Source organism: Neofelis nebulosa, chromosome 10 (genome assembly GCF_028018385.1).
Source record: "Neofelis nebulosa isolate mNeoNeb1 chromosome 10, mNeoNeb1.pri, whole genome shotgun sequence".
In the NCBI taxonomy this organism is placed as follows: Eukaryota; Metazoa; Chordata; class Mammalia; order Carnivora; family Felidae; genus Neofelis; species Neofelis nebulosa.
The window spans coordinates 69617439-69905796 of NC_080791.1; the positions used below are offsets into that span (position 1 = coordinate 69617439).

The 288358-nt window shown below is 42.3% G+C and overlaps 3 protein-coding genes, 1 long non-coding RNA gene and 1 pseudogene across 22 annotated transcripts; 2 read left to right on the forward strand and 3 right to left on the reverse strand.

Moving 5' to 3' along the window:
• Positions 1-13020: 13020 nt before the first annotated feature.
• On the forward strand, positions 13021-119092 carry BMAL1 (basic helix-loop-helix ARNT like 1). Of its 12 annotated transcripts, XM_058688291.1 has the most exons (23): positions 13021-13125; positions 19849-20059; positions 48884-48956; positions 68029-68136; positions 69193-69264; positions 84424-84552; positions 87705-87826; positions 88495-88647; positions 90906-90944; positions 91272-91313; positions 92845-93002; positions 94609-94688; positions 99035-99127; positions 100268-100385; positions 102608-102757; positions 105375-105621; positions 107129-107235; positions 108559-108709; positions 109573-109661; positions 111159-111282; positions 113925-114018; positions 117638-117740; positions 118422-119092. In XM_058688291.1, exons 8-23 carry the CDS (start codon positions 88508-88510, stop codon positions 118580-118582), a joined length of 1896 nt encoding a protein of 631 aa, XP_058544274.1. In that variant the 5' UTR covers positions 13021-13125; positions 19849-20059; positions 48884-48956; positions 68029-68136; positions 69193-69264; positions 84424-84552; positions 87705-87826; positions 88495-88507; the 3' UTR covers positions 118583-119092. The 12 variants fall into 12 exon arrangements, with proteins under 12 accessions (XP_058544274.1, XP_058544272.1, XP_058544275.1 ...); XM_058688288.1 differs by lacking the exons at positions 13021-13125; positions 19849-20059 and adding an exon at positions 20730-20856; XM_058688289.1 differs by lacking the exons at positions 68029-68136; positions 69193-69264.
• A 703-nt stretch (positions 119093-119795) lies between these two features.
• On the reverse strand, positions 119796-207291 carry BTBD10 (BTB domain containing 10). Of its 7 annotated transcripts, none has more exons than XM_058688304.1 (10): positions 206421-207291; positions 179662-179817; positions 179011-179097; positions 144184-144380; positions 141049-141334; positions 137598-137700; positions 135850-135970; positions 126007-126204; positions 123467-123577; positions 119796-120901 (listed from the first exon to the last, which is right to left on the reverse strand). In XM_058688304.1, the coding sequence occupies exons 2-10, from the start codon at positions 179760-179762 to the stop codon at positions 120591-120593; spliced, it is 1515 nt and encodes a 504-aa protein (XP_058544287.1). In that variant the 5' UTR covers positions 179763-179817; positions 206421-207291; the 3' UTR covers positions 119796-120590. The 7 variants fall into 7 exon arrangements, with proteins under 7 accessions (XP_058544287.1, XP_058544286.1, XP_058544288.1 ...); XM_058688303.1 differs by having other exon boundaries at positions 205846-207291; XM_058688305.1 differs by lacking the exon at positions 206421-207291 and adding an exon at positions 182865-182886.
• Positions 151398-159557, reverse strand: LOC131487508 (uncharacterized). Its single transcript, XR_009249791.1, has 2 exons — positions 157249-159557; positions 151398-157005 (listed from the first exon to the last, which is right to left on the reverse strand). It is a non-coding gene; the product is annotated as an uncharacterized LOC131487508 (long non-coding RNA).
• A 9652-nt stretch (positions 207292-216943) lies between the features above and the next one.
• On the reverse strand, positions 216944-220206 carry PTH (parathyroid hormone). 2 transcript variants are annotated; one of them, XM_058688310.1, is made up of 3 exons: positions 219656-220206; positions 217645-217735; positions 216945-217525 (listed from the first exon to the last, which is right to left on the reverse strand). In XM_058688310.1, the coding sequence occupies exons 2-3, from the start codon at positions 217728-217730 to the stop codon at positions 217264-217266; spliced, it is 348 nt and encodes a 115-aa protein (XP_058544293.1). In that variant the 5' UTR covers positions 217731-217735; positions 219656-220206; the 3' UTR covers positions 216945-217263. The 2 variants fall into 2 exon arrangements, with proteins under 2 accessions (XP_058544294.1, XP_058544293.1); XM_058688311.1 differs by lacking the exon at positions 219656-220206 and having other exon boundaries at positions 216944-217525.
• A 66212-nt stretch (positions 220207-286418) lies between these two features.
• On the forward strand, positions 286419-287807 carry LOC131487504 (dnaJ homolog subfamily A member 1-like; annotated as a pseudogene).
• The last annotated feature ends 551 nt before the right edge of the window (positions 287808-288358 follow it).

A 288358-nucleotide genomic window follows, 5' to 3' on the forward strand; every position in this document is an offset into this window, starting at 1 on the left:
CCTGTCAACTAATCGGCTTTTGGTAACAAGCGGCATTTAGGGTTTTTATTACACGCTAAATTTTGTACCATCAATCTCATTCACACAGTTAGGAATCTCTGTCTCTGTGGGCTGTGTATGTGTGTGTGAAAGGGGGAGACGGAGAGGGGGACTTGGAGAATAACCCAGGTTCGCCCTCTGTCCATATGCTAAACAATTAAACACAGAACTCTGTGCACCCTGAAATGCTTACCCTCTGAAACTGAACATTGTAAGTCTGGTGGCGCAAGCCCAGCGTTACTGAAAGTCAAATTGAAATTGCAGAAAGCTGGGAGAAGAAAAGCATGGAGGCCGTCCATTGTTGGGTTCAGCTTCTTTTAAACTCCGACCATCATCTGAGAAAGCAAAGTGCATAATAACTGATACATAAAACTCCTCTTGGTTTGATTAGACGTTGTTGATTATTCAAGAGCCAGAGATGGATCAGACACACAGGGAAGACTGGCACACGGTGTCATCCCAAACCCACCAACACCCATCTGAAGAGCGAGCGTGCCTGGACGCAGTGTGACAGAAACACAGATCAGGAGGGGTGGGGGTGGGGGTGGGGGTGGGGGCCCTCCTGCAAGCAGAGGGGAAGACTGGGCAGGAAGCAGTCAGCAGGAGGCTGGCATTTCAGGTGCAAGGAACAGGGCGACTAAAGAAAGCAGAGCTGACAGCACGCAGTGTGGTCAGCAAAGAACTACTAGGCAGGCGTGATGAGAGGGCCAGGGAGGGCCTGCCAACGAAGCCGAGTTAGGCTGGGAGACCGGGAGTGAAGGGCTTTGAATGGCCTATGAAGCGCCGTGGAATTTCTCCCGTAACTGTGTGTGGGGAGGGCTCTCTCAGAGGTTTCTAGGGGCGGGAAGGTGATGGGAGCAGTATTTGGGAAGATCACGGACTCCTTGCGGACGATGGGCACCGCCCCTCCCCCGCACGCCCCAGCCTGGCCTCGGTGGGTTTCGCGGGCGAAGAACAGAAACACCTGTCAGTCCTTTCTCTTCCGCTGCACACCCACCCTGCCCTTTTCTCTACAGATGATGGGAGTCGGTTGGAGGGGCAGGGTCCTCAGGCCCCATGCACACCACAATACCTCTGCTGAGGAGACGCCTGTAGGCCCTTCGCAGGCTCAGACAGGGCTGAGACCTGGCTTCAAACCCACCCTCCCTCCCAGAGGGAAAGGGAGGAGGCTTATTTTTTTCCGTGCCCAGGAGAGAATCCAGCTTGGTGCTGGGTTATTTCCTAAGCTGAGCCTTCTTGATTAATTTATATCTCAATTCGGGGAAGCCTCTGTTCATTTAGGAGCTATTTTGCTGGCTGCAGATCAACAATGGCAAACATGGACACTGGGAACGGGCCCAGAGTCCCCAAATGATTAATATCCTGTGTTGTGAAATGTCAGAACGCATGGCTGGCCAAAGCTTTTAGAGAGCCAGGAGGTGCAGTGTGATAGCAGTCGGCCCCCAGAGTCATTTGAGGGGAGGATGCAGGAATTCCATACACTAAGTCAATGGAATTGAATAAAGGATCTGAAGGCAAATCTCCGGGTGGACATTCACTTTCAGGAAGCGCTCTGAGCTGGTGTGCAGAGCTCAGATTCTCTAGGGCTTCTCCTGGCAGCTCGGCCATTCCAGGCCTCCCGTCCTCTTACTCTTGACCCCATCACTTTGGCCAATTGCAGCCCTGCCTGTCCAGACTGTCACATATCAATTGCTTTGTTTATCTTATTGTTGGCCTGTTTTGGAAACACTCTCCTAGACTCCTGTCTGACTCATAGGTTAAGGAGCATGAGTAATTCTTCTGGAACTCACTTGGAACAGGAGGGAACCCTTCCCATTTGATTTCCGGTCCTAAAAAAAAGACAAGATAATTCACACAGGATGCTAATGAGTTTTCCTACTCAACAGTTAGCATGGCCTAGCCCTGTTTGGAAAACAGCCTGTCGTACAGCGGGGTTTAGAAATGTGAGCACCTCCGGCTTTTAATCAGAATTATGAAATGACACCAGAATATCATTCTGTTGTGATTAGTTTTCCTGATGAAGGTGTAGTTTCTCTTACAGGGGAAACCCAGATGGTCTCTCTTAATGAGACATGACAATTAGAAACGAACAACCAGATTTGGCCTCTGACTTTTTCTTGCTCGGCCGTGGGTGTAGGTAACCTCTCATTGTCCTCTTCCTGCTGTTTTTGGCCTGTCCTTCTAAGCAGTGGTATAAACTGGCTAAAAGTTCTTTCACCCCCAACGGGTGTGGCTCCTTTTGGCGCGAGAACAGTTTGGCGTCCACTTCCTGCAGCAGAGATGGTAAGAAAGTGACTCCATATCCCTTTGTTTCTACACCAGCTTCAGAGAGGACTCGCCCCTTCGTAGGACTTGGTATTTGAGAGCTTTTCAGCACTGCCAATATGATGTATTTCAGCACCTCTGGGGCAAAACCACAGTGGAAGTTCCAAGTCACACCTTAGGGGCAGGATTATGGGGAGCTTTCGCTTTCTACTTTGCATCAATTTGTACAATTTGAATTTTCCACACTGAGTCTGGAAAGCAGAAAGGAGAAAACCATCAAAGCCTTACCATGTTTACTCACAAATGGTCTCAGTTCTTTTTTGTCTTAGCAGTTGTGTGACTTTGGGCAAGTTAATTAACCTCTCTGTCCTTACCTGTGAATTGAAGATAATTGCAGACCCCTCGTAGTGCTGTTGAGCATTAAAACATATAACATATGTACGCATTCATACTGAGTGCACATAGCAATAGCCAACAAGCTCTACTATTATTATTGTTGATGATGATGTTGCTTGTTACCGAGGCCCAAGACCCCCTCTCTCCGGAACGGCGATTGAATGGTGCAGAATGTAATTCTCACAGTTTGGATGGAAGGAAGAGAATCAGGCCTAGTTAGAAAGATGTTCTATCAGGAAGATGCTGCAAGATGAAAGTAAATCCACAGGCTTCCCCACTTCTCCAATCCTTTCTCCAGAGAGCAGCTGGAAAGGTCACCGTCTGCTTCATACTTCCTCTCAGGGTACAGTGGTCTAGACCCCTGCCCACAAGAATCTTCCTAAAGGCTTCCACAGCACTTTGAGTGAGTCCCTTGCTTGTCCTTCTGGCCCCACGTGGTCTGTCCCTGCCCACTCCTGGATGCTCCACTCTCCACCAGTTCACTGAGCTCTGGTCCCGACAAGCCTTGTATGAAGAGCCGCGTCACCCCACCCTCCCCCACCACTGCTCCCCACAGGTCTTGACTTAAATGTCGCCTTCCCAAGAGGCCTTTCCTGGCCTCCCTCTTCCTCATTCTCCGCATAATGCCCTATTTATTTATTTCACTGTACTTACCACAAGCTACCATTCGTTTATTTGCTTGCTTGCTTGTCGGCTTTCTCTCTCTTCTAGCATGTAGGCTACAGGAAGGCAGAGACAATGCCTGGGCTGGCACATAGTAAGTGCTCAGTAATTACTTGTGGAAAGAGGAAGAGGAGAGAAAGGGAAGGAAGGAAAGGAGGGAGGAAAGGAGGAAGAGAGAAACTACAAAGGAAGGGAGAGGCCCAGTACTTAAGTGGGTCAGTTTAAAGCCAAATAAGTAGTAGAATGTGGTAGAAAGAGTAATAGTTTGGGAGGAAGCATAAAGTTAAGAGAATAGATTGATGAGTTCAGTTCAAGCACATTGCACTGGAGGTGAAGACAGGCCACCCAGCTGAAACACCCAGCAGATAGACAGATGTAGTAGTGAAGCTCGGGACCAGCCCAGGGCTGGAGCTGGTAGTTGGAGAGTGATGAACGTGCCGTTGAAGCTCTCCAGAAGGAAGAAATCTGTAAACATTTGTGGGAACCAAAATCTTTGGGTTCTGGGGGGAAGATGATTGCAAAGCTGAAGCTGAACGGATTCACGTAGGGCAATGTCAGAAGCACAGCCCGCAGCTGAATGTGACCCAGCAAGGGAGGCATCCTCCAGCCCAGACGGGCAGGCTCAGCGAGCTGACGTCTCCATTCAGGGTGAGTGAAGGTGGACGAAAAGGCACACGCAGACAGGAGAAGATGAGAGAAGTATGATGTTGAGGCCAGTCGAGGCCGGGAGGGTTGTGAAGGCGATGAAGAATGGAACAAAATGCCTACGAACGCATCACTAATAGCTTAAAGCCTCTGCTTAACTCAGCATCCTGAACAAACGAGTGGAGTGGAGGTGACGGTGATGATGCCGGGCAAAGTGGTCCATGGAGTTTGTCTTTCCCACCAGGGCTTCCCGCTTCCGTTTTTCCGCTCCTTGGCTGCCGGTGGTGGTCTATAGTGGGAACATGGAGAGGAGGAAAGAGTAAGGGCACTGGGTTTGTGCCACCCACCGCCAGCTCTGTGCCTCCGGGCACATTTCCTCTCTGAACGTCAGTTTTTAGTCTTTCAGGTGAGGATGAGAACAGCTTCTTCCTGGGGTTGCTGGGTGTTATTAGAAAGCCTTTGAAAAGTCCCCAGCATATAGACAAGTGCTGAGCAAATGTTAATTCTCTTTCCTTCCCAGGACCTCCCAACATTCTGCGCCCTCCCATTCTGACCAGACCTTTATCTATTTGTTTGTTTGTTTTATTTATTTATTTACTTACTTATTGATTGATTTATTTATATGTATGTTTATATATTTTGAGAGGAGAGGGAGGGGCAGAGAGAGAAGGAGAGAGAGAATCCCAAGCAGGCTCCGTGCTGTTAGCGCAGAGGCTGACGTGGAGGTGGATTTCAGGAAGCGTGAGATCATGACCTGAGCCGAAATCAAGAGTCGGACGCTTAACTGACCGAGCCACCCAGGTGCCCCTTACCAGACGTCTACAATTCAGCGGCATTACATGAGCTCTTCTAAGGGTGTTAGCACTTGAAGCTTTCCATATACTTGTGGAATTCATTTTGTAATTATTCATTCATTCTTTCTTTCCACGAATGTTTTATGGAACACCTACTATGTGTCCCGTGCTGGCCTAGGTACAGGGCATACAAGAGTGACCAAAAGAGATGGATCACGCTTCCCAGCTCAGTAGGGAACCTAGCTCTACTGTTCTCAAGTATACTGAGGACAGTAAGTGCACAGTCGTGGTTCCCAAACCCCAGCATGTATCAGAATCACCTGGAGGACTTGTTAAACCAGATTGCTGGGCTCACTCACAGAATTTCTGATCCAGTAGATCTGGAGCGGGGCCTAGGAATTTGCATTCTTTTAAAATTTGTATTTAAATTCCGATCCATTAACATACAGTGTAATGTTAGTTTCAGGAATACAATATGGTGATTCAATGCTTCTGTACAATACCCGGTGCTCATCACAATAAGCGCCCTCCTTGATCCCCATCACCCATTTCACCCACCTGCCCACCATCCTCCCCTCTGGTGACCATCAGTTTGTTGTATCTAGTTAAGACTCTGGTTCTTGGTTTGCTTCTCTCTCCTTTTTTTGTCCCTTTGCTCATTTGTTTTGTTTCTTAGGAATTTGTATTTCAGACACGTTCCCAGGTGCTGCTGCCGGCCCAGGACCCACGCTCTGAGAACCACTGGAATAGAGTAGTAAGGAGGAATGGGGATAGGGCATGAAAAGAGTATTACATCAGAAGAATCTGACACCTCTTACCTCTACAATAAGTTGTTCTTCTTGATGAGGACAAGCTGACAGCTATTCCAGTTAAGTGCAGTAAGTCCAGAGATTTTGGAGGGACAGAGGAGCCTGAAGGCACAGGAATGTCCCCTCCCAGATGCTGGAGCCCAGCTGCCTTGAAGCCTCGTCTGTCTCTTCTCTGCCTGCAAACTTCTCTGTGCCCTTCACATCTCTCTTCAAATCAAAGCCATTTTCTGACAACTTTCCTGACTTCCCCAGGCGGATTTTGGCCATTCCCCACCCTCATGGCACTGGATACATTTCTCTATTGGGATGACTCTCTCATTGCTCTGTGCCACATTTATTCCCCTCTATTCCCCACTACACCATGAATGTCTTGGTAGATGGGACTGTGTCTTCTTTATTGTGGAATCTTACTTAATACTTAAATGTTTACTGAGTGCCAGGCCGACTGATGGAATAATGCATACGTGCCTTGGGTATTAAAATGTATGTGGTGCCAGAAAAAAAATGATCACAACTGATAGTGTGTGTAGATATGGAGAACTGAGAGCAAGTACTTTCTTGTCTAAAAAAGATTGATTCAGATCTTTGTTCCACTGTTAGCCATAATCTTGGATGCATTAATTATTCTGGGTCTCCATTTCATCTCTGGTAAAATAAGGACGATAATCTTAGCACGTATGTAAGGAATAAATGAAACAATATGTACCAAATGTTTAGCATGGTGCTTGGTGCATAGACAATATTAAATGAAATAAAATTCAATAGTTGGTCAAATAAAGCAAAGCAACCGCTGAAAAATAAAAATTGGTTGGAATGGGTAAAAGCAACACTGTCAACTAAAGCTATTTACAATGTTTAGTTAATATTTATGTCTAATTACTAAGCAGCAAAATACCGTTTCCTATCACTTAAGAGATGTCAAATCAACTTTGGTAATTATTTTTCCAGCTTTAAATTTTGTTCATTTGTGTTGTTCTCAAATTAAGGAGACTGAAGACTAAGGAAAAGCCATTTGACTTTAGGATGTCGTTCAGAAAAATGGGTATATAGGGAGATAAGGAAGGATTTTGAAGTGAGTAACAGGAGGCCACAAATATAGACAACCTCTTTTGAGATGTGTGTCAACAATAATGAGAGAGAGAGAGAGAGAGAGAGAGAGAGAGAATAGCAATTTTTGTTGAGCAATGTATCTACAGAAAATAAATGTTTCCGTTGACATCAGTGATGGGGATGCACACACACTTAACACAAAGTACCAGGCATTTAAAAAAAATTTCTTTTACGTTTATTTATTTTTGAGAGACAGAGACAGAGCACAAGTTAGGGGAGGGGCAGAGAGAGGAGGAGACACAGAATCCGAAGCAGGCTCCAGGCTCTGAGCCGTTAGCACAGAGCCCTATGCAAGGCTCGAACTCACAAACCGTGAGATCAGGACCTGAGCCGAAGTCGGACACTTAACCCACTGAGCCACCCAGGTGCCCCAAGTTCCAGACATTTTTAAATCTGAAGCTCAACATTTTTTTTCTCTATATTCTATGAAGTAACTCTTCACATACGCATACAACTCATTTAATGTTTTATTGCAAGAGTGGTTCCCCTACCAATGGATTCCCAAGCATACTCTTTTAAGCAGCACTTAAAATGTTTCTCTTTTAAGGTTTGTAGCTGGTTTTGTGTTCTGTTTTTTGTTTTCATATGTTTTTGTTTTGTTTTGTTTTGTTTTGTTTTTTAAGTAGGCTCTACCCCCAGTGTGGAGCCCAACACAGGGCCTGAACTCACAACCCTGAGATCAAGACCTGAGCTGCCATGATGAGTCTGATTCTTAACTGACTGAGCCACCCAGGCACCCTTACAGCTATTTTAAAGGATAGATATTTTTAAGGGGGAGCACCTTGTAGGAGGAAGACCACTGTTCAATAAATCAGATTCTGATGACCCAGGAAGGATAGAGTGAGCAGGACTCTCTAGTTGGCTGAACTGGTCTCAAAAACAGTAAATGCACAGGAAATGGACGACAGCAAATTTCAAAGCACAGCAAAAGGCTCATTAATGCTGAACATGGAAGTCACACTTCAGCTTAAAATTTGCTGAAACAGAAATAAAAAAACATATACGAGGCCTTTTGGGTCTTCGTGTGTACAAAAAATATCAGTGATGTGTTATTCTGTGGGGTTCTATGATAATCAGGTTTGACTGCTTGTTTTTCAAGGAGTTTTTATCTTTAGAATCATTCCAAGGCAGCCCGGCTGGTGCAGTCTCCCTAGCGTGTTCAAGTGCGCACCAAGGACTTGCCTGCAAACAAAAACTTGGAGAGGGAAGCTTTAAAAAAAAAAAAAAAGCTTTCTGCATTGCAGTTAATGGCCTCTTACTGCTTGCTTTGCAGAGGATAAGCACAGTTTAGAAGCATGGTTAGTAACTGATCAGAAAAAAAAATTAAAGCATTATGTATGTTTTCAGTTTTTATAGTCTTTGTTTTATTTTAGAGACAATGTATGTCGCTAGTTCAACCATCCTGGTAGCCCCTTTGCAGAATAAGTAACAAAATGGAATCTTTTTTTACCTTTCAAAAGACCGTGGCACCTAACATTGTAGAGTTGGACCCTATTTTCTAATCTTGATTGATTGTTAACTTTCAGATGTGAATGGCAAATAGTCATTTTTAAGACGATACTTTGGAAGTTTGAAAACATTTCTTATGGAAAAAAAAGTTCTTTGCAATGGCTGGATTTTCACACTAGCACACACAAATCTAGTTAGGGCACAATATACTTTCTGAAAGGACCATAGGAATAAAAGCACTGAGGCAGCATTATTTCAGGGATGGGAAGAACACAGATGTTAGAACCAAAGAGACCTAAAGCCTGGGTTGAAATCTAGGTTAGCTGCTCACCAGTTTTGCAATGCTGGGCAAGTAACTTTACCTCTCCAAGCCTCAGTGGCCTCATCCACCAAATGGGAGTAATGCTCAGATGCCAAGGGAGCTGCTGTGAGGACAGCATGTAGATTGAGGTCAGAGACTGGAGCCGAATGCCCAGTTTTGAATTGGGGTTCTGCTATTTGCTTGCTAATATCCTTGAACAGGTTACTTAAACTTGCTATGCATCAATTTCCTCATCTATAAAATGAGGATAAAATAGAAACTTACCTCTAGAGTTGTTATGTCCATTGGGTTGGCTTAAGTCAATATAGAGAGACTATTTAGAAAGCCCTGAGAAAGTGGCAGTTACTATTAGGTATGCCTTCTGTCTATTCTTTTTAAAAAATTTTTTAAATGTTTATTTTTGAGAGAGATAGAGTGCGAGCGGGGAAGGGGAAGAGAGAGAGGGAGACATAGCTGTCAGCACAGAGCCCCGATGTGGGGCTTGAACTCACAAACTGTGAGATTATGACCTGAGCTGAAGTTGGACGCTTAACTGACTGAGCCACCCAGGTGCCCCGCCTTGTCTATTTTTAAACAACAAAATAACAAACTATCCTACACTTAAAAAAAATGTTTAGGTATATAGTAGAATTACTTTCCTAAGAAATTGATTAGGTTCATGGTAATTTACCATTATATGTGGAGAAGAAATTTCATTCCCCAGAATGTGCAAATGAAGAAATGGAGAAAGAGAGGATTGTGTCTGGCCAAAACCACAATTTCAGACACACCATTCACTTTGTTTTAGAAGAATGTCAAGTGTTACCTATTCTTCACCAGAAGGGAAACAAGCAACAAGTCTCTGCAACCAGGCATATTAAGTATTGTTCTGAGAAAATGGAAGGGAGATCTCAGACATGCTCAGGCAAGAGTATCATACCATTGCCTTTTAATTACAATTACCATACTAAAAATAGTTGCATTGTACTTCATTCATTCATCATTGTCAAAAAGAATTCCATTTGTGGAATAAGAGAATATCGAATGTCTTACAAACGAACACAGCTGGATGCTGAAAACCTGGGATGAAGTATTAAATAGACTGAGAAACTTAATGTAGTCTTTCCCCCTGGTTACAATGAAATTGTTGTTTATCAGATCTATCTTTAAGCCCTAGGATTAGGCAGGGGTGGGGAGGAAATATGATTTTACCAGGAAGGCTGCCAACTCTTTTAGTTTCACCTACGTGGAAAGGTTAACTCCTAAATATTGTAATGAACCAGGAGTCACCACCAACCCTCCAAGATGCCAGTATGGCACCCATGATAGGGGAAGACAGTGGAGGAATAAATGAGATAGGAATTACATGGGTACAGCTAATCACCTGCATTTTCTGAAACCTGCTGTCCCTAGGAAACATGAAGTCTCTGACCATGGCCTCTGGGAAAAATATAACTTCCTCTTTTCGGCCCCAACTGGGACTCTTGATTAAGACATTGAGTTTGTGTGGGCTGTGGGGTTGTGGGCTTATAGTGTGGTGGTCTCTTAGCTCTCCGCCACATCCCTAGACAGCAGAGTATATTCCCCAGAGGTAGGGCTTCATGCTGGAGAATATCTGCAAATAAAAATAATGCTAAGCATTACTAGTACGCTGTCAGTTATTTTCAATTTCGTGTTGGAACTGGACATACAAAATGTGACTCTTGGTATTTCCCAGTTTATTGAGACAAAAAAGTACGATCCAAGACCTAAGAGCAGATCACGCTGGAATTTTCCAGGGATCCCAGCTCAACCGGGGCAAGTTATCTCAAAGGCTGTACAATTTGGATAACTGGTGACTCTAAGGAGAGAAAACCAGAATAACATGAAGTGGTGCCAGAGAACACATGAAGTGTTCTGGAACACTCGGCTCTCCTGATTTCCTTTAAAAATCATTTTTATTATTATAAACGACTTTGCAGAAAGTCTATCCCATAAACTCTTCAACAAAATTATTGACGTATCTCTAGAAGTCTTGCAAATTTGTCCCTATGTCTGTATCTTAGGTAACAAAGTTTTAGTTACTCTGTATGTGATGGGGGTCTTACTTTTCGTGCAGCATTATTTAGCACATTATTTTCTTTGACTTTTTCTGTGTGTTTATGTTCTAACTTTATAGTTGACATTTTAAAGGAGGGCACAATATCTTATCCAGTTGATAAAACAACTTAGTTTCTCGAAGGTGAATCAACGTCCTACCCCTTCTTGCTGGACTCTTTGACAAAAAAATAAAACGACACAATACAAACTGAGAGAGAGCATTCCCCTTATAACTTGCAGGAGAGTTTGTTGTTGTTTCTTTTTATACTCCATGAAATACTTTATTTGAATGTATTGTCAATTAACTATTAGGTGACAAAACAAAGATTTTAGTAGCAGCAACTGTAAAAATGGCTAATACGTGGCAAGAACACTGCAACTAATTAAAGGAAAAATTGGGGGGAAAAAGTGTTTATTCTGTTGTCCCTATATTATCATGTGAGGGGCTTTCCTGAAGTCTGACATGGCCACTCAAAATGGTGCGACAGTGCTACGTTGTGGAATCTTACCTATTCATTTATTCATTCAATCATTCCGCCAACATTTATACATTGACCATACATACGATGGAGACTCTTCTAGGTGTGGGAGATAGAGCAGTAAAAATACCCCTTCCCTATAGACCTCATTGCAGAGAACATACAATAAATAAATACGTAACAAAATGTCACCTAATGGTAAGTGTTATTAAAAAAGAAGATGGGGGGCGCGCCTGGGTGGCTCAGTCGGTTAAGCGTCCGACTTCGGCTCAGGTCATGATCTTGCGGTCTGTGAGTTCAAGCCCGTGTCGGGCTCTGTGCTGACAGCTCAGAGCCTGGAGCCTGTTTCAGATTTTGTGTCTCCCTCTCTCTGACCCTCCCCCCATTCATGCTCTGTCTCTCTCTGTCTCAAAAATAAATAAACGTTAAAAAAAAATAAAAAATAAATAAAGAAGATAGGGGCACCTGGGTGGCTCAGTCGTTAAGCCTCTGGATTCGGCTCAGGTCATGATCTCGCGGTTTGTCAGTTCCAGCCCCGCGTCCCACTCTGTGCTGACAGCTCGGAGCCTGGAGCCTGCTTTAGATTCTGTCTCTCTATCTCTCTCTCTCACTCTGCCTGTCCCCCACTCACACTCTGTGTCTCTCTCCTTCAAAAATAAATAAACATTAAAAAAAGAAGATAAAGAAGGGTGAAGGGGGAGAGAAGGACAGGAATGGGGTAAAATGGAGAGGCTGCTATTTTTCTTAAAATTTTTTAACGTTTACTTATTTTTGAGAGAGACAGAGCACAAGAAGGGAGGGGCAGAGAAAGAGGGAGACACAGAATCCGAAGCAGGCTTCAGGCTCCGAGCTGTCAGCACAGAACCCAATGTGGGGCTCAAACCCACGGAGCACGAGATCATGACCTGAGCCGAAGTCGGATGCTTAACCAACTGAGCCACCCAGGGCCCCAGGGTGTCTGCTATTTTTCATGTATTTTTGTACGGAAGTATCATTGACATACCTTGTTACGTTAGTTTCAGGTGTACAAGGTAGTGATTCCACGAGTTTATACCTTATGCTGTGCTCACCACAAGCATGGCTACCCATGTGTCACCATACAGCGCTATGACAATATCGTTGGCTATGTTCCCTATGCTGTACCTTTCCTCCCTGTGACTTCTTCCTTCCATAACTGGAAGGAGGCTGCTATTTTAGAAAGCGTGGTCTGGGAAGTTTTCTTTGATGTGGGCTGGTGATCGGAGGAGGTGATTCCTATATTTGTCTACGAAAGAAGATGTGTGTATGCCTGGAAAATGTACACCTCACTTTTACATCTCTTCACTGTTGTTTATTCACTTATCCAAACAGTATCTGTTTTTGTGAATGTGCTGCCACTTTGATAGCTACAGGAGAGGTGAGTGAACCATAAAGGATGGTATCTGCCTCCCAGAGTCTATAGAAAGACAAGAAATTACAAGTGCGATAGTGCTTTGAGAGAGGAAATACAGGGTGCTTTTATGGCTGGGAGGTCTGGGAAGGCTTCCCTGAGGAAGTGACCTTTAAGCAGAGAAGCAGGTATGAGCCAGTGTAATGTGGACAAAGGCATTGAGAGTGAGGGAGATTTACAAGCACAGGGGTCACTGTACAACTTTGTTTTGCTGATGACTTTCAACTTTGCCACCTATCCAGTGTTCCAACGGCTAAGAAGAAACAGCAGTTGATTATACTTCCTTGCTTCTCTCTGGCAGATGCACAAATGCACAAAGAAATTATTTAGCAGTAGAAGAATAAAAGACATGACATGGCACAAGAGACAAAAATAATAATATAATCAAAACTCAATGACTCCATTTGTGCTCAAGATTTGGATATCTTTATTTACAGTAAGTTTTATTGCAAATCAATCCTTTAGATAGCTGGAGTGCCCTTTGAAACACAGAATTGGGGTAATAAATTTTCCAAAGACCACTTATCAAGCCATAGTCATTTCCAGTTTTGTTTTTAATTGGACGGCATATAAATTTTCTTGTGTCTCTAACGTAAGATTTATGATACAGAGAGAGAAAGAAGCAGTTGCGGGAGGAGACAACACGAAAACTGTCAAGGAAAAATATGTAAGTTTTATTCCTCGTCTACGCTGATTGATTTCTTGAAACCCGGTATGATAATGATGTAGGGTAGGAAAGCTGTGGGCCCATTTAATAAGCGTATACCATACTCAAAACTGTTTATAATGAAGGACAATTAGGAATAAGAGTTTTGCCTAATGGTGTATGATTCCTCCACGCAATGGTATATGCCATCGCCATTAGGACATCATGTTATAGGAGAAAGCTGAATGGCCTGGAGGAATGTTCATGCTGGATCAGTGTTTTTTTTTTTTTTAAGTTTTTAAATCTTTATTTTTGAAAGAGAGAGAGACAGAGTGTGAGTAGAGGAGGAACAGAGAGAGAGGGAGACACAGAATCCAAAGCAGGTCCAGGCTCCGAGCCGTCAGCACAGAGCCCGATCCAGGGTTCCAACTCACAGACTGCGAGATCATGACCTTAGCCAAAGTCGGATGCTCAACCGACTGAGCTACCCAGGCGCCCCATGACGGATCAGTTTTAAAAAGCAGGATGAGGGGCGCCTGGGTGGCGCAGTCGGTTAAGCGTCCGACTTCAGCCAGGTCACGATCTCGCGGTCCGTGAGTTCGAGCCCCGCGTCAGGCTCTGGGCTGATGGCTCGGAGCCTGGAGCCTGTTTCCGATTCTGTGTCTCCCTCTCTCTCTGCCCCTCCCCCGTTCATGTTCTGTCTCTCTCTGTCCCAAAAATAAAAATAAAAAAAATTTAAAAAAAAAAAAAAAAAAAGCAGGATGATAAAAAACAAAGTCAGTGTGATAAAAGGTCACAATATAATATAATTACAAAGAAAACTTCGCCAGGAAAACACATCAATATTTTAATAGGAGTTATATCCGCTTAATGAGATGATAGATTATGTTTAGTTTCTTCTTCATGTGTCTTTCTTCATGTGTTTTCCAAATTTTTTAAGTCACAAACATGTACTAGTTCTTATAACCTGTAAAAAAAAACCATGGATATTTGGGTCTTTTTATTTTTTATTGCAAAGAGAATGCAAGGATTTGAGCAGCAACCTTCTTATAATGGACACACATTCTTGTACAAGATGGGAGTCTTCCTCAGGTAGGAAGTCTCCCTCAGGTAGGTTTTGAATCAGTAGTTTTTACACAAGTGAAGTAAAGGGCCCAGAATTGCTGAAGAGAATCAAACAGGCTTTGTTGCTTGGGATAGTGCTTGGGGATTATTGGCTTTTATTAAAACAAACAAACAAACAAACAAACAAAAAACAAAACAAAAAACCCAGAAACACCCAAGAGAGAGAGCCAAGGAAATCAGACAACTTTACAAGGAGTAACGCTTCATAGAGGAATTCTTCTGTTACGAATGACAAGTTTAAATAAGGTCCCTAGAAGCATTGCCTACATCTCATACCCAACTTTTGACCTTTTAACTGGAATGTGTATGGTGCATTCTTAATAATATGTTGTGGGCCTGTTTGCTGGTTGTTCTTTTGTTCATGGGGTGTGTGTGTGTGTGTGTGTGTGTGTGTTTATGTAATCCACCTTTGTTTTTATGGTCCCTGGATTTTGTGTTATGTTTAGAAAGATCTTTAAAGTTTGTAAAAATTTTATTCATAGTTTCTTCCCCTGGTTTTTTAAAAATTTTTATTTATTTTGTGAGAGAGAGCATGTGCACACATGCAAGCAGGGGAGGGGCAGAGAGAGAGGGAGAAAGAGAATCCCAAGTCGGCTCCACACTGTCAGCACAGAGGCTGGGGCTCAAACCCACGAACCATGAGATCATCATTTGAGCTGAAATCAAGAGCTGGATGCATACCCGTCTGAGCCACCCAGGTGCCCTACTTCCCATGTTTTTATAGATTTCACTCTTTACATTTAAATCCTAAATAGTGATGGGTTACATTTTAGGGAGAGAGCAAACTTTATGTGTTTCCATATGGCTAGCTAGTTGTTTTAATACCATTTGTGGAAAACTCCACATGTTTTTCCTCAATAATTTAAAAGTCACCTTTATATTATACTCAATTTTTGTGTCTTTTTGGTCTGTTTCTAGATGCTATGCCTTTTCATTAATCTCTTGATCTGTTTCTAAACCAATACTAGACTATTTTAATTACCACACTCTTATAGCATGCTTTGCTAATGTTAGGTCACATCCCCCAATCAGTCCCCTGTTTTCTTTTTCAAAAGCATATTGTAATTTTTTTCAGTTAATGAATTTCTTAAATGACTTAACACTTCGCTTTACTAGCCTGAATGGAGATACACACACATATACACATATATATGCACACATATATAATATATAATAATATGTATGTAACATACATGTGTATATATTATCCAGAGATTGAATTTTAGTGCTCTTCAGTCTAGTAAAACAGGGCAAAAAGTATGCCAGTTTTTTGAAGACAGTGTCTATTTGTTCTTCAGGGTTCTGTTGAGAAGTGATGTGGTCACTGGTGTTTTAGCTCCCTCTAGCAAACACCCCTCAGCCAAATGGAAAAGCCCCTTCAACATTTGAACGCCAAGGTCTCTGGAATATTGGCCATGTCTGCAAGCAAGATGTAGCCTAAAGCCTAATTACACGGTCTAGGGCACACACTCTCCCGCTCTGGGCTGGTATGACCATCCCATTTAAAAAAGAGCCAAGGAAGGTCTTTTCAAAAACAGCTGAGAGAGGTATAAATCCTGGTAAGCCCACTAATGCCCGATGTTTAGAGGTTCCATTTTTGTGTGTCCAGTCAACGTTGGTTAAAAAAATAAAATTGTACCCACACCTATAAACATAGACCACTTTCAGTTGGGTTGGCTGCTGAGAGATGGTCACAACTCTTTTTCTAATTTCCCCTTAAATAACCAACGTCTTCACAAATTGTCTGTACTCTTGGGCACCATGTCACCTTCACGCATTTCTGTCTGTGATTTCCCTAATTTCCTATGGCAGATGTGGCTGTAGACGCAGTGTTAGTGAAACAGTCTCTTTGGTGTTCCAACCAAAACCTTTGCCTCACGTGTAAGTTTCTGTGACCTTCTCACCCTGTCTGCTGAGGCTTTCTTCTGAAGTCTCCCAAACGCAGCTATTCACTGCTCACTTCTTTTGCTGTTCCTACTCTGTATTTCCTCCTGTTCTCATTCTTCTTTCACTTCAGTAGCACCTTTGGGGGATCTTGCTCAGTCCATACCCCCAGCTTTGAGAACGACCTGTCTGAGCCTCTCCTGTTCTCTTTCTCTCCCCGTGGCTGAAAGCGTTCATGAAGGGCCATGTACAAATGGGGCGGAGGGTGATGAGCTACAGAGAAAGAGAATCATAAGGCACATAAGCAGAGGGAAGGCAAGTCCAGGGGACATGTGACCTCAGAGAGAGGAGGAGATGGGGAGTGCTCTGTGCCAATGGTGCCGCAGCTCTGGTCCTTTGTGGGGGGTGGGGGTGGGGGCGCGGCTAGCTGTACTTCTTCCTATGAGATATTCTTGTCTGCTCCCAATAAACCTCCCCCTTTGGGCTTAAGTTAGGTGAAGAGGCTTCTATTTCTTGCATCCCCTAAATGTGAGGTGACACCCTTAGCCCTAAGACATAGTCCTGGGTAATTTCCTTTTCTCTACCTGAAACCGCAAACAACTCATTACCCTTAAGTTGATGACTCCTGAATCTGTGTCTCTAAAGTATGAAGTTTCTTTGTTTTCCAAAGGAATTGTCCAAAGGAAGAGGGGGTTTCCTGAAGTAGTTAAGAGTGTGAGTTCTGGGTTCAGATTGCCTAATTCGCATGAGATCTTAAGACCTCTCTCTGTGCTTCTAATTTCCCACCTGTAAAATGGGAATACTAAAAGTATCTACCTTGTAGGGGGTTGTGAGAATTGAATGAGTTGATGCATATAAAGCTCTTAGAAATAGTGCTTGACATGTTGTAAACCTGCAATAAATATTATTGTAATTACTATTATTTATAGGAACACATTGCTACTTGACTTTCTGCTTTCCAGCTTCCCAGCTTCCTTGCAAAGAGAATACAACTGCCCGGTCCTGTCACTGGCTCCTCCATTCAGTCCAGCAGTCTTGAAATTTGACTTCAGGTCTGTTTGACTTTGGGGCCTGGACTTATTCCATTAGACTAGCAGTTCCCAAATTGGACTACCTGTCAGATACCAAAGATTTTGAATCGGAATCCTTCCAAATTAGGACTTGAGACTCTATATTTAAAAAACAAACAAACAAAAAACCCAAACGAACAGACTAAACACAACTCTTCAGTTAATTCCAATGGACCTGACCACGGATCAGAGTTTGGGGAACTACTGTGGATTATACTGTTTTATCCTCACTGACTTTCTCTGTAAAGTGGGTGCAGTAAATACCTATTGCATAGAATTGCTAACCTAGTATGTATTGTAGCTTTACTGTGTGCCAGGAACTGTGCTAAGGGCCTTCTTTCTACTGTCTCATTTAACTTCCACAGCGATCTTGTGAAGTCGATATTAGATTATCCCCATATTACAGATGAGGAAACTGGGGTAAAAGGAGGTTACACTGCTTGATAAAAGCATTCACCTTGCAAGTGTGGAGAGTGAGCATATCAATCGGCAAGGTTAAAAAGAATAGCATATTAGATCATGTATTTAAAGCATCTGATACACAGTAGGTGCTCAGTAAAGCTCTCTTTCCCCTTCCTTGTATCTCTGTGATTCTGTTCATGCCCAGTGAATTTTAGATGAGGACAACACTTTGACCTTAACAGTGCCCAGAGAATTAAAAACCAGTATTCTAGGAGGGACAAAACAAAAGGGAAGTAGGTACCAGTGAAAGATGGAGGTTGGTTGGGATGGCCAACAGACAGAAACACAATGTGTAATTACCTATGGAAGAACAGGCTCATGTGAGGAGAAACAGTAGCTTGGCCACTGAGCGTAGGAAAAGTCAAGGTGACAAACTTTTAAAGAGGAGAACCAAGGTATGAGGGTAGAAGCACTTTATCTTAGAGAGGCAGAGTCCTAAAAGGACGACCTGTCCTGGGACCGCTCCTACCCCTGGCCATCCAATTCTTATTTAGAAATTTCTGTGACAGGAAATTCAACTTATCAAGGAAGAAGAGGTTCTAGTTGTTAGAAAACTCTTCATATTCGTTCATTTGAGAGGTTCTACCCACAGGTCCTCCTTCCACCCCTTAGGGCTCTGAAGAATGAGTCTAATACTCTTCTCTTTGACAGCCCTTCAAATACATGAAGATAGTTACCTTGTACCCCTGGGGGCAAAACCTTCTGCTTCCTTTCATCTTTCCTCATGTGACATAATTCCCAGCCTCTTTATATCCTGGTCCCTCTCCTTGTGCATGTAGATAATTTTCTTGCCAAGCCCTAATTGGAGACATTGTGTAATGAGCAACACTGGGCAGCACTGTAACACCCAACTTGCTTTACACGTCAGACTTTTATCAATGCTGCCTAAGACAGCATTCATTTATTTTGGCAGCCATATTTCACTAAGGACTCAGATTTGAGTTGTCTGTCACCTAAGCCCATTTAGGCTTGCTTGTACATGCATCCGTCAAGATACCTTTGCCTTTCAGCAGTTAGTTTCCCAGGGTGAGACCCCCACATTTATCCCTGTAAGAGCTAGCCCACTGCTCCAACACTGCATTCAGCTTATGTATGTAATGGCATCTCTTCCCCTCCTGGTTTGGCATCATTCAGAAATGTGATGCAAATCCTCTGGGTTTTCGTTCAAAGCACTGATGGAAGTTTTGAAGTCTGGGCCCTGGAGAGAGCCTTCTGCCATTCTGATGGCAACTGGTATGGTGTGAAGGTTCTGAAGTCAAATAAACCTGGTTTGAATTGGGAACCTGCCATCTACTGCATGACATTGGACTAGCCGGTTAAACTTGGAGTTTCAGTCTCCTCATCTGTAAAATGGGGTTGTGAGGACTAAGGGAGAAGATGCAGGGAATGCATTTATCACATGATTGATGCTGCACAAATATTGATCCACTCTATTCTTTTTTCAGGTTGACCCAAATTCATTTATCAGCATCTTTAGGTTATGGTTGCTTAAGCCAGTTATTCACCCAATTAATTACACTAGAATCCAGGCCTATATTTCTTTATCTTGTCCACAATATCTTGGGAAGTGCATCACTAAAACGCCACTTACATAAAGTGGTTTCCTTATGAAATCAGGGCAGGGACAAAGTAAACAGCAGTAAGATTCCACCTGCATATAAATTTAGAAAAAAATAGTAAGCTACCAATGAAGTTAGTTGACCTTGAGAACAGTTGATATTCAGGCCATAAGTGCATATTGGACAACCACTCTGTGCCTGGCAATGAGCTGGAGACAGCAAGGATTTTACGATGATTAAAATGCAATGTTTGTGTTCAAGGAAAGAGGCTACAATTCTAGAGTCGTAGGGGCTAGTCTGGGTCATAGAACTGGCTGAAGTGATTTAATCCCATTTGTTCGTGTATCCAGTTAACAACATTTGTCAATCACTTGCTAGATGTCAGGCCCCTGCCCCCATCCCTCTACCTCACTCCCATTAGGTGCTCAAAGGAGGCGGGTGAGTATAAGAAAAACAAAACAAAACACCACCCTTGCATTCGGGGAGTTTAACAAGCAGAAGGGTTGAGAGATCTTTGTGCTTAAAGGCCCTCTGCTGAGTGCTTGAGATGCAAAAGTAAGACAGATTCGCTGTCATCTCAGTACCTAAGTTGTGTTTTATTATGAAATATTGATTTGTTTCCTTCTGTCCCACTCCCTCGACAGCTTTTCGCGGTGGAGACGTCGGCCGCCGGGACGGTGTCTGCCACACAGTAGGTGGTCAAAACCCGGCAGCGGGAAGGAAATGCAATGGAACGGCCGCGGGCTTGAGTTTTCTCTTTTGAACAACGAGAATGACAGCTCCAACGGGACACTTGGAGGTCAGGACGAACGAAAGGAACCTAAGAAGCTTGGATGGGAAAGCCTCCTAGAAATAGTAAGTATTCGTTCTCCCGTTTGGACTTTGGCAAGCCAGGGTGTTTTAGGAAGGGTCTGGCACTCTGCGTTCCTAAAATTGGTTTCCTAGATGGAGTCGCAGGGAGGCGAGTGAGGAAACGCTGCATTTCGTCCGGGTGTCCGAGGGAAGAAGAGAAGGAGGAGGGGTGAAACCGCTGAGCCAGAAGCAAGCCAGGGTCCTACAGAAGAGGGATAGCCCAGGCGACCGCAAGCAGTGCGGCGTCTGCACCCGCAGTGGCCACCGCGAGCAGGAGACCTAAAGGGAAGGGAAAGGGCAGGGGCGAGGAAATCCAGGGAAAGCGCGCGGATTGGTCTGCTCCTCGGGGCGTGTGCTTCTGTGCGCCAAGCGATTGGTGGCGGGAAAGTAGCAGGTAAACCAGCCCCCACCGCCCCGCCATTGGTCAGAGGCCTCTCTAGCCGCCACACAACTGGCCAGCGGGCCGCCGAGCGGCGCGCGGATTGGTCGGGCGCGAACGCCGAGACCGGCTCCCTTCCGGCGCTCGGATTGGCTGGCGGAAAGAGGCAGGTATCCGGGCCCCGCGGCTCCTCCATTGGTGGGCGGGGAAGGGGGGTTGGGCACAGCGATTGGTGGGCGGGGGGCCGGGCCTGGGCCGGCGGGGAGCGGATTGGTCGGAAAGTAGGTTAGTGGTGCGACATTTAGGGAAGGCAGAAAGTAGGTCAGGGACGGAGGTGCCTGTTTACCCGCGCCGGACTCACCGCCGCCGCCGCCGCGGGATCCGAGTGGGGGCGCGGACGCGGGCGCTCCCGCGAGCCACGGTGAGTGTCGTGCCGGCCGCGGCCGGCGGCGCGGCCCCGAGCACCCCGTCGGGGGCCGTTAGCACCCTGGCAGGCGCGGCGCCCCCGCCGCCGCCCCGGGCGCAGCCCGGCCGCCGGGGAACCCTGCCCGACGTGCCCGCTGCCGGCCTTAAAGGGCCCGTGCCCGCTCCCTGCCCCCACCCCAGCCGCGGGGAGGCTGCGCCCCTTAAAGGCGCCGCGCCCGGCCGCCCCCATCCTCTCTCGCGGGGGCTGGCACTGCAGGGTTGGGCGGGCAGAGGTGCCGCAGGCGCCCTTAAAGGGACCGGGAAAGTGTCCGCGGGAGTACCTACCTCCTCTCAGGGGCATCGCTACCTGAGGGGTGGGGAGAGGAGGGAGGAAGCAGCCAGCTGCCTCTTAAAGGGACAGCTCCGCCCTTTGGGAGCAATGATCCGGCTCTGGGCGAGTCCTAGAATGTATCCCTGGGAGCTGGGGGGGAGGGGTGGGAGCCCTCGAGAGGACCATTCTTGACGGCTGCGCCCCAAGGGCGTTGGGCAAGCAGTGCCTCTTCTGCCCTTCCTCCCCATCTCCTCCACTTCCCTTTCGGGAGCCAGCGGGGCTGGGAGGGGGTGGGGAGGGCGTCTCCGTCGGGCTTGGGGAGTCCGAGTCTGCTCGCCCCTTCGGCCCAGTCGCGGGGCCTGGCGCTGCACCCGGGAATCCGGGCCCCAAGATGGGGCAGACCCCAGCTTGCGAACTTTCGTCCGGCCTGCGCCGTCTGGGTCCTCGGCGGCCGTGGGAGGATCCCCCGTGGTCTCTGAGCAGGTGCCCGACGGCACGGGGACGTCCCCCGGCGTCCAGGTGTGGGCCCGCCACCCGCCCTGGAAGCCCGGGAGCCCCGCGGAGAGCGCTGCGAGGCTGGCTCTTGCACCGAGTTTGACAGATGTCAGGGAAGAAAGGTTCCCATTCGCGATTGCCGAGCGTTGACAGCCACGAGAGCTCTCGTTGGCTCTGAGGTAGAAGTGGAAGAGTAGAAATTAATGCCGACCTTGTCGGGCTTCAGTCGGTGACCCCGAGGGGTCACAAAAGCCTGCTCCGGACGGCAGGCGGGTGTCGGAGGGCAGGCGCAGGGGAAGGAAGGGTTGTCCTGAACATCGGCGTCGGTTGTCCCTGGCAGTGCTGGCCGATGAGGGGGCAGGCTGACACCCCTCACCCCACATTCCCTAGCCCCCTTTCCCTCCTCCGCTTCGGCCCCTTGGCCCCTTCCCGGTCCAAAGCGTTGTTTGGGCACTTTGGCGCTTGCTAGTCTCTTCTCCCTGCTTACGAAGCTACTCCTCAGCATGCAATTATTAGCCAAGTTTTCTCACCCAGCTTCCAGAAATAAGATTCGGTATTTGTGCAGAAGCATTTCCTGGCTGTACCTGTATTTCCAGGATCTCCGTTAAAAAAAAAAAAAAAAAATCCACAGAAGCTGCCCATTAGATGCATCTCATTTCACACAAGGCTTGCTTGTCCTTCTGACATCTGCTGCTGTTCTCCCCTTCATCTATTTTTATATGACAACTATTATTTTAATTCTTCTGGTCCCATTGATATCAGGATCTGTCAATTTGGGTTGGTGGAGTTTTTAATTAATGTACTGGTTGAATCATGAGCTTAAAATAATCATTGCTGCTCTTGAGCAGTTTTGAATAATCTCATGCTCTTCGAGCTTGCAAGTAAAAAAAAAAATCACTGCTGTCAAATTAAATTTCCATATCAATGAAACTCCAAAATATTTTTTAAAACACAAAATTGAATCTTTCGGTCCATGATCTGTTACTGAGTTCACTTGAAAACAGTTCGTTGAATGCTGTTTAGAAAAGGCTTTGAAATTGCCTGTGTCATCTGAACCCGGATCTGTGGAGGTATTTTGGTTTCGATGGTCGTTGTAGCCAGTGAATAATAATAATAATAATAATAACAATTATTATTATTATTTAAAACTGTAGTTAAATTTGTGCCTTATTTTAACCCCTACAGTTTAAAAAGAGGGCAAGAGAAAGGAACAGGTGGGGTAAAAAGCACTAGCTGAGAGTTAGAACATGCTGGTCCTTGCCCAGACTTGGGTTTTCATGGCTGTGCCGCTTCAGGCAAGTCATTGAACCTCTCTGGGTTCTGTTTGTCTCAGATGGAAAGTCAGGCTGTTGAAGTACGTGATCTCAAAGGTTCCTTCTGCGCTACAGTTCTCTGCATCTAAAGTTTTAATACATTTGAGTTCAGGTTGGTATTTACCTGCTCAAGCCTCCAGAACATCTGAGCTGAAGTCCTATTTTCATAGGAAACTTCAACAGAACAACAGATGGGGTTTGAACGAATCCATTTAGAATGATTTATAAAATGATGATTACTCAGGAGTTTGCCTCTCGCAGAAGAGGTTCTGCATGCCACAGAGAAGAAAAGGAAGTGGTCGTGTTTTCAGATTTAGCCCTCAATACCGACAATCTCTGTGCAATTTATATACTAAACAATGAACAAGCACTGTAGAAAGACTTGGCTGTGTTAACAAAACTGCCTGAGAATCTGTGAAAACTAAATATTTAATATGTCTCTTTGGTGAAAGAGTTGCCTTCCTTCCATGAGATTTCTTCTGTTTGTGATTGCAACATCAGCTCTGAGGGTGGTGGGAGAAAGTGAGTATTAAGGAAACAGTTTCTGCCCCTTACGATGTTATAGTTATGGAGTGATTTTAGTCAGCATCATGGTAGATACTTGCAGGGAGGTAAAAAAAAAATCCTTTCTAGACCTTGAGGGTGGTGAGGAGTCCAGAAACACCCACATGCTGCCCTTCTCGGGTCTATTCTCTCCTCGTTGCTACTTTGTCCCAACACCCAGACTTAACCCCAAACACCCTCCCTGGCTTTTCCCTTCTTTCTCTCTGGAAACAAGACCTGCTCTGACCTGAGCCCCCTCAGCATCTCTTCCTTCCTGTTCAAAGCATCCTGTCTCTTTCCTCCGTGGCTTCTCTGCTCTTTCCAGATCAGAAAAAGTAAGTGGATCTCCCCTCTTTCTTTTTCTCAGACCTTCATTTTGGGTGGGAGCCTTGACTCTGGCGGCAGGACCTGGGACTGGGGTTTGGATCAGACGAGTGCTTGACCCCTCTGACCACAGGCCCCTCCTCTGCGGTGTAGTGACAGTGCCAGCTTCATGGAGTCCGTGTGAGGATCAAGGGAGATGATGCGTGTAAAATGCCTGGCACACAGGAAGCCCTCCCTCAGTGCCTGCTGCCACTCCCTCCCACCGCTGCCAGGGTCCTGCCCGCTGAATAGCTTTTCATGCTGTTTGTCCTCAGCCTCCTCATCAACCCCAGAAAAGCCTTCCTCTCAGTTTAGGAGAGGAAGGATAGAAGGAGAAGAAACAGCCCTTCTGCGGGCCTGCTGTGCAGCAGGCGGCTTTCACTGGTCTGTACATGGTACCCCTGAACCTGTGTGTCTTTCTCTCCCCTCCCTGCCCAGCAACCTCTCACAGGGGCTGTGCACATTCACCTCATTCTCTCTCGTCTGCTCTGCCCTTAGCTCCCACTCTCTGGCTCCTTTCAGCCTTCTCTATAGTTCTTCTCAAAGATCTCCAAAGTCTTTAAGTCTTGAATTCCAGGGACCCGTTCTTAGTGCAGAATGGTCGTTCTGGGCCCCTTTGCAGCTGTAACCCTGTCTTTTCCTCCCTTCTTGAAATCCCCTCCTTCTTCTGCCTTGCCATGATGCTTTCTTGGTTCTCTTGCTGCATACCCTAAAGGTACGTTTTTGTCTTGGCCCTGCGCTTCACACTGTTCCACTCACCCAGGGTCCCACTTTCAGTCCTGATCTGTCTCTTCTGCTTCGGCGGCTAGCAAGTTCACTGTACACATTAACAGTAGCCTGGAGCCGGCATCTGTGACCTTGGAGTTAGAGGTTGCAAACTGCTTGCAAGCACTGTCTCCTTTCATCCTCCTGACACACTGTTGCCTATACCCCTTCACAGCCAAGCTGTCCTGAGGGGCAGTTTGTTTGAGCGGTTAAAGGTGCAGACTTTGGAGTGTCATATCCTAACTGTTCCTTACCAGCTTTATGATCTGGTCAAGTTGCTGTGCTCACTGTGTCTTGATGTCCTCAGTGATAAGACCAGGATCTCCAGAGTCCTTACCTCAAGGAGTTGTGGTGTACATTGAATGAGTTAAAACTATGAAAAATATGTGAAGCTATTCATGGCGCATAGTAAGCATTCAGTGAATGTTAGCTCTTGGTGCTTCTGGTCCCTCTCGCCTTTCCATATCCAGCCTGCCTGTCTGTGTGCACAGGACTGTCTGGTCAAACTGAAGGGCTGTCCTTTCCCTGGACCGGCCCTTGGCTCTTCCCGTGCTCCAACTGATGTCCAAATCTTACTCTTCTCTAAGACCCGGCTCAATTGCTTGGTCCTGTAGGAGCTATGGAGCTATTCATTTTGTTTTTCTTCCTCCCCACACCTGGTAGCAGTACCCTCCAGCTCTTGATCTAGCTCAGATTCTTAGGTACTGCCGCATCTGTGTTGTGTTGGGCCGTCTCTGGGAATATGTGTCTTGCTTGCTCAGGCTAAGCAGTTTAGGGGAGTTCATCTTGGTTTCCCAAAATCACAGGCACAGGGAGCCTTCAGGATGTGTTTGCCCGATCTCAATTAATGATCTTGAGGAGGAGGAAAGGGGATGGGATGCACCAGGGGCACCAGTGGTCATGGCCATGAGTAGGCGGGTTTACAGGGAAGGGGGGTTTGAGGTGGGGACTTTTGTGGTAGGGAAGATAAGATTGGATACGCTTTAGTCATCTTTGCTTTAGGGGAACGTTGAGTGCTGGCATATGATGAGAAATGATTTTTACATTAGCACATGCTGTCCTTTTAAATAGTATAAACTCATGTTCATCCAGTCTGGTTAAAGAAGGGGGAATGGAGGTCTTGATTTCATATTCTGGTTAATACTCTACCCATTGGATTTTGTACGTATACTGAGTAAAACATTTACATGTATTTATGCCTTCAACTACCATTTGAAATGTGTGGCCTGGGCAAATTAGTTAGCTTCTTTGGGTCTGACTTAACCTCATTTGCAAAACAGAAATAGTAATAATGATGGTAATAGCGGCTAGCATTTATTGAACACTATGTGCCAGCAAAGATGTTAGTCACCTTATGTTTATGAACTTGTTTAATCTTCCTTACAACCCCATGAGGTAGGTCCAGTGATTATCCTTATTTTACAAGTGCAGTGGTTTTGGAAACTGCCCAGGGTCACTTGGCTGGTATGGGGCGGGACAGGACTCATGCCCAGAGGACTCCGGAGTCGGCCCTCTAGCCCCTGGAGTCGGGGCCTGCGGGGGGGAGCCCCCACATTGAATCCTGTGTACGCAGTGCCCCGCACCGTGCCAGCAGGCCAGGAGGCCCGTAGTGGTTGGCAACCCGTGTTACAGCCGACAGATGTGGTTGTGCACCTGCTCTCCAGCAGGACTGAAGTCCTCTGCGGGGGACGCCACGCACGGTTGGGTCTCACCCTGGCAGCAGTTACAAGGGCTTGTGAGCATTCTCTTCACATCCTGTTGTGCATTTCTGTCTCTTGCTTCCTCGTGCCTTTCTGCGGCACTGCTCTGACATGGGCCCCGTGTGGCTCAGCCAGCCCCTCCGGGATGGTTCCAGGTGTGAGATGGACCTCTGAACAGAGCCCAGTACCCCTGCCTCCCCCGGTAGCCATCTGCAGAGGAAATGCAAAGGAGCCCCTTTCAAGAGTCTCTCACCTTCTTCCTCCTCTCCCCAGCTTCTTAACCCAAAGACAGGCACCCACAGCCTTGGTGTATATATATATTTTTAATGTCAGTTGTTTCCCGAATACATTTAGATAGTAAGGGAAACATTGTCTTATGTCAAGAACCTGTTACATAAAAATGTGTTATATAATGTTCAAATATATATACTGCACAGTGGAATTAGATACCACTTTTTTCCCCAAAGAATAAAAAGATAATAAACACAGGCTTTACTGAATGTCATTAATCTTGGAGCTGGAAGGCCTGGAAAGACATGCTCTGCCCTCAGAGCTATTGTTTTGAACCTCCGTTATCCTCCTCGAGTGCTCCAAGTGTAGGATGTATGGGAAGTTGACCTGAATCTGCCATGGAATGCTACCGTGAAATACTCTGGCAATTGTCTTTTCCGGGGGACAGAATTCCTTGACATCTTGCTCACTTGTGTTTTTCTTACATCTAAGCAGAGGGAAGAAGCTCTTTTTGCCCCTGACGCTCGGACCACCGAGGCCATCTTCTAACCGGTTTCCTGTTCTAGCCTCTACTTCCTTCAGTTCTTCCCACACAGAGTGGTCATCTTTGCCTTCCAAAACAGCCCTGTTTGCAGTGGCACGTGGTTGACACCCGCGTGTCCAGGGCTCCAGGCTCCCCAAGGTCCGGCCCTGGTCCCCCTCGCCAGCCCAGCTCCTCCACCCCAAGCCCCATTCCTGGAATGGGCCGGGTGCCCGAGGTTCAGTTCTGCTTGTCTCTGCCCTACCTGGGCTACTCCATGCCATATTCTTCCCTGCTGTCTGTCTTGCTCATGTCTCCCCCTTGACCTCGGTGGCCTGACCTCTTAGCCTGCCTTGAATCTCACTTCTTTGTGAAGCCTCCTCTGGTGACATTTGCCCCCTTTACACACACACACACACACACACACACACACACACGCACGCTCTCTCTTTTTTACTTTTGATTGCCAGCCATTCATTCAGAAGCAGTGGTACTTCATAATTAGCAAATTATCACATTGTATCTAATCAGGATGGCCAGTTCTCTCATTTTTTAATTGTTCCATGAATAAATATCTTGTCCTCACTTCCCATTCTCCAACTGTACTCATTTACTCCTTCAGTGTCGTGTGTTGGAGGCCTACCGTGTGCACAGCAGTGTTACAGGCACCGGGGATACAGCAGTGAACAAAACAGAGTCCCAGCAAGAGACAGATAAACAATTGAAGACGTTAGCTCCTGGTCGTGATAGATGCGAGGAAAGCAATCACATAGAGTAAAACAATAGCGATGATGGGAAGGAGGTTGCTTTAGCCAGGTCCTCTGGGGTGGCCTTTCTGAAGAGGTGACATTTGAGCTTGGTTGCAGGAAGCTCTGGGGAAAGGTGTCCCAGGATGCGGAAACAAGGCCCTGAGGTTGGAAGTATCTTGTTTTTGAGGAAAGTAAAGGCCATTGTAACCAGATTATGAGTTACACTTGTGTACAGATGTTTTATCCTCCTTCTAACCTTCACCCAGTGCCAGAAAGTCCCTGTAAATACTTGCATACAGAATTGGAGCATTTGTAAATTGTATAAATAGCAGTTGACTCTACTCTGCACAGTAGGCTTTTAATAAAACTTTATATGGCACACAAGCAAGTTCACAGCTTGAAGGGTTTTCTCATCAATGTACACCTAGCATGTATCACCAACTATGGAAGTTTTAATTGTGTTTAGTGCAGAACTTCAGACCTCAGAATTCTGTTTTACATGCACAGCTATCTTAAAACCAGCTCTGTTCCACAAGTTCATTTGTAAGGCAGTTGAAACATGGGATAAGTTTTTCTGTAGAGAAAAAGATGAACTAAATGGTGGTTTCGTTCCCCGGCGAGCCCACAAAAGTCATTTCATGCTGACTGTAGCTGAAACCATACTGTTTAGTGCTGAAGTATCATCAGCATTAATGGAGCCTTCTGTAGCCAGACCCCCGCATCTAGATGGCGTTATAGGTCAGTTACTATGAGCCTTAATGGGACTCATTTACCTCGGTCACACCTCCTATTTTTCCTGTCTGCCAAAAAGTTTTATAAAAGGAATTCTTGCCATTGTGCCTTTAAGATTTAGCTCCTTGTGTTATAAAGGAGACAGTAGCGGGCAGAGTAGGGAATGCCCTGCACTGGGGGGGCTGGGAGAGCCCGGGGCCCAGTCTTAGCCCAGTCCCTGACTTGCTGAGTAACTTTGAGCGAACCGCCCTCGCTGAACTTTGATGTCTCAGGTCCTTCTTGGATATAAAACCCTGTTTTCTCACCACAGTGGGAAAACATACATGTATTTCATCGTTCAAACCTACCTCAAATGACTACCTCTAGTTTCTTCTTGAAGTAGATGTACTCAAATGACATGAGGAGCTCAAGGAGTTCTGTGTATGGTGCTCCGCAGTTAGACGTTCCGTCTGAACCTTGATTTTGATCTGCTGTCTTTCTTAATGAGTGGAAAGAAATTTTGTCCTAGAACTTTTGGTCCAGATAAGATTTCTGTGTTCTTGGCCAACTTATCTTCCATATAATTATGTAAACTGGTTTTTCTTTTTAACTCTTAGGGATAAAAATGGTGACTATGGTTTGTTTCTTATGAATTATACTTATAAGTGCCCTTAGGGAATGGAACGAATTTGCAGGAGAGAGCAGAGCTGAAAGAGTGTGGGATCAAAAACAATTTTAAATGTTAAATGCAAAGCTATTTTCAGTATCCTGCTGGAGGAAAAAAAAAATTTTTTTTTTAAGGCTTTAGACGATGGAAGAGGTTTCTGCTCCAAAGGAGAAAAGAGCCTCAGGGTTTTGCAGTAGAGAAAGCTACCTGATCCTTTAACTGACGACCACCCCTCCCTTCCTCCTTTCCCCCTCTCTGAGTTTCTTTTTGGCCTCATGAACCACATTTGCCATTTGAGAAGTTTGCTGTGTAAACGACTAGCTTTGCTAGTTGCAGAGCTCAATTGGGACGTAGGGTGTTAGGGAGTTAGCATTCAGATGGCTTAGGGTGCAGAGTGCTTTGTCGCAGAGTTCCCCACTGGATTCAAGTGAGGGAAGCCTCATCAGGACAGAAACAGCACTTCTAGCAAGGCCTCTGTTTGATCAGCTGTGAATGATGCTTGATTGTTTTTTCTCTTTTCCTTACTTGATGGCACAGCAAGGAGTTGGGGCAAGAAGTTGTTGCTGGATTTCACTTTGGAGTTGGAAGGTGGCATTATACCTTGTGTTCCTCCTCAGATGCTAGAATATGAGTAGGAATTTTTGTCTGTTTTGTTCTCTGCTGTAACCCCAGCAGCTAAGACAGTGTCTGCACAGAGTAGTCACTCAATAAATACTTACTGAATGAATGAATTCAGCCTGAGAAAACCTCAACTTTCTTTTCCTCTCTAACTGTGTAGGCTCATGAGCTTGGTCTCGCAAGGTACTTTGGAATGTAGATTACCATTTCCTTTTGACATCTGTGTTTTTCTTGTTCTTCAGGTTGGCCAGATATCAGTATCTTTTATTGATGATCCGGACTTAACTGGCCATGGTTGTCCCTGCCTGGCTGATGTTCATCTTTGTGTTATCTTTAATTGGTCTCAAAGTACAACAAATCAATAGCCGAACCATATTAACTAAAAGAAAATGTACTGTGTATTTCTTTGGGCATAGTACTACACGTTTATTTATTCAGTCAACATATGTCTGAAGGGCCATTATACCCGGCACCCAGGCTACACCTAGAAGAAGAGCAGAAAGAGTTGTTGTAGGGATACCTGGCTGGCTCAGTTGGTAGAGCAGGCAACTCTTGATCTCGGGGTTGTAGGTTGGAGCCCCATGTTGGGTATAGAGATTACTTAAAAAATAAAATCTTAAAAAAAAAAAAAAAACAAAAGAAAAGAGAAGAAAGTTGTTGTACCCAAGGAGCCTTCAGTTTAATCTGTTGGTAAAAAATAATCCAAGGCCATGTATAATGCCAATAAAGTAGTCTAGACTACCAATAAGTACTACAGGAATTCAGAGACCAGAGATATTTTTGTGAGTTGTTATGGTAGGGAGGAGGCCTCTTAGAAATGAGCAGGTTTAATCCAGACCTTTAAGGATGGGTAGGATTTAGATTCACAGACCAGGGAGTGGATGGAGTGGGGGGACATAGCACCATTAAAAGCGCAGAGGTAGGAATGACCAACCTGCATAGAGACTTGCCTAGAATGGAGAGTTCTCAAATAGTGGTGGGAATTTAAGTTTGGAAAATTAGTCAGTGCCTAAACATGATGCATGCCATTTCAGATGATACCAATTGGTAATATATACAGAGTTCTTATGATGTCCTTAGCGCCTCACGTGTATTATCAGATTTAATGCCCACAAAACCCCACGTAGTGGAACTATCGTTAGCATCACTGTAGAGAGGACGAACTTGAAGCACAGAGTGATCCAGAGACCTCCCTAAGGTAGAGGGTCCAAGCTTAAAAACCAAGTCATAGAAGCTCTTGACCATTGGACTCTGCTGTCTCCCAGTGTCCTCCACCTGCAGGATTTGGATTTAGTTGGGGTGTTAGAGTCATGAGCTGAAAGTGAACAAGGCTCTATTTAGCCCACTCCTTCATATTGTAGATGAAGAAACTGCAGGTTAAGTGACAAGTTAAAGTTTACCTGGTGAGGTAGAGACTGCTAAGCAGTGGAAGGAGAATCACTGAAGTTGTTTCCACTGTGATTATGATTACCATTTCAGTGATGTGAAATAATTATCCTTAGAGCATTAGTCCAGTGTGAGCGTTTCTGTTGGACTGAAGAAAACAAAGAAGGACTAGCTGCAGCAGAGACCTGATAGGAGGCTGCTAGCTGAATCCAGACAGGAGTTGGAGGGAGCCAGAGCTGGGAATTGTCAATTATGTTAATCGGCATGGCTGTTTTCTGTCACCCTTTAGATCTTTAGAGTGCAGGCAACATCTGCCTGTGAGTGCCTTTCAAGTATGTGAATCTGCACTGTACTGTGACCGAAATGCCTTGCTTAATGAATTCTCCAGAAGCAAAGCACCATTATGGAAGTTGAATGTTTAAAAAACAAATACCCACATTTTCTGGAAAGAGCACCAGATTAGGAACAAGATAACTTGCATTCTAGGCTGCTTCTGCTACTTAAGCACCAGATAGCCTAAGTCAAATTACCTAAATGTCTCAAACTGTGGCTGATTCCTTATCAGTGGCACAGGTGTAACAATTCTCATCCAGCCCCTTACAGTGTGGTTCTGATGCTGGAGTAAGATAAGGAAAGAATAAGGGGTTTGAAAGCTGCAACGTTGCTCCCTGGTTGAAGGGGGGCAGCCATCGTAGTTTTAATAGTGAAGGTGTACTGGCCTTGCGGGGATAGTCTGGAGGAGCTGAAGGAAGTTTCCGCCCCCAGAGCTTGTTTGGGGATGAGGCGCTGTCCACCAGATGGGTGCTGACGGGCCTCACTTTGCTGGGTATGACCATATTTTAAAGGTGACAATGTATTTCACCCTAGAAATGGGGAGCCACAGCCTGGGCATGACTGGAAGGTTAGGCACAGATATTCACGTTAATCTCTTCTCTGGACACACCTCTCAGGATAATGATGAACAGGTGTGAGCCAGAAAACAAAGTGCCAGGATCTAGCTAACTGGCCAGTTGTGTATGCTTGGATGTTTCACCTATCCTGGGGCATGAGGCAGAAATCCAGAAGAACCTTGATTAGCCTAGGAGCTAATGGGTGAGCCAGCATGCTGTCCAGGTAAAACCTGATTACAAAGCCTGTAGCTAAGTCTTGACTGGAGATGTGCCACATCTTAATTTTTCTTAGTTTTGCATGGATGATGATGATGATGATGATGATGATGATGATTCATAGCAATATCTAACCTTTGAGTATTTGCCATATGCCAAGAACTGTGCAAAGTGCTTATATGCCTTTTCCCACTTAATACAGTAGCCCTGTGGGGTGGACACTGGCAATCTCACTTTCTAATTAGGGAGACCGAGACCCAGAGATGCTTCAGATAACACACAGTGGGTGGGAAAGCCATGATTCAGACCCAGGACAGTCTCCAGAGCCTGAAATCTCAACTGTTACCTTCTTTCTTCCTTTTCCTGGCACCCCACATGCTTCCTGCCCCTGGTTTTGAGGTTTCTGACAGCACGGTGGATCTCCGGAAGGCATTTTTGGTTGATAAATGACATGTCACCCAGTGGCCTCAGCTCACTGTGGCTCGCTTTTCTTGGTAGCCCGTGGCTGACATCGAGCAGCTCTCACTGGCTGCTTAAAGCTCATGAGCAAAATGATGCCAACACTGAATGTAGCAGATTGACTAACTCTTGCTGGCTAATGCATGTGGGAATTTTAAGGAAAGAAAAATAAGACAGTGAAAGGGATTGCTCTGGGTCAGTTTTTCAAAAAGTGTAGTTTATACTCTGCTCAGTGTTCATTACCATGCTTGTCAAAATCTCCCCACAAGAGCCTTTGCAAATGTCAAGATCCTGATGATACTATTTACCTCCATGTGTGATTTACAAAGTAACTTTTGCATGCATTGTCTTGTTTAGTCTTCACCACAGCGCCATGAGGGGAGGTGTTTAGGAAGACTTGTTTTGCTGGCTGTGAAATACTTGGGGAGTTTAAGCGACTGCCTGGGGTCCCAAAGCTAAGTCAGTAGCACCGCCAGGACTTACACACTGCTTTCCTGACTTTAACTCTTACTCTGTTCCCCAGTTTCTTTTCGCTTTGTCTGTTGAAAATGTTAAGTGATCTGATTTACTGTATTGAGAAGTCAGCAGGGATTATTAAGGTGAAGTATTTTGTGCTACACACTGTTAGAGAATCAGAATAAATAAAAAGTCATGTATGGTTGTTGTGTTGGGCAATTGGTTTGCACCTACTTTGTATGGCATAGGACACACATATAGCTTTGCAGTATATTGTTGGACCAACAGCCCTCTTAGCTTTAAAAGTCCAAAGGCTTTGGGGCACCTGGGTGGCTCAGTCTGTTAAGCGTCCAACTTCAGCTCAGATCGTGATCTCACGGTTCATGAGTTCGAGCCCCATGTCTGGCTCTGGGCTCAGAGTCTGGAGCCTGCTTCGGATTCTGTGTCTCCCTCTCTCTCTGCCCTTCCCCCACTTGTGCTCTGTCTCTTTCTCTCTCTCTCGCTCTCAAAAATAAACATTAAAACAAATTTTTAAAAAAAGTCCAAAGGCTTTAATAGATGATAAAACATGGAATTTATGTAATGTCCTTTAAAAGTTGACCATCAAGTTCTTGGTTAGGAACACAAGCTCCTGTTATCACATTGTTTCCATGGAGAAATTAGCCTTGGCTCACATCATTTCAGCTCTTGGTGCCTTTTCCAGGAATGGAGTGAACTGCTTTAGGAGAGAGAGCTGGTCATTCTTGTCACCTAGACCTCTCTCCCCTCCTATAAGTGCAGGGGGCTCATTTACTTCTCTGGGCCCTCTCAATTTTTCCTGTGATCTGAACATAAATCATCTGTGAGGTACTGCTAATTTCATTTTTTAGAAGCTTTCCATGAAACAAACCTGAATGGAACATTTTCCTATATAGGTTTGAACCTCCCCTTTAAAGTATTTAATTGGTGGGGCACCTGGGTGGCTCAGTTGGTTGAGCGTCTGACTTGGTTCAGTTCATGATCTCATGGTTCTCTGAGATCTGTGAACCATGATCTCATGGTTCATAGGTTCAAGCCCTGCGTCAGGCTCTGTGCTGACAATTTGGAGCCTGGAGCCTGCTTCGGATTCTGTGTCTCCACCTCTCTCTGTCCCTCCCCCACAGGGCTCTCAAAAATAAATAAACATTTAAGAAAATTGTTTTTTAAAAAAGTATTTATTTGGTGGCAAGGGGCTTTACTAGGAGAATGTAAAACTGGTCTCGCTCAAGCCTTTTCAGTTGGGACACCAAGCAAGTTCCTGTATTAAAGAGATCCATGGACCATGGCTGAAACTAGTCCTTAGCAGCCAGTGGTCCAAGCCTTCTATCTTCAACATGTGGCTTCCACTTGATGGTTGAAGGCAGAAGCTTCCATTTTTACCATCTCCTGAGGGAAAAGCTAAGGGGGGAACACCTGCAGTCATTTTAAGGGCAAGACCTGGTAGTAGCACATTCTTTTATTCTAGGGGCCAGAATTAGTTAGTTAGTTGTACTAACTAGAGGTATGGCTACATCTAACTACGAAGGAGGCTGAGAAGCATCTTGAGGTGGGAGGTCATGAGTCCAGCAAAAACTGTATTTAAAAGTGGAGAGGATATAGAACATGAGGGGAAATTTGCAGCATGCTGCATTGTGGTACCAGTGGGAAGGATTAAATAGAGTTTGAAGCTGGTGCCAGGAGAGCTGGGAAGATGCCTGAGTCCAGGGTCAGGATCTAGGCAGGCACACAGAAATCTTGGCGTATGTAGCCATCTAGAAGTCAGGGCAACTCATTGCTCAGAGACGAGGCTGCCAGGTAGAACCAAGGTTCCAGAGGTGCCGAGGTGCTGGAGGGAATATGAATAATCTAGAAGACTTCAGTTGTCAGAGGAAATTCATCAATGTAAGTGGTACAGTAGAAAGAGCACTGAGCTAGGAGTCAGAAGACCTGGGTTTGAGTCCATCCACTTCTGCTTCATAACCTGGGGCAGAAGGCTTTGATGAACATTTGCTTTATCATCTACAATGTGGGAATAATGGTGATGGCCTTTCCTGTCTCCCAGGCTTAGGGTGAGTAATGGAAGGGGAAGTGCCCTGCAAACTGAGCTCCATGGAAACTGGCATAGCGTCTGTGTTATTCACCTGTATGTCCCCAGCACCTGGTGCAGTGGTGGGGAAAACTTGCATTGTGTGGAGATCTTGGTCCTGGACAGTGTTCTCTGCTAGGCAGAGTTGTTCTTCTGTTCGTCATTGGCCAAGGTCTTCATCGGCCAAGGTAGAGCCACGTACCCCACCAGGGTGTGGGCAGACATCAGGGCAGCTCCCAACCAGGTAGCATAGGACATATAATATGTCTTTGGCAGAGCCATTTGCTTACTCCACTGACGAGGTGACAGAATACAACAAAAGGGGAGCTAGGACTTCCATTTGGATGTTTTGGTCCCCGAATATGAAATGATCATTTTTAACTGGTCTGGTCTTCCTGCAGATTAGAAGATGAAACCTTCCCAAAGCTGTTAGAACATGACCTCTTGCTTCAAAATAGTAAGATGTAGTTATAAAATTCCTCTGTTGATTTGGAAAAAAAAAATATGTGGCTTGTTCAAAACAATAAATGTTTACTGAAAATATGATCTAGATAAGAGAATACAAAAACAAGCTTATGGTTTCTATCCCGTGGACTGTTTCTATCCTGGCCAGAGTGATTTTTTTTTTTTTCTTTTGCTGGAGAAATGGGGTCTCAGTGGATAATCAAAAAAAAAAAAATTTAACTTTGATTCATTTTTTTATTTAATGTGTTTATTCACTAAAGATGATCTTCTTTCCTGGAACACAGTGGAGTATTTTTAACTGGACTTTACTGAAAAAAAAAAAAAAAAGCAGGAATTGAACTTACATTCACAGTATGCTCTTGACTCTGTTAAAGGCTCAGGCATAGAAGGAGGGAAAAGCACCTAAGTGTTAACAATGGTTCTCATCTCGTAGAATTTGAGGTGATTTCTATTCTCATCTCCTTCCCTGTGGTTTTCTATTTTTCAACAGTGAGCGTGTGTTGCTGTTATAATCATAATCGGCTAGTTAAAAATGAGTCTTATAAATTAATACCCTCCAGCCAAATGAAGAATTTTGATTTTTGGCAACCTGGCCTGGGCTATAGGCTCTCATGTTAACTCAGGCCTATCGAGGTGATTTTCTGACAAGGTAAGGAATTTGTTAGAAAGAGGATGTTTTCCTTTGTGGAAATCAACACAGAAAGCAATCGTTCTGTGACATGTCAGGAAAGATGTCCGGGGGAACTCTGCTCCTGGAATTTGACTAGCCTGTTTTACGGTCACTTAAGGAAATGAACCTTGCAGGTTTCCCATTCACTGTGTGACTGTTCTCCTTTATCTTATACTCCTGTGTTCCTCGGGGACCCCTGGCTCCATCATCCTGGGATCAGGTGACCCTGCCCTTTGTTCTCTCAGACTCTTCCATTACCAATGTCCTCTGTGCATGCTTCCCTCCCTCTGTTTGTGACTGCAGATTTGGTGGTGGCTTCTTCCCACCGCCATGTTTACAGACTGAGGAGAACTAATTGTTGCTCTTTTCTGTCACAGTTGTCCCTTGCCCTTGTCATTGCTCAGGTGAGTGACCTGAGCCGTGCTCTGGGGACAGAATGAAGAGGAGGGGTCAGGGACTGTAGGGAAAGGGTGGGGGTACTGAGCTGACTGCAGGACCTTGGGGAAGTCCCTGGGCCATCCACCTAGCACTTGGCCCGTACCCGGCAGGATGCGCTCTGACACAGCTCCTACAGATGACTGCTTGGTGTTTGAAGCCATGCACTGATCTGTTGAATTCCTGCAATGTGGCAGTCAGTGTTCCAGATGCCGTCAGGGGGCATAGTGATGAGCAAAGCAGACCTGCTGTCTGCTGTCATGGAGCTTTCATTCTCGTGGGAGAGAGAAACGGTTCACAGGGAAATAAACGAAGCTCATTACAGACTGTAAGAGCGGCCCCAGAGATGGTTACATGCGCCCTTTTGTAGTGGAGCAGGAGGGCGGGGGTTAGGATGATTCAAAGGCCTGGCTCCTTCTATTTCGCCCCCTGTGCTTTCTAGTGGGGAGGGAGGAGATTCGGGGCGGGGGGGGGGGGGGGGGGGAGGGGTGCGGATATCTCAGTAAAGCTGAGCTGCTTCTCCCATTCAGTTCACCTGGGCCAGGCCTGGGCGTACAGGTGGAGAGAGCAAAAGCCAAGGCATACCCCGGGGGCACATCCTTCTTTTCTGAAGAGCAAAGAGCCAGTTTGCACAAAGAAGTCCCAATCAGTGCCCGCTGCAGCTTTTTCCATGGCCAAGCTTGTGTTTTCTCTCTTATTTACAACTTGTAACGAGGCCCAGCCTCTCCGTGTCCTTCTAGCAGGATATTGGACTGATCCTTTCAGGGACAGGGTCTTCTATTTTGTTGTTGCCGTTTTAGTTATAGTAACCCCCTCCCTGACACCCTGTTCTCCAGGTCTGGTCTTGAATGTGTTCAGGGTAGTTTACTGTGCCATTGCCCGTCCTGAAACTCTTGATCACTGACACTTACAGGATCTTTGAGCATCACTGTCGGCTTGGCTTTTGGCTGCCCAGAAAAGCTGGAAGTTGGGGAGATGTGAGCTTCCCTGTCGAGTCTTCTTTTCTATTACACTTCTCTGTCAGATCGAGGGCTCAGCCATTGGTCCTGTTCTTTGTGCCCCATCTTTCTGAAAAACCAGGACAGACAGGACCCTGCCTCCCATGAAGGCTCCGCACCCTTCCTTCTACAGCCCTTGTTGATGTCTGTGTTTTCTGACCCGTCTTCTCCCGTCTTCCTGTTCAGAGAACAAAGCCTTTGAACTTGCCTCACACTGGCTTGATGCAGTATGGGAAACCAAGTTACCTGCCTCCTGAAGGAGTCTGGGACTCACTTGGCTTCCAGAGCCCCCCCTCACTTCTCTGCCACCCAGAGGATAAGTCATGCCCACGGTGATCATCTAACTCTCCTATCAGGGCCTACAGGAAGGCCCTTTGTTACTCAGTTAATTTTCTTGTGGGAGGGGGGTCTTGTTTACTAGTCTCATCCGTTCTGTGTTGTTACCAATTCTTTAAAAATATATCTGCATATATGCACGTGTGTTGTTACCAATTCTTTAAAAATATATCTGCATATATGCACGTGTGAGGATGTGTGTGTATCTTTTTCTATGGAGAACAAAGGGCTTTGGAATGAGTGTGGCCCTGAGAGGGCCTGGATTTACACCCCGGGAGTGGTCGTCATCCTTTGAGAAATCTACCCCTTGGTCCCAAATATCGACCGACTGAAATTTGTCAAGTTTTGTCCCAACCTTAGTTTCATAGTTTTCCCCCAGTTTCTGAGACAACTTTGGGGTTCCCTGTGTTCAGGGAGGACTTCAGTCATTGGGTCCACCCCTTAAATACACCGACTCAGTGAGGAAAGCCTTTCATGGCCGGCCTCAGGGCCAGGGCTGCTGGGTGGAGTGTGCCTCTTACAGTCATCATGGCCCGGGCCGTGTGTAGGCCTCCTTTACTTGGCCGTAGCGTGGTGGAGAGTGTCCAGTCTGCTTTGGAATAAGCAGTTTTGTTTAAAACAAGTCGGATCCAAAAGTTGCGTCTTAGGTGGTCTGAATGGCTCCCCTCCCTCCTCATGGGTTTCAGCTGGTTAATATGGTGGCCTGGCTTGGTCCAGGCACACCAAGGACGTCTGCCTGGACTTCTGGCTGACCGGCACCCCTGCACTCCTCAGCATGAGTTTGCCTCCCTCTGCTAAGGAGGGAAGGAAGAAGTCATCCTTTCCACTGGCTTGAAACAGGACGTGCCTGAGTGAGGCGGCAGGGATGAGGGAGTCATCTATTCATTCAATGTCATCTGAGGGTCCCCCGTGTGCCTGGTATGATGGGAAGCCACTGGAGCATTGAGAGCACGAAGACAATAAGTGATTCATATTTTCTAAAGGTTCTTCTGGCTGCCCATGGACTGAAGTGGGAGGGATAAACATGGAGCAGGGAGCTGGGTTAGGAGGTGCTTGTTCTAGTCCAAGGAGCCAGACTGGCTTGGATGCCACTGGTAGGCATCTGTGTGAGCAGACAGGGAACAGACAGGCCTTCGCTGGCTGCCATTGTCGTTTTCCCTCGGGCTCTGGATCCCCTGGACCATGAGCCTCCCCTTCCCAAAGTGTGGCAGGCCCTGCCAAACTCCTGCTCCACGGCTGGTGCTGTTCACTCCACCTAGAACGTTCTCTTCCCCCGCTTCCCAATCCCGGTGGTTCTGCTACTGCCTAACCCAGTGACCTTGGGCAGCTTCTGGGGATGGTATAAGGAAGAGGAGAGCAGCCCCTGCCTGGTCCGGGGAGCAGGGGTGGTGTGGGCCATATGAGGGGAGACCTTAAATGCCAGGGCAATGAGTTTGGCCCCTTGTATTTGGCGGGAAGGGTCCGGTTTAGGGATTCTGATGGATAGGTATAAGAATCAAAAGGGTCAGGGGAGGTGGAGAGGAGCTCTGGAGTCATTGTCACCTGTCCAGAGATAGACTGTCTTGTGAGACCTGCAGGTGGCATACCAGTGCCAGAGGCCATGCCATTAGGGACGGACATTGGCACCCACAGGACAGCAGAGCTTCAGCTGAACCAACAGAGTGCAGGGGACTGAGGAGTTAGAAGTGGGGGCTTAGGGGCACCTGGGTGGCCCAGCCAGTTAAGCGTCTGACTTTGGCTCAGGTCATGATCTCATGGTTCATGGGCTTGAGCCCCACGTCAGGCTCTGTGCTGACAGTTCAGAGCCTGGAACCTGCTTCAGATTCTGTCTCCGTCTTTCTCTCAAAAATAAATAAACGTAAAAAAGAAAAAAAAATGGGAGTTTAGCACAGACTGGGTGTAGGAGTGGACTTTTTCTCCTTGAAGGGTACTGTTGGTGTCCCAGGGTCACAGAGATTGTCCTGCCCTGGTCTGGTTGGGCTCACCAATTCATAAGCCACTGTTTCTCTGGAATGAGCTGGTTTTCTACACTCTATACTGGGCCAGTCAGCTCGAATCATCAGTCAGTTTTGTACCAGGGTGCTCTTCAGAAAAGCTTTAAACCCAGGGACTGGCAAACTCAGATTTAAGAGTCAGCATGGCCCATAACTCCCTGTGAGGCCTTGGTCAAGATGCTCATTCTCTTGGGGTGGTTCACTTTCTTTATTTGCCAGGTTAGCAGAACGCTAACCCCCTGGGTTCTAGGCCAGAGCCTCTTATATCCCTCCTGCCCTGGGTCAGGATTAACCCTGCAGGCTTGGGTGGGACTGAACCTTCAGGTGGGAGGCCTCATGGCCACACTGTGGAGAGGACTAGCCTTGACACTGAGTGGCGTTTGAAAATTGTTCACTCACCCAGGGATTGATTCATTCTGCAAAACTAGCGAGGGTTCTCTTCCCATCCCCCTTGCCTGCTTTGGGATGGAATTGCTGAAATGACCTTGGCTTCGGGAAGCAGTCCTGTTTTCCGATTCTGCTCTCCTAAACATGGCCCCTGCCCTGTGCCTAGGGGCCTCATTCTCACACAGCTACCATCATTCCCTCTGGCCTTGTTGCGTGAGATCTCCTCTTAGCTTTCTCCTCCTTTCCTTTGCATCTGATTTTTTTTTTTTTTTAACGTTTATTTATTTTTGAGACAGAGAGAGACAGAGCATGAACAGGGGAGGGGCAGAGAGAGAGGGAGACACAGAATCGGAAGCAGGCTCCAGGCTCTGAGCCATCAGCCCAGAGCCCGACGCGGGGCTCGAACTCATGGACCGCGAGATCGTGACCTGAGCTGAAGTCGGACGCTTAACCGACTGAACCACCCAGGCACCCCCTTTGCATCTGATTTCAAACACCGGGCCTGATCTGCCCAACCAGGGCAACCCTGATGGTTCCAGCACATATGCTCACATATCTGCCTTCCCTTTACTCCTAAGATTATATCCTCAGCCCATTCCATGTGGCTCCCTAGTTTTGATCATGCTCATTTAAGATGGCCGCATAATACTCTTATCGAGGGAGTGCCTTCAATAAGCCATGAGTTTGTTATGGGGCATTTCACTTGCTTTTAATTTTTGTTCTTTCAGCTAATGCTACATTGGCCATCTTTGTGTATTGCAGAATGATTTTTTATTACGTTGGCATTTATCTAGCTAATGGCAATGGCCCAAGATCACACAGAGAATCAGAATTTCTTTTTTCAAGAAAAATGTCGTGAAGATATATTTAAAATTTACTTTAAATGCTAGGAATGTTTTTGTTGTATTTTCCACGAATGAAGAAGCAGGGTAACAGTAATGTGAAATGAGATATAAGTGAAAGGCTGTGTATTTACGAGTAATACATGACTTGTTGTTTGTTCCTAAGTGTAGAGGTGAGCCAGTACACTCTCTTAAGGAGTAATTTCTTTGCTCAAATTGAGGAATTCTGTATCCCTATATTTTTGATGCTTTGATTAAAACAGTAAAATAAACAGTGATCCCTTGTTCACGATGTTTTTAAGAAATCCCCTACACCTGTTGGGATGAGCACTGGGTGTTGTAGGGAAGCCAATTTGACAATAAATGATGTAAAAAAAAGAAAAAAGAAATGGAAAAAGCAAGCCCATGAACCATCCCTAAAGCAAGAAAAAGTAAATGGGATTTTCGAGGGGGGAAAAAAACTCCAATGTCTCCTTAAACCAGAATGAGCCTGTCAGGAAGTGCTCCTAGCAGTGGAAGCTAAGATCGTCCAAGACCATCCTGCTGTGGAGCCAAGTGGAAGCAGGTTGCAAACTTGCTGAAACAGTTTGGTTTTTTTGTTGGTCATAAGGAAATAAGCAGAATGAAACCAACAAACCAGTGTCAATGACTTGGTTCTGAGTGTTCTTTTTAGCCTGGAATCCATGTGGCTTTGGGGTGACGGGGAAGGCTTCCTCTGCCCAGATGATCTGTCATTGCTGTTTCAGTCTCTGGTTGATGATTACGTGGACCATTTTAACCGGCAAATGTCAGCTGAGTTGCCGGGAATAAAAACTGGGGAAGAAAACACCCAGTGCCCCCTTGTTTCTGAGGAGCCCACGAACTGGGAGTGGGAAGGACAAAACAAGTCTAAAATTGGTGGTCCTTCACTGGGGACTAAGAAGAGAGTCCTGGGGCAGTCAGCTCTACTCTATTAGAGAAGAGAGAGGGATTCCATCTCCTCGGGAGGCTAGGGCGGGGAGGCTAGGGCGGGGACGGGGGATGTCAAGAAAGGTGTTATGGGGGGAGGGGGGGGAGTTGCTGTTGTCAGCACTAGAAAGGACTGGCTGAGATGGGACTGGACAGTCCCAGCAAAACAAAAAGGCTGACAGAGGAAATGGAGGTGGAAGGACATGGGGATATGTTTGGGGTTTGGCTGAAGCAGTGTTGCTTTAGGGCATGTATCAGATGCCAGGCTTGGGTCTAAGCACTTCCTATATATTAACTCATCTAATTGGGTCCCTACAGTGACCCAAGGGGGGCGCTACCATTGCCTCCATCTTACAGATGAAGAAATAGACATAAAGTAACTCATCAACTGCCCAAGATTGTCCTGCTGTAGAGCCAAGATCAGACCCAGTTGGTTTGGCTCCAGAATCTCTGTTCCTAACCACAGAGCTGCCACGCCTCTGATATAGGGGGAGAACAGACACTAGAACCAGAGGCTTGGAGTGCCAGTGATTAGGGGTACCGAGGTGGGAGAGGGGTCAGAGTGGAGATGAAAGGGATTCTCGGGTGGGGATGGGGGAGTTTGCTGAGAGCCGAGGGGCCACAGGAAGAAAGAGCTTCTTGGGGCGGTGGGGGTGGGGTGGGGTGATGCTTTGTCTACAAGGCCCAGCACTGCAGAGTTCCACGAGGTGAGATCTAAGAGCAGGTCTGATCCAAGGTCTCCACGGGCGGGCCTCTGGAGACTGCACCGTGCCGTTCATTCTGGAGGGTTCTCTATTTTGAAGATGGCAAAGCAGGCACAGGCTTTGGGTATCATTAGCCGTGTCCTCGTGTGGGTAGAAAGAGATGAACATGACGGAGAGGGGCAGGTGAGAGCTGGCATCGCTAATTTGGTAAACCCGGTGGCTCTTCTGCAGCCTAATGATGTCTGAAAGCTGTTTTCTATGCCGAGGCCCAAGCGTGACTCCCTTATCTGAATGCTGTAGCAATTGCTATTTTTCCTGGGAAATTGGGCCCATGTGGGCCCTGCGTGTGGTTTATTTGAGTTCCATTTTTATAACCTTATTACCTTGTCCCCATGATGCAAGGGGCCTCTCTTCACTGGAGCTTTGCTGTGAAAATTGTTTCTTAAAAGGTACAAAGTGATCGCTCATCATTTGGGTGGCGTTCTTTCCATAGTAGCACTTCTCTGCAGACTGTGCGCACACTTTTCATCACCCCTGACGCCAGTTGTCATGTTTTTCTGATCGTTGGCAATTTACTGGGATCTTTTAGGCAGTTCTTAAATCTCACTACCTAGGTGTTTGTCACGATTTCTTCCAGAAGAGTTTGTGCATTTAAATATCCATTCAACTTCTGCTGCAAAGTATGGCTCTCCCGATGACCTTGCTAGGGCCTAACACCCAGTCTTGTCCTCTGGCCTTGAGTTGATAACAATAGCAATTAGCATTTATGGAACCTGAGCTGTTATTAGGCACTGTACTGAGGGATTTACGTAGGGATTTATGTTCACGATCTTAATTATTCCCGGTCTCGATAAAGAAAGTGCTGTTACTTCCGCCATTTTACAGATGAAGAAAATGAGTATTAAAGAGGTAGAGTATCTTGCCCCAGGTTGCACAGCTAATAAATGGCAGAGCTGGGCCTCAACCCAGGCCCTCCTGACCTTGGAGCCCATGTACTTCATTCATTCATTCAGTCAGTCAGTCAGTCATTCAACACTAAGTGATTGTTCATAACATGGCCAGCACTGTTCTAGACCCAGGGGATACAGCAAAGGCAAAAATAAAAAGCAAAAATTTCCTGCCTTTAGTTCACATTCAGATTTGGGGGGATAGAAAACAAAATAATAAAATACACATTATCCAATATGGTAATAAGATTATGGTGAAAAATAAAGCAAGGAGGTTGGCTAAGAAGTGTTAGGAGAATTTTAGAGTAGTCAGAGAAGGTCTCGTGGAGAAGGAGACCAGGCTGTTAGGTTAAGTAGCAAACAAACCCCTGAATCTCAGTGTTATCGACCCCAAAAAACATTATTTCTTGTACAGAAAAATTCCAGTTTGGCTGCTCCTTCTTTGTGGTTACCGAGGGACCCACATTCCTTATATCTTATGGCTCTTCCCTCTTTAAGGCCCTCAGATTGCTTTCCATTCAGCTGGAGGATGAATAAGAAGAGAGATGGTCTTGTGGAGAAGTTTTTGTATTTTTATTAAATTTTTTTTAATGTTTATTTATTCTGAGAGAGAGAGAGAGAGAGAGAGAGAGAGAGAGAGAGAGAGAGAGAATCCCAAGCAGGCTCTGCACGATAAGTGTAGAGCCCAAGGTGGGGCTCAACCTCACGAACCGTAAGGTCATGACCTGAGCCGAAATCAAGAGTCTGGTGCCTAATTGACTAAGGCACCAATATGCCCCTTGAGGGGAACTTTTTATGGGCCAGTCTGAAAGGAGCACTCATCTCTCCCACCCATTGGTGAGAACTCAGTCACATGTTTACTTCTAACTACAAGGGAGGCTGTTGGGAAATAGAGTCTAGCCATGTGCCCCCAAGAAAAAAGAAATGGGCTTTTGTGAACTTGTACCATAGTGTATACTGTAGCGAATGAAGTGAAGAAGTGAGTTGTATGTTTAACTGGGGAAAGAGCATTAGGGTATAGGAACAGCAGGGTAAAGATGGCCAGGGTGGCTGGAGTGCAGTGAGGAGAAGACGAGGAGGAGGGTGGTAGGACAGAAAGCAAGAAGAGGAAAGTCCACATGGCAGTGAGGAAGTGTGAGGAGACCAGGTTGAGAATGAGGGTTCTAGCTTGGGCAACCAGCTAAGGCTGGGAAGACCAGGAGGAGTCTATGGTGCAACAGAACGGGTGCCTTCCAGGCATTTTAGAGCACATCTGGAAGACTGGACTAACTGTGCTGTCCTTCAGGGAAGCCTCCATAGCGCTAAAGGTCTGGCTGCTGTGTAAAAATCCAAGGAGCACACATTCCAGGCAAAGAGAAAAAACCGATATGGGAAAAACACAGATATGGGAAATTTATATGATGTGCCTATTGGGACTCCTGCTAGTGGAGGCATAAGCAGGGAGTTACTGGTTCCGTAGTCGGGCAGGATGCTACAGGAGTTCACAAAAGGAAGGGGTTCCAGAATGGGAGTTGACGCTGCCAGTGGTCCGTCTGGCTCCCTGTCCACTATTCTTTGTATGTTGGCATCAGTCTTTTCTACTGCAGATGGACCGTGCTCCTTGTGGGGGCACCACTGCTGACAGACCCAGTCCAGCAATTGCAGTGAAGGGACAACTCCTTTCTCTGCATCTATATGTCAGTTCTACAGCAAGTCTCTGCCTGGCTTAGGTTGGATGTTGTGCCTGTCATTGCAGCCAGGGAGTGGAGTAGTCTAATCGGGCTGGACCATTTGCCCACCCTTGTTGGGGCCTTCATGGTCTTTTTTAAGAAGGCAGAAGAAAAGCATGTATGGAAAATAAAAAAAGAGTATTTAGCATGGTTTCTGTGTTTTGAAGAATTTATGGTACAACAAGGTAGGAACTCTTTGGGGAGTTTTAAACAGAGGACTTGATCATATTTAGGTTTTATTAAAAGTCATTACAGACACTGTGTCTGGGTTTGTGGTTGGAAATAAATAAGTGAGTAGAGGTTAGGAGGTTGCCACTGTAGCTGTAAGGAGAGCCGAAGAGACCTGAGCCAATTAAAGCCCTTAGTTGTGTCATTTGGACTTCACCTCCAGCCGCCCCACCGGTAAAGAGGAGTGGGAGAAAGTCTAGAGACAATGAGGCAACCAGGGCTTGGTGACCAGCTGGAGGAGGCAACAAAAAGAGGGGCTTAAGGAGGATCCCCCCCCCAACCACCACCACCAAGGGGGGTAATAACTATTCTCCAGAAGGCTAGATTTATCTTTGGAAACCAGTTATTAAGTGGTAGCAGACTTGACATATCTTATGTGCTTCTTGAGAAATGTGAGTGCTGTTGGCTTTTTGTGGTGCCTCAACTGGAAAAGGAAGCTGACTGATTGTATTTGTCTCCCTTTAAAGTTTCCTTTCTTTTTGCAATCAGATAATAGGAGCCACAGCCAGGACTGCCATTTGACAGATGGATGGGAGCTGGGCCCTGGCCCGAAGACCTTTCCTCCCCCCCCATGCCTGCCCCTGGGCCTGCAGGTCTACTTTATAAACATTCATCTCCTTGGCATTGGCCTTGCTAGGAAGGCTTTTCAGGATTTTAAGCAAAGAAATGACCTGTTCTGACTTAAGTTGTGACCAGTTCCCTCCCGTACTGGGAATAGACTGTGGATGGAGGGAGGAGTGTTACCAAGAGCCAAAGTGCAGGGGAGGGGTGGGGGGCAGGCACACCTGTGCAGGGGCTTTTGTAATCAGCTATGTTGGTAATGGTGGAGGGGGTGAGAAATGGTCATGTTCTGAATATATTTTGAAGTACAAACCAATTTTGGTGAGGATTGGATATGGAGCAAGAGAGAGGAGACAAGAATGACTCTATAAATGTTTTGGCCTGGGCAACTTGACGAACGTTGTCTTTAGCCTGATATGGGGAACACTTGGAGGAGCAGGTCTGGGGGAAGGCCAGGGGTTGGCACTGGACATGTTAAGTTTGGGACATTGAACATGACTTACACAGAGCTCCTATTTGACATCTTACTTGAAGCGGGCAGTTGGATATATCCTACCAGCCAGGAGTTAAAGGAGAGGTCCGGGCTTGGAGAAAAATCTGGGCATCCTCAGCATACAAATGATATCTGAATCCCTGACAGTAGGCGAAATCACTGAGGGGTGACTGAAGGCATACAGAGAAGAGATGAGAATGAGGCCTGAGCCCCGGGACACTCTGACATTGAGAGGCAAGAAGAGAAGGAAAAACCAGCAAAAGGAAAGAACAGCCAGTGAGAAACAGCGGGCAGAAAACAAGAATGCTGTCCTAGAAGCCAAGTGAAAGGAGTCGTCAAGCAAGAGGGAATGGTTTACTGATATCAAGAGCTATAAGACAAAGACTAAGGCTTGCCCATTGGGTCTGGCAACATGGAGGACAGGCCAAGTGCATGTTCTGGACCAGAGCTTAACCTCTCAAAAGAAGCCACAGTTTACCCACTGAAGAAGAATACAGTTGTGCAAAACAGGATTGCTGTAGATTGATTGAAAGAAATCCAAGAACGATGAAGACAGTGCCATGGGCGTCTAGTGCTATGGGACAGCCCTTCTGGCTTTTGTGAGGAGGGTTGAGGTCAGATTCATTCGTGTCTTTATCCAGCATTTATTCATTCCACAGAAATATACTGGGTTTCAGAGACTGGGGGTAAGGGTGGGGGGGAAAGGGAGACCGTGGAGTCATCGTTTAATGGGTATAGAGTTTCAGTTTTGTGGAAAAGAGTTCTGGAGACGGATGGTGGTAATGGTTACACAGTAACACAAACGTGTTAATACCACTGAGCCATATACCTGAAAATGGTTAAGATTATAAATTTTCTGTTATGTATGTTTTAATACACACACACACACACACACACACACACACACACACACACGAGAGAGAGAGACAAAAAAAAAAAAAAAACAATTTATTGGCCCCATCATGAACTGGGTCTGGGACATAGTGTTTGAAATGGATGGCATTTCAATAGGAGATAATTTGGAGGGAAGGGAAGAAGGACCTCCAGCTGGAGGGGATACAGAGAAGGCCCGCTATCAGGCCTGTTTGTCTGGATTGTGGGGTCAGTGGGGGAGGCCACTCGAGCTGAGGCTGTGGACTCAGGCTGGGCCAGTTCGTGCAGGCCTGGCAGCCAGCTTACAGAGTTGGGCTTGCCTTCTTAGATTCTGGAAGCCTCTGAAGGCTCTCTGCCCAGGGGAGTGTCATTCCAAAGGTGTGCATTTAGACCATTAATCTCATGAACCCTTCCTGTTAAGCCATTGCTTATTAAAAGCAGTGGGATTGAGGCATGCCTTTCTATAGGGAAAATTGTGATCAAGCAGAATTTTCAATACCCAGGCATGTGGTAATGAATTAAGTGGGTTGTTTTTCCTCACATTTTTACAAATATTTATTGAAGACTACCTAAATGCCCACAGCATTCTAGGCAGTGGGGTAAGAGTAGGGGTAAATTTAACAGGCCTCTTCTCTTGAAAAGCCTAGACTCTAGGGACCCCCATTCCTAAATAAGAAATTATGCTCCCACGTGTCACATGTTGCCATAAATGTCTCGCCATGGGAGAGTTCCATGGGAACTGAGAGGGGGAGGTGCCCGGCTTGCTGGGGACACTGGGGAGGCTTCTTAGGGAAAGACTGTCCAGTGGATTTGAAAAATGAGCACAATTTTCTGGGCAAAGTAACAGAAATGGGCATCCTGAGAGGATGGTAAATCAAAACTTATTGGGGGCTGTAAATTGAAAGACAGTGTATAAATAGCCTCTCTTAAGCTGAACTCTTATTTCGTTGGCTTTAGGTGGTGCTGACTAGAGTGCACGCATTTGGACCCAAGCTTAACTTTTCAAATGTGGAATCCTAGGCCTTCACTGGTAAGTTTGTTTGATGCCTTCTTACCAAATTATGCTGTTGAGGATCGGTATTTGGAATAAAGGGCAAGAAAGTTATCATTGGCACAGCTCTGTGGAGGTTACCAAGCCTAGACTCTAGAGAAGCCGGTAGTACAGGCAGGAGGATCCACAGGAGAAGTGAAATTTCACTGTAGGTTTATGAAGTAGATGCTCTGGAGGGGCATCCAGGAGGTGTAAGGCTCATGGCACCCAGGCTCATGGCAGGGCGGGCTTTGGCTAGGTTTTGAAGGAAAAATCCGGAGAAGAGTGAAATAAGGTTTTCGGGTTTGAGAAAGTGGGCGTAAGACACAAAGACAGTGGGCTCAGCAACAGACCCACAGGAGCAAGAGCTTCAGAGGCGTCATGGGCCAGACCTTTGGCAAGAGATGATTGTTCTAGACCAGGGTCAGCAAACTTCTTCTGTAAAAGGTCAGACGGTAAATATTTTTGACTTCATAGGCCATGCGGTCTCTATCACAGCTACTCCGCTCTGCTGTTGTAGCATGAAAGCAGCTATGAATGAATGGGCACCGCTGGGTCCCAGTAAAGCTTTATTTACAAAAACAGGCGGTAGGTAGGATTTGGCCTGTGGGCTGTTGTTTGCAGACTCCTTCTCTGGACCCTGAATGTCAGGCTAAGGCACTTGGACTTTGTCCTGGAGGCAGTGGGAAGCCATTGAGGTTATTTTGGGAAAAGAAGTGAAATGGCAGAAGCGACATGCTAGGACCGTTCTTCTCATAGTTGGACAGGAGGCATGGGGCTTGTTCAAAGGAACAGCAGCAATCTGCACATGATGGCATGTGGTTAACAGTGGTGAAAATGGGGGCAAAGGACCAATAGAAGAGCTATCGCAAAGGGAGAACCATAGAATTTACAGTCTTCTTAGACTTTAAGAACAGGAGCCAAAGAAAATGGAAGTTTAAACTTGGTGGTTCACAGGGGCATCATTGGCATATGTAGACATTGGAGACTGAGGGGGGTAGTTGGTGCATCTGGTTTTAGATACACTGAGTTCAGGATCACAGTGGTTCATCCACAGGAAATGTCCCGTAGACAATTGGAAATGCAGGGATGAAGCTGGGACTGAGAGGGTTTGGTCTGGAGATGTGGAAGGGAGGCCGTAGGATTAAATAAGTTCTCCCCATGATGAGCAGAGAGCTGAGCCTTGGGGAATGTGCATAATTCCAGATGGAAGAAAAAGGTAGAAGAGAACCAAAGGCCAAGGAGGAGAGAGTCCCAGGAAGGGAAGAGAAGGGGGCAGCAGGGACCATGGAGAAGGAAGTTGAAGGAAGGCTGCTGACTTGGTGACAAGTTGGTTACAGGTGGCCTTGAGGAACATGATGCCACAGGAGGAGAATGGGGGATGAGGGCTCCAGGCTGCACAGGGTTGGACATAAATGAGGGATAAAGAATCGAAGACACTAGGAAAATAGACCACCCATAGAGAGTGTGGGCCTTAAAAGAAGGGAGTACACATTTGCATGTCGCAGTTACCTTTTCTTTAGCTCTGAGGCAGGCACAACATGCTGCAACCGGTGCTCTTTTCCTTCTCTGGAGCCAAGCGGTGCTTGGGGGTTTGTGTGCACCCTGGGCTGGTGACTGTGTTCTTATGCGCCCTTGGAGGCGTGGTGCTCACGGCTGTGCCGCAGCTTGCACACGGAACCCAGCCCATGTCTGGACTCCTGCCAGAAGACAAGATGCGATCTGTCGGCGAAAGAGTTGCATTTGCCACAATGGAGGGGAAGAGAGGGTAGACCAGGAGACTGAAATGAGACCTCTTACTGGAGGGTCGGCCCATGTATGGGAGTTTGAGATACTTCCTCAGGTCATCCGGCCAGGTTGTCAATTTGTGCTCTGAGCATTTTGAGAGTACGTTCTTTGGTTTGGATTCTAAGTCACATTTGGCTTGGTTTGTGTGAATGTAGCAGTTTGAGATCTGGGAACAAAGGCAGCAAGTGTAAGTGGTTCAGAGCCACCATTTATGGAGCCCTCAGTAGGTCCCCAGCACGGTGCTGGTGCTCTACAGGTGTCATTTTAGGTCCTCTCTGCAACAGCCTCCAACATGGGGAGTTCGTTTTCTCACATCAGTAGTGAGGAAATCAGATCATAAAGAGGCTGAGTAACCTGCCCAAGGTTGCAGGAGATTTGAACCCAGATCTGACCCCCGGGTGACTCTGCTTCCTGTTTTCTCTCACCTAAGTCTGGAATTACTCCTCCCACTTATGTAGAAGGACTGGGGACGGACTGAGCTATGCGGGTTAAATATTCAGAGCCTAGTGTGGGTGTTTCCACTTCCTAGGAGTCTGGTGAAAGGGTGGAGGAAGTGTGGGATCTCTGCAAGAAATCAAGACCAAACCTTAATCGCTTTAACTGTTTCCCCAGGTAAAATTTTCCTGGGTTGGAGGAACTTGGAGAAGGTTGACAGTCGTGGGCTTGGAAAGGAAATATCACTGGAAGGCATGACAGCCAGATTTCAGCCCTAGCTCTGCGGCAATTATAATCGACTTTTTGTTTAAATATTTGGTATTTGTCTCTGCTCACCTTCAACTTTAAGCTTTGAGGGCCGGGTGTTTACCCCCACACCCCCAGCATCTATCATGGCTTGGGCATGTCCTATGTGCTTAGTGAATATTTGTTGTTTGTAATGAGCCAAGAGGCTTGGGACAAGGTGCTTAACCTCTGTGTGCCAGGCACTGACTCTTGGCACCGTGGCTGTAGAGGTGACATGGCCTCTTGTCCTCATGAGGCTACTCCTGAGAAGATGTTTCTAGTAGGGGAGACAGACAGAATAAAGGTATGAGACGTGGTGTGTAAGGTCAGGCAGGCGTGATCACACCCTGAAGTAAAGTAAAGGGAGAGGGTGGCCAACAGTTTAGTTAGGGTCATCGGAAGGCCCCACCAAGAAATGAAGGAAGACAGTGAGGCTGTTGGGGGAAAAGTCATAATTCTGTTTGAGACTTCTACAGACGTCAGCTGAATTGCCAACACTCCTTAATTCTTTTGCTAGGCCGTGGCTGCTAACACCTAACTGGTTCCATCAGTGAGGACTCCCTTTTCCGGCCCCTCGTCTGTGGCCTCTGAACTGTCTCTTCCCCTCCTCGGTAGGTGCTCCCTCGCCTCGCCTCGCCTCACCTCGCCTCACCTCGCCTGCCTCTCCAGGTTCTCCTCCAGCCCCAAAGCCCTTGCCTCCACAGCCTGCTTTGCTAGTGTTCTTTCTTTTGTCCTTAGCTTGGTAGGGTTTTGCTTGGTCCCTTTCTCATCACCGCAAGGATTCTCCCCGGCGGAGCCTGTGCAGTGCTCCTTTCTACCCTGCAGTCATCCAGAACTACATATCCAGCACAGAACCTCCTCCTAGGCTGCGCTGCTGGCTGCTGTCCACTGCCCGCGGGCACCTCGGGCCCATCCCTGCCCCGCGGCCAGGTGCGTCTGTCTCCCTGTGTCACCTGCCTTGCCTGGGACTGCAGCCCCAAGTTGCGTCCCCTTCACGAGTCATCCCTGGCTTTGTCCTTTCCCTCCGCTGTCCTGTTCTGTGGGTGACCATCCTAGTAAAGAGGGTGCCTTCTCACTTGTCCACTCCCTTCTCTTCCCCCCCCCACTCCTTCCCTTAGGACTCATCATTTGGATTTCTTTCAAAAGCCTCTTAATTGCTCTTCCTGTGGCCATTTTTGTCCTCCCTCATCCCACCCCCACACTCCTTATCAGCATGATGTTTATAACTCACACATCTGATCATGGCTTTCTTCTGCTTAAAGCTCTCCAAGGGCTCCTTATTGCTTGCAGGATAAAACCTAAGCTCCTTGGTAGGCCTGCAGGCTTTCATGATCTGGCCTGTGGGCACATTCCTCATGGATTTCTAACCTCGGCCCAGCCTCCCACCAGCCATCACCTCTGGGCGCTCTAGGGAATGACCTGCGCCCTGCTCCCCATTTCAGTAGCTCAGTTCTGGTTTCCAGTCTTCCGGACACCTTCCTTCCCCCGTTGCTCCTCGCTGTGACCTGGGGACGACCTTCCTCCTGGCTCCCACAACACCCTGCATTTCTCTCTTCCAAAGTGCTTATCAGCACACTGTTGATTTACTACTTGTTATGCTCAGTAAACTGAGCTCCTTAAGGGTGGGGACCACACATGCGTGTGCGCATGTACACACACACACACACACACACACACACACACACACACACACTCTTGGTTCTCAGTACCAGCATAGTACATCCGGCTCAGGAAGTGTGTGTTGAAGTAAGGATAGTAAAGTCTGTTTGCGCAGACTTAGAACGTGATCAAATGTACTTGAAATTGGAGGTTCATAGGCCATGGCGTTGGGCAGAGCCACCCGCCTGTCCCCTCAGCTTTGAGTGCAGGAGGCATTGCTCTGGGTGTGGGTGTGTGGCCACCTGCTGTGTCTCCCGGCATGCTGGGGCCTCAGGAATGTAACTTCCTTACATTCGTTGCCCCTGACTTTCAGAAAACTCCCTTGTCGATGGAACAGTAACAGCAATTCAAAATGAAAAATAACCCATCAAGGAATGCCCATCAGGAGTGAGGTCTGCCCAGCTTCAGCCCGGGTGAATCCCAGATTTCCTAAATTAGCCAAAATGACGATTCTTGCTAACCGCTGACAGCTTTTCTCCCCCATCATCTAGCTGAGAATACTTGTCTGGCTAGGGGGTGAGGACAAGCTAGCGGTCCTTTGTGGACACGCCCGGGGGCTTCTTCAGCTGCCCTTGGAGCCCTGTAAAGTCCTTGGTGAACACCGATGAGTGGCGCAGGAAGAGGCTCAGACCCCGCAGATGCCAGGTCAGCGTCTGTACTCCCCATGGGAGCGGGCACAGCGCACCCGGGCGCTAGTCAGTACGTGCTCGTGTTTTCACGCGGGGCCATCGGCTCAACGCTCGTTGCGTCCTCTCCACTTCCTAGTTTTGCCACAGACCTGGGGAATTGTACTGAACGTGCAGCTTTTGCGTGGGGGCTCACGGCAAGCTGGGAGGGCTTCCTAGAGGAAGTAGCCGTTCTTACCACGGAGGCGTCCTGCTGACCAGAGTGCTCCAGCTGGCACTTGGAGCTGCTGTCCTCATCCGGAGGTGTCCTCAGGCACTTTTTAAAAGCTACCCGCCGCATGGATGCATTTTCCTTTTGGTTTATCTGGTCCATGCCCACTCTGTGCCTTCAGACCTCCGCTGATGTGCCGCCTCCTAGGAAGCGTCCGCTGACCTCCCCGATAAGAAACCTGGGTCTGATCGTCACCATCACCGTTCTCGTCACATACCGCTTACGGCTCGCTGGCTGTTTGGCAAGCCCAGGCAGAGTGCTTGGCGGGCAAGCACGTGGTGGCAGGGCCTCGGCAGGTGTTGGCTGCGGCAAGTGTCATCATTATGATCCCACATGCCCCCTCTGAGGGGACTGAGGCCCAGGTCAACACGGGACATGCGAGGGGGGGTTTGCCACGTGTGCCGACCAGGTTGGCGCCCTTCCCCTTCCCTCCTGCACCGCGGTCCCTCTGCCACGCGTGCCCGCAGCCCGCACTCCCGCTCATTTGCAGTGCTCTCCACAGAGGCCGGTTTTTGTTTACTTGTGTGGTTGTACATCGGTGAATGTTTGCCCCTCCACTGGGCAGCCCGGTGAGCCCAGGACTGTGGGGGTCTGCCCTGTAGGTAGGTGTGCCACAGGGACTTGCCCCACAGCCTGCCTGACATCCTGCTTTTTCTCCCTGCCCCCTGTACCACAGGCATCTGGCGAGATGGGCCACAGGGGCCCCCCAGGGCCCCCGCATGCTTTAGCCTGTACCCCTCACCTGTTTCCATGTCAGAGTCGCTGTGCTGAGGAAGGGTCTGTGCCTCGCCGGGATGCCTTTGTCTCAGACCCCCGGGACCACTCCTTCTGTCTTTTTCTCCACCTCTTCCTCCTTTTGTAAGGAAGTGGACCCTGTTCTCCCCTTAGGATAGAGCCAGCACCTTCCTGTGGCCCTGCACACACTCTGGGGGATGGCTCTGACCACCGAGGGCCATCGTGATCTGTGTGCCTGCCCTCCTTGTCCTTCTGGCACCCCTGGGGACCAGCCGTGGCGTGGTGTCTGTGGCAGGGCAGTACCTGGCATAGTCAGGGCCGAGGGGTCTGTGGAATTGGGGAAGGGAGCACAGAGGTTACCGCCTTAAGGGCAGCTGCTGGACGATGCAGTTTGCATGTGCGTGTGCCTGTGTTGGTGAGTATATGTGTATGAACGGGGCTGTGTGTGTTTCTTGCTCCGTGTTTTTGTTTGCATAATTTATCCTTGTGCACATTGGAGACAGTGTCTCCCTCTTTCACGGGTCTGGTATGGGGCGTCGAATAATAGATATTTCATAGCCGTTGGCTAAATAAATATTTTCTCCTTTCCCAAGCTGCAGGCGCCTCCCCTCTCCTCCACCCGCCTCTTTGGTACCTCAGTGACCGTTTCACAGGGTTGTTGTGACTTGTCAGCACCCGCTTCCCAGACCCTATTCAGACAGCGGTGACGTGAAAGCCCCAGCTAGACCCCAGCAGGCCTGGCTACCCTCCTTAAGCTGGCAGCGAGGAAGCCGGTCCCCCAGGGGCACCTCACCAGGCCTCCGGGGCCCTGTAGGGCCAGGCTGGCTGAGCCCGGAGTGATTCATACCAGTTTTGAGTGGGAAAAAGAAAAAGAAAAAGAAAAAGAATGGCTTCTGACCAAGTGGGGAAAGTGGGTGTGGGGGAGGAGCAGCAGAAGGACCCTGGCCACGCCTTGGGTACACTTGCCAGCAGCAAATTGAGATTGGCTTAGAGCACGGGCCCCAGCAGACCTGCTTCAGTATTTCAGCTCTGTGCCTGCTGATGGTGTAACTCAGACTGCCCACCCAAGTTCTGTAGGCCTCGGTTTCCTCCCCTGCCGCACGGGATGGTGATCCTCGTGATCACCTCTGTGAGGCTCGTGTGAAGGGGAAATGAAAATGTGCTTAGCCCTGGCATGTAGCAAATGCCAAATAATCTGTTATCATTGTCGCTTTTGAAAAGTAGTGTCATTAGCAGTAACTGTAAGACGACTTTGGACGAGATACAAAGTCTACAATGCAGTTAAAGGCTCCGAGGAGTGAGCTAGTGCTTCAGAAAAGCGCTTTGTGAGTTGCAGCTTATGTGCAGATATTGTTATTAGCACAAATATAGCTGTGACTTTTTTGGCTTTGGGAAAAATGAGCACAGTTTTCTGATGTTGACTCTAAAGTCTTGGTTGAGTTTGGTTTTGGTTCTGGAGGGAGATTCGTCAGGCCTCTCCTGGAATCTTGCCCAGAGGCTGCGTGACCCACACTGGTGCTCCCGGATGCCGAATGCCTGAGTGACACCTGGCATCTGTACTTGATGTTGTTATTTTCAATGTCCTACGGTAAACATAGTCGAGGAAGTTCTTGGAGATTCATTGACAGTAAATTGTGGAAATTTGCTCTGAACCTGGGAAGTTCTCCCTCTCAAGTGCTTCATGCCTGGTATAGCCAACAAATTTTAACAATTTCTTCAGAATTTGACCCAGACAACTACCATTGTTTCCTCAAGTACGTTAGAAATGTTTTCTTACTTATCAAACACTTGACTCTCGTTCCATATTATTTGCCTGCCTCCTCCCATCCTTCTAAAAATTAAATTGCACAAAGATGACCCATTAAGAAAATGTAGATAGTTTCAGGCCGAGGTTGAGAACTTGATTCATGGGCTGCATCTGGCCGGCAGATGTATTTTGTCAGTGCTCACGACATTGTAAAACTTTGGAATATGTGGCCAACACTTGACATGTGGTAGATATTGTCTAGAAATCTGGATTTCTAACCTGCGTGAAAAATCGGAGGTCTGATGGCATTGGGGAAGAGTGGTGGTCCCTCCTCCAGTGGCTTCTCTGGCTTGCCCAGCCCTGCCCAGCTGCTCACCCTTACCCACCTTTGCCCAGCCCTGCCCAGCTGCTCGCCTGGCCTGCAGGTCACGGACTGGGCGGTCTCTCCTAAACGTAACCCAACACCTCGTAGACACTGAATTGATTTAGGATTATTTTGTTTCATCAGCAACTTTGGCCATAGATAGGAAGGTTACTTCACCCCATAAGCTGGGATTTTATGAGAACCCAAGTGACTATAGTGTTTTACATAGGCCCGTTTTGGATTTGGGGGAGTCATCGTCTCTCCTCCCCGTGGGATTTCCTCATTAAGCAGTTTTTAAGAACTCTTCAGTGGAGACTCAATCAGTCAACATACAATGTTGGGTAATGCAGGATATCAATTTTGATGGCCCCTATTTAAGAGAGGCTGCCAACAAGTGAACTTGAATTCAGTAATTTATGATGTTATAAAATTTGACTAAGACACTTAGTCCTTTTTATTAGCCAGCTTGTTGAAATAGTTGTAATTTGGTAGAATTCTTATTGAAATAGCTGAGGGATTTGAGATTCTCTGTCCTGGAGACGATCCCCACCTGTAGTCTTTTCCTGGGCAAGCCCAGGGGTGTGCACAGGGCCGGTGGCCACAGGCAGAGATGGAGAGGCTGTGCTACGTCCGGGGTGCTTACTTTAGGGGAGTGCTTGCAAGCACTGGAATTTTAAAAATTATCATCGTTCTGTGACCTTTTAGGTCTATTTTTGTTTGTTTTTGTCATCACAAAGGAGTCTACACTTGTAGCAGATTCAGGCAACACTAAAGTGCACTCGCATGAAGGAAGGAAGTCTTCGTGACTTCTCCACCTCCAGCCTTCTCCACCGATGGGCAGTTGAGACTTTGTTGGGTATAGTCCTGGACTTTTTCATTCGCTTGTGTTCCTTCTACCTCCTTTGTCCTTATCTCCAACATACGCACTTTCACTTTTGTTTTGTAAAAATGGAATTTCTCTATTTGTACCATTCTGTAGCTCTCCTTTCAGTGGCCGACTGTCAGTGCTTATGGTCATCTTTACAAGTCGCTACGTACAGGTAGACGTGCCTTATGTTTGGCAGCCGTACTCCATGGTATGGATACATTTCAAGTTTGTTTAATCATTCCCGTGCTGGTGGACACCCAGGTTCTGCTCTTTTGCCATCGCCATGGCTGCTGATGTGGGAATTGTTGTACACGCTTGTGAACTTTTACATGAGATTTTCTGTGGCATAGGCACCAAGAAGTGGGACTTCCAACTTAAATAGTTTGAATTTAAAATTTGAAACAATACAGGGGCGCCTGGGTGGCTCAGTCGGTTAAGCATCCGACTTCAGCTCAGGTCATGATCTTGCGGTCCATGAGTTTGAGCCCTGCATCGGGCTCTGTGCTGCTGATAGCTCAGAGCCCGGAGCCTGCTTCAGATTCTGTGTGTCCCTGTCTCTCTACCCTTCCCTTGCTCATGCTCTGTCTCTCTCTCTCAAAAATAAACATTAAAAATTTTTTTAAAATAAAATTTGAATCAATATTGCTTAATTGCTCTCCCAAAAGGCTGTACCAATTCATGCTTCTCCCAAGAGTATCCAATTATAACTTTAATTATCTAGCTTTCTTTCTTTCTTTTCTTTTCTTTTTCTTTTTTTTTTTTTGCTTAAACACTTAAAACTTTAAAAACTCACAAATATGCCATCAAAATGATACATTTGTCTTAGTCTATAGGTTTAATTAAATGATCTTCATATTTTGATTTTGGTGATGGTTATCATCCTGCATGATGACAAAAATGTTCCTCAACTGTTGTAGCCAATTGTTAACTACTTATTTAAGGGCTGTTGTTGTGCCTGGTAGCCTTTGGAAGAGGAGGGCCAAATCACAGCTTCCTGTTCCACAGCTCTCCCAGCGCTCCTGTGTTCTCCCTTGAACCATCGGTACGGAGGCCAGCTCGGCACTGAAGGAGCTGCACCCGGGAGTGCCGGGCCTTAAGCCCAGGACACTTGGGGAGGGGGGCAGCAGGTGATGTGGTGAGGTACCCCACGATTCCCAGCACCCCTTCTTTACATCTGAACGCCGTTTGACATGGACAGTTTCTTCCCACATGTGTTTTCTCATAGCGTCCCTACGACCTCCCTTTGAAGCAGGCATTCTCCTCCTCCCCCTGTTTATATCTGGGGACACTTAGGCCCAGAGAAGATCTGACTTACTGAGTGTTGCACAGCTGGTAAGGAACAGTCTCTTGGACGCAGGTCCTCCAAATGCAGTGGAGTCAGACCCCTGTGAGGCTGAGACGTAGCTTTGGGCCTACAGCGCACCATGGAAGTTTCCTTTACTGGGCTGGGGCTGGAGAAAGGACAAGGAGGTGACATTCCCAGATGTCCTGTGGTCACTTCTGTCCACAGCTTTCTCCCAGGAGTGCTAACACTTAGGATCGTGTTCTTGAATGTTTCCCCAGTGTTTAGAAAGGATCTGTGAATTCTGGACCAGGGGACTTAACTGATCACACGTGGTTGAGAACTGCTGACCCAGAATGTGTCTTCTTCTCCTTAGACAGGATGGGTCTGGGGAGATGGTCAATTTGCCATTTGCTAACTGTATCTGAAATTTAGAATTCTGTCTTCTCCCAAGGCCTCCTCTCTGTCCCTCTGACCTGATGCCTGGCTTTTGCTAACAGGTTACCCTGTGTTGGTCAAAGCTCCTTAGCACTAACCTCATTATGAGCCTGCAGGGAGATTTGATGTCCAGACCACTCATCCTTTCTGGATGCCTTCAGCTTCACTAGACTCATGCAGGTGGGCTGGTCTACTGAAAACAAGGGGATCTGGAGTCTGACGGACCGAGAATCAAATCCTGGCCTCATCACTTTTACTAGCAGTATGAAACTTTGGCTGTTGACCTCACCTCCCTGAGCCTCAGTGTCTCCCTTCTACAAAATAGGGATAATAATTCCCTCATGCGGCATTTTGAAGAATATATGAATTAAGACTTGGAATGTGCTTCTCAAATGTTCAGCATAGAATGGATACTTATAAATATGAGTCCTGGCTCCTTTTCCTGCTGTAGAGAGAAGGTTCTCCTCTGGGGATGCTCCAACCTGCTGGCTGCTGGCTGGGGATCCTAGGGACAGAGGAAGGCCACCAAGATGAATCATATACAACATGTGCTCTCAGAAATTCACTGTTAGGTAGGGGAACCCAATGAGCAGACCATGTAACGTGTACATTGTAAGAATCAACTAACAGAGCGAAGATTAATTAACCTCCAGGTGAATGGGGGGGTGGTGGTGGTGGAAGAAATTATCAAGCAAGTAGGGTATTGAAGATTGAATAGGAGCTTGACGGAGAAGAATATACATAATGAATAGGCAACTCTATCCATCAGCAATCAAATGACATTACTTTGTGTGTGTATATATATATATTAACTTCATTGACCCTTACCAATGCACTGATCTATTCAAATCCTTCCTCTCTCTCTTTTCCTTTTTCCTTTCACTCTGCCTCTCCTTCTCCCCACCCTGCCTTAAGATATTTCAGTGCTTCACAATTTCTTAAAGGACTTCTTTATGCTTTGGTAAATCCTCAGAGGATTGATGCTACTTCAGTCCTGCTAAGTTTTTTTTTTTTTTTTTTTTTTTTTTTTTTTTTTTTTTTAAACGTTTTATTTATTTTTGAGACAGAGAGAGACAGAGCATGAACGGGGGAGGGTCAGAGAGGGGGAGACACAGAATCTGAAGTAGGCTCCGGGCTCCGAGCTGTCAGCACAGAGTCCGACGCGGGGCTTGAACTCACGGACCGCGAGATCATGACCCGAGCCGAAGTCGGCCGCTCAACCGACTGAGCCACCCAGGCGCCCCATTCCTGCTAAGTTTTTACAAGAGCTTTGGTGTGGCTACCTTTTCGTCCACTCCTTTTCTCTCCAGCATGAGTAAAGCTCTTTTGCTTTCTCAGCAATGAACAAACTCCCTGCCATTTGGTGCTGACTGGGTCACTGCCGTATACCCGGGGCATGGGTCACCCCACTCAGTAGCCAGAACAGCTTTGTGAAACAGGGCTCTTCTTTACAGATGAAGAAAGTAGGCTTAGAGAGGTCGATGTGCTGGTTGTAACACACATCGGGGAGCCACGGTTCAATGCCGGGCTTCTTCTCCCTGTCCTGTGCTGCTTTGTTCAGTGTCTCGCACACAGTAGGTGGGCAACGAACACTTGCCCAGAGGAATGAGAAGGCTGCCACACGCTAGTCCGCTCGGTTCACAGGGCTGGTTCTGTGACCCTCTCCGTGCGCTCATGGCGTTCTCATTTGGCTTCCCACCTGTTGATGGGGTCCCAAGATCACAGGAATAGTTGGTACAAAATACAGTTTCCCATTCCCCTTGCTTTTTTTGTTTTGTTTTAGTTTATTTTGAGACAGTGAGCACAAGTGGGGAGGGGGCAGAGAGAGAGAGAGAGAGAGAGAGAGAGAGAATCCCATGCAGGCTCCGCGCAGTCAGTGCAGAGCCCAACTCAGGGCTCGATCCCACAATCACGAGGTCATGGCCTGAGGCGAAGTCAGACGCTTAACCGACTGAGCCACCCAGGCGCCCCGTCCCTCGCTTTTATTTCTAGGGCACTTGAAAGCAGATAGGTTGGACTGTTAAAACTTTGTGCTCGGCTTTGCCTGTGCCCTGTAAGAAATGCCTGGCACTGTGCATGCGCAGTGCTCTAGGAGCCCGGCCCAGGAGTCAGGGGCTTAGTGACTCCTCAGTCACAGTGGGTAGATCACATCCCCTCCCCAGAATTACATATCCTTGGCACACTGTGGGGCTGAGAGGGTCCCTAAGGATCCTGCCTACGGTACGATCTGCTGGAAGGAACGCAGGCGCTGGATTGGCCAAGACCTGAGTGTGAATCCTGGTTCCCGTACTTCCTGGTTCTGTGACCCTGGGCAAATCACCTAACCTCTCGGATGCTCGTTGCCTGTGTCTGCGAAAGAAGGCAAGTAGGACCTGCTTCCGGGCTCACCGTCAGGAGGACAGGAGTCCATGTACACGAGGGCTGTTTCCTTCCCTCCGTCTCTGACTCCTGAGTGCTTTGGTTTTGGACTCGCTGGGTGTTCCTGCAGTGAGACCCGACACATGTTTCTCAGGTGCAGTGCTCACGACACCTCACCACATCCGTGGTGGATTTCTCGAAGCTCGTGGATTTCTCGAAGCTCCCGCGTGCTGTTGGGAAACTGCTCGAAGGCAGATACCGTTCTACCACATTGAGCTGTGGCAGTGCTGTGGTGACGCCTGACTTCCCCCCCCCCCCCCCCCCGCCACCCCGTCCCCTTGCGGACAGCAGTGGCAGCGTCCACCAGCCTGCATGCAGGTGGCTCCTTTGCGTCTCTTTACAGAGAGGAGAACTCCGTTCATTTGGCAAACGTTTGCCGTGCCCAGGCCTTATGTTAGGAGGCAGGGTACACAGAGGAATAGTCTTGCACTCACTGCCCTCGGGAAGCTCACAGCAAGGAAGGGCGAAAATAGGGGTGACACAAGGCCATCGGGGCACGTGACGGGGCGCTGTGGGAGAAGGAGGGGCTTAGGCGCTCTCCCCTGGGCAGTCAGGAGGGGCCTCATAGACAAGAGGTGACTTTTGAGCAAGTCTTAAGGGACTGGTAAGAGTGTACACTGCAGAAGTGTGCAGGCAGAACATTCCAGACAGGAGGAGGCCAGAGCCTGGAGGAAGTGACGCCTGGCCGCGTGTCTGGAGCTGGGGCCAACATTTGGAGGACCTGGTGGTCGTCGGGACGACGAAGCCCTCGGACCTTTCTCCGGAGCCCCAACCCGCATACCCACTGCCCACTCAGCACCCACGCGTTGATGTTTAATGGGTATCCCAGACCCAACGCCACTAAGTACAAGTCTTGGTATTTTTCTTCTTAACAGGAGGAAAAAAGGCGAAATCATAACCCTGCCCCTCCCCCAGCTTCCCCGTTTTATGTGGCAGGACCATTTCCCTGGTTACGCAGGCCCAACATATCGGCATCACCTTGGATCCTGCTCCAAACCTTGCACTTCATGCTGTCTGTGGACAGTTCTTGACAGGTTTCCCATCAGAGTGAACCCTGAAAGCACCGCCCCTCCCTCCCCTCCTACAGATGCCCCCCATCTCGCAGCAGGTCTCCCTGCTTCCGCTCGGGCCCCACTGCTACACACAATCAGGCAGAGTGACCTTTTAAAAGGTAAAATCAGATGGTATCATTTCCCTGCCCAAATTCTCCAACGGCTTCCCGGCATCCTTGGAATAGAACTGCTTGCCATGGCCTGCCAGCCCCTCTTGCTTCTCTGATCTCTCCTTTTAGACCTCTCTGTTTTGCTCACTCCATTCCAGCCACTGTGCCTTTCTTGCTGTTCCTCTTTCTTGCCTCGGGGCATTTGCCCTTGCTCTTCTCCCCCCGAATCTGTCTTCCCCGACATCACTGCCTGGCTCACCTTCGCTGCACTGTGTTCTCCGTTCAAATGAGGTCCGGAGAGGAACAGACTTCTAGTCACCGTGTTCAAGGACTAAAATGCGCTGTCCTACCCCACCCTTTAACCGATCCCTCGATCCTCTTAGCTTGCCTCATTTCTCTTTATTAGCATCCGTTGTTACCTGACTTCTGTATCTGTTTGTCTTCGTTAGTGTTTGTCTTACTGCCCTAGAATGTAAATCCACGAGGACGGGTGCCTGCCTTACCTGTCTCATTCACCACTCTATCTCCAGGACATAAAACAGAGCCTGGCGCGCAGGAGGTGATCATCACACATTAGATTGGTGAGGGGGAGAAAAAAAATGAATGAATTAATGCAAGTGAAGACTTTGGTGTTTATTCCGTAGGCAGTGCAAATCTAGTAGACATCTTTCAGGAGGTGAGTGACGTGGTCAGCACTTTTATTTTAGAAAGCCAGCTGGTGGCAGTGTGGGGGCTGGACTGTAGGAGGGGGCAGCAGAACTAGTTAGAGGCAGTTAATTTGGTCCAGGAAATTGATGCTGCGTCCTGCGTCGGGCTGTGGGAACGGAGGAGAGGGGACCCGTGACAGGGTGTGGGGACCTTTGATCGTCTTTGGTGCCTGTTGGGGTAACTTGGTAGAGCAATTCCTTTCTAAGAAACACAGGGGCGAAGCTGATCTGGGGAGAGCCTGGCGATACTCCGTGATGTTCTTCTCCCCCGGCAGACGTCAGCCCTGGGATGCACATTCTCTGCAGTGCCGTTGGCTCTCTGAGGAGCGACTCTGCGGCTCTCCAGACTCCCCCATTCAGTCTTTCAATAAGAGGGTAGTCAAGATGGCAATGTCAGTGAGGCTGATACTTTTTCCCACAGACAGGCCCTTTGCTCTTACACACCACAAGCCACACTAAATCTTTGGTTCTCGCTTGCAATGGGTACTTTTCTTCATATTGACTTCCAAAGGAGACTTGCTGTAACAGATCCTCTGCTCTGCCCACGTTCCGGACAGGGTTTACCAATAACCTGGGGATTCGGCATCTCCCTTGCTGCAAACACGCACAGGGACTCTTCTCCCTCGGGTGTCAGAGAGTCGGGTGGTCGGTGGGCATGTATTTGTAGCCCAGGAATAGCCGTGCTGTTTGGCGCTGCCTCTTGAAAACTTTCTTTTGAGGCTTGACTTACTCCTCCTTCCAAAAAGTCCCCAGTCCTCTCCAACTTTCAAAGAAAAGCCTTTCATCTCAAAGTAAACACATTCCTACCCATCGTGCTGCGGTGTCCCTTCTCTGTTCCCGAGAATATGCCATCCCAGGCTCTTAAGCCTTGGTCCAAAGTTCCTAATCCTGTTTGTCAAACCCCGTGAAGTGAAATGCTGCACCATCTGTATAGCCAGATGCCCACCTCCCACCATCCTTCTTCTCTCTTCCAAAGGTCCAGATGCCATCGCATTACATTGCATTAATAGCTACCCTGTGGAGTTCCTGTGTGCCAGGTACTGTGTTAAACACTTCCCGTGCATTCTGTCCAACCCTTACCACCCTGCCAGGGTGAGTATTATTAACCTTTTCACAGATGAGGAAGCCAAGGCCTGGCAGTGCGGTGGACCTTAGTCGTTGAGAGTGTGGGCTTAGAGTCGCACAGACCCAGGTTGGAATCCCAACCTCGCAGTGCACCTTGGGCATGCCACTTAATCTTCATCACCTTCTTTTTCCAGATATAGGAAATGGAGATAATATAGAGAAGGTTCATGTGTTGCTGCGAAAATTTAACAGCATATGTTATTTCACAAGTATATAAGTATTTGCTTACCTTACGCTAGACTTTGTGCCGTCGGTAAAAGCTCTTGGTAGATATTGTCTTTGGCATCATCGTCGCCATTGTCATGGTCATCATCCTTGTCTCAAAGCTACGTGGCCAGGGTTGAAGGTAGCCCTGCCTGGCTGTCAAGCCCTTGTTCTTTCTCCTGTCTCACAATGTTGCTGCCAAGTTCATCTTGCCTAAGACACACTGGTCACTAAGTTTGCTCTCTTGGTCTCTTCTGGGCACTGGGCTCAAGGTAAAGCTCAGCAGCCCCCCAGTCCCTTCCAGCCAATGACCTCTTTTCACTCATTGATGTGAGCAGTCCCAGTGGCCGGGCTGTTCAGGCAAGAGCTTGGGCGACTTTCCCTGACTGTCAATGTCATCTTGTCTACTCTGAAAGCCATCTTGTTGTTTATGTTACAGGATTATCCAAAGAAAACGGGAGAGGCAGCAGAGACGGCTGGTGGGGGTCCCTGTCTTTTGGGGTCACAGATCAGTTTGTGAATCTAGTGAATTTTATGGAGCCTCTCTCCAAAAAATGCACGTGGTAAATACTCTCAAGACGAATATTGTTAATGAGACACCTGCCCCGAAGCCCACCCAGAAATTAATTGTAGCTAAGAAATTCTGTTCTGAAAGGTTAGCTTATGTGGTTCTCTTTAGTCCTGCCACCCCTCATTCACAATCAGGAGGGGCTTTTCTTTCTGTAGGGTGTTTGTATTCACAGGTTGTCCTGGTAGCATTTGGAAAAACCTGTTTTATCGATACAAGCTGCCATTTTCATTACTTTCCCATATTTGAGAAATGTGTCCACGCACTAGAGTTGGCCAGTCATTTTGATGGACCGACCTGCTGATTTACACATCAGTTCAAACCACTGCCTGCATCTAGCAGACAGGCCGGGGAGGAGTTGTGGCCCAAAACATCATCAGACTAATAGGAATTTTATTGTGATATACAGATTATAAAGGTTCAGAAGCTTAACGTCAGCAGGGTTCAGTGTTCTAAATTGAGATATATGTAAATCTCTGCTTTTCAATTTTAAGATTTTTGAAATTTCAGTCTTAAAAAGTATGCTTCCTTTCCTTTTTTTTTTTTTTTTTATTCATTCCAATTTTCAAGGTATGGGTATAAAGGGAAGTCAGATTCCAAACACTCCGCAGTCTTCTAATTTGCTTGCAGGCCTCTCCTTGGAAACTTTCCAGCAAATTCTGGAATAAGCTTGCTGTTTCTAACAGCGATAGGAGTCATGGGTGTCACTGCTGATGGCTTCTCCCTTTCCTGCCTGGCCTTTGGAGCCCCACGGAAAGACAGGAATGGACCTTCCATAATGGGGGCCCCAGAGCCCTTCCTCCAGCTCTGGCTACGGGCCTGTGGTGCCGATGCCCTCTGCAGCTGGGGTTTTAGGGCACAGGAACTGAATCTGTCATATGTTAGATCATTTGATGTAAAGCTTTTTCTGATGCGTACTTTTTCCTCTAAAGTTTTTCTCCTTTGCTTTTTCTAAATTATAAAAGCAACAGATGCTCACTTCAAAGCCAGGATTAGAACTTTTCACGCCTGGCTTGGAATCCCAGCTCCATGAACGCATTAGATGTGCAGCCCTGGGAAAAACATGCACCCTCTCTGAGCCTTGCTTTTCTCATTGTTACAGAAGAGGTAATGATTTCCCCTCATACCATGGCCATGAACATCGAGAGACACTGGTACGCAGAATGGTCTTCCAGAGGTCTGGCATGGATTCGTTTACTCATTGAATATTTATCGAGGACCTACCATGAGCCAGCCACCATTCTAGTTGTCCTGGAAATACTCAAGAACAGGACAGAGGGGGTCTCTGCTCTCATGAGGCTCACCTTCTAATCAGAGGGGGGCCCAAAGAAAAGAGACCATTTCAGAAATTAAGAAATGAGGACCCCCAGATGGTAAGTGAGTTATAGGAAGGGCCACTTTAAAAATCTTTTTTTTTTTTTTAACATTTATTTATTTTTGAGAGAGAGAGAGAGAGAGAGAGAGAGAGAGAGAGAGTTCAGGGGAGGAGCAGAGAGAGGGAGACACAGAATCCGAAGCAGGCTCCAGGCTCTGAGCTGTCAGCACAGAGCCCGATGCGGGGCTCAAACTCACAAACCGTGAAATGACCTGCGCCAAGGTCGGGTGCTTAACCAACTGAGCCACCCAGGAGCCCCAAGGAAGGGCCACTTTAGATGGGACACCCACGGGAGACCTCTCTAATGAGGCTCCGTGTTTTGTGACCCCCAGTTTGGATGTACGCATCCCAAACTTTCCAGCTGTAAACAGTTCTACCCCTTTCAGTGTAGATCCCAGTTTTGAGTTTGGAAAATCTGGCCACAGAGCACCTATCAGTTCTCTTTTGGGAGAACTCACCGATTGGTTCCCCATTCAGTGTTTGAGCCTCTGCAGCTGGATCTGTGGCCTGGGGCCTTTTGCAGGCCTCCTGGGCCTGCTGGGGTTTGTGCTCCCCTCGGAGCACTCCCGCAGGAGAACTGCCACTGAAGGGAGGAGGGGGTGGTGATTGGTTTCTAGCCGGAGCCCATTGTGCTTCAGTGCTGCCCTGAGCATTCCGGTTCCTAAGGAACTGGAAGTAATTTCTCTCTCAGTGAGACCGTGGCACGCGGCAATCCCCTGATTCCCTGCATGCAGTGTTTCAAGGGCTGGTCGGGGCCACACGAAAGCTGGGCAGCCGGGGCAGCCCCAGCTTGTGCAATGGCATTTGAGCCCCAGAGCAGTCGACCTGACCACGTCGTCCCTCGCGGGGTCTAATACGGATTTTAAAATGACCGTCTCAGTCTGCCGCATTGGACAAGAGGGACCCAAACTGATCAGTGAGGAAAGCTGCTGAGTAGAAGGGCAGGCCGCCTGTGACTCACCTGTCATGTTCTTTGCTGACCCACTTTTATTTGACCTTGATTTGCTCAGTGCAGTTAAAGACGCTGTCGTGAAGGCACTTTTGCCGCCTGATGGAAGTCCGGTGTGTGACAGCCCAGGATCTCAGGCACACGCGTGACCCAGGCAGATGGATGGATGGACAGGTGGTTAGCTTCTCATCTACCTCTGAATTGTAATTCGATCACGAGGAAAGGGCTTAATTTCAAGAAAACGGAACAATTATCTCAGACTAGACACAGTGCCAAAGCGGCAGGCCCTCCTCCTTGTCACAGGGCGGCTTAATCAGAAGATGGCCTAGATGGCCGCCTTTCAAGTGGGTCCTTGCAGTAGCTTGGCAACTGGCACAGGGTCATAATTGGAAGAATTTGGCTCTGAGTGTCTGTGGGTGTTTACAGTGCACTATAGGGCCGGGCTGCTTTTATTTATAGAATATTGTGAGCAACAAGCAGCAGAAGGCTGAAAAGCCACTAAATCTCGATTTATTTTTAACAAATTCCATTTTTCCCCTCATCCCAGAAGGAGAACTGAGTTATTAAAAAACAGTAAAAAATACATCATCGCAGAGCATGCCATATCTAATTATGGGGTTGCCAGCGTCGGCCTGCAGCCACATTTTAAGGGCTTTGTAAATCAGCCATCCATTCAATCTGTGAACTTATATGACTCCTAGTCTTCATTTAGATGTAGAGCGAGATTATTGGCAAGTGAGTGCTGATCAGAAAAAGTTCTACACTGCCTAAATTAGGAGATGGGGTGTATAAATATAGAAGAGTGTACTTATGTTCTCAAAGGGAGAGAAAATCACTCCTCGCTGTCCATTATACTTAGCGGTACAAGCGCACCCCCCCCCCCAGCACTGGGTATCTGCTCCCGGGTTTTCGCTCCTCGCAATGGCAGATCCGTGCCACCCAGAGGAGCTGTAGGGTGATATCACTGAGTGATTATTACCCGCACAGTCAGGAAAGACGCAGCTGGTCCTTCGTGGCCTGTGTTCTCGTGGTGTGTCGGAGCTGGGCAAGGCGTCAGGGACCCTCTAGCTCCGAGTACATCTTAGTCTAGGTGGGGAAGCTGAGGCCCAGGGAGGAGGGCGGCTTTCCCAGGGCTCCTCAGCGAGTCATGGCGGAGCAGGGCTCTAACGGGGCCCTCCTGTGCCAGGCCCGGAGCCAGCGAGCTAAACAGATGTGATTTCTGTCCTTCAGCGTTCCCAGCCTCGGGCAGGCAGACATCAAGACGGGCCAGTGGCCGCCACGTGCTCAAGTAGACAGGGCTGTGTGAGTACAACAGCCGGCGAGTTGAGTGGGGGGAATGGTGAGGGGGACTTGGGAATCTGTGTATTGGGACACTGAGGCAAAGGTAAAAGCAGCTGCTCTCCGACCCACTTGGAAAAGCCTCATGGATGCTGGGAGGTTGCCAAAGGAGGAGGGTGCCGCACGATTGCCGAGTACTGGGGGAGGAGAGTATGGTGCCACAGTGGTGCCCGGGAAAGTGGAGACGGCGGTTTTGGAGGGGCCCTCAAAGCGGATCATTGAGGTGACTTACGGGAACACCAAAGGGAGTGCGGGACTGGAGCGCAGGCCAGGGATAGGCGGTCCAGAGCGTGCGCGGCGCCCTGCCCTAAGCTGGGATGGCGAGTGGGGCGGGGGCCGAGCCCGGCGGTTCCCGTCCTCGGGCTCCCAGGTGCTGCTCATGGTGGCTTCTTTCCGCCCTTCGGGACCCTTCTTCGTGCAGCACTCGGCTGCCAGTATCCCTGGACGGGAGCTGGCCTGTGAGCTGGCACCTGTCTCTGTCTTCCCTGGGCTGATGCCCTGCACGGTGCCTGCAGAAGTGCGCCTTGGTGTTAGTTCTCTTGTTGAGGCTGGGAGGAGGCGGGGCGGGGGGGGAGAAAGGATGAGGAAGGATGGACTGTGGAAGCTTCTGGAAAAGTCACGTCTTGGCGATGCTGGGGGCCAGTGATTTGGGAGGATGTGAGTAGGCCAGGAGGGGCGTGCCTGGGGCCTAAATTAAGGCCGTAGCAGTCAGCACGGAGAGGAGCAAGCGGGGAGGAGATACAGGAGGAAGCAGCAGTAGGGGTTAGCTGCAGAGAGCCAGGCCGCCCGAGGGGGGAAGGATCGCGATGGCCTGGGACGGGAACCTACCAGGCAGAAGAGATGGTCTGTCTTCCTGCCCAGTAAGTCCCCAACCACTCCAGACGGTGGTTCTCACCAATGTTGGCGGGCGTTTCCAGGAGGCAAAGAACTGAAATCGGCACAAAGAATGTCTCCAGCGTCCTCTCCATAAAATTTTTTTTTTTCTTAATCGGTTTGATACGCCGCTTACCCACTTTTGAGTTCTCAGAGTTGAGAGCATATAAATTAGCAGTCACGATTATACACGAAATCCTTGGAAAATAGCTGGGTGAGCTTTCGTGTCAGAATTTGATCATTTTTCTTGGATTGGTATCGTGGTTTTTATACTGTCTGATAATTTTTCATTGATAAAATGGTTTCTGCTTCTGAAGGATGTTTTCCATTTTTATAGTTGACAAAGGTGATACTGAAATGATGGTGGAGGATGCTTCCTGAATCCGTTTTCAAGGAGCAGAGTATTCCCTTCCCTCTCCCCTGCTCCTGGCCATTTCCCTGTGTCCCAGCGTCTTTGCCTGTGCCCAGAGGACCAAGCACACCAGGTCAGGGGAAGTTTCGGTGGTAAAGAACACCAAAACCTTGCCAGAGCGATGGTTGGGAGGCTGCCTGTGAGCCGGAACGACCCCCGGTCCTCCTGCCCCAGGCGCTGCCTGTGGAGCGGGCCCACCTGATGACTGCACAGTCCGTGTCCCCAGTAACAGTAGCTTCAGTAAATGGTGCTGTCGTTCGATTCTCCGGAGTAAGAAAATGTTGATAGTTTGTTGCCACAGCTCTGACATCTCACGCTTTCTAAATTTTTTTTTTTCAACGTTTTTTATTTATTTTTGGGACAGAGAGAGACAGAGCATGAACGGGGGAGGGGCAGAGAGAGAGGGAGACACAGAATCGGAAGCAGGCTCCAGGCTCTGAGCCATCGGCCCAGAGCCTGACGCGGGGCTCGAACTCACAGACCGCGAGATCGTGACCTGGCTGAAGTCGGACGCTTAACCGACTGCGCCACCCAGGCGCCCCATCACGCTTTCTGAATTGCTTTGCGAGGCACCCCGCAGGTGTTCAAGAAACACTTCTGAGTTTCACCGAGCCACTGCTGGTCATGGCGTCCACTGCCGCCACCACCCCCACCCCCCAGATGGTGTTCTGAGAAAATGAAGTGAAAGTCCCGAAGGTTGTGTACGTGAAGACGGTCCAAAGTCTCTCCCCACTTTCTTCAGGCGGCTCGGCCGCACCCTGCCTGTCGGCACTTACTTGCTCGTTATCAGAGTCCTAGCATGGGCCAGTGGGAAGGGGCATCAGGGGTCACTTCCTCTGGCCACCGTCCTGTGCAGGAAAACCTCATCTGTACTGTTCCTGACAGGCAGGCGGGCCCCTGGGCCTCCTCAGGCGCCCACACCCCAGGCATCCTGCTCCGTCTTTTGGACACGTGTGCTTGTTAGAAAATCCTTCTTCTTTCTGACCCAATTCTGCCTCTTGGCCCTGTCTCCTCATTGACCCCCTTTCCTTCACTAGGGTTTGTGTTCTCCAGGGCCGTCAACCGTTCTTTCTGTGACATGGCAATCAGTAGTCCCATCAACGACAGGCACCCTGAGTGCTCACCATGTGCCAGGCACCGTTGTAGGCTCTCTACGTGAGTTGCGTTTATTACCGCCTCCAACCACTCTGTGAGGCGGGTACTGTCTCTATTCTCATATTACCAATGGGGAAACCGAGGAGCAGAGGTCAAATCTTGTCCAGAGTTACACAAGCAAGCAGCAGAGCAGACATGTGGACCCCGGCAGTCTGGCTCCAACGCTTGTGCTCTTAGCTGTGAGGCTATAACATGTCACAGGCCGGGTGCCCAATGTAAGCTCGTTGCCTGCTAGACTGGGGCCTGGCCCTGCTTTGACTTACTTTCCAAGAAATCTCTTGACCGGAGCCTGAGTCGAACCCTTTTCTATGAAATATCCTCAGGGTTTGTTTCCACACAGTGGGCTATGGGGCAGAGGCCTGTGCACGGTCATCAACAAACAGATGGGTTCGTCCGAGTTCCACCAGGCCCCGTGGGGTGGGTTTCGATAGGATGACAAATATGGGCTATTTGTATTTTCTTTTCCTGAACATGAAGTCTGATGCAACGGGTTCCTTGTTTAAAGTGCTTATTCATGGTTTTGTGGCCAGAAAGCTGAGGGAGAAAGGTACCTGAGGATTATAAGCGTGGACCCCCTTTTCAGGTACTTGCTCCAATGCTCAGTCTCACAGAACAGCCCCAGAGGTTAGGGGGTAGGGGGATGTGATGGCCACCTGCCCTCCAAAGCTGGGTGCAGGGTGTCAAATACACATTTTTTTTTTTTTTTTCTGAAGTGCATAAACCAGGAAGGGCAGGAGAGGGAGGGCTTGGGGCCGGTCTGACCTGGGCTTGAGCCTTGGCCCTGCCCCTCGCCAGCTCTATATCTAGATGCCAGGCCTTTGTGGTCTTGGTTCCCTCTTCCGTAAGGTGGAAATAGCACTATCTTCTTATAGGGATGATTTGAAGGTTAAATAAGCAGAGGCAGACATGCCATGAAGCTGCAGTGACTGTTCTAGAGTGTTCCCCACACCTGACACTTCAAGGTTTGGTGACCAAGCCCTCGCTCGGTGTCTGGCCCTTCCTGCATCGGTGGTGTGGGCTGCAGCCCCTGGGCTGCCTGCCACCTTGTGGAGTGTGGAACGGACTGTGGAGGTATGGGCCTTCCAGGGCAGGAAAAGTCCCCGCGGTCACATTGGCTGTCCTGGCCTGACCTCTGGCAGGTCAGGCTGGGCTCCTTCAGGAGTCTTTGGCTTCATCCGGAGTCTGCTTCCCGTACTTACAAACCTCTGGGCACAGGCCACACGGTGGCTGAACCAGGAGGGCCGAGAGGCTGGGATTGAACCATCTTTCTTTTTGTTCATTGCTTTTCAGACAGCGTGCACCCCAGTTATTCGTTCCTAAAGATTTAAGTAGCAAAGTGAGGGACCTGATCCCTGAGGTGCGGGCCCAGGGACCTGGAGTGAAAGCAGCTGGAAGCAATAGAGAAAGGATTGGACAAAATCTAATTTGGGGTCCTGAGCAAGGACCTAACCTCCCTGAAAGGTGGTGTCTGTATCTGAAAATTAGAGGTGCTGATAGAACTAACCCCTTAGGTTGATAGGAGGAGGATTAGATGAGATCCCGTGTGAGCATAACAAAAGGCGCCTGGCACTTCTGTTATGTCTGACAATTAATAACCACAAATAGAATTTCCTTTTCCTCTACTGTTAACCCCTTCTCCTTATCAGCTCCTGACTGCTGTTCGTTTTCCTATATGACTTTGGATAAAGATCTTAGTGTCTCTTTGCCCCTTTGTAGAAAACCTAGAGTTGAACCAACTGCTGGTTCTGAATGGGCACGTAGCGCCCCCTGTAGGACGTCTTTGGGATGTGCAGGGCGATTTGGCTGTGACAGGGATGGTCATGGTCAGGGCTGTCTTCCAGGAAGCGGATTTGCTGGATGTCACCCATGGAGACCAAAGGATTGTCCAGCATCCTACACAACCTCCTGAAGTTCAGTGGGCACTCATGGAGGTGGAACCCTGTTGACCGAGCCTGGAATCTGACTCCACTTTACACCTAAACACACATAATTTTTGCATGCTTTTAATATATACAGAATTTTCCAGGAACACAACCACCAAGTATATGAGGTTTACTATGCGTTATAAATAGGTCCAAGCACCTCATTAGATCTTTCATCATGTCTTCTGGAGTAGCTGTGCCCAACATTTGCATATTGACTCTGTACGTAGTATCTTATTTTAACCAACTTATTTTTTGTGTGTTATAGTCAGGGTATTATGCAGATTGTGTTTGAAATTATAAGTGTTGGTGTGTTATATTATTCACAAATTGCAGGAAAGTGAAAAGAATCTTAAAATATTTGTTTAACCTTTGCAAGTATGAGAGAGGGAGTGTGTGTGTGTGTGTGTGTGTGTGTGTGCGCGCGCGCGTGTGCATATTAGCTTATAAATTAGCTGGAGGAACCTTAGGATAAACCTGAAGTGAAAAGAAATGGTTTTTTTGAATAAGTTGAAGGGAGACGTAGTCAAATGTAGAAGAATGGGTTAAATACACATACCTAGACATATCTTTTTTAACTTTAAAAAGAACAGGTTACAATTAAAGGGAAACAGAAAGGTATGCAGCAAAGGAATGGGGTCAGAATACCCCACATAGCCCCCACCGCGCCTAGGATTTACATGCTCATAGTAAATATGAAAGCTGAATATTCATCTGCCCGAAATAATTATGCAACTTTGTTGGCTGAATGGGAGCTTAGGTTCTTATGCATGCCTATAATGACAGAGGTAATAGAAGAGAGGTGAATTTCCCTTTTCTGTGGCGAGAAGTGAACAGATCCCGGTTAAAACTGGGGTGTCGATGGGCAGTGCCATCCGCGGTTGTTCAGAAACACAAAGGTACTTTCTGTAACTGGTTGCTTCTGAAAATGGGCAGGAGAACCTAGGGACAGATAATTCTTCCAGGAGCCTTTTAGAACTTAAGGAGTCTCTACACTAGGTCCTAAAAAAGCATAAAAGAATAACGAATAAACAATAAAAATTTAATTTAAAAATTGCTTGATTTCTCCTTAAAATGTCCTTTTAGGGGCGCCTGGGTGGCTCGGTCGGTTAAGCGTCCGACTTCGGCTCAGGTCATGATCTCACGGTCTGTGAGTTCGAGCCCCGCGTCGGGCCTGGAGCCTGTTTCAGATTCTGTGTCTCCCTCTCTCTCTGCCCCTCCCCCGTTCATGCTCTGTCTCTCTCTGTCTCAAAAATAAAATAAACGTTAAAAAAAATTTTTTTTAAATGTCCTTTTACATTAAGGATATGTAACCGATGTCAGAATTTTTAATGGCATCCTTTGTCAGACAAAGAAGGTGTTTTGATGTTTTCCCCTGTCCCTTTTAGCAAATACATAAAGAGTCTGAAAAGGAATTTTTATCACCTTTTTTCATCTTTGCCATCTCTGGTTTTTTTTCACCTCTCCCACCTGTACATACATTTTTTTTTTTTTTTGAACATCCATGTGTAGATTTTTACAGAAAGGAGAACCGGCCAGGCCCCTGTTCTTAACCATGTTGTGTTATGTCCTCTGCCTACACGAATTAATTGTGTGAATGTTGTGAATTTACCTCTTGGTATCCTTTGGTTTCCCAGGGAGGTATTTGCCTTTTTGTCGATTTATAGGAGGTTTTATTTTTGTTTTGTCTAATTAAGAAAGGACAAGAGTCCTTCACCTGTCACAGAGCTTTGGAGTCAAACTGACCTGAGTTTGAATGATGACTTTCTTGTTCATCAGCTAAGAATTTCAGGCAATTTACTTCACATCTCTGAGAATTAGTTACTTCTTTGGAAACTCAGTGAAACAACACTGACTGGCACAACATAAAAGCCCAGCGTGTGGTCTCTGCTGCCACGGTTTTTGCATTGTTATTTTTGTTGTGTCCCTGCACTGAATATTTTCCCAGGAAAAGCACCTTACGAACTCATGTTTTTCCAGACCCTTGAGCATGTGACGGTCACTTGCTGTAACCAAAGCTTGGAAAAAGGAAACCAAAATCACTGAAATAATGGCTTTATTCCTTGCGTAGGAATGAAAGCAAACAAGCAGATTCCGTTTTAGCTAAAAGAGGAACTTGCAGGGATGTTTCTGGAGTCCGGAACACTCACAGCAACATCTGGGAGCTGGGGCACTGGGGGAAGGCCTTGAGATCCATCCCAAGATCAAATCATCTTCCTCAAGTTGTGCTCACGGGACGGGCAGGTGGACAAGAACATTTCAGAAAGGTTTCCAGTTGTTGCGAGTGAAAACGGAGAGGACCATCTGTTAGACACACACCGGCCATCCCCCCAGTACCCTGGTCGGGGCACGTCCTTACTGCGTTCTGACATCCTTGCCTCATAGGAAGGAGGTGGGATGGGCTTCAGCTGGCCCTGCCCTACATCTCCTACTTTCGCTTTTCTCTGCTGAGTCACTGAAGACACAAACCATGTGGGGCCCAGCTCTCCAGTTGGGCACATCGGGGTTGGGTGTCCGTTCCCCCTGCTGGCTTGTGATCTCAGACAAGTGGCCGTACCTCTCTGAGCCTCATTGCCATCTTCTACACTATGTTGATGATGATGCCTTTCCCAAAAGGTTGTTATACCCACCAAATGAGCCACATCTGGGTCAGCACCGTCCCCAGCAGGGGTGATGCTCAGTAACCAGGAGGCAGTCTCCGCTCCAGATGGGAGGGGAGGGGCAGCAGGAGTGCAGTGCGCAGCTGTGCACTCCGTCCTGCAACTTCGATGTCTCGTCGTGCCTCTCACTTAACAGTTCCCCGACCAATGGCTGCTGGCCTCTGGCTGGACGACAAGAGATCCCTCTTCCTCCAGCCGTAACACAGGGCATGCAGCCTGGCAAGTAGAGCTCACGTTGGGACTTTCACCCCCAGGCACCCCCATACCTGGGGGCCTTTGTGCAGTTCACAGAGTGGCTGTCACCCCTCATGCCAGAAAAAAATCAGAAAGTCCGGTCAGCTGTTACTCCAGAGTATACCAGGAAGTGACCGCAACTCATCACCTCACCTGGCCACATAGCCCCGAGCCCTGTCATGCCCTCCTCACTGCCCGCACTCTTGGGCGGGGACCGAGCTGTGTCACCTTCCCCAGGCCATCGTAGCCCTCTCCTCGCGGGCCTCCCCAACGCACTCATGCAGGCATGTGCACACTCACTCCCACACACGCACATGCATCACGCTCACCCGTGCGCACACGCAGGCACAGACATGCTCACTCACGCACAAGCAGGTGCACCCACCCACCCAGTCCCGCTACCGCCACATGCACACACACAGGTCCCCCCTCCCCACCATCTCTTCTCAACCCTGCAGCCAGGCTTAGCCCCAAGTGGGGGCCCATCATCCCCCCACTTCACTCAGAGGCAAAACCAAGGCCCTCACGGGGGTCCGCCAGGCACCACGTGGTCTGTGCCCACCCTGCTCCAGGGCTGGTCCCCTGACAGCCTCGGCTCCCTCTCTGCCTTTGTGCAGGCTCCTCCTGGCCTGGAGTGCTCTTCCCTCCACATCTCACCTCCTCACCTCCCCGCTGCCACGTCTCCAGAGCTCCTCCCGCCCGACTCTGAGTTCTCGCCCCAGCGCTCCCCACCTGCCAGCATCACTTACTTACTCGTCTCTGCTTGCCCTCCTCCCCAGAATGCTTACCAGGTGAGGACAAGGATGTTTGTGTCTTCACCCGCAGTCCCGCTGTGGAGAACGGTGCCTGGCACGTGGATGCCCTCAGCAAATATTTGCTGAAAGATGAACGAATGAGTGACTGTGGACCCGCACGCTAACGGTGTCTTCATGATTATGACATTGTCCTCGATTGAAATTTGACTGCCACATGCAGTTTGTGGTGGAAACTTATTCAACTCCCTGACTCTTTTCACCGTACAAATTACCTGGTGGATATGGGTGCTCAGTAGAGTGCGTTGAGGGGATTGCTTGAGGGCCTTGGGCGCCTGGTAACCATCTGAGGCCTCCTTACCTGTCAGCCAAAACCTATGGTAGGTGAGCCATAACAGGGACATCTACTTCCTGTCCCCCAACACCCCTCCGCTGGGAGTCCCCCAGCCCTGGGCAGCCAGCTGTCCGCTGTGGTGCCCGTCTCTGTAGGGAAATCACTGTCCCTGCTTTCTCCACCTCACCTTCCCAGGCAGTTCTGTTACTATCAGCCATTGACTTAAGTTTCTCATGATCCTGTTCCCAGCTTTCTGTAGGAGGAGCTCTTTCCCTGTATGTTGGATTCATTGAAGTAAAATGAAGGGGTTGGACTCCCGAAATACCACTCAGCTTTCCAGTTGTCATGAGTCCTCCCTGCTGCAAAATACTGCCCTCTCCTCCGGCCCCCACCCCATGCCCAGGTTCCTCTACCCATTCCCCAGCCCCCCTCACTGACTCCCTCGTGGTCCCCAGAGCCCCCTGTTAAGTTCTTTATGTCCACTGGCAGGCACACACACTCTGCTCTTACCATTTCTGAGCTCCTTCATTCCAGAGTGTCCCGTCTGAGTTTGATGTCTTTGACATCACAGCTTACCTTTCCACAGCCTCCTACCCCTCCTTTCCTCAGCAGCGTGAGGCCCTCCATTTCAATAAGCACAGTTAATCTGATGAGCGTTCTAAGTGCTTTTCCGATACTGAGCTCATTCAGTCTGTGACTGCATCCTTCTCATTTTACGGGGGAGAAAGTACAGCTCCCAGAGGTCACGGAACTGGCCCAGGACGCACACCTCGTAGGTGGCAGAGCTGGGATTTGAACCCAGCCGTCTGGCTCCAGAGGCCCTGCACTGACCGCTGCCCTGCCCTCCCTCCTCATGTGCCCATGATCTCGTCTTTTGTCCACGCCCCACCTGCCCCTTGCCAGGGGGAGAGTCTCAGCTCTTCCCCAGCCCCTGCTTGTGAAAGTGCCAAGGACGTCACATGCCTGATCCACCGGCTCTGGAGAAACACCTGCTCAGTATTCTTCCCCTTTTCTCTCACCTTGCCCACATCCTCAGAGAAGGCATATCCCTTTTCTCCTCAGAGTCTCAACCCTCCTTGGGTCCACCCCTGCTGGCTGGGCCAGCCTGCCTCCATCCACAGCCCTGACCTGGAACTCAGAGAGCCTCCCAGACCTCCCCGTCTGCTCTCCCTCACACCAGTGTCTTGATTCTACCACGAAATAACAGCACTGCATCCTTTGGTTTCCTTTAGAACAAGATGCGGAAGTTTTCCAGAACTTTCTTCAACTTCAGGCAGTAAGTTTTCTGGTGGAAATAGTGTTCTTCCCTCTGAGTCTTTAGGGCCAGGCTCTCTTATTCTATACAATAAAAAAAAAGAAGAAGAAAGGTTCTTCTTCCTAGACTTCAGTAATAGACTTGGCGAAGGTCTAAGAAGGCATCTCTTTTGTCATTCATTCAGCAAACATTTACTAAGCCCTTGTGCTGGGCGAGGTGCGTGCTCTGTCTCGTGACTCTTCATGAGATCTCTGAATCCCACTAAGGGCCCCCAGTAGCCCCTGGAGACTGGGATGTTGTAGGTTCTGTTCCATTGATCTTGTTGAAGACTTCTTCCACAAGAACCAGCCTTGTGTTCATTCACAGAATTCCCCAGGACTTACAAATCCTGCCCCCGTGAGACCCTCTCAACTGGCCCTCCAAGCCCTGTGCTTCCAAACGCAGCCTCCTTGATTTGTGCTTGATTCCGGGATTCCCAAGCATCTAGAGCTACCAGCAGGATTGTCCACAGGTGCCACAGACAGGGATCCCCTGGCCCCTGACAGCCACGGTCAGTGCTTTTTTCCCCAGCTCAGAACAGACTTCCAACAGCCCAGTCCACCAGGCAAGCATCTGCAGCCCCTAATTCAAGTTTCACCGCCACCCTGGTTCCTTCTCCTTCCCTCACCGACACAACACACACACACACCAGCCCCTAAGCTAAGTCTTTCCTCCTCCATTCTGCTCCTGTCCCTTACGTTTGCCTCACAGCTAGGGAAGAAAGGCCCTCCTTCCTCAAGACACTTGACTGCCACCTGCTGGAAGTTTGTCATAACGGCTCCGCAGATCTCTGCCACTTACCACGGCAGAGGCACATCCCGGACTTGTGCTGTTTGTGCAAGTGTAAGCCTGGCTCCGCCCCTTGCAGCGAGCATGCAGTCATGTCTTTATTTAGATCCTGTCTCTCCAGCTCGATTGAGGGGATCTTGAACATTAGGACTGCTGATTCCTCCCTGTGTCCCCGGTGCCGTAGGGGCTAGACAAATCCTCGTTAAATGACCCTGATGCAAACACCTGTTACCTTAGGCTCAAAGCACCTGGCCTTACTGGGCGAACATTCTCTAAATGCATCTGTTGCAAAGCAAGGCAACTGAAATCCCCACAGGCTGTCATAGGGACCATGGAGGGCCCAGGGACTTGCAGAGGAGACAGAGCCCCTCCAGCCTCTTGCCTCTGCTCAGAGACCACCACCACCTGAACGGACTAGAGCAGCTCCTCATCCATTCCCTCAGTAAACTTGGAGCCAGGCCCCAGCACCACATCGTGGAGAACGTGGAGGATGGGACCAAGGGCCACCTGCCATGGCCCTCTGGGGTTGGTCGGGGGGGGGGGGGTAGGCAGGGAGGGAAAGTACTTCTGGAACACCTCTGTGCCCAGGGCAGGCCCCTGAAGGTTGTGGGACACAGAGATGGCCATGCAGGGGCCCTTACTGGAAGGCTTGGGGTTTTGAGGAATCAAATCAGTAAGCATACAGCTAGTAGGGTAATCGAGGATGCCGATTCCCTAGCGTCCATATTTTCCTAAGCCACACCCTCTTATTAAGCCACGCCATCAAACACTGCCACCCTAGTGACATACTGGGGCTTCACAACGTGGCTTAACAGAGCACCATCAGCTGTCACACCTGAGGGTAGGGGCAGGCCGGGGCAGGTGTTCACTGAGGTCCCATTTTAAGAGGAGGAAGCACTCTCTTCTTTCACAAAGCTTGTTGCCTCAGAGCCCTTAGGCCCGGCATTGCTCAGGTCCCATAAACCTCCCTGACAGATACCCCTCCCTGGTCGGTCTGTCCGGAGGATACGCTTCCCAGCCAGTGTGAGGGCTGGACGTTTCCTTCTCTGCCCTGGCTGCCAGGAAGCCCAGAGACAAACCTATTGGTTCAGGTTCTGTAGCTGTCTTGAACTAGGATTGCCTTTTCTTACTTCCCCTCATGCCTGCTCCAGGAATGCTTGGATTGGGGCTGGGGGTGGTTTTGGAGACGGCACTGGCAGTGGTGTGGTAGTCAGAAGACCCAGCATGGAGCCGGGCACACTTGGGCTTCCGTCCCCACCTGCCAGCTGCGTTATCTTAAGCAAGTTAGCTTTGCCTCCTCCATCCTCACCTGGAAAATGGGGATAATGACCACAATTCACGGATGGGTTATTGTGAAGATGAAACTAGTCCAGTGTGAACATCCCTGTCCCTTCCCTCCTCCCAGATCAGGGGATCCGTCAGTGGCTCCAGGATCCCGTCTGTGCTTCCTTCGTCCTGCCTGTGTCGGTCTGCTTCGGATGGGTGAGAGATGCAGCGGTAGGAACTAGGTGACCGACTGTCCTGGTTTGTGGGGGACACGGGTTTTCTGGGAGGCAGGACTTGCGGTGCTAAAGTGGGAAGGTCTGAGGCAAACAGAAGAGTTGGTCTCCCTAGTGACACCCAGCCTCAGCCTCTCAGTGGCTCCCAGTAGCAAAGCTTTATTTCTTCCTCGTGCCTCTATCCATCCGGGACCTCCGCGAAAGGAGGAGCCTCGCTCCGGGAAATTCCCGCTCTCGGCACAAAGGAACACGTGGTAAAGATTCTTTTAGAAAGCTGAGGCCGTCCCTTCCGCTGGCATTCATCCATCAAGGAGAATCACGTGGCAGGGCCAACACTGGGACGTCCTGCACACTGTCCTCGCAGGGAGGGGAGGCTAACAGCTGGAACCATAATGCAAGCTACACGCCCCCTCCCCTTCTTGTAGCACGTTGGGGTACTGGGTCAAGGAGGAGGGAAAGCAGAGAGAGACGCCTGGTCTGCGATCGGTGGTCTTCAATGTGGTCATCCTCCTATAGATGACATGGGTGGGTTTCTCATCCTCTCGTCGATGACCCGTGTGGGTTTCTGCGGCTTTCGGCTCACCCTCACCCTTCTCAGCTGCCAAGGTGCTCTGCAGGGGCTAGCCGAGGCTGGGACTCCCCTCCCAGCCCTGTGCTCCTTTGTATGGAGCCCCTGAGATTCTTCTTCCTGAGCTCCAAGGAGCACGAGGGGATTGAGGGGTTACTGAGGGTACCATCAAGCTCTCCCCAAGCACACTGCACAAGTCTCTTTGTGCCTTGCTTCCTCTGACATCCGGTGAACCTCCCCCTCCTTTGGAAGTCTCCAGCTCAGAAGTGGACACACATGGGGTCCCCGATTCCAGGCCAGGCTCCCCCAAGAGTGTCTTTGCCATGTGTGACTTCGATGGCAGCACCAGGGCTGGCCCGGAGCTCCCCTTAGCAAGGACCCCTCTCATAGTTACCTGTTGTCTCTTGGAGCTCCCTCCCTGGGCTCAGTTCTCTATCGGAAGAAATCACAGAAAGAGGGGTTTTCTTTTGTTGTTTCATTGTCTTACATCTAAGAACACCTTCTTGGAGAGAAGACAGCTTTCCAGAAATACTTGTCACAGCTGATTCAAGCTTCCTTACTTTGTCCAAGCATACGGGAAAGGCCTTTCTGATTTTTGTTTTGCAAAATATAGTGCCAGCATTTGTGGGAGCATTCATTATTTCTATAAAGGAAATTTGAGTATTGGAACAACTGATCCAGATAAGAAATTTCATATGGGCTTTGGTACTGAGAGCCTTCATCTAAGTTTTGGAGAAGTGAGGGAAAGAGAGTGAGGTGCGGTACCAGGGGACTCCCTAATAGTGAGATCACGGAGGCGGGGCAGAGAGTGGAGGGGCCACAGGTGTGAAGAGAAGGGTCAGAACAGCATGGGCAGAGCCAGAAGGCCTCTCGGGGGAGCCAGAAATGCCTTCAACCTGAAGGCACTTGAAAGGAGAGCCGTTCACCGGGTGACCAATTAGTAAAGGGCAAAGCAGCGTGGGCCAGTGGAGGTCACGTGCTCTTGAGAACTTAAGTGCCTAGAGCTTTAGGCATCAGATGGGGAGGGCTGGGCGGGGCAGGAAATGCAAGCAAGCAAGCAAGCAAGCAACCAACCAACCAACCAACCAACCTGTTGTGGAGGTTTGATGTTTCCTGGTAGGGAGTTTCTGGAAGGCTTGGGGCAGAGCAGGGGAGGAGCTACTGAAGTGTTTTAAATAAGGGGGGGATCCTATCTGTGACCACAGTACGGAGGGCCCAGGTTGGGGAAGAGAACGGCATGGAGGGAGGCAGTGGCCCATCTGTCAGAGGGCAAGCAGGGTGAGGGAAGGAGGGGGTGCCCAGGGTGGGTCCTCATCTGGGGGCTGGAGGAGAGCGTGGGACCCATGTGGGGAATCAGACGGAGCCCAGGGAGGGAGCTCCAAGAGACAACAGGTAACTGTGAGAGGGGTCCTTGCAAAGGTGGGGGGGCTCCAGACGAGCCCTGGTGCCGCCATCCGAGTCATGCGTGGTGAAGACACTCTTGGAGGCTAAGTGCTTGGGCAGCACTGCCCTGGGGACTTGGTGTCCATGGGCTGTTCAGCTGAGGCTTAGGGACTAGAACCCCAAAATCCTGTCCTGCTGTTTGCACGTGTCCAGACTGTGGCTACCCGGGTCAGTGAGGGTGTCTGAATCAGACCGCACAGAAGCTTAAGTCAAGAGGACAAAAGCAGCCCTATTTCTGGACGTTCAAGACCAAGGTATTCCAAAGGCTGCAAGAAGTAGCCAGCAGACTGTGAAACTCCAGAATTTTTGCTTCAGAAAGGTCAGGAAAGGCCCACTCAAGACCTGATGTTGCCATCTCCAGAAAGGGAATGGGAGCGCAGGTGTGGCCCTCTTCCTTTAGAGCCAGTTCCTTCTAGACGCGGGGACCACAGGCCCGAGAAGAGACCCGTCTCCCGCCAGTAGGAGAAGGGCAGGGCGGCAGGCCATTTGATAACACAAGCAACTTCTCCGAATTGCGTTTCCCCTTAGCTATAGGTGCCCAGACTCTGTACATGAGCTTCACGGGCATTTCCTATAAACCTCTTACCTTGCCTCTAGCAGTCTCAGATATTGGCCCTGTGCACACGTGCTTTGGCTTAGTGTTTCCTGAAGGCCTGTTTTCCATTGTTCCTTGTTGTCTGCGCTCGGACGGCTCTTCACCTGGGAGAGAGCGGAGGCTGTCCTCAGCGGCGATGGGGCCCCACGGCTGTGTGACCTGGGCTAGTGTCTTCACGTCTCTCTCTGCCTCAGCCTTCTCATCGGTACAGTGAAGAAAACTGTAGCGTCTACCTCATGGTTGTTTTGGGGTGTAAATAAGTTAATCTACGTGATGCGGTGAGAACAGTGCCTGACACAGAGCCAGTAGGAGAAACGAAAAGTACAGCTAATCTTCTTTCTCTTAAAGGCACGTCTAGGAATCCATGTTTAATCACTTAAAAAGCATTGTTTTTCGTAGAAAAATCTCGCCTGCCCACTTCCTTCATGTGTCCGCAGTTGGGTTTAATAGGCAGCTGGAGGCTGGGATTGTGAGCCTCTGACCAGGAGTTGGGAGCTCGCCCCCCCGTGTCCCTTAGCCAACAGGAGATCGTTCGGTTTATCTTCCCCCAAGTGACCTGGCTGGGTGTTCTTTTCTTGTGGGCCCCACTGTAGGTTTCCGGAAGAAGTTGACTGCCCAAAAGGAAACTACAAAACATGAAAATCGCTTTGAGGTGACCGATAAGCCCCGTGGCCCCTTGCTTCTCTTGCAGTGGATCTGAGCTTTAAGAACTCTAACTTCAGGTAATAAATCACCTCCCCAACCCCCCCACCTGCTGTCATTGGCAGTTCCCATGGGAGTTCTTTTTGGGAAGGGTGCTTTCTCCCAGGAGCCCTGGAACTTGGAATAGTCCACCTCAGGCTGTCGTCTGGCTGTTCACAAAGAGACAGTGGGGGCTAGACGTGGCACCCCGCAACTGACCCGCAGCCCAGAGGGTCGCCGAGACCCCGAGGGTAGGACTCTACTCCTCCTTGGTCTCCTTCTCCTACTGTCAGTAATAATGAGGATTATCATGGCAGCCACTGTTGATCTGATTAAACGATTATAACCTGCTTCTCAAGGAATACATTGGAATAACCGGGGAATTCTGAAGATGAAAAGTAGTAAGAGGGAGAAGATTTTGTTCTACCCAATATTAAAATGTATTATAAAGCCACAATAGCATAGGACTGGACTGGAAGTAACTAGGTCAAAGGAATGGAATAGGACAATAAACCAATAAAGGTGGCCTTTCAAATGACAGGTAACAGAAGGTCTGGTAAATGGTGTTGGCACAGTTATCTATCCATTGGACGGAAATAAGTTTCCAACCGTAAGTAGTGTATCAAAAATAATTTCCAAATGGATAAAGAGCTAAATAAAGTTACAAAAATATTAGTAAAGAGGGCATTTGTATTTTGGGGCTGAGAAAAGGCTTTTTTTTAATGTTACTTTTAACTGTGCCTACAAATACTGTAAGCAAAGTTAGAAGGCCAAAAGGGGGCTGATATTTATGACATCTATGACATACAAGAATGAATATTCCTAACATACAAACTTATTCATTCAACATCTATTGAGTTTTTTTAATTTTTTAAAAAATTTTATTGTTTATTTTTGAGAGAGAGAGAGTTCAATTGGGGGTGGGACAGAGAGAGATAGAGGGAGACACAGAATCGGAAGCAGGCTCCAGGCTCCGAGCTGTCAGCACGGAGCCTGACTCAGGGCTTGAACCCACCAACCATGAGATCATGACCTGAGCTGAAGTCGGACGCTTAACCAAGTGAGCCACCCAGGCGCCCCTATTTATTGAGTTTTATGCTAGAGAGTGTTCTAGGCTACTAGGGTGTAAGCTATGAACTAAACCAAATCCCTGCCCTTCTGACGCTTCTAGTCTAATGGAAAGGAAGCTAGTAAATAGATTATTGATAAGGATTGTGGGTAAAGATGAAGCAGGGTGGGGCGGTTAGAGGGGACTGGTGCTGCTGTGGACATTCAGGGAAGCTTCGCTGCCAAAGTGACATTTGAGCAGAAATAGAAAAGAGAATGGGGGAAAGTGGTTGAATTTGGATGTTTTTTAAAAAGGTTAGCTGATGGGATTGTCTAATGGATCTGGTGCAGGCTGTGAAAGGAAGCAAGGAGTTGGGATGATTTCTAGGTTTGGGGCCTGAGCGTTGAGAAGGATGGAAGTACCATTGATGTGAGCATCACGAGGGGGCCTGGCTTGGGGAGGACCAGGGGTTTGGTTTGGATACTTGAGTTTGAGGTCTCTGTTGTCTATTCAAAGGGAGACATCCGGGAAACAGTCATAACTTTGGAATTGAGGAGATGTCCAGGCTTGGAGGTATATATTTGGGAGTTCTTCTAGCGTGGATCATATTTAAAGCAATGAAAGTACACAGACCTCTTAGGAAGTGGGTATAAACACAGGAAGTGTGATGACATTCGCAGGACCCCAATGTAGGGGTGAGAGAGGAGGAGGGACCAACAAAAGACCCCATCAGGGGACAGGTGCCCCAGTGAAGCGGAAGGGGACAATGAGAACTTGGCCTCCCCAAGGCCGAGAGCCAATGAGGAGGGACAGATCAGCTCCAGCAGGTGTTGGGATGGGGCACTTAGGGAGGGAATGTAGGACCAGCCACTGGATTTAGCAACGAGGAGGTCACTGGGGAACCTAACGGGGGCTGTCTTGTTGGAATGATGGGTACAAAAGCCCAATTTGAGTTGGTTTATAGCAAGTAAAAGGAAAGGAATTGGAAACTGAGAAATGAGGTAGGGACTAGAAGGGCATAGAGTTCAACAAAGCGTTTGTTTTTTCCTCAAGAGGAGAGTTGTTGTGTGTTTTTATCCAAAGGAGAGTGATCCAGTAGAGGGGGGAAAGTGGATGGTGCAGGGTCGGAGGCAGGGCGAGACTTCGGGAGGGCTGGTCTTCAGTAGTGGGAGAGGATGGAGTCCCCACCCCTCGGGGGCAGAGGGTCCTAAGCAGCAGCTTGTAGGTGGGCCGTAGATGTGCTCACTTTTCTCAGTGAAGTAGAGCAGAAAGTATCAGCCGAGAGTACGGATGGGGACAAAAGAGCAGGTGTGATGTTCCCAGGAGCGGAGAAGGGGATTCCAGGGCCACCGGCAGCACTGGCATCCGTGGTGAGAGGTCGTGGATTGAAAGTGAGGGCAGTTGGGGCGCCTGGGTGGCGCAGTCGGTTAAGTATCCGACTTCAGCCAGGTCACGATCTCGCGGTCCGTGAGTTCAAGCCCCGCGTCAGGCTCTGGGCTGATGGCTCGGAGCCTGGAGCCTGTTTCCGATTCTGTGTCTCCCTCTCTCTCTGCCCCTCCCCCGTTCATGCTCTGTCTCTCTCTGTCCCAAAAATAAATAAAAAAAAAAAAAAAAAAAAAAAACGTTGAAAAAAAAAGAAAGTGAGGGCAGTTAGTTCATTGTGTGCTTTCCTTCCAGCAGGTTCAGGTGTCCAGGTGAACATGAGTTAGGAGGCCCGTCCATACTGAAGAAAATACGGTAGAAAAGCAGGACATGAGTGGGCACAAAGGAAACCAGAGAAATGCCTATAAACATAGGGACACCATCCGTAATCATTTAAAAATGCAAGTAAAAACCAATGGGGATTTGTTTTTTTTTCTTCAGATTGACAGGCACTCTTGTTGGGGATATAAATTATTGGAGCTCTGCTGAAGCACGGTGTTCCAGAACGTACCCAGACATACTATGTGTGGTCCCTTCTGTCATGCTTTTAGATTTGTCCTAAGAAATCATAGCTCAGCTGCCTGGGGATAGAGCACAAAGATGTTCCCTCCAGCAGTGGCCCCGCAAGTGAAAAGCTGGCCCACTCCTAACCCTGGTGCACTAATCTGTGGCCGTGACCATCGTCTTGGAAACGGCCTCACAGTCTCCCCTCTTGCTTTGCAGATGAAGCAACCTGAGCCCAGGGAGAGGGAGTGAGCGCCCGGGTCACGTGGTGTGGAGCTCGGCCCGTCCTCGGGCAGTGCGCGGCCCTCTCAACTCGGCTTGGATTTGCAGTCCCTTGCAAGGTACTTGTCAGCCTCTCTTTTGGGCCGGCTCACTCCACGCTTTTGAAATGTGAATTCTCAAGGTGTTTTGCAAAGTTTTCTACAAGGTCTCTATATCCTCATGCAGCTTTTCCTTGCAGGGGATGTGGGGTACCACGGACAGCCGGGAAAGACGGGACAGATTTTTGCCTGGCCCGGTGATAGGGAGGGACCATATTTTCCTGGCTCCCAAGAGAGACTTCAAGTCTGAGAAAGGATATTTTCTGCTTTCCCCTCACTTTTTCAAAAGTTGTAACAAAAATACAAAGATAACTAGGGATTCCTGTTTGCTTTATGGATTGGAAGAAAATCGAACCGTCAGGGAATAGCGGGTCCCCTCCGAGGTAGGAGCTCTGGGCGAGAACTCCTAGCGTGTTGGGTTCTGCCGTAGCACGGGAGAAGCCACCCGGTTTCTCTGAGCTTTGTGTCTTCACCAGAACAGTGAGCAGGTGAACCTAAATGCTCGGCCATAACTCATGAAGTCTGAACGACGCTCTTTCCTTTCTGCCACGTCCCTGTTCCAGCTGGCTGGGTGGGAGCGGTGTTAGTGCTATACACAAGTACCCGGCCCTCCACCAGACCACCCTGGCCCGCCACCGTGTGAGAAGAGCACGTGGCAACAAATGCGCCTTTGTGCCTCCTTGTGCTAGGTCCCGACCTCCAATGGCCGACCAGAGAATGGACATTTCTTCAACAATCAGTGACTTCATGTCCCCGGGCACCACCGACCTCCTCTCCAGCCCCCTGGGCCCCGGCGGCACGGATTGCAACCGCAAGCGGAAAGGCAGCTCCACCGACTACCAGTAAGCCCTTCAGGGTTCATGTTCCTCTGGCCAAACCTGGTGTCCGTTTCCGGAACATCGAGGGGCCATCTACCATTCCTCCCGGAAGAAGGGGTCCTCTTGGTGCAAAGGGATGGAAATGAAAGATCCAAGTCTAGGTGGCCACACGATTGGCTTTTTTTTTTTTTTTTCTTTCTTTCTCTTCCCCATGGATTGTCAGCAGGAGGCAGCCTCCAGCATTGCTGAGGCACTTACGAACCCCCTCCTGTCCCCACACTGTTCCACGTCAAGGGAAAAGGAAGAACCTTAAAGCCGAGTTGGGTCTTTCACCCCTTCCTTCGTCATCCTTGGCTCTTTTGAGCAAGCTGGCTAAGCCTATGGATGTAATCTCGGTGATTTCAAAGAGAACTTTGCCGGAGGGCCTCTCTCGGAGGAAGACCTCAGCCGCTTCATTGTGTTTGTAGAAGAAATAAGTACAGGTCCTCTCCCAAAACACTGTAGGAACACTGATACTGTCCTGAAACATTATTTAAATTAGTATGTACCTGTTATATTAAATAGTACTTTTGTTTCTTTTTAGACTTGATGACTTTTCTTTTGAGTAAGTAAATTTGCACACTTCTAGTCAACTCTTCTGTATCTGTACAAACCCCCAGGCAGTAGGGTGCTGCGTAGAACACTCAAAGGCACGTTTTGTTTTGTTGAGGCAACTGCGTGGAATCTCATCCAAATGTCCACTTAAGAGGTTTTCTTTTGTTTAATGAGGGAAAATCTCCAAGGAGGTGTCTCCCCTACAGCAGATGTCCTTTCTGCTGAAGTTCACAGGTCGAATTTGGGGAGCACAGTGGCTGAAGGTCAGATGCCCACTAGGAGGTGCTATGATTAATATGTAAGTGACCCCAGATGATTGAGCAAGCAACCGCCCAGGGGATGGAGAGTGGGTGTGAGTACGGAGAGGGTGTAGTCACTCCCAGCAGGGAGGCCAGGAGACGCTCTCCAGGGACCACTTGTCTTAGGCAAGTGCTGATAGAGTCACTGGTGCCTTCTAAGACTTCTGCTCTCTCAACCTGTGGTTTCCAACCTTGTCCCCACCCAAGACCTCCAGGTTTCCCTCATGCACCCTGTTTGCAAATCTTCGGTGATTCATGGAGACCCCATTAGGCACCCATGATCCCTTTCCCTGTAATTTTAATGTGTTAAAGTCTGATCGGTCAGGTGGAGCTCTCTTCACCTGGGATGATCATCTGGGCCTCCATGACCACACATGAGTCTAGACAAAAAGGGAGGGGGAGTTTTCATTTTCCTCCGTGGCCTGAATGATTGCTTCTGAGCTTTAGGACTAGCTACAGAAACTCCCTGCCCATGAGGAAATCAAGGGCTCCTGGTTGGACCACTGTTCTAGAATGCCTACAGTGTGATTCAGTGCCCCTGGGAAAGTTGTTTTTGCCCTTGAGACTACATTGTTTGAAGGGCCACATCCCTCTGTTCTTAATAGGATACAAGAAAAAGAGAAGCTCAGGTGTTCGTCAGTGCCCTCCTGGTAAACTTAGGGGCTGGAGAAGGGTGTGAGCTCACCCCAGGAGGATTTGGAACTCCTTCCTTGGAGGATTTCCATCTGTTTTCTACCGAACCACAAGGTGCCCTGAAACTTGGATCTCTGGAGTCTCTGAAAGGGAGGTAGATCCCTGCTGGTGACCCAGGACCCTCAGCCCCACTCCTGCCCTATATCCCAGCTCCTCGGACCTGGGGGTTCCCTACCTTGCTGAGAACCAGAACATTGGGTAGCAGTGCCTTTGAAAAGCTGCCTGAGGGCTCTGCTCAGTGCTTCTTTGTGGGTACTTTGGTTTCCCCCTCTTCACCTCACCACCACCCCCAAATATATATGTATGCACACGTATATTTGAGGCTTGGTATGTTTTGCAAATGAATGGACCTCATTTATCCAGAACAATGAGGGGAATGAGGTAGTATAGTTATTTGGATACTTTGATTAAGAATTTCCATAATGCTGTGTATTCCCGATGTTCAAAATATGTTGTAAAAGATGTTAACGTGCAAACTCTTCGGAGACGACACCTAGCTTTTGCTTGATACTCTGGAGAAGAGGTCCTTGTGTAGGAGGTTCAAGTTGTCTTTGTTGGACTCTAAGTCGATAGTCAACACTGGCTATTTAAGCTTTCTGATTACTTAGTTTCTGGATAAATGAGAGCCTTCTATATTGTAAGAAACAGTTTTGTATGTCTTTGTTAACAAACAGTTATGTTCTCTCATTTTTTCAGAGAAAGCATGGACACGGACAAAGATGACCCTCATGGAAGGTACCATGAACCTAGTCATGAACTTCATCCTTAATAGCCATTTTCTTTATATAATTACTTGTTGTGTTAGTTGGTGTAGGTTTCACCCATGTCCTCGATTGGGGATAAGCTAGGAGCCTCTGAGCCTGGGAGCTCAAGATGGTCTCCGCAGCCCCCAGCCCCCAGAGTGGCTAACAGCCAAGAGCCCTCGTGTGTTGAGAGAGATGAGCAGGATTAAGCAGGGAAATGAATTCAACTGGGAAGAAAACAGAGCTGTATAACTTTGCCATTAGTCTCCCAGGGATTGTGTTTTATCTTTTGTTTTTTCTTCCCCCCCACCCCCCCCAGGTTAGAATATACAGAGCACCAAGGAAGGATCAAAAATGCAAGGTAGGGGCACCTGGGTGGTTCAGTCGGTTAAGCATCTGGCTCCTGATTTCAGCTCAGGTCACGATCTCCTGGTTTGTGGGTTCAAGCCCCATATCAGTGGAGAGCCTCCTTGGGATTTTGTCTCCTCCTCTCTCTGCCCCTCCCCTGCTTGCTATCTCTCTCTCAAAATAAATAAAAATAAACTTAAAAACCAAAAAGTATTTAAGAACAAAACCCAAAACAAGGTAAGCATGGACCCTCTTTCTCCCTGTAAACTGTCCTGGTTCTGGGCCCTCTGAGGACCGCCGAGGCGGCTCTGTCTGGTCCCTGTCCGTCTAAGCATCCTTTAGGAGATGCGGAAGGGGGTTGGGGCCTTGGCTTGATGTGACTGCCTGCCCCTCACCCTCTCCATACTTCACTCCTGGCTCTCGAAGTGTGTTTCACGTGAAGGGGTCTTGGGAAGTAGCAGGAAGTCCATTAAGGCTGAAGCTTTTCCTCCACCGTCTTCAGCGGGTTGCCCCTTGCTGACCGGAGGGCCCTCCCAAAGAGACTGGGCCCAGTGACTCTGCTCTTGGGCCTTGCCCCACGAAGCAGCCCGTGTTGCGCCGCAAGCCCAGGCGTGGGGGCTGCCTGCTCCCTCGAGGAGGTTCTCTAATTCGGTCCTTCGTGCCGTTAGCCATGCTCGCTGACCCCATCCATGTGGGCCCTCCGCTCTCCTGCAATAGCCCCGGGGCCATCCGAGGCTATGTCATGACACAGAATCGGAGCTGCAGAATTGCACTCACCCGAGACTGGTAGCTTTCCCCTCTCAGCCCAGCCTTGGTGGGAGGTCCTGCTTGGTGGCCCTGTTGCTCTGGCAGCGAACTCCACTTCCACTGCTGACGTGCCGCCACGGGGGACAGTCCCAAACGGCAGGGGTAAGCCAGTCAGGGAAAGCGTGTGTGCCCGTGAATGCGCCCTCCTGCCTCGGCAGGCAGCAACTCCCGGGAGGTGGGAGTGTGACAGCCTTCAGAGGAAGCTCCTGGGACAGATGTGGCATCTGCTGTATCTTGGTGGGGTCATCGTCGGTCCAAAGATGGCAGCATCTGTTACCTGGTGACTCGGTCAGTGAGTCTTTGACAGGCTGCACAGTGGGGTCTTCACAGACCCCAGAGATCACCGAGGGACCACAGGATCCCCCCAGTGGCTGTGCTGGAGGCTTTGCTCTTTGCACCCCCCACCTCCCTTCGCTTTCCTTCTACACCCGTCTTAAAATCCAACTTGACAGAGTCTAAGAGGAAAAGAAATGAGAAATGAGCAGTACAGTTAACTCTGAGAAGACATTTCTTTATGTCTCTGAATATGGGCTAAGTATAAAAAATAGTAATACTGACCTGGCAGTGAAGCCACTTTTCTGGTGACTTCAGTAGAAAAGTCTAGTTCAAAACACTGTACAAATTCTAAAGGTGCCCCAGTCCGGCGAATGTCGAAAGCAGTTCTAACTTATTTTTGTCATCGCTTCCGTGAGGCTCGTTTTCGTTTTATAGAAATCATTTTTCCTGTTGTTGTTCAGGGAAGCTCACAGCCAGATTGAAAAGAGGCGTCGGGACAAAATGAACAGTTTTATTGACGAATTGGCGTCTTTGGTACCTACGTGCAATGCCATGTCCAGGAAATTAGATAAGCTCACTGTGCTAAGGATGGCTGTTCAGCACATGAAAACATTACGAGGTGAGACCTGGGGCTTTATTCTTCATGCCTTTGCCCAGAAACTTTAGCACCCTGGCCTAGGATGTTCCCGAGTCCCCAAGGCACTGTCAGTCGTTGGCCACTGTGTAGCCTTGAGTAACAGGCGTGTAATTTCCAGCAATAGACGTGACGGGTAGAGGCTGTGCTCTGTGCACGTGTCTGCATGTGTACATGATAATCAAGCTACACGCACGCCAAAGAGGACACTGCTGATGTCCATTTGGCATATGTGTGTGCCTGGACCCCACCCATACAGTGTGACACAGAAAAGTCTGTTTCCGTTTTGAAGAGGAGAATTCATGGCTCCTCTAAAGAGTGAGTCACTGGTTGATGGTTCTTGCTGCGTTTTACTTTCAGGGATGAACACTGATGATATTTTCATGTTCCTGGAATTTTCCCAAGCCAGATAGACTCTTTGTGAGGGAGGCAGAATTTTCCTTCTTCTCTGAATGTGGGGTGGGTGAGAAAACAGGCAGAAATGTGGAAGTGACTTATCCAAACCACAGGAGGAATCTGCGGTGTATCGGGCAACTTCAGCGAATGCTATTCCTGGCATTTTCCACAGCCAGTCTTGGACCGTCCGAGGAAATTTGAAAGCGGGTGCTTAGTCAGACCTGTGACCTGCGTGGTAAAAGACTTGAGTCTTTATGTTTCCACAAAGCCACCAGAAATAAGGAGTGGTCGGTTTTGTCTGACTTCTGAGTGTTATTCAGACATGACCATGTTATGTCCTGTGCTGTGAGAATGGCATCTAAAGCTTCCTATGATAGAGATTCGATTACTAGAAGCTAAGTCTTATTAAAGCGGAAGGAAACGAGTGACAAACGTCGAGTTACCGTAAAGAACAGGGATGCGGCTCCGTATGTGCCTTGTTGGTTGATCTGAAAATCCCAGACCCATCCTGTCTCCCTCCTTCACTACGGTACTTGGAATGGTTACGGATCTTTTCCATTTTATTGCTTCGCTGTTCTAACCATTCTGCAGATTCCAGGTCCTTAGCTGCTGGCCTTGTTCTGTAAGATGCCAGACTGATGGCCTTTTAAATGTCCCCTTTCCATGCTAGAGGAGCCAGCGTGGCTCACGGAAGGAGTGCCAAGCTCTGTTGCCTCACCCTGATGAAGAACTCCCACTAGATGCCTTCTACAATGTATTCACTTACTCAGGGCCTGGCAGACTGGATGATTTCCCAGGCAGGCTGGGAGCGTGGATTTGAGGGACTGCTAGACAACCCATTTAATGTAGATCCTGGGAGGAGGGGACCCTTCCGGGAGCCTCTGTGGGTTGGTTTCCAGAGCTGCCTTCTCTCGTGGAAACAGATTTTTACTTCGGTCTGTTACCTCTTGGCTCCCGTACAGTGACCAGAGCAAACTCGTCAGGTCCCCCGTGGGCAACGGTGGGTTCTGTCTGAAGCCCCCTCTAGCCCCCTGTGTCTGTTGAGGAGAAAGAAGATAAGATTGCAGTCCTGGGTGGTAGGGACTTGGCCACATCCAGAAGGTTGGAGGCAGTGATGTGGAACGAGACATTACCTGAGTAGAAAGGGTACCAACTCTTTCTCTTTCTTTTTTTTTTTTTTTTTTCCCTCCCTCAGGTGCCACCAATCCATACACAGAAGCGAACTACAAACCAACTTTTCTGTCAGATGATGAATTGAAACACCTCATTCTCAGGGTATGTTGCAATCAGGTGATGGTTTTGTCCACACTTTGACACATTTCTGAGTGAGGTGCCCACGTGTGGGAATTTGATGTCTGAACACCTTTTGAGGCCCACTTCGTCTCCGCCTCCGTCTGTCTGTCTGGACGGTCTTCACATTCATTCCCTGGGGTCTTTCTCCTCCCCTTCCACCGTTGCTTAGACAAAGCTTGAAGGCCCGGGCTACCTGTGCCTCAGAGGAGGCAGGGTTTTGTTAAAAATGGGTGGTTAAGCATCCCATTCCTGAGTGAAGGTTTTAGAAAGGGGCGGAGACTGATAACAACGGAGAATTTCCCTTCTCCTCACTTAACCGCTCGCACAAAGCCTCCGCGTACATCTTTACGCCAGCATCCCATCAAAGCAACAGGGCTTCCAGAGACTCCTCTGCCCGAGGAGAAGAAGAAATGGGGGAGGTGAGGCTTTCCCCTCTTGACTGAAGCGCATGCTTCATTTTGCTCGTCTCTGCAGAGAGGCCATTGAGGTGGCGCCGTGCAGCATTAGGTCTGCCTCTGGCGAGAGTGGGATCCACTTGGAAACTAAAGAGAAACAAACTGGATTCAGAAACCCGTCCTCTTGCAAACTGTAAAAAGGAAACTAGAAAAATCTCACTGGGAGCGATAGCAGCCTCCAACCCCCCACAGCCAGGGTGGGCCTTGCTTGCTAAGGCCTGACGGCATCTGGGCCCGTTTCTTTGAGCAGGCGTTTGCCAAGCCTTAGGATACAGGCTACTCCGTCGTCACCATCATTTCCGGCTCTACTTTGCCTTCCGGTCCTCTGTGCCTCTGGTCTGTGTGTTCACTCCAGCTTTCTCTATCCGTCCCCTCCTGATAGGTTGTCTGAATTGCAAAGCTTTCCGCTGCAAGGAACAGATGACCTAATGAACAAACAGGGTTGTGTTTCTCAAACGTAGCTGGTCCCGCGGCGGGGCCACAAGGAGTTTGCGCAGTGGCTCAACGAGGGCAGACGGATCAGGCTCTTTCTGTCTTCCCGGACAGCCCTGCTGACCCAGCGTACAGCTTGTTTCCTCAGCGCGGCCGCTAGCCAGAAACCAGGGGCAGGGGAGGGTCCAGGCCAGCTGTCCCTCCTATCGAGAAAGGATACGCCTTCCTGAAAGCTTCATAGTAGATGTCAGCTTCTCCAGGAGATGTTACCTGATCACCCCTAGCTTCAGGCCAAGGATTTAGATTTGTCCAATCTCCGTGGCAGAGGCCAGCAAGAGAGAAGGGGGTTAGGAATTGGCCCGCCATCAGCATTTGCCACACACACTTTGCAGAGCCACATTCGTTGGCTAGATTTTCCTTTAGAGGTGGCACAGAACTTCAGCTGTGGTCTGGTTGGCCTGGGGTGGAATGGTTCTGGTGCGTTCTTTGCCAAAGAGCCATCATATGAGTGCCACGCTCTGGGAAGCTGTACTACTGTCCCTCCCCGTCTCTTGTTCGGCCAGGTGTTCTCCATCCTGTATAGGTGCACTGAGTTCTTTTGAACTTCTCTTTTATTTCTTTCAAAATCTATTTATCGGATGGTCCTACATTGCAGTTTATTGTCCGTGATCCTTTGGAGCCTCTTGTGACTTAATAGATCTGCTAGGCCTGCCTTCTGTGTCTTTCATGCACTAACACAACAGATCCTGTTGAGGCTTTGTTTTATGTGCATGGCACCATTCCAGGTAAATCCAAGTCAACAGTAAACACATTAGACGGGGGCCAGGGCGTCCCCACAAGTTCGGAGTGGCCCTTTGGCCACCACCCTCAGGGCACGGTTACTCAGACACAGATCTGCCCGCCTCTGTCCATCCTTCTTCACGAAGATGTCCTTGTTCTCAGGGGGGCCTTGCTGAATGAAGACGTAAACCATGTCTGCAGCATCTCTGGAGAGACCACCGGGGCTGGCTTCACGGGTGCATAACCTACGCGGCCGCATGTGGCCTGGGGCTTGGCTTAGCGCTCTGCTGTTGGCATCTGGAAGGCCCTCGTTTTTGAACAAGCGCCCTTGCGTTTCCAGTCTGTACTGGGCCCCACGAATTAACGTGGCTGGCCCTGATTGCCATACTCCTAATTTGCTGTTTTTAAGGAAAAAAAATTACATGTATAGGTACATGTACAAATGTGTTTTGTTTTGAACGCCTATATATAAAACACGTGAAGTTCATATTCTATATAACACATCTATATGTTTTTCCGTATTTATGTATATAATATATATGAATTAGCTCCTTTTGTAATGATGAATGCTTAATAACTTCTCTAAATTTCGTATCCGATGCCCGCGTCATCAGGGTGTGAGACAAGGATTTCAGTGCTGCTTAAGCTAAATGCTTCGTGTTGGCCTTGCCTTTCCTGTGCCTCTGTGCCCAAAGGCATCAGCGTTGATCTGTCTTCCCCGCTGGAACCTTGCTCCCCTCCCTGGCACGTGTCTGTGGCTATGACGTACCAAAGAACGCCTGCCCCTTCCAGGAATTCCTGCCCAGGTCCCAGGAATTTGCTTCAGCAGAAGGCAGGGTCCGCTCAGATGGGGTTTGAAACGTTTGGTGGCAGAAGGTGGACTTCTGCTCTTGCTTACCAGTTCCGACTGCTTTCTTTATTAAGAACTTTCAGGATGTCTTCAGCAAAGAGCGTGTCAGGGAGCGGTCAGCCGGATTAGTTTGTAACGTCCGGATCTTCCACCCTCCCCCCCCATGTTTTGAAAACGAGGCAGACCCCCCCGGGACTTCTGTGTCACCTATAACTGACCCTGTCCTCCCCCCGAGAGTGAGCTGGCCCTCGTCCTCCTGTGGCCTGGCCCTGCTGGTGGCCTCCTCCTAGTCTCTGCTCGTCTGCTGTTCCCTGGGCCCCGGCTCCTTCCCCTGGTGGCAAAGTGAAAGCCCGAACGTTTTGAGCCTCCCCTACGCTGGCCTCTGCAGCCCACTCTCTCCCTGGAGGTGCTGGAACCCACTTTGCTCAGGTCAGGGCTTCAGGCCCAGCATTCCCTCCAGGATGTCACAGGCCCCTTTTGTGGCACCTCACTTCATCAACAAAAAGCCCCAAAGCACTCCTCTTGCTAGGTGTGAGATGGGCTGCCAGGGAAGGCAAAGTTATTAATACCTTATTTTCTGACAGAATGGGGCTTCCAGCAGATGGGGCTGGGACAGGCTCTTCCTCTCCACTGTCGTCCCCTGCCCCGATGTTGTCCCCTGCCAGCACCGAGGGCCAGCTCTGGAAAAGCCCACCCGCAGCTCCCGTCCGGCTGAGCCACCTCCCTCATTCTCCGCCGCAGCGATTCGGCCCCTCCTGCTTGCGTCTCTGCACAGGTGCATGCGCCATTATTGGGCCTCTGGCACATGAATTCATTTCTGAGTTCTTTGAACTCAGTTACATCCCCAAAGGCCCTTCTGTGGAACAGGGACTAGAGTTTCTCTAGGGTTGGCCAAAGAACAGACCAAGGACTAGTGAACGAAGCAAGATGTTGAATCAGAACTGTAGGGGCGAGCACAGGAGCGGGTATGTGACCTCCCCAGCCCGGGGTGGGGAGGGAGCCCTGTGGGAGCTGGGTAGTTGTCCAGCTGCAGACTCGTGGGTAGGATTCACACACGTGTACACCGTGGAGCCTGAGCTCTCGGACACTTTGGTATTTATCCACTTCGGTCCAATAAACAGCATCTTGTCTCCATACCTGCCTTCACTGGGACTTCAGATTTTTACCTGTATTTAAAGTAAAGAAGAGGTAAAAAGAATGTAGGGGGGACGTTTTGGCTTTGCTTTTTTGTCTCTCTTGGGATATAAGCAGCCCGGCCCTGGATGGAGGAATGATATTTGAGAGCAGCAGTTCTCAACCCTGTGTACGTTGGAATCCTTTGGGGGTGGGGGTAAAAACAATGCTAGTTACCCAGCACCTCCCCAGACCCGCAGCATAAAAACCACAAACAAACCGCACACCGCCCCAAATGTTGAGACAGCGCTCTGTAAGTGGAAGTGTCCAAGTTGAGGACAGATGGTGGCCAGGATGTTGGAGAGGGGATTTTGATCTTAACGTTTCCTTCCAATCCTAGAGTCTGTGATTCTGCACAGACCGTTACAATTAAAGCAATAAAATAGGACTTCGCCGGACCTTCATATTCTCCAAGGAGAATTCTTAAAGTGAATTCGGCATTGAAGAAATGACTTCAGCTGGACTGTCCCCTTGTAGTCATTAGATGAGATATGTCTGCCGTGGAGAGAATTTTACGGTTGATGAGCGCAGTTCCGTGCTTTGGATACGTACCAAAGAAATCCTTATTTGCGATCAGAGTGATTACAGATCGTGTTTCCTAAAGTGTGATAAATTGATTATCCATTTCTCCTGATTAGGCAGCAGATGGATTTTTGTTTGTCGTAGGATGTGACCGAGGGAAGATACTCTTTGTCTCAGAGTCTGTCTTCAAGATCCTCAACTACAGCCAGGTACTGCTCCGGGGTCTAGAGGTGGCGGGCAGCCTCACAGCCGCCAGAGAGGTCACCTCCCCTTTCCAGAATAATTAGAATATACAAGTCATGTAAAATGCTTGTATTGTAACCCCCATGCCCAAGGCTTCTTCCAGAAAGTTCTTAATTTCTTCAAAGAGGAATGAATTTAAATGTAGAAAAAGCTTTTAGGATTTCCGTGCTTCCCTCACTGGCGGGTTTGACGCTGATCTCCCAGCAGCTTTATGCTTTATTGCGATGAAATGAATATCCCACAACTAAAGGGGGCAGGGAGTGGGGGAGGGGCTGCCCAGCAAGGAAAGGCAGACAATCTAATACCAGAGGATAAAAAAAATGGGAATCCACCCACACTGTGTGTGTGATGAGGTGTCCCTTTTTTAGTTCTGCTTAACCCTGGCTTCCCCTAAGAGAAAATGATTGTAATAACCCCTACCTTTTATGATTTGTTCTTCGGATCAGATAAGATAAACATTTATGAAAGTTTCTAGAGCAGCGCTTTTCACCTCTTCTGTCCCTGGAGTTCTTATTCCCCCACCCATTCGTCTGTTCACCCACTCACTCATTCACATGCTGGTGTTTGCGTGGAAAGCTGGTAACTGAAAAATCAAAATAACACATAAATTAGAAATTAACGTTTCAGGTCCCCCAGAGCGTCTTGCTCTTTTTGGTCTCAGAGAATAGTGACGAAGGAAGTTTTTATCCTCTCTGCAAAGAATGAGGCTGTCGCGGCACATAGTCTGACACAGCTTGTTTCAGAACGGAAAGGCTTAGAATTAGCACCCACGCCCTGTGTTCCTGCACGGGCATTCGTGGGCATCAGAAATAAATCACGGGGAACGCGTTCCGCTGAAAGATTCCTGCCTTGGAGGAGCATGAGCTATTTATATAATTACAAATATAAGTAAGCCCTTCTCTGCTCCTGCGTTATCACAACCAAACTCCCGGTGCCTCATTCCCTGTGTCTATACCTAGGCAAAGCGATTGGACACGTGTGCGTGCTCACATTTGCAATGCTTGAAACTCTCACGCTTAGAAATACAAAATAAAGGCACGGCACTGGTTGGGGAAGTTCTACACCACGTGCTGTTGACTTGCCGGTTTAATGCTTCCTCCCCGCAGAACGATCTGATTGGCCAGAGTTTGTTTGACTACCTGCACCCTAAAGATATCGCCAAAGTGAAGGAGCAGCTCTCCTCCTCGGACACGGCGCCCCGGGAGCGGCTCATAGATGCAAAAAGTGAGTACAGGGGAGGCTGAGGCTGCTTTCTGGGGCCACTCAGACCGCAGCATGTGCCCCGTGGTCTCGGCCTCTGGCCCCCCTCCTCTGCCCTTTATCTGGGTCTCTGGCTAAATGCACTTATCTACATTCCTTCGTGTTTGTTTTGGTCTTGTTGCACGTACATAAAAGAGAAACAACTCAGCGTCCAAATTCACCGAGAGGAACAACAGCTACTTTGATTCTTTCTGATTTCCAGTCGTTTTCCCCCCCAAGAATCTAGAAGTTCGCAACTGTATGCTTCTGAGTTTAAAGGGCTCACACCAGTGCGATTTGTTCCCCTCGGAAACATCGCCTCTGTTTACCTGAGTTACGCATCTGCAGCCTCTTAAGATAAAATTTGACATTTAAATCGAAGATTCTTTGACCAAAGTGGTTGTTCCTCATCAGTTGCCCGCCCCGGCTTCCTTCTTGCAGCAGTGGAACCACCGCTCCCATCCAACCCTAGCTTCCCTCTCCCGCAGCCCTCCTGGGCCTCCGGTGTGAGGCCTGCCCGGTAGCTCTCCTCCCGTCAGTCTCAGTCTCGTGGGAGGCCGCAGACTCTAGCAGTTAAGAGGATGGAGTCTGGAATCACAGTGCTAGGCTCACTTCCTGGCTCCACCATTTCCCAAGCTGTGTGACCATGAGCAAGTTACTTCACTTCTCTGTGCCTCAGCTTCCTGATCTACAAAATAGTACCCGTTTCATCGGGATGTTGTGAGGATTAAATACACGAACGTGTGTAAAGCCTGTGGGGCAGTTCCTGGCAGGTAGCAGGCCCAGTGTCAGTGTTGCGATGTCGTGGGTCGGCACAGTCAGGCCCGACTACTTTCCTGCTTCCACACTCTCCACTTCCGTTCCCGGAGGGTGACACCTCCAGAGGAATCTTTAAACCATCCTTGACACTAAGGCGGTCGTCTTCCTAAGAGTTCGGTGCAGCCCCTGCTACCTGTCTGGCCTGGCAAATTTTTTTAGTGACGTGAGGAGAAAAAGATGATGATGTTTGATCCTTGCCTTTAAGGCTCCTACCATAGAGTCAGGGAGAGGAGAAGGTAGACGGCAGCCTGCAGCACAGGTACCGCCGTGGAAGGAGTAGCAGGCCTGGAGAACAGATGATTCATTCTCGTGTGGGCGTGAGGACAGGCAGCCCCGAGTAGGTGACGACTGAGGTGGGTTTGAAAGGATGAATTACTGTGTGCCAGGTGAAGAGAGGAACAGAGCAGGGCAAACGTTTCTGGATGGATACAGAGGTTTAGCTCCCGCTGTGGAGCGAAACGAGCAGGGGCGGGGGCGGGCCAGGCTGTGTGCATTCGGGAGGAGATCACAGGGCAGGGCGGCCCTGTGGGAGGTGTGGGGGGAGGGGGCAGACCCAGGGGGAGCCCTGGCGGCCCCTCTTCTAGCGGTCGCTCGTTTTCCCCAGACGCGTTCTGGGGACAAGTAGCCGGCGGTCATGGCAGGATCGTAGTCCTGTTCCCCCCTCCAGAGACCAGTTCAGTTGGTGCACAACAGCATAGGCCAGTGGAGACATGAGCAAATCACACGTATAAGCCACACGTGTGATTTAAAATTTAACCCAGTAACTCAAAATGAGGCTTTATTTTGTATAGTCTTTGAACGCCTGTGTATATTCACACTTAAAGAATAGCCACGTTGTGCGTGTTCAGTAGCCAGATCTAGACCGGGGTCCCAGAACCTATGTTGATTAACCCCCCAGGGGCCTCTGGCATATAGCCAGGCTTGAGAATTTGAGGCCCTTCTGCGTCCTCTTTCCTACTCCAGTGTCCACATCTTCCCCATCCTTCCAGTGCCAGCCCAAGCTCCCTCTCTGGAAAACACATACCGTCTCTGCCATTGATTTGGCACTAATCCTACATCACCTGGCATGATTCCTCTTTCCATGGGGAACTTGCATTTCCCTTCTCAGTCGGAAGCTCCTGCCAGACGGGAGCCCCATGCTAGATTTCTTTTCGTCCCCAGCGCAACTCCACTTGTCCAGTGGCTGTATTCTGGGGGATCTGGAAACACTTCAGTTGACCCGCACTTACCCACGCATCTCGTAAGGCCTGAACTGTCCTGAGGAATGTTACTCTCCCGTCACCTAAAACAGTGAGGCAGGAAAGAAGAGGCTTTCTTCCAGGTCACACTCCCCCTCCTGACAGACAATACTACTCTCGGTTTATCACATTTTGTGTATTGATTTGCAGCTGGACTTCCAGTTAAGACAGATATAACCCCTGGGCCGTCTCGATTATGTTCTGGAGCACGACGTTCTTTCTTCTGTAGGATGAAGTGTAACAGGCCTTCGGTAAAGGTTGAAGACAAGGATTTCCCCTCTACCTGCTCAAAGAAAAAAGGTAACCAATTCCACCGCTTTAAAATCCCAATACAGCTCAGGCTGGCTTTCTGCTCTGGAGTGCTCAGCGGGGCGTTGGTTCAGTGCCTTGCAGATCCCAGGACGGCGGCCAGAGTGCCACAATCCCCCCCCCCGCCCCCCCACTGTGGGTGTAGGGCCGTTGGGGAGCAGAGGAGATTGGAAAGCCCTGGTGGGTGTCACGATGACAGAGGTTCGTGGGAGAGCTTCCTTGGTTTAAACTCTGTTTGTTCTAATGTGGTTGAGAAAAAACTCTCTGAGCCACAATCCCAGCCGCTTTATGAGCATCCTCCCAATCCACCATAACACTCTGGCTAAATTTGCCAGTGACCTTCATGTTGCGAAACACAATGGACGCTTCATTCTTCTTCCATCTTGAAGTGTCGTCTTCCCTAGGATTCCACGAACCCTTTCTTCCCGTCTCCCCCATCCTCTGCCATTCTAGGCCCTCCTCCTAGGTCCTGCACTGGCTCCTCTTCTGTCCTGAGCCACCCTTGTATCTGCACTTGATCCATAGGTAATGTCCTCTACTGCTTTAGCCCACAGCGCCACTTAGATGCCAGTGACCTCCAAGTTTGTATTTCTAGCCCAGGTTTTTAGTTTGAGCTCCAGACCCACAAATTAACTTCTGAAATCTACCTGCTCCGATAGCTCAAGGGCATGTCAAACCTGATCTGTGTAAAAGTGACCGCGTGAGCTTCCCCTGACGTAAATGGCCCCACCATCACGTACTGGAAGCTGGGGAGGCACCCTCAGCTGGGTTTACTCCCTCCCTTCATCCGGTCAGTTACAAAGTCCTGCCACAATGAATTCCTTCTGCAGAAGTTCTCTGAAGTATGTTTATCTACCTCCCTGTTTACCGTACCACTCAGACCCGGGCCACTCTCTGCTCTCCCCACGTCCAGCGAAGTAGGCTCCTTACACTTTCCATCTCACCACACAGTACCCCAAATGACCCTTTTTTTTTTTTTTTTTTTAAGTTTTTATTTCTGAGAGAGCGTGAGCAAGGAAGGGGCAGGGAGACAGGATCCAAAGCAGGCTCTAGGCCCTGAGCTGTCAGCACAGAGTCTGGAGCAGGGCTTGAACTCCCAACTCGTGAGATCATGACCTGAGCCGGAGTCAGACGCTCAACCGACTGAGCCACTCAGGCGCCCCCAAAATGATCTTTGTAAAGCGAGTCTTTTCATCAGTTTCCTGCTCCAAACTGTGCAGGGTTGCCTGCTGCTCTTGAAGAAAATTTGAGAGTCTTGAACACAACCACGCACCCTCCACTCCTACCAGCACTCCTGTGTTCAGCTCTGCCGACTCCCTTTCGATGCCAACCCCCGTTTTCTATCCAGGGTCTCTCCGCACTGACCCCTCTGATTGGAATGCCACCCCCCCCCACCCCAGCTTTCTTTCAGCCCAATAGCTCAGCTGGTCCTTTAGGGATGTGCATCAGTGTCTGCCACTCACTCCCTCAGGCCGCCTTACGTCTTCCTGTCACACCCTACAGATTTTCTTTCTAGCATGTTCTTGCAGTTGCACTTGTGCCCTTATTGGTATAGTTGTTTATTTGAAATCTGTCTCCCCCACTGGACTAGAAACTCCATGATGGCATGTCTGATTGGTTTCCCAGTTTCCCAGTAACTAGCACAGACCTGATGCTTGGGAAACACCCCATAAGGATTTGTTGATGAAATTCACAGGTGTCCCGTCTTCCGTGTGTCCCAAAGTGAAACCTTTCTCCCTCTTCTCTAAAGCATACTGTGTATTCTCTCTTCCCTGGCTCCGCGAATAGCACCAGCAGCTAATTCAATCCAAAACTGTTGGCGTTCTCTTCATTCTCTTTCATACCAAGTGTTTTGATATTCATACCAAATCTCAGCAGTTCTCAGAAACTTCTCCCACATCCTTCCCTGCCTCATCCTCACTGCGGAACCAGAGTCCAGTGGTCATCACCTCTTGGTGCATGCTTGTCTTCCTCCTGGTTCTTAGTCTCTTCCAGTTTACGTATCGTTCTGCTTCTCAGGTGTCCAGAGCACGATTTGCTTTTGCTGTTTCCCCACTTGCATACTTTTAGAAGCTCTCCACTGCCCATCTCATAAACACATTTGTTAGCAAATAGTCTAAGACCCTAGTAATCTGCCCCAATTTGCCCCTCAATCTGTGTTGTGTCTTCAGCTGGAGACAGGCTTCAGCTTTGCCCTTTCCCTTTGAACCACCCAGAGCTCTCTGTTGTCTCTTGTACAGGGCGCACCTCTGTGCCTTGGAACATTCTCAGCCTCCGCACATTCTAGTCCCTTGGCCAGTGCTCATCCTTCTTGATCCATCCACCTCCTATGTTGTTTCCCTGGGCAGCCTCCTCTCTCCAGGTAGACTTAGATACCTCCTCCTTGGTATATGGGATGGCCTTGGCATAACCGGCCCTGCTCGGCATATATGACACCAAATGATAGTTGTCTATTTCTGTGTCGTCCTCTCTCACTAGAGTCTCATTTCCGGAGAGTAAAGCTCTGTTTATTTTTCTGACTCCCTTCTGGCATCCCAGCCCACCCAAGGCTGCCCGTGTCCGCGCACACGGCGCTGTGCTGACACTGACCACGGATTTTGCTTTCTAGCAGATCGAAAGAGCTTCTGCACCATCCACAGCACAGGGTATCTGAAGAGCTGGCCGCCCACAAAGATGGGGCTGGATGAAGACAGTGAACCAGACAACGAGGGCTGTAATCTCAGCTGCCTTGTCGCAATCGGACGACTACATTCTCACGTGGTTCCACAGCCGGTGAACGGGGAAATCAGGGTGAAGTCTATGGAATATGTGTCTCGGCACGCGATAGACGGGAAGTTTGTTTTTGTAGACCAGAGGTAAGGGTCTGTGTATTACCCTTGAACAAGAATGGTACAAGATTTTCAGCTCTGAGTGAAGCAGAGAAGACTGGGCCATCAGCTGGCTTTCTAAGAGAGAAGGAAGTGATGGGGATCTCTGCTAAAAACTGAGACCTCTCGGAATATCATCATAAATACAGAGATGTTTCCCTTTAATGTCCTTGGCATGCAGAGATGGTGAAGTAGAGTGGTTTGTCCATGGCCAGAAGAGAAATAGTAGCCATGATATATGCTATCTGAATGTATGGACTGTTCCTGGGCCACTACAGTGACTGGAATTCTGGAATGTAGGGCTTGGAGAAGATGATCTAGTCCTGAGCTGTCTGATGGAGTAGTCCTTGGCTGTGGTGATCTCATATGGCTGTTCAAGGTTTAATTTCATCAAAATGAAGTTAAAAATTCCTCAGGCTTGATGGCACTAGAGTGTGTTATGCTAAACGAAATAGGTCAGGGAAAGACAGATACCTATGATTTCACTCATGTGAAATTTAAGAAACAAGACAGATGAGCATAGGGGAAGGGAAGGAAAAAAAGAAGATAAAAGCAGAGAGGGAGGCAAACCATAAGAGACTCTTAAATACAGAGAACAAACTGAGGGGTGCCGAAGGGGCGTTGGGTGGGGGGATGGGCTAAATGGGTGATGGGCATTAGGGAGGGCACTTTTGGGATGGGTGCTAGGGGTTATAGGTAAGTGATGAATCACTGAATTCTACTCCAGAAACTAATATTACCCTGTATGTTAACGAACTTGCATTTAAGTTACAAAAAAAAAAAAGAGTAAAGAAAAATTCCTCAGGCTCAGTAGCCATATTTCAGGTATTCAATAGCTACATGAGGCTAATGGCACAGATCTAGAACATTTCCATCGCAGAAAGCTCTGTTGGCCGCACTGATCTGGTCCAATCTTATTTTTTACGGGTGAGGAACTGGAGCCCAGCCTGAAGACTGGCTACCTCCAATTCACAGCTTAGTGGTAATGGACCTGAGCTAAGAACCCAGACGTCGTGTGTTCCACTGCTCTCTGCTGCCTCCTTGAGAATATTCACAGGCAGATCATTTTTCTGGCTATCAGAAATAGTCACTGTGTGTTGGAAAAGGACACCACCACTTTTCAAGGTCCTTATGGCCCCCGCTGCCATAACTTCCAATGTTTGGTCATACTGATTTAAAAAAAAAAAAAAGGGGGGGGGTAGTAAAATGGAAATTTGCACTGGGGTTTAGATTGCCTACCACATTTTTATCTGACTAGTTATCGTTTCTAAGCCTCCTTTCTTGGGATGATGACCCCTTTGAAAGGCTACTTTCTTTCCCTCTGTTTGTATAGCGTTGGTTAGATTCGGGTGCACCAACAAAAATACATCCATGTAGAAAGCCCTCTGAAAATCCAGCCAGCTTTGACCCTTGTTCTCACCGGTGGTAGTGGGGTTCATCCACTGCAGAGAGGCTAATTGTCTGAATTAACTTTTTCTCTAAAAAAAAATTCTAGGGCAACAGCTATTTTGGCATATTTACCGCAAGAACTTCTAGGCACATCATGTTATGAATATTTTCACCAAGATGACATAGGACATCTCGCAGAATGTCATAGGCAAGGTAAGCTGTACAAAAGGCCTTAAGTTTAAGGCGTCCCTCTTCTTCGACACTAGTCCACATAAGTGTTCCAGAGAAATCTGCCCCCAGTGATGTCAGCCAGCCTAGGAATCTCCAGGCCAGAACATCTCCGAAGAGGAGAAGCTGATGTTCCCAGGCCCTGTTTGTCTCCTTACAGAGAACCCACTGACAGCCTAGCACTTTTGTGTACATAGGACAGTTCAATTTCTAGAAAGCATCTCTTGCCCAGAGAATTTACACGGACCCTGTAAAGATTTAGTATGGCTCCAACAGATCTGATTCTCTTTTCCATAAAATCCTGCAATGCCTCCTGTATTTTCCTCTTGACTTAGGGCACTGCCCCATGTTAGCCTCCTGAGAGAGGAACCAGTATTGACCCGTTCCTTCACTGTCCACCAGATCCTGTCCATTCACCTCAGACATGCATTTCCAAAGAGGCCCCATTTTGCACCTCCACTGCCACAACCCGAGCTCAGCCCTTGTGCCCAGCTGACCACTGTGATAGACATCCAGCAGGCCTCTGTGTTCCCTTCTGCCCCCAGTCACCTTCCATCTTTCATAGTTAGCCCATTTATGCCCCAGTCGATTGAGCTCCATACCGTCACATCCTTGCTTAAACCTCCCGCCTTTAGACTCAAGGCCAAATACCCTTGACAGGCACTCAAGACCCTCCCCCTCCTGGCCCTGCCCCACCTCCTCAGCTTCACGCCTCACCCCTGCCTGCAGAGAGACATCTCCTCATTCCCTGCCACTCCTCAGGCACTGCTGGATTCTTCCTCCCTCGAGGCTCTGACCTCTTCTTCTGCATAGCTGCGTCTCATTCCTGTCCTGAGGGTGGGGGTCCCATCCCGTCTCCTCTTCTATCTCCGGTGCCTGGCACACGAAAGATGCTTGTTAGTTACGTAAAAGAGTAAAATGTGAATAGGTGAGTGACCTCCCTGGATTCTGCTGTCCTAAAAATGCTGTACTGCCCTCTGGCTTGATGATGGGGAAAGAACACGGGCCCTTTGGACAGGGCTTTTTCTCATTAGTGGTTCACTTCGTAGCCGATTCTGGTCAGGGGTCTATAACGCAGTCAGTTATTCCCCAGAGCCTCCATTTTGTACACTGAAAACTAGCAAGAAATTCATAAATGCCGTCGAGAGGCTCTGAATCAAACCCTCAGAAACAGCCTGTTCTCCGAGTGCCAGCTCCCTTGGCTTATTAAAGAGTGATGCCATGGAGCCTGAGTGCGCTTAGGATTTGGTTACTTTAATACATGGGTCTGAGGAAACAACATTCATGGTTTCTTTTTTTCATTTTCAGTTTTACAGACAAGAGAAAAGATTACGACTAATTGCTATAAGTTTAAAATCAAAGATGGTTCTTTCATCACGCTGCGGAGTCGATGGTTCAGTTTCATGAACCCTTGGACCAAGGAAGTAGAATACATCGTCTCAACCAACACTGTTGTTTTGTAAGTGTTTTTCCTCTATCAGAGGCTCCCTTGCTTCAGAGATCAATGCTTTGGGCTCCTTACCTGGGCAAGGGGGGGTACAGGCGACAGCCGGCATCACATCCTTTACTGCTACCTTGTTCATATCCCGTGAAGCCTCAGGATGGGCAGAAGCCAAAATTTCTGTTAATGACATGCTTCAGTACGCATAGCATGCAGGCCCCTGGCTTGTGGAATTGCTCCAAGAAACAGCAACATTTCCTTCCCAATAAAGCAGTTAGCTTTTGAATTCTGAAGGCCCTGCACACAGGACATCCACGGGTACTGCCATGCGGAGAAGGGGTGACAAACAGGTGCCAGCTCACAGTAGCCTTGGCTGAGGATGGGCGGGTATCCCTGCCCACCAGGCCGGTAGCCTGAGCACTGGCAGCTGGAGCGTTGCCTCAAAGGCCTGCTAGGTGAGAAGGGAAGGACCTCTTCCTTGGCAAGGACTGCACCACACCTCTCTTTCCCCGTGGTGTCCAAAGCCCCGCCTGTGGCTAGAGCTGAGTGAGGGGCTGGGGTGGGGTGCCTTGCAGACTGGCAGGAGAGGAGGCCTTGTAGCTATGGCGGCGGGCTGCCACAGTCACCATCTCTGCTGGACCGTGTCCCACACAAACTAGGAAGGCCCAGGCAGGCAGTGAGGCCAAAGGCCGGGATGATGTCCCTTGTGTTCTCAGACAGCTGAGCCACTGCTGAGACAGGAGACCTGCTGAGCCACTCAGACCCTTCGTTTTCTGGCCCGTCCAGGTCCACAGTGGACCCTGGACACCTTGGCCGAGGTGCGAGCTGCACGGTCGTGAGCAGGCCTGACTCATGTTTCCTTATTGCTGGGATGTTCACAGAGCCAACGTCCTGGAAGGCGGGGACCCAACCTTCCCGCAGCTCACAGCGTCCCCCCACAGCATGGACAGCATGCTGCCCTCTGGAGAAGGTAACTATGTCCCGCAGGGGCATCGGGGCTTGCCCATGAGTAGCTGCTTGTGGCCAGCATACCATCCCCCCAAGTATTTGGTGTCCCAGCTACCATATTTTATGGAACGAGGGAGGCCTCAAGGGGATGAGCGCTAACGACGTGGTCATCTCATCTTCTCTGCTGAGCCTGGAAAACCCGGAGCTTATTTTGCCTTTCTTGAGGCTGCCTGCACCCTGGAAGCCCTTGAAACAGCAAAGTCCTTTCTCCTCTTGCGCTTTTCCTCTGTGTTGCGTGAAGTGCATTTTGTTGACTGTGACTGGCTCCTGGGGTGGGAGGAGGGTGGTGTCAGCACTGGGGTATGTGCCACACCCAGTGGGGCTCCTTCCCTGGCTTGGCTCCAGCCCCTGGGTTCTGCGCTTGACTTATCCTTCCATGGGACCACCTCTGCTTGCTTGGCTGTCTTCATCCCCTACCTCTCCATCAGTGACTCCTACATCCGGTCTGTCTCCGGAGCTCTAGGTCTGTCTCTCCAACTGCCTCCTGGACAGAGCCACCAGGAGTCTCAATTTCAGGCACCTGAAATTCGGCATCTCTAAACCGATTCTCTGCACTCCCTCATCTGGTTGGTTAAGCCAGAAACCTTGACAACTCCTTCTCGCCCATTGTATCTGAACACGAAATCCTGTCCCTTCTACTTAGGGACTTAGACTTCCATCGCCCTCCCATCTGTCATCTGGATTATTGCAGATAACTTTCTAACCCTAGTCTCACTACCCGCCCGCCACCAATCCCCTTCTTCCACTATAGATCATTCTCCAATAACCCAATCTGAGCGCCCTTTCTGTGTCAAGTCCTTTGGCACTCCTTATCGTCCGTGGATACTGTCCAAATGCTACATGGCATCCCAGGCCTTTCCTGATCTGATTGGGACCTGTCTTCAGTCTCATCTATCACTCCTTTATCATCTTCATGATGAGTTTCTTGGAGTCATCTCCCCAGTTTTGTCCTGCTTCAGTGGTCTTGCATAGATCAGTTGCTGTGCGTGGAATGCCTTCCCCTCCTTACCTCTCTGCCAAGCTAATTTATACTCCTCTCTCAAGACTCAGCTCAGAGTTCAACTTTTCCAGGAAGCTGCACTTGGCCCTGGATGAGTGGGGGTGCCTTGCGCTTCCCTGCCAAACTTACCACACCTTGTTTCAGCCATTGTTCTTGTCTGTCTCCCTGTTAGACAGTGAGCTCCTTGAGGGCAGAGATGCTGACTTGTGAGGCTGGCCGGCAGTACAGTGGTGGTCAGGAAACAGATGTTGAGTGCCTGAGGGGAATTAAATGCTTTGCCTTGGCTTCTGATCCTGGAAGCAAACTTGAGCTTTCTGCTGGAATGCCTTTTCCTGACAAGCTATGGCCCTGCTGTCCTCTAGGGCATAACCCTAAGGTTGAACTTCAAGTGGATCACGAGATGAACTGGTTTTAACTGATAATAGCATTTCTTCCTCGGTTCCCCTTTCCCACTCTCAGATTCCTTTGTTGTAGGTGGCCCAAAGAAGACCCACCCCACTGTTCCAGGGATTCCAGGGGGAACCAGAGCTGGGGCAGGCAAAATAGGTCGAATGATTGCTGAAGAAATCATGGAGATCCACAGGCAAGTAATATCTTCTAGTCGCTCCCTTAAACCAGTGGTTCTCAATCCAGGGCCTTTCGCCTCCCCCTCAAGGGATGTTTTGCAATGGCTGGAGACACTTTTGGTTGCCATAACTGGGTAATGTTGCTGCTAAACATGCAATGGATAGACACCAGGGATGCAGCTTGCTCAACATCCTGCAGGACATGGGACTGCCTCCCCCCCCAAACTCCCCCCACCCCCAACGAAGAATTTTCCGTCCAAAATGTCAGTAGTGTCGAGAACGAAAAATCTTGCCTTAAAGAAGCAAAACCCAAACAGGCCAGAGTTAAAGGAAATGTTCTTACTACTAAGGAGCTAACAAGGACAGATGAACATGGACATTACAGGACTACAGGAGAGCGATGACAGCCGGTGACCTGGGCCTTAACAAGACATTCGCTGCTTCTAGTCAAAAAGCTGCCTGGCTTTAGTAATAGAGACCAAGCATTTCAGTTAGTAATAGAAGCTCTCTTGAGGGGGCTTCTTTTCCATATGAAAGACAGCAGAAGCAATTTACCTGGGTTTGAGTTCTGGGCCTCTACTTAGCTGTGCTTAAGAGATTCACTTAACTTTTTGGTGTCTGTTGAGCTAAACCATAAAAGGGGGCAATAACTGTATCTCTCAAGGATTGCCCTAGGAGTGTGAGAGATCTCCGGGAAGTTCCTACAACAGAAACTGACAATAGTGTGTGCTCAAACACTGTTAATTACATCTAAGTCTTTAAGAGTAGTGATTGAGAGGGAAGCAGTTATAAATTCATCTGAATTTGGGGAATCAAGAGGGTAGTAACCAGGTCCTTAGGAATGCACACTTAATGGAACATAGTAGGAGAAGGGAAAAATTATTCTCTCCTGCCATGGATTTTCTCTCAGGAGAACTGAAAGCTGGTCTTGCTTTCTCATTAGCCATAGAGGAGGCTCTTATCCCAGTGGGTAGAATAGTTCTGTTCCAACCCTCTGTGAATGATGGGTATGGCCCCTTGAGTCTACTTCAAGATGTGGGGCAGTGTGCAATGATAATCAGAATCTTACCAACCACTGATAATGATGCTTGAAACCACCCAAGAACAGTAGAAAACAGTCCTTGACGTCAAGGATCTTATAATCTTTGAGAAGTCTGTTTTCTTTATGATCACACAAAAAAGGGAGAGTGCATGAGCTGAAGCAGGGAAGGGAGATTGCTAAGAATCCTAATAAATAATGCTAAGAAGTTTAGACAGGGAAAAAAAAAAATTGTAAGAGCCCATTCATTGTAGGAGGCTGAGCAGATGTCCAAAGTGTTGTGCTAATCATTATGGAAAGTTAGACTGGAATAGGAAGAGACGAAGGTGAGCATTAGTAAGTTTGGTAAGCTTACTAAGTTTTCAGTAAGCAATTAGTACCCATCTGTGTGTTCTAAGGGTGCATGGTATATAGCTGTAACCTACCTTTGAGGAGCTTATGATCCAGGAGAGAGAAAGCTTATTCACTCCCAGCTCTACAGAACGGGGCAATACAGGCCAATGGCCAGAAGGCTACTAGGCAGTGGAGGGAGGGGTACTTGGGTAACCCGCAAGTTGCATTCATCCACGTAGAAGCTAAAGGCCTGGTGGTCACACAGCAGCCACCATACTCGAGCTTCACCGCTAGGCCATGGCTTCCTTTCCTGAGGTCCTTGAGCCTGGTGAGCATATATGTGGATTTACAGTTCTAAGACTTCTTCTCTCTGTTAATCTACTATACTGAGAAACATACTAGCTGAGAGGACTCGGACCCCTTTTTCATCACCTGTTGCTTTAGAAGGCGGTGGGGACAGCTGCTGCTGCCGCCACCACTACTGCAAGGCTACTTTCTAGGTGTGGCTGAACCACCCTGGCACATTCCATTTCCTTAGAATATTCACTAGATAAAAAGTATTTGTAGGGAAGAGGGTAAGTCACTTGCTGTGGGTTCTAGTCCATGGTATGCAAAAAGCTACAGGGGGAACTTCTAAGGCCCCCTCCAACTCTGAGATCTGGATACTGTAAGAAATGAAACTGGCCACTCGCCTGAAACTCAACCACCTGAAATGCAAACCCTAATCCGAGGGCTTTGTCAGGGAGATGCTAGGCTCCAGGGTCTGCATTCTAGATCAGGGCCTGTGGGATAAATGCAGCTTCTCGCCTGTTTTTGTATATATCATGTTTTACATGTTTGCTTCTTTGCGAGAGAGAGCTTGTGGGTGCGCCCACAAGTGGGGGAGGAGCAGAGAGAGAATGAGAGAGAGAATCCCAAGCAGGCTGCACACTGTCGGCACGTGGGGCTCCAGCTCACAACCATGAGATCATGACCTGAGTCGAAATCAAGAGCCAGACGCTTAACCGACTGAGCCACCCAGGCGCCCTAAATATAATTTTATTGGAACACAGCTACACTCACTCATTTCCATATGGTCTATGGTTGCTTTCAAGCTACAATGGCAGAAGTGGATAATTGTGACCAAGACCATATGTCCTACAGAGCCTAGAATAGTTAGTTTGTTCCTTTATAGGAAAAGTTTGCCAATCCCTATTCTGGGTCTTCATCCTTCTCCTTACCCCCACCCCTCACACACCACTGAAGAAAATGAAAGACGAAATAACTAACTCCTCTTTTCTCTGACAGAATAAGAGGGTCATCGCCTTCCAGTTGTGGCTCCAGCCCATTAAATATCACAAGTACACCTCCCCCTGATGCCTCTTCTCCAGGAGGCAAAAAGGTAAGGCTGATGACTCTCAGACTAAGGCCCTTCTTGATCTGGAGAGCCTCTTCCCACGTTGAAATACTGGGGGTGGGAGTAAATAATTAGTGATGGTTGCTGAAACAACGTGGACGCTCTTTTCCTTTTAAGTAAATGCATCTATAGGAGTTGAGGTAGAATGCATACCGGTGGAGTTAGGGGGGCTTGCTGACATCCTTAGAGGATTTATTTCATGTGAATGCAGGAAGGCAGAAAGGATGTTCTAAGGAATGGGGAGGCCACCACACTGAGGGAGTATTTCAAGAGCTCCCATGAAGAAAGCATCAGTGAGTGCCTTGCACCGAAAACTATCTAGTTCTTTACCAAGAACTGTCAAGGGAGAAAAATATCCTCAGTGTCCAGTGCAGGCACTGGAAATAGGAATACTACCAGAAGCAACTTTGGTGCTGTGGAAGCCAAACCATGCCTTTGCAGCTGCAGAATACCTGGGGGATCTGCTACCTGGGTTTCCTGTGATGTGACAGCACAAGAATTTTATGTCACCAGCCCTCATGAAGAGTTGGCTAGAAGACTGCACTATAAATAGGCTTAGAAACCACTCTTTTGTTTCCATCTTTGCCAGATAATTTACAAGTGTAGGGGCCATCTTAACTAAATCATACATGCATTTATAGTGCCTGATGTCAACATAGATTAGGATAATCCAAGGGCCAGCATCTTTGGACATAGATCATCCTTCTCCTATCTCCCAAAACATACAGAGAGGAAGAATATTAGTAATTTACACAGACAGGACTCCTAGAACACAAATTGTGTCAAGCGCAGGACATGGGTTTTCAAAACTGCATTCCTCAGAGGCTCGGGTTACCAGGAGCTGTGGTGCTGGCAGGTGGGATGGGGCAAGGGCAGTGGGGGAATGGAGAGGGTAAGGGTAAGGTCGGGACTCTTGCTTCTACCAGGGCAGCTTTATTTTATACATGAATCTTCTGTAAAAATTTCTATCTGAAAATAAGTTTCCAAACCCGATAAAGGTTTGAAAGTCAATTAACGGGTAAGAGTGGTCAATGAAAAACGCGAGCTTGAAGCCTGGCTTTGCCATGTGCTAGCTATGTGCCCTTGTATAATTATTTAGTCCTAGTTCTTGTTTTTTATTGTTTTATAACGAGGCTACTATAGGTTAGGACAGCCGGCATCTTTGCACATTAAGCCCTGTTATAAGGTAATATATGTGAAAATTCCTGGCCTTTGTTAGACTCAGAAAATAGCACCAGTGGATAAAGCCTAGGCTTGGCACATCCTCAATCCCTGCTTGCAGGTTTTGCTCTTAGGTCTGTTCTATCCCAAGATCCTCCATCCATATTGGGTCCAGCATCTCCTTAGGGTGGGCTCCCCTTCTCTGCTTCTCACTTCAACTTTTAGACCTTTGACTTCCTGGTATTACCAAGAATCCCGCTACTCTGTTTTGAAAGGTTATCACTCCAGTAGAGTGCTTAAATATTACTCAGGGAACTTACACATTTTCTCATCTTAGTCTAACAACCGTACAGGTGACAAAATCTAAGTTCCCAAATATTAAATGCTGGGCTAATCATTTAACAAGTATAGGCCAAAACTTAAATTCAGGTCTCGACTGTTGATTGTTTTCACACCAACAACTGCAGAGATCCAGAAGTGTACTCTACATCACAATGCCCCAAGTATTTTTGAGGCATTTACGGAATTTTTTTTGGGGGGGGGGGGGCTTATAAAAATGGGAAGAAATTCTGAATAGGAGTCCTCAGCAACAGGACTTATAAGAGCAGCTTAAACAAGATGGAGTTAGAAATGACAGCAGCATTGTGCCAAAGCCATGAGAGTAAAGGTGGCCCCAGGCTTCCAGCCCTTCCCAGTCACTTTCAAATTGGGCAGGTCCAAAAATGAGCCATTCAGTTTGACAACTAGTTCATTCAGAGTCAAGCTTAAAAAGTGAGGCTCTAAGTGAACCTCCTAGGTCCAGGGAGAGTCTGGACATCCAGAGGCATAAGGTAGGTTCAGATAAAGTGGCAGCTCCCCTAAATATCATCTGCAGTCTTTTTTTTTTTTTTTTTTTTTTTTTTTTTGGAGGGCAGGGGAGGGGTGTTGAGGGGGGAAGGACCTTATTAGGGGTCTCCCAAGGCCAAAACTATTTTCATAATGTAAAACTTTTTTTTCTCCCACTGTTAATACAGGAACTGACAGCGCAAAAGCAGTGTCGGGTAAAACTGGTGCTTTTGCAAAAATCACGGCAGTGGCACCAAACTGTACTAGTAGTCATTGTATTCTTCACCACCATCAACTCACAAAAAAATAAATTTTCAAGCCAGTTTTAGAATGTCCTTAATAAGCAGTAAAAATACCGCATAAAATCCTTGAGTCAATGTTTTCATACTGATACAACTGGGGAATGTGCATGAACTATGTACTGCCCTGGTTGCCTCAAAGGAAAGCACTTGCATGACCAAGTTATGAGCTAAACAAATTGTTTTTGTCATAGCATATGCCATTTTTACTACTGCAAACTGCGGTTATTCAGACTTGAGTATTTAGAGACATTTTCTTGAAAATGTACGTGAGTGCAAGGAAAACAACTGACAGTGTTTGTTGCCAGTGAGAAAATTTTAGCTTTCAAGCAAAGATTAGAGTTTTTGGAAAACTTGTATCTGCTACTTTGAGCTCACCAGTTTCCCGGAATTTAAAAGGTCTTTCTGCTGATAGAGGTAATATTAAGGATGGTGATGTTTTGATGTATGGTGAAATGTGTCAATATTTAGATCTGCCTGACTCAGCCAGTATTTTCCAAATGACCAACGCAAAATTATCCAAAGGTACACCGATGCATTTTTATATACTAGAGTACAAGAATTTCACCGATAAGGTTTCAGATTCCGCGTTGTACCTAATCTTTAAGAAACTTCCACCTGAGTCTTGATATAGAATCATCAGAATACCAAAGTTATTTGAAAAGACTATTCAAATATACCTCCCTTTTCCACCAAACAACATCTAAACAGGAGAAGAAAATGAGAATCCAGTTAAATCCAGTTAAGCCAGACATTTGATTTTAAAAAAAAAAAAAGGACATTTCTGAACTTTTGTTGTTTTAAAAAAGCTATTTTTCATTAAAATGCTATTCAGGTTAACATATAATAGGTTTATTAATTTTAAAAATTTTTAGTTGTAACTTCGCATATAGGAAATATTGATAAATACAGCATACATAAACATATGGTCTTTGGAGTTTTCAATTTGTAATGCCACCTACTGGCAAGACTCGCAATCACTGCCTCCTTGGAAATCTAATCAGCTGCTGAGGTTTTAGTCCTTGGCCTTCAAGAATCATGTGAATAGTGTGATCCAAGGTAAACAAATGCTCTAGGGATTTTACTCGGTCTTTAAATTGCCTGTGTGGGCTGAATCATCCAGAGAAAATAATTTGGGGGAGAGGTTTATCTTACTGTGACCATTCCTAATACCTTCCTGTTTGAAATCCTCGAATAGGAAACTGAACATTTCCCCCCCCTACCTTTCTCTTTTCAACATGCTTCGTTTTCTTGATGATCTTGAGTCCAATACTGATTAAAACTGTTAGTGATACAAAAACTTCACTTTTTGTTCATAGATTTTAAATGGAGGGACTCCAGACATTCCTTCCAGTGGCCTACTACCAGGGCAGGCTCAGGAAAACCCAGGTTATCCATATTCTGATAGTTCTTCTATTCTTGGTAAGTAGCATTATTACTCGTTTCCACTGTCAGAAGCTTGCACACAACATCTGGCATGAAGTCAATTTTAAGAAATGAATAAAACACACTAGTTCTAAACTAGTTTAAAATTTGTTTAAATCTTTACTTCAAAGTTCAGTTTAGTGGTTGAGTTCAGGTGGAGATTCCAGGTTTGTCCCTGGAAGTCAAAAGGAGACTCCAGCAGCCTAGAGACAGCCATTTTCCCATGTGGGCCAGAAATCTTCAGTGGGAGAGCTGCTGAAGGTTCAGAGATAAAGCCTGGAAGGATGATCAATAAGCATTTCAGAGGGTATTAAAAGTCATGAAGTGATAGTTTGTTTCTCCCATCTCACCCATCTTTTTCTCCATTTGTCTTTCCATATCTTTTTTTTCCTAAATCCCTACCTTCCTATTTGTCTTTCCTTCTGTATCTCCCTCCTTGTAACTGGTTATGTCAGAATATTAAAATGAGGTCAACTCCAATGCTTTTTATCTTTATTGCATTTTCAGCACTTTGTTTCTAAAAAGTTGGTTATTCTGAGACACAGCGAAAAAAAAAAAAAAAAAAGGCAACGCAGCCCCAACGCAGTCTTTCTCACCATTCTCCCCTTACTGTTATGTACTACTAATATTAAACATGCTTTGGGATTATGACTGACCAGTCTTCCTCTTCTCCCACAGGTGAGAACCCTCACATAGGCATAGACATGATAGAAAACGACCAAGGCTCAAGCAGTCCCAGCAATGATGAAGCAGCAATGGCCGTCATAATGAGTCTCTTGGAAGCAGATGCTGGGCTGGGAGGTCCTGTTGACTTCAGTGACTTGCCATGGCCGCTGTAAACACTACATGTTGCTTTGGCAACAGCTACAGTATCAAAGTGCATTACTGGTGGAGTTTTACAGTCTGTGAAGCTTACTGGATAAGGAGAGAACAGCTTTTATGTACTGTCCTCATAAAAGCCACCTCAGAGCCATTGATACAAGTCAATCTTACTATGTGTAACTTCAGACAAAGTGGAACTAAGCCTGCTCCAGTGTTTTCTCATCATTGATTATTGGGCTAGCTGTGGATAGCTTGCATTAATTGTATATTTTGGATTCTGTTTGTGTTGAATTTTTTAATCATCGTGCACAGAAGCATCATTGGTAGCTTTTATATGCAAATGGTCATTTCAGATGTATGGTGTTTTTACACTACAAAGAAGTCCCCCATGTGGATATTTCTTATACTAATTGTATCATAAAGCTGTTTATTCTTCCTTGTAAGAATCCTTTACTATAAATATGGGTTAAAGTATAATGTATTAGACAGTTAAATATTTTTAATAAATGTTTCCCTTGTTCTATAAATACTGTTTGTGCTACAGGGCTGGATCAACTTTCTACAGTGGGTGTTTAAGGACAAGCCACACCCATAACATTTACAGTGCCTTTCTGGCCTTCGTAACAAACGTAGGACTTACAGAATTTCCCTGTGTTAATAGCTTAGCTATACTGTTAAAATAATTCCTCCCCAAATAGTTGGCAGTTTTATGTGAGTACAATGTTACTGCTTAAACACATATTTCAAATCCTATGAAATTACAGATTCAAGAGTAGGTGTAGCAAATGGGCTTATTTCCTACAACTCCTCTCATGTTTGTATAGCTTCACACAGTAAGTTACCCCTGACCCAAAGCATTTTTGCTTCCTTTGTGAATTGGGCCACAGAGTATTTTTTTCAAAAGAATTTGCACAAATAGTTTGCTAAGAGGAACAGCACAGTATAACGGACAAAGCACCAAACCAGTGTCAGAAATTGTCTCCGAAACCTAAGGTTCTCCTATAACCTAGTAAAGCCATCACTCTTGATGTTAGATTTGACTAGAAAATGTTCTTTTTTTTTTTTTTTTTTTTTTTTTTTTTTTTTAGCTCAAACACTGCTTCGGATTTAATAGGGAATCTAAGTGCTTCATCGCACATCAACCAAACTGGAGGTCCATGAGCTACCACTAAGACAGGAAATCTATGAGACTAAGGGATCTGGTCAAGATGGTTATAAACTTGAGAAACATTAAAACAATGGAATTTTATTTTGATGAAAAACTCGAGTTTACAATCATTTAGTAAATGAAGAGCAAACACTTCATTTTCCTATCCCATAACTCTTAAGAAAAAAAAATTAGTAAATAAATATCTGAACAGATAAAGGGTAAGGCAGACTGGATGTTCACACTTCCTGCATGTGACTCACTGTAAAAGGGCAAGAACAGCACTGGAGAGAAGATAGATAGGGGCATTGAATCTCATCCTAATCATTCAAATAAGCCCAATGATAAATACTCATTTTTTTTTTTTGCTCATCATGGGCAGCAAACTATACACATTTTACTGAAGGAATACTTTGATAGAAGCACTTATTTCAGTTATATTGTGCATCACAACTATAAAAATGGCTTGAACAGTTCCATTTAACCACCATTTATAAAGTGCAACTATGTAATATTCTACATTTTACCTGGGGTGTGATGAGTATCAATCTAAGCTGAAAAGACCCCAGCTGCCAATTTTCACCACTTCTGAAAATATCTAGATGTGTGAAAAAGGACAGTCCCCCATACAAAGAACCAATTTCACAAACCTACTGGTAAACAAATACATTTATATAACTGGAACCTCAGGATGCTAGAGTTGTACTCATTTAAAAAACCATTCAGCTACCTTTGGTCTTTAAAAAAGCCTCCACTGCAATATCCTAAACATTGTTATGTGCATCTCACGATGAAGAGCGTGGCCTTGTAGTGCAGAATGAGGAGAGCGCAACGTCACCGTGAAGGGTAGCATGCGATGGTTTCAAGGAACATCAGCATCACAGCATTGGATTCTGTGCATCAGGATCGAGGTCATTGTTGCCAGAAGGAGGGTGCATCGGGAGAATATCCAGCTCGTCTACTTGTGGAGTCGGGTGCATGACTACCAGCTGGTCCTGGGGAATGTCTGCGGCAGCTGCTGCAAGGTTGGTGATAGATTTGCTCTTTACACACTGAAAGTCTACATGCCGACTCTTTCCTTCTTCCTTCTCCCAAGACATTCGAATAAAGGGTCTTTGGACATAGTTGTAAATCACTTCTGGGCGGCCCCCAGGCCTTTTCTTTACTTTTTCTTTGTAGGTAGGATAACCTGGAGGAGACAAAAATTTTAAAAACTGAGGATACACACACACACACACACACACACACACACACACACACCCCTGTACACTTCTCGCGAAAGTTAGCCTACAGAGGGCTTTTCTGCCGTAGTTCCTGAACAAACAGAAATTAAAGAAGGGAAACCAATATTCTATCTCCTTAGTCATCAGTTCAACAGCCAGAAACTGAAACCCTACAGATACAATTCATACAGGTTTCTCCCATCCTCTCCACTCAATACACCAACCACCAGAAAAACATTCATAAAGTAAAAGCATGGAGGGGATAGGTCCCAAATACAATGGCATGTAATGGAGTGCATTTTGGGCTCTACCTGTGTGTCCTTAACATTGCTGAACCTTTCCCTTCACAGGATTATCTTGCCTCAAGGCCTGCAATTTATTGCCACATTAGCCTTCTAATTTCCTTAAACCTAAATCTCCTCTTTATATTGCTTTGAGTTTTTTGTTGTTGATGTTGTTGTTAAAAGATAAAGAGCCATAGAGCTCTCCAGCTTCACTGGTTCTAAGTACACTTCTGCACATAGGTCAGCAAAGACACTTCTAGTTTGGGAAAAGTTTCAGTCATTTACCAGGAAGGTAATTTTTCCAAAAACATACACTTCTTAGAAGCTATTGTAAGTCCCCTCCTTCTCTCCTACTAGCAAGAATTGCTAGTTTAGACCAGGGACTGGCAAACATTTTCTGTAAAGGGCCGGACAGTAAATATTTCAGGCTCATTTTAGCTTGGATTTCAACTACTCATCTATGCCACTATAAAGTGAAATCAGCCACAGAAATATGTAAACGGATGAGCATGCCTATGTTCCAATAAAAAACTTTATAAAGAACAGACAATGGAAGGAAAAACAACAGGCAATGGGCAAGATTAAGCTCATGGGCCACAGACCATATCAGAATCAGGAAAAACTAGGGAGAACCTGGGTAGCTCAGTCGATTAAGCATCCAACTCTTGACTTCAGCCCAGGTCATGACCTCATGGTTCAAGAGTTTGAGCCCCAATCGGGGTCCGTGCTGATAGTGCGGGACCTGCTTGTGATTCTCGTCTCCCTCTCTCTCTCTCTGCCCTTCCCCTGCTCATGCTCGCTCTCTCTTTAGCTAAATAAATAAATAAATTTTTACATCAGAAAAAACTAGAAAAACCTCATACACTAGGGTCTCTATAATTATTGCATAAAGGATGTATGTAGGCATCACTGGTAGCTAGTATATTTAGCCATGTATGGAATGTGCACGTATGTGGCTCAGGGGCAAGCAGGGCTAAAAACGTTTTCAAGACCTTCTGCAGGATGTCGTTTCACACTCCCAATCAATTACCATTTGAAGGGCAGCTCTAGAGTTCAGAAAGGTCTCCAGATCTATTCCTTTGTCCTTGATTCCTCTTAGACTATTAGAAAGTCTTTTAAATTCCTTCTCACCATATTTCAATCTGTCCTCCACACAGTCACCACACTGACACAAGTGTAATATTACAGCCTTGCTTAAAAACTACCAATGGTTGGGGCCCCTGGGTGGCTCAGTTAGTTGAGCATCCAACTTCGGCTCAGGTCATGATCTCACGGTTCGTGGGTTCGAGCCCCGCATCAGGCTCTGTGCTGACAGCTTGCTCAGAGCCTGCAGCCTGCTTCGGATTCTGTGTCTCGCTCTCTCTATGCCTCTCCCCCACTCATGCTCTCTCAAAAATAAATAAATGTTAAAATAACCCTACCAATGGTTTCCTCATGCTTCAAGGGAAAGTCCATAGTCCTTAGCATAGTATGTAAGGCTTTTTTACAACTACTTGTCATCAGGCTTCAGCTCAAGTATGTCTGCCTTAGGGAGGCCTTCCTCAACCTCCTAATCTACAGTAGCTTCCAGGTGCCTTCTTTCTAGCTTTGAAATCAAACAGCTAAATTCCACTATTTACAAAATGACAGAGAACAACACACACTGGTGAAGCAAATGTGTGAGCAATTCCACTGTTTTTAAGCCCAAAGTCTCCTCCCCTTCCTGCAAACACCCTATTTTTGGTTGTTCTTTCCCATATTTAAGAAGATGAAATAAGTTTGAAATTTGTATTTAATGTGAAAATAAGTTAACTATTATTATACCTTAAGAACCAGTAAGTTACTAATATGCTTTTACATCCATTTTCAGAAAGTGGTTTTTAGTTCTGTTCGGCTTTGAGGAGCTCCAATGATCATGACTGGGCAAAGAGCTCTGCCAATCTTATGGGAACATGTACATGTGTGCCCAAACATACTATATGGGCTCAAAAATCATCAAGGTGACCTATGGCAGAAAAGATAAATTCATCTCTCTATATTGTTAGGGGATCTTACGGAATAAATAATTTCTAATGGCTTTCTATCTTCTCAGATAAAGGAAGCTAACATTTGTTATTTATAGGTCTACTGCATGAGCATTCATCTAGTAATCACTTGAGTTCTTCTCAAAGTATGTATTTCTCAAACTATACTCCAAATGGGATTCAATTTTTAGCCCTTTTTTTTTTTTTTAAAGAAAATTAATAGAAAATAATGAAAATGTCTTACCTTCTATTCCCAATCTAATCTTCTTAAGACCTCTTTCCTTCAAAACTGATTTGGCCACATCTCTGTTTTCAATGTACTTGAAAAATCTATATAATTTTGTGCTATAAATAACTGGAAACACAAAAAACACCGAAATATTTTCTTAATAAAAATCAAAGTACTTGGAGATAAAATTATCTCCATCTTCAAAGGGGCCTGACAACCCTATAAGCCCAAATCATGGATGCAGTGATGCGGAAGGGTGACTAGCCAACATGACAGGACAATTCAGTACAGTTAATGAATAAGCAAATGTCTACTTAAGTTGAAACCAGAAAAGCTTTAATAACCAATCAGGTAACCCAATCCATAGGAAGAATCTCCTTCTGAAAGATTTATCATATACAAACTTACTAGAATGGGATCTGCCCCAATTTCTTCAAATAAGAGAACCAAAAGATAGCAATATCACATCATTATCAAGCAGCCCAACTCAAGGACTTTGCTGTAATGCCTATAAGGCCTTGTCTGGGAAGGGGAAAAACTGCCTCGTCAGAAACTATAAAATGGATACATCTTATATTTCACGGATTGAGCAACTATTAATAATTCCCCAAAAAGGCAAAGACCCTCCCCACAAACTGTTTCCAATTCAGGCGAACAGCCCCATTTACTACTGATGTTAAAAAATGGCAGATTCGAGCATGTTCTGCCTAGGTTAGTCTGTTTAGAGCAAACTGGCTTTGCAAAGGACAGACATTCCACTGACAACATGTTGAGTCTTCCAAATGTGCTGGGAACTTCAGGGAGTTAGAGTGATGGACCTTCCTCGCCTTCTCTCTTTCAGGTGGAGTTATCTCCCTTAAAAGGTGAACTGCAAAGGTTTTTTCAAAAAAAGAAAAACACACTCACAAACCAAACATGCTGGTTTAAGAGCCAATAAAAGGAAAATACGTATATAGATGCTACTCATGGGGTAAATTTGTGATTTACATCCTTAAGATTACTGGTATTTTAAAACAAAAATTTGCTGACATCTCAGAATGAATGGTGTATGTCACATTTAGGAAAATCACGCTGAAGAGGCTGTGTTTCCTCAAATCAATCTTCTTTAGTTTGGAACATCTTAGCACAAAATGAAATATATTTAAGCAAATTAAGTAAAAATGTTTTCAGTCCTCTTTAAGCTTCCAAGCTGAAGATGAAAAACATGAAAACAAACCAAAGAACACGGACATGGAAAGTTCAACAACTCAGAGGGAAAAGCCAGGTCAACCATAGTTCTTCTATCACTATCATGTCATTTCTATGTTCTATAGCTGGCTCTATACTTTCTAGTATATCTCTTTTAATCTTTGTTAGCCTTTCATTTTTCCTGTGTTTTGCTCAACTTGTTATTCCACATTTTATTACAGAAAACTGTCAGAAAACAAGCTAGGAATGAGGAAACACAACAGAAATGGCTGTTACTACAACTGTCCAGAGAAGAATCACAACACTAAGTGTATCATACAAAGGGAGCATCTCAATGTAAACTCTGAAAAGAGCTTCTATAACTTATGTTAAAATAATCTTTTGAATATCTTCAAAAAGAATACCACTTGGGGACTGTTTTGTTTTTAGACAAGGATAAGTAAAACGAAAAAATCAGAGACTAAGGCATTCTGTAAGTTTCTATATTCCTGTATTTTCACTTAAACCCTAATCTTTACCAAGTCAACATAGACTGGAGTACAGAACAAGGTGCTGGGTTCTTTTATCTAGTTCCTCAAATCATTCTTTTAGCTCTAGATAGAGCTAGATAGAGCTCAAACCTATAAAACTGCTCAAAAATATTATATTGGGTTCATCAAGAAAAGTAATATAAATTTTCTAACAACAAAAAAATCAAAAGGCTCATATCAGGGAAAGTTTAAAAGTCTATTAAGGAAAAAGTCATTGTTAATGCTCAAGATAAGCTGTTTTGGTCAGAAATACCTAACTATAGTTCCACAAAGCTTTCTGAAGGATCATTATATCCTCCAGAACACATATATGATACTAAAAAGGGAGTATCTTAGAACTTAAAATCACCCTAGAAATCAATGAGTTGAAGCTTCTCATTTTATATATGAATAAAAATTAATCTAAAAAAATCAGCTGATTTTTTTATAATCTACTAACTCCAAGATCTACTTCTGTAGAAGGCTTCTTTCTAAATGCAAAGAAAAAAAATCCATCAAGATCCAGATACTCAATAAAGGGCAAACCATTTCTGTGCATGACAGGCATTTTCTAAAGGGCCACAGAGTAAATACTTTGGGCTTTGTGAGCCATGCGGTCTCTGTTGCAACTACTCAACTCTGCCACTGTAGCGCAAAAGCAGCAAAAGACAATACATAAAACTATTCATAAAAACAAGCAATAGGCTGGATTTTGGCCCACAGCCCATGGTTTGATGACCTGGTGTAGGTAAGAATTCAATGTACTTTCTTTATAAAAACTGTCCTTTGATCAGTATTATAAGATACAGAGAGAATCTATGATGACTCAAGAGAGAGAAAACATGCCACAACACTTACTTTGTGAATACTCTTCTCCCATCTGTGGTGGATACTCTTCATCCCAATCAACTACATCATCATCTGTAAGCACTACTATGTGGCATTCTCGCTCCCCACTCTGGGCACTAGCTACCATGAGAGGCAGGATCATTTCTTCCAGATAAAATTCAAACTGTCTACGAGCACCATCATTTGATAACTCATGCATTAGGGCACCTGAAACGAAACCCACAAAAATACCTTGATTTTTTTGATGACTGACGAGTAAAAGAAGAGCAGGAGGAATACACACACACAACATCCAACCCTACAGACAAAATAATAGTGGTTATTATTTTGTCAAAACTTTTCCTAGGGGCCCTCTGGGTGGCTCATTTGGTTAAGTATCCGACTTCAGCTCAGGTCAGGATCTCACAGTTTGTGGGTTAAAGCCCTGCACCGGGCTCTGTGCTGATAGCTCAGGGACTGCAGCCTGCTTTGGATTCAGTGTGTCCTTCTCTCTCTGCCCCTCCCCTGCTTGTGCTCTGCCTCTCTCTCGCTCTCAAAAATAAACAAACATTAAAAAAAAAACTTGGGGGGCGCTTGAGTGGCTCAGTCGGTTAAGCGTCCAACTTGGGCTCAGGTTATGATTTCACAGTTCGTGAGTTTGAGCTCCACATTGGGCTCTGTGCTGACAGCTTCGGATTCTGTGTCCCCCCTCTCTCTCTGCCCCTCCCCTAGTCACACTCTGTCTGTCTTTCTCTCAAAAATAAATCTTTAAAAAAAAAAAATCCTAGGAAGAGATGTTATGGAACTAACTGTAGGATCTTACAGCAAGAAGGGCCAATTAAAAGTATCTAACACAAGCTCCATTTTATACTTCATAAGTGATCTGCCCAAGGTTATAAAACTAATTTGCAAAATCAGAATTAAATCCCCCAACCCCTCCCTAGCCCAGGGTAGTTTTTACTATATCATGTTGTCTTCTATCAATATATGCAATTGTATCTTAGGGTATATCTTAAGGATCTTTTCAGATTGTCCATATGAACTAAAATAGCTCCCACATTCCATCTCCCATGTTTTCTTTCTCAGAAAATTATTCACAAACATTAATATTTCAGTGTAGGCAAAGAAGTGAATTGATTCTGGGATAAGGAAAGCAAAAGGCTAAGTACAGACATAACAAGTAACTTCAATTTCCCAAATACACAGCCACAAACTCACCTGCATTGACCTAATCTTTTTTGTTTTTCTACGTCAATGACAATGTCCTATCTCCTATTTAAGGCACTACTAATTCAGAACTACTGAGAGGCTTAGAGAAGGAATTAGAACTCAATCTAATCTATAGTCTCCGGAGGGAGGGCTTTTTCCCCCCTAAACCATGTTGCTAATTATGTAATAGTTATTAATAATATATAATGATATAACAAATGATTAAATAAAATGTTATTATTTAGCCATGCCTCTCTCTAGGCTGGCTACTTCCCATTATGATTTTTTTTTTTTTTTTGAATTCTCTCTATCACCAAACTGCTAGATATATAGGAAGGCTACTTCCCATTATCATTTCTTTTTAATTCCCTTTATCGTCAAACTCCTAGATATATCAACACATTGATTTTCCTTTAACTTTTGAACCAATTCCAATCTGGCTTCTACACTCAGTACTCCTCAAAACTGCTCTCAATATAGATTCCAAATGACCTGTAGATTGGTGAAAATAATGAACATCTTTAGATCATGCTTTTATTTGAATTCTCAGTTGAATCTCTTATGAGGACCATCACCCTCTTCTTAAAACACTCTCTTTCCTAAGACTCTCCGAAGCCACTATCCCTGTTTTTCTTTCTCCTCTGGATGTTCTTCGATCATCTTTACCAGCTCTTTCTCCTCTAGCTGTTCATTAAATACTGATGTTTCTCAGGACAACTGTCTTTTCTTCTCCTACCTTATGCTGATAATTCCCAAATTTATTCTACTAATTCTCATCTTCTATATTCTAGATGCATTATATTCAACTGCCTTCTGAAAATCTTTACTGGGATGCCACCTCACAAGTACCTCAAACTCAATATATTCAAAAGCGAATTTAATCATATCTGCTTCTCCCTGCACTGTTTTCTTAAACTGGCCACATCATCCCATTCATTTCTCAGAATCATCTCAGAAGAGTGCCGGGCATATAATAGGAACTTAAATATTTGTAGAATAAATAAGTGAATCCCTGATTCCTCTTTCATATCCTAACTCAATTATTCCCCAAGGCTTATCAAGTCTACCTCTTAAATACACCTTGAATGGTGTCATTTCCTTCTCTGGAATACGCTAACTAAAGATAAGTGCAACATCTCTTATGCCTCATGCTTTTTTGCAGTGGGACCTTGACATCTCTTCCCAGGAGGTGGAGTCTAACCCTCCCCTTTAATGTAGGCTGGTTATACTGACTTGCTTTAACCAGGGGAGCATTGCAGAGGTGACAGTGTAGGACTTGTGGTTTTGCTTCGGTCTTGGGGAATGCTCACTTTCCAAATGATTCCCAACCTAACCTAGTGTGCAGGTTTGGAGAAGTCCAAGATGCATGAAGAGGCCACGTGTAGGTACCCTGTTTGACAGTCCTAGCTGAACTCAGTCTTTGAGTCATCCGAGTGCAGGCAGCAGACATGTGAGTGAAGAAGCCTGCAGCCTTCTACGTCACCTCAGCCCTTCAATTATTCATAAGATGAGGACTCAGACATCGTGAAGCAGACAAAAGCCACCTCTACTTGGTCTGAGTTCTTGACCCACAGAATAAAAATGATTGTACTTTATGCTATGTCTGGAATGGTCTGTTGCAGAACAATAATTAACCCGAACACACTCCATCCCCAATGCCCACCCCCAAGTCCAAGTCATCCTTAATTCTCACCAAACTACTATAAAACCTAATCACATTCCCCCAACGTTTGCTTCGGCCCCTGTGTAATTCATCTTCCCCTCAGCAGCCAAATTATGCATCTCCTCTAGTTTGAATCTGTCACGGCTTATACTATCCTTAAAATAAAAGTCCCAGATCCCCAACTTGGTCCATAAAGGTCTGTTACATGAAAAAGGAGATCACACATCAATGTGTACTGTCCTTTAAAAAAATATTTTCTTTAAACACTACATATAGCCCACATAAGTCTTACATATGTATATATACATCATATATATATATATATATATATATATATATATATATATATATATATATATATCTCCCCTACATATAAATTTAGTCTAGCCCGTATTTCTCTCCTGAACTGTAAACATGTATACCCAATGCCCCACTAAGCATTTCCACTTGGATGTCTAGTAAGGGTTTCAAATTTAACATGTCCCAAATCAAGCTTCTAAATTTCTGCTCCCTATGACGTCTCCCCCATCTCACTTAATGGCAACTCCACATTTCAAGTTAAAGTTCTCTTCTGGGGCGCCTGGGTGGCTCAGTTGGTTAAGCGTCTGGCTCTTGACTTTGACTCCGGTCATGATCTCATGGTTTGTGAATTCAAGCCCCACATCAGGCTCTGTGCTGGCAGTATGGAGCCTGCTTGGGATTCTCTCTCTCTCCTTTCCCCCCTACTCTCTCCCTGCCCCTCCCCTGCTCACATCCTCTGTCTCTCTCTCAAAAAAAGAAAAAAAAGTTCTCTTCTCTCTTCCCCATCCCATATTCCGTTAGCTAGCAAATCCCACAACTCTACCATCTAACATGTCCAGAATTAGATCACCTCCCACTGCTTCCACCCTGATTTAAGCCACCACTATCTCTTACTTGAATTATGGCAACAGCGTCCTAATTATCTCTTTGCTTTTACCTTATTTCTCCTTGCAGTCCATTTCCAACACACCAGCAAAGAGTAATCCTTTTAAGCCACAGTCAGATCAGGACTACAGCACCACACAACTCTACATGAAATTCTGTGTGACCAGTGCCCCGTGAAACGGTACAACACGGCAACCTCACAGATCATATCACTCCTCTGTTCAAAACCCTCCAATGGCTTCCCATCTCACTCAGAATAAAAGCCAAAAGATAAAGGCCCTACATGACCTAGGTCCCCACCTAACCTCATCTCCTACTACGAACACTCTAACTTCCTTTACCCCAACTCTTTGCTGCTCTCAAATATGCCAGGCAAGCTGCCTCAACGGTTGCACTCATTGTTAACCTCTGCCTGAAATTAAATTTTCCTTTCCAAGTAAGGCTTCTCTGGCTATTCTATGTCCCTTCCTTACTTCTTCCCCCTCCTCAGCACCTATCACTAACATACCATATGTTACTTGTTTACCTGGTTTATTGTGTATCTTCCCCCAAAAAGTATTAAGTTCCATTAGAACAGGAAGTTTTGCCTGGTTTGTTCATGCTGTATCCCCAGAACTCAGAAGAGAATGGTACAGAATGAACAGTCATCAGATAGTTGTCCAGTTAATAAATTTTGTTTTCTCCCTACTCCTCTGGCCTTATTTCTCACCTCTCACACTCCATCCCTCCACTCTCGCCACACTTCCCTTCTTTCAGTTCGTTAGGTGTGTCATATTCCTTCCAACCTGACAGCCCCTGCAAACACCTTTTCTGCTGCCTGCAACAGTCAGCATCTTATCCTCTTCACCACCCCTTTAGGTGTTAGCTTTAATGTCAAGGAGATGATCTGCCATAGTCCCTTTACCACACACTTCTCATAGCATCTCATTTCTTCACTGCATTTTTCACAGCTTTTTATTACTGGTCGAATGCCTGTCTTCCCCACTAGACTGTAAATGCCATAAAGGCAGGGACAATGTCTTATCCATCACTTCATATTTATATTTATACTCATTCATATTTATTCTCACTCATACTACATGCATGGAACTCCTAGAAAGCTTGATTAAGAAGGGAGGGGATTATAAGTTAAGCAGTAAACTAGAAACGCATAGCTGATACTTAAGAATTAAAGAATTGGAGGGGCGCCTGGGTGGCTCGATCGGTTAAGCGTCCGACTTCGGCTCAGGTCATGATCTCACGGTCCGTGAGTTCGAGCCCCGCGTCGGGCTCTGTGCTGACAGCTCAGAGCCTGAAGCCTGTTTCAGATTCTGTGTCTACCTCTCTCTCTGCCCCTCCCCTGTTCATGCTCTGTCTCTGTCTCAAAAACAAGTAAACGTTAAAAAAAAAAACTTTTTAAAAAAAGAATTAAAGAATTGGAAATCCACACTGCATAGGAAATGTCTGAAGCCATAATGATGAATGGCATCACTTAGAATAAATGTACAGATTCTGTGAGAAAGAAGGTAGCTTAAGACAGAATGCTTGAGAATTACTACATTCAAGAGATATAGGAACAGGGAGCAAGTGAGAGAATAATAAACAGAAGACCTGAAAGAAGGATGTCAAAGAGCCAAAGGAAGAAAGAGTCTAGAAGAAAGGAGTGACTTAACAGTGAAACCTAAAGGAAATGCCTTTAAAGACAGGGATACCAGCCAGAATTATCACTACATTTTGAAACAACGTTCAAAATATTCTAGACAATTAAATAAGATATCTATCTATCTAGGGAGGCAGGGAGGGAGGGAGGGAGGGAGGGAGGGAGGGAGGGAGAAAGAATGAGTGTTATTTAGGGGTACTTAGGTGACTCAGTTGGTTAAGCATCCAACTCTTGATTTTGACTCAGGTCATGATCTCATGGTTTGTGAGCTTGAGCCCCACATTGAGCTCTGCACTACCTCTCTCTGCCCCTCCCTGACACTCATTCTTTCTCAAAATAAATACATATTTAAACAAGAATAAAAAAAAAAAAAATAAAGTGTTATTTACAACAGAGTCAATTATCCACCAAGAATATATAAGAACCAACTGAAAAACTATTAGAAATAAAGAGAATCCTGTTAGATGGCTAAATAAATACAAATGTACAAAATTCAGTAGTTTTCTCATATGTTAGCAGTTAGAAAATTTAAACATATTTTACACACAACAAAAATACAAAATATCAAAAAATAAAGAGCAGAAATAAAAATAAAACTTGGGGCCCCTGGGTGGCTCAGTCAGTTAAGTGTCTGACTTCAGCTCAGGTCATGATCTCGCAGTTTGTGGGTTCGAGCCTGGGTCAGGCTCTGTGCTGACAGCTCACAGCCTGGAGCCTGCTTCGGATTCTGTGTTTCCCTCTCTGCCCCTCCCCCGCTTGTACTCGCGCGTGCGCTCGCTCTCTCTCAAAAATAAGTAAAATGTAAAAAAAAATTTTTTTAAAGAAATAAAAATAAAACTTAGTAAATAGCAGTTGGAGGAGACGGTACAGTAAATATGTTAATTCTTCTAAAACATTAACTTCAAATAATTCCAATGAAAAACTTAAAATATTTTATTTTTTTATTGTTTTTAATGTTTATTTTTGAGACAGAGTGCAAGCAGAGAAGGGGCAAAAACAGAAGGGGGAACACAGAATCCGAAGCAGGCTCCAGGCTCTGAGCTGTCAGCACAGAGCCTGATGCTGCAAGATGGTGACCTGAGCCGAAGTTGGACGCTTAACAGACTGAGCCACCCAGGCGCCCCTTCACTTAAAATATTTTAAATAATTGTTTTTTAATATCTACAACAGACATAGGTCAGATTTGAGTCTGAGGCTGAAGATTACATAGAGAGGAAAAGACTAATGGTACTAGAGAAGATGACAAGAATTGGAATAGGGTCCTAAAAAATGCATGAGGGATAAAATAATTTACTTATTTGGCAAATGTTTATTGAGTCCTTCCTTACCATGTGTCAGGCACTATGGACACAAAGCTGGAAAGGTACAGTCCTTACCCTCAAGTTCAAACTGGTTTAATGCTACAAACTAAAAAAAATAGAGCAAGACAGAGAGAGAGAAAGAACACAGTCACTCTTGTCATTTAGGTGTCTGTTTCCATGACTCCATAACCAGGCTCTACCTCTGATCTCCCTTTCTCAATAGCTTTGATATAACTTTAGTTTTTTAGCCTTTGGCTGCAGTCCCATTGTGTCCTACCTACAGTGTCTTTCTTCTTGGGCCCTCTGAACTGGTGCTTTATTCAAACTTTAAATTTCATTTTCCATACCACTTTTACCCACGGATACTATATTTTCATTTCTTTTAGCCCTGGGCTTTCATTCCTGAGTTCAGCTGTGGTTTTCAAACCCTTATGTGGATTACAGTGTTTGCCTGAGAAGATGGACACTGAAGAAATTTACAGCATAGTTGGGGAGCTACTATTTGCCATAGAGTTCCTTCACTATATGGTAAGTTCTATGACAGAAGATTAAGAAGTCAGTTCCTTCCTGTACTAATCTGAACATACAATTCCTTCTGTCTGGAACATACTTTCTTTTCCCCTTCCTCCAGAAAGTTTCCTTAAGCCTCCACTCCTGAGTTAGGTACGGCTCCTATATTCTCATTTAGTACTCTATTATTTCTCTAACACCATAATATAATTTACTTGTCTGTCTTCCCCACAATACTACAAGCATCATGAAAGCAGGGACTCTGTCTTTTTTTTGTTGCCTTTCATATACCTAATATTTGGTATAAACTATGTGTTCAATAAAAATGCAGAAAATGACTGATAAGCCATTAAATAAGTTGTTATTAAAACATATTTGCTAATGTAATTATTCACAATATACTTCCATGTAAAAATACTACAAAATAGCATGTACAATATGATACAATACTTTTTAAATTTACTTTTATTTCCTAATTTTGCTATCTTTTTTAAAAGGAAACCTTTATATAATACTATGCGTCAAGCACTATTCATTTCATCTTCACAACAACCCTGTGAAATAAGTAATATTATTGTCTCCATTTTAAAGATGAGGGAACTAAGAAACAAAGTTTTAAATAATTTGTCCAAAAAACCCAGGACTCTCTATTCAATAAACATTTAGTACTTGTATGGTTTTAAGTTGAGAGACAGACATCTTAGTGTAAAGTGCCATTCCAGTATACAGTTAAGACACATCTTAGCAGGAAAAAATGCAGTTTTGACTCAAGCCTACACCTACACTATCCTTTTATGTTTTTAAAAGGCCATTTTGTCTCTTCAAATTCTGTATAGTTTTAATAAAGTCTAAGAGAATCTCTACATTTTAAAAAACGTGTATTACAAATACTCTAGAAACAGTTACAAATAATTATTTAAAAGCCAAAAGTCTAGAAAAACCATTTGGCATGTATTTTACATAAAGACTCTTACCTTTAATTCCATAACAAATAAATGAGACTTAACAGTGATGACAAGGTCTATGTCCAAAGGATTACAAAACCAAATCCACATCAATTTTTTATCTGACAGTCACCAAAATTCAACATCTAATTATATGAAATGAAATTAAAAATGTTCCCATGAATAAAAAAACACAAGACGTAAACTAAAAAATCTGTAATTATAATAATGCTCATGGTTTAGTAAAAACATTTTTCAAGATGTGAAAAAACAAACTTTGGTTGTGTTTACACATGTATGCTCTACCTGTCCAACTATCTGACTTTAAACTTTTAAATATCATTTATAGAGAAATGGACTCAGACGTGGACCAGCCACTTTGTCTCAACCTACTGATATTTTTATGGAGACTTTTTAAAGAATTTTTGGCAATAATAAAGTGGTACTTAGGGAAAAACTTAATAAGGCCACATATTTTCAATGAGAGCTTAACTAAGTATGAAAAAAAAATAAGCTATATTAAAGCATACAGTAGGTGCCTTAAATTTCTAAATAATATTTCCATTCCCAGTTTCTAACACACTAAACTTTTGAGAAGGTATGCCAAGCTAGTGTTGAGTTTAGGTTAATCAGGTAAAGATAACCATAAGGCTGAGATTAACAAGGTTATAACCATGCATAGGAAACTTTTTAAATGGCTTTCCACCGTATATAGGATAAAAATATAAGAACATGAGTTTGGATTTAAAGACTTTCCATAATGTGGTCCATTTATTTATTCCCATCTCCTTCTGGTACTGATACAAAGTCTCTGCTCCAACTAGTTGTTTTCAAAATATATCTTTTGCATCTTTATTCCAAAAATTTCAACATTAGAGTCACCTCCCTACTCTACTCTTTCTAAGTTATTCCTATTTATTCTTTACTACCTGCTTCTTCTGAACTCTTTCTCAATCCTTCTAGCCCACAATAACCTCTCCTGAACTTCTTCAACCACTTAACATCCAAGTCAACAACTGAAAATTCTCCTATTCTATTTTAACCTTTCTGTGTATTATCACCTTCCTCACCCCACCCCAGGCATGGCATAACAATGAGAGGGAGGGATGTTGTGGAGGTAGTGAGGGGAAAATATCAATCAAAAAGTTAGGATTTCCAAAGTTCTAGACTCTGCTCTGAGGCTGTTTGATGTTCTCAAAGTGACTTAGCCCTTTGTATGAACTGAGTATCCAGTTTAAGATATGTAATGACAAATACTGTTTTTGAGAATTATTTTTATCTTCCACAGGGGCTTAAGATATTATTTCACATGCAAAGTACAAATATAATTAAATTTTTGGTTGATGTGATCTGAAGAGTGAAGCCAAATACCGTACTTGACCAAAGCCAGGGTTCCCAAGCTGGAAGATAAAGAGTTGCAACAAAAGACAGAGACAGGGATCAAGGAGGAAATCTGGGAGAGTCTATCAAATAATAAATACATGCATACATAAATATATACATAAAATTTCTAAAAAGTTTTGGAAAATTGCACAAGATCTTATAAAGATCTCTGTAGACTTCCACAAATCATCTTGATGGTATTAGAATGCTTTATAATCCAATTAAATATTTGATGCCTAGGTAAATAGCACTATTTCAGGCTTTTCATTCCAATACTGTAACTCTACAAACCACTTACACAAAAAACATCATACTTACTGAGATCTCTACATTTAATAGTACTATATTCAAAAGAAATACAAAGATAGTCGCATGCTTCTCTCAGTTCAGGAATAGATATGCCATCAGGACAACGGATTATTCCTGTTTTGTAGTAATCCTACAAAAAAAGTAAAGAATGCATAAAACATCTAGAGCACAAGGTGTCCAAAACCTTTTTATTAAAATTAAGCTGGCAGCATTTTCAAAAACAGTGGAGCTCTGAGATTTCTGAACTGTGGAATTTTAAAGTTAGATGGGACCTCAGTTCATCTAACCACTTCTTCATTTTACCAATATGAAAACTTGGGTTCACTGACTCACCCAGTCATACGATTATTTAATAGCAGAGGAAAGATTAGAACCCAGGTCTCCCCATTAATGATGCATTTCTTCTCTCTACTGTATCATGCCAATTCACATGTATTTTCCCCTCTGCAAGTTATTTTTCTATATAACTATCATCAAATTTTTAAACTTTTTTTAAAAAAGAAAGGTAAGGGGCACCTGGGTGGCTCAGTTGGTTAAGTACCTGACTTCAGCTCAGGTAATGATCTCTTGGTTTGTGAGTTCAAGCTCTGCATCAGACTCTGCACTATCAGTGCAGATTCTCTCTCTGTCTCCCTCCCCTCTCCCTCTTTCCCAAAATAAATAAACTGAAAAAAAAAAAAAGTTAAGTGACAGATTTTAAGTTACCTTCAATATTACCTAGAAAATTGAGCAAAATTTATGGTTAATAAAGAACTTAAAAGTCATATCCAAATATTAAAATATATAAACAGAATGCACAGTTAGATATTCTTCCAAATACTATTCTTTGGTGTGTCCAATTTTATGATGAACAATCACTAGCCCTCATTTCTAAAATCTACTTGAAAAGTTGTTAAGGGTTAGCCCCCAAACTTCTTGTCACCTCTACTTGGAGGGTCAAGTGGAATTGTAAGCACTTATCCCCCAAATCAAGATCTTCCCCACCCCTCCATCAAGCTTCCTTGGGGTTCTGAGCCACAATAACGCACTTAATAAAGCTGCTACACCAGTGGAAGCAAGATGTCTTCTGGTACTTGTCCAAGTACTAACAACCCAATCAAGATCAATTTCTTTTCCTATCTTGTACCTCAGGATCCCCCTGCCTACTTTCCCTAAAATTATTTCAGGAAACAGTATTTTCAGACTGTGGCATAAACTGTCACACACTATAAATCAAATCTTTATCACTAATTTGAAATTATAAGAAGGGACTCTAATACTAATTCAAATATTCATCAAAATAAAAGGTGAAAATCTCAAAACAAGGTTTAAAATGAAGATGCTAACAACTACATTTTGGATATGACTTTTACATGTTCATAACTGTCCACAGTGCCAGCTATGTGCAATAAAATATTAAAATTCACATAGTCTCATTCATTCTCAGGTAGCAAAAAATGATCAACTTATTGTATTTAAGAGAATTAGGAAGGGAGGAGTAATATGACTCCAGAAGTATTATCACTAAACCCTTGAAAGAACTGCCTATTTATACCTAAGAGGTAAATCATCCCCTGTCCTATCTGTGCAAAAGTCATAAAATTCATTTATTTGTGTCGTATTACCTTTATGTACTAAAATAAAAATAAATGAAATGGTATTTTTTTAAAACAATATTCTGCATACAGATATACAAATCGAACTCTGCTTCCAGTCCAAGTACCTACCAAAAAGAGGTTATGTGATTTAGCAAATACACGTAAGAAACAAGCACTCACCAGAATAGCTCGAAACACAGTGGAGCCAATTCCCTCTGCCACTTCATACTCTCCCTTCTCATTGGGACGTGTAAAATTATGTTCTCTGCCAGATCCAAACATCCTATGATGATAAATAATTGAGAAATGTAACAAACACGATACTTCCTTCAGAGGGAAAATTTATTTCATGTACATAAGTAAAAAGGAATTAAAATTTATCAGATTAGTTCAAAACATTCTTTATTTTTGACAGAGAAAGAGAAAGCATGCACACAAGCAGGGAAGGGGGAAGGAGGGAGGGAGGGAGGGAGGGAGGGAGGGAGGGAGGGAGAGAGAGAGAGAGAGAGAGAGAGAGAGAGAGAAAGAGAGAGAGAAAGAGAAAGAGAATCCCAAGCAGACTCCATGCTGTCAACACAGAGCCCTGATGCGGGGCTTGATCCCACAAACTGTAAGATCATGACCTGAGCTGAAACAAAGAGTTGGACACTTAACCAACTGAGCCATTGAGGTAGAGGTGCCCCTACCTCAAAAATTCTTATCAGCAATTTATTCTGGCAAATGTAACAAATGAAGAAATAGTAAAAGTACTTCCTTTCTGATGGGAGGGAACAAGAGTATAGATTCCCTATAAGCAAACAAAATCAAATGATAAAATTCTGAAGCTAAAGAAGTTTCCAGCTCCTGCTTCTCAGGGGGAAAAAAAAATCCATCAATCAATCAATCAGTCTAGGGGGAAAGATGATTTTTATAATAATCTTACCAGAAAGAAAAAGAAAAAGGAAACCATGTTATCTATGCCTTCTCCTTAAGACTGCTGCCTTCTTCACTGCAAAGTTAATGCTGTAGTGCAGCACATACAGGAAAAAGGAAGATGAGGCTGTTTCACTTTTCATAATTTTAACTATAAATCTAAGAAATATCACTCGGAATTCTTACACTTGCATCTTAGAACTGAAAAAAACAGCAATCAAATGCTCAGGTAGAGAGGAAGGAAGAAGTTAAGAGATGAATGAAAAGTTTAAACAAATGAGTAAAAAGCTCTTAATATTAATTTTTACATAAGAAAATACCAATTTCTATTTTTTCAAGTAATACTCTTGGCCCTTTAACAGTAACTATTTTGACAAGAGGCAACTTGCAGAATATGTTCTTTGAAATTTTCCCAATTTAAAAATTGTGATTAAAGGAAGTTGAACCTCAGAATTCCATGATACCATTGTTCCTAAAGTAAACATGGCTGAGTATTCCACTCAACAATTTCCCAATTTAAATGGTTTCCTCTTTTATTATAACACAGAAATCTATGAAAAACAAAGCTTTTTCATTTCAAAGTTTCCAAAAGAATGCCAACTGCTTTTTATAGTTCCCATAAATATTAATTTTCATTAATTACTCAACTGACATTGGAAAAGATGACTTCATTGATCTAAAAAAAAAAAAAAAAAGACAACAGTCTTTCAGGAATCAAATGTCATGTAATTTTCTCAAAGACTTGAAATAAAAATAAACTTAATTTTTAAGTAATCTCTACACCCAATGTGGGGCTTGAACTTATAACACCGAGATCCCATGCTCTATAGCCTAAGCCAGCCAGGTGTCCCTTAAATACTTGAATTTTTTTTTTACAAAAGCAGAACACAGATCAATCTGGATACACACACACACACATATGCACACACACACATATGTTGTTGGGCTTTGTTTTTTCTTTTTTTAAAAAATGTAGCATAACAAATGAAGCAAAATTTCAAATATCTACTTTTTAAGTGTGTTTCTTTAAAGTTTAGGTAAAAATAAAAAGTATTAATAGTGTCAAGTCATCCTCCTGACACCTCCCATCAATAATATCCCTTTGTGGGGTGCCTGGGTGGCTCAGTCGGTTAAGCGGCCAACTTCGGCTCAGGTCATGATCTCACGGTCCGTGAGTTTGAGCCCCGCGTCGGGCTCTGTGCTGACAGCTCAGAGCCTGGCACCTGTTTTAAATTTTTTTTTTTTTAATGTTTATTTATTTTTAAGACAGAGAGAGACAGAGCATGAACGGGGGAGGGTCAGAGAGAGGGAGACACAGAATCTGAAACAGGCTCCAGGCTCTGAGCTGTCAGCACAGTGCCCGACGCGGGGCTCGAACTCACGGACCGTGAGATCATGACTTGAGCCGAAGTCGGCCACCCAACCGACTGAGCCACCCAGGCGCCCCTGGCGCCTGTTTTAGATTCTGTGTCTCCCTCTCTCTGACCCTCCCCTGTTCATGCTCTGTCTCTCCCTGTCTCAAAAATAAATAAAACATTAAAAAAAAGTTAAAAAAAAAATAATACCCCTTTGTGCTGCTAAAAATACATAAAAGCCATAATTATTTTTTTCCTGAGAGATATAAAGTCTAATTGCCAATGTTAAAAGGAGCATTTATTTGAAAATGTAGTGTCATACGTTAGCTTTTATTCTGTATGCAGAGATACTAAGAAATCACACATACACATACACACAGACACATTCTAAATAGTTGGTTCCTCATATGCGACCTAGAAAAAAAAAACAAGTTTTTTCTACATGTTAACTTCTATTCCATTTATATCCTCTTTCTTTTTATACTTGAGTGAATAGAAAAAGATACTAATTTTACAATGAAAAGGTATTTGATCCTAGTTTAGGACACGTTGAAAAATCAAGTGTATATTGACTGTATCATTCTTAAGACTGCAGTTCCCACAACTACAAACTACGTTAATCTTTACTCTGAACCAGCAAAGATTTGAGGATGGCTAGTACCTCTCCTTCATTCTACTAACTACTTGTTAATAATGTTTCTTTTTTTTAAGTATCTACATCAAACTGACAATTTATGCTGACTTTTCAGATAACCAACCTGGTGGGTTTTTTTCTTTAAACAATGCTGATGCCTGCTATATTTGGTGGTTGAATTTGGGAGCCCCCAGGTGAAGAAAGCACATTATTTCTGTTAAATTTACCTTGTCACATACACTTTAAGGTTTTCGGCTGTGCAGATCGTTTGGGACCCTATCTTCATTAACTAATGTATGCATTTGTTTTTCCTGCTGATACAGCAAAGATGGTTAGAAATAAAACTAAGTTCAAGAGGTGCCTGGGTGGCTCAGTCGGTTAAGCATCTGACTCTTGGTTTCAGCTCAGGTCATGATCTCATCATTTGTGGGATCGAGCCCCGCGTCGGGCTTCGCTTCTGCCTGTTTGGGATTCTCTCTCTGCCCCTCCCCACTCACACTCCCTCTCAAAATAAATTAAAAAAATGAACTAAAAAAAAAACTTAAGTTTAAGATCTGGCTCTACCACTTTCTAGTTGTATTAACTTGAATACTTTATTTAACCTCCAAAGCTCAGTTCATCTGTACCAACAGCAATGTTACATTCCAAGAAAGAATTACTATAAAACATAAATAAATAAAATAATGTGAAAGTGCTTTATAATACTACAAAGAACGGCAATAATACAAACCTGCCCAACATTGTATTTGGCTGTGCAGTAAAAATGGATGGGTCTACAACAAATCTAGTGTTATCCACTATCAGTGTTACTCGTTCCGACGTTCTTACATTCCGAGCTCCTTCTTTTGCATTTTCATATACAAACACCATCTCCCCAGATGTCTTACAGCTACCATCTGAACTTGACTGACTACTGTTTCTGCTGCTGTTCCCGGCACTGCTACTAGAACCATTTGGAGATGCCTTCTGAGGGCGAGGACTGCTTGGACGAGAGGAACTGTGGTCTTTTTCTCGTTCTGAAAGAAAGATGTTTAAAAAAGCTATGCAAATTGTCCTCTAAAAAATTCAAAATCCACATAGAGCTTCTAAAAATCCTGATGTAGAAAAGTTGTTTTAAATCACACTATTTCTCCTTTTTGATTTCAAGTAATATTTCCACAGAACACCATAAATATTATTTCCCAGAAATAAAACCTAAAACATCAAAATGTTTTCTAAATTAACTGTTGTAGATTTTTTTTAAAGATGTACTGATGGCTAATGCTGACCCAGACCAATCAAAATTAAGGGAAATTTTATGATATTATTGTATTTAAAAATATACAGAAACCCAAGAACAGAATAGTCTTCCAACTCAAATAACTAAGCAATGAAAGCTAGTAAATGATTAATAAAAATACCAATGTTAACTGTCCTAAATTCTAAAAGTATTAGTACTATTCTGAGAACACAAAGTACAAACTTAGGACTCTCACTATGTTAATGAGAGCATTACCAAACTAGTAATTTATCTCACAAAAGCAAGGTCCCAAAGGAAGAAAAAAAGTCACTAAGGACACAGAAAGTATTTGTATTTTTCAAATGACTTTTAATGTCTCCCAAATAAAATGGCTTCAACAGCTGATGCTATAACTTTTGCTTGAATGAAAGTACTGCCACAAATTTTATAGGACCATATGATTACTATCTATAATTTTAATTAGGTAGGAAATAGTGTTAAAATTCAGAAGATACTCTTTAGCTGTTCTAATATTCTACAAAGGGAAAATTAAAACTAAGATTAGATTCTGTGGTAAATTCCCTTTAGAGGCTAGATAACTAAACTTTAAAGGTGACCTAAAAATGTACCTCCATCTCATCAGATTCATCAGCTTCTGCCAAATTCCTCCATGACTCAGGCTACTTAGAACACTCTGTACAGCTTTACTGATCATATAATTAGGTTGGCTATATCTCCAGAGATATTCTGACACCTCCATTTTATTGCCTGTTTCCAGAATGCTGGTAGCATCCCAAAAGCAAAATTTGCTGAATAAAATCATTTATTACACCCTCTTATTCTCTTCCCAGGTAATGAACTTAGCATACAACAACTTATTTATACTTGTGTTGATTTCTGGCTTATCAGTGCTAGTTTGACTTTAAGGACCTACTTTGATATTGATATGATAACTTCTCTGTATAATTAGGCCCTAAGATGAATGATTTTGATTTATAACAATCAAAAACAGGGGTGGTTGGCTCAGTTGGTTAAGCATCTGACTTCAGCTCAGGTCATTATCTCACAATTCGTGAGTTCAGGGCCCCGCTGACAGCTCAGAGCCTAGAGCCTAGAGCCTAGAGCCTGATTTGGATTCTGTCTCTCCCTCTCTCTTTGCCACTCCCCTGCTCGCACTGTCTCTCTCAAAAATGAATAAGCATTAAAAAAAATTTTTGGAACAATCAAAAACAACCTCAAATATTAAGTCAAGGTATTAAATGTGCCCCTTCCCCAGAGGCAAATGAAAATCAGCATGCTTGGGGCGCCTGGGTGGCTCAGTCGGTTAAGCGTTCGACTTCGGCTCAGGTCACGATCTCGCGGTCCGTGAGTTCGAGCCCCGCGTCGGGCTCTGGGCTGATGGCTCAGAGCCTGCAGCCTGCTTCCGATTCTGTGTCTCCCGCTCTCTCTGACCCTCCCTCGTTCATGCTCTGTCTCTGTCTCAAAAATAAATAAACTTAAGAAAAAAAAAATTTTTTTTAATAAAAAAAAAATAAGAAAATCAGCATGCTCAGACTGCTTACGTACCTCTGCTTCAGACTGGTGCATGCATTATAGTCACACAATGTATTTACCTCAAGTATAATAATGTTCATTTATAGTAATAAGTAGGAAGAAAAAGACCTGAGCTACTTGTCAAGAAAACAAAACACTTCACACCTTCTTTTTCATCTTGTTTTTTGAATTAAAAATTCTGTCAAAATTCAAAATAAATTACATGATGGTTATTCTAGCTTTTACTTCCTTTTCTAGCATGATTAACCAAGAATTACTATCAATAGTTTACTACAATTTTATTTTATTTTATTTTTTTATTTATTTTTTTTTCAACGTTTTTTATTTATTTTTGGGACAGAGACAGACAGAGCATGAACGGGGGAGGGGCAGAGAGAGAGGGAGACACAGAATCGGAAACAGGCTCCAGGCTCTGAGCCATTAGCCCAGAGCCCGACGCGGGGCTCGAACTCACGGACCACGAGATCGTGACCCGGCTGAAGTCGGACGCTTAACCGACAGCGCCACCCAGGCGCCCCAGTTTACTACAATTTTAAAAAATAAACCACTGCCATGTATCTCATAAGATAAAAATCAATTTGAAAGATTTTAAAAATCTACTTATCACAGTTTTAAAGCCTTTTTAAAATCACTTCTTTTAGAAGACTGTCCTAGATTCTTTAAAAAAAAAATTCATTTTTAAGTCTCATTTAATAAACTGATCTTTTCATAGCAAGAAGCTAAGTTTAAATAGAAGCAACTGGGGGCGCCTGGGTGGCGCAGTCGGTTGGGCGTCCGACTTCAGCCAGGTCACGATCTCGCGGTCCGTGAGTTCGAGCCCCACGTCAGGCTCTGGGCTGATGGCTCGGAGCCTGGAGCCTGTTTCCGATTCTGTGTCTCCCTCTCTCTCTGCCCCTCCCCCGTTCATGCTCTGTCTCTCTCTGTCCCAAAAATAAATAAAAAACGTTGAAAAAAAAAAAAAATTAAATAGAAGCAACTGAATAGAAGTTAATTTTACCTTGAAGTACTACGCACAATTCACTGTCATTACTGCTTTAACAAGGTAACTGCATGCTTATAAAAACGTCAGGAAGGTTAGTGAATTTTACATACCAACATGGTGCTGTCGTGTTGGAGAAGTAACATTTCTAATGCAAGGAGTGAGCTGAGATTCCGTTCTTTCATGAGATGAATCTCGCGATCTGTCACTTGACCTTCTTCTATCTCTTGATCGTTCATGTCCCCCACTAGCACCATGTAGACTCATTTTGGTGTGGTCAACAACTCCTTTAGCAACACGTGCGGGAGTACTAATAAGTCAGAAAACAAAATTAACCATAAAAGTAGAACGTAACATTACAAATGCTTTTAAAGAAAAAAGCAATTAACATAAAACTACTACTATTTTGAAGTGTAAGAATCAAATGCTACTTTACAATTCTGAAATGCAATTTACCTTAAACTTGTAGGTTTTATAAATTCTGAAACATTGTATCTTTAAAGATCATATAATCCAATTCAGTTTTTTTAAGAATGACAAAACTAAAGCCCAGAAATGTTCATTAACTTTTGAGTTAGTATAGTAGTAATAGTAGTCGACACCACCGACATCTCCTAAATATTGTTCAAATACTTTGCTCTCTTTGATTTGGGAGATGGGGAGGTGGAGCAAGAACACCAGCTTCTGGAACTCAAAAAAATGAGGTATGGGACAAAGTAATTGGTTTCCTAGCCAAATAAAATACGTCTACATGCTAACTTTAATCAGCTAATTTTGATTTTGACTAACTCTTCATAATTTTTCAAAATCATTTCTCTAAAAACTTTACTATGCTGTGTAAAGTCACAGAATGAAAATTTTAAAACATCTTAGGTAAATCTGCTCATGAGAAGTGAATAACTGAGAATGATGATTAATGTGGTTGACAGAATTCAGTAACAAAATTATTTATAAACTTGTATGTACTATGTGCACAATGCTATAAAGAAGCACCCTCAAGGAACTTATGATTTAAGTGTAGCAGTAATACATGAACATGTAGAAATTTAAACAAGAGTTATCTCAAATTTCACATGTAAAATGGCTAAATATACCTCAAATATTTAATAAACAAGTTACAGATAATAAATGCTTTAAGATCTCAGAAGAATAAGACATCACTATAAAGTTAAACACTGGTGAACCAAGGTGCTGGCAAATAAAATTTTAATAATCAAAATACATTGCAGGTAGGAAAACTGACAGAACAGAGCCAGACCTAATTAATATACTGGAAATTTACCATCTTAGCATATATCATGGTTCATGGTTTAAAAATACTACAGTTTGTTATAAATAAAAATAGAAGAAACTTCACAGCTTTAGAGAAATACAGACTTAGAATCGATTTGTACTTGAATACTTAATTGCTCAACGTTGTTGAATATTACTTAACATTTTGAAACCTTAGCTTCCTCATGTGTAAAATACAGGTTCGATTTACTCTGTAGGCTTAATATAAGGATTAAAAGAAGTATAAGCAAGCTACCAGCAATGTACCTGCACAAAAGAATCACACATTAAATACTAGTTTAGTTAGGACCGATGAAGATATTAAAGTTCACTTATGAGACTGCTCAGTCACGAGATATTTAGTAGATATGCTAATAACACTGTAACTCAAGCCTTTTGATTCATTCCAGGGCCCCCTCCATAATATTACCCTGCACTCCATCACTGAAACCACAATAATTAAAACTTAATCTTCTTGATTTCATTTTAAATTCCATAGTGCTTCAGGGTCATCTCCTCTGTTGGCCTATTACCTATAATTCTTTGTTATTTTAGTGGTTTCTTTCATTATGAAAATCAGTCATCACCTCATTGTAACAGACTACAAAGATAAAAGATAAGGCCAATTTTTGCATTTACCCTAAGAGTTACTTGTAGGAAAATAAAGACAACCTATCACCCTTTGTCAGTTGTCTTTCATAAACCTATAGAAAAAATAAAAAATTGTACTACCACCTTCTTTCAGTGAAAGAGATCAGAGTAGGATTGCATCTTTGAAACGTATTTTTTCTTCGAATAGAAAATATTCTACTGCATTCATGGTAAAAACCTTAGAGTAGAAACAATGGACTTTCTGGTTTATGTCCTAAAATAGGAAAAAGAAAGCAATCTAAAATAACGGAAGGATTATATATTGAAAAAATTAACTCCTCAAATTATTCTAGCAGTTAAGTTTAAATGTGTCAAGAAGCACATTTTCAAAATATGAATCAAACTGATAATCTAATGGATATGGTATATACAACAACTACAACTAAGGCAAATGCAGGACAAATTTCAGTTTGAGCAAGGGCCAAGCAGACTGATTAATTGAAAAAACATTTCCACCAGACATCCCTGTAACTGAAACATTAAATACTACTAAGCATTCTGCTAAAATACTGGCTTTGCTTCTAAACTGTATAGATTTTAAATAAATACAAAAGTTGTCATAATACACTTCCATTCTTTCTTTTCATTCCCAAGTGGAATGTACTCTGAATCAGATCTTCAAAACCAGATGTCATGGAAGACTAATGATGTCCTACTTTATTTAATTAAATAATTTTAGATCAGAAAAGCACTCCAAGGGCAAAAATAATTAACATGTGTAAAAGAAAATGAGGACAAGCAAGTTCAGAGGGGATAAGTCTGCTTCATGCTGCATTTAAAAGAGTTGGAGATATGTGACTGACGTCTATTTCTAGCCAAGACAAAATAACAAGGACTGCATTTACTTTCCTATCTGGAAAAATAACTGAAATGGATAAAATATATAAAACAATGGTTTGCAAGACACAGGATATCAGCAAAGAAAGAGTGATCCCTGAAAGATCAAAAACAAAGGAGATAACTGCTCCAAATTACGGTCTTCAAGTTTCCAGGGGCACCTGGGTGGCTCAGTTGGTTAAGCATCTTCTTGATTTCGGCTCAGGGCATGACCTCAAGGTTCATGAAATCGAGCCCCACATTGGGCTCACTCTGACAGTACAGAGACTGCTTGGGATTCTCCCTGCCTCTCTCTGCCCCTTCCCTGTTCACACAGTCTCTGTTTCTCTCAAAATAAATACACTTTAATAAGTAAATAAATGAATAAAAAATAAAGGGGGGGAATGAATTTTCAGGCAAACACACAAAGATGAATGAATTCATCATGAGCAGACCTGCATTATTAAGAAGAGTTACAGGAAGCCTGTTAGAAGAAAAAGTAATGCTAGATGAAAATATGAATCTACACAAAGGAATGAAGAACACTGGAAATAATAACTGCCTGGGAAGATATAGACTTTTTTAATTGTTTAAATCTCTTTAAAGGATTAAACAATAATTGTAATACAGCATGTGGTTTATAGCATACACATATAACTATAATAGCATAGTTTGGGAGGAGAGACACAGAAGTACACTACTGTGGCTCTTAAACCATTTCTTGTGTTCTGTAATATCATTTGTAGATAGGCTAATAAAGATGTGTATTATAAGCCCTAAAGCAACCACTAAAGTAGAGAAATAAAGAATTACAGCTAATAAGCCAACAAAAGAGGAAACAAAACTGTAAAAAAAAAAAAAATACAATTAATCTAAAACAGGCAAAGGAAAAAGGGGGAGGATGGGGACACAAGAACAAATGGGACAAATAGAAAATAAACAGCAAGATGACAGACTTAACCTTAATCATATCTATCATTACATTAAATGTAAGTGGCCCAACCCACAAAAGATTATCATTACACTGGATACATAAGTCAGACCCATCTATATGCTGCCTACATGAAACACACTTTAAATATAAAGCTACAAAGAGGTACAATATTAATGGATAATGAAAGATAAAACATTGTAAACACTAATCAAGAGTAAGCAAAAGTAGCTATGTTAATATCAGACAAAGCAGACCACAGAACAAAGAACATGACCAAGGCATTTCATAAGAATAAAGGAACATATTCATTAAAAGCACATCCCAGGGGTGCCTGAGTGGCTCAGTTAGTTGAGCTTCCAAATCTTGATTTCAGCTCAGGTCATGATCCCAGGTCTATGGGATCAAGCTCCTCTGCATTGGACTCCATGCTGGTCATACAGGCTGCTTGGGATTCTCTCCTTCCCTCTGCCCCTCTCCCCCACTCATGCTCTCTCAAAAAATTAAATAAAAAATAAAACAAATAAAAGCATGTCCCAAAAGTCCTTCTGCCTCATAACAGAGCTTCAAGATACATGAAGCAAAAACTACAAATATAAAATTACAAGAACTCCACAATTATGACCAGAGATTTCAATACTCTCCTTCTAATACTTAATGGAGCAAGTAGGCAGAAAATCAGAAAGATGAATACAATTTGAACACTAATAACTGCCTTGACCTAAATGACATTTATAGAACATTTAACCCAGTAAGAGCAAAAACTTCATGTGTTTCACATCCACACAAAACATTTACCAAGACAGACTATATTCTGGGCACCAAAACAAGTCTCGATAAATTTAAAAGAATTTAAACTCATACAATATGTCCTCTGATTACAATGGAATTAGATTAAAATTTAGTAACAGAACGATATATGGAAATTTCCCAAATATTTGGAAATTACATAACATCTTTTAAATAACCCATGGGGCAAAGAAGCAAAAGGGAAAATGGAAAATGTTCAAGTAAAAAAACCCCAACATAATCAAAATTTGTAGAATGGCACGACATTATAGCAATGGTTAGGGAGCAAATTATAGCATTACACGTCTACATTAGAAAAAAAAAAAAAGAAAGTTCTAAAAAAAAAAAAAAAACCACCTCAGTTTCACCTTAAGAAACTCAACAAAACTAGGGGTGCCTGGGTGGCTCAGTTGGTTAAGCATCCAGTTACGGCTCAGGTCATGATTTCATGGTCTGTGGTTTCGAACCCCCTGTCAGGCTCTGTGCTGACAGCCCAGACCTGGACCTGCTTCAGATTCTGTGTCTCCCTCTCTCTCTCTGGCCCACCTCTGTTTGTGCTCCACCCCCACCCCTCAAAAATAGTAAATAAACAAGCATTTAAAACAAGAAAAAGAAACTAAACAAAGACTAAATCAAACCCAAAGTATAAAAATCAGTAATAAAGCTCAGAGTACAAAGCAGAATTAATAGAACACAGAAAAAGAATGGGTAAAATCAATGGAAACAAAACCTAATTTCTTTGGGGGGGGGGGGGAACAAATTTATAAACCTTTAGCCAGACTGGGAAAAAAATAAGATACAAATTTCGAGTATCAGAAATGAGAAAATTGACATTCTACAAAGATCACCTATATTTAAAAAGTAATAGAAGAATATTATAAATAACTTTATGCAAATAAATTCATCAACTTTGAAAAACTGCTCAAATTCCAAACTACCAAAACTCACTCCAGAAGAAACAGATAAGGTGCATAGCTCTATTTCTATTACAGAAATTGAATTTGCAGTTAAGAACTTTCCCTCTAAGAAAACTCCAGGCCCAGATGGCTTCACTGACGAACTTCGCCAAGCACTTGAGAGATATAACACTAATACCTACATAAACTCCTCCAGAAAACTGAAGAAAACATATGTCCTAATTCATTCTATGAGGTCAGCATTACCTAGGTACCAAAACCAGACAAAGCCTTACAAGAAAACTAAAAACTGACATCCCTCAGAATATGCATATTTTCAACAAAATTTTAATAAGCCAAATAGAGCAATATATACAAATGTCACATCATGATCTAATGAGATTCATCCTAAAAATGCATGATTGTTTGAATACTCAAAATCAATTGCTATGTCAATTATACTTCAATAAAAGACTCTTTCCTCAATCAATATAATTCACCATATTAACAAATTAATGAAGAAAAATCTGTATCTCACTAAACATACAAAATACATTTGGCAAAATACAAAACCCATTCCTGATTAGGGAAAGAAAAAGAAAAACCCACCTCTCAGCAAAAGTAGGAATACAACAGAATTTCATGAACTGGACAAAAGATATTTATGGAAAACCTACAACCAACATCATACTTATACAAAGATGTCCACTCTCACCACTTTTATTCACCAATGTACGAAAGATTCTAGCCAGAGAAATATGTCAAGAAAAAGACATTGAAGGCACACAGATTGGAAAAGAAGTAAAACCAACCTTATATGCAGACAATATAATCATCAACTGTAGAGTCTAGTACAAAAAGTTACTAGAACTAATGAGTTTATTAACAAGGTTACACAGGGAACCAACCCATGCACAAATGAAAATCTGCGTACAACTTCTGACTCCCCCAAAATTTAATAGCCTACTGTTCACCAAAAGCCTTACCTATAAACAGTTGATTAAAACATATTTTGTATGTTATATGTATATTATAATAAAGTAAGCTAAAGAAAACGTTAAGAAAATCATAAGGAACAGGAAATACATTTACAGCACTGTATGTATACTTATTGAGAAAAACAAATATCCACGTGTAAGTAGTCCCACACAGTTTAGATCCATGTTGTTCAACGGTCTCTATACTAGCAACAAAATAACCAGAAATTGAAATTTTAAAACAACACTATTTACAATAGAATTAAAAACTTGAAATATATAAGGATAAATCTGACCAAAGATGCCAAAAACTACAAAAACATTGCTGGGAGTAATTTAAAAAGACCTAAATAAATGGAAAAATTTACCATGGTCACAAGTCAAATAATTCAATATTGTTAAGATAGCAATTCTCCCCACAAGTTGATCTACAGATCTTTTTTTTTTTCAATATATGAAGTTTATTGTCAAATTGGTTTCCATACAACACCCAGTGCTCATCCCATAAGGTGCCCTCCTCAATACCCCTCACCCACCCTCCCCTCCCTCCCACCCCCCCTCAACCCTCAGTTTGTTCTCAGTTTTTAAGAGTCTCTTATGCTTTGGCTCTCTCCCACTCAAACCTCTTTTTTTTTTTTTTTTCCTGCCCCTCCCCCATGGGTTTCTGTTAAGTTTCTCAGGATCCACATAAGAATGAAACCATATGGTATCTATCTTTCTCTGTATGGCTTATTTCACTTAGCATCACACTCTCCAGTTCCATCCACGTTGCTACAAAGGGCCATATTTCATTCTTTCTCATTGCCACGTAGTACTCCATTGTGTATATAAACCACAATTTCTTTATCCATTCATCAGTTGATGGACATTTAGGCTCTTTCCATAATTTGGCTATTGTTGAGAGTGCTGCTATAAACGCTGGGGTACAAGTGCCCCTATGCATCAGTATTCCTGTATCCCTTGGGTAAATTCCTAGCAGTGCTATTGCTGGGTCATAGGGTAGGTCTATTTTTAATTTTTTGAGGAACCTCCACACTGTTTTCCAGAGTGGCTGCACCAATTTGCATTCCCACCAACAGTGCAAGAGGGTTCCCATTTCTCCACATCCTCTCCAGCATCTATAGTCTCCTGATTTGTTCATTTTGGCCACTCTGACTGGCGTGAGGTGCTATCTGAGTGTGGTTTTGATTCGTATTTCCCTGATGAGGAGCGACGTTGAGCATCTTTTCATGTGCCTGTTGGCCATCCAGATGTCTTCTTTAGAGAAGTGTCTATTCATGTTTTCTGCCCATTTCTTCACTGGGTTATTTGTTTTTCGGGTATGGAGTTTGGTGAGCTCTTTATAGATTTTGGATACTAGCCCTTTGTCTGATATGTCATTTGCAAATATCTTTTCCCATTCTGTTGGTTGCCTTTTAGTTTTGTTGGTTGTTTGCTGTGCAGAAGCTTTTTATCTTCATAAGGTCCCAGTAGTTCATTTTTGCTTTTAATTCCCTTGCCTTTGGGGATGTGTCAAGTAAGAAATTGCTACGGCTGAGGTCAGAGAGGTCTTTTCCTGCTTTCTCCTCTAGGGTTTTGATGGTTTCCTGTCTCACATTCAGGTCCTTTATCCATTTTGAGTTTATTTTTGTGAATGGTGTGAGAAAGTGGTCTAGTTTCAACCTTCTGCATGTTGCTGTCCAGTTCTCCCAGCACCATTTGTTAAAGAGACTGTCTTTTTTCCATTGGATGCTCTTTCCTGCTTTGTCAAAGATTAGTTGGCCATACGTTTGTGGGTCTAGTTCTGGGGTTTCTATTCTATTCCATTGGTCTATGTGTCTGTTTTTGTGCCAATACCATGCTGTCTTGAGGATTACAGCTTTGTAGTAGAGGCTAAAGTCTGGGATTGTGATGCCTCCTGCTTTGGTCTTCTTCTTCAAAATTACTTTGGCTATTCAGGGCCTTTTGTGGTTCCATATGAATTTTAGGATTGCTTGTTCTAGCTTCAAGAAGAATGCTGGTGCAATTTTGATTGGGATTGCATTGAATGTATAGATAGCTTTGGGTAGTATTGACATTTTGACAATATTTATTCTTCCAATCCATGAGCACGGAATGTTTTTCCATTTCTTTATGTCTTCTTCAATTTCCTTCATAAGCTTTCTATAGTTTTCAGCATACAGATCTTTTACATCTTTGGTTAGATTTATTCCTAGGTATTTTATGCTTCTTGATGCAATTGTGAATGGAATCAGTTTCTTTATTTTTCTTTCTGTTTTCTTTATTTTCTTTCTTTCTGTTGCTTCATTATTAGTGTATAAGAATGAAACTGATTTCTGGACATTGATTTTGTATCCTGCAACTTTGCTAAATTCATGTATCAGTTCTAGCAGACTTCTGGTGGAGTCTGTCAGATTTTCCATGTAAAGTATCATGTCATCTGCAAAAAGTGAAAGCTTAACTTCATCTTTGCCAATTTTGATGCCTTTGATTTCCTTTTGTTGTCTGATTGCTGATGCTAGCACTTCCAACACTATGTTAAACAACAGCGGTGAGAGTGGACATCCCTGTCGTGTTCCTGATCTCAGGGGAAAAGCTCTCAGTTTTTCCCCATTGAGGATGATGTTAGCTGTGGGATTTTCATAAATGGCTTTTATGATCTTAAATATGTTCCTTCTATCCCGACTTTCTCGAGGGTTTTTATTAAGAAACGTTGCTGAATTTTGTCAAAGGCCTTTTCTGCATCGATTGACAGGATCATATGGTTCTTATCTTTTCTTTTATTAATGTGATGTATCACATTGATTGATTTGCGAATGTTGAACCAGCCCTGCAGCCCAGGAATGAATCCCACTTGATCATGGTGAATAATTCTTTTTATATGCTGTTGAATTTGATTTGCTAGTATCTTATTGAGAATTTCTGCATCCATATTCTTCAGGGATATTGGCCTATAGTTCTCTTTTTTTACTGGGTCTCTGTCTGGTTTAGGAATCAAAGTAATGCTGGCTTCATAGAATGAGTCTGGAAGTTTTCCTTCCCTTTCTATTTTTTGGAAAGCTTGAGAAGGATAGGTATTATCTCTGCTTTAAATGTCTGGTAGAACTCCCCTGGGAAGCCATCTGGTCCTGGACTCTTATTTGTTGGGAGATTTTTGATGACTGATTCAATTTCTTCACTGGCTATGGGTCTGTTCAAGCTTCCTATTTCCTCCTGATTGAGTTTTGGAAGCGTGTGGGTGTTTAGGAATTTGTCCATTTCTTCCAGGTTGTCCAGTTTGTTGGCATATAATTTTTCATAGTATTCCCTGATAATTGCTTGTATCTCTGAGGGATTGGTTGTAATAATTCCATGTTCATTCATGATTTTATCTATTTGGGTCTTCTCCCTTTTCTTTTTGAGAAGCCTGGCTAGAGGTTTATCAATTTTGTTTATTTTTTCAAAAAACCAACTCTTGGTTTCATTGATCTGCTCTACAGTTTTTTTAGATTCTATATTGTTTATTTCTGCTCTGATCTTATTATTTCTCTTCTTCTGCTGGGTTTGGGGTGTCTTTGCTGTTCTGCTTCTATTTCCTTTAGGTGTGCTGTTAGATTTTGTATTTGGGATTTTTCTTGTTTCTTGAGATAGGCCTGGATTGCAATGTATTTTCCTCTCAGGACTGCCTTCGCTGCATCCCAAAGCGTTTGGATTGTTGTATTTTCATTTTCATTTGTTTCCATGTATTTTTTCATTTCTTCTCTAATTGCCTGGCTGACCCATTCATTCTTTAGTAGGGTGTTCTTTAACCTCCATGCTTTTGGAGGTTTTCCAGACTTTTTCCTGTGGTTGATTTCAAGCTTCCAGATACACTATGATTCTAATAAAGAACTGAGGTTTCTTACTCGAAAGTGACAAATTGATTTTAAAAATTCATACAGACAAACAAAGGAACTACAATAGTCTATGTAACTTTTTAAAAAGAACAGATATGGAACAGTAACACAACCTAATTTCAAGGCTTATTATAAAGCTATAGGAATGAACACAGGAAGCTACTGGCATGATGACAGATAACTAGATCAATAAATCAGGCAAGGGCCCACATACATACATAGACAACACATTTTCAATAAGGGTTCAAAGTTAATTCAAGAGTCTTTTGATCACATAGTGCTGAAACGAATGAATATAAATGTATATTCCACTGCCAGCACCTAGAAAGGGGGGTGGGGGGGGGAGTTGCAGGAAAGGGAGAACTCTGATCTAAAGTTTGCATCATATACAAAATGTGAAGTCAAAATGGATCACAACCCTAAATCCAAAACCTAAAATTATAAAACTCTGATGGGGGAAAAAAAAGCACAGTTCATTAATAAATTGATGGACTGGGATTACATCAAAATTAAAAACTTTCACTCTTCCGAAGAGCAAAATTTCATTCTCACTTAAGAGAATGAAATCACGACCTTAAAGAGCTGGAAAAGTAACAGCAAATAAAACCCAAAACCAGAACACAGGAAATAATAAAGATCAGAGCAGAAATCAATGCTATCAAAACCAAAAAAACCAAAAAAAAAAAAAAAAAAAAAAAAAACAGAATGAAACCAGAAGCTGGTTTTTTGAAAGAATTAACAAAACTGATAAAACCCCAGCCAGTCTGATCAAAAAGATAAAGGAAAGGACCCAAATAAAATCAAGAATGAAAGAGGAGATCACAACCAACACAGCAGAAATACCAATAATAAGAATATTACAAGCAATTTTACACCAATAAAATGGGAAATCTGGAAGAAATGGACAAATTTCTAGAAACATATAAACTACCAAAATTGAAACAAGAAGAAAGAGAAAATTTGAACAGACCCATAACCAGTAAAGATATAGAATTAGTAACGAAAAATCTCCTAAAAAACAAGAGTCCAGGGCCAGATGGCTTTCCAGAGGAATTCCATTGTTCCAAAAAATGAAAATGGAAGGAAAACTTCCAAACTCATTCTATGAAGCCAGCATTACCTTGATTCCAAAACCAAAGACCCCACTAAAAAGGAGAACTATAGACCAATTTCCTTGATGATGCAAAAATCCTCAACAAGATACTAGCCAACCAGATCCAACAATACATTTAAAAAAATTATTCACCACGACTAAGTGGGATTTATACCTAAGATGCAGGGCTGGTTCCATATCCGCAAAACAATCAATGTGATACATCATATCAATAAAAGAAAAGACAAGAACCACATGATCCTCTCAATAGATGCAGAGAAAGCATCTGACAAAATACAGTATCCTTTCTAGATAAAAAACCCTCAAGAAAGTAGGGATAGAAGGATCATACCTTGAGATTATATAAGCCATATATGAACGAGCCAATGCTAATATCATCCTCAATGGGGAAAAACTGAGAGCTTTCCCCCTAAGGTCATGAACAAGACAGGGATGTCCAGTCTCACCACTGTTTTTCAACATAGTATTGGAAGTCCTAGCCTCAGCAATCAGACAACACAAAGACATAAAAGGCATCCAAATCAGCCAGGAGGAGGTCAAATTTTCACTCTTCGCAGATGACATGATATTCTATATGGAAAACCTAAAAGATTCCACCCAAAAACTGCTAGAACTAATCCATGAATTCAGCAATGTTGCAGGATATAAAATCAATGCACAGAAATCAGTTGCATTCCTATACACCAATAATGTGGCAACAGAAAGAGAAATCAAGGCATTGATCCCATTTACAATTGCACCAAAAACCATAGAATACCCAGGAATAACTCTAACCAAAGAGGTGAAAAATCTATACACCGAAAACTATAGAAAGCTTATGAAAGAAGTTGAAAAAGACACACACAAAAAAAGGAAAAATATTCCATGCTCCTAGATAGGAAAAACAAATATTGTTAAAATGTCAATACCACCCAAAGCAATCTACGTATTCAATGCAATCCCTATCAAAATAACACCAGCATTCTTCAGAGAGCTAGAAGAAACAATCCTAAAATTTGTATGGAACCAGAAAAGACTCCGAATAGCCAAAGCAATCTTGAAAAAGAAAACCAAAGCAGGAGGCATCACAATCCCGGACTTCAAGTTGTATTACAAGGCTGTAATCATCAAGACAGTACGGTATTGGCACAAAAACACTCAAATCAATGGAACAGAATAGAGAACCCAGAAATGGACCCACCAACCTGTGGCCAACTAATCTTTGACAACGCAGGAAAGAATATCCAATGGAATAAAGACAATCTCTTCATCAAGTGGTGCTGGGAAAACTGGACAGCAACATGCAGAAAAATGAACCTAAACCACTTTCTTACACCATACACAAAAATAAACTCAAAATGGATGAAAGACCTAAACCTAAGACAGGAAGCCATCAAAATCCTGGAGGAGAAAGCCGGCAAAAACCTCTATAACTTGGCCGCAGCAACTTCTTACTCAACACGTCTCCGGAGGCAAGGGAAACAAAAGCAAAAATGAACTATTGGGACCTCATCAAAATAAAAAGTTTCTGCACAGCGGAAGGAAACAATCAGCAAAACTAACAGGCAACTGACAAAATGGGAGAAGACATTTGCAAACGACCTATCAGATAAAGGGTTAGTATCCAAAATCTATAAAGAACTTATCATGGGGCGCCTGGGTGGCTCAGTCGGTTGAGCGGCTGACTTCGGCTCAGGTCATGATCTCACGGTTTGTGAGTTCAAGCCCCGCGTCGGGCTCTGTGCTGACAGCTCGGAGCCTGTAGCCTGTTTCGGATTCTGTGTCTCCCTCTCTCTGACCCTCCCCCATTCATGCTCTGTCTCTCTCTGTCTCAAAAATAAATAAACGTTAAAAAAATTAAAAAAAAAAAAAAAAAAAAAAGAACTTATCAAACCCAACACCCAAAAAACAAATAATCCAGTGAAGACATCAGCAAAAGACATTAATAGACACTTCTCCAAAGAAAACATCCCAATGGCCAACAAACACATGAAAAAATGCTCAATATACTCATCATCAGGGAAATACAAATCAAAACCACAATGAGATACCTCACACCTGTCAGAATAGCTAACACTAACTCAGGCAACAACAGATGTTGGCAAGGATGTGGAAGAAAGGATTTCGTTTGCACTGCTGGTGGAAATGCAAACTGGTGCAGCCACCCTGGAAAACAGTATGGAGGTTCCTCAAAAAATTAAAAATAGAACTACCCTACAACCCAACAATTGCACTATTAGGTATTTATCCAAGGGGTACAGGTATGCTGTTTCAAAGGGGCATACATACCACAATGTTTACAGCAGCACTATCAACAACAGCCAAAGTATGGAAAGAGCCCAAATGTCCATCGATGGATGAATGGACAAAGAAGATGTCATATATATACATGATGGAGTATTACTCGGCAATCAAAAAGAATGAAATCTTGCCATTTGCAACTATGTGGATGGAATTAGAGGGTATTATGCTAAACGAAATTAGTCAGAGAAAGACAAATATATAACTTCACTCATATGAGGACTTTAAGATACAGAGCAGATGAACATAAGGGAAGGGAAGCAAAAATAATATAAAAACAGGGAGGGGGACAAAACATAAGAGACTCTTAAATAGGGAGAACAAACAGAGGGTTACTGGAGGGGCTGTGGGAGGGGAGATGGGCTAAACGGGTAAGGGGCATTAGAATCTACTCCTGAAGTCATTGTTGCACTATATGCTAACTAGCTTGGATGTAAATTTAAAAATAAAGAAAAAAAATAAATCTAATGATGATAACCCCCCCCCCAAAAAAAGAGAATGAAATCACGTATCTGATAAAGAACACGTATTTAGAATATGAAGAACTCCCAAAGTAATGTGCAAAAAAAAACTTGAGCTATACAGATGAAAAAAAAAATTAAGGACATGAAAAGATGCTGAACATCATCACTCTTAAAGAAATGCAAATTAAAACCACAATGTAACACCATTTCACATCTATTTGAATGGCTAAATAAAAGGAATGGCCATATCAAGTGTCGATGAATTTGTGTAAAAATCAAACTCTCACATATTCCTGATGATAATGTAGAATGGTACCACCACTTTGAAAACCGTTTTTGGAAAACAGTATGAAAGTTTCTTAAGAAGTTAAATATATTCTCCCAGCCATTCCATCTTACCTATTTACCCAAAAGAAATAAAAGTATATGTCAATAAAAAGATACAAACATTGTTAGTTGCTTTACTTGTAACAGCCCCAAATTGGAAACAACCTAAATGCCTATAAACAGGTAACTGGATAAACAATTTTGGTGTATGCATACAATGGAATACTACTCAACAAAAAGGAGAAACAAATTATTAATACAAATTACAACATGGGTCAAGTTCAAAATTATACTGAGCGAAGGAAGCTAGATCACTACACCATCCAAAAAAAGGGAACATTTATATCAAACTCTAGGAAACACAAACTAAAGTACAGTGTCAGAAAATAAAGTGGTACTTGTACGGGCATGGAATATGGGTGTTGAAAGAGGCAGAAGGAAGAGTTACAAGGGATCCCAAGCAGAACTCTTTGATTAGAAATAAAAGGCAACAACCAGAAGAAAATTATGAAAGGAGAAAATTCCATAGATAAAGCAAACATGTAACAAAGGTAGATTAATCATTTATAAAAGCAGCACAGAGGTCGAAACACAAAAACAGTAAAATCAATTACATCCACAAAAATCAGTCAAGGCATACACAAAATAAAAGATGTAAATATGACATCACATACCTAAAAAGTGGAAGGAGGAATAAAAATTTAATGCTTTTAGAATGTGTTTGAATTTAAGTGACCATTAACTCAATATAAACTGCTATATGTGTAAGATGTTATATATGAACATAATGGTAACCACAAACCAAAACCTATAATAGATACACAAAAAAATAAAGAGAATGGAATCCAAGCATAACACTAAAGAAAACCATCATACCAGGAAGGAATAGAACAAGAGAAAAAGAAAGGAACAGAGAAAAACTGTAAAAACAACCGGAAAGCAAATAAGTACATACCTATCAATAATTACTTTAAATATAAATGGAAAAAAAAATTCCAATCAAAAGACACTAGATGACTGAATGGATAAGAAAAACAATACCCATTATATGCTGCCTACAAGAGACTCACTTCAGACCTAAACCCATGTACAGACTGAAAGTGAAGAAGGGCTGGAAAAACATATACCATGCAAACGGGAGTGAAAAAAAAAAAAAAAAAAAAAAAAGCCCAGGTGCCTTATAACAAACAAAAGAGACTTCAAAACAGACTATATCAAAAAATAGAAATAAAATAAAAAATAAAACAGACTGTAGCAAGAGAAAAAGAAGGGCACTACGTAATGATAAAGAGAACAATACAAGAGGATATAACAATTGTAAATATCTATACACCCAACAGAGTAGCACCTAAATGCATAAAGCAATTATCAAAAGACATAAAAACAGAAACTGACAGTAATACAGTAATAGTAGGGGACTTTGGCACCCCACTTACATCAATATATAGATCAGCCAGACAGAGAATCAAGGAAACAGTGATTGAAAGACATATTAGGCAAGATGGACATAACAGATATTTACGGACATTCCAACCAAAACCAGCAACATATACATTCTTTTCAAGTCCACATGGAACATTCTACAAGACAGATCATGTTAGGCTATAAAACAAGTCAATAAATTTAAGAAGACTGATATCATATTAAGCATCTTGTCCAACCACAACAGAATGAAACTAGAAATCAATCACAAAGGGCGCCTAGGTGGTTCAGTTGGCTAAGCATCTGACTTCAGCTCAGGTTATGATCTCACAGTTCGTGAGTTCAAACCCTGTGTTGGACTCTGTGCTGACAGCTCAGAATCTGGAGACTGCTTCACATTCTGTATGTGTCTCTTTCTGCCCCTCCCCCACTTGTGTTTTTTTTTTTCTCTCTCTCTCTCTCTCTCAAAAATAAATACACATTAAAAACAATTTTTCTAGGGGAGCACCTGGGTGACTCAGTTGGTTAAGTGACCAACATTGGCTCAGGTCATGACCTCGTGGTTTGAGAGTTCAAGCCCCGGGTCGGGTCTGTGCTGACAGCTTACAGCCTGCAGTCTGCTTTGGATTCTGTGTCTCCCTCTCTCTCTGCCCCTACCTGGCTTGTGCTCTCTCTCTCTCAAAAATAAACAAACATTAAAAAAAAATTTTTTTTAAGCAATCACAAGAAGGAATCTGGAAAGAACACACATACATGGAGGCTAAACAACATGCTACTAAGCAATGAATGGGTCAACCAAGAAACCAAAGAAGAAATAAAAAAATACACAAAGACAAATGAAAATGAAAACACAGTGGTCCACAATCTTTGGGACACAGGTAAAGCAATTCTAAGGGAGAAATTTATAGCAACACAGGTCTACATCAAGAAATAAGAAAAATCTCAAAACAATTCAACCTTACAAAGAATTCAACCTTACAACTAAAATTAGGAGCTAGAAAAAAGAACAACCAAAGCCCTAAGCTAGCAGAAGGAAGGAAACAGTAAAGATTAAAACAGAAAAAAGAGAAAAGATTAAAGCAGAAATAGAGGATTAAAAAGTAAAAGATCAATGAAACCAGGAGCTGATTCCTTGAAAAGATAAACATTGATAAGCCTTAGCCAGACTCATCAAGAAAAAAAGATAAAGGCTCAAATAAATATTTCAGAAATAAAGGAGAAATAACAACTTACACCACAGAAATACAAAGAAGCATGCCAATAAATTGGACAATCTAGGAGAAATTGATAAATTCTTAGAAACATATTATCTTCCAAAATCAGGAAGAAATAGAAAACCTGAACAGACCAATTACTAGTAAAGAAAGTGAATCAGTAATCAAAAGACTCCCAACAAACAACAGTACAAGACTAGACACTTTCAAAGGCAAGTTCTAGCAAACATGAAGAGCTAATACTTATTCGTCTCAAGCTATTCCAAAAAAATAGCAGAGAAAGAAAAACTTTTAAATTCATTCTACAAGGCCAGCATTATTACCCTGATACCAAAACCAGGCAAAGACACTGCAGAAAAAGACAACTACAGGCCATGATCTCTGACAAACATGGATGCAAAAATCCTCAACAAAATATTAACAAACTGAATTCAACAAAACATTAAAAAAGCAATTCACCACAATCAAGTAAAGTTTAGGTATGGAAGGGTGGTTCAATATTCGCAAATCAATGTGACATCACACTAACAAAAAAAAAGGATAAAAACCATATGATCATCTCAGAAAAAGCATTTGACAAAATACAACACCCATTCATGATACAAATTCTCAACAAAGCAGGTTTAGGTGGAACATATTTCAACATAATAAAAGCTTTATGTGGAAAACCCACAGCTAACATCATATTCAATGGTAAAAAACTGAGAGCCTGTCTTCAGATTAGGAACAAGATGAAGATATCCACCCTAGCACTTTTATTCAACATAGTACAAGTCCTAGCTGCAGCAATCAGACAAGAAAATGATACAAAAGGCATCCACTGGTAAAGAAGAGTAACTCATTATTTGTAGATGACATGATACTATATATAGAAAACCCTAGACTCCACCAAAAAACTATTAGAACTGATATATTAACAGTAAAGTTGCAAGACACACAATCAATATACAGAAATCTGTTCCATTTCTACAAAGTAGCAGAAAGAGAAATTAAAACAATCCCATTTACAACTTTACCAAAAAGAATAAAATACCTAGAATAAACTTAACCAAGGAGGTGAAAGACCTGTACTTTGAAAACTATAAAACACTGATGAGAAAGTGAAAGTGACAAACACAAATGGAAATCTATTCCACGCTCACAGGTTGGAAGAATTAATATCATTAAAATGTCCATACTGCCAAAAACAATCTACGGACTCAATGCAATCCCTATCAAAATACCAACAGCATTTTTCATAAAACCAGAATAATACTAAAATTTGTATGGGACCACAAAAGACCCTGAATAGCCAAAGCAATCTTGAAAAATAACAACAAAGCTGGAGGTATCATAATCCCAGATTCCAAGATACATTACACAGCTGTAGTAATCAAAACAGTATATAGTACTAGCACAAAGACACACAGACCAATGAAACAGAACTGAGAGCCCCGAAATAAACCCATGCTTATATATTCAATTAATCTACAACAAAGGAGGCAAGAGCATACAATGGGGAGAAGACAAGTCTCTTCAATAAATGGTGCTAGGAAAACGGGACAGCTACATGCGAATGAATAAAACTGAACCACTTTCTTACCCCATACACAAAAATAACCTCAAAATGGATTAAAGACCTAAATGTGAGATGGACAAAACTCCTAAAAGAAATCACAGGCAGTAATCTCTTGGACATCAACCTTAGCAAACACATTTATGGATATGTCTCTCCAGGTAAGGGAAACAAAAACAGAATTAAACTATTGGAACTGTACCAAAATGAAGAGCTTTCATACAGCAAAGGAAACCATCAACAAAACAAAAGATAACCTACTGAATAAGAAAAGATACTGACAAATGATATATCCAATAAGAGATTAATATCTAAAACATATGAAGAAGTTCTACAACACCCCCCCAAAAAAACACAAAAAAAAACAAAAACAAAAAACAAAACAAAACAAAACAAAACAAATAACCAGATTAAAAAACAGGCAGAGGACTTGAATAGACATTTTTCCAAAGAATACATACAGATGGGCAACAGGCACATGAAAAGATGTTCAGCATTCCTAATCATCAGGGAAATGCAAGTTAAAACCACAATGAGGTATCGCCTTACACCAATCAGAATGGCTAAAACCAGAAAGAATTAACAAATGTGGAGAGAAAAGAACCCTCATGGACTGTTGATGAGAATGTAAACTGGTACAGGCACTGTGGACACCAGTGGTGGAAGTTCCTCAAAAATTAAAAATAGAAATACTATATGATCCAGCAATTCCACTACCCAAAGAAAACAATAACAGAACTGAAAAGATATATCCATCTGTGGGACTCCTGGCTGGCTCAGTCAGTAGATGCAGCTCTTGATTTCAGGGTTGTAAGTCTGAGCCCCACACTGCTGTAGAGATTAGTTAAAAATATAATCAGAAAGATGGGGCGCCTGGGTGGCTCAGTTGGTTAAGTGTCCGACTTCGGCTCAGGTCACAATCTCACGATTTGTGGGTTCGAGGCCCGCGTCAGGCTCTGTGCTGACAGCTTGCTGAGAGCCTGGAGCCTGCTCCAGATTCTGTCTCTCTTTCTCTCTGCCCCTGCCCCACTCACACTCTGTCTCTGTCTCTCTCAAAAATAAATAAACATTAAATAAAATAAAATAAAATAATAAAATAAAATAAAATAAAATAAAAAAAATAATAAAATCAGAAAGAAAGAGGGAGGGAGGGGAAGGAAGGAAGGGAGGGAGGGAGGGAAGAAGAAAAGACACACGCATCCCTATGTTTATCACAGCATTACTTACAACAGCCAAGACATGGAAGCGACCCAAGTATCCATCAATAGATGAATGGGTAAAGAAAATGCAGTGTATATACTATAATGGAATACTACTCGGCTATAAAAAGAATGAGATCTTGCCATTTGAAACAACATGAATGAACCTAGAGGGTATAGTGCTAAGTGAAGTAAGTCAGAAAGAGAAAGACAAATATTTTATGATTCCACTTATATGTAGAATCTAAAAAACAAAAACAAAAACCAAAAGGCAGATTCTGAAACACAGAGAACTGGTGGTTGCCAGAAGGGAGGTAGATAGAGGGAATAAGAGAAATAGATAATGGGGATCAAGAGGTACTAGCTCACAATTTTTTTAATTTTTAAAAAACGTTTTTATGTTTTGACTTATTTTTTAGAGAGGGAGAACACAAGAGAGCAAATGGAGGAGGGGCAGAGAGAGGGAGACACAGAATCTAAGGCAGGCCCCAGACTCTAAGCTATCAGCACAGAGCCCAACACAGGGCTCAAACTCACAGACCATACCGCAAGATCATGACCTGAGCCAAAGTCGGAGGCCCAACTGACTGTGCCACCCAGGCACCCCATAAGGTCCAAACTTACAATTGTAAATCACAGAGATGGAAAGTGCGTCATAAAGAATATAGTCAACAACATTGAAGGAGCACCTGGGTGACTAAGTTGGCTCAGGTCATGATTTCGCCATTCAGAGAGCAAGCCCTCCATCAGGCTCAGCGTGGAGCATGGAGCCTGCTTGGGATTCTCTTTCCCTTTCCCTCTGCCCCTCCCCTGCTCATCCTTTCTTTCTTTCTCTCACTTCCAAAATAAATAAAATTTAAAAAGTAATAATAATATTGCAGTAATAATGTTGTATGGTAACAGATGGTGACTACACTTATTGTGGTGAGCACTGAGAAATGTAAAGAACTGTTGAATCAATATGTTACATGCCTGAAATTAATACAGCATTGTATGTTAATTACACTTCAATATTTAAAAAAAAAAAAAAAGACCTCAAGGAAACTTTTGGGTGTGATGGATATGTTCATTTATTGGTGCAGTGATGTTTCATAAGTACATACCTATATCAAAACTTATCAAACTCTACACCAGAATTGGCCTCTTGGCTAAAACATGGCTTGCTTAAGGCTATCCTCCCAGAAGTTTCTACTTGTCATTTCAATTACACTTAAGTAATAAAAGTCATGCCTTTCTCCTAATAAATTCTAAATTCTCTTTTACTAACCAACATAGATTCTTGGATTTCCTCTCATAACATGGTTCTTGTTCTCATGAAACCATAAACATTTAGACAATAAGATTAAAAACAATTACCATCTCCAACTGATCACCGCTTGAAAACCTCACAGATCAGCATTTATTACCCAACAATTACTACAAGAAACCCAAATCAGAATTCATAATCATGAATTCCCTAAGATCACAATTTTCACCAATAATATCACTCACAGCACCTCGCTAATAAACCAACCTTAAACACAAATCCTATTGCCAAAAGAAAATACTTCCATTTTTAAATCTTGCAACTTTATAAGCTAATTATGCTTCCGACTTATTTTATACCAACTATTCACTTAACTTCAAAATCATGCTTTGAAGCAAAAGATAAATCAACAGGCAGTAAGTCTCCTCCTGCCAAAATTAAATCTTACTAAGATGGTCACTCTCAGAAGCAAGTATCTATTTATATCAAGCTTCAGAATGTTCATTTTGTATGAACCTCTGCTTATGACCTTGCCACCTAATTTGTTTCAAAATTCCAATTTCGGCAACAGATTCCAATGGCAGGGAAGTTCCTAAGGACTGAAGAGCAATTTAAGGGTCTTTTTTATTTTGTTCAGTAAAACTAAAAAAACTCTTACAGGGGGGGAAAATAGTAAAGTAGTATGTATAGAGTTTGAAAAATCCAACAGTATTGCAATCTCTGAAGGGATAAACTGTGGTATATCCATACAATGGAGTAGTACTCAGAAATAAAAAAAAAGAACTACTGATATGTACAATGTGAATGGACCCAAAGGCATTATACTCAATGAAAAACCCCAAACCCAAAAGTTTACATACTCTCTGATTCCATTTATATAATATTCTCAAAATTATGATGATGGAGAACACATCAGGGGTTGCCAGATGCTAACGAGATAACAGGAGGGAGGAGTTTGCTTCTGGTGATGCAACAGTTCTGTTTCCTAATTGTGGATATAGTTACATGAATCTATGTATTTGATAAAATATCACAGGATATATACTAGAAAAAAAAGTTTATCTAAAAACTGCTGCCTACAGTTAATAGTATTGTACCAATGTTCATTTCCTGGTTTGCTAATATACTACACTTATGTAAGATGTTATCATTAAAGAAAGCTGGGTGAAGAGTACCCAGGAACTCTACACAATTTTTGTGATTTCTTATAAATCTAAAACTGTTTCATAATAAAAAGTTTAGTAAACATAACAAAAAGAAAACAGACAATGTAGAGAGAAAAAGAGCAAAACAATAATTAATAAACTCTGATTTGAAAAAAATATTATAACCATAAAACAAGGAGAGGGATATTGTTTTTAAAAAAAATAGAGAATGAGCAGTCTTAGAAATTCAAAACACAACAGCAGAAGCTTTAAAGGATTACTAGAAGAACTGAAAGATAATATTGGGAATGAAAGACAAATATAGAAAATAAAGAGAGAAAGGATGAGAAAATTAGAGAATTAATCAATGAGGTCAACATTCAAATAATATATGTTCAGAGAGAAGAGAGAAAATGGAGGGAAATGATACATAAAAAATCTTCAGAAGTAACTGATATTACTAAGCACTGGAAGTAACTGATATTACTAAGCACTGCTGCTGGTATCCAAGAGAAACTAGTTGTAATAAATATACAAAAAGTAAAATATCTATAAAGTGAATGATACTCATTTCTGTGTGGCACCCTTATATAGTACACACATATTACAACCTTATGTGAAAGCACTTTCCTAGTTTGAGCAATTATATTGCCTATATTTATTTTTTTTTATTTTTTTATTTTTTTTAAATTTTTTTTTTCAACATTTTTTATTTATTTTTGGGACAGAGAGAGACAGAGCATGAGCGGGGGAGGGGCAGAGAGAGAGGGAGACACAGAATCGGAAACAGGCTCCAGGCTCCGAGCCATCGGCCCAGAGCCTGACGCGGGGCTCGAACTCACGGACCGCGAGATCGTGACCTGGCTGAAGTCGGACGCCTAACCGACTGCGCCACCCAGGCGCCCCTATATTGCCTATATTTAAACACTTCCAGCAACTAACATCATAACCTGGTGCATCTTATTAATGTTTGTTGAACTTAGCTGAAGTTTCAGGGTACATATAATATCTAAGCATTTCCCTTCACTGGTTGCTTATTCTTTGCTGTGTATGTGTGTGTGTGTGTGTGTGTACAGGGATACAAACTTTACAGTTTATAAGGTGTTTTAAACACTTAATCAAGCTTTTAACATATACCGTTTCTTAAAAGTGAGGTTAGCATCCTTGTAAATTTTGCATTAGATGTTCCTATCCATTAGCCTGTCCTTAAAAAAGCAGTATTTTAAGCCTATTTTTATTTTGGGGAAAACTAAGTTTTTATTACTATAACAAGTATATTTTATGTTTTAGTTTTTTTAACTAAGCCTTTTAAATGATTTCATATTAATATATTTTTAAGCACTTAATCTGTGTAAGCTGTTTATAGTTTTTAAGGTGTTAAGAGATTCAAAACCATGACTCATGGACCACTTGCAACCCATTACTTGATTTTGTAAATAAAGTTTTATTAAAACACAACTATGCCCATTCGTTTATACATTTTTATGACTGTTTTCACTCTATAATGGCAAAACTGAGTGATTATAATGGATACTGTGTAGTCTGCAGAGTCAAAAATATTTACTATTCACCCCTTTACAGAAAATGTTTCCCATTTCTACATTGAGTGTCAGTAACTGTGATGATATAAGAAATGCTATCAAATTTCTAAGTCTATTTTCAACAAATTTAATGCAAATTTCTCTCATCTTCCGCCCCACCCCCTTTTGTCAATTAGCCTTTCTATAAGCTTTTTTTCTGCTTAGTATATTGTCAGTTTCCCAAGGAACAAAGGCTAATTACTGAAAAGGGAAGCTCTCAACTGGGGACTGAGCTATGGTCTCAAAGGTCATCTGTAAGTCTGTTGTTTAATCCATTTTTCCCATAGAAATATTTTAAATGTTACTTAAATCCCAGATTTCCCCACTAAAAACAACTTTAGCAAGAAATACAGCCCAAGAGTAGTTTTAATATGAGTCCTAAATCCTAACATCTTTCTCTTCCTAAAAAATCCCATTGTTAGATTGTCAACAAGTCTAGTAAGGCAGCTCCAGGGAACAACAAGCAGCAATAAAGTTCAATAGAAAAAAGTACCCTTGTACACTGTTGGTGGGAATGTAAATTGGTGCAGCCATAGTGGAAAGGGTTCCACAAAAAATGAAGGTATGAAGATTCCCCCAAAAATTAAAAACACAATTATTCTATGATCGATCCAACAAGGTGGAATCCAACAATTCCACTGCTGTGTATTTATCCAAAGAAAATGAAAACACTAATTCACAAAGATATATGCACCCCAAGTTTACTGATTATTTACAATAGCCAAGATAGGGAATCAACCCAAGTATTCACTGATGGATAAAGAAGATGTGGTATATATCCACGGTGTATACATACATACATACATACATTCAAGGGACTGTTACTCAGCCATCAAAAAGAATGAAATCTTGCCATTTGTCACAATGTGGATGGAACTAAAGTGTATTATGCTAAGTGAAATAAGTCAGAGGAAATCAAATATATGATTTCACTCATATGTGAAATTTAAGAAACACAACAGATGAACATAGAGGAAGGGAAGGAAAAATAAGATGAAAACAGAGAGGGAGGCAAACCATAAGAGACTCTTAAATATGGAGAACAAACTTGGGGGTTACTAAAGGGAAGGTGAGTCGGGGGGTGCGTTAAATGGTTGATGGGCATTAAGGAGGGCAATTGTTGGCATGAGCACTGGGTGTTATATATAAGTGATGAATCACTGGGTTCTACTCAAACCAATACTACACTGTATGTTAACTAACTTGAATTTGAATGAATGAATGAATGAATGAATGAATAAATAAATAAATAAATAAATAAATAAAGGGCTTTTGCTGTTGATACCAGTTAACTGTAAATTACATAATCTAACTTATGTCAGATCAAGTGGACAATGCAAGAAAGGATGCAAAGGTAGAATCAAGTGACCAATTCAGAGGCTACTGCAAATAATCCAGGTGAGAGCTAAAAGCGACTGGGACCAGAGTTGTAGCAGCAAACATGGCAGAGTGGACTAGCCTAGATATTTTGAAGAATAAGACTCTGAAATTTCAGTGGTGCCTAGGTGGCTCAGTCGGTTAAGTGTCCAACTTCGGCTAGGGTCATGATCTCACAGTTTGTGGGATCGAGCCCTGAACTGGGCTATGCACTGACACTTTGGATCCTCGGTTTCCCCCGCCCCCATCTTTGCCCCTCCCCTACTCATGCTCTCTCTCTCTCTCAAAAATAACATTTAAAAAAAGACTTTGAAATTTCAGAAATCAAATGTAGGATATGAGACAGAGGAGTCAAGGAGGACTTTATGATTTTGGTCTGAGCAGCTGAAAGAATGGAAGTTCCATTTCCTGGATGAGAATGACAATGGGAAGCTTAGGTTTGAAAAGGATACATATATCATAGACATGTTAAAGAATGAGATGTTTATTCAACATCCAATGCAGACATCAAATAACGAGTTAGACACATAAGTCTAAAGTTCCGGGGAGAGGTCCGGGTTAGAGATAAAAATTTAAGAATTGGAATCTCCAAATACTTGACATTCTCAAGCAGCTCCCTACCATAGAAAATTATAAAGTAGCTTTAAAATATAGCTAACCACTATTAAAAACTCCACAGATCTAAATTAATGGTCAGATATATTTTGTATCTATTGATTAGTCATTCATTCAACAAATATATACTGAGTACTTTATGCCAGTTGCTATTCATGACTGAGAGTAATATTATAATGCATACATAATCACATACTGTTAAAGGTGCTTCAAAAATTACTATTTTTAAAAACCTTTTGGAGCACCTATCCTACTTATTACTAAAGGGGGGAAATAAAACAGTGGGAAGAAAGGTATGAAATACAAATACAAGATTTCATTTTAGAAATATATATCAAATTGTGACTATTTTAACTAATTAGTTTCACAAAACACCTTTCTAGAGAGAAATTATAGCAACTCCACAATCACTCATATTTCCAAATGTCCTTTTGAAAACAGACTTATTCCATTAAATTCCCTTCTCTATGCCTCATGCTAAAATTTTAAGCAGTAAAAGAATTAAAATTAAAAATCTAGGCAGCTCTTTCTGCCCATGGGTCCTGTCTCCATGCTTCAATAAAACCACCTTAAAAAAATAAATAAAAATTAAATTAAATTAAAAATCTAAACTACCCTGCTAAACTAAACTAGATTGATAAAATTAAAGAATGAGAGAATTTACATCAGAGGCCTTTTGACACCGGGCATTCAATATGCCTAAGTATTATCATGAGAAATAACTAGAGAAACACAGAATCTAAGTTCAGGAAAACCCTTTTAGAAATGTAATCTAAACACCTATCTCGTTTCTGAATCTCATCTACCAAGTTCTCATGAATTGGCTGACCTATTGCTGTTAATGACAGGGAAGGGTAACTTGTTTTTTTTTTAAACAGTTTTGGTCCACCTTTGGAAAGCTGACTTAGACGGTTTTTCTTAACATTAAAGCTTAATTAAACCTTGTCATCCGACCCTAGTTCAGGGCTTTGGGCCAGTTAATTCTTTGTTGTGGGGGAACTGTCCTGTGCCTTGTAGGATGTTTAGTAGCACCCCTGGCCTCCACCCACTAGGTATGAGTAGCACTCCCTCTTCCCAGTTGTTAACAACCAAAAATGTCTTTCAGACATTGCCACAGCCAAATGAGGAGCAAAATCATGCCTCTAGTTGAAAACCACTGTCCTAGCCCTATCTACTAGGACCGAATAACAGTAACAACAACACTAAGATCTAAGCAGTTAATACATGCCAAGCACAATTCTGAGCACCTTACATATATTTTCATTTAATCCTCAAAACCATCCCCAGTTGAGAAAATGGAAGCTTTATTTTTGAGAGACAGAGAGAGACCGAGCATGAGTGGGGGAGAGGCAGAGAGAGAGGAAGACCCAGAATCCCAAGCAGGCTCCAGGCTCCGAGCTGTCAGCACAGAGCCCAACACGGGGCTCGAACCCACAAACAGTGAGATCATGACCTGAGCCGAAGTCAGATGCCCAACCAACTGAGCCACCCAGGCTCCCCAAGAAAATGGAAGCTTTAGAAGCTAAGGAATTCACCTAAAATTAGATAGCAAATTAAGTGGCAGGTCTGAGATGGGAACGAAGCAGTTCAATTTTAGAGCTCATGCCTTCAATCTCAAACAAGTCTGACTCAAACCAAGTCTAATGTCATTTCCAAAGGGCAAATCTTCACATATCTGAAGATGCCTCTTATAACGAGATTCCTTAATATCAATCAGGGTTGCCCCCAAGACCTCTAATCAGTTCCTTAAACTTAGAAGGTTTCTAACTTCTTCACATCCTTCCTCTGAATATACATAGAACTAAAGACAATACTTTGGTGTACAGCAGAGTGGCTCTAGCCTTCTTTTCCATTAATTATGATGGTTTTTTAGTGGGGAGGGTGGGGGAGAAAATGGGATGATGGCAGTTATATTGTACTTTTGTATCAAGTTTACTGCCAAAAACAACCCCCAGGTCTTTTCCATGTGCAGTGTTTTAAAGCCATGCTAACTTAATGTATGTTAGTGTTTTTCAGGTCTTACGTAGATTTCCAAAAAAAAAATTCATTTTAATTTAGTCCAACAATACCAACTCAGAGATCATACTAGATCATTTAATTGATCATGCACTGTCCTTCTTTGTTCATGGTCACCTATAAATTTGTTAATTTGCCTTTTCCAGATGTGCAACGAGACAAAGCAAAGAACAAAGCCACCTTCCAAGATCATTAATCTTGGGTAGGGTCATTCAAAATTGAAATCATGTTAACATAATCAACTTGTAGCTAACTCATTTTTCCTTCACCATACACCCAAGGATATAAAAAAAGACTTTACCAAAAACTAAGCTTAAGTCCAAATACATTATATTGCTACTAGTCAAACAACTGCATCAGAAAAAAAATCAAAGTTGCTCTGACCATCTATTTTTAGCAAACCCATTCTGGATCATTTTTAACCTATTTTTCTTCAAGTTAGTCATAAAACTACCCTTTCATTTTTTGTTCTAAAATCTTCTACTTCTCAAAATCAGACCTAGATTCCCCTATCTTTTAGTACTTCTTGTATTCTAAAACCTTTAGAAACCACAAATACCAATAACCTTAAAATTTTATAGGCATTTCCTTTTGTCAAGGTTAAGATGTTTCAACTAGCTGAGAAGGTAATCCATTTAACTAGATGTATTCTTTATCTCTATCCCCATGTTGTCTTTTATGTCCTTCATAGCAATGTTTGCTTTGTTATTATGTATTATTGGTGGTAGTGGTGGTTTGTTCTTCTTCTTTAAAAGAGAAGCTTCCTAAGAGCTAAGGGATTTTTTCTCTTCCTTCATTGCTAGGCATTATTATTACACTTTCCTTGATTACCTTTTTTAATGTATTATAAGAAACCCTTTGGTTGGTCTTTGCATTTTTTAAACATCTCAGCTCATTTGAGCTCCTGCTTTCCTAATTTTCATATTTATTTTTTATAAACTTTATTATGGCAATCTTAGCTATTTGCTCTGTTTTAAAAGTAGTGCATATCTTTAAAGAGTTTATTGTTTAATCACACTAAGGATCTTTTTCTGTCCAAAAAATATCAAAATTACATTTGTACTTAACTCCCTAAGACATTATTCCTTTTTAAGAGAAATTTATCCTATAGAATCATGATATCTTTTCTCTAATCAAAAGTTGGGAAAACTCAAATTGGCAAGTTAAAAAATATATACACACAAAACACTATGCAGTTCTTAAGAATTATGGTATAAAAGACTATTTCGTGACAAAGGGGATGTTCATGATTGTTTAAAAAAAGGGTTATATAACAGTATATACAGTAGTAATAATTCAAAACCACTTTTAAAGATATGTGTGATTTTATATTTTTATATACACAATAAAAGGTTAGATGCAAAAATATTTAAAGTATATTTCTTTTGATCACAGCATAACATTTTTGTTTTCTTCTATGTGCTTTCTATATTTATAAATTCATGTAATGAATATGTATCACTTTTACAATAACACAGGCATTATTATTTTAAGAGAACCAACAAAACCAAAGAAAATATTCTATAAAGTATTAGACAAAAAGGTCTAGCTTGAGATTTCTGCTTTTATAACTCTATTTCTAAAACAAGCTTAGAAAAACATTTCTGGTCACCAAACCACAAAAAAAGCCAACACAAGATACCAGTTAGCCTAAATATATAAATAAGTCGTGACAACCATTAAGATGACCATTCAAACTTTTCAAAATTAAATGGGGGGAAATCACAAGGATTTCCCGTCATTTCAAGGAAAGTCTGTTATGAACCATTTAAAACCATTAAAAACAAAAAAAAAATGTTAAAATGTATATTCTCCCCCCCACCCCAACCCCCACAAAATGAAGGGTCAGTAGGCTAGGGATAATGAAGACAAAAGAAAAAAAATTAGTCAAATTGTTTAATACTGACCTAAAATTTCCAAATATAAATAAAGTAAGCAATGTCACCTGTTAAGATTGAAAATCTCATAACAAGAACAATTATCTTTACTTATAAATTCTGTGTGGTTGAAAATAAATTTGCAATAATCCAAAAACTTATCTGATTTACTCTCTATTTCAATGGCAGCATCTTATTCAGAGTCTACGTTCTAAAAGACTAGAAAAAAAGTCATTTTAACCAATTAAAAGTCATCATTCAAATGTATTCAGTTTTGTAAAATACTACTACATGTAAGTGGTTCAACTAATGATTAATTCATCCAAAAGTAAAAATGCATTTACCCCCTTCTTTAGGAAATTATTTCAACGATTTTATTTGTATATCTTGAATTTCATTTTCAAACATATTAAAAATATTATTTTAAATTAGCCTTTCCTTAAATTTTTTATGATAGTCATAAAAAACAATACCAAACATAATGCATTCTCAAGTTACATGAAGATTCTACTAACACTTTAAACGAAATAAAAAACAAAACATCAAACCCATGAAAACAGTAAAAACACACTCCATTTATTTTAAATAACTTGCCATTAAGCTGACAATCAAGACATATGATCTTTTCATCCAGAAAAGTAAATGATCATAATGAAATAAAGGCCAAACAAACATCTTTCTCAATCTCTCTCATATTCATAGATGTATAGAATTATAACCCAGTGATATCATGTAATAAATGAATACACACCTTACTTTAGTATATGCCAAGGTAGACACACAAAAACAAGAAAAAAATTCTGAAATCAGAGTATAAAGGGACTCTGCTTTTTCAAACAATGCAGCACTGAAAGCCAGGTCAGCATCCTTGGGCATTACTAGGAAACTTTAGCACATCTGATATTTCCATCATCTTCAAGATTCTTCTGAACATCAGAAAATATGCAGTCTCCCCCTACCTCACCTGTCCACAGACTTCCTCTAGCTTTCCTCCCTCTACTATGTAATAATGCTATTGCGGTTATTTAGGCTGCAAATGTTCAGAGATACAACCCCCTCTACATATTAATTCAGTTCATTTTCTCACAGACACTGACTCAGCCGTGGGTTGTGCAGCACTGACGTTTCTAACCAAACAGCATCGTGTGAGCTGTGATCATCCCATTTCTCCATCTCTGTGCAGTGATTGGATATTGTAATTGATAGACAGGCTGAAGAAAACTCAGGAGATGAGGGCTTAGTGATATGTAGCTATGTTGCCAAATGCCATCTGTAATGCTAATTCTAGCTCTGCCAGCTTGCCAGGTTTTAGAAAACTAGGATGCAGCTAACTTTCTTCTTTTCCTTTCAATATCTTATTGTGCACTCATTCTGGGCAGTAAAGCTTCTCTTTAAAAAACAAAGGAAAAATATTCTGTGTACTTTAAGAATCCACTCAAGAACTATTCTTTAAAGTAACCAAACTTTTCTATTTCTAAACTGAGACTACAAAGTGGCTTAAAAAGGAAACTGTAAAGCTCAATCTTCACGCAGTCTCAGAAGAAATGAGCATGCGTACTTGTATGTGGGAATGAAACCTTGCAGCAAAGTCTGATATTGAATGTGTATGATACGTTTATCTTTAGTAACCTGAGCAGACTGCAGCTCTGAGTTTTAAATAGTTGTATTTAACCCAATTCAAATATTCAAGAGCTTTTAATAAGCATATTGTCAATCTAGCCATTTTAATGCTAGTTGTACAGAAAAGGTGTTCTTTTTCCTTTTTAAATACAAAAACTATTGTAATTTATAAAGAAAGCTGCTGCAATTCAGGCCAAATACACTTCAGCTGAAATGGATCTTTCAGCAAGCTACAAGGGCCTCTACACAAGTATTAACTACACAACTATTCAAAAAGAAACAAAGTTCAGTAATTTATTAACCCATTTATTTGTATGCACTTGCTTAAGCCAGAGGGAAGAGACACCCTGAAGTACATCCGTGTTGAGATTAGCGTCCTTGTCTTGTCTTTTATATCACAATGCTATACATACCAAATCTACATTCAAAAGAAAATTCAGAGAAGAAAGTACCTTAAAGTTTATTAGATGGAAATGAAACCACAAGGCAATGCCCACTAAACCCTCAAACCTCACTGGTAAGCATACCTATATAGTAACTATTGTTATTACTTTTAGAATTCAAGAAATTTATTTTTACACTTGCCAGTAAAGGTGGGGGAGAAAAAAAGACTGAAAAATGCATGCAATTCCAAAATGGGAATAGAACAAAATATAAGTTTAAACAAGACAACTTTTTAAATTATGTGTAAAAACTGAATCACTAAGAAATAAGGAATGCTCATTTCTTTGCTGCTAAAGACTGAAGGTTTGTGTCCCCCCCGCCCCCCACCGAATTCATGTATTGAAATGTATTCCCCCAATGTGATAGTATTTGGAGGTAAGGAGGTAATTAGGTTGAGGACAAAGCCCTCATGAATTGGATTCGTACTTTATAAAAAAGACCCCAGAGGATTCCTAGCCCCTTCTACCATGTGAGGACACAGCAAAAAGAGAGTTGTCTGAACCAGGAAGGGAGCCCTTATTAGATATCAAATGTGCCAGCACCCTAATCTTGGACTTCCTAGCCTCCAGAACCATATGAAATAAATTTGTTGTTTATAAGTCACTTGATCTACAGTATTCTCTTATAGCAGCATGAACAGACTAAGACATTTACTTTTTATAAATTTAAATCCCCAACTCAGTTTCAGGTGGCAACATGACCATCTATATTTCTTAGCCTCTATGATCCAGAGATGACCATATGACATAGTTCTAGCCAACAATTTATAAGTAGATGCCTGCCTGCTAGAAATTTCTGAAAATTTTAATTTCCTAATACAAATGAAACCCCTTTCCCATTGCCCCCTTCTCCCTCATTCTTGTCTGGAAGGTAGACATGATGGCTGGAGCCATCTTGCAATCATGAGAAAAAACAAAGAATATCAGAGATTTTTGATCCTAATATACTTAAGCCACTAAATCCACATCAAGTATTGCCTACTTGTGAACTTACATAAAAGAAAAACAAACCTCTAACTTTAACCGTGTTTAGTCTGGCTTTCTTTCACTTAAATATCCCTAAATAAAATACAAAACATTAAAAAAAAAAAAAAAAAAAAAGGATGAGAGTAGGTAGAAGCATAAATGAAACCCAACTGGTCATGAGTTGATATAACCTGAAGTTGAGAGATATGTACAGAGGAGTTTATTATACCCGTTTTCTCTACTTTGCATATATTTAAAATGTACCATAATAAGTTATCAACATTTTTAAAAATAAAAAGAATGAGAAACTTGGTTATAAATTTTAACTTTGCAATTTAGAATTTGGATGGTCTTGGGCAAGTTTATTAACATCATTTTTTTTTTCATCTGTCAAATGGGGACGGTAATACTTACTATTCATAGAGCTCCACCTTCCAATCTAGTCACAGTTACCTACAGAAAGTCCCTGGCAGGAATGTCCTCCATCTACCTAATCATCCAAAGATTAGTTCAAGTCTCATTTTTACCCACTCAAGTTGATACTGAATCCTTCTCTGAACTCTTATTTTACTACAACTCACTACCACAGTTCAGTGCCCTGTTGACCTCTAATTGTTCCACGTCTGGATATTAAAGCATTCCATGCTGGTACCCTGACAAAGTTTTTTTTTTAAGTTCATTTTATTTATTTTGAGAGAGAGTGCATACACACACATGCATGTGGAGGAGGGGCAGAGAGAGGGAGAAAGAGAATCCCAAACAGGCTCTGTGCTATCAGCACAGAGCCCAACACGGGGTTTGATCTCACAAACCGCGAACTCAGGACCTGAGCAGAAATCAAGTCAGTTGCTTAACCAACTGAGCCACCCAGGCAAGCTGAACCCTGACAAACTTCTGAATCTCTCCTGCAATGAGTACAAGTTCTTAACAATATTTGCTGATTGTTAGTTTGTGAAATCTCCCAATTAATTTAATATCGATTCCAAAAAAATGCCATTTTTTTTTTTTTTTTTTTTATTTATTTATTTTTGGGACAGAGAGAGACAGAGCATGAACGGGGGAGGGGCAGAGAGAGAGGGAGACACAGAATCGGAAACAGGCTCCAGGCTCCGAGCCATCAGCCCAGAGCCTGACGCGGGGCTCGAACTCACGGACCGCGAGATCGTGACCTGGCTGAAGTCGGACGCTTAACCGACTGCGCCACCCAGGCGCCCCAAAAAAAATGCCATTTTTAAAAAGTCAAATTGTATACATTTTTAAAGTATCCTAAGTCATATGTTCCTAAGTGTATAATAAGATCAAGAGGTCTCTAAAAGTAAGCTATTTTCCCTTGGGCAGAATTTCCATAAATGTGGTTAAAATAAGCCCAAAGGAGTTCACGGTCTTTTCATTTAAAACAAATAATGTATTGGTATTTTTTTTCTATTTCTCTTTAATATTTTTCACTGAAACAACCAATATTGATGCACTCTACATGAAAAAAAGCATCAAAAAGTTACTGATGCTATAGCTATCAAGAAGAGCTATGATATTTATCACTGAAATACAGGAATGAAAAAAAAATACTGTTAGTTTTTATAAATTTTCCTCATTGTATGCATGCACCTTTTATAAAATAAACAATAGCTTATTTTTACCTATATATGAAGTCACCATTTTACATATAATGTAGTACTGTACGTTAGCAAAAAAATATTAAGAACTAGAAAGGATAACATAGAATTCACCTGGAAAATGTATACAACATAGCAAATATAAATAGCCCACGCTTAATGAGATAAAACTAATTTCACTTTAATCTCAAAGACAAAATAATTATCCATATAAGCAGGATAAAGAAAAAGTACTAGAGCACCGGTTGAAGCATACACACATACACACACACACCCAAACACACACACACCCAAAAAAACAAACCAAAAAACACTCATACCATTGTTGTGCACTTATAAATTAATAAGTCAACTTAACTTTTTCACTCAAGACCTCACCACATTAAAAGTCCACAATAAAGACAGACATCTCGTCAGGAGACTTTTTAAAAAAGTACCAATTTCTCATATTTTCTAGCTACAGCATATGGTTTAAAAGTACCTGGATTATTTCTTTAAAATTACAAAAAGGATTTCAAAAAAAAAATTACAAACAGGATTTCAATATCATGGCATTTTCACGAAAGCTACTAACAGTTATCAGATTAGAACTTTACATTCAAGTAAGTTAAATGCCTGTTAATATTCCCTAAGTAAATATTCACAAAGCACAATACTCTATAGGAAAACATGCTTACATACCTGCAATATGTGAGGTTTATGAGCTGCCAATTAACACAGTAAATTATCAGATAATGAAGTGTTCTAAATGAAGTATTCCTCATTAAGCTGCACAGCACAAAATGAAAGCCTTACATATAATATATAAATGGGCTGAAATTTTTGAAATGAATTTCATTCAATGCATCAAACTTTAAATGAACCTGTAGAGTCATTGCAGAAACACTGATTTTCCCATTAGTATCAAGATGACAACAAAATATGACATAGCCTGTAAATTATTATATATAATCTACACAGACAATATACTTAGAACACAAAATAAATTTCAACTAGAGAGTTTTAAATACAAAGAACTAACCTGTCTTGCCAGGGTTCACAGTTAAATTAATTATAGCATTTATTCACAGGATCACTAAGGAGATTTTAACATTACTTAGAAACAAAAATTCAAATAAATACAAATATAAGAAAATTATAAATACAACTATAAGAAAATTAAAAGGAAAGAAATGCTTCTGTACAAGTTTTTTAAGGAGGAATACAAACATAATTCTTTGTAAACCAGCCCCCAACCCCTGCAGGACTTGCCACAACCAAATGCAGTTTGGTTCTTTATAAAGGTCAATTTTATCAGAGCTTTGATATGTGAAATACATATTTTCTACCTACCTTGAATGTTTATAAAGTTTACGAGGTCTACTATGCAATTTCCGATCCCAATTCTCTGGATCACTGGAGTTACTGTCATAAGGATGAGGCCGTCCTGCCATCCCACTTCAAGCTTCCTCACACTACTGCTCTGAAAGCATATGTAGCACCCATAACCTACGTGAAAGAGTAGTGTTGACCTTTAAATCTGGTCCACGCAGAATAAAATAGTCAACAATTTTACATGCTTTCTGACACTACTGTGACAGATTTTTAAAGTGATGAACAGGATTATAAAATATCAGACATACAAACTGCCACAAATGGGATTAAAACAAACACCTTAAGTCTTTTTAGGTACTTTTCATCTGATTCGTCTATCAAATCTGCTTACCCCTATGCAACAGTTTAACAGTGTGTTATTTATACTTAGCAAATACACTTAACTGCCCTCTGGGTACCTCAAGTTTCCAAACATTAATATAGAACCAAAAAAAGCAAAGCAATTCCACAAAATGATTCTTTTGGACAAAATTTCACCTGGAATACATTTCTTAATTACTAAAAGTTTTAAGATGCTTAACAAAGCATCTAGTAAAACCAAATAACAAAGCTGTTATTTCTTTAAGAGCCCCTGTAGAAATTTAGTGTGGGCTCTAAAATAAAAGTATGTAAACACCGTGATGTTTCCTTACATTGTAATTACCACAAAAATACAGTATTGATGTGATTCATACATTTCATGCCTTTTCACATGCGAGACTTGTGACTGTTTTTTCTACTAAAGTCATTAAATTATAAGAAAATTAACAATAGCTTTACAGAACACCTGAGCTAAGTACTTTAAAGTATATTCACTATCCAATTTAACCTTTACCTTACAAGGTGGGCATTATTATCATAAACAGAATACAAAATGGTCTCAGTAGTTTAGTAACTTTGCCAAGATCACAATGTCGGTAAATGGCAGGATTATAAAGAATAATGAGAATTTATTATATGGAATGAAGTCTTGATCTTGATAAATGTTCAAGCAGGAGTATTTTGTTTGGATATAATCAAATTTGACTTTCAGAGTCTCCAAACATCAAAAACAAACAAACAAACAAACCACACACACACAACTAAATGAGGTTAGACAATCCAGAACAAAGTTATAGAATTTGGACCAGAACAGAGGTTTCCTGACACCCACTCCTACATGCTTCCTATGCACTTTTCCAAGATGGATTTGATAGAGGGAAGTGAGGGGAATTGTACATAAACATCAAAAGGAATCCAGATTTGGAAAAATACTATACCTTACTTTTATAAAAAATTCCAATACAATAGGGGTGGTTTGGTTGGCTCAGTCGGTTAAGCGTCCGACTTCAGCTCAGGTCATGATCTCGCAGTTTGTGAGTTCAAGCCCCGCATCAGACTCTGTGCTGACAGCTCAGAGCCTGGAGCCTGCTTCAGATTCTGTGTGTGTCTCTCTCTCTGTCCACCCCTCCCTCCCTCTCTCTCTCTCAAAAATAAAGATTAAAAAAGAAAAAAATTTTTAAAAATTCCAGTACAGTCTCATAAAAAATGCTGAAGGTAAATTCATTCAAATTTTGAATCTACCTCAGAGCTCATAAAAAAGAATTACTTCCATAAAAAATAAAAGGTTAAAAAATATAGATTTCCACTTTACAGAAATTGTTTTTGCTATTTGATAATTTTTTCATAGTTAATTAATACTTTCTTTTCAAAAACAATTGAAATCTTACAATAAGTGGACACTTTAATATAATAAATATGTAAACAAGTAGGTAGATCAAGGAGTGAAATTAAAATAACAGAAAAGGAGGGCACCTGGCTGGCTCAGTCAGAACTCTTGATCTCAGGGTTGTGAGTTCAAGCCCCACACTGGGTGTAGAGATTACTTAAATAAACTTAAAAAAATAATAGAAAACACAAAGTCAGAGAATTGTACAATGGCTAATTCAAACTGCTAAGTAAATGCCACACAGTTTATATGCTGAATGCTCCTGGAAAAGGAAACCTGTTTCTTTAGGGATCAGTGAATAATTAAAAATCAATCAGATATCAGAGGAACATAAAAACTATAAAATTATTTTGAAAAAAAAATTGCAATCTCACTTCAGTTTTTAATTATAAAAATGTATTTACTAAAAAAGAAACTCTTTAAACTTCAATTTGATATTGTATCTACTTATCTGTACAGGAGAGATGAGGCAGAAGAGAAGGGTAAGAAAGAACAAATCAGACAAAGGAAAAAGTCAGAAAAAGGTGGTAACAAGTATCGAGAAAAATAAAAAGGAAAAATAAAGACGTAGAGAGGCTTAGTAGGTTGTGTAGAATGAGATTTAGAATTTTTTCCTTACTTTAGAGGTCTTCCAATAAGCTATTTCAGGCATTAACATTTCTTTACAAGAGCGTTTTATCTCCTCCTGACATTTAACTATAAGACACACCCCTCTGGATACCCAAAGATGTCCACTGGGGGAAGAATGATAGAGAAAGTGACTAAAAAACAGAACCTCAAAGAATATGTAAGGCAAATTCAGATCTACATTTTCCAACATTTTACAGTGGGTAGCATGTAGGTAGCAGATGGGAAATACCAGTAGGTCTTACTAATCAATCTATGAAAATTAATAAGCATGTATTTTACAGCCAGACACAAGAAAGTAAAGAATTTCAGATGAAAGTTATCAAAAAGGTCAACTGAAAAATCATATTTACATTTGTCAATAAAACTTGGGTATCACCATGTGAAAGATTTCTTCCCAATCCTTACTCCCAATAGTCAAGACTACGAACAGGCTAAAAACAAGGGAAATTCAAACTGCGATAGATATCTGGAAAAAATATGCCTGTATTTGCCTACATGTGCTGGCATACTTTCAAATGTTATCAATAAGCTATAAACAAGACTACAAATAGATAAAAGGTAAATGACACACATATACTAGTTTGAAATGTGTAATAATTTCTTCTATTTTAATCAATCTCTGCATCATAGTGACATTATATTTTATTTTATTTCATTTCATTCATTCATTCATTCATTCATTCATTCAAGGACTTACTGAACACCAAATATGATACGCCAAGCTATTTATAAGATGCTAAATCAAGTTGGGCATTGTTCCTGTGCTCCAAATCTCACCCTAGTAAAGGAAAAAAGCCTCAGTTGATGGCTCCACATACCACTTACTCCTGTGTCTCTCTCCTACCTGCATAGTTCTTACACCATTACCCAATTCTTCATCTCCATTAAAACTTGGGTGTTCTTTAGGATTCCATCTTCATTTGCTGGGTCCAGGGAGACAGCGGACAAAAAAACCATGAGGACCAAACCCTTGAGAACACCAGGTTTTACATACTACATACACTGTTTTCATTATCTCTGAATTCTTCAATAAGCACCCCAAATTCAACAATGCCAGGCTCTATCTTGGCCTCCCACATCAGCTAATGTCATCTCTATTCACTAACTCAAGAACTCCGAAGTCATCCTTGACTTCTCATTTCCCAACATCAAGTCTACTTCAAAATTTTGACTCCTCTCCCTTTTCATTCGTAAGGCTGCTGCCTTCAACTGAATCCTTAACATGTATCAGTAAGGATTTTGGTTGACCTCTTTATCACCATTCAGTCTATACTAGCTGCACTGTAATCAAAATTATCTAAGAACTTTTAATGACTCTCCATGTCCTGATCTAAACTCCTTACCATAAAAAGATCCTTTAAAATAGAGGACTTTTGGCTCCTCAGTGTATACTTCATACAAGGCAAACTAAAGTTTATTATTGTATGGATCTTGTAATCATCAAAAACATAATTACTGGACTACTAGAAACAAAGTTCTTAGAAAACACGTCACAGTTCATTGCTTTTTTAGGCATGACAGAAATTGTGGGGAATAAACTTAGGAATTCCCTGAGACTGCACTGATGGGTTAACAAGGCATAAAGAATTAGAAAGCCACAGGATGAACACACCCAAGTTTGGGTAAACAAGATTAGGTAAACAGGGCATAGGCTCCCAGTACAGGACAAAGATATAGGAATAGAAAAGCCTCAGGATGAAAGCATCAAAAATGAGGTAAACAAGATTAGGTGTTCAGGGCTGAAATGCCACCCAACTTAGTAAAATAGCAGAAAGCTGCTTTCACAGGAAGGAAGGACCAAAATAGGTAAACAGGTAAACTATGGAAAACAGCCAGCAGAAGTTGCCCTGAGTGGAACTAATTAGCAAAAGAAAGGTGTCTTGTTGACCCTGAGGTAGCATGCTTCGTCTTTCTTGTCCTCTTGGCCAGTTTAGGTAAACAGAGGTGGCGCCTCCTGTCTGCTGTATACAACCTCCCGCCCAGCACCAGAATTTTGTTTTGTACTGACCCAAACCCCTAACACTGCATATCTTCAAAACCTCTTTTTCCCACGCCCATGAGTTAATGTCCACGGTTTCACTGTATCCTTGTGCACGCCCATTCTGATCCTAATCAAAATGGAGCAAGGGTCAGAGCAAGGACCCTTACTAGGGGCTCCTGTCTCCTCCCAGACATTAGCCTCTCTTGCATTTCAATTTTGCGTCCACTCTCTTGCTGGACAAGAGAAAACTCCAGACCCAGAGCCTATGACAAGAAATAATCTAAATTCTAAATAATTTAGATATAATCTGTGCAGAGGGAGGAACAACTAGGCCAATTGGCTAGAGACATGCATTCAGGAGACTGTCAAAAGTCAACTAGGAAAAAGGCAATTCAATTACTTCTCTTCTCTTGGATATTACTATTTAAAAAGGGGGTGTGGGGGAACAGAATCTTCAAGACTATAATAACATAAATAAGTGGTCTTTAGGATACTATTTCCAGGTAGTATTAATTAATGGCAATGATTCATAGAAAAGTTTTGGTTTTTTTTTTTTTTTGAAAAAAGGATAGTACATGGAGACTTTATTCTGTCCTATGTTATGTATCAGTGGGCTAGGAAGTTTAATTTTCTCCTATTTAAAGCTCAAAACAAGCTAGTATTATAATCATGTTTTATAGATGAAAAGATCTTAGAGCTAACATTAGAATCCCAGTCTAACAGAAAGCCCATGTTCTTTTTTTTTGTTTATTTATTTTTTTTTTTTTGAGAGAGAGAGAGATGGAGGGCGGGCACATGCACAAGAAGGGCAGGGGCAGAGAGAGAGGGAGAGAGCATCTCAAGCAGGCTTCTGTCAGTGCAGAGCCCAACGCGGGCTCAAACTCACCAACCAGATCATGACCTGAGTCAAAATCAAGAGTCCATGCGTAATCAACTGGGCTACTCAGGTGTCCCAAGCCCATGTTCTTTCTAACATACTAAGCTAGGTATACAGAAATTCATAACATTTGTTCCCTACAGCCAGCAGATGTCTTTTTTTAAACTTCAGCCATCTTGTGGCTTTGTTCATCCTACTGGGATCTCATTCTGAATAGTGTCATTATAGAGAACTTTTCTATTAACGGGAAATTGTTTTTATCTCTCAAACTTTGCAAACAAACTAATTCAAGTGTGGTGGTTACTGGAGAGAAAGACCTGATAAGTAAGCAGAAAAACAATGAAAAGAATAAAATCACACAGTGATACCAGCCCGAAGAGCCAAGACAAGACTGCCTTTGGCTGCAAAGAAAGGCAAGTATCCAGAGGATATTTTAACTACATCAATAATTGGAGAGGCTGGAGAGAATGAATACTGCTACAGATAATTGTGAAAGAAAAAGAACAGGCTGGGAGGAGGGGGTTGCCTGGCTGGCTCAGTCCGTTAAGCCTCAGACTCTTGATTTCAGCTCAGGTCATGGTCTCACACTTTGTGAGTTTGAGCCCCCTGTCGGGCTCAGCACTGACAGTGTGGAGCCTGATGGGATTCTCTCTCTCCCTTTCCCTGTCCCTTCTGCTCTTTCTCAAAATAAATAAACTTAAAAAATAATAAAAACAACAGGTGAGAGCAACTTTTTAAAAGTTTATTTATTTTGAGAGGCGGGGAGGGGCAAAGAGAGGGAGAGAGAGAATCCCAAGCCGGCTCTGCGTTGTCAGCACAGAGCCCAACATGGGGCTCAATCTCAGGAACCCTGAGATCATGACCTGAGCTGAGATCAAGAGTCAACATTTAACTGACTGAGCCATCCAGATGCCCCTAGAAGCAACTTTTAAAAGAAAAGTAAACCAGAGGGGTGAAAAGAAACCTGTACAGGCAGCCAAGTTAAGCAATCATGTGAGCCTCCTACAGATAACAATGATTTAAGCCTTGAGAAAATACTTTTTTAATGTTTATTTTTGAGAGAGAGAGAGAGAGAGAGAGTGAGTTCAAGCAGGGAAGGGGCAGAGAGAAAGGGAGAGACAGAATCCGAAGCAGGCTCCAGGCTCTGAGCTGTCAGCACAGAGCCCGACGTGGGGCTCAAACCCACAAACCGTGAGATGGTGACATGAGCCGAATTCAGACACCTAACCAATTGAGCCACCCAGGCCCCCTGTAAACCTGGATAAAATATTTTTAAAACTACTGTTTAAAAGCACTGGCAAATATCCCAAAGCATAAAGTAGTGAAAGAAGAGCATATTCTGAAAGGCAACAGAATTTTGTGTTCAGATGAAGTTCTTATGCTGAGTGCCCTTCCCAATCCCCTAGAAATATGGTGAAGGAAACCAGCCAGCCATACAGCTCAAAGTAGTAGAGAAAACAATTCAGAACTAGAAGTGCAGCTGGAAATTTAAGTCAGACATAGTGGAAGTGAAAGAACCACACAGAGGTATGGCCCAAAATCTAAACATAAATTCTACTAGGCTAAATTACACATGCATGGAGGAGAGACTCCAGGCCCTCTGTGGTAGACTACAGAGGAATTTACCCTTGAAAGCTGCATGGCATAAGATCTAGGAGTTTGATGCTTTTTAAACCGAGTGCAGGCCCAACCATACACAGCCCAAGCAGCAGAAAGCTGAAACCCTTATTGGCTTAAGAGTGTCAGAGGACAGAAACCACCAGAGCCAGAGAAGCTAGAAATTAAAAGGGAATATCCAAAAGTAGAGGAAGTACAGGAAGGGTGAGCTCCAAAATGTGAATGTAACCTAGGCCCAAATTTTTGGCTGATCACCAAATTACACAGGTGGCGGGAGCGCTTTCCTCCACTCACTCCCAGGAGACCATACTAAAAACCAAGTAGCTGGAAGAAGTAAGAACTAAGCACAGATATCAGATGGTATACACTGCTTGGGAAACAATGTTTGCGATTGAGTCCAGGCAACTTAATGGTCCACTAGAACAAAACAACAATATTCATAAGAACATTATAATCAATACCCTGGTTTCTGCCAAAAATTATGCGATGCAAAGAAATAAGAAAGTAAAACAGCAATCAATAGAAAGTGACTCCAGGTAGGCCCAGATATAGGATTTAGTGAATGACTTCAAACCACATATTTAAACAATTAAAGGAATATATTCAAAGAACTACAATAAGAAGGTGGTCTTGATGAATGGCAGAAAGGGATTCTCAATAAATGAAAATTATCAAAAAATGAAAACTTCAGCTGTAGCTGGAAAGAATAACTAAAACGAAAATTTCATTAGATGAGCAAAACAGCACACAAGATGAGGAAAAAAATAAGGGAACTTGAAAACAGATCAGTAGAAATTACCCAATCCATAGACTACAGAGAAACAAAGACTGGATGTTACCTGTAAACACAGGTGGGAAAGCATCTAACAATACAACATGTAAGTAATTAGAGTTACTACTGATACACTCAACAAAATGGAATCTCAAAAGTGTTATGGTAAGCTAAAGAAACCAGACTCAAAGGTTCCATACCAGACGATTCCATTTCTATAACATTCTTGAGAAGACAGGGATATAGAACAGAACAGCCAGGGCCTAGGGCTTGGGGAACTACACAGGGACAGCACAAGTTAATTTTGGGGGGGGTGATGGAACTATTCTATATCTGGATTGCGGTGGTGGTAGTTATGCAACTGTATGCCTTTGTCAAAATTCATAAGACCTGTACACCAGAAAGAGAATTTTATTGGATGTAAATTTACAAAGAAATTCAAAAAGAAAGTGAAAAAATTAGCAGAGATGTTTAATACTTATAATTATCAAACATATTAGCATGACATATTTAAACCAAGTTTTAATCAAAAAACCTAAATCATATTGTCCCCATTACCATCAAGGATACTTCTAGCTATCTTCCCACTGCTCACTGCCATAATGACACACATAACTTTTGATAATGAAAACTGGTGGGAACCTTTCTACTTCTGCCACAATACTAAGTGACTAAGACAAAAAGATTTTGGAATCAGAACAACTAGTCGTATGACTTTGTAGAAGCTTCTTAACCTCCAAGTCCTCAATTTCCTTAAATGTGAAAAAATAACATAATTCTCATTACCATTATTTTCTCTATTACCTATAACTTCCAATCAAATTGTTATAAAAATAGATGAGTCAGGGAGCACCTGGGTGGCTCAGTCAGCTAAGCCTCTGACTCCTGATTTTGCCTCAGGTCATGATCTCACAGTTCATGAGTCTGAGCCCTTTGTCAGGCTCTGCGCTGACAGCAAGGAGCCTGCTTGGCATTCTCTCTCCCTCTCTGCCCATCCCCTGCTCAAGCACATGCGCTTGCTCTCTCTCTCAAAATAGATAAACTTTAAAAAAATATGAGTCAGGAAACCTTAGATAGTAACACAGTGCTGGGCACATTGCTGACTTTCTCTAATACACTACTGAATGCGAATTTTGTATATCTCATTAGCTCATTCGTGACTTTCTAGTTGCCTTTTGAGATCACAGAAAATGAGAATTCCTAGGAAGTTGCTCAACAATTAATGAGCACCTATAATGTGCTAGATGGCTGGAATAAAAAGATGAAACGGGTATCATCCATGTCCCGGTTCAAAAAAAAAACACACCAAAAAAACGCTAAAATAATCACAACACAGGAGCAGGGGATGAATGATTAGGGAGGGATAGGATTTCTACTCACTTTCAATTATCTTTATTTCTCCAGGGAACTGACCCTCCCTGTTCTACTTAACGTCAAAAATACCTTAGACTTTTCAGGGTCATCAAAAAACCACGCACTTTAGACAAAACTGCTGATAACACTTTTAGCATCTAAATCAAAACCTTATGTCATTCCTATAGTACTTAGATGAAAACAATTATTTCACTGTTAGCTTACCCATAAATTTTAATGCATGGAAGAACAAACCAACCATCCTCGTTTCTAACCTCAGCAAAAACTCCTTCAGTTATTTTTATCATAGCATTCCTGCTATATCCCAGAAGCTTAAAATTTTAAAATTCTCTCTTTTGGAGATAAAAGTCCCCTGCGACATAACAAATTACCATAAACCCACCCAATGGTTTACAGCACACATATTATTTTCTCAGTTTCTGCTGGTCAGGAATCTGGCGGAGTTTAGCTGGGTCCTCTGCAAGGCCACAATGAAGGTGTCAACCATGACCAGATCCTTATTTGGAGGCTCAACTAGAGAAGGATCCACTTCCAAGCTTACTGTGATTGTAATAGTTCATTTCCTCATAGTAGTAGGATTCAAAACTAATGATGGAGAGATAGCAAACATGCTGGCAAAATGGAGTTTTATAATTAGGGAACATCTCATTACCCTTAACATATTCTTCTGGCTAAAAGGAAATCACATATTCTGCTCACACTAAAGGGCATGAACACCAGCAAGCAGGGATCAGAGGAACTACCTCAGAGTCTGTCTGCCATATTATCCAATATATTCTATCTATGTATTACACTAAAAGCTTAAGATTCTGCTCAGCCCTTGTTCTAATTATACATACCACTATACTAACATACACATACACACAAAAAGCATACATCTATTTTCTCTCCTTGACTTCACACATTTGTCACAGCAAAAACCTGAAACCAATCTAAATGTTCATCAAAAACAAACTGGTTAAAACTCTGCATAATATCATGCAATCAGTAAAAATGAGATAGATAATAGGTATACTAATAAGGAAAATATTCCAAGATACATTGCTACATTAAAAAGCAAGGTACAAATGTGCATAATGTACCTCAGTATGTTTTAAAAATTCATATGCAGGGGTACCTGAGTGGCTCAGTTGGTTAAGCATCTGCCTCTTGACTTCAGCTCAAGTCATGATCTCACAGTTTGTGAGTTTGAGCCCCACAATGGGGCTTGGGATTCTCCCTCTCTCTGCCCTCCCCCACTTGCTCTCTCTCTTTCAAAATAAATAAAAATAAACTTAAAAAAATAAAAAATTTAATTAAATTTAAAAATAAAAATACATATGCAAACCAAACACGATGTGCCTAGCTGGCTCAGTCAGCAGAGCATGTGACTCTTGATCTTCGGGTTGTGAGTTCAAGGCCCTTGTTGGGCATAGGGCTTACTTTAAAAATAAATAAAATATAGGGGCGCCTGGGTGGCGCAGTCGGTTAAGCGTCCGACTTTGGCCAGGTCACGATCTCGCGGTCCGTGAGTTCGAGCCCCGCGTCAGGCTCTGGGCTGATGGCTCGGAGCCTGGAGCCTGTTTCCGATTCTGTGTCTCCCTCTCTCTCTGCCCCTCCCCCGTTCATGCTCTGTCTCTCTGTCCCAAAAATAAATAAAAAATGTTGAAAAAAAAAATTAAAAAAAAAATAAATAAAATATATATACCCATGCATGCATATGTTTTTAAAATCATTATAAATATCACATAAAACTTATGACAAAGTTGCCTCTGCAGAAAGGCTGGAATGAGACTTTTCACTATATTCCTTATAGTATTTGAGTATAACACATGCTGTCTGCATAATACAGCATTATCTACAATAAAGTACTTGGAGGTGGCTCTGTTACAGAAATTATCTTCCCTGTTTAATTTTACTTGCTTAAGTGTAGTTTTTGTTTGTTTGTTTCTGACTGCTTCTACAATATGTCAATACATATTATAGAAGAGGAAAAATATCTTTTTCCTCTACCCTTGGAAGTTCTCAACTGAAACCCCTGTAACAAAAGACAGATTAACAGAAGAAAAGCATACAGATTTGTTTAATATAAATTTTACATGACACTGGAGCGTTCATAAAGAAATTAAAACCTGAAGAAATTATTAATCTGAGGGTTCTTATTTAGTTCTTATGTGATGAAGAGTGGAAAGTTGTGGAAAGATGTAACAGGACAGAGTATGAGCTAAGTGTAGCAAACTGCCTGTTCCTCAGATTCTTCTCTGTATCTCTTCATCTTCAGAGAGAAGAATAATCCTTTCCTCTGGATAAAGGAAGATACCTCTCATGAGGGTTTTTTGACTTGCTTTAGGGACAGGTCAGAAAGTCCATCCTACGCATGCCATTTCTCACATTCCCTCAGCTTAAAGTAATCGATATGCCAAGGTACCACATTTTGGGGTAGCATGTGCTAAGCCCCATCATTATGCACTGGTAGAATGTTTCTGCCACATGTCTTATATTAAACTGTAAGATCCTTAAGGACAAGAAGAAAGTATGATTCAAGTGTGTCCCCACAGTTTAGTACAACTGATATATAAGCTTTTACAAAATGTTTTAACATTAAGATGAAAGAAATTTCATTTAACACAATCTATTAGTAAAGGGGAAATATAAATTATGAAGATTTTTGGACAGTCTTAAACTTAGTTGCTTGTATTAAAAAAGAATAGTACCATATAATTATACCCATGTTTTAGTTATGGTAAAGAGCACCAATCATGTGAATCCTACCCTCAAATGAGCAAAAATTATAACAATTCAATTTTTATTGTCAATACTTGCTCTCAGGAGATATACACTAAGAAAGTGGGGTTAAAGGAGGGAAAGTATAGGAAATAGCCCTGAAAATATTTTAAATAATATTATCAAATAACCCTTAAGTTTCCCCAAAATATTCCTTAAAGCTGTGGGTCAATTTCACAGAAGGAAGCCCTTTCAATTGTCAAGGCTTGTCCTTCTCTGATTGGCTACAGTTAAAGTAAGGCAAGTGAATAAAGTTAAGAAGTTTATTCAGGTTATTTTTATACTAGATTATGTCTGACTAAATTTTGTGTAACTAGTTCCATGATATCAAATTTAAATGATTTATGCTTTCGTTCAAAATGTATTCATTAGGTACTTAACATTTCTTCAGACGTTTTGCTAACCGCTAGAGATAGTCACAGATTTAATAAAATTGCATGGAATTTCCATTAAAAGTAAAGTTCTTTGGCTATTTAAAAGGCCTCCTTATTTAATCCACCAAAATGTAAAACTTCCAATGCCAACTCACATTCAGCCCCTGATCTTCCAGAGGCTACTTGGAGATAAAATCTTTGAGGTAACTGATTTTACAACTTCTATAGAATTTTTTTTTCAATATATGAAATTTATTGTCAAATTTGTTTCCATACAACACCCAGTGCTCATCCCAAAAGGTGCCCTCCTCAATACCCATCACCCACCCTCCCCTCCCTCCCACCCCCCATCAAAGCATAAGAGACTCTTAAAAATGGAGAATTTCTTTTTTTTAATTTTTTTTAATATTTATTTTTGAGAGAGAGAGAGATAGAATGTGAGCAGGGGAGGAGCAGAGAGAGAGAGAGAGAGAGAGAGAGAGAGAGAGAGAGAGACAGAATCTGAAACAGGCTCCAGGCTCTGAGATGTCAGCACAGAGCCCAATGCGGGGCTTGAACTCAAAAACTGTGAGCCGAAAACCTGAAAAACCAAAAAACCTGAGCCGAAGCCGGACGCTCAACCAACTGAGCCACCCAGGCGCCCCATAGAATTTCTATTCAAATTTTGCTGACTTCTTAGTCAAGGCACTAACACTTCAAGAAATGTTTGTTTTATCCCATCTTAAACAGATCAATGAATGTTTGAAATCTTTCCACATCTTAAGCATTTTCTAAGTACCTGCATTACATGGATAGCATTTGTAAAGAACTAGATGCTGTTTATAGTGCTAAATTCTTAAAACTCACAAAAGACCTATGATTTTTTTAATATTCTAAAAAAATTTTAAGTTTTGTTTTCTGTTCATATGTCCCTATTTTTCCTTTTCTTGTATGACCAAATAGTATTGCATTCAAAACTGGAAACATCTTAATTGAACAAATCACCTTGACATAAAATTTAATATAGGCAAATCTCCAATAAGCTGATGAAGTGCCTAAATCAAAGGAGATTACATTCAACTCCTAAGAACAAGCACCCTTTAAACAAAGACTCTTAATTGTTTTCTTTTTTCCTCCATGACCCTTTAAAAAATATTTTTTTTCTTCTGAGACTTTTTAAATAAGTTATATATTTCCTTCATATAACCTTTATTATACTGTTCCATTTTGCTCTGTTCATTATCCCTGCTACCCTCTATTCCTTTCAGATTTTTGCTTGTTTATCTGCCATCAACTCAACAGGCCAGAAAAGGCCATAAGTATATTCAAGTTCTGGACTGTTGTGCTACCCAACAAAACTTCGTGTTTTAATGAAAATGGCTTATGTCTACACTGTACAAAAAGTAGCAACTAGCCATATGTGGCTATTAAGCACTTAGAATGTACAACTGAGGAAATTTTTAATTTTCCATTTTAATTAATCTAAATTTAAAAAGCGATATGTGGCTAGTAACTATCATATATGCCAGCACAATTAGAGGCAGAATATCAGAGCCTCCCCCACCAAAATAGTTTTGTCCTCTAAATGTTTCATTTTAAGGAATCTAAAATTTGCCTTGAGACAAATTACTTGCACACACACACTATACATATCTTTGTATCTTAATATTACAGGTAATGTTCCACTTATAAATAAAATAAAAATTATTTTCGGGGTGCCTGGGTGGCTCAGTCGGTTAAATATCTGACTTTGGGTTATGATCTTGCTGTTGGTGAGTTCAAGCCCCATGTTAGGCTCCGTGCTGACAGCAGAGACTGCTTCCGATCCTCAGTCCCCGCCCCCCCCCCCGCCCCTCCCTGGCTTGAGCTCTCTCTTCCTCTCTCAAAAATAAACGTTAAAAAAAATTTTAACAAATAATAAAATTACTTATATTCAGAGATCATTGAGCCTTATTACAAAAACTAAAAGTCTGTGACACTGGTATATGAATAGACAGACAAAACAACAGAACAGAATAAAAGGTCCAGAAATAGATCCCTAAAACACGATGAAATTTTATATATGATAAAGAAGTGGTTTCTCAAATCACTTGAGGAAAAGACAGACACTAATAAGTGGTATTGGGACAAATGGATAAATAACATTTGGGAAAACTTAAAATTGAACACATACCTCACAAATACTAGGATAAACTCCGAATGGATCAGCTATTATAAAAACTGAAATCATACATATACTAGAAAAAAAATAGGTGATTTCCTTTGTAATCTGGAAGAAGGTAAAGCCTTTCTTATTTGTCTACATAAAAATAAACACCATTGTACTACAAAAAGCAGCAGAAATAACAAAACTTAAAAAATACTTTTCACTATATAAAAAGCTCTTTAAAAAGAGAAAAAACCCCACAGCTCTCCCCCACAAGAAATAGAGAATGTTCAAAAGACATGGGAAATTATCAGAAAAATAAAGGTAAATGGCCTTCAATCTATTAAAGTATGTTCAACCTAACTCATAAGAGAAATGCAAAATAATATCTCCAATTCTGACCATAAACTGTGTTGGTAAGACTGAGGAGAAACAGATATTCTCTACATTCTCATACACTGCTAATGAAAAACAAACAATATAACCCCCATGGAGAAAAATTTTATAATATCTAAATTATACAAATGTTTACCAGTCCCACTTGCAAAAATCTAGCCTGAAGATACAACTCCACAAATACTAAACAAAATATTCAAAATATATTCACTGTGGCATTATTTGTAATGGCACGAAACTGAAAGCAATCTGTGCGTCAAAAGAGGCTAAATGAATAAACTGGTACATCGACAGAATGAACTACTATGCATCTATAAAAAAGAATAAGGGAGATCCCCATGTACAATTATGGATCATATCCAAGATATATTATTAGATTGGGGGGGGGAAGTGAAGAACAAGTAGGATACGGTTTTTTTTTTCTGAACAAATTATATACATATATCTATACATAAACACAAATATACATCTATTTATTTTTGCAAAAAGAACTCTAGAAAGATAAACAAGACACTAATAGAAATGGTTACCTACAGGGACAGATGGGAATGGGGTGAAAGCAATACAGATGTAAGGAAGGTTTTTGAGTATTCTTTTAATATAGTTTTGATATTTGAACACTGTGTTAATTTATATACTCTAAGTAAATAAAAGGCCTACTATTAGCATGTTCTAAACTGCAACACTCGTTTCTTTGGTTTTGTTTAAATAAACAGTAGATGCACATTATAAATGTAAGTGCAGATTTAGTAGCAATGAAAAGGACTGCCATGTCACTCAAATGCATTCCAGTCCTATTAAATACCTCCATCTAGAATAGTAAGCAATGACCAAGACATTATCAAAATGGGTTCTTGAAGAAAAAGGTGAAGCTATCCTCATTTGGGAAGTTTATCAGACTAGTGGTAGGTTAAATATGTTTCAGCATTAAGTGAACTACAGCAAAATATTTACTGAGATTTTTCAAGTAGGACGGAGGTACAGGGGCTAGATGCATCTAATTCAGGAAACCTTGGATAACAGGTTGGATTTTCACATATATTATCTATGCTAATCCACATATCAATCCTATAAGACACAAGAGAGGTCCTCTACTGTATAAGGTGATGCCTTTCTAAAAAATTGAGAAACTGGCTTAGGCTTAAAGGGATTATGTTATTTGCCTAATGTCATATAGCTAATAAATAAGCTAGGACACAGATACACACCGCTATAGTCAAATTCAGTGTTTTTCCAACATACTATATATATACACTGTCCCTCAAACTTAATACACAACCAATTAAAATGCTATTCCCAGAAAATAAAAAGTGCTAGTGGTAGCATTTCAAATCAGTAAGAGTTAGATAGCTGGATTACAGACAGATTCAAGGTTAGATACAGGTTCTAAAAAAAATTAACTGCTTACCTATTTGAGCAGAAGATCCTTTCCAAATTTCACATTAAAAATTTCAAAGTACAACATAAAATCACAACAAAATCAAGGAGAAAATATAAGTGAATAATTATCTGACTCAGAATAAAGAAGGGGTATCTAAGCCTTTCCAAGTCTCAGAAAAAAAACAAAACAAAACCATCAAGCCAAAGACTGCTAGTATGAGAAACAGGAATGTGCTGCCAGCCAATTTAAGCTAATATTCTCAACAAAAACTAGTAAAAACTTCATCAGGGATCAGATTTAGGATGGCACACAGGCTTCAAGAAGGATTGGTTAGACTACATAAAACTCAAAGAAAACTATAAAAGATTTTACATACAAAATAAAAAATTAAAATCTCAAATATAGAGAGAATATTTATATATCCATATTAAAGTACCTGAATACCATGATGGAACAATGGGCAAAGTTCACGAACTAGCAATTCACAAAAAGAATATGAGTGGCCAAAAAGGGGAAAAGAAGAAATATTTGACCTCACTAGTAATATAAGACACCCAAGTTAAATCTGAGATGTTTAACCCATCAAATCGCCAAAGGTTTGCTGGTTGGTTTAATGACAAACAGTGATGGCTTAAGTATAGAGAAGATGGCTACTCAAGCTTGTGGGAATATAAATTGTAAAACTTGTAGGATATCATACACTTTGACACAAGAACGCTTTTAAAATTTTATCCTACAAATATTGTTTATCAAAGCATTTATAAGAGGAAGGGGAAAGGAAAGAGGAGGGAAGAAATGTTAATTTTTAAATCTAATTACATATCTGTTATATTATTCAAATTTTCTTTTAATTTCTTAAAATTTTTAAGTCATTACATACAGAATAAATGTGTGTGTGTGCGTGTGTAAAAAGACAGAGGCAGACAGACTGACCGACAGATTCTGGAAGCCATAATCTTTGGGTCATGGGATTTCAGTGCTATTTTCTTCCTTGCTCTTTGCTAAATGTCCCAAATTGCATGCACTGCATTATACTTTTTTGGTCGAAAAGAAATTACTTCCAAAAATATACTTTTATAAGTAATTTTTCAAAGTGCTCATTGTAAAACAATTTCAAAACCAACAAGTGTTCAAGACTACTGTTAAATTTATCAGTCACTAATGAATGACAAATGAAAGCAATGAAAGATGTCACACCACTTTTCTTCTAAAATGACACTTTTACCCCTTTCTTAATGTTATGAGTTCAACTAATTTAACAGCAACATATGCATACATGTATATAAATAATGCATATATACTGCTTTCTAGTATTATAAATACACTACATAAACACAAAATGGAAATAAAAAAAGGGACTGAGTAAAGTATATATAACTGGAAGTTCTATTTTTTTCTTTCAAATGGCACAACAAACAAGTTTTCCATACACTTCCAGAAGTACATGCAACCCACTAGGGAGATAACTGAAATAAATCACTCGGAATCAGGAGACTTGCAGATCTGTATTCTAGTCTCAGCTTTCCCACTACCAGCCAATAACTTTTATCAAAATCAAGTAAGAGGATTTATTCTGCACTTCAATTTATTCTTCCAAAAATCAGAGTATTAATGATTTCAAGTATTTTCAGCATTATGGTTTTATAATTCCACCACTAATAACTCAGCATTCACTTTTAAAAGAGAAACTCAGACAATGTGGACTACTCGATAAGAAGGAAACAACAGTGCCCCACAATTACCATCTTACAGGAACGTCTTGAAGAAAAGTCTCAATTAACAAATGAGGAACCAAAAGGGCTGAGCAGAGTGTGTTGTTTGCTTTCCAAATGTGAGAAAAATCAAATTCAATCCTGCATTGTATAAAGCACGCTGCCCTGAATGAAATAATTAACTTTAAAATAATTCAACACTATTTGTATGATCATTCAAGAGTAAGAAAATTATCAAAATACTTTGTTGTACAATTTTGTATGAGATCTCAGATTGAGATTCTGAGGTTTCTGAGCTTTAAAACTTATTTTTTTTAATTTTTTTAAATGTTTATTTTTGAGAGAGAGAGAGAGAGCACGAACAGGAGACAGGCAGAGAGAGAGGGAGACACAGAATGGGAAGCAGGCTCCAGGCTCTGAGCCATCAGTCCAGAGCCGGACGCGGGGCTCGAACTCACGGACCGCGAGATCGTGACCTGAGCCGAAGTCAGACGCTTAACCGACTGAGCCACCCAGACGCCCCTAAAACTTATTTTTAAGGTGAAATTTAATGTAGTCTACAAATAGAAAATGTAGAATAATTTTCTACTTACCTGCTATAGCAATGACCATCAAAGAAACAAAAGGGAAACAATCCAAATTGGTAAAAATGATTTTATTTTTTTAGAAGTAGATAACAGTATCCTAACAGATTATTTTTTTAATTTTTTTTTTTTTTTTTTTTTTGAGAGAGTGAGAGAGCACAAATGGGACACAGGCCGAGAGACAGAAGGAGAAAATCCTAAACAGACTCCACACCCAGCACGGAGCCAGATGTGGGGCTAGATCTCTTGACCCTGAGATCATGACCTGAGCCGAAATCAAGAGACAGATGCTTGACCGACTAAGCCACCCAGACATTCCAAATAAATGATTTTTAAATTGCCAAACCATCTCACTCTACTATATGCTACTATTCCATCTGGCATTCAAATTACATAGAATTCCAGACATCAGTCAATGGATGCCTACACGAAAAGCAAGAAAAAGAACTTCCTATTGTTCAGTGCTGACTAGAATAAAAAACAACAACGAAAAAACACCTTTATAATTTCTAGTGGAAGAGCCATATAGCGAAGCTGTAAACAGCCATTTGAACTTGTTTCTATCCAAGAGAGATAGCTAGATGTAAATTTACCCTGATGGATGTGTGCTATTTTATTTTTGAAGCATAAACACAGAAAAACGTACTAACAAGTGATAGTCACTTTACTATTTACGTAGCACTTTTACATAAGTTTTTTTTATTTCATTCTTAAACTCATGACAATTGTGTTCTAGTTCCACTTTTCATGTGAGGAAACAAAGGCTCATAGAGGTTAAGTAACCTCATAGAGCTAACATCTGTTTAAACTCAGATCTAAACGATCCCAAGTAGGGTAGTACAAGCAGAAAAGTAGGATTATAATTAAAATGGCCTCAGAGGGGCGCCTGGGTGGCGCAGTCGGTTAAGCGTCCGACTTCAGCCAGGTCACGATCTCGCGGTCCGTGAGTTCGAGCCCCGCGTCAGGCTCTGGGCTGATGGCTCGGAGCCTGGAGCCTGTTTCCGATTCTGTGTCTCCCTCTCTCTCTGCCCCTCCCCCGTTCATGCTCTGTCTCTCTCTGTCCCAAAAATAAATAAAAAACGTTGAAAAAAAAAAATTAAAAAAAAAAAAAAAAAAAATGGCCTCAGAAAAGTGTTATGCATAGTTTCTAATAAAGTACTTCAATCAGTGATTCACTATAAGACTGTCATCCTCAACCAAATACTAAATGTTAATTTCAATTTGTGACCAAAAATATTAATAGATAACTCATTTCAACTAATTAAAGATAAAAGTAAGCACCAAGTCCCAGATATTTTACATTTTCAATCAGAAAAATATAAACTGGGGCGCCTGGGTGGCTCAGTCGGTTAAGCGTCCGACTTCAGCTCCGGTCACGATCTCACGGTCCGTGAGTTCGAGCCCCGCGTCGGGCTCTGGGCTGATGGCCCAGAGCCTGGAGCCTGCTTCCGATTCTGTGTCTCCCTCTCTCTCTGCTCCTCCCCCGTTCATGCTCTGTCTCTCTCTGTCTCAAAAATAAATAAACGTTAAAAAAAAAAAAGAAAAATATAAACTATTAATTAAGGGCAATGAAAGATGCTTTGAATGGCAAAGATATCTTTTAACATCTTACTGATCTTCAGCAATCTACTGTGACATAAGATCACATATTCTACATAAAATCTTTATTCGTTTATGTTCAAGTTTGGGCTGTTTCAAGTACTCAGCTCACTGTATTCCCATCATCTACCACTAACATTTACTAACCTCTTGATCCTCTCTCAGGGAGGATCTCTGAATTCTGATTGCTTGTCTTCCATCTCTGTGCTTTAGATTGCTACCTGCTTAGCAAGGAAGTGTGTTTCAAGGATGCCAAAGTAAACCAGAGCAAGCCATAGTAGAAGAAATGCAATGTTAACTTGAACCCTAATAAACACTCTATCCAAAAGGATAAAAAATTATTAAACAGTTCTTCCTCCCTTAATGAACACCAATAACTATCTCTTCCCCCCTTACTGTGGGTTCATAACCAACAAAGAAACAAAATACAGGAGTCAGACAAAGATAAAAATACAGCCAAAACCAGTTGCCAAAAAAGCTTCCTATTACTTCAAACATAAATTAAACTTACTTAGATCTGAAGCTTTCCAGTTCTTTTTCCCTCCTCAGGCCCCAGCCTGCTCAGATAAATCTACCATACACACAAGCAGAAAATGTACATCCTAAGAATTGGGAGCTCCAAAAAGAGAACCAAAAGGCACTGAGCAAAAACATAGTCAATCCCTTCTAGCTTCACCTAATGCTTTCTTGGGAAGACAGCTCAGGAGATAGAAAAAAGGAGGAAAGCTACTTCCAAAAGAGAACTTCCTACTTTACAAGTCATGGCAGAAACACAGGAAGCAGAAAATGTTTCCCCCTTCAAACATAATCTCCACAAATACAAACAGATTTTTCAGAATGTTTTTAAAACTCTCAAACAGCAACACCTCACAAACAAACATATTACACAGCGCCTGTTTCACTTCCTATACTAGAGAGAGGAGGAGGGACTGATGAAGAGATAGACTAGTCTGATTTGAGAAGACTGAGCTAAAAGGTAGAAAATCAAGTCTTCGGGGCGCCTGGGTGGCGCAGTCGGTTAAGCGTCCGACTTCAGCCAGGTCACGATCTCGCGGTCCGTGAGTTCGAGCCCCGCGTCAGGCTCTGGGCTGATGGCTCGGCGCCTGGAGCCTGTTTCCGATTCTGTGTCTCCCTCTCTCTCTGCCCCTCCCCCGTTCATGCTCTGTCTCTCTCTGTCCCAAAAATAAATAAAAAACATTAAAAAAAAAAATTAAAAAAAAAAATTAAAAAAAAAAAAAAAGAAAGAAAATCAAGTCTTCAAACTACCAAAGTAGTCCTCATAAAAAAATCAATATTCTCTGTAGTCTTTGTAGGCGTTATGGTAAATTTAGTAAAACTTTGTAAAACTACACAGTAGACAAAAGGGTACTTCACCATTTTATCTTCCTTTTCAAAATTCTCTCCCTTACCTAGCCTCCTCTCTCACCCTTACAGCCATCAAAGACCCTCCACCTTGCCTTCAATGTGCCTAAGGTCCACTTTTCTTCTTGGTCTGACCTCTAAACTTCCATTCCCTTCAGCCCAACTAAATATGAATCAGATTATGTGATTAAAGTATTTCATACTAATGGGTAAATGTGCTTTAATCCACGGGGTTCAATCCTACAAATATCACCAAGCTCTACAATGTATAATGCACTGTGTTTTGTCAAAGTACCTATTCTTACAAGAAAAACTAGTTAAATCAGTTTTTTAATGTACAACGTAAAGAAGAGGAACATGAATGCCTGCTTCACATCACACTCTCCCCATCCCATTTCTATCACTATGCACCTTCTCCTCACCGCATCTGCCAGGAACAGAATCCAAGGAACCAATACTGCTTCCAGTAAAAGTCAATGACTGAGAAGACAATGTGAGATGGCAGAGCAACCAATAAACATTCAAAACCATAGATGAGTTACAGAGGGTCCTCTGAATTTAACTTCACGTATTAATTACAAGTACAATAAAGGGCCTCTCAATAAACCAATTTCCTTACAAGATACCTATAAATCAGCTTTGCTCAGAGTGTGAGTCATTACATGATACTTTACATGGAAAACCCGAAAGACTCGACCAAAAAGCAGCTAGAACTGATACATGAATTCAGCAAAGTCGCAGGATATGAAATCAATATACAGGATTATATCAATGTATAAAATTGGTTGCATTTCTATACACCAATAATGAAGCGACAAAAAGAGAAATCAAGAAATCGGCCCCATTTACAATTGCACCAAGAACCATAAAATACCTAGGAATAAACCCTAATCAAAGATGTAAAAAGATCTGTATGCTGAAAACTATAGAAAACTTATGAAAGACACTTATGAAAACTATAGAAAACTTATGAAAGACACAAAGAAAAGGAAAAACATTCCATGCTCATGGACTGGAAGAACAAATATTGTTAAAATGTCAATACTACCCAAAGCAATCTACACATTCAATGCAATCCCAATCAAAATTGCACCAGCATTCTTCTCAGAGCTAGAACAAACAATCCTAAAATTTGTATGGAACCACAGAAGACCCCGATTAGCCAAAGTAATGTTGAAAAAGAAAACCAAAGCAGGAAGCATCACCATCCCAGACTTTAGCCTGTACTACCAAGCTGTAATCATCAAGACAGTATGGTACTGGCACAAAAACAGACATATAAAACAATGAATAGAATACAGAACCCAGAACTGGACCCACAAATGTATGGCCAACTAATCTCTGACAAAGAAGGAAAAAATATCCAAATGGAAAAAAGACAGTCTCTCTCATACAGAAGAATGAAACTGGACCACTCTCTTACACCATATACAAAAATAAACTCAAAATGGATGAAAGACCTAAATGTGAGACAAGAAACCATCAAAACCCTAGAGGAGAAAACAGGCAACAACCTCTTTGACCTTAGCCACAGCAACTTTTTACTCGACACATCTCTGAAGGCAAGGGAAATAAAAGCAAAAATGAACTACTGGGACCTCGCCAAGATAAAAAACTTCTGCAGAGCAAAGGAAACAATCAACAAAACTAAAAGGCAACTGACAGAATGGGAGAAGATATTTGCCAATGACATATCAAATAAAGGGTTAGTATCCAAAGTATAAAAAACTTAACAAAGTCAACACCTGAAAAACAATCCAGTATAGAAATGGGCAGAAAACATGAATAGACATTTTTCCAAAGAAGACATCCAGATGGCTAACAGAAACAGGAAAAGATGCTCACCATCACTCATCATCAGGGACATACATATCAAAACCACACTGAGATACCACCTCACGCCGGCCAGAGTGGCTAAATAACAATTCAGGAAACTACAGATGTTGGCAAGGATGCAGAGAAACGGGAACCCTCTTGCACTACTGGTGGGAATGCAAACTGGTGCAGCTGCTCTGAAAAAGTGTAGAGGTTCCTCAAAAAATTAAAGATAGAATTCCCCTACGACCCAGAAGTAGCACTACTAGGAAATTATCCAAAGGATACAGGAGTGCTGATTCACATGGGCACATGTACTCCAATGTTTATAGTAGCGCTGACAACAGCTGAATTACGGAAAGAGCCCAAATGTCCATCAACTGATGAATAAAGATGTGGTTTATATATACAATGGAATACTAGCTGGCAATGAGAAAGAATGAAATCTTGCCATTTGCAACAACGTGGATGGAACTGGAGGGTATTAATGCTAAGTGAAATAAGTCAGTCAGAGAAGACAGATATCATATGTTTTCACTCATATGTAGAATTGGGGAAACTTAACAGAAGACCATGGGGGAAGGGAAGGTGAAAAAAATAGTTTCAAATAGAAAGGGAGGCAAAGCCTAATTGAGTTTTAAATACAGAGAAAAAACGGAGGGTTGATGGGGGGGAGAGGGGAAAATGGGTGATGGGCATTGAGGCAGGCACTTGCTGGGACGAGCACAGGGTGTTGTATGTAAGCGATGAATCACGGGAATCTACTCCCCAAGCCAACAGCACACTGTATACACTGTATGTGAGCTAACTGGACAATAAATTATATTTAAAAAGAAAAAAGAACCCTGAGTCATTAAACCATAAATACTGAGAAGTTTCTTCTTCAGTTGTTTCCATAGTTAAAATGTTAATAAGTACCAGTTCCATTTGCCCTACTGTACTTAAAAGTTATTAAGTTTGGCTATTAAACTTACCTGTTTTCAATTAGACCTGACACTTTCCCCAAATCTTCGTAGGTTTGAAATTCCAAACTAATTGGGATACTTGCTTTAAATCTTTTTTATTTTTCAGTTGTAAAATTTACTCATTCTGACCTATAACAGAGGTCCCAAACTGGAAAGCAGACTACAACTACTGACAGGTTTGGGTTCAAGCAAAAATCAAAAGATACTGTGTTCTATTAAGAAGGCTGAAAACTGGGCCCATATTCATGTATGGCACTAAACAAGTGGACCTGAGAACTAGATTCCCTCTAAGATGAAGCATAAACCCTCCAGTGCAGTTACTTTCATCTGCCTGGTACCTGAAGGCGTAGGAGTTTGCTATTCATAATGTACTCCTATGAAAGGTGCATATTTTCCAGATCACTCTCACACTTTACCAAGTCACCTAAATGTAAAAAAAACCACAAAGCAGATCTTGCTGGCTTGCAATTTAATAGTTAATAACAAAAAAATTTTTGGCTCAGGTCACGATGTCACAGTTTGTGAGTTTAGCCCCACATCCAGCTCTGTGCTGACAGCTCAGAGCCTGGAGACTGCTTCAGATTCTGTGTCTCCCTCTCCCTCTGCCCCTCCCCTGCTCTCACTCGAGCTCTCTCTCTCTCCTCTCAAAAATAAACAAACATTTAAAAAAAATATTTTAAAATATTTTTTCACTAGGCTTTAAAAAAAGTGTAAGAAAGAAAATATTCTGACTGGTGGAAGGGTGACATAGAAGTAAAAAGCCCATCTGAAAGCTTTTTTGGGAGAAAAAAGGTGAAAGAACTCAAAAACATTGTTGAGTTACTGAAAGCTTTCCTGATTGAACACTATGTTAATTCCATGGTTTATTACCACACTCCATGCTTCAGAATCCCCCTTACTTCCTCTTTATGTATAACAATAGCAGATAGATCATAAACTCTGAGAAATGTTAGGGAAATTTATAAAACACTTTACACCTTCAAAAGTAATTCTCCTCACACTCTTTTAAACAGTCTTAACAACCATCAAGTCCTTTCCCAAGTATTTTCTACCGCTTTTCAATTTACATTCAAATGACAACTGCAGTCCTCATTTTCAAGGCTTGGACTTCAGTCCTGGATGGGCTCTCTAGCACAGAAACTTTTTTTGGCCCTTATGGTTGCATTCCTCATTAGACTTCTTATTCCAATCTCTATGGTCTATTTCATTCAAAATTTATCCCTAATTCCCTCTCTAAAAGGCCTTGATCAAAGCCTTGTGTGCGGGGGGAGTGGGGGTGGGGGTGCCTAACTGTCCAAATAAAACCAATATACTGCGCTGTTTCATTGAGATTCATTTAAATTAAAAGCATGACGACTCTAAAAGACCAAATAAAGTTAAATAATCTTTATATGCTAAGTGCACAAAGAGCCAAGCAAGTGTGGACTAGCGACTTTTTAACATGGACTCTAAGTACTGACAACTGTACCAAATCCACGGGCTCCAGGGATGGTCACACTACCCCCACACTAACAAATTACCAAATTATGTCTCGTGTCCCAGCACCCCATTAAGTAGGAAAAAGGGTGTTACGGGACTTGCATCTGAAGAAGGAAAAAATAGGCAGCTTTTCTGTGTAGGTTTTGGGAAAACAAAGCTTCACCATACGTGATACTGTTACAGCAGAAAACCACGCAGCACATTTTTGGAGTCTCACTCCTCTTCACCTAAAGGGAGACTGCCTTGCCACTCTATCCTCTATTGTGATGCGCCCTCCTAAGGATGTCGCTGCGTTAGCCCAGTGGTGACAGAAAAAGGGGCGGGGCACGGGGTTACTCTGCCCAGGGAAGGAGGGATGAGGGTATCGCCTTCATCCCTTGGGGAAGGGCCTCGGGACTCCCAACCCAAAAACAGCACCGCCGAAAATCCAAATCCCTTCCTTGCCTCTCCGAATCAGGGGCCAGCTGCCGGAGCCCAGAACCCCACCCACGGTCTCCCAGCAGGGGCTGAGACACCCAGACCACCGCCACGGCAGCCCGGCGCTCAAGCCCAGATTCGCCCTCCGCCCCCTTCCTCTTTCGCCCAGCCCAGCCCAGCCTCCGGCGCCGCCCCCACCGAGTTCCCCAGGTGAGTCCAGTCACCCTCGAACCTGCAGTCCCTCTTGAGTGTCCAGGGAGGACCTAGGCGAAGGCGGGGGGCCAGCGACACCTCCGCTTCCTCCTCAACTGGGTCCCTCTGGAGGTGTCTGTGGCAGCGGCCACTCAGGCGGCTGCGGCCAGCAGAGCCGCCGGGGCAGGTTACAGGCCGGCTCCTAAGCCTCTTCTCGCGAGAGCCTGGAGTCCGAAGAGGCGAGGCTAGCGGTGTTCTCGCGAGGATGGCGGCTCAGCGCCCGGGAGTGGGCGGGGCGCCGAGGGCGAGGGTGAAAGAGGGAGCGGCCGCTTGCGGTGGGCGTTCAGCCTAGGGGCTGGGGTGGCGAAGTGCTGGGCGCCGGCCCTCACAGACGTCAGACCCGGATCCTCGGCGATCCTCGTGTCTAAGAGGCCCAAACCTCTGAATCCCACGTTTTTCCTTCGACTTCCTGTTACCGTTAGAAAAAAACGGACAGCGTCTCCTGCCCAGAGTTAGAGAAATAGCTCTGGGACCCCGAGTGCTCTAAGACGTTTCCCTTAATTGAACAAACTCCGAAATGGCCTTAGCGAGCTCACCTGGCGGCTATTCACCCACCTGGGTTCACGAAAGGCGGTCGTCGTGAGGCCCACCCTCTATGCCTCGGTATCTGCAGCTGTTTGTTTTTAAAAGCTGGCTTGGCGGGAACCGGGTGCCAGCTGAAACTCCTCCTTCACTTGAGCCGCCTATCACATGTCGGGAGGAACCTGGGTCGCATGTTGCTCCTGTGGCCAGAAGGTCGCCAGTTAATAAGAGTTTCAGTCATCCAACTTCTCTGAGCCTACCATGTGCCAAACGCTGGACGATCCTCACGGGGGGTGGGGGGAGGAGTGACTAAAAGACGCGGTCTCGGCGCTGGAAGCTCAGACCGCGGGGGCAAGACCCGCCCGATAAATGGAAACCCACTGTGCTGTGTTAAAAGCCGGGTTGCTCGCAATGAGCTACGGGAGCAGCAGACAGTAACCGGCTCTGCCAGGCATGCTGAGGAAGCCTCCACCAGGGAGAGACATTTGAGCTGAATCTTGAAGGATGAGTACGAGTTCTTCCCCGGTTTTGAGAAGAGTGGGAGGGGCGTTGCAAGCAGAGAAAGCAAAGAGGAAGAGGACCTGGTTTGTGTAATTTGGAATGAAAACGGATCTTGCGGAAAGAACTTTGTTGAAAAACTTGTAATCATTGTTTAGTTCGGAAGAGAAAAAACTCCCAGCCCCCATGCATGATAACCAAAGTGTTGTCCAAACCAAGGTTTATGCTAAGGAGATGAATTGTGCTGCACGGTACCGGAAAGTGAATATCCTCTTCCTCATCTAGGTACACTCACACATCAGAGACCTAAAGGGAAACAGGTTATTGTCCTAGTGTGCCCAATTGTTACTGCCAACATTCTGTTAAATGGGAAATTCCCAGTACTCTTTGAGGACTGCTAAGTAGAGCGATTTAACAAATGTTGCAATGCAGGGAATCTCATGGAGAAACTTAAGAAACATCCTCAGGCAACAACACAACAAAAACCTCACCAATCTTGATTTATTATCAAAATGTTCGGGGGCGCCTGGGTGGCTCAGACGGTTAAGCGGCCGACCGGCTCAGGTCGTGATCTCGCGGTCCGTGAGTTCGAGCCCCGCTTCGGGCTCTGTGCTGATGGCTCGGAGCCTGGAGCCTGCTTCTGTTTCTGTGTCTCTCTCTCTCTACCCCTCCCCCGTCCACGCTCTGTCTCTGCCTTTCAAAAATGAATAAATGGTAAAAAAAAAAAAATTGTTTTTAAATGTTCTGCTGTAAGTTAAGATCAAGGGAGGTGATTCTGTAGTCCATGTTAGGTTTAGAGAGGTCTGTCAAACAGGAATCCTTTCCCTGTATCAAAATAGAAGCTATAATTTCCTACAGAAAGTCTCTGATATTCTATAGAGTTTCCACCAATCTTCCTTCAAAAAACATCTTCATTTTTAATATATATATTTATATATACAATAGTGTCATTTGGCTCACTCTATCCTCCCTACAAATAAGCCCAATACTTAATAGGAAAACAAACAAAAAGTAGTTCTAACCCTGCTGTGGGCCAATCAGGTGTCCTCCTTGGCATAATTCACAAGTTCTAGTCCAAGTTCCAGAAATTCTCCAGGAAACATTGGAGGAATTATGTCAGCAAAGATTTAGATAAAATATGGAAACTTTGTTCCATACTGGAATCAGGCCAAAACATTTTACCTTACTTTGAGGGACCTATAGTCCATCTTATTCTGTTATTACAAGGAAGGAAGGAAGGAAGGAAGGAAGGAAGGAGGGAGGGAGGGAGGGAGAAGCAAGGAAGTCTGAAAATCTAATAAAACTATCACCATCATTTGCTTAAAAAAATTAACCTATCAATTAATTTGGGGAGCATTGGTAGCATCTATATGTCTAGTAGGTAACGCCATTGATTCAAATCATCACAAACTGCCTACACCATCATTTGTAAATGCTAGCTGACTAACCCCTAATGTAAATCTTCTACAATATTAATCACAATACGCACCAAAAAGATCAATACAAATAAAGAGTTTTATACAGAAGCAACGAATAAGTTCCTTTGGTTTTATTGTTGCACCTCGTAATATGGTAACACAAGATTGTTTCACAGCAGAGGATAAGATAGTTAGCGCCTGGAGGGCTCAGTCGGTTAAGCATCTAACTCTTGATTTCAGCTCACATCATGATTCGTGGTTAGTGAGTTCTAGCCCCCCCAACCCCCCCCTCCCTCCCCCCCCCCCCCCCCCATCAGCATGGAGCCTGCTTGGGAGTCTTTCTCTCCCAGGGTCACTCTGCCCCTCCTCCATTCGCACAGTCTCCAATAAGTAAACTTAAAAAAAAAAAAAAAAGACTTCTAGTTAAATACTTGCTCAGCAAATTAATAAGCCACAGAACCAGAATCCTGTTTAACTTTAAAGCCTGGGATTTCTTGTTACTAGAAGGTTTGAGCACTGTCACCTAACAGCAGGAACAGGAAAATCACACTAACACCAAAAGAACTCTATTCAGCAAACATATTTATAGATTAAGACCCTGTATAAGAATACTAGGGGAAGTACAGGCCTTGTGAATATACAGGTTCTAGGATGGGAAAAGATAAGATTCAGTAAGCAGAAAGGGAGAGGCTAAGGCTTGAAGGTCCTGGGTGGGGAAAACACATATTTTAAAACAGTGCTGGGGAGCATCTGACCACTAGCAAACGCCTGAGGGCGCAAGGTTCCTCTTAAGAATGTAACAAACACCACCTACCCGCCCCCCTCAGGTTTCCCTCAGGAATTTGACAAAAGACCTAACTAAAAATAAGTAGTAGACCATGAAAGATATGACCCAAAAGGAACAGTTTGGCCGTAGAACACCCCCATACAACGGAAACGAGCCAATCAAAAAGGAATGACTAGGCATTTAGAGTTATCTAGCCAATAAGGGTGAAACCTGAGAAGGGACAAGGGGGAAGGAAAGGGGCTGATCAAAACCTTATAGAACAGAGTTTTATAAGTTTGCCTACAGTTTCTGGCATTCACTTTTTTTTTTTAATATATGAAATTTATTGTCAAATTGGTTTCCATACATGGCATTCACTTTTGAATGAAGAGAGCATTCATACAATTCTTTCTTTCTGATCTTATGCTCTAATAAACTTTTGCCTGCTGCTCATTTTATTTTGTGTCCACCTCTTCATCCTTCAATGCAGCGAGACAATGAATCCCAGGTATTGAGGTTAAAAAAAAAAAAAAAAACCTCGCAAAACATTTCTACTGACTTAAATGAGATGTGTAAGTAACAAATAAAAGGAAAGCAAGCCGGGTGGTAAGGAGATAATGTGCTGTAAGAAATCAGAGATAGGAAAGATTACTTCTGATTGAAGAGATGAAGAAAGTGCAGGAAAGGGGCAAGATGGATGTTTGATTCGGGGCCTTGAAGAATAGATAGGATCCATGCATGAAAAGATAATAGGAAAAAACAGCTTGTTTTTTTTTGTTTTGTTTTTGTTTTTGTTTTACATAAACTCTATGCCCAACATGGGGCTTGAACTCACAACCCAGTGATCGGATCACATGCTCTACCAACTGAGCCAGCCAGGTGTCCCAGGAAAGGACATTCTTATGGAGAGATCAACAAAGGCATATTAATGGCTAAGCTATGTATCCTTTAGGGGCAATAATGACCCATTTAAGAAATGAATAGGACGCAATGTGAGAAAAGTAAAATGGAATGGAGACATAATAATGGCCTGGAATGTTGGGTTAAAGTAGAGGTCTGCAAACTTTCCGTAACTTGTTAGCTTGCAATAAGGGTAAAATCTCAGACCTTTCACAGCTTTTGACAATTCCTATTAGGCTTTGTTTTGTAAAGATTGACATAGTGATCTAAAAATTTACATAGAAATGCAAAAGTCCTAGAACACGAATTAAAAAAAAAAGAGAACAGGGGCGCCTGGGTTGCGCAGTCGATTAGCGTCCAACTTCGGCTCAGGTCATAATTTCACACAGTTCATGAGTTCGAGCCCCACGTCAGACTCTGTGCTGACCGAGAGGAGCCTGGAGCCTACTTAGAGTTCTGTGTCTCCCTCTCCTTCTGCCCCTCCCCTGCTCATGCTCTGTCTCTCTCAAAAATGAATAAACATAAAAAAAGAGAGAGAGAGAGAACAAAGTGGGAGAACTTACACGTCAAGATTTCAAAACTTATTACAATACTACAGGAATCAAGATGGTGTGGTGTTGGCACAGAGCTAAGCACATTGCTTAATGGAATAAGTTGTGAATCCAGAAATAAGCCTTTACATTTATGGTCAGTTGATTTCTAGCAAATGTACCAAGATAATTCAATGTGGAAAGGATAGTCTTTTCAAAAAAACAAACAAGCAAACAAAAGACCCTTAGGTCCTTACCTCACATCATACACAAAAATATTAATCTTAAATGGATCATAGGCCTAAATATAAAAACTAAAACTAAATTTGATAGGGGCACCTGGGTGACTCAGTCAGCAGAGCATCTGACTCTTGATTTCATCTCAGTCATGATCTCATGGTTCATGAGTTCAAGCCCTACATAGGGCTCTGCGCTGGTGGTTTGGAGCCTGCTTGGGATTCTCTCTCCCTCCCTCTTTCTCTGACCACCCCCCGCCCCCCATGCTCACATGCTTTCTCTCTCACTCTCTCTCAAAATAAATAAATAAACTTTTTAAAAAACTATAAATTTGATAAAAGAAATCAAAGGAGAAAATCTGCATGGTGTTGGGTTAGACAAAGAAGTCCTAGACATGATAGCAAAAGACAAGTCATTTAAAAAAAAATTGACAAATTTAATTATTACATTTAAAGTAATAAGTTTAATCAATAAAATTGAAAATTATTGAGCTTCAAAAGACACCATTAAAAGAGTGAAAAGACAAACCACAGACTGAAAGGAAATGTTTGAAATCATAATAAGGAGGTGTATCCATAGTACATAAAGAACTCTTATAACTTAATAAGACAATCCAATTAAAAAATAGCGAAGGACTTACACAGACCTGTCTATGATGATATACAAATAGTTAATACACACAGGAAAAGATGCTCAGTGCCATTAGTCATTTAGTAAATGTAAATTAAAACTACAATGAGATAAATTACAACTGCACACTCACTCGAATGGCTATAATGAAAAATCAGACAATGACAGTGTGTGAAGATAGGGATAAACTTGAACCATCATAGATTGCTGATGTGAGCATAAATCACAATCATTTTGGAAAACAGTAGCTTTTTATTTATTTTTTTATTTGTATTTATTTATTTATTTATTTTTTAACATTTTTATTTATTTTTGAGACAGAGAGACAGAGCATGAACAGGGGAGGGTCAGCGAGAGGGAGACACAGAATCCGAAACAGCCTCTAGGCTCTGAGCTGTCAGCACAGAGCCAGACGCGGGGCTTGAACTCACAGACCGCGAGATCATGACCTGAGCCGAAGTCGGCCGCTTAACCGACTGAGCCACCCAGGCGCCCCAACATTAGCTTTTTAAAGTTAGATATAAATTTACCATACTATCCAGCAACTCCTAGTGATGAAGTTTCAGGGTGATGGGAGGTTCGTGGGGTCCAGAGCTGACGGCCAAGAAGGAGTTCTTGAAGATATCTCTGGTGCAAAAAGATGACTTTATTAATGCATGGGAACAGGATCCATGGGCAGGAATTGCTGTGCTGTGTGAGGGGTGACCGTTTTATGGAGTCAGGGGAGATAAAGTCAAGAGGGAGTTTCCAAAAAGACTTTCACATGCTAAAGACTTACTGGAGGCTGACTATTGTCAAGCTAAGATTGTTTTCCCATTAGCAAAGCATTAACATTGAGACAGTAGGGAGTTCCTGGACTTTAGGCTGTTGATGGGATTGCCTTTTTCTGCTAAACTGGTGGAGACTCCTATCAGTTTAACCATTTGTTTTTTGCCCTTTCTTGTTTTGGGGTAGCCGGGAGTGTCCAAGGAATATCACACATGTCCCACCTGGGGGGAGAGTGCTAGCTTGTATTTTGCCCTCAGCCTGCCTCACGCTCCCTCATCACCAGGAATCTACCCAAAAGAAACAAAAAAATATATATCCACACAAAAACCTACGTGTGCTGCTCATAGCAACATTATCCTCAGTAGCTAAAAACTAAAAATAATCAACTGGTGAATAGATAAATGTGGTACATTCATACAATGGAGCGCTCTTCGGCAATAAAAAGGAATGGCTTACTGATATGTACTACAACATAGATAAATCTCGAAACCTGTAGGCCGAGTGAAAAGAAGTCAGATGCAAAAGACTACAAATTGTGTAAGTCATTTAGATGAAATGTCCAGAAAAGGCAAACTTAGAAAGACACAAAGCTGATCCATGGTTGTGGGAGTTTCGAGTGGGAGCAAGGATTGACTGCAAGTGGGCTCAAGGAGATTTACTGGAGTGATGGTAATCTTCTAAAACGGTATATGGATGATAGTTGCACGATTCTATAAATACTAAATAACACTGCTTTCAGAAGGTGAATTTTATGTAAGTTATACCTCAATAAAGCTGTAAAAAGGGGGAAAAAGGACTTTAATCCTATGGATCTGATACCTCAATTAATTCTTTGGATCCACATGAACCCAAACTTGCAGAGGTGGGCCATTTCATTTTTCAAGCCATCCATGGTTTCCATGCATGAACCTCCATAAATATATCTACCTCAGAACCTCTTTATCCACTTTTCTGTCCTGGGATCCTAAGAGAGGGTGAGAACATAGAACCCATGAAGATCTGTGCCAAGGAGCTACAGACGTTGCAATTTGGCCATCGTCCTCTCAAGGAGATGTGATCTCTGTCCAAAAAGAAGAACAGACAGAAACTGTTAGATCATACGCTCCTGAGCTTTTCTAATAGTACCAGGAGTTTATATGTTTGTTTTGCTGAAAAGGAAGCTTTAGGATAAGAACTGCAAAAGTAAATCACTGATTTTAAAACCTGACTATTCTAAATGCTGGGCTTTGCTTGGGATGAAGTTGAACTAGACAAAACAGACCCACTGTTTAGGGGCAGGTTGTTTCTTCTCCAACACGTCCTGGGTCCACTTCCATGAACTGCTGCTTCCAAATGGAACCAAGAACTTGTTTCTATCCAGTTCTGCACAGACTAGGTTGGATATTTACAGGCCCAATCCCTGAAGACTTGGGAAGGAAGGTTTGTGGTGTATGGGCCATATGGAGAGGAGAATGATAGGGGTAAAGATATTTAGAGACATACATTATCCAAGGATTAAGTTAAGCAGTGAGAGGAAGTCAGAGGAGAGGGACTTGTGGGACCCCATCTGATACTGACCTTTCAGGGACTGAAAGTTGATTCAAAGAACGCAATAAAACATTTTTTCACTACTCAGAAATAATAAATAAATAAGTAAATAAATAAACCTATGCTTACATGAGAACTTAAAATGTGATTTTTAAAATTATCTACAAAGCTATGGGAAAATAATTGTTTAATAGATGGTGTTTGTTGTTTGTTTTGTTTGTTTGCTTGTTTGTTTTTACAGAGAGAGAGAGAGAGAGAGAGAGAGAGAGAGAGAGCATGAGTGGGGAAGAGGGGCAGAGGGAGAGAAAGAATCCTACGACCCTGGGATCATGACGTGAGTCGAAATCAAGAGTTGGATGTTCAACTGATTGAGCCACGCAGGCACACTGATAGATGGTATTTAGAACACTAACTGTCCATATAAAAAATAATAAAGTTCCAATATAATATTTTGTCCTACACAAAATTAGACTCCAAAACAAGAAATACTTAAAAGTGAAAGGTAAAACACTAAAGTAGTTATAAGAGATAATTTGTGACCTAGGGTTGGGGAAAGACTTCTTCAGTAAGACTCTCCAAACACAGAAGCACCTGGGTGGTTCAGTAGGTTAAGCATCTGACTCTTGATTTAGGCTCAGGTCATGATCTCACAGTCATGAGATTGAGCCCCACGTCGGGTTCCATGCTCAGCGTGGAAGCCCGCTTTGGGATTCTCTCTCCCTCTCCCTCTGCCCCTCCCCCATCTAAAAAATAAAGAACAAAAATAAAACCAATAAGGAATTCATATTAGAATATGCAAAGAACTCAGAATTAACAGGGCCAGAAAATCAATTAAAAACTGGCAAAGGATATTAAGGAAAAAAAAAAAAAACAGCTCATGGACTCAGAAGACCAAGTGGTCAGTTCGTAGAGAGAAGTTCAATCTCACTAGTATTCAGAGATAGGTGAATTAAAACAATGGGCTACCACTTACCATCAATGTGACACAACTTCTCATAAATGTGCATACTTCCAATTGTAGGTGGAAATAGACAGAAATGCCTAGTTCTCCTGGTGGGAATAGAAACCGTACATGTGATTCAGGGTCTTGCAAAGTTTGTTTATGTATCAGGATTCTACCCCTGAGTAAACATCCAGGGAAATTCTCACACAGTTCCATCAGGAGACATATTTAAGAATACTCGTTGAGGCTGGACGCTACCAGGGAGCTGGAGGCACCATCCACACCACCTTCTACTGCTTATTCTTGTATTAGATAGTAAACTGGAAATTGAAAAACTGCATTCTCCAGACACCTCTGCTGCTAAGGTTCTAGAAGAGGTTTAGGTTCAGCCAATCATATGCACTCCTGGGAGAAGGGGCAGGCATAAGTAAGGTGATTCCGCCACTTTTCCCTTTCTGCTGGCAAGCCCTGCTGTGGAAGGGGTTGATTTTATTGTGTTAGTGTTACCAGATTCTAGCAACAAGGCACAATAGATGTCAAGAAGCAAAGGGCTTGCCATCTTTTTTTGCTGTGGTTGGTCATGGCAGGTACAGTTTGTTTCTGGAACAGCAATAGGAAGCAGCTGCCTCCTGATCAGGGCAGTCTCAGGATATCAGTCAGTTGCTGAGATGAGAAGACAGAACAACTCTCTTGGTGACTTTGTGAGTTTTTCCTCCAAGTTTAACATAGAGTCTGTTTTCATCAGCATTCTCAATGATTTTGTAATGAATCCCTTTCTATAAACTAACGGAAGTAGCTTCTCTTCTCTGCGTTTCAACCAAAGCCTGATTGATTCCACCAGGATGCCAGACATTTGTTAATATTCTTGTACATCTTGCAAAATTTACTTGCCATTTCAGCCATCTCAATTGTTCCCTACATCAAGAAGATCTGTTCCCTTCTCTGTGTATCATTGTGTTTTGCATTTCACCTATAACACTGTAATTACTTGCTTACATCTCTGTTTTCTTTAGAACACAAACTGTTTGAGGCCAGTATGGGATCTTAGTCCTCAGGGATATAAAGCATTTTTTTTTTTAATTATTTATTTATTTTTATTAGTAATATCTACACCTAGCATCGGGCTTGAACTCACAACCCCAAGATCAAGAGTAGTGTGTTCTATTGACTGAGCCAGCCAGGCACCCCCACAATGCACATTTTAAGTGCACATGTAGACACTGTATTGGACAAGACAGAATATAGAACATTTCCATCATCACAGAAAGTTCCGTTGCACAGCATTGATCTAAGTAGAACCAGGGTCTGTATTTTACACTTCTGGAGTGTCTTGTATTTTTCTTTCATAGTGTTTATCAAAATTAATAGTGAATTAATATCTGTCTTGCATACTAAATTGTAGGCCTCATTCAGATAGAAACTGTGTCCATTTTGTTTGCCAGTTTATGCCCAGTGTCTAATCTAGTACATGACAAATAAAGGATACTAAATTGATATTTGTTAAATGACAAATGAATGAAATCATGTCCTAATAAATACAAACATTCTATTCGTTATTTTTAAATTTTTTTAATGTTTATTATTTATTTTTGAGAGACACAGAGAGACAGAGCACGAGTGGGGTAGGGGCAGAGAGAGAGGGAGACACAGAATCGAAGCAGGCTCTAGGCTCTGGGCTGTCAGCACAGAGCCTGATGTGGGGCTTGAACCAACAAACCATGAGATCGTGACCTGAGCCAAAGTCGGACACTTAACTGATTGAGCCAGTCAGGTACCCCCAAAAGTTCTGTTCTTTACAATTTGGGGTCCAGTCTAGAAATATGATCAGTGGGTTTGTGTGTAGACAAATGTTTTCTCAAGTTTCAGACCACTTTTTTGCCTTTCCTTGCAAGGCATTTAATTTCCTGAAATGAAGAGAGCAATAGTGTCTAGCTAGTAAGGATTCCAGGACCTAGTATTTTGGTAATATTAAAAAGATGATGTCCAAAATATGGGACTGTAAGACACATAATTAAAAAAACATTTTGCATTATTCTTCCTACTCATGACCAATTTAAACACTTTGGTATTAGTCATAACCCCAGAAAGTGTTCTTAAAATTTTTTAATGTTTATTTATTTATTTTGAGAGAAAGAGACAGATAGCGTGAGCAGAGGAGAGACAGAGAGAGACACACAAATCCAAAGCAGGCTCCAGGCTCTAAGCTGTCAGCACAGAGCCCAACGCGGAGCTTGAACCCACGAACTGTGAGATCATGACCTGAGCCATGGTCAGACGTTTAACCGACTGAGCTTTCAGGTGCCCTGAAAACGTTCTTATAACAAATGAGAACTATTTAACTTCATTTATTTAAAATTATGATCATTAAATTTTTATTTTGCAGTGTACGATGGGAGAGAGGTTACAAAGTGCAATTTTATTCTTTTATAAATTATGCAATAACATACTTTAAAAAGAATAAACAACAGAAATGGAATAATTAAAAGAGGCCTTACATGAATAAAAGTAGAATCAAAACAATCAATTAGAATTTCAGCTATCGTGGCTAGCCATGGATTAGACGTAAATATTGGCATTTGGTGATCTTCAAAGCTTGAGAATGTTAGCAGCATGTAATTTTGTTGCCCTATCCTGTATATAGCAGTGCTCTGCTCTGTCTTCACTGGGATTTAGCTTTGATTAACACATCCACATCAGCTTTGTCTGCTTCTCCAAGACTTTTTTGATGGTTCTCAGCCGGGACATTGTCTTCCTTTTTTCGGGGCCTCTGGAAACCACCATCTCTGTGAGCTATTGGAGCTCCGAGGGCAACAAAGTTGTGTACATCCTGTAGTTTCCTCCGCAGCCATTCTACCCTCTCCACGGAGCTCAGATGCTTGCCCAGGTTATGCATAAACTGTATTTCACTCACAGACCTCTTCCTGAAGGGAACAGCAATGGGAAGGACCACTCCATTAGCTCCCCCCTTCCCAATCATAAAGCCAACGTTAAAAATCCAGCTCCCATGCCCTCACCATGCAGAACAGCTTACGATACTTACTTAACAGGTTTCCCATCCGATTTTGCAAGAAAGCAAATTGCAAACATGACAACCATGACCTTAACCATGTCTTTCGCAGACATCATCTTCACTAAAAGGAAAAGGAAAATGGAAGCGTTTAAAAATATTTTTAATGTGTCAAACTGTACAATCAAATTTGTAGTAGTTGCCTTTACAGCCATACAAGTGCACAAAGTGTTACAGCAATCCCAAGTAATTGAATTGGTTTTCATGAAAGACTTTGACAATCAGCCTCTTTTATTTTATAGATACGTTAGTACATATTGTATACACACAAAATTTGACTCTGAAATTAGTCAGATTAGTTCTCCTTTCTTAAGTATCTTTTAAGAGTTTTGTACAATTTTTAATATATTAATTTAAGCCACATGAGAACTGAAAAGGCTTACTTTTTAGAATTTCCTCCCACGTTTTATGTTGCTTATGATTAAGTGCTTATAATTTGCTTGAAAATGGCTAATTCTCTTAATTAGGTAACTTGCTAACACTATTTACTAAGCAAGTTTCTTTTCTCATAAGTCAACTTCATTTCAGGCACTACAATAATAGTCATAAATATCAAACGAATAGGCTCTGATTTAGAGATTTTTAATGAATTAATGCACACTTCTATCATTAAAAAGAATGTGCCAAAGTATTTTAAAATCATCTAATCATTCATCTAATCATTAATTAATTATTTATGGAGTTAGAGCCTTGGCTCCATATGGAATGCTTATCTATCTTATTTGACTTATTTTATTAACACTCTTGTTTGAGTATAATTTTTAGCACTTTCCTCTTTTGCCCATAAAGCTTTTCATCTCAAAATAGAACAGTCTTACCTTAATCTGCATTTCAATAATTGCAAAGCCTATTATTACAGAAGTGCTTTTTCTTAACGCTTAATGTTCTCCATTTTAACATACACAGAATGGCTATGTGCTCATATTTTTAAAGGGAAACGGCATCATTTAGAAGTAGCATAAGAAAGATTATAATCCACATTTATTTTTACTCTGCAATATAAGACTACTGATGGAGCAAAAAATGAATATTCTTCAGTGTTGGTTTATGTTAGAAACAGGCACTGTAGCTACAGCATTGGGATTTGGTCCTAGCTTTGTCATATCTACCTAGTGACTTAAGACATCTCTCCTTGGCTTCCTTGTTCTTTTATTATTATTATTATTATTTTAAGTTTCTTTGTTTATTTTGAGAGAAAGAAAGAGAGAGCAGGAAGGACAGAGAGAGGAAGGGAGAGAGAGAATCTTAAGCTCTGCACTGTCAGCGCAGAGCCCAACACGGGGCTCAATCTCACAAACTGAGATCATGACCTAAGCCAAAATCAAGAGTCAGATGCTTAACGGACTGAGCCACCCAGGTGCCCCAGCTTCCTTATTCTTAATAGAGAGAAGAGCTCCTTACAAGAATGTCATGAAAAAGCTTAAAAAAGACAGTTGTAAAACACCCTTAAAATTCACATACAGTTTTCAGAATAGCAATTTTGAAAAGGCTTTATGTAAATGGAATAAATATCCAGGAGTAAAACTGAATTTCTCCAACTGTAACACAGATTGAGCTCTCCACGAGTCATAAAACAAACCATCTAGATAAGGATATTCTGCATTAAAATGAATTTTAACACAACACAAATTTGTATCGGCTATTTAAATCAGAATTACTCATTCCTCACTAGGCTGTTTTATTTCAAAATTTCAGTAAGATAACCATTAGAGCATATCATGCCAAATTTTAATTATTTTCTGTGTAATTTCAGAAGAGTTTAGAAAAACAAAGCATCTCAAAAGACTTTAATCACAAAAATGTATGATTCAAGAGCATTTTAGCAGCATAAATTTCTTTTATATTAACCATAATTCAAACTCTCCCTTAATAACTTACCTTGAACAAGCAGCATATTTGCAGAAAATAGCACACATCACATAATTACTTCATAATGACAAAAAACCTCAAATGAAATTTAAAAGAAAATATAAATATTACTCACCACACAAAGTTGTGACAAGATCTTTCAGGTGTCTTGACAGCTGATACTTTCTCAAAGTTGAGTGAACTGGTGAAAGCTGATTAATTAGACTGTAGAGACCCTCAAGTGTGACTTTTATATATAGGTCTTCCACTCACCAAAAGAAGCTTTTTTGTTGTCACAGATAATGTCACTCCCCATTCTCTGGATAGTAACGATAGGTTCAAAGCCACACACACACCCCCACTGGGCGGTTCCCATTCCTCTTAAATTTTAAATAATTGGATATTAAAAGGAAAACAGTGTGGGGCTGGGAAAAGGGTTTATGGAAAGATTTCTAACAAATATTGAAGTGTAATTGTGACGGGATTAATAAATTTATAAGAAAGACTGATTTCAAAGGTTTATGGTAAAGCTGTTATTTGAAAGTAAAATCTGAAAATAAGTGTATTTGTTATAACATATAGTGTAATATATAACAATATATATAGTGTTATAACACTATTGGTATAATTATTGTAAGGGTTGTAAACAATCACATTATATTATTCTTACTTTGGAATCCATTTTCAACCAATCCATATTATTCCTATTTAAAAAAAAAAAATAGACATACTGCTTTTCTTAAAGGAAGTGTTAAAAATATTTTGAGAAAATGCAATTTGTAATTAATTTTAAAGCTTCAAGTGTGAAATTATCTTAAAATTCATTTCACTTAAATTTCATTTATACATTTTAATTTGCACAGAAAACATTTGATAAGCACTAACTATATGCCAGACTTTATATGTATTATCCCATTTAGTCTTCGCAGCAATCCCTTAAAGTAAATGCTGATATTAGCCCAGCTTTCACATGAGGAAACTGGGTTTGGAAAGTGGAGAAGATGGAATTCAACAAAGGTCTTTATGACTCCAGAGCCATTTTGATTCTTACTACCTCAGTTTCGCCCTAGAAATGAAACCCTTCTTTGCATTCCAGTCTTTAATTTGCTTAGCTTTTGCAGCCTCTTTGCCCAGGGGTTGGGTCTTGATTCTCAGGTTCCCCCCGTTGGTGACTAAGGGCCTACTCCAAAATCTAATAGAGGCATAGTACTGCCACCTGTCTGATTTCAAATATTGGTACAGTCTGGTCTCAGTTTGAAACCCCTTGAATGCCCTGGGTATATCCAGGGCTCATTTAGGCAGCTTGACTCCCACCTAAAGTCCCAGAACTGGATTGTTTTTCTTAGCTATGGTCCTATCCAGGCTTCATATTATCCCCTTTCTTGCTAACCATTGCCAAGGTTCAACTCTACCTCAAGTGCAAGCCAGTCTAAGTTTGGACAGTACCTATACAGAGTCTAGAATGAGATATATGCATGAGACCTGCTCTGGGAAATCCTCTTTACTGGGCAAATCTTACCTGGAGTGTATGTCCAGACTCCATTTTGGAAGTGCTAGAAACAAAATGCAACATGGCTAGAGGATTGAACTGGGTTGCTAAAAATGTTGGAAAACATGACAAATGAGAAGCAGTTGAATGAAATTGGAAAAGTCTGGAAAAGACGTGGGGGTGACTATATAGATGTTTTTAATTTTTTATGGGGCTAACACACAGAAGAAGAAATGTTTTCTGTGGTTTAAGGAAGGAAAGACTGAGTTTAATGGTTAAAGATTACAAGAAGGCAGATTTGAGCTCAACTTGGATATTTTAATTATTAAAATAAAGAATCAAGTATCTTCTTAAGTAGTGAGTTCCCCCATCACTGCAAGAGTTCAAGTAGAAGCTACATGAGATTTTTTAAGGAGAATATAGAGATTCCTATGTAGCGAGCGGATGGTTGAACCATGAAACCAGACCATAAAAATCTATTACTTTGGTTTTTTGAAGACCTCTTCTCATGCAAAGTATCCATGTGATGTTTGTTTATCATTTTTTTTGTTATACACTGTTGAGGGGAAAGAGAATTGGAAATGCGAATGATTTTATAAACACATTTTCACTGTTATTATAATGCCATGTTTAACATTTTAAATTTGTAGATTTTTCCACTTCTTCAGGGAAGTTTGACATCATTGACAGCCTTCCAGGAGTGATGCAGTTAGTATTTTCACTGTGTTCTTCCTACTGCAATTAAATAAGAATAAATTGTCTCATTGAAGACAACCATATTGCTAAATTAGTTTTTCTTACAAATTAAGCAAACCGTTTAGACAATGTTCACTTGTTTAAAAAATGCCTTGAGGATCTACTATCAGCTAGGAGCTATGCTGAGCACTAGATGATTGAGATATGATCTCTGCCCTCAAATTTAACACATAATTACCATATAATATAATAGGTTATAACAGAGATGTGAACAAAGACTTATAAAAATGCAGATAAGGAAGTAACTAAATTTCCATAGAGTTGATGGGAGCTATTTTACTGAGAAGCTGAAATATTCTCAAGGATGACGGAGTTTTCCACCAGAGAAGGTGAAAAAAGAACAGAGAGAACAGCATATGCAAAAGCATGGAGGCCATGAAGACTGAATATATGCAAGTGGGAGGAGAGGGGGAGATGAGCGATGATCCCATAGAAGGAGCTTAGGTACAAGTTGTAGAAGGTATTTGTGTGTATGACAAGAAGTTTTATCTTGCAGTCCTTTCTAAATTCATGCATGTATTAGTAATATTTTTGTGTCTCTCAGATTTTTTAAAGGACTATCTGACCTTCCCACAGAGAAAAGATATTGCTGCCAAGACTTGGCACATTGTTTATCTGAACCATCAGGGTCTGGAACGACAGTCACTTGATAGAAGGACATTATTTAAGAAATAGGAGGGCTAGGGGCTATGTGGGCACAAGAGGCTGATGTCACATTGACAGAAAAGCTGAGCACAGCTTTTTGCTTTGAAAAGCTCAGCCTTTCTTAGGACTCTCAAGTTCTCCGAAACTGGGATCAGACAACATACTGTATTCCTCACATTTGGGAAAAATAAAAGAGCCATGTGTTTTCTCTTGCATTATGGGAGGTTTAATTTTAGACAGATACTTTTTCCTTCTGTTTGACAAATAAGAATTAGTAAGACTTTGGGGACTTGGCATGAAGAAGAAACTTCCAGGGCTAGGAAATCAGCCACAGTTCTCCTAATTCCAGACGGATGAGATGGTATCCGAAAAGTTGACTTACTCTTTTGCTTTAAGCTGCTCTATGGGATATTGAGCTACTGAGTTCTTTTAAAAAATTTTTTTGTTATTGGGGTGCCTGGGTGGCTCAGTCAGTTAAGCGGCCGACTTCGGCTCAGGTCACGATCTCGTGGTCTGTGAGTTGGAGCCCTGCGTCGGGCTCTGTGCTGACAGCTCAGAGCCTGGAGCCTGTTTCAGATTCTGTGTCTCCCTCTCTCTGACCCTCCCCTGTTCATGCTGTGTCTCTCCCTGTCTCAAAAATAAATCAAACGTTAAAAAATTAAAAAAAATTTTTTTTTGTTATTGAAATAAGTTGACATATAGTGTTATATTAGTTTTGGGTGCCCAAAAGAGTGACTGGACCAATTCTATACATTATGTAGTACTTACCACACTAAGTATAGTCACCATCTGTCACCATACAATGTTATTAGAATGTTACTGACTATATGCTCTATGCTTTACTTTTCATCTCCATGACTTATTTATTTTAGAACTGGAAGTATGTATGTCTTAATCCCCTTTCACCTATTTCACCCATTCCCCCCCTCTGGCATTTGCCAGTTTATTTGTTCTCTGCATTTATGAGTCCATTTCTGCTTATTAATTTGTTCTGTTTTTTAGGTTCCACATATAAGTGAAATCATATGGTATTTGTCTTTCTCTGACTTATTTCACCTAGCATAATATCTACTAGGTCCACCCATGTTGTCGCAAACAGCCAGATCTCATTCTTTCCTTAAGCCAAATAATATTCCATTGTGTGTATGCACATGGTGGTGGTGGTGGTGGTGGGGTGTGTGTGTGTGTGTGTGTGTGTGTGTGTGTGTGTGTACCACATCTCCTTTATTCATTTATCTATCGATGAACAATTAGGTTGCTTCCATATCATGGCTACTGTAAATAATGCTGCAATAAACATAGGGTTGCAAATATCTTTTTGAATTAGTGTTTTCATTTTCTTTAAATACCCAGTAATGGAATTACTGGGTTGTATGGTATTTTTATTTTTAATTTTTTAAGGAACTTCCCTGCTATTTTCCACAGTTGCTGCACCAATTTACATTCCCACCAACAGTATATGAGGATTTCCTTTTTTCTACATCTTTACCAACGCTTGTTATTTCTTGTCTTTTTGATTTTAGTTATTCTGACTGGTGTTAAGTGATATCTCATTGTGGTTTGATTTGCATTTCCCTGATGATTAGTGGTGCTGAGCATCTTTTCATGTGTCTTTTGGTCATCTGAATGCCTTCTTTGGAAAAATGTCTATTCAGATCCTCTGCCCATTTTTAATTGGGTTATTTGTGGTTTTTTTGGTGTTGAGTTGTATACTTTTTTTTTAATTTTTAAAAAATGTTTTATTTCTTTTTGAGAGAGACAGAGTATGAGTGGGGGAGGGGCAGAGAGAGAGGGAGACACAGAATCTGAAGAAGGCTCCAGGCTCTGAGCTGTCAGCACAGAGGCCGACATGGGGCCTGAACCCAAAAATGGTGACATCATGAACTGAGCTTAAGTTGGATGCTTAACCAGTTAAGTCACTCATATGCCCCTTGTATAGGTTCTTTATACATTTTGAATATTAATTCCTTACCAGGTATATCATTTACAAATATCTTCTCCCAAAAATGCCTTTTTATTTTGTTGATGGTTTCCATTGTTGTGCAGAAGGTTTTTATTTTGGTGTAATCCCAATAATTCATTTCTACTTTTGCTTCCCTTGCCTCAAGAGACATATACAAAAATATGTTGCTAAGGTTGATGGTCAAGAGATTACTGCCTATGTTTTCTTTTAGTTTTATGGTTTCAGGTCTCACATTTAGGCCTTTTTTTTTTTTTTTAAGTTAGAGCATCTTAACTTTTCAGATCCCAATTTCCACATCTCAAAGTAGAATACTTTCTTCCCTCCTCTGAGTTATGGGCTTTCAGATATGACCTATTATATGCAAAAGTGTTTTGCATGTAATTGACATTCAAAAAATGCATGTCTTCTTTGGGACATGAAACTAACTCTGAAGGGAAAGTGTTCCTTGCCTTTCCCCTCAGATGGGTCCACCTTACTCCAGGAGTCCCCATTAATAAACATGGAGAATATTGAGCTCCTGGGCCCAATTTGCTCTCTGCCTCCAAGATCTGCCAGCCCGGTCCTGTGAAGTGCAAAGAATTTGGAGGCAGTAGGCAGCTATGATGTTCATAAAATCCACTCTGAATCTGTTAATAGCACAAGGAATTGTAGTAAAATTTAAACTAAGACTAATCATATCTTTGCATTGTTGGGAACAAAATGTGTTGAATGTGATTGGAGAGTGGACTCCTACACAAGTTAACAAACTAATAGGTGGCCTCAGAAGCTACATTCTTCTTACACCCACCTGGCAATACTGTGCAGTGGAAACACTCAGGACCTGACTATGGAAGATGAGAGCAAAGATCATAGCTCTAGCACTTATTAGTTGCAAAACCCAGGATGAAAACCTTAATTTCTGCACAAAAATAAACACAAGCTACCCCACAGAGTATCACAAGGATCACATAGAATAATGTAGATGAGGCACTTTGTCAACTACATACGAGGTCTTGATTAAAAACAAATTTAGCAATAATAACGTTGTTTTCATGAATCCTGTTAAAGTGATATAATTCTAACTTGGAGCTTTCTGTGTCCTTTCTAAGCTTCATGAAGGACATTTCAAGCATCACAGAGCTTCTCTAAAGGCTACACCTAGAATGCTATTGACATTGCCTTTCAACAATGAAGAAAATTTTCCATACGGTCAAACTCAACAAACCATCCTGAAGAACGCTCTAGTGGGTGCAAAGAGAAGCATGAAGATGAAATTCTGTATTTTCCCTGCATGGAAATTCTCTAGATGTTTAGGGCACCAATAAAGTGTAAAAAAGCCACTATGAAACTTCATTCCAAGCGTATTCATGTGGTTGGGTCGCTTATGAAATCAACTAGAGGGAAGATCGTAGTGGAAAGAGCAGTAGATTTGGAGTCAGAAGACCTGAGTTCAGATCTTGGCATTACTAGGATCATCAGATTCAGCAAATGAAAACACTAGACATCAGTTCATAATAATAAATTGTACACTTAAAGTTTTATTAAGAGGATAGATCTCTTGTTAAATTGTCTTTTCAGAAAAAAGAATTTAAAAAATGCCACAGGACACACTGTTATATTTGAACTATTTCTAGTTATCTATGCATATGTACACAGAAATAAAAGAAAAATAGTGTATGGAACATACTTCTACTAAAAAATTATTTGTGTTTATCTAAAATAAATTATAAGTATCTAAATTACATACCTCTCTTTAAAATTATATTTCCCTGAATATTGACTTTTTCTTAATATTTCCTGTTTTGCAGAGTTTTTAAAAATGTTTTATTTATTTATTTTGAGAGAGAACAAGAGAAAGAACGAGCAAAGGAGGGGCAGAGAGAGGGTGAGAGAGAACCCCAAGCAGACTACATGCTGTCAGCACAGAGCTCGATGCAGGCTCAATCTCACAAATTGTGAGATCATGACCTGAGCCAAAATCACGAACGAGTGGGACGCTTAACCAACTGAGCCACCAAGGCATCCTTGCAGAATTTTTAAGTAAAGTTTCTTACAGTTACAGTTTATGTTCCAATTACATTGTAGCATGGCTTCTACATCCAAATTATTTTGTCCTTTTTTGCACTGAACATTCATTCATGAGAAAACATGCTCAACATTATGACGTGAGCTGGTACCCTGAACATGTACTGAAATAAAATCAACAACTCTGTAAAACTGTTCTTCTTTTTTTTTTTTTTTTTTTTTTAAATCTTTTTTCAACGTTTTTTATTTTATTTTTGGGACAGAGAGAGACAGAGCATGAACGGGGGAGGGGCAGAGAGAGAGGGAGACACAGAATCGGAAACAGGCTCCAGGCTCCGAGCCATCGGCCCAGCGCCTGACGCGGGGCTCGAACTCACGGACCGCGAGATCGTGACCTGGCTGAAGTCGGACGCTTAACCGACTGCGCCACCCAGGCGCCCCTAAAACTGTTCTTCAATTTGATTTCTTGCAACATATAATCTCATCTTTCATGGCAGGAACTGATTTTCCATTCTTCAGGATTACATCTCATCTCTTGATCAATGACTCTTAAAATTGTTGTCCATTGACAAAAAGAAACATATTGTCATCAATTTTGATTCCCTTCTTTGTCACTACATATAACAATTTCACTTGTTCCCTACTGGATGAGTATTTAGGAATATCTATGTAAAACAATCAAGTTCTTCAAGGGGGGAAATCCATTTGAAAAACAGATATGACAAGTGCCGTAATCATTGTCCACTTTGAGATGGAATTTCTTTTCCTGTTCATGAGCAGCATTGTCCCTTTAAGAACAGGCACTTAGGGGTGTCTGGGTGCCTCAGTCAGTTAAGCAACTGACTTCAGCTCAGGTCATGATCTTGCCTTCCTGAGTTCGAGCTCCATGTTGGGCTCTGTGCTGACAGCTGAGAGCCTGGAGCTTGCTTCAGATTCTGTGTCTCCCTCTCTCTCTTCCTGGCTCTCCCCTGCTCACACTCTGTCTCTCTTTCTCTCTCTCTCTCTCTCTCAAAAATAAACATTAAAAAAAAAAAAAAGAAAAGAGAATAAGCTCTTAAGGGAATACATTTCTCAATTCTTTAATCTATTCAATAAGTCCCTTTAAGCAATGGAGAACTTTAATAACACTGTTTACTCTTCTTTCAATTTGCATAATCTTACTATTAAAGAATACTGAAGACTAAAGAAATACTGAAATACTGAATACTGAAGACATGAACAAGAAATAAGTAGGCTTCACTCAATGGAGTGTTTTAAAGGTCAGCAAGAACTTGGGGAAACTTTTCTTCAGAAAGTATGATTTCAACACATCAAATAAACCAAGGGCTCTCTGTCTTTGTTTAATAGAATCAATGGGTTTTTAAATGTGAGACAATTAAATAATACAGAATGCCAACAGAACCAAAAATAATTTAATTGTTTAGTTTGACCAGAATAAATACTGAAGGTTAGATGGTCATCTCTGTCCCAATCATGATCCTGTGGCCTGCTGTCCATTTAGCAGGGGCTATGGATAGAGGCAGCTTTCCTTAAAAAGAACTCTGGGTAAGGCAGGCAATAACATACATCTTTATCTTACAGAATCAACTTATGCATCAAAGTATTTGCTTTAAAAAATGTTTGCAACAGGGAGCATAACTCCCCATTCCTTAAGTGTGGAATGACTTCTTCCAAAGAATACAGTATAGAAAGGAGGAGGGGTGCCTGGGTGGCTCAGCTGGTTAAGCGTCCGCCTCTTGATTTCTGCTCAGGTCATGATCTCATGGTTCATGGGATGGAGCCCCACATCAGGCTCTGCACTGACAGCACAGAGCCTGCTTGGGATCCTCTCTCTCTGCCCCTCCCTTGTTCACACACACACTCTCTCTAAATAGATAAATAAATAAACTAAAAAAAAATAGGTAGAAAAAAAGCAGCTCTATAGTAGAGAAACCTGAAGAACATTACCTTTGACCAGGTGATCAAGGTCAACATCAATAGTGTAAGTCATGTTAACAGAATGTACCCTGGATATTATGCGATGAAAATGACATTTTACCTCTGTGATTTTGCTCCCCAAACCTCATATCCCTAGTCTAATCATGAGAAAAACATGAAGCAAATTCTAATTGAGGGGCATCCTACAGTATATCTGACCAGCACTCCTCAAAACTGGTAAGTCATTAAAACAAGGGAAGTCTGAGCAACTGTCACAGCCAAGAGGAGCCTAAGGAGACACGATGACTACACGTAATGTGGTGTCCTGGATGTGATCCTGGAACAGGAACAGGAAATTAGATAAAACCTAAGGAAATAATAATAGACTATGGTCTTTAATTAATTGAAATGTATGGATGTTGGGGGCACCTGGGTGGCTCAGTAGGTTAAGCATCTGACTTTGGCTCAGGTCATGATCTCATGGTTTGTGGGTTCAAGCCCCATGTCAGGCTCTGTGCTGACAGCTCAGAGCCTGGAGCCTGCTTCAGATTCCATGTCTCCCTCTCTGTCTGCTCCTTTCCCACTTGTACTCTCTCTCAAAAACAAACATTAAAAAAAAATTTTTAATGTATTGATGTTGGCTCATTAATTATAACAAATGCATCATACTAATGTAACATGGTTTTTTTTGAAGGTAAATACTATTTTAATGAATCTTGTACATGTGTCCATATGTGTGTATCTACATACACACACGTGCACGTACACACACACACACACACACACACACACACATCCATGATATACAATGTATTTTTTCCCAGGGGTTGACTTGAAAGGAATCTCAGAAAGCAGACTGCTTTTTTTTTTTAAGTGTTTATTTATTATTGAGAGATAGACACAGAGCATGAGCAGGGGAGGGGCAGAGAGAGGGGGAGACACAGAATCCGAAGCAAGCTCCAGGCTCTGAGCTGTCAGCACAGAGCCCGACGTGGGGCTCGAACTCACAACCCACGAGATCATGACCTGAGCTGAAGCCAGACACTTTACCGACTGAGCCACCCAGGTGCCCCCTCAGAAGCAGACTGCTTTAAACGGTGCAGAGCTTCTCTGATGTGCCAAGCCCTCCTCTTTGGGTCAGACTTCCATGTTTACCACAGAAGCCCCTCTTTTTATCCGTGGTCTGCAGGCCCTACTGATATTATACTTTTTGAGGAGCACTATCATCTTTTCTTTTCTTTAAAAATTTTTAAAATTTACATCCAAATTAGTTAGCATATAGTGCAACAATGATTTCAGGGGTAGATTCCTTAATTCCCCTTACCCATTTAGCCCCTCCCCCATCCCACAACCCCTCCAGTAACCCCTCTGTTTGTTCTCCATATTTATGAGTCTCTTCTGTTTTGTCCCCCTCCCTGTTTTTATATTATTTTTGTTTCCCTTCCCTTATGTTCATCTGTTTTGTCTCTTAAAGTCCTCATATGAGTGAAGTCATATGATATTTGTCTTTCTTTGACTGACTAATTTCACTTAGCATATTACCCTCTAGTTCCATCCACACTGTTGCAAATGGCAAGATTTCATTCTTTTGGATTGCCGAGTAATACCATATATATATACATACCACATCGTCTTTATCCATTCATCCATTGATGGACATTTGGGCTCTTTCCAGACTTTGGCTATGGTTGATAGCGCTGCTATAAACATGGGGGTGCATGTGTCCCTTCGAAACAGCACACCTGTATTCCTTGGATCAATACCTAGTAGTGCAATTGCTGGGTCGTAGGGTAGTTCTATTTTTAGTTTTTTGAGGAACCTCCATACTGCTTTCCAGAGTGGCTGCACCAGCTTGCATTCCCATGTAACATGTTAATAACAGGGGAAACCATATGGGAGCGGTAGAGTGGAACTCTCTGTGCCATCTGCTTAAATTTTCTGTAAATTTAAAGTTCTTCTAAAAAATAAAGTCCATCGGTTAAAAAACTTCACAGAGATACGGCAGGAAAGATAAATAAATGAGCATAACTGTCAGCAAATCATCTAAATAAAAGTTTATGAATTGAATTGACAATTAGGAGAGGTAACTGAATACAGCAAAATTCAGAGTAAAAGGAGATTTTTAAAAATCATCTATTGTCACTTACCACAGCACTTTATACTACCCATTGTCTTATTTGGTTCTCACAGTATCTTTGAGGTAAATGTTGTTCCTGTCTGTAAGTGAGAAGCTGAAGCTTAGACTTATGAAATTCTTGGTTCCAGTTCATTCCACTAGTGAGGGGACATAGCCAGAATTTACATGTGTCTCTTATATCCATGGCTTTTTCCTCAATGTCGTATGGCAGAGAATAAAGGTCAAAAGAATGAAAGAGGGGTTGAGGGGATGTGTGAAATAGATGATGAGAATTAAGAAGTGTACTTGTCCAGATGAGCACCGGGTGCTGTATGAAAGTGTTGAATCTCTATATTATATACCTGAGACTAATATTATACCATACATTAACCAACTGGAATTTAAGTAAAACCTTTAAAAAAAAAATGAAAGCAGGAAATTCAACCCAAAACATATCTGCTAAGGTTGAGGCCCTGTGTTGAAATGTATGAGATTACAGAGAAGGTCAGTCATGGACCCTGACCTTGAGGAATATACGCTCTAATGGGGGAGACAGAAAAATATAATTTGCAGTAATACCTGGTCCACTGGCATGGAGAGGAGATGCAGATGTGGCTGTTGAACATGCACACAATCTTATTCCCGTGGGTGCTAAGAAGTTTCAAGGTCAGACTCCTACACTTCTGTGCAATCACTGCAAATTAGAAGATTATTTCTTTTCACCTGAGGGAGCATTGAAGGATAGGCATCTGGTTTCGTTTCAGGTGTAAACAAGATGACACACATAAATGATAAAGAGGACAACCTTTTATCTGACATAAAGGTTTCTGCCTATAGTTTTTCAGCTGTACAAGCTTTCCTTGCCACTAAACAGTTTAGCTGACATTCTGATTTTAAGCTTAGATTCACCAAAGGACTCATATCTTTCATTAATTGGAGTGCAATAATACAATAATAGTTATAGGGCACTTACTAGATGGCAGGACTCTTCTAAGTGTTTTATATACATTATTGCTTTAATCTTTACAACTATCCTAAAATGGGACTATTTTAACCCCTATTTTGCAACTGAGAAATCTAAGACATGAATAAGTTTAAAACTTGTCCAGGGTTACCTAACTATATTGACAGAGACACAATTTGAACAGGAGAATGTGACTTCATAACCCATCTTATAATTGTGGTATATTGTTCATCTATTCACCCCCCGAACACACACACAGACACACACACTGAAAAAGTATATTAAAGTGTGTTTACTACACTATAATTTGTATGTGAGTAAATATACTTTCTCTATTTTCTAAAATTATTTTGAACTTCACAACCTCCCCAGGAGCTAATTAGCAGGGGCATAAAAGTTCTCAATTTCATTTAGTTTAAAAATGAGTTCAGGGGTGCCTGGGTGGCTCAGTCGGCTAAGCGTCCGACCTCAGCTCAGGTCACAATCTCGCAGTTCGTGGGTTCGTGCCCCGCGTCGGGCTCTGTGCTGACAGTTCAGAGCCTGGAGCCTGTTTCAGATTCTGTGTCTCCCTCTCTCTCTGACCCTCCCCCATTCATGCTCTATCTCTCTCTGTCTCAAAAATAAATAAACGTTAAAAAAAATTTAAAAAAATAAAAATAAAAATGAGTTCAAATATGTACCATCAGCATGTGGGACTCATTCCTGGAATGCATAGATGGTTCAATATATAAAAATTAATGTGCTCCATCACATTTACAGAGTAAAAAAAACCCACATAATGATCTCAAGTGGTGCAGAAAAACATTTAACAAAATTCAACACCCTTTCTTGATAAAAACCCTCAACAAACTAGGATTGAAAGGAAACTACCTCAACATAAACACCATGTATGAAAAACCCACAGCTGACATCATACTCAATGATGAAAGACTGAAAACTTTTCCTCTAAGATCAGAAACAATATAAGGATGTTCATTTTCATCACTTGTATTCAACATAGTAGTGGAAGTCCTAGTCAGAGCAATTAGTCAAGCAAAAGAAATAAAGTCATCCAAATTGAAAAGGAAGAAGTAAAATTATCTCTGTTCACAGACAACAGAAGCATGTCTGTAGAAAACCCTAGAGATTACACACACACACACACACACACACACACACACAGAGTTAGAACTAATAAATTCATCAACATTAGAGGATACACAATTAACACACAAAAATCAGTTGCACTTATTTACACCCACAATGAACGATCCAAAAATGAAATTAAGAAAACAATTTTATTTACAATAGCATTAAGAGCATAAAGTATTTAAGAATAAACTTAACTGTGAGGGTGAAAGACTTGCATAGTGATAACTACAAAACAATGCTGAAATTAAAGACATCAATAAATAGCAAGACATACCATGATCATGGATTGGAAGACTTAATGTTGTTAAAATGTCAACACTACCCAAAGCAATCTACAGATTTGGTGCAATCTCTACCAAAATTTCAGTGATGTTTTTTGCAGAAAAGGAAATATTCTTCTAAAATTCATCTGGAATCCCAAGGGATCTCGGATAGTCAGAGCAATTGTGAAAAAGAAGAACACAGTTGGAAAACAACACTTGCTGATTTCAAAACTTACTACAGAACTATGGTAATCAATACTGTGTGGTACTGGTGTAATGACAGATATGAAGACCAATGGAACTGAATAGAGAACACAGAAATAAATCCTTGCATACACGGTCAAATGACTTTTGACAGGGTGCTAAGATGATTCAGTGGGGGAAAGGACAGTCTTTTAAACAAATAGTGTTGGGAAAACTGGATGTCCACATGCAAAAAACTTGAAGCCAGATCCTTACCTTACACCATATATAAAAACAAACTCAAAAGGCATCAAATATCTAAACATAAAAGCTAAAACATCTAGAATTCTTAGAAGAGAACATAGGGAAAATCTTCATGACAACGGATTTGGCAATGATTTCTTGACTATGACACCAAAAGCATCTACGGGTAGGGGTGGAGAGGCAGGAAAGAACATTTTCTCAGGGGTGCCTGGGTGACTCAGTTGGTTAATATCCGACTTTGGCTCAGGTCATGATCTCATGGTTTGTGAGTTCAAGCCCCGCACCGGGCTCTTGTGCTGGCAGCTCAGAGCCTGGAACTTGCTTCAGATGCTGTGTCTCCCTCTTTCTCTGCCCCTCCCCTACTTGCACTCTGTCTCTGTCTCTCTCTCTCTCAAAAATAAATAAACATTAAAAAGAAAATTTTCTCAGAGGGGGTAAAATTCTAGTTGGGTTTTCAAGCAAGGAATTATGTTACTACTTAACGGTTTTACATGTATATTTTATATCTACAACTAGATCAAAAGCAATTCATGGGAGGCAGCCTGAAAGAATCATAGCTTCAGATTTAAAAGGATCATTAGAGATTATTTAAACCAATACCTTCATGGTGCTACTGTAGACTGACTGTCTGTGTCCCTCCCAAATTTGTATGTTGAAACCTAATCCCTAATGTGGTGGTATTTGGAGGTGGAGCCTTTAGGAGGTAATTAGGTCATGGAACCCTCATGAATTAGAATAGTGCCTCTATAAGAGGCTCCAGAATTATTCCTTACCCCCTTTCTGACATGTGGGGACATAGAGGGAAGATAGCTGTCTATGAGCCAGGAAGCCAGTTCAGAAATATATTTCTGTTGTCTATACGCCACCAGTCTATGGTAGCTTGTTATAGCAGCCCAAACAGACTAACCCACTAACAAAGAAACTGGGGCTCTGAAAGGGGACATAACTTGCTCCAAGTTCTTTTTTCATCTTCATCATGGTAACTGTCACAGACTTAATAGGTCTAAATCTCCCCGACCTGGGAATATGAAATGATTTCTCCAATATCCAAATGATGAAGGTTTTGTGCCCCCATCCCACTTGATTGAAGAAAGTCTAGTCATCCAATAGGCTCTCTTCCCTAGGTGGTTTTACCATCAGAGAAGCTTGCACGTTCTACAAGTCCAGCCTGATGGAGTATGCTACCTGGTTAAGCTAATGGTCTCAGGATGTTGCTTTTCTATGTATTTTGATCGAAATAATTTTGTTATTTTCTATTTTTCTAAGCATGGCCTTTCACTTTCCTGCCTGTCACATGGGACAGTTTGGGGATTATCATCCGTCCTTGAACACCTGCTGCCATCACTCTTTTGGCATGGGCAGTGAGGGAAGGAAACAAACCCTTCCTTCAATTGATGGTGGATAGAAAGCAGAAGAGAGAGAATAAGGTATACATATTGCTGAATGTGGCTGCTCAGAGTCTTCAGACCCATCTGGTCAGGGTCCTAGCAGGATGCCCCTCGCCCAGCTGCTAGTCTGGCACCTTCTGGTTGGTGCCGTTTTTAAAAATTTTTTTTTAATGTTTATTTATTTTTTTAGAGAGAGAAAGACAGTGTAAGCAGGGAAGGGGCACAGAGAGAGGGAGGCACAGAATCTGAAGCAGGCTCCAGGCTCTGAGCTGTTAGCACAGAGCCCGATGCGGGGCTTGAACTCATGAAGTGTGAGATATCATGACCTGAGCCCAAGTCAGACGCTCAACCGACTGAGCCACCCAGGCACCCCTGGTTGGTGCCGTTTTATCTCTCATGAAAGACAAGCCCTTGAGTATCTCGTCTGCCCTGAAGTTGAAGTTCCACCTACCATGAAGCAGTTGGAGGGCCATCACCCTAGTCCTCATCTTCTATTCCAGAATCAACATCTTTCCAGGCAGGCAGGGTGACTAGAAATGGAAACATCCGCCTAATTCAGGAGAAGCCTCTTCTACTCCATGCAAGGTGGGTTGTAGCGCAGAATGGCCCACAAAAATCCAGTCTCATTAGATCAAAATATGTCAGTGTCAGCACAAGTGGGTTATTTCTTCAAATTATCTGTTGACACTGACAGTCCAGTGCAGTCTAGTTCCTTCCCTCCTATTGTTTTCTCCAGCTTCAAATAATGTTTGGGATCTCACATTTTGGTACGTTTTTCAGATTTCTAGATCTCTGAGAATAAAACTCTCTTATTTCCTCAATAACAAACAATAAAGCTCTTTCAATTCAACCAAAGAAAAGAATATTTTCCCCCAAATAAGTACAAATTCTGCAGAGTGGCACCACCGAAGCACATCAAATTTATATAATCTAAAAGAAAACTGAGCTGCTTCATCCAAAATATCTGCTTTCATGTCATTTCCATTTTCTCAAAAAAAGGATGCATTATGAAAAAAAAATTAAAAAAAAAAAAAAAAAAAAAAAAGGGGCGCCTGGGTGGCGCAGTCGGTTAAGCGTCCGACTTCAGCCAGGTCACGATCTCGCAGTCCATGAGTTCGAGCCCTGCGTCAGGCTCTGGGCTGATGGCTCAGAGCCTGGAGCCTGTTTCCGATTCTGTGTCTCCCTCTCTCTCTGCCCCTCCCCCGTTCATGCTATGTCTCTCTCTGTCCCAAAAATAAATTAAAAATGTTGAAAAAAAAAATTAAAAAAAAAAAAAAAAAAGGATGCATGAGTAGTCAAGATATATGTATACATTGAACACTTCAAGTGGTGTCCCTCAAATCAATTAAGGTCTTCTTTAAAGGCCAAGTGAATAAGATAAGTCTTCAATTTTTACAAAAAAAGGAAAGAAGAACTGCTTAAAACTTGAAAATTACACATAGCTGACTTCTAGCCATCAGAGTTTTAAAAGTCTTAGGGCTTAAAATAGTCTTGATGACTATTATATAATAGATCTATTATAGATAGAGAGAACATAGGGAAAATGTTCATGACGATGGATTTGGCATCATTTCTCTCTATTATAGATCTATTATATAATAGATTCATCTAATAAATAGATGAATGAAGCTGAATAACTCAAGCGTTTATTGAATACTTATTATATGCATGCACTTAGCTAGGTAATGAGCATACCACTGGAAAATAAAACAGGAATTTCCTACTTTCCTGGAATTTCAGCCTGGTGGAGGAGACAGGAAATAAACAAATAAACACTTAAATGCAAATTGTGATAAGTACCAAGAATAAACTGGGCTTGGTTCTCTCTCTCTTTTCTAAAAAATTTTTTTAATGTTTATTTATTTTTGAGAGAGAGACACAGAAACAGAGACAGAGCATGAGCGGGGGAGGGGCAGAAAGAGAGGTAGACACAGAATCTGAAGCAGGCACCTGGCTCTGAGCTGTCAGCACAGAGCCCGACACGGGGCTCTAACTCACAAACCTTGAGACCATGACCTAAACAAAGTCAGACGCTCAAACGACTGACCCACCAGTCACCCCTTGATTCTCTCTTGATCCAGAATAAAGGTGTATGGGGAGAGGATGCCCCCTCCTTTTTTTAAGTAAGCTCCACACCCAATATGGGACTTGAACTCACAACCCTGAGATTGAGAGTCTCATGCTTCACTACTAAGCCAGCCAGGCACCTGGAGATAACTTCTTTAAATAAGATGTTAGGGAGGGCCTTTAAAGACTGAGTCATTTAAGCCTAGATTGAAAATTGAGTTGGAGTCAGATGTACTGAGGACGGTGAGCCATGTGTGTGAAGGCTCTCCCCCTCCAGTGCCTGCAGAACTGAAGGCAGGCCAGTGATGGTACAGCTTAATGAAGGGGAAGAGAGAGAGAGGGTTGTGTTATTTCATGTAGGTCCTAATAGGATGCTGTAAGGGGTCTAGATTGTATGCATTTGGGGGAGCCAATTTAAATAGGATTTTAAATAGGGCTGGGGTGGGGATTTGGCAGAAGATACAATTAAATTCACAATTTCAAACGATTACCCAGTTTGCTGTGTGGTAAATGGATAGAACGTATGCAGAGGATAGGATCCAAGAGACCAGTTAGGAGGCTCTTCTTGCAGGTGAGAGAGGAGGGTGACTTGGACTAGGATGGTGGCATGGACATTTGATCTGTAGGTGTGATCCCCTACAGAGGTGGTCAAGTAAAAATGAGATAAAAGTCAAGCATGACTGATGATTTGTGGCTCCTGTCTTGAGGCGCTTACATAAAGGCTTCTCTCTTTGACTTTATGTCCTCCTGGCCTTATCTTCAGTGACAATATGACCAAGAGCACATTTAAAAACCTGCAATTGCCCTCGTAGCTATCCAGAAAATGCACAAAATGAAATTTGCATCCTTCACCTTTTCAGGTCATTGCATTCAACCTACGAGGCAGCAGTCCTAGGTTCCTAGCTTGCTGCCACCAAGGTTTATTCATCTCTGTATTTTTTGTATCACTTAGCACTCTATTAATACAGAGCTCATGGTCAATGAATTCTATGTTGATCTAAAGTGACAAAAATTCAATATCTTCAGAGTTAGCAGGTCTACCATTTGAAAGCGGTTTCAGAATTTGGGAACAGGCACAAAGTCATTAGGAGCCAGATATAAGAATAGCTCTGCTTAATGGCATGATTTAGGCCTAAAGTAGTGAGTGGTTTTTCTCGCATGGCTCATAAACTGAAAAGACAGCCCCCGGAGAGCAGCTACCTCCTGCTCAGACCCCTGAATCCACACACCAAGCTGCATGTGCTTACTCATGGGGCACTTACAGTACTTAGGGTACCATCTGGGCACTGGATATTTAAGTTGCATAAAATATGGACCCTTGAGGAGAATAAGGTGACCTCTTCTACATAAGGCTTCCATAAGCAATCTATTCTTCCCCTACCAAAGCATATATCTCACTGCACTGCAGTTTTTTTGTTAGTCTGTCTTGCACTAAGTAAGGCTGATGTGCTCCATGAGAGCAGAGACACGTGTATTTTTTCTTCACCATTGTAGCCCTTGCCCCTAGCAATGCCTGGTACCTAGTGGAGAGGATGCTTGTGTTTGCCTACACATCACCTTCCCTCTTCTTTAATAAGGGAACACTCTCTCCCATGAAGCATCCATTCCATTTGGTTTACTTGACTCTGATCCCGTCTGTATTGCAAGAGAGTGGCACACACCAGCATTCTCTCTGAAGTTTTTCAGTAAGAGATTTTAGGGAAGACTCTTGCCCCTTGTCTTGGCCAAGCTGCAAATGAATCTTGGCAGCCACCACACCTGCCCCATGGATGCTGTTGGTGTTTCACCTAGATTCCCTTCACCAGGGAGATTCAGACAATCCCTTATCCCACAGCCCTTGGCTGACTGGCAAGGGGTTACAAAATCAGAACTCCTTGTCTCAAGGTGGGATATAAACTCTGTGGTATGATTTATGCTTCAGATCTCCCCATGGGAAAAGGCTGAAGCTAGTAGTCTCCAGCAGAGCCTGCGTTCTTGCTTAGCTTCCTGCCCCTGCTTCCCTCACGTACATTTTCCTGAAAGCATTCCCTCAATAAATCACTTTCATAGGAATCCTACTTCAGACTCTATTTCTAGGGAATCCAACCTAGTCAGCGTGTAGAAAAGAAAGATTAACACTAATAACAGCATTTGCATGTCTGGATCTTTACCATGTTTTTCCTTGTACTTTGTAGTTAGGTGAGCTGATTTGTTTAAGCTATTTGGATTTCAGTTTCTGTCAGTTGCATCTAAAAGAGTCCTGACATTTAGCAGCATTCTATAAACATTGACCAAGTATATCGAATTATAAGGAGAACAAAGTAGAAAGTATAGGTGAGGATGAAAACATGGTGAGCAAGTCTGTTTAAGCTACTTGGATTGGGTTTCTGTCATTTGTATCTTAAAGAGTCCTGACATTCAGCAGACATTCTATAAATATTTGTTGAATAAGTGTATTGAATTATAAATAGAGGGAAATGGAAATACAAATGAAGATGCAATAAATGGCATTCAGTGTTTTGAGAAATGGTAATTTGCATTTATCTGAGCCCCTAAATATAAATAGGAAATCAGCAGAAATGTGGGTAGTGGAGACATTCTAGGCCTTAGGAACCTTCGTAAGAACAAAGGTTTTGGCAACCTGGACTGATGGGTGTTAGAGAAAAGATGAGTTGTCCTACACGGGTAGAGTGGAGGAATGTAAAAAATGCTTATTTTGTTGAAGCAACAAGTTTATGAGATCGTATGAAGGGAAAGGAGTTCATCACCGGTGTGTATTTCCAAGCTTGTGGGCTAATGCTGACAGGTGGGCTCTAAGAGAAAGTACAAGATGTACAGACAATACTCTGATATGTTTGGGCTGTAACAGCAGACAGATTGCAGCAAATGTAATCAAGCTGTGGCTGTTCGTCATGGTCACATGCAATCAGAGTAAAGATCTGCTGAGACCCATTGATTCTGAGGTGTGTTCTTTACCCACATGGGAGCTGAGTATACACACGGCAGTCTCCTTGGTATCATTTTGTCCTATTTCACCAGGGTGGTGCAACAGTTGGCCTGTACAGCATAGATATATTTATTTTGATCTGGTTAAGTCATCATGAAAGTTGTTGGTTTTTTGTCAGAAAACAATAAATTCTAAAAATATACAGTACTTTGTATTGATTGCTCAGAATAATGCCTGCTGTCACGATGTATAATAGGAATTTTCGTTTATGATGCTTTAACATAAATCGTGCCATTTAATCTTCATAAGTGTCCAACAACGATCAAAGTTTTAAACTCTGCCAGAGTCACCAGACTTTGAACAATGCCTTCTCTCTTCAAGTTCACACCTTTCTTTCTTTCTTTCTTTCTTTCTTTCTTTCTTTCTTTCTTTCTTTCTTTCCTTCTTTTTGAGAGAGAGAGAGAGAGAGTGCAAGTTGGGGAGAGGGGCAGAGGGAGAGAGAGAGATAATCTCAAGCAGTCTCTGTACTCAGCGTGGAGCCCAGCCCGGGGTTCAGTCTCACGACTCTGGGAGCATGACCTGAACTGAAATCAAGAGTAGGTGATTCAACCAACTGAGCCACCCAGGCACCCCCACACCTCTTTCTAATACCTGAGAATAGCCTCATGGTGATCCCTATGGATATTCAATAAATATTTGCTAAGATGCACTGATATAGCACAGTTAGTTCTTGGTTTTTGTTTCTCTGTGCTCCTCAGGATAATGGGGTTCTTTGTCTGACACCTCCCCAGCACCCAGAGAGTCAGCCTGCCCCTAGTAATAGGCCCTCTTCCTCGGCAGCTTTTATTGCTGGAAAAGCCTGACCCTTATATTACATGGCTTTTGAACATGTCATAGGCATTTCAAATTTAACATGTCTAAAATTGAATTTCTTATACACATGAAACTAATATAATAACACTGTATGTAAGTTACACTGGATTTAAAAATAAAAAGCATAATAAAATTTAAAAAAATGGAATTCTTGATGATTTTCTGAAACCTATATATACTCTAGTTGGCTCCCACTCTTCCCCATGTCAGCATTCCCCTGCCACGCCACCACCCAGTGAGTTATTAAAGCCAGAAACTTAAGTGTCAGCCTGTTAATTTCACTTTCAAATGACAACTAGAACCTATTTACTTCTCTTCATCTCCACTAGTACTGTCCTAGGCTAAAGCATCCTTCTTTCATTTTGACCACAGCAATAGCCGCCTAAGTGGACATCGTGATTACAATCTACACACTCGATCCCCTCTACACACGTCAGCCAGAGTGAGCTTTTATTTTATGTCATATTCAGAGTGACCTCTTAAAAATGTAAATCAGGGGCACCTGGGTGGCTCAGTCAGGTTAAGCATCCAACTCTTGATTTTGGCTCAGGTCATGACCTCACGGTTTTTAGGATCGAGTTCTGCATCGGGCTCTGTGCTGATGACATGGAATCTGCTTGAGATTCTCTCTCCCTCTCTCTTTGTCCCTCTCCCACTCCTGTGCATGTTCTCTCTCTCCTCTCTCTCAAAATAAAGAAATAAATAAACATTTTTAAAAATGTAAATCATGGGTGACTGAGTGGCTCAGTTGGTTAAGTGTCCAACTCTTGATCTCAGCTCAGGTCTTGGTCTCAAGGTGGTAAGTTCAAGCCCCCCTTGGGCTCCACGTGGGACATGGAGCCTACTTAAAAAAAAAAAAAAGTAAATCAGATCACAACATTCTTTGGTTTAAAATTATTTAGGGGCACCTGGGTGGCTCAGTCGGATAAGCCACCGACTCTTGATTTTGGCTCAGGTCATGCTCCCAGGGTCATGGGATTGAGCCTCACTTCGTGTGGAGCCTGCTTGAGATTCTCTCTCTCCTCCTCTGCCCCTCTTCCACTGTTGAGGGGACACACTCTGTCTCTTTCTTTAAAAAAAATGTTTAATAGTTTCCAACTGCATTTTGGATAAATCAGCTGTCAAGTAACCTACAATGCCCTGCATATATTGCCTGCTGTGTCTCCAGTATTACTGTCCTCTTTGCTCCGTACACTCTAGTCACCTAGGCTTTCTGTTAGTTCTTGAGTACATCTAGCTCTTTCCTGCTACAGGGACTTCATTGTTATACTTTTTCTGCTTGGAATGCTCTTGATGAGCCTAGTTCTCTCTATTCTTCCTGACTTGACACATTTTGACTCATTAAGGAGGTTTTCCATAAAATTGCTATCAACAGTTTTTATCTCTGGTATTCTCAATTAGGCACATTATCCTTTTCTTTACAGCAATCTGCAATTATTTGCTGTAATTATTTCATTATTTGTGAAATTCCTGGTTATATATCTTCTGTGTAAGAAAGTAAACTTCATAAAGGCTGTGATATCATCTAGTCTTGGTTATATCATTAATTCCTGGCACACAGTAGGCCCTGAATAAATATTCTTCAAATGAACAAATGATTGAGTGACCTCTTGTCTAAGATGGCAATAGGACCAGTATTTATCTTTGCCCTCGTGTCACTCAGGTGACAACTTGCCCTAGCCTAGGTCCAAGAGAAAGTGTAGAAATTTGAGATGAGCCTTGCTGTAGTGGAAACATTATATGATGTGGAATCAAAAGAACAGCATTCTAATTTGGGAGAGTTACCTAACCTTTATGAACCTCGGTTCTCTCCTGTGTAAGAACAGGGATCATGACATAGCTTGTAGTCCCATTATCTTGTATCCACAATGCCTGATGCACAACAGATGCTAAAAATATGAGTTTATTTAACAAAACAATAATTCTACCTTAGAGGATTTTTGTGAGGATTAAATGAGATATAGTTTATAATATACCTAATAGTTTGGGGTATATTGTAAATGCTTTTTAAATGCTTATCTCATAGAACATGGAATTGAAAGAAACTTAAAGTTGCTTTCTTTAAAAAAAAAAGTTTATTTTGAGAGGGAGAGAGAGAGAGAGAGAGCACTGAAGGGGCAGACATAGAGGGAGAGAGAATCCCAAGCAGGTTTTATGCTGTCAGCACAGAGCCCAATGAGGGGCTCAAACTCACGAACTGTGAGATCATGACCTGAGCTGAAATCAAGAGCTGGTCGCTCAACAGACTGACCCACCCAGGTGTCCCTAAAGTTGCTTTCTTATTCAAAGCAACTGTGAAAAAGAACAAAAGTTGGAGGAATAACACTTCATGATTTCAAAACTCACTGAAAAGCTACAATAATCAAGGCACTGCGGTACTGGCATAAGACTAGATACAAGATAAACAAAATCGGATTGAGAGTCCAGAAATAAACCATTGCATTTTCAGTCAGTTGATTTAAAAAAAAAAAAAGTACTGAGATAAAATATCATAACATAAAATTTTCCATCTGAATCATTTTCAAGTGTACATTTCAGTGATATTAAATGCATTCATAATGTTGGCTAACCATCTCCACCATTCATTTTCATAACTTTGAATCCTGTAAAATTGAAACCCTCTACCCCTTAAACAATAACTCCTCATTTCCCCTTTCCAGCTCCTGGAAAACACAATTCTATTTTCTGTCTTTATAATTTTGACTACTGTAAACGCCTATCTCATATAGGTAGAAACATATAATATTCGTCTTTTTGTGACTGACTCATTTTACTTAGCGTAATGTCTTCAAGGTTTACCCATGTTATAGCATGTGTCAGAATCTTCTTCCTATTTAAGGCTGAATGATATATTCCATTGTATATTTGCTTGGGTTGCTTCCATGTTTTAACAATTGTGAATAACGTTGCTATGCACAGGGGTGTAAAAATATGTTTGAGTCCCTGCTTCCAATTCTTTTGGATATATATCTGGAAGTGGAATGCTAGATCATATGGTAATTGCATTTTTAATTTTTCAAGGAACTGTCATCTCTTTTCCATAGGAGTTGTACCATTTTACATTCCTCTGACAGTGCACAAGGGTTTCATTTTCTCCACATCCTCACTGACACCTGTTGTTTTATGCTTTTGTTAGATAGTAGCTATCCTAATGGATTTGTACTTTTGATTTGCATTTACCTAATGGTTAGTGATACTGAGCATCTTTTCATGTGCTTCTTGATCATCTGTGTATCTTCTTTGAGAAATGCCTGTCTAAGTCTTTTGCCCAATTTTTAATCAGATTGTTTGTTTTTTGTTGTTGAGTTGTAGGTGCTCTCCAAATATTCTGGATATTAATCTCTTACCATATATATGATTTGCAAATCTTTCCTTCCATTTTGTGGGTTGGCTTTTTATTCTGTTGATAATGTCTTTTGATACACATAATTAAACATTTTTCATGAGGTCTAATTTGTCTATTTTTTATTTTGATTTCTGTGCCTTTGGTGTCATACCAGGAAATCAATGACCAACCCAATGCTGTGCAGCTTTTGTTGTATATTTTCCTCGAAGAGTTTCATACTTGTAGGTCTCACAGTTAAGTCTTCTTTCCCTTTTGAGTTAATTTTTGTATATGATGTTAGTTAAAGATCCATTCACTCTTTTGTGAGTGAATATCTAGTTTTTCCAGTACCATTTGTTGCGAAGCCTGTCCTTCCCTCATTGAATTGTCTTGGTAGCCTTGTCAAAATCATTTGACCATACATGCAAGAGTTTATTTTTGGGCTCTTTATTGTATTCCATTGGTCTATATGTCTGTCTTCATGACAGTACCACACTGTTTATGGTCACCTGACTTTTGACAAGGGTGCCAAGACAATCCAATGGAGAAAGAGTGATAGTTTAGAAAAATGATGTTGGGACAACTGGATATCCACATATATAAGAATGTCATTGGATAAAATTTAACTCAGAATGGGTGAAAGACCTACACGTAACAACTAAAACCACAAAGTTCTTAGAAAACAACATGGGTGTAGTTCTTTGTGACCTTGGATTAGACAACGGTTTCTTAAATATAATGTCAAAAGCACAAGTAACCAAAGAAAAAAAGATATATTGGGCTTCACCAAAACTAAAAATTTTGTGCCAAAGGACACTGTCAAGAAAGTGAAAACTCAAACAATGGAAGAAAATATTTACAAATTATATCTTAGATAAGGGAGTTATATCTAGAATATATAAAGAAGTCTTAAAACTCAACAACAAAACCAAACAACCCAATTAAGAAAATTTTCTGAACATTTATTTATTTTTGAGAGAGAAAGAGCACGTGTGAGGTGGAGGAGGGGTAGAGAGAAGTAGACAGAGGATCTGAAGCAGTCTCTGCACTGACAGCAGAGAGCCTGACATGGGGCTGGAACTCACAAACCATGAGATCATGACCCAAGCCGAAGTCAGACGCTCAACCAACCAAACCACCCAGGCGCCTCACAAACAACCCAATTTTAAAATGGGCAAAGGACAAACCATAAGTGACTCTTAAAAACTGAGAATAAACTGAGGGTTGATGGGGGTGGGAGGGAGGGGAAAGTGGGTGATGGGCATTGAGGAGGGCACCTGTTGGGATGAGCACTGGGTGTTGTATGGAAACCAATCTGACAATAAATTTCATATTTAAAAAAAAAAAGAGGAGAAGATAGCAGCATAGGAGGATGCTGGACTCACCTTTTCCTGCTGATCACTTAGATTCCACCCACATCTGCCTAAATAACCCAGAAAACCGCCAGAAGACTAGCAGAACGGACTCTCTGGAGCCAAGCATAGACAAGAGGCCCATGGAAGAGGGTAGGAAGGACGGAGAGGTGGTGCGTGCTCCACGGACTGGTGGGAAGGAGCCGGGGTGGTGGAGGGGCAGCCTGCCTGGCAAGGCAGAGCCCCCGAGTCTGGCTTGCAAAAGCAGAGGGAACAGACTTCGTGAATTCTGACAGCCAGTGGAACTTAACATCTGGAATGTTATAAGTCAACAGCTCTGCTCAGAGAGTGGGAGGGTGAGAGGACAGCGGGAGAGAGAGGTGTTGAGCCCTGAAAGACAGAGCTCAGCTCGGCAGGGAACAAAGGTGCTGGCCAGCGCCATCTCCCTTGCCCATCCCCTAGCCGAAATCCCAAAGGGAATCAGTTCTTGACACCGAACTTGCTTGCACCTCACAAACACCCAACGCTGTGCTTCTGTGGATCCATCCCTCTAACGGGTCTGCCTCCCTCCTGGTGCTGCAGGGCCCCTCCCACAGGGAACAACCCATGGCAAAGCAAGCTAAACCTGCCCCTCCTGTCGCTGTGCACCTTGCGGATCCACCCCGGCTAATATGTAGGTTCCCATCAAAGCAGTACCACAAGCCTGGCAGTGTGCAAGTAGCCCAGACAGGGGCCACATGACTCCACAGTGAGTCCTGCCCCTGGAAGAGGGGAAGATAAGGTACACACCAGTCTGACTGTGGCCCCAGCGGTAGGCTGGGAACAGGAATCAGGTCTGGCTGCAGACCCGCCCACCAACGCAAGTTACTCCAGACAACACAGGGGAAGTGCCCTGCAGTTCCTCGCCACTCCAGGAACTATCCAAAATGATGAAACAGAAGAATTCTCCTCAAAAGAAACTCCAGGAGTAGCGACAGCTAACGAATTGATCAAAAACGATTTAAGCAATATAACAGAACATGAATTTAAAATAATAGTTATAAAATTAATCACTGGGCTTGAAAAAAGTATAGAGGACAGCAGAGAATCTATTACTACAGAGATCAAGGGACTAAGAAACAGTCATGAGGAGCTAAAAAATGCTATAAATGAGGTGCAAAATAAAATGGAGGTGGCCATAGCATGGATTGAAGAGGCAGAGGAGAGAATAGGTGAATTAGAAGATAAAATTATGGAAAAAGAGGAAGCTGAGAAAAAGAGAGATAAAAACATCCAGGAGTATGAGAGGAGAATTAGAGAACTAAGTGATGCAATCAAACAGAACAATATCCGTATAATAGGGATTCCAGAAGAGGAAGAGAGAGAGAAAGGGGATGAAGGTGTACTAGAACATATCATAGTTGAGAACTTCCCTGATCTGGGGAAGGAAACAAGCATTGAAATCCAAGAGGCACAGAGAACTCCCTTCAGACGTAAATTGAATCAACCTTCTGCACGACATATCATAGTGAAACTGGCAAAATACAAGGATAAAGAGAAAATTTTGAAAGCCAGCTAGGGATAAACACGCTCTAACATATAAAGCGAGACCGATAAGACTAGTGACGGATCTATCTACTGAAACTTGGCAGGCCAGAAAGGAATGGCAGGAAATCTTCAATGTGATGAACAGAAAAAAAAATATGCAGCCGAGAATCCTTTATCCAGCAAGTCTGTCACTCAGAATAGAAGGAGAGATAAAGGTCTTCCCAAACAAACAAAAACTGAAGGGATTCATCACCACTAAACCAGCCCTACAAGAGATCCTAAGGGGGATTCTGTGAGTGAAATGTTGCAAGGACCATAAAGTACCAGAGACATCACTACAAGCATGAAATCTACAGACATCACAATGACTCTAAACCCATATCTTTCTATAATAACACTGAATGTAAATGGACTAAATACGCCAACCAAAAGACATAAGGTGTCAGAATGGATAAAAAACAAGACCCATCTATTTGCTGTCTACAAGAGACTCATTTTAGACCTGAGGACACCTTCAGATTGAAAGTGAGGGGATGGAGAACTATCTACCATGCTACTGGAAGTCAAAAGAAAGCTGGAGTAGCCATACTTATATCAGACAAACTAGACTTTATTTATTTTTTTTAACGTTTATTTATTTTTGAGACAGAGAGAGACAGAGCATGAATGGGGGAGGGGCAGAGAGAGAGGGAGACACAGAATCGGAAGCAGGCTCCAGGCTCTGAGCCATCAGCCCAGAGCCCGACGCGGGGCTCGAACTCATGGACTGCGAGACCGTGACCTGAGCTGAAGTCAGACGCTTAACCGACTGAGCCATCCAGGCGCCCCAAGAAAAACTAGACTTTAAATTAAAGGCTGTAACAAGAGATGAAGAAGGGCATTATATAATATTTATAGGGTCTATCCATCAGGAAGAGCTAACAATTATAAATGTCTATGCGCTGAATACAGGAGCCCCCAGATATATAAAACAATTACTCACAAACATAAGCAACCTTATTGATAAGAATGTGGTGATTGCAGAGGACTTTAATACTCCATTGCAGAGGACTTTAATACTCCACTTACAACAATGGATAGATTATCTAGACTCAGGATCAATAAAGAAACAAGGGCCCTGAATGATACATTGGACCAGATGGACTTACAGATATATTTAGAACTCTGCATGCTAAAGTGACAGAATATACTTTCTTCTCGAGTGCACATGGAACATTCTCCAAGATAGATCACATACCAGGTCACAAAACAGCCCTTCATAAGTATAAAAGAATTGAGATCATACCATGTATACTTTCAGACCACAATGCTCTGAAGCTTGAAATCAACCACAGGAAAAAGTCTGGAAAACCTCCAAAAGCATGGAGGTTAAAGAACACCCTACTAAAGAATGAATGGGTCAACCAGGCAGTCAGAGAAGAAGTGAAAAAATACATGGAAACAAATGAAAATGAAAATACAACAATCCAAATGCTTTGGGATGCAGCGAAGGCAGTCCTGAGAGGAAAATACATTGCAATCCAGGCCTATCTCAAGAATCCCAAATACAAAATCTAACAGCACACGTAAAGGAACTAGAAGCAGAACAGCAAAGACACCCCAAACCCAGCAGAAGAAGAGAAATAATAAGATCAGAGCAGAAATAAACAATATAGAATCTAAAAAAACTGTAGAGCAGATCAATGAAACCAAGAGTTCGTTTTTTGAAAAAATAAACAAAATTGATAAACCTCTAGCCAGGCTTCTCAAAAAGAAAAGGGAGAAGACCCAAATAGATAAAATCATGAATGAAAATGGAATTATTACAACCAATCCCTCAGAGATACAAGCAATTATCAGGGAATACTATGAAAAATTATATGCCAACAAACTGGACAACCTGGAAGAAATGGACAAATTCCTAAGCACCCACACACTTCTAAAACTCAAACAGGAAGAAATAGAAAACTTGAACAGACCCATAACCAGTGAAGAAATTGAATCAGTTATGAAAAATCTCCCAACAAATAAGAGTCCAGCACCAGATGGCTTCCCTGGGTAATTCTACCAGACATTTAAAGCAGAGATAATACCTATCCTTCTCAAGCTATTCCAAAAAATAGAAAGGGAAGGAAAACTTCCAGACTCATTCTATGAAGCCAGCATTACTTTGATTCCTAAAGCAGAGGCCCAGCAAAAAAAGAGAACTACAGGCCAATATCCCTGATGAATATGGATGCAGAAATTCTCAATAAGATACTAGCAAATCGAATTCAATAGCCTATAAAAAGAATTATACACCATGATCAAGTGGGATTCATTCCTGGGCTGCAGGGCTGGTTCAACATTTGCAAATCAATCAACGTGATACATCACATTAATAAAAGAAAAGATAAGAACCATTATGATCCTGTCAATCGATGCAGAAAAAGCATTTGACAAAATTCAGCATCCCTTCTTAATAAAAACCCTTGAGAAAGTCGGGATAGAAGGAATACACTTAAACATCATAAAAGCCATTTATGAAAATCCCACAGCTAATATCATCCTCAATGGGGAAAACCTGAGAGCTTTTCCCCTGAGATCAGGAGCACAACAGGGATGTCCAGTCTCACTGCTGTTGTTTAACATAATGTTGGAAGTGCTAGCATCAGCAATCAGACAACAAAGGGAAATCAAAAGCATCAAAATTGGCAATGATGATGTCAAGCTTTCACTTTTTAAAGATGACATGATATTATACATGGAAAACCCGATAGACTCCACCAAAAGTCTGCTAGAACTGATACATGAATTCAGCAAAGTTGCAGGATGCAAAATCAATGTACAGAAATCAGTTGCATTCTTATACACTAATAATGAAGTAACATAAAGACAAATAAAGAAACTGACCCCATTCACAATTGCACCAAGAAGCATAAAATACCTAGGAATAAACCTAACCAAAGATGTAAAAGATCTGTATGCTGAAAACTATAGAAAGCTTACGAAGGAAATTGAAGAAGACATAAAGAAATGGAAAAACATTCCATGCTCATGGATTGGAAGAATAAATATTGTTAAAACGTCAATACTACCCAAAGCTATCTACACATTCAATGCAATCCCAATCAAAATTGCACCAGCATTCTTCTTGAAGCTAGAACAAGCAATCCTAAAATTCATATGGAACCACAAAAGGCCCTGAATAGCCAAAGTAATTTTGAAGAAGAAGACCAAAGCAGGAGGCATCACAATCCCAGACTTTAGCCTCTACTACAAAGCTGTAATCATCAAGACAGCATGGTATTGGCACAAAAACAGACATATAGATCAATGGAATAGAATAGAAACCTCAGAATTAGACCCACAAAAGTATGGCCAACTAATCTTTGACAAATAGATCTTGGAAAGATCTTTGACAAATATTCTTGGAAAGAATGGAAAAAAGACAGTCTCTTTAACAAATGGTGCTGGGAGAACTGGACAGCAACATGCAGAAGGATGAAACTAGACCACTTTCTTACACCATTCACAAAAATGAACTCAAAATGGATAAAGGACCTGAATGTGAGACAGGAAACCATCAAAATCCTAGAGGAGAAAGCAAGAAAAAAACCTCTCTGACTCAGCTGCAGCAATTTCTTACTTGACACATCCCCAAAGGCAAGGGAATTAAAAGCAAAAATGAACTATTGGGACCTCATGAAGATAAAAAAGAGCTTCTGCACTGCCAAGGAAACAATCAACAAAACTGAAAGGCCACCAACGGAATGGGAAAAGATATTTGCTAATGACGTATCCGACAAAGGGCTAGTATCCAAAATCTATAAAGAGCTCACCAAACTTCACACCTGAAATACAAATAATCCAGTGAAGAAATGGGCAGAAAACATGAATAGACACTTCTCTAAAGAAGACATCCAGATGGCCAACAGGCACCTGAAAAGATGCTCAACATTGCTCCTCATCAGGGAAATACAAATCAAAACCACACTCACATATCACCTCACGCCAGTCAGAGTAGCTAAAATGAACAAAACAGGAGACTATAGATTCTGGAGAGAATGTGGAGAAATGGGAACCCTCTTGCACTGTTGGTGGGAATGCAAACTGGTGAAGCCACTCTGGAAAACAGTGTGGAGTTTCCTCAAAAAATTAAAACTAGATATACCCTATGACCTAGCAATAGCACTGATAGGAGTTTACCCAAGGGATACAGGAGTACTGATGCATAGGGGCACTTGTACCCAATGTTTATAGCAGTGCTTTCAACAATAGCCAAATTATGGAAAAAGCCTCAATGTCCATCAACTGATGAATGCATAAAGAAATTGTGGTTTATATACACAATGGAATACTACTTGGCAATGAGAAAGAATGAAATATGGTCTTTTTAGCAATGTGGATGGAGCTCAAGAGTGTTATGCTAAGTGAAATAAGTCATAGAGAGAAAGACAGATACCATATGTTTTCACTCCTATGTGGGTCCTGAGAAACTTAACAGCAGACCATGGGGGAGGGGAAGGAAACAAAAAAGGTTAGAGAGGGAGGGAGCCAAACCATAAGAGACTCTTAAAAACTGAGAGAAAACTGAGGGTTGATGGGTGGTGGGAGGGAGGGGAGTGTGGGTGATGGGCATTGAGGAGGGCACCTGTTGGGATGAGCACTGGGTGTTGTATGGAAACCAATTTCAGAATAAATTTCATATTTAAAAAAAATTTTTAAAAATAAAAAAATTTAAAAAAATGGGCAGAGAATTTTATCAGACATTTATTTCTCCAAGGAGATATAAAAATGGCCACTAAGCCCTGGAAAGATGCTCAGCATCATTCATCATCAGGGAAAGGCAAATCAAAACTGCAATTAGATACCGCTTAATATTCACTAGGATAGCTATTTTTAAAAATAGACATTAATAGGGCGCCTGGGTGGCTCCATCAGTTAAGCATCTGACCTCAGCTCAGGTCACGATCTCTCGGCTGGTTAGTTCAAGCCCTGTGTCGGGTTCTGTGCTGACAGCTCAGAGCCTGGAACCTGCTTCGGATTCTGTGTCTCCCTCTCTCTTTGCCCCTCCCCCACTAATGTTTTTTTTTTTTCTCTCTCTCTTTCTCAAAAATAATAAACATTAAAATAATTTTTAAAAAGACATTAATAGAGGTCAGTGGGGAGGGGGAAGACCGCAACAAACAATGCAGAAAATTTTTTAAATAAAGAAATATATGGTGTAAAAATAAAAAAATAAGCATTAGTGAGGATATAGGGAAACTGGATTCTCATGCTTTGCTGGTAGTAAAAGCTGGGAAGCCACTTTGGGAAACAATTTTAATTGTTTAATTGTCAAAAAATTTTTTACTTTGTTTTTTAATGTTTATTCACTCTTGAGAGAAACAGAGAGAGAGAGAGACAGAGTGCAAGCAGGGGTCGGGCAAAGAGAGAGGGAAACAGAATCAAAGCAGGCTCTGGGCTGTCAGCCCAGAGCCCAACTTGGGGCCAGAACCCACAGACCATGAGATCATGACCTGAGCTGAAGCTGGATACTTAACTGACTCAGCCACCCAGGCACCCCTCCTCAATTTTTAAATATAGAGTTACCACCTGACACTACAATTCCACTTGTAGGCTTGTACCTTTGAGAAGTGAAACTATGTCCACACAAAAGCTTGTGCACAAATGTTTACAGCAGTGTTTTTCATAAAAACTAAAGTAAAAATGACCTGCATGTCCATTAACTGATGAATGGATAAACAACATGTGGTATATGCATACAATAGAACGTCATTCAGTAATAAAAAAGGGATGAACTACTGAAACTACAGCATGATGATTCTTAAAAACATTATGCAGGGCACCTGGGTGGCTCAGCCATTAAGCATTTGACTTCGGCTCAGGTCATGATCTCATGGTTCGTGAGTTCAAGTCCTGCATTGGGTAAGCCCCACTTCTCTCTCTCTCTCTCTCTCTCTCTCTCTCTCTCTCAAGAAAACAAAACAAAAAAGTGAGCTCCTAGCTGACTTATGCCCCCCCTCAAAAAAAATAAGAAAAAGAAAACATGTTCAATGAAAGAAGCTAGACATAAAATACCAAATATTGTATGCTTCCTTTCATATGAAATGTCCAGAATAGGTATACCCATTGAGATGGAACTTAGATTAATGGTTCTTAGGTGCTGGGAAAGAGGGGAATGACTACCAATGGATGTAAGGTTTCTTTTGGAGGTGATGAAAATATTTGGAAATTACACAGTGGTGACAGTCACACAACTCTGAACCATACTAAAAACCACTGAATTGGTGACATTAAAAGGGTGAATTCTGGGTTATGTGAAATATATCTCAATCAAGCCATTATAAAAAGAAAAGAGGGGCGCCTGGGTGGCGCAGTCGGTTAAGCGTCCGACTTCAGCCAGGTCACGATCTCGCGGTCCGTGAGTTCGAGCCCCGCATCAGGCTCTGGGCTGATGGCTCGGAGCCTGGAGCCTGTTTCCGATTCTGTGTCTCCCTCTCTCTCTGCCCCTCCCCTGTTCATGCTCTGTCTCTCTCTGTCCCAAAAATAAATTAAAAATGTGAAAAAAAAAAAAATAAAAAGAAAAAGAAAAGAACATTTACCTAAAGATCTCATTTTAAATGTGAAGAAAATGAGATCTGAAGAATTTGACTGTTTACATATGTATCGGTGGTTTTCTCCTCAAATGACACTATTATGTAGTTACAAAGGCAAGCAACTGGCTGGGAGAAAACATTTGAAAAAATAGATCTGATAGGGACATTTTTCCAGAATATACCAAGTATTCAGTTTAAGAGAAATCAATTTTATTTTATTTTTTTGAACAACTCAATTTTAAAGCATTCCTCTAAAAAAAGAAAGAAAGAAAGAAAGTGGGGAGAGTGCCAAGTGGAGAGGGAGAGAGAGATAATCCCAAGCAGGCTCCACCTCAGCACAGAACCCGACTCAGGGCTCGATCCCACAACCCTAGAATCACGACCTGAGCCAAGATCAAGAGTAGAATATCCAACTGACTGAGCCACCCAGGGGCCTCTCAAACAACTCAATTTTAAAAATGGCTGAAAGATTTAAAGATATCTTCTTTGACCAAAGAAGATACATGGAGGAACAAAATAGAAGGAAAGATGCTCAACATCATTATTGCTGAGGGAAATGCAAATTAAAGCCACTGTTGGGTACTTCTGCAAACCCCTTAGAATGGTTAAAATAAGACTAACAGTATGCAGGACAATTGCAACTCTTTGTTGCCAACTGGAAAGAGAAATAATATAGCCGCTTTAGAAAAGTTTGTAGAAAAGAATTATAGAATTGAACGTACACTTAAATCTAACTCAGAAATCCCACTTATAAGTATTTACCCAAGAGAAATGAAACATGTTCACTCAAAGACTTGTATATGAGTATTCATAGTGTCACTGATCCATCTATCACCACCACTAACTTGGGAAAGCCCCAGGGCCCCTTGGCGTTGCCAAGATCAACTGCTCCCTCCCAGGAAATCCCCAGAAGGCTGGACAAATCAAAGCACAGCTCCTTGCTGGGTTTGCCAACACTGTTGCCAAACAAATTTATATAAACTCAAACTTAGATAAACTTAGAGGTGCCAATACCTCAAGGAAAAGATAAAGGGAGAAATTTATTTCAGGTGCTGGCAGCCAGAGATGGGGAGGTGGCAGGCTCAAGCTTTAACAACCAACCTCCCTGTGGGCAAGACGGACATCTAGAGTTTTATAAGGTGAGGTTCAGGTGGGTACATGCAAAGAGAGTAGGCAGAGAGCACGTGATCATGGGTGAAGGTCGATAGGTGTTCAGCCCATGATCCTGGGCAGGGAAGGGAATGTGTGGGATGTGGTCTTGTAGGCATTCCATTGTTATCAGAGCTTTTTTGGTCTGGTGTCTGGTATAGAGGCCCCTTTTAGGCAAACAGGCTAGAGCATTGGAATGAGAAAAGGGCCCAGAGCAACCCCCTGGTTGAATACAGGCAGGCCCCTCAGGTGACCCACCCCAAAATATCCATAGTCCCTAACTAACCAATGGGCTACTTGAAGCCAGACGCAGTCACCAAAAAAAGGGAAATTCTGTTCATCGCCATACTTCCCCACTGTCCTTCTTTAAAAACAGTCCCCATACACCGCCTCCTGGCAGACAGCCTCTCCTCTGCTGTCCTGCCCGCAGCTCCCTTTTGGTGTATTCAATAAACTTCTATCACCTTTGTTCTGCTTTGAGTGAATTCTTTCACCTCTCTGCCACCTGTCTCCACCCAATCATTGCCCCACATTTGGGGGCCCCCATCTGATTGGACAGACACCACATTTAAACACCACAGTTGGAATGTTCTGGTCGTTGCAAAAGTCTCCATCAATGCTTCAAAAAAGTGCGATAAGAAATAAGCACAATGGTCTTTAGTTCGAGCATGAGTTAAGCGGTCTTGTCTATTTCTGGTTTTAATTGTTGGGGTGTACAGGTGAGCAAGAAGGCTTGCTGCCAATAGTAGACTTTTAATAAAAATTAAAAGCATAAACCTGGGAGCAACCCAATGGTCATCAACTGACAGAAAAAAATTGTCATATATTCATGCAACGACATACTCTTCAGCAATAAATAGATTACTGATGTGTACATGTTGATGAATTTCAGAAACAACAGACAAATTTTTTAAAAAGGCAAAACTGTAGTGATGAAAATCAGTCTGTGTTGTTCAAGGGCTGAGAGTAAGGGAAGGAGAGTACCTAAAAAGAGGCAGGAAGGAAGTCTTGTGGGGATGGAAATGAAGTGTTCTATACCTTGATGATGGTGGTGGGGGTTACAAGACAATATACATTTTTCAGAACTCATCTAATTACCTTAAAAATGTCAAACTGTATATGCAAATAATATCTCATTAAAGCTGACTTTTGAAAAGACCATCACCCAAAAACTTCATTTGAAGATGAAACAGTTGGGGGTGCCTAGGTGGCTCAGTTGGTTAAGTATCCAGCTCTTGATCTCAGCTCAGATCTTGATCTCAGGGTCTTGAGTTAAGCCTGCCTTGGGCTCCCTGCTGGGTGTGAAGTCTATTAAAAAAAAAAAAAAAGATGAAAAAGTAGAGCTCTAAAGTTAAGTGATCACGAAGGTAGCAGAAGTTGGAAACCCATCCAGCATTAGAAAGAATCATTGTGACTCCTTATCTAGGGCCATTTGCATTATAACTTGCAGTTTATTTTCAGGAAGAAAAGCATCAAATGTACTTCCATTTATTTAGGTCCCCCCTGCCCCCCCCCCCCCCATCCCCACCCCGTACTATTTGCTGGATCTTCTTGGGAGTGTGGTAATTAAATGTTTGTATTATCAGGTTTGTCTTCTAGTCAGCTCAATCTGGGATCAAACCTCTTGATAATAAATAATATTGGAGTTGCCAGTTGAATGACAGGTTGTCTTGGTTTCTAAATACCTTCAGTAAAAGGGAATTAATTCCTGTCTACTTTTTAACAGACAAAAAAATTAAGAAAGCCTCAGACACTGGTTCGATAGAAATAAAGGTGTTATTTCCAGGTTTGTGACTTGTTTTTACATTTCTCTATTGTTTGTTTCAAAAGAAAGCAAATATTTTACTTGAGAACTCAGGAGTATTCAGGTTGAAGGTTTTTGCAGTCCATTTCTCCCTGCAGAAAACGCAGGGAGCCCCCTGGTGTAGCTTCTTGTTACTGCACTTGAGTGATACCGCACTAGAGTGATAGCGCCATCAAGCGGAAAGGAGAGAACTACCTGGGGGAGGTAACACAAATAAATAACAGGCTGGGTGAAGCAGGTGGCAGGGATCAAGGAGGGCACTTGTGAGCACCGGGTGATGTTCAGAAGTGCTGAATCACGATATTGTACACCTGATACTAATGTAATAACACTAATGTTAACTACACTGGAATTAAAAGAACATAAATGAAATGAAATGAAATGAAATGAAATGAAATGAAATGAAATGAAATGAAATGAAAAATGAATTTAAAAAATAAGAAATAGAGTTAGTTTGACATCTTTTTCACTCACATGCTCCTGATTCTTTGTGATCAGTAATCCACAGTGACCAGACTGGCTAAGGCAGAATGTGTTCGAATTGGATATAAATAAATAAGCATTATTAAGAGTCTGTTATTTTTCAGGTGTTAGACTGGTATAAAAAGAACGATGCTTGAGAGACAGATCACTTTAGATCAAAAGTTAAGTGTTACAAAAATGCATGGCTTACAAAATGCTTGTATGCTAGTTATTGAGTTCCATTTACTAACAGCTCTATGTGGTAGGTACTTTTATTCTAACTTTACAAATGAGGAAACTGAAGCTCAGAAAAGCAATTTCTTTTTAGAAAATTACTTTTTATAAAGCACTTTAAAGTTGAAAAACATTTATTATGTACCACACTCTTGGCCAGGTTCCAGGAATATAAGGAGATATGCATTCAAGAACCTTCATGTTCATTGTAAATATGTAAAATAATTATAATCCAGAGAGGAGGGTGTGATAGAAAGCATTGGGAAATATTTGCTAAGAGCAATGAGTTGAATCTCAGAAAGTGTAAATCAATTTGCTATGTAGAGTAGAGGAAGATGAGGTTTGTAGGAAGAAAAACACATTATATGCAAAACTGCGGGAGTAGAGAAGACCCAGGCAGTGCGAGGGTGGTGGAAATCCCATGGATTAGAGACAGCAGCAGGTATAGGAAGAGAAGTCACAGGGTTGAGCTTAGGAAACAAAGTTGCGGTTACATTGTACAGGGTTTCAATGCCATTCTAAAGAGTTTGCATTTTTTATTAAGAACTTTGTTTAATGTTTATTTACTTTTGAGGGGGGAGGGGCAGAGAGAAGGAGACACAGAATCCGACCTGTCAGCACAGAGCCCGATGCAGGGCTCGAACCCATGAACCTTGAGATCACGACCTGAGCCGAAATTGGAAGCTCAACCAACTGAGCCACCCAGGGGCCCGAAAGAGTTTGCATTTTTTTTTTAATTTTTTTTAACGTTTATTTATTTTTGGGACAGAGAGAGACACAGCATGAACAGGGGAGGGGCAGAGAGAGAGAGGGAGACACAGAATCAGAAGCAGGCTCCAGGCTCTGAGCCATCAGCCCAGAGCCCGACGCGGGGCTCGAACTCATGGACCGCGAGATCGTGACCTGAGCTGAAGTCGGACGCTTAACCGACTGAGCCACCCAGGCGCCCCAAGAGTTTGCATTTTTGAAGTCTGTGTGTGCTTCAGACTGCTTACAGAATCAGCAATGTTTTAAGAAGATCACTCCGGAGGCAACGGGAAAGCCACACTGTGGGAGGTGCATTAGTTGGGGCTGTGGGAGTAGTCAGACATGAGATGATGACACTGTCGGCCATGGCTGAGAATGACGACAAGGAATCAAGAGATACCAGGAGTCAGACTTGTCAGAACTGGGTGATCAGTTGGATTCGGGGGGTTAAAGGCAAAGGAGAAGCAGAAGATGATTCTAAGTTTGAACTACTGTGTGGATGGTAATGCTGCCATTGTCTACACATAGAACACAGAATTCGGGGCCTGTAAATGATGTATCCGGAATTAAATCCCAGGTCTTCTGACTCCAAAACTTCTGTAATCTAACATACTGTGTCTAATAGGCTAGTGATGCCAATTACAGTTGAAAAATATCAATGAAAGTAATTTAAAATTGTTACAAAACAAATTCTATAATATAGCCAAATTACTATTATAGACCCTTCTGTTACATAATAATTTCTCAAGAATATATTCATTTAAAGCCCTAATATATTTATGTTATTTCCTCTCTGTCACTAATTCTTTGCTAGGTTTCTGCTTCCAGAGGAGCAATTTTTTTTTCATTTGAGAGAGAGAGAGACCATGTGCAAGCAGGGGAGGAGCAGAGAGAGAAAGAGGGAGAAAGAATAGAGAGTACCAATGCAAGGCTCCATCCCATGACCCTGGGAGCATGACCTGAGCTGAAATCAAGAGTCAGATGCTCAACCAACTGAATCACCCAAGCGCCCCAGAGGAGCAATTTATACAGAAAACTTGGTTATATACAATTTAGTCTAAGTTATATCAGCACAGAAGTCAGTTTGCTCCAGTTCAGAGGTGTTTGCTCTGACTTGTGATACTGAAGTGCCCTGGCCACCTAGACCTGTCACCATCTGTCAGTGGTCCACCTCTCAGTGTCATTCAGTCCTTGTACCATGCTGGCCCCTATACCAGGCACTCTACATACAGTGACTGATTCAATCCTCTTTTTTATTTTTTTAATGTTTATTTTTGAGAGAGGGAGAGAGCATGAGCAGGGGAGGGGCAGAGAGAGGGAGACACAGAATCTGAATTTTCAAGGCTCCAGGCTCGGAGCTGTCAGCACACAGCCCAACGCAGGGCTTGAACCCACGAACCATGAGATCATGACCTGAGCCGAAGTCAGACGCTTAATTGACTGAGCCACCCAGGTGTCCCTGATTCAATCCTCTTAATGTCTCTGTGACGAAACTGTTATCATCCTTACTTTATACATGAGGACCCTAAGGCCCAGAGGGGCTGAGTAACTTGTGCAGAGTTCAACGACTTCAAGTATGTATGCTAACTACTCCCACACCTGCTCTTCTAGCTGAAACATTGCAAGTTCCAGATTTGCATCTCCAACACTCGACCAGCCAGCCCTACCCAGACATCCTTGACATGCCTCATAATTCAATGGGTAAAATAAGGTTCATTATTTTCCCTACAATCTGCCACTCCTCTGTTTTCTGTCCTGGTTGATAGGATCATTATACACCTGATTGTTCTAGTCAAGAATCTGCAAATCACTTTCATCTCTTTGCTTGCTGTCTCCACTGTGTCTGGTGACTAACCTTTTTTACTTCACCTTCTTGCTCATATACATTTGTTTTAAAACTTAAGTGACTAGGGGCACCCATGTGGCTCATTTGGTAAAGTGTCTGACTCTTTATTTCAGCTCAGGTCATGATCTCACGGTTGGTGAGTTTGAGCCCTGTGTTGGGCTCCATGCTGAGCATGGAGCATGCTGAGGATTCTCTCCCTCCCTCTGGCTCTCTCCCCCGCTCATGCCCTCTCTCTCTAAACTAAAAATATAGGGTAAAGTGCTTGTGCACAGTAAGTGATCAGTAAGTACCAACTGTTTATTAATCTTCTGATTATATAAAGTATATATGTCCATCATTCTAAAAATTCAGCAATATATAAAAATTTAAAAAAATTAGAAACCACCCAAACTATTCCATGACCACTGTTAGTGATATGAAGTTTAGGCCCGAGAGTGAATGGTCAAGGAAGAATTCTTGAGATGTTCTCAGTGCAAAAAGGTGATTTTTTTATAGCACGGGGATAAGGACCTGTGGGTCGAAAGAGCTGCACTGGGGTTGTGAGGAGTGACTGATTATATACTTTTAAGTTTGTGGAAGGAGGAGGGATAGAGATAACATAGATTTCTATGGAATTTTTTTATGCTGAAACTGAGGTTTATAGGACCTTGGAGGTCTGTCTATTGTCATGATAAGGTTCATTTAGTCTCTAATAAAACATGCACATAAGGCAGCCATGAGTTCCTTGAAGAGGGTCATGCTTGTATGTCTCAGCTGTTTATCAATGGGCTGCAAGTTGCCTCTGTTTCCCTCATCATTTTCCTTTCTGAATGACTTTGATCCTTAAATCTTTAAGGTTGCTGAGAGTGGAAGGTCTTATCTTCTGTACTTCTTCCTGCTGAATAGAGGCATAGAGATGTACCTATCTATGGGTCAACATTGGTCAGTCAGTTGTGCATAAGGGAGCTACAAAAGGCAGCTGAGTCCAATATAAATGGCAAAGAAGTATCTCTGTGTGTGGTAAGGACAATCTGTTGATGGGAAGTTATTGTAGTGATGGAGTTTCACACCAAGTGAAAAAACATTGAAAAAGGCAACATATTAGAATTAAAATGTTCATAATAATGAGTAGTCCAACAAGGAGATTCTTAGTAGTTGTCCATTAGTCCTCCCCCGAACCAGGAACTTAACCAATCATTTAAAACGAGGGAAGGATTTTGTGGAGCCTCAATTTGAGTATTCATATCTTTTAGTAGTCCTGTGACATTTTTATGATAATCTGGGATGTATACACAGCATTCTGCTTTAATAATGGCACACGTACTCCTTGCGCTGCTGTTAGAACATCTAAAGCCATTCTATTTTGTAGAACCACTTTGCCCATTTGTGTGACCTCAGTATTAAGTAAGGAGATGTTGTTTTATGAGTCACTCAGTGCCTTTATGATGTATTTATTAATAGTGTATTTATTAAGGGTTTCCATATGCCAAATTATGCTTTCTAGCCCTACAAATGGAGCAAAAAATGGATGCCAAATGATCATACCAATGGAAAACAGATCATGTCCATCTTTGTTTTAAATTGGGAAGATTAGCTTGGGTAGAGATGGTTTTGACAATGTGCCCATGAATCTAGCAAAACCCAAGGTGCAATGACCTATCCGCCCTGGAATAAGCCAGGGGCATAGGTTAGTTCTACATGACCAGTGGGTTCCATTTGGAGGTAGCCATCTGATGCCAGGTCACCTTATCCAAACAGTAGCAAACCAGTCAGTAGCCTGGAGTATAATGGTTTGAGAACATGTTTCTAGTGATAGCCATCCTAAATGTCGGGTGTTATTTGCCCAGGTATCGTATGTATGATTTCTTTGTTCTCAGCATAAAACTGCCTTTTAACTGAGCTGTGCAGTGGTGGGTGTGAGCTGTAAATATGTATCCCAAATTTGATATATACCCTCCTCAGTATAGCAATAAGTAGGGTTTTGTAATCTAGGCACTTGTTGACAGGCATCAATTTGTGGGCTTGCAAAGTCAGTTTATATTGTAATAGTGTGAGGGTATGAAAAAGTCTGGTTATGTCCTGGTAAATTCCATGTCTTAGTGACCAGGGGCCAAGATGAAACATCGTGATTCGTGATAGATTTATCATGAAACATGGTGTCATTAGGGTTTTATGGTATTTCTGAAATATAAGTACATAGAGAGTGCCAATCAGTGCCTCATAAAGAGAAAACCCACCAGGGTAACCCAGATGTACTTGATGTGGGCAAAATTCCACATACCCAGCAAGCTGTTTGATTTTGAAGCTCAGCGTAATGTGTGCCCATTGTAGAAAGGAATTGTCTGCTAAAATTGGTGAACATAGAAGGAAAAATATACAATCTTCATTGTCTTGCTAGGAGGAGTTTGAGACCTTCTATGGGTTCACAAGAGTAAGAAGACATGCTAGTTTGCTTGTTGGTTTCCTGTAAAGGAGGTACAGGTTTGATTCTAGATATATGGGTCCAGGAGAGTGTCCCTCTAACTTTACTGCAGTGGGAATATATAATATGACCCGATATAGACCTTTCCATTCTAGATTTATGTCCCCTGCTGTATTCAACTTCCAATCTTTTTAATAAACCATGTCTCTGAGGCTTAGATGGGTGAACTTTCAGTTACAGTTAAATCAGGTTTGGAGAGCATGTGATCAGCGTTGTTTTTTTTTTTTTTTTTTAATGTGTATTTATTTATTTTGAGAGAGAGAGAGAACATGAGTGGGGGAAGGGCAGAGAGAGGGAGAGAGAGAATCCCAAGAAGGTTCCATACTGTCAGTACAGAGCCTGACGTGGGGCTTGATCCCACAAACTGTGAGATCATGACCTAAGCAGAAACCAAAAGTCTGATGCTTAACCGACTGAGCCGCCCAGGCTCCCCTGGACTGGTTTTAAAAGTGGGGAGGGGGGAAGGTAGTGCAGATTGCTCCTTTTGGATTTACTTGTGCACAAACTATACAGGATCAATAGATTTGTTTTATTGTAGTTGTTAAATTTACTCCATCACAGTTTTTTAAAGTTTATTTATTTTGGGAAAGAGACAGAGACAGTGAGTGGGGGAGGGGCATAGAGAGAGGGAGAAAAAGATCCCAAGCAGGCTCCATGCTGACAGCCTGTGGGGTTCAATGTGGGGCTCGAACCCACAAACCGTGAGATCATGACCTGAGCCGAAACCGAAGAGTCGAACGCTTAACGGACTGAGCCACCCAGGCGCCCCTCCATCAAATACATTTTTGATGAAATGTTCTAAAGCACCTTTGCCCAAATGAACAGCCTGATGTAAACCTTGTATTACCTTCCATTGGTTATTTTTGGGTATAAAGATTTTTTTCCTCATAGTTAACATGCCAGTTCTGTGCATTTTTTGAATATCCTCATTCCTGGGCTATGTGAATTTTTTGGTCTGAATAGGCTGGAGTTATGGACTTTTTTGGAGTCAAGACTGGTATAAGGCTTAATATTTGTTTATTCTGCGCTGCCTGCTTGGCTGCATAGGCTGCTAAATTGTTTCCTTTCTAAGGTCCTATCTTTTTGATGTCCTCTGAGGTGAATTCTAGCTACCTCCTTAAGTAGGTGTATAGCCACAGGAAGAGTGATAATTTCAGGCCCATATTTGATTGGGGAGTTATGGATTGGTAATAATCCCCTTTCCTTCCAAATTTCCCCGTGGGCATGTAGCACCAGGAAAGCATATTTGAAATCAGTATAAGTATATATTTTTAAAGATTTTAATTAAAAATTTTTTTAATGTTTTTTATTTATTTTTGAGAGAGAGAGAGAGACAGAGAGTGAGCAAGGGAGGGGCAGAGAGAACATGAAACAGCTCTGTGCTGAGCTGTCAGCACAGAGCCTAATCCAGGGCTTGAACTTGTGAACCATGATATCATGACTTGAGCTGAAGGCAGACACGTAACTGACTGAGCCATCCAGGTGGCCCTGGAAACAGTATAAATATTATTTTTAGGCCTTTTGTCAGTTGAAGAGTATGGGTAAGTGCTATTAATTCAGCCTTTTGAGCAGAAATATTTAACTAAGCCTCAATGGTCTTAGTTAAACTAACTATAGCATATCCAACTTTTCTTTCTCCCTTATCCATGAAGCTACTGTCATCAGTAAACCAATTGTCACCTCTATTTTCAACAGGGGAGACTTTTAAATCTGGTCTGCTAGAATAAACAATATAGATAATCTCTGAACAGTCATGGTCTGACACAGAAGTGTGATGGTTTGATCCAGGCATAAGGGTAGCTGGGCTTAAACTGTGACAAGTTTTAAGTATCATTTCAGGTGTGTCTAAAAGCATAGCGTGGTAGTTAGTAAGTTGGCCTCCTGTCATCCATTGGTGGCTTTGGTCTCTAGGACACTTTCGACCTGATGTGGAGTCACCGCTGTCAAGGATTGTCTCATAGTAAGTTTTGAAGCCTCTTCTACTGGGAGGGCTGTCGCAGCCACTGCTCAGAGACAAGCCAGTCACTCCTGTGCCATATGATCTAGTGACTTTGAAAAATAGTCCACCAGTCTTGTTTCATTTCTTAATTTCTGAGTAAGAACTCCCAATTCTTGTCCCTGTTTTTCTGCTACATGTGAGGTGAAAAGTTTTTCTAAACTTGGTAAAGTCAAAGCTGGGGCTGATGAGAGCTTAGCTTTTAATGTTTGAGAGGCTGGTTGCTAGGCTTTAGTCCAGAGTAAAGGTTCTTCTTCAGGGCTTTTAATTGAATCATACTATGGTTTGGCTAAGAGCCCAAATCCAGGAATCTGGAGGCAGCAAAATCCTGCCACACCTAAGAAAGGAGTTTTTGTTTTTTGTTTTTTGTTTTGTTTTTGTAGCTGGAAGCCCAAGATTTAATATAGCCTTTTTTTTCTGTCAGTAGACAGGGTATGGTATCCTGGTGTTGGTTCATACCCCAAATATTATACCTTTTTTTTTTTTTTTTAAAGATATTTGTACCTTTTTAGGGTAGCTGAGATGCCTTCTGTCTGCTGAGAAGTTAAGTAACATTATAATATTACTATCAGATGTTTCTTTTGTGGGACTATACCATCCACATATTGCATTACAGTCCCTTGAGGCAAGGAGCTATCACAGAGGTCCCTACTAAGTGCAGCCCCAAATAGGTGAGGACTGTCTCTAAATCCCTAATTGAACAGCCTATGGGCTTGAAGGGGAGGCTCATTCAAAAGCAAATAGTGGCTGTTTCTTCACTTAGAGGGATGCAAGAGGAGGTGTCTTTCAAATCAAGCACTGTGAGCCAGCTGGCATCACCAGGAACCTGGGTGAGAATAGTATATGGATTTGACACCACAGGATGGGATAAGCACCACTGCCTCATTTGTAGCTTTTTTTTTTTAATTTTTTTTTTTAACGTTTATTTATTTTTGAGACAGAGCATGAACAGGGGAGGGGCAGAGAAAGAGGGAGACACAGAATCTGAAACAGGCTCCAGGCTCTGAGCTGTCAGCACAGCCCGACGCGGGGCTCGAACTCACGGACCGTGAGATCGTGACCTGAGCCGAAGTCGGCCGCTTAACCGACTGAGCCACCCAGGCGCCCCTCATTTGTAGCTTTTAAATCTTGTACCATCTGATATTCTCCATTTGGCTTTTTTTAACTGGTAAAATTGGAGTGTTATAAGGAGATTGACAAGGATGTAAAATACCATGTTTGAGGGGCACCTGGTTGGCTCTGTTGGTTAAGTGTCTGATTCTTCATTTAGGCTCAGATCATGATCTCATAGATTGTGAGTTCGAGCCCCGCTGCCAGTGTAGAGCCTGCTTGGGATTCCCTCTCTCTATTCCCGCCACCCCCCCTCCACCTCTCTCTCTCTGACACACACACACACACACACACACACACTAAATAAACATTAATAAATAAATAAATAAATAAATAAATAAATAAATAAAATGTCATGGTTGAGAAACTTATCACTAAGTGGTTATAACCCAGCTTTCCCCTTAGGTTTTAAGGGATACTGTTCCTTATTATGTATAGTGGTTCGGTCCTTTGAGTTTACTTTAACTGGCTGAGCTTTAAGAACCCATCCTGGGATATCAAAATCCCACACCTGCGGATTTACTTCCTTCCAAATATTAGAAGGAATTCCAGTGTAAGGTTTTAATTCTCCATGTCAAAGAGAACAAGCTGTCCTCTTCTTTAGTAAGAGCAAACCTGCTTCCTAGTTGATACATTAAGTTTCGTCCAAGTAACAGAATGGGACAAGATAAAGGACTAGAGAAACAGGAGTAATTAATTGGCTTCTATATTTACAGATCAAAGGTGTAGTCTGGCAACATGTTCCCCTTCTCTGTCAACAATTTTATGGTTAGAAAGACAAGTAGGACTGGAGTGCAGAATAAGAACAGGATAAGTGGCTTCTGTATCAATAAGAAAATTAATAAACCTTTCACATCCAGGGTAACCCAGGGCTCACTCATCTTGATGTAAAGGTAGCCGAACCAGCCTCAGGGCCCCATCATGCCAGATCCTCTGGTTTCTGCTCTCGAGAGGGCAGGGAAGTTAACTCCTGTCTTTCTCCCTCTGCAGATGAGGACACTCTCTCTTCCAATGTTCTTTCTTCTTACAGACAAGACCTGGCTCTGGTGGAGAACATTTGTTTGGACATCCCTTGGTCCAATGTCCAATTTGCCACACCCGTACCATGGGGTCTTATCTGGTCCTTTGTCTGATACTGGCATTTTCTTGGGCCCCTGGTAAGTCTGTCATTGTAGGGAATCTGTAATAGTGGCAGCCAATGTTTGAGCCTGTATTTTACCCTGCAATTTAGCTTGCTGATCTTTTTCCTGCCTTAAGGCCATATCTCTGTTATTTTTTAAAAATTGTTAATATTAATTAATTAATTTATTTAGAGAGTGCACGGCCAAGTTGGGGGGGGGCGGTGCAGAGAGAGAGAGAGAGAGAGAGAGAAGATCCAAAGTAGGTTCAGCACTGCGAGCACAGAGCCCAATGCGGGGCTCAAACCCAGGAACCATGAGATCATGACCTGAGCCAAAATCCAAGAGTCAGCTGTTTAACCAACTGAGCCACCCAGATGCCCTCCCTCCCCCACCACATCTCTATTATTAAAGACTCCAGTAGCTACCTGTAGTAGGTGCTGGGTGGGGGTTTGAGGACCTAGAGCCATTTTAGTCAGTTTTGGCAGATGTCAGGTGCCAAATGACTTATAAAGTGCATGTTTAGTATATTTGTTCCCTTAGGTGAGATTTGGTCCATATTTATTTACAAATGCCTTCTATCAAATGATTCTGAGATAGAGCTGGATTCTCATTACCTCCTTGAGTAACTTCCTGAATGTTATCAAAGTTTACAGGTTTAGAGAATCCTTTTATTCATCCCTTCTATTAAGCGAGTGATCATATGGTCTCATCTCTCCCTTCCCTGTGTATCTTCTTGGTAATTCCAATGAGGTTCAGTATTGGGAATAGCAGTTCCCTCTACTGGATAATAATCTCTATCTCTGAATGCTAGCTCATCAGCAAATTCTTGAGCCTCTGCCCAGATACAGTTCTTTTCCTTAGGGGTACAACAATGAGTTAATGCGATGTATATATCTTGCTGGGTCAAATCAAACATAAAAGATAATTGTTGAAAACCCTCAATAAATTGAGAAGGGTTTTCAGAATATCGTCTTAATTGTTGTTTTATCTGAGCCAGGTCTGCCATGGAGAATGGGATATGGACTTATTATTTTTTTTAATTTTAAAAAAATGTTTATTTTGAGACAGAGAGAGGAGGTGGGGGAGGGGCAGAAAGAGAATGGAAGAGGGAGAGAGAATCCCAAGCTGTGCTGCCAGTGCAGAGTGTGATGTGGAGCTCCATCCCACAGACCATGAGATCATGGCCTGAGTCAAAATCAAGAGTCAGATGCTTAACTGAGTGAGCCACTCAGGTGCCCCGGGACAGAGACTTTTTGCCCATTTCTCCATTAGCAACCTCCATAAAAGGATGCAACCCAGATTTAGGTGGAAGATAGGGAGTCCTACTCCTGGTATGTCCAACTGGGCTGGGACAAAGGGGTCTTAAGGTTTATAAGGAGGAGGGATGGTAACAGAGCCAATGCCCTCTTTGTTTAGATTAGCCTGTGATTCCTCCAGTAGCCCAGGTTTATTAAGAGGAATTGGCTTATTTTTTTTAATTTTAATTTTATTTTATTTTATTTATTTTTTAATTTTTTTATTATGAAATTTATTGTCAAATTGGTTTCCATACAACACCCAGTGCTCATCCCAACAGGTGCCCTCCTCAATGCCCATCACCCACCCACCCCTCCCTCCCACCCCCTATAAACCCTCAGTTTGTTCTCAGTTTTTAGGAGTCTCTTATGTTTTGGCTCCCTCCCTCTCTAACCATTTTTTTTTCTTCCCCTTCCCCATGGTCTTCTGTTAAGTTTTTCAGGATCCACATAGGAGTGAAAACATATGGAATCTGTCCTCTGTGTGACTTATTTCTCTTAGCATAACAGTCTCCAGTTCCATCCATGTAAAGGCCATATTTCATTCTTTCTCATTGCCACGTAGTATTCCATTGTGTATATAAACCACAATTTCTTTATCCATTTGTCAGTTGGTGGACATTTAGGCTCTTTCCATAATTTGGCTATTGTTGAGAGTGCTGCTATAAACATTGGGGTACAAGTGCCCCTATGCATCAGTACTCCTGTATCCCTTGGGTAAATTCCTAGCAGTGCTACTGCTGGGTCATAGGGTAGGTCTATTTTTAATTTTTTTGGGAACCTCCACACTGTTTTCCAGAGCGGCTGCACCAGTTTGCATTCCCACCAACAGTGCAAGAGAGTTCCCATTTCTCCACATCCTCTCCAGCATCTATAGTCTCCTGTTTTGTTCATTTTGGCCACTCTGACTGGCGTGAGGTGATATCTGAGTGTGGTTTTGATTTGTATATCCCTGATGAATAGCGACGTTGGACAAGGAATTGGCTTATTTAGACAATCATCACCAATACATCCAGAGGGTGTTTATTAAGCTGGTGTGTGGTTAGACACATTCTGAAAGAAGCCCTTAGGTCAGGGTCCTGATTTAGGGCCATGAAGGCCTGGACATATGGTACCTCAGTCCATATGCCCTGTGTTTTTGCAGAAGAGATCTAACTGACAGATCATATTGAAGCTTAATGTCCCATTGATGGGCCATTGTCCCTCATCTCCTAAGGAGTACTGAGGCCATGCAATGTTATAGAAGATCAGTTTTTTTCTTTATTAAATCTTGCAATCCAAGTTGATTCCAGGGGGATAAAAGTCATCCCAAGAGAGAATCCTTGGGGACTGAAAAAGAAGATACCATGTTGCTAGAAAAGTAGAGAAAGTCCATTATCAAAAAATCCTCCACCTCCCAGGTGGTGTCCCAGGGAGGATATATCAGAGGTTCCGCATGTCAAAGTGACCCAAGTTGTCCCTCTAAGAAGTCTCTATGAAAACTGCCTTGCCTTGTAAGAGGGATCCTGGTGTCCCCCTGCTTCCTTATCGCATCCTAGGCTACAAATGAATGCTGGTGAATGGACCAAAATGCAGTGCTATGCCATGCCATGAAAAACCCACCATTTTTAACCCATGGTGGGGGGAAAAAGTTTTACAAGGGGGAAATTACCCAATTTTGTAATTTAAGTAATAGGGACATTGGCAGAAAACAGTAAAGACAGAAACCACCATGATCTAAGTGACATTCCAACACATGTAGTCCTTACAGCCAACTTTCCTAGGAAATAGTCCCTGGTTGGGTTTTTAATTCAATCAGGTACTGGTTTTGGCTGCCTCTGGGTGGAGGTCTCCTGGACAGAAGTGGCTAGACCAGAGATGTGAAGGGGATCACATTAGACCCATGAGGAGGAAAGCTCACCTCACAGGTAAGTCTTAAGATGGGCAGCCATCCTAGTGACTTAGGTGGTTGTCCCATGCCCCAAAAGACAACTTTGTATAAGAATTGGAATAAAAGGGGGGCATCAAGTTCTAGATCTTATTACCATTCCAGCCAGGGCACTAGCTTCCAGTAAAAAGGCAGGCTTTTGGTCCTCCACATAGAGTAGCCATGGACCAGAGGATTGCAGCCTGAGCAATTGACATGAAAATGTTCCAATAAGACTGTACTCCTTGAAAAGCCCCTGAAATGAAAGTAAAGGGAGAGAAGAGGAAGTACTCACCAAGTTTGTACAGAGGCTCGGAGTACAGATGAGAAGATTCAAACCCCACATTGGGTGCCAAATGATGTGATTTGAAGTTTGGGTCCTAGAGTGAATGGCTAAGAAAGATGAGATATTTTTGTTGCAGGAAGGTGTTTTTATTATAGCAGGGAAACAGGACCCGAGGGAAGAAGGAGCTGCACTGGGGTTGTGAGGAGTAACTGATTATATACTTTTAAATTTGTGGAAGGAGAGAGGATAGAGATAACGTAGGTTTCTAAGGAATTTTTCTATGTTGAAAGTGAGGTTTACAGGACCTTGGGGGTTGGTCTATTGTCACAATAAGGTTGCTTTTAGTCTCTAATAAAATATCCACATTAAGGCAGCCATGAGTTCCTTGAGGAATGTTATATTCTGTATGTCTCAGGTATTTATCAGTAGGCTGCAGGTTGAAAGGAGATTTAATTTAAACTATATTTCTCTTGGCTTTATTCTCATCATTAGTATTTTGGTGAAAATCCTTCCAGTCATATTTTTAGTTTATATTTGTGATATACAGAATCTGAAATTTACTGCAGAGGGGGAAGAAAATTTACAGAAGGAGGACTGGTGCCTCCAAAAGGGACAAATTCTAGATCTTTCTTTGATATTCTGAGTTATTGAAGCAGTGGTATTAAACAACTTGGGGTGGCAAGCAATGCATCTCTGAGACCAAAAAATGCCTATGACTCTCAAAAATAGAGAAGGTGGTGGATTGGTTTTTGTCCTGCATCTAGAATGAGGAAGATTTAGGGTCTATGGGGCAGCAGACATCAGCCCCTCTTTTAATTGTACTTCTTGTACTTCTACTAAGTGGTGTGCATGTGAGCAATGGAAAAGCCTGTTTTGTTTTGTTTTTTTTTTTTAATTTTTTTTTTCAACGTTTTTTAATTTATTTTTGGGACAGAGAGAGACAGAGCATGAACGGGGAGGGACAGAGAGAGAGGGAGACACAGAATCGGAAACAGGCTCCAGGCTCTGAGCCATCAGCCCAGAGCCTGACGCGGGGCTCGAACTCACGGACCGTGAGATCGTGACCTGGCTGAAGTCGGACGCTTAACCGACTGCGCCACCCAGGCGCCCCGGAAAAGCCTGTTTGTTGAAAGCCTTAAGTCAGCAAGTCAAGGCCTACTTTGGAAAGCAGTGATGCATTTGAATCCTCAAGCTCTGTTAGCAATGACAAGGGGCACTGATTCAGAAGACCATATAAGAGTATTGCCATTTGAGGAATAGCCTAACTTTGCACCTTTGAGCAAGATGAAACCTAGAAGCAAGAAAACAATAAAGACCAAAGCAAAGATAAATAAAATCAAGAATAGAAAAATAATACGAAAAATATCATTGAAGCCAAAAGTTGGTTCTGTGAAAAGATCAACAAAATTGACATTGAGGAATCTTGGGGCAGGAGACCAAGAAGGAAAACTGTATTTTCTGCTAGACTTAGAAGAATAGCATTGACTTCATTATTATTTGAACAGTAAAAATAATGACTTTATTTTATACCCAAGCAAATGAAGAAGGCATACTTGTTCCTTATCTTTGTGAATTATTTTACATAAATGGGATCATAGTATACATGCTGTTTTATACTTTGTTTTTTTTCCCTCAACAATATGTTGTGGACATCTTTCCATGAAGTAAATGTATAAATGTATCATTTTTTAATCAGCCATGCACTATTCCATTATCTCTACAACCAATACCTACCACCCCACAAAATCAGAAGAAAAATACTGTGCCACAGCCCCCACCTTTTTCTTCCGTAAATGACTAGTGCCCCCATTTACAGGATCAATGGAAGATTCTATATCTTCTTCTCACGGCTTCCTGTTCTCCTTGAACTATTGGAAATTCCAGGGCCTTACATAGCTTAAAGGGAGGGTCATTTGTCTTCCACTTCCAACCAGGAAGAACCTAGTATTGGTTCTGTCATTGTCCTCCAGACTCTTCCACTGATGGAAGGTCTGACCCAGGGTCTGCCCTGTTCTATTTCCCAAACTTTATAAGATAACAGGATAACCAAAGATTCTGAAATCCACATAGCTGATGGAGTTTAGTAATGTTTATCTTCCCAGTCTAGAAGTTCTGGTATAGATTATTGAGTCCCTGTGTTGCTCTCGGGTTCATAAGATGGCAAAGGATCCCAGTGATCAATTTCTGCACCCCCTGACTCATGGCATTCCCTCTTTTGTGTACTTCAATGTTAGCTCCTGCTACACTTCCTTACTCTTGCCAGTGCTCTCTTTCTAGAGATTTGGTCCCTGTTGCCTGCCTACTGGCTGTGGCCTGACTGATGGAGCCCTCAAAAGTCTCCCTTTTAAAGCCCTGATATTTGAATTATGGCTGAGCTCATTCTTTAGATATAATGCCTTGTGGGGTGATATCTCCATCTGTGACTGCAATCTGTCCTTGGCAGAGAATACTAAAAAAGAGAGTCTCGTCAAGGACCAGAGCAGGTCTTCAATGCTGACACTGTCTGGAGATGCAGCATGGTATGCTGGTCATGGTGATTCTCAACTCACTCTCTATCCACCTCAAACCCAAGAATGGTAATCCCTTTCCTTTACTCGTGATCAGTATAAGAGTGGGTCAGTCCTGGCAATGAGGTGTGAGGGGAAGTCTTCTGGGAAAGCTTCTAGAAAGGATTTCCTTATTCCTAAAATAGACTCAGAGAGAGAAGATCCCTCTTCCTTTGTACATCATCATGTTTAAATGGGATGTTTGGAACCACTTCTGCCTGGTTATGAGATTAAAGCCCATCCACCGTGGAGGAAAGAGCCAAGAGAATTGCGGAGAGGTAGAACTGGCACACAGACATGCTGACCCTAAAGTCTGCCCTACTTCTTGACTTTGTAAGTGAGATAATGATTTCCTTATAGTTAAAGACCATTTGTGTGAAGTTTCCTATTCCTTACAGCCCATATGAGCCCTTCATGTGGATAAATTACTTATCTTCCTTGAGCATCAGTTTCTTCAGCTAAAATAATCCCTATATGCCTGTATTTTGAAGTTTAAGTGAGCTTTAAGTCAAGCTTTAAGTCAAGTTAAGTCAAGCACACTGTCATGACACTATCATTACTAAGTTAAGATAATACTTCTTTGTCCTTTCACAACCTGACCTCACAGTGGGTCCTTGGGTAGTTTGAACTCTATTTCATATTCTCTCAGGAATTTAACCCCACATAATCTGGACTGAAGATTTCGACACTGAGTAAATCTCAGTCAGCTCCACAGATCTGTACAGCAGTGTAGTATAATGATTAAGAAAGAGGGAGCAGGAATTAGACCGCCTTGGTTCAAGTAAAGTTGCCCATTAACTGTGAGCTTGTGTAAATTGTTTAACTTCTCTAAGGCCCAGTGTCCCCATCCATGCGTCATAGATAATAATACCTACTTCACAAAATTGTTTTTACATTGCAAAGAGGTGATCTATATTAGGATTTTAACCCAGTGACATTGTTCACAGTTTAACACACACACACACACACACACACACACACACACACACACTCCCCCTATTCCCATGGCCTAAAGGTGTGTGGTGACTAAGGGGATGAAGATGTTGTTGAAATGGATGACGTGTCTCTGGGCCACTCCTCCTGAACTAAGTCTCCCTTCTAAAAGCTGTCATGAGCTGAAATAACCAAGATGAACCAGGACCATTTCAGGATCCTTCTTTTTCCTCTCTTTACCTTTCTTCCTCTGGCTCCTGGTTTGCTGTGTCAATTCAGCTAACTGACTAAAGAGACAGTTTCTTTTAATGTTTGCCTGTCTCTGCCTTATAGAGAAGAGCTCAAGAACCACAGGACCATTAGGGCATGAAGACCCTTAGCACTGTGAAGAATAGGAATATCCAATCCAATCTTATTTGATATCTAAGACACATTAGGCTCCCAAGTGTCTAATGACTATACAGCTACTTAGGGGGCATAGTAAGGACTTGAACCTGAGTCTGGATCTAGCCATCACTCTAGTTTTACTTAATGCCTTAATCTGGCAAGAGTTGCTAAAGAAATTCACATTTACGCAATACTTACTAAATGCTATTTACAAGTCAGATGCTGGGCCAAAGTTATTTACATAATTTCATTTTATCTTCACAGGTATCCTGTGAGAGGCTACTGGAGAGATTTAACAACTTGCCAAATGTCACGATGGATTGTAAGTGGGGAAGCTGGGATATGAAACTATATCATCTGATTCTAAATCCGGAACTCCTAAAAGAGAAAATATTTGTGCTCATTCTACCTATACTTTACCTCATACATATGCTTGCAGGTGCATGGTAAAAACTAAATGAACAGTTTCCTCTCTCCCTGCAACCATAGTACCCTCAGCCAAGGGAAACATTATTTATTCATGAACTTCAGGGTTTAAAATTTTTTCCCCTAACGAACTGAAGCCTCTAGCCCCCACCTACGGAAAGTGTGTGGTCCTTACACCAAAAGCTTTGGCATTTCCTTGGAGCCTGCTAGAAATGCAGAATATCAGACTCAACTCCAGACTTCTTGAATCACAGTCTGGAGTGTAATAAGATCCTCAAGTGAGCGGTGTGCCGCTTAAAGTTTGAAAGCTCTCTTTTAGTCTAGATGAAGCTGAAGGATTCCTGATTTCTGATGATCACATAATATTGTTACTAAATTTCTCCTTAACAGGATGAAGTTTCCAAATAATTATGTCCAAACCGCTCTCTCAAGAATTTGCAAAAGGAGAATCAGATAAAAAAAAGGATTAATATTAGATGGCATACCTTGCTAAAGGCAAGGAGACTTGAAATCAATTTGTAAGTCTTTTTGAAAAAGTACACAAGGAATTTAGACAGAAATTTCTATCATGCCCCAAACCACTGAGTCCAATGAAGATAACAAATATTTACTGAAAAAATGAAAATATGAGGGGAAAAGAATACTCACCAAATAGCTACACCAGGCATTTTGCATCGTTTAATTTCTCATCACAACATTGGATGCTCACTATGTATATAAGAAAACCAAGGCAAAGAAGATGTTAGGTAAATTGTCCCCAAGGCCATGCAAACTTGGGTTTGAATCCAGATTTGCCTGCTTCCAAAGCTCCGATGCTACTCACTCTGTGTGACCCACACATACTGTACTAGGTGCTGTAGGAATCCAAAAGAAGTTTCTATTTTCTCAATTCTAAGATGTACTTCTTTCCCCACAGCTTGATAGGTCTGAAGTTTGGGAATCTTCTTAAAACCAGTGTCAAAAGTTACTTGCCAAGGTGCCAAGAAAATCCAGTGTAGAACGGGAAGGTTGTTGTTTTTGTTTTCAACAAATAATGTCAGAATAACTGGATATCCAACTGAAAAATATGAACCTTGACCTGTACCTCATACCACACATTAAAACTAGTTTGAGGTGTATCATAGACTTAAATGTAGAAGCCAAAAAAAGTTTTTTAATTTATTTTTAATTTTTTAATTTTATTAGTTTTATTTTTTTTAAAGTTCTTTATTGGCTTTTTTTAAACGTTTTTATTTTTATTTTTGAGACACAGAGAGACAGAGCATGAACAGGGAGGGTCAGAGAGAGAGGTCAGAGGGAGACACAGAATCTGAAACAGGCTCCAGGCTCCGAGCTGTCAGCACAGAGCCTGACACGGAGCTCGAACTCATGGACCGCGAGATCATGACTTGAGCCGAAGTCAGACACTTAACAGACTGAGCCACCCAGGCGCCCCATTTAATTTTATTTTTAAATTTACATCCAAATTAGTTAGTGAATAGTGCAAGAATGATTTCAGGAGTAGATTCCTTAATGCTTCTTACCCGTTTAGTCCATCCCCATCCCCAACCCCTCCAGTAACCCTCTGTTTGTTCTCCATATCTAAGAGTCTCTTATGTTTTGTCCTCCTCCCTGTTTTTATATTATTTTTGTTTCCCTTCCCTTATGTTCATCTGTTCTGTGTCTTAAAGTCCTCGTATGAGTGAAGTCATATGATATTTGTCTTTCTTTGACCGAGTAATTTCATTTAGCATAATACCCTCTAGTTCTATCCACATAGTTGCAAATGGCAAGATTTCATTCTTTTTGATTGCCAAGTAATACTCCATTGTATATATATACCACATCTTCTTTATCTATTCACCCATCGATGGACATTTGGGCTTTCCATACTTTGGCTATTGTTGATAGTGTTGCTTGCTATAAAAATTGGGGTGCATGTGTCCCTTCGAAACAGCATAGCTGTATCCCTTGGATAAATACCTTGTAGTGCAATCCCTGGGTCGTAGGGTAGTTCTATTTTTTATTTTTGGAGAAACCTCCATGCTTTTTTCCAGAGTGGCTGCACTAGCTTGCATTCCCACCAGCATTGCAGAAGAGATCCTCTTTCTCTGCATCCTCATCAACATCTGTTGTTGCCTGAGTTGTTAATGTTAGCCATTCTGACAGGTGTGAGGTGGTATCTCATTGTGGTTTTGATTTGTAGTTCCCTAATGAAAAGTTATGTTGAGCATTTTTTCATGTGTCAGTTGGCCATCTGGATGTCTTTGGAGAAGTGTCTATTCATGTCTTTTGCCCATTTCTTCACTGGATTATTTGTTTTCTGGGTGTTGAGTTTGTAAGTTCTTTATAGATTTTGGATACTAACCCTTTATCTGATATGTTGTTTGCAAATATCTTCTCCCATTCTGTCGGTTGCCTTATAGTTTTGCTGATTGTTTCCTTTGCTGTGCAAAAGCTTTTTATTTTGATGAGGTCCCAATAGTTCACTTTTGCTTTTGTTTCCCTTGCCTCTGGAGACGTGTTGAGTAAGAAGTTGCTGCAGCCAAGATCAAAGAGGTTTTAAGCCAAAAAAATTTTTAATGTTTATTTATTTGTGACAGAGTGTGAGAGAGAGAAGGGCAGACAAAGAGGGAAACACAGAATCCAAAGCAGGTTCCAGGCTCTGAGCTGTCAACACAGAGCCCAAAGAGGGGTTTAAACCCACGGACTGTGAGATCACGACCTGAGCCGAAGTCAGACGCTTAACTGACTGAGCCACCCAGGTGCCCCTAAAAGTCAAAATTTTAAACATGGAAGAATATATCTGCAACCTTGGGATAGGTAAATATTTCTTAAAGAAGACATGAAAAGCACTAAATAATCTCATACCCATTAGGGTGGTTGCTATAAAAAAATAACAGAAAATAACAAGAGAGGGAGAGGATATGGAAAAACTGGAACCTTTACACACCATTGGTGGGACTGTAAAATAGTTCAACCACTATGGAAAACAATATGGAGTTTCCTCAAGAAATTTAAAACAGAACTACCATATGATCCAGCACTCCCACTTCTGGTTATACATATCCATAAAAATGGAAAGCAGAGTCTCAAAGAAATATTACACACTCATGTTCATAGCAGCACTAGTCACAATAGACAAGAAGTGAAACAATCTAAATGTCCACTGACAGATGAATGGATAAAGTGTGGTATATACACGCAATGGAATATTACTCAGCCTTAAACAGGAAGGAAATCTTATCACAGGCTAAAACATGGATGGACTTGAGGGCATTATACTGGGATAACCAAGTCATCAAAAGACAAATGTTGTATGATGCCATTTATACACGCTATATAAAGTAGTCAATATCACAGAGACAGAAAGTAAAATTGAGGTTGCCAGGGACTGGGGAGGAGGAATAGGGAGATATTGTTTGGGTAGAGGGCTTTAGATGTACAAGATGAAAAAGTTCTGGAGATCTGTTTCATAACAGTGTGAATTAATTAGCACTATTAAAATGTACACTTTAAAGTGGTTGGGGCGCCTGGGTGGCGCAGTCGGTTAAGCGTCCGACTTCAGCCAGGTCACGATCTCGCGGTCCGTGAGTTCGAGCCCCGCGTCAGGCTCTGGGCTGATGGCTCGGAGCCTGGAGCCTGTTTCCGATTCTGTGTCTCCCTCTCTCTCTGCCCCTCCCCCGTTCATGCTCTGTCTCTCTCTGTCCCAAAAATAAATAAAAAGCGTTGAAAAAAAAAAAATTAAAGTGGTTAAGATGGTAAATTAAAAAAAAATTTTGGTAATCTTTATTTTTGAGGGAGAGACAGTGCGGATGGGGGAGGAACAGAGAGAGGGGGAGATACAGAATCCGAAGCGGGCTCCAGGTTCTGAGCTGTCAGCACAAAGCTGGATGTGAGGCTTGAACTCACGAACGGTAAGATCATGACTCAAGCTGAAGTCGGATGCTTAACCGACTGAGCCATCCAGGCACCCAAGATGGTAAATTTTATATCATATGCTTAAAAAAAATTTTTTTTAATGTTTTGTTTATTTTTGAGAGAGAGAGAGAGAGAGTGAGCATGAGTGGGGGGCAGAGAGAGAGAGGGAGACACAGAACCTGAAGCAGGCTACAGGCTCTGAGCTGACGTGGGGCTCGAACTCACAAACCGTGAAATCATGATCTGAGCCAAAGTCAGTCACTTAAGCGACTGAGCCACCCGAGTGCCCCTATATCATATGCTTTTTACCACAGTAAAAAACTTAAAGTCTCTATGGAAAAAAAGAATTTAACATAAAAGAAAAAAAATTAATTATGCTTCATAAAATTAAAAAAAAATTAATCTTTATTTTTGAGAGAGAGAGACAGACAGAGTGTGAGCAGGGGAGGGGCAGAGAGAGAGGGAGACACAGAATCAGAAGCAGGGTCCAGGTTCTGAGCTGTCAGCACAGAGCCTGTCTCGGGGCTTGAATTCTCAAGCCGTGAGTGAGATCAAGACATGAGCTGAAGCTGGACACTTAACTGACTGAGCCACCCAGAAACCCCAATACTTCATAAAAATTTAAACTAGCCATTCCTTAAGACAATGAAAAGAAAATGAAAAGGCAAATCACATACTGGTAGAAAATATTCATAGTACATCTATCTGCATTAAATGCTATGGTGCTCCCTCCAAATTTCCCTTCCACAACTGCTGGAAGTTTTAGCAGCTAGAGCAACAGGTAATTCTGCCTCTAGACATTTCCATTGGCCAGAGTGAGCTGCCAATAACAGAATGTCTCAGTCCTGAAAGAGTTTGGAGATATGAATGTGGAGGTCACTGTTATCAACTCAATTTATAGTTCTGAGTGAAATCCCTTAGTAATAGAGAAGATATTTACAACAGAGTTTTGAAGAAATACAATGTTTAATGTTTGGGTAAAGGAGGGAGAAGAGAAGGGAAAAAAAGAAGAAGGTGAGGGAGAAAGGGAGAAGAGAGGTAAGGGTATCCAGAGAGATGGGAGGAAAACTAGAATTGCGTGGAGACGTTAAAGTCAAGAGAAGAGGATGTGTCTGAAGGGAGGTAGTTTATCAAATGCTGCCAGAAGATTATGTGAGAGAAAGACTAAACAATGTTTATGAGATTTAGCAATATGGAGGTCACTGGAGACAAGAGGTCAGAGCAATTTATTTGCATAATGGGGCAGAAACCAGATTGATGAGTGAGAGGTAAGGAAATAAACACAGCAATGAAACAACTCTGAAATATTTTTGAATGAGAAGAAAAGAGAGAACTAGGTTAGCATTGGGAGCAACTACCTGAATCAGATGGCAAAATGTTTAAAAACTCAATTTAATTATTTTTAAATAAGTGCTACATTCACTTGGTTCAGAGGTTTTTAAAAATTATACATTGAGGGGGGCCTGGGTGACTCAGTTGGTTAAGCGTCCAACTTCGGCTCAGGTCATGATCTCATGGTTTGTGAGTTCAAGCCCCACATCAGGCTCTGTGCTGACAGCTCAGAGCCTGGAGCCTGTGTTAGATTCTGTGTCTCCCTCTCTCTGCCCCTTCCTTGCTCACATTCTCTCTCTCTCTCTCTCAAAAATAAACATTAAAAAAATTTTTTTTTAATTATACATTGAGAAGTTTTACTTTCATATTCTTTATAATCCACACCCCCTACCTCGTCCTCTACATGTAACCACTGGCCGTTAGTTTTAGGAAAACTAGTGAAAAAATTTTTTTTCAACTTTTTAAATTCCAGCTCATCAACATACAGTGTAATATTAGTTTCAAGTGTAGAATTTAGTGATTCAACACTTCCATACATCACAACAGGTGCACTACTTAATCCCCATCACCTATTCAGTCCACCCCTAACCCACCTCCCTTTTAGTAACCATCAGTTTGTTCTCTATCGTTAGGACTCTTTCTTGGTTTGCCTCTCTTTTTTTCTCCCACGTTTATTTGTTTTGTTTCTTAAATTCCACATGTGAGTGAAATCATATGGTATTTATCTTTTTTGATTGGTTTATTTTGCTTAGCATTATAGTCTCTAGTTCTATCCACATTGTTGCAAATGGCAAGACTTCATTCCTTTTTATGGCTGAGTAATATTCCACTGTGTGTGTGTGTGTGTGTGTGTGTGTGTGTGTGTGTATAATCTTTACCCATTCACCAGTAGATGGAAACTTGGGCTCTTTCCATAGTTTGGCTACCTTAGATCATGCTGCTATAAACATTGTAGATGCACGTATCCCTCTGAATTAGTATTTTTGTATTCTTTGGGTAAATACCTAGGAGTGCAATTGCTGAATCATAGGGTAGTCCTATTTTTAACTTTTTGAGGAAACTTCATACTGTTTTTCAGAGTGGCTACACCAGTTTTCATTCCCAAAAAGTGTAGGAGGTTTCCCCTTTCCCCACATCCTTGCCAATACCTGTTTCTGTGTTGTTGATTTTAGCCGTTCTACAGGTGTGAGGTGATATCTTATTGTAGTTTTGATTTGTATTTCCCTGATGATGAGTGATGTTGAGCATTTTTTCATGTGTCTGTTGGCTATCTGTAGGTCTTCTTTGTAGAAATGTCTCTTGATATCCTCTGCCCATTTTTAAATTGGATTATTTGTTTTTTGGGTGTTGAGTTGCATACATTCTTTGTATGTTTTGGATACTAACCCTTTATCAGATATGTCATTTGCAAATATCTTCTCCCATTCTGTAGGTTGCCTTTCAGTTTTGTCGATTGTTTCCTTCACTGTGCAGAAGCTTTTTATTTTGATGAAGTCCCCATAGTTTCTTCTTGGTTTTGTTTCCCTTGCCTCAGGAGACATATCTAGAAAAATGTTGTTATGGCTGATGTCAGGCAAATTACTGCCTGTGCTCCCCTCTAGGTCTTTAATGGTTTCCTGTCCCACATTTAGGTCTTTCATCAATTTTGAATTTATTTTTGTGTATGGTGTAAGAAAGTGGTCCAGTTTCATTCTTTTGCCTGCTGCTGTCCACTTTCCAATACCATTTGTTGAAGAGACTGCCTTTTTCCCATTAGATATTCTTTCCTACTTTGTTGAAGATTAGTTGACCATATAGTTGTGGCTTCATTTTTTTTATATTCTGTTGTGTTGATTTCTATGTCTTTGTTTTGTGACAGTACCATACTGTTTTTTTTTTAAGTTTATTTATTTATTTTGAGAGAGAAAGAGAGAGAAGGGGAGGGGCAGAGAGAGAGGGAGAGAGAGAATCCCCAGCAGGCTCCACACTCAGGGTGGGGCCCGCAGCAGGGTTTGATCTCATGACCACAAGATCAGGACCTGAACCAGTATCAAGAGTCGGACATTTAACCAACTGAGCCACCCAGGCGCCCCAGTACTATTCTGTATTGATGACTACAACAAGTTTGTACTATAGCTTGAAGTCTGGGATTGTGATGCCTCCAGCTTTGCTTTTGTTTTTCAAGATTGCTTTGGCTATTTGGCTATTTTGTGTTCCATACAAATTTTAGCATTGTTTCTCCTAGCTCTGTGAAAAATGCTATTGGTATTTTGGTAGGGATTGCATTAAATGTATAGATATTTTTGGATATTATAGACATTTTAATAATATTTGTTCTTCCAATCCATGAGCATGGAAGGTCTTTCCATTTCTTTGTGTCCTCTTCAGTTTCTTTCATTAGTGTTTTATAGTTTTCAGAGTACAGGTTTTTCACCTCTTTGGTTAGGTTTATTCCTAAATATCTTAAAAAAAATTTTTTTTACATTTATTTATTTTTGAAAGACAGAGAAAGACAGAATACAAGTGGGGGAGGGGCAGAGAGAGAAGGAGACACAGAATCTGAAGCAGGTTCCGGGCTCTGAGCTGTCAGCACAGAGCCCAACACGGGGCTCGAACCCACAAACCGTAAGATCATGACCTGAGCTGAAATCGGACGCTCAATCCACTGAGCCACTCAGGTGCCCCTTATTTCTAGATATCTTAAGGTTTGGGGTAGGCAGATAAGAGCAAATACTAATGTAAATTAATGTTCCTCCCCTCTTTCTTACACAAAGACAGCATACTAGCTTTGATTTTTTTCACTTAACAATAGATCTTGTACATCTTCCCAGATCAGTACCTACAGAGGGACACAAGTTGTTTCCTTTTGCTGTCCCTGCTGAGTGGATAGAGCATTTTCTCACTGATTCCCATCCTCCACTGATGCTTGCTCCCAGAAATGTTTCCAGACTACCGGTGTGAAGGGATGGTAGACCTCCCTTGGCTTCAGGGAAAGCATTAGGCTGAGAAAACTTGTGTAGGGGAATTGCGCACCAGAGCTGCTCCAGAAATGCAAGCTGAACCGAGGGGATGTGGCTTAGGGCACAAAAAACACTACATAAACCCATACCAGGAAAGTGAATGGAAGATGTTTAATCTTTTAGAGAAGAACCTTTCCCCCAAGCCCCTCCCCATCCCACGTTGTTGGGGAGGAAAGTGGTTATTAGGTGACCTGTTGCCTTTGCACATGTGTTTAAGCCTCAAATGAATTTCCTGTCCTTAGCAGAATTCTCATTCCTGCCCTCAGTCATAGGACTCAGGCTCTAAAGCCTTTCTGGGGTTGCCAGGCAGATCTGCCTCTGTGCTATATAGCAGCCCCCTTGGAACTTATTCTGGGCTGTGGATTCCTTTGTTATGTCACCTAGTAACACTTTCTTGTTCACTTTCCATCTTCTAGAATTTTGCTGAAATTTTCATCTCCCAATGGAGAAATGTCTATTCAGATTCTTTGCCCATATTTTAGTTGGGATATTTGTCTCTTTATGTTTGGGTTGAAAATGTTCTTTATATATTCTGGATTCTAGTCTCTTATCCAACATATGATTTACAAATATTGTCTCCTATTAGGTGAATTGTCTTTTCACTTTCTTAGTGGTGTCCTTTGAAGCACATTTTTTAATTTTGGTAAAATCTTACTTTTTCTTTGGCTGCTTCTGCTTTTGGTTTCATATTTCAGAAACAATTGCCCAATCCAAGGTTATGATTTACACCTATGCTTTCTTCAAAGACTTTTATAATTTTAGTGCTTAGATTTAGGCCTTTGACTAGTTTTTAGTTAATTTTTGTATATGATGTGAGAAAGGGTGCAAAATCACTCTTTTGCATACGGATATCCAGTTGTCCCAGAACTATTTGTTGAAAAACTATTATTTCCAATTGAATGGTCTTGGCATCTTTGTTGAAAATCAACTGACCATAAAGTGAGAGAGTTTATTTCTAGATCTCAATTCTATTCCATTGATGTGTATTCAATTCTATTCCATTGTGTCTCTCCTTACCCCACTACCACACTGCCTTGATTAGTGTAACTTTGTAGTAAGTTTTGAAAGTCAGAAGCTTGAGTGCTCCAAATTTATTCTTCTTTTTCAAGATTGTTTTGAATTGTTTGGCTATTCTGAGATCTTTGAATTTCTCTATTAATTTTAGGGTCAGCTTATCAATGTCTGTGAAGAAGTCAGCTATGATTAAAAATTGGCACTTTAACTTTTCTTAATATCAAAGTACTTGTAATATACCTCAGCAATGTTCATAAACAACATCTCAACATGAATATTGAGAATTATACACATATTTATTATTTATGTTTATTTGCTCAATAAAATTCCTTGAAGCTTCTGTTCAGAGGGTGGCAGTTGAAAATCATAGCAGAGGGGAGCCTGGGTGGTTCAGTTGGTTGAGCATCTGACTCTTGATTTTGGCTCAGGTCATGATCCCAAAGTCATGGGATGGAACCCTGCATCAGGCTCTGCACTGATGCTCCATCAAGCATGCAGCCTGCCTGAGACTCTCTCTCTCTCCCTCTGCCCTTCTCCCCTACTTGTGCTCTCTCTCTAAAATAAAAAAAAAGAAAGAAAATCATAGTAGAACTTTCTAACTTTGTGAAAGTCTATGTATTTTTATGTTATCCCCGTGAAGCATAATAATATACACACCAGACTAACACAACATAGGATTCTTTTTATCTTTCCTATGTGATATTTTTGTTGCAGAGGATAAATGTTCACAAGATAGCAGACTGATTCCTCTTTTTTTGCTTAAACACAGAGTTCCAAATAAGACTATTCAATAAAAATATTCTCTAAAGTCACTGTATTTCTCAACTACTTTGACATGAATCTTAAAATTCAATTCAAGAACTCTCACATTAGTACAGACTTTCTCTTTCCCAAAAGAGAATATCTGTGAATCACATCAAATCAAATGTAACACTTTTAAATTTATTATTATTATGTTATTATTATTATTTTTTAATTTACATCCAAGTTAGTTAGCATTAGTGCAACAATGATTTCAGGGGTAGATTCCTTAATGCTCCTTACCCATTTAGCCCATCCCCCATCCCACAACCCCTCCAGTAACCCTCTGTTCTCCATATTTAAGAGTCTCTTCTGTTTTGTCCCCCTCCCTGTTTTTATATTATTTTTGCTTCCCTTCCCTTGTGTTCATCTGTTCTGTGTCTTAAAGTCCTCAGATGAGTGAAGTCATCTGATTTTTGTCTTTCTCTAATTTCACTTAGCATAATACCCTCTAGTTCCATCCATGTAGCTGCAAATGGCAAGATTTCATTCTTTTTGATTGCTAAGTAATACTCCATTGTATATATACACCACATCTTCGTTATCCATTTGTCTGTCGATGGACATTTGGGCTCTTTCCATACTTTGGCTATTGTTGATAGTGCTGCTATAAACATTGGGGTGCATATGCCCCTTCAAAACAGCATACCTGTATCCCTTGGGTAAATACCTAGTAGTGTAATTGCTGGCTCATAGAGTAGTTCTATTTTTAATTTTTTGAGGAACCTCCATACTGTTTTCCAGAGTGGCTGTACCAGCTTGCATTCCCACCAGCAATGCAAGAGATCCTCTTTCTCCGTATCCTCGCCAACATCTGTCGTTGCCTGAGTTGTTAACATTAGCCATTCTGACAGGTGTAAGGTGGTATCTCATGGTGGGTTTGATTTGTATTTCCCTGAGGATGAGGGATGTTGAGCATTTTTTCATGTGTCGGTTGGCCATCTGGATGTCTTCTTTGGAGAAGTGTCTATTCATGTCTTTTGCCCATTTCTTCACTGGATTATTTGTTTTTTGGGTGTTGAGTTTGATAAGTTCTTTATAGATTTTGGACACTCACCCTTTATCTGATATGTCATTTGCAAATATCTTCTCCCATCTATTGGTTGCCTTTTAGTTTTGCTGATTGTTTCCTTTGCTGTGCAAAAGCTTTTTATTTTGATGAGGTCCCAATAGTTCACTTTTGCTTTTGTTTTCCTTGCCTCTGGAGATGTGTTGAGTAAAAAGTTGCCGTGGCCAACTTCTGATGGAGAATGGCACTACTGAGTAACTTCTGTGGGTTCAGCCCATCTCTTCCTTGTGAAACTTCTTCAGTGATTTATACTAATCACTTTGATCTGACCCAGATAAAGTGCTTAATTGTTGACCCATGGCATTCTTCCCTCACTACTCACCCTGTTATTGCCCAAGACTCCTGTGTTGCCACATCCAATGATTCACTTTCCTCTCATGTAACCTTTAGACACTGTTGCCTGCTCTCTGTCTTATGAACTTTGTTCTGTGAATTCTTTCAAGATATTATACCACCCTGGATCTCCCACTTCTAAACATATGGTCTCTCTTTTCTCCAGAATTCTCTCCTGTCTTCCCACCGCACCCAAAAGATATGTCTCAGCCACCCTTGTCTTGCTCATGGCTTTCATAATCATTCCTATCCTGATATCTTCTTCTCATCTAGTCTTGTTCCCCCTCTTGCCTACTGGGCCTATCTAGTTGGATATCATATCATTTCAAATAAAGTATATCTGGATACGGACTTACTTTATTCTCCAAGTCAACTTCCTTTCAACTTCATTTCTTAGTGGTAACAACCATTTCCCAAGGTCAGTTCCCTGCCCTTTCATTCCTTATATCTAATCAGTTGCCGTGAAGTTCTGTAGGTATTTTCTGGAAGAATTCTCAAACCAATTGATTCATCTCCATTTCTCTTCTTTCTACAACTTGTTCAATTACTTATGTAACATCTTCATGAAGTCAAGAGAAATCTAGTAAGAGCTTTAATCTGCAAGGCAAGTACATACCTGGAAAGCAAGTTAGGCCCTAAAGCCTGGGCCAGATAAAAATAAGCCATTGATCAAGATTGAGGGCTATTTTCAGATGGTATCAGGAAGGACTGATATAGCCATTACCTCAATATTGTATTGCCATAACTCCCTAACATGTCTCCTGGATACTGTATGCGACTAATGTATTTTGCTCTTAGGCACTTCTATACTTTTGTTTATTTGGTTAGTCCGGGTTGGTGGTAATAGCTTAGTATTATCTCACTTAAAATTACTGATTTTTGTCAGAAAGGCTTCAGTACCATGGTTAAACCAAGAATGGTCAAGTACAGGGAACTTTCCAGAACGCTCGCTGAAAAGCGGAGGAGCAGTGGCTGCCCGAGCTGCGCCCAGAAATGCGCTCCTTCCCGCTCCCCCACACCGACCTTGGCCCCCTCGCCGGCTGTAGAAAATGGTGAAAGAAACTAGTTACTATGATGTTTTGGGGGTCAAACCCAATGCCACCCAGGAAGAATTGAAAAAGGCTTACAGGAAATTGGCTTTGAAGTACCACCTGCCAAGAATCCAAATGAGGGAGAGAAGTTTAAACAGATTTCTCAAGCTTATGAAGTGCTCTCTGATGCGAAGAAAAGGGAATTATATGACAAAGGAGGAGAACAGGCAATTAAAGAAGGTGGAGCAGGTGGTGGTTTTGGCTCCCCCATGGACATCTTTGATATGTTTTTTGGAGGAGGAGGAAGGATGCAGAGAGAGAGGAGAGGTAAAAATGTTGTGCATCAGCTCTCTGTAACCTTAGAAGATTTATATAATGGTGCAACAAGAAAACTAGCTCTGCAAAAGGATGTGATTTGTGACAAATGTGAAGGCCGAGGTGGTAAGAAAGGAGCGGTAGAATGTTGTCCCAATTGCCGAGGTACTGGAATGCAAATAAGAATTCATCAGATAGGACCTGGAATGGTTCAACAAATTCAGTCTGTGTGCATGGAGTGCCAGGGCCATGGGGAACGGATCAGTCCTAAAGATAGATGTACAAGCTGCAATGGAAGGAAGATAGTTCGAGAAAAGAAGATTCTAGAAGTTCATATTGACAAAGGCATGAAAGATGGCCAGAAGATAACATTCCATGGTGAAGGAGACCTAGAACCTGGACTGGAACCAGGAGATATTATCATTGTTTTAGATCAGAAGGACCATGCTGTTTTTACTAGGCGAGGAGGGGATCTTTTCATGTGTATGGACATACAGCTGGTTGAAGCACTGTGCGGCTTTCAAAAGCCAATATCTACTCTAGACAACAGAACCATTGTCTTTACCTCTCGTCCAGGTCAGATTGTCAAGCATGCAGATATCAAGTGTGTGCTGAATGAAGGCATGCCAATTTATCGTAGACCATACGAAAAGGGTTGCCTAATCATTGAATTTAAGGTAAACTTCCCTGAGAATGGCTTTCTCTCTCCTGATAAACTGTCTTTGCTGGAAAAACTCCTACCTGAGAAGAAGGAAGTAGAAGAGACTGATGAAATGGACCAGGTAGAACTGGTGGACTTTGATCTAAATCAGGAAAGAAGGCGCCATTACAATGGAGAAGCGTATGAGGATGATGAACATCACCCTAGGGGAGGTGTTCAGTGTCAGACCTCTTAATGGGGTCAGTGAAGAACACTGATGGCATTTTATATGCAGTAGTGAACGAATGAAGGACTATAATCATAGCTCACTACTTGCTATTATTGTTTTTGTTTTAATATTCAACTACAGTAGTGTTTTAAAAGTTAAATGAAGAATAAAAAATATAAAAGCTCAAAAAAAAAAAAAAAGAATGGTCAAGTACATACCTAAGTTGGTTTCCATGAAAACCAAAAGATGAGCAAAGAGGTATAATCCTTAACTTAAGATATTGTTCACTAGGTCAATAGAATAGTGTCAGGAACTGGAATTGAAGTAGAGCTTTCCAGAACCAGGGGAGACACAAACCAAAAAATTATGGGCAAAAGTTTTTCTAAGCTTCCTGAGCTTCTCTGCTACCTGGAGAACAAAAATAATTTAAACCTTCACAATGAGCCTTATCTGAACTCTAGTCTTTGACTGCCAACAAGGCTGAGTGTCTCTTTCAGAAGAGTAGCTAACACTTATACAATACTTTCTTTTATATATATATATATATATATATATATATATATATGTGTGTGTGTGTGTGTGTATACACACATATATATATACATATATTTATATTTTTAATTTTTATTTATTTTTGAGAGAGAGAGAGAAAGAGCAGGGGAGGGGCAGAGAGAGGGAGACCCAGAATCCAAAGCAGGTGCCAGGCTCTGAGTTGTTAGCACAGAGCCTGATGTGGGGCTCAGACCCATGAACT

Coding starts and splice junctions, on each gene's coding strand:
- BMAL1 (XM_058688291.1), top strand. CDS start 88,508: ATGGCCGACCAGAGAATGGACATTTCTTCAACAATCAGTGACTTCATG. Junction 88,648..90,905: donor GGCAGCTCCACCGACTACCA/GTAAGCCCTTCA, acceptor TCATTTTTTCAG/AGAAAGCATGGACACGGACA. Junction 102,758..105,374: donor TACCTGCTCAAAGAAAAAAG/GTAACCAATTCC, acceptor TTTGCTTTCTAG/CAGATCGAAAGAGCTTCTGC.
- BTBD10 (XM_058688304.1), bottom strand. CDS start 179,762: ATGGCAGGACGGCCTCATCCTTATGACAGTAACTCCAGTGATCCAGAG. Junction 135,971..137,597: donor CTGTGTTTCGAGCTATTCTG/GTGAGTGCTTGT, acceptor CTTTTTTTGTAG/GATTACTACAAAACAGGAAT. Junction 123,578..126,006: donor GGGAGAAGAGTATTCACAAA/GTAAGTGTTGTG, acceptor TTGTGTTTCCAG/TTATTTATAGCACAAAATTA.
- PTH (XM_058688311.1), bottom strand. CDS start 217,730: ATGATGTCTGCGAAAGACATGGTTAAGGTCATGGTTGTCATGTTTGCA. Junction 217,526..217,644: donor TCGGATGGGAAACCTGTTAA/GTAAGTATCGTA, acceptor TGTTCCCTTCAG/GAAGAGGTCTGTGAGTGAAA.